Source organism: Solea senegalensis, linkage group LG17 (assembly GCF_019176455.1).
Source record: "Solea senegalensis isolate Sse05_10M linkage group LG17, IFAPA_SoseM_1, whole genome shotgun sequence".
Taxonomy (NCBI): domain Eukaryota; kingdom Metazoa; phylum Chordata; class Actinopteri; order Pleuronectiformes; family Soleidae; genus Solea; species Solea senegalensis.
This window is the reverse complement of record NC_058037.1, coordinates 14564606-14792991: the sequence shown is the minus strand read 5'-3', so window position 1 is coordinate 14792991 and position 228386 is coordinate 14564606. Positions and strand designations below refer to the sequence as shown.

General features: G+C 40.0%; 9 protein-coding genes and 1 long non-coding RNA gene across 14 annotated transcripts; 4 read left to right on the top strand and 6 right to left on the bottom strand.

Moving 5' to 3' along the window:
* Positions 1-5547: 5547 nt before the first annotated feature.
* On the top strand, positions 5548-29707 carry LOC122784423. Of its 2 annotated transcripts, none has more exons than XR_006362179.1 (3): positions 5548-5667; positions 16918-16961; positions 29627-29707. It is a non-coding gene; the product is annotated as an uncharacterized LOC122784423 (long non-coding RNA). The 2 variants fall into 2 exon arrangements; XR_006362178.1 differs by lacking the exon at positions 29627-29707 and adding an exon at positions 25311-25379.
* A 3002-nt stretch (positions 29708-32709) lies between these two features.
* esr2a (estrogen receptor 2a) lies at positions 32710-54116 on the top strand. Of its 2 annotated transcripts, none has more exons than XM_044048592.1 (9): positions 32710-32891; positions 41859-42597; positions 44765-44931; positions 46478-46594; positions 46815-47126; positions 48881-49019; positions 49326-49459; positions 50438-50621; positions 51750-54116. In XM_044048592.1, the coding sequence occupies exons 2-9, from the start codon at positions 42191-42193 to the stop codon at positions 52027-52029; spliced, it is 1740 nt and encodes a 579-aa protein (XP_043904527.1). In that variant the 5' UTR covers positions 32710-32891; positions 41859-42190; the 3' UTR covers positions 52030-54116. The 2 variants fall into 2 exon arrangements, with proteins under 2 accessions (XP_043904527.1, XP_043904528.1); XM_044048593.1 differs by lacking the exon at positions 32710-32891 and adding an exon at positions 35751-35763.
* Positions 54117-55956: 1840 nt separating this feature from the next.
* On the bottom strand, positions 55957-82596 carry ezrb (ezrin b). Its single transcript, XM_044048591.1, has 14 exons — positions 82117-82596; positions 80275-80385; positions 74118-74201; positions 68447-68542; positions 66667-66941; positions 65741-65824; positions 65495-65641; positions 62219-62315; positions 61436-61599; positions 59244-59374; positions 58642-58802; positions 57402-57494; positions 57037-57276; positions 55957-56184 (listed from the first exon to the last, which is right to left on the bottom strand). Exons 2-14 carry the CDS (start codon positions 80284-80286, stop codon positions 56020-56022), a joined length of 1749 nt encoding a protein of 582 aa, XP_043904526.1. The 5' UTR covers positions 80287-80385; positions 82117-82596; the 3' UTR covers positions 55957-56019.
* Positions 82597-82677: 81 nt separating this feature from the next.
* Positions 82678-91341, bottom strand: rsph3 (radial spoke head 3). Its single transcript, XM_044048595.1, has 9 exons — positions 91167-91341; positions 90360-90441; positions 90144-90279; positions 89930-90075; positions 88689-88892; positions 87273-87435; positions 86257-86343; positions 85585-85666; positions 82678-83855 (listed from the first exon to the last, which is right to left on the bottom strand). Exons 1-8 carry the CDS (start codon positions 91265-91267, stop codon positions 85587-85589), a joined length of 999 nt encoding a protein of 332 aa, XP_043904530.1. The 5' UTR covers positions 91268-91341; the 3' UTR covers positions 82678-83855; positions 85585-85586.
* A 5012-nt stretch (positions 91342-96353) lies between these two features.
* Positions 96354-115023, bottom strand: tagapb (T cell activation RhoGTPase activating protein b). 2 transcript variants are annotated; one of them, XM_044049365.1, is made up of 14 exons: positions 114814-115023; positions 111278-111363; positions 105488-105658; positions 103437-103601; positions 101774-101815; positions 101470-101554; positions 101324-101377; positions 100907-100976; positions 100507-100661; positions 100088-100249; positions 99223-99332; positions 98750-98936; positions 98397-98478; positions 96354-98288 (listed from the first exon to the last, which is right to left on the bottom strand). In XM_044049365.1, exons 1-14 carry the CDS (start codon positions 114877-114879, stop codon positions 97189-97191), a joined length of 2535 nt encoding a protein of 844 aa, XP_043905300.1. In that variant the 5' UTR covers positions 114880-115023; the 3' UTR covers positions 96354-97188. The 2 variants fall into 2 exon arrangements, with proteins under 2 accessions (XP_043905300.1, XP_043905301.1); XM_044049366.1 differs by lacking the exon at positions 114814-115023 and adding an exon at positions 111509-112833.
* Positions 115024-119261: 4238 nt separating this feature from the next.
* opn8c (opsin 8, group member c) lies at positions 119262-125120 on the bottom strand. The gene is made up of 4 exons (XM_044049462.1): positions 124800-125120; positions 122808-123101; positions 121181-121509; positions 119262-120207 (listed from the first exon to the last, which is right to left on the bottom strand). The coding sequence occupies exons 1-4, from the start codon at positions 125077-125079 to the stop codon at positions 119707-119709; spliced, it is 1404 nt and encodes a 467-aa protein (XP_043905397.1). The 5' UTR covers positions 125080-125120; the 3' UTR covers positions 119262-119706.
* Positions 125121-125956: 836 nt separating this feature from the next.
* ppp2r5a (protein phosphatase 2, regulatory subunit B', alpha isoform) lies at positions 125957-160154 on the bottom strand. Its single transcript, XM_044048583.1, has 13 exons — positions 159133-160154; positions 147865-148061; positions 142763-142864; positions 142554-142646; positions 139708-139838; positions 132426-132485; positions 131989-132097; positions 130685-130738; positions 130464-130514; positions 130248-130367; positions 129495-129622; positions 128716-128817; positions 125957-128388 (listed from the first exon to the last, which is right to left on the bottom strand). Exons 1-13 carry the CDS (start codon positions 159278-159280, stop codon positions 128115-128117), a joined length of 1569 nt encoding a protein of 522 aa, XP_043904518.1. The 5' UTR covers positions 159281-160154; the 3' UTR covers positions 125957-128114.
* Positions 160155-161455: 1301 nt separating this feature from the next.
* dtl (denticleless E3 ubiquitin protein ligase homolog (Drosophila)) lies at positions 161456-170172 on the bottom strand. Its single transcript, XM_044048582.1, has 15 exons — positions 169953-170172; positions 168411-168548; positions 168202-168294; positions 168060-168121; positions 167733-167853; positions 166989-167054; positions 166765-166880; positions 166564-166637; positions 166186-166292; positions 165973-166077; positions 165131-165243; positions 164943-165032; positions 164648-164771; positions 163804-164429; positions 161456-162327 (listed from the first exon to the last, which is right to left on the bottom strand). Exons 1-15 carry the CDS (start codon positions 170002-170004, stop codon positions 162262-162264), a joined length of 1953 nt encoding a protein of 650 aa, XP_043904517.1. The 5' UTR covers positions 170005-170172; the 3' UTR covers positions 161456-162261.
* Positions 170173-171258: 1086 nt separating this feature from the next.
* Positions 171259-180588, top strand: ints7 (integrator complex subunit 7). The gene is made up of 20 exons (XM_044049946.1): positions 171259-171441; positions 171997-172126; positions 172615-172761; positions 172907-173044; positions 173133-173179; positions 173288-173487; positions 173661-173783; positions 173858-173975; positions 174067-174201; positions 174314-174411; positions 174977-175216; positions 175511-175648; positions 175745-175951; positions 176569-176763; positions 177103-177206; positions 177290-177358; positions 177754-177886; positions 178144-178242; positions 178698-178883; positions 180116-180588. Exons 1-20 carry the CDS (start codon positions 171348-171350, stop codon positions 180434-180436), a joined length of 2922 nt encoding a protein of 973 aa, XP_043905881.1. The 5' UTR covers positions 171259-171347; the 3' UTR covers positions 180437-180588.
* Positions 180589-182363: 1775 nt separating this feature from the next.
* lpgat1 (lysophosphatidylglycerol acyltransferase 1) lies at positions 182364-224310 on the top strand. Of its 2 annotated transcripts, none has more exons than XM_044049159.1 (8): positions 182364-182963; positions 184559-184811; positions 195606-195724; positions 198478-198573; positions 201883-202162; positions 206875-207001; positions 219786-219892; positions 221403-224310. In XM_044049159.1, the coding sequence occupies exons 2-8, from the start codon at positions 184574-184576 to the stop codon at positions 221552-221554; spliced, it is 1119 nt and encodes a 372-aa protein (XP_043905094.1). In that variant the 5' UTR covers positions 182364-182963; positions 184559-184573; the 3' UTR covers positions 221555-224310. The 2 variants fall into 2 exon arrangements, with proteins under 2 accessions (XP_043905094.1, XP_043905095.1); XM_044049160.1 differs by lacking the exon at positions 182364-182963 and adding an exon at positions 183836-183974.
* The last annotated feature ends 4076 nt before the right edge of the window (positions 224311-228386 follow it).

The following is a 228386-nucleotide window of genomic DNA, read 5'->3' as shown; positions in this document are numbered from 1 at the left end:
CCAACGTGTGGCACTTGTGTTTAGATTTCAAATCTAAAAAACAATGTGTATGGTTTGTTTGGATTTATACACAGGATACAAACACGGGTCAGAAAACCTTCATGTTCTTTATTATAAACTGAAAAAAAGTGATTTAAATGTTATTTAACCATACTGTTTTTCCCCATTCACCTCTATTTCCTGCTAAGACGTAGTCTCTATACTCTTTTAATTCCTCAATTTGTCTTTTTTTCAGCAGGAAAATCTCATCAAACCTGAGCTAGTTCATTCTTGACCTTGACAAAAAAGTTTCCAAAGTCGTTCATGTGGAAATGAAGGGGCGTAAATATCAAGTTTGTGGTTTTTCTTTCTTTATTTACGCAACGGCATTTTGTCTCAATAAAAAAACACACACTGTCATCTGAATACAACGACTTAAATATCATGTCACTGTTCCTTTTCAAGTCGCAGTAATCGATGAATATTTATACACATGACCCTGGATCTCATGACTGTAGAGAATTGATGCGGGACACCTCTTAACCTCATTTAAACTTGTACTAGGATGATGTTTTAGGCTCCATTTTACACATTTTTATGCAAACTTTTATACTCAATCACTTTGATGAAATCTGTCAAAATTGCCTGTGCAAATAAAACAAAAACCATGTAAAAAGGTGGACAAAATTAAGTTACTACATAAATTCAGCCTGTAAAACAACTCATCTGCATCTCAGTGTTCTTCTAAAAACCACTGCAGCACTTGCCCTTGTCCTCGTTCATGTGGTGTGATCGATCGATCGATGCAGCTTCCTCTTCACCAACGCTGCTGCTGTTGTCGTCCCTGCTGCGGCTCCAATAGAACCTCATCTCCTGTTGTGGGCCGATCCAGACTCCACCAATGAGAGGCCAGCGTGACGCTCCTGCTCACGCACGGATGTGAATGTTTCATGATGTTATGATGCCGGGCGGGCGAGTGCGGTTGAAGGCGGGGGGTGGGACAGTGTCTTTCCCCCCCTTTCCGACTCCCACGGGTGTCCACGGCCCGGCACTAATGGGACCGTCCGTTGTCGGAAAGGCCGGATCGACTTACACAGCTGAGTGGAAGTGGTGGAGGAGACAGAAAAGGGAGCTACATTAATGTACGAGTGGCTATAAAACCACATTCAGCCTCGTTTCATCTCTACTTTTATAGAGGAGTTGTGTGTGCGTGTGTGTGTGTGTGTGAGTGTGTTGTTTTTGGTGCTAACGTGTGTTTTTGTTGAACATCATTAAAGTTGCCGACTGTCACGTAGAAAAGAGGCTCGTACCTGTTTCAACACGATCTAACCTCAACCCATTCCAGCACCTTTTGAAATTAACTGGAATTTTTCAAATGTGGGCCAGGCCGAGCTCGACCACACTCAGTGGCTTCGCAACAGGGGCCCTGAGCTGAGAGTGCCCCCCCCCGAACGTTAGAGCATAGCTACAACACGTGTTATGCTGTTATGATGATTATTTGGAGGAGATTGCAACAACACCGTTACACTATCTTGATTTGTTTGAGTTAAATGTAGGGCCCCATGTGTCCCAATTGTCTGGGGGCCCCTGTAGTCTCTTGGTACGCCCCTGTGTGGAGCAAACTCCTTCAACCAGGTTCCAAGAATCTTGTGTAAATCCTCCAATAAGAGCAAAGGTTGTTTTAACAGTATAGCAACATGCTTTTAATTTGAAATACAGCTGCCGTATGAGTTTAAACTTTTAAATAATTAGGTTTACAACATAAAAACAATGTCTTAAGTAAAGATATTTTTGACTTTTGTTTGTTTTAATCATTCAAAGGTTGTCCCACAACATCTTAGACCTTTATTTATCAGCATGACGTGGAGCAAATTGTCTTGTGAAATGGAAAAGTCAAGTTAATTTTAAGCGGCTCAGGCTATTATGAGACATGGTGTGTGTCACCCATACGTTGAACTAAACCCTATTTTTATTTCCCGCCATAAGTACCAGTCCGGGTTAAAGAAATTGAAATGTACAGTAATGTGTTGGTGTTGATGATGTTGTTGTTGTTGTTGTACTTCCTCTGGCAGGCAAAACAAAAATATTTATTTATTAGCTGTCACAGTAGTGATGCCAAGTTTCCTTTGGGTCTGTCAGCATCAGTGCTCACACGCACACACACGCACACACACACACACACACACACAGAGTAGACTACATCAGTAAACTGACACCAGATTCCAAAAGTGGCTCCTTAGAAGAGCCAAGACAACGGCCAAGGACATTTGTGAAGACGTAAGAGCAAAATGGCCGAAAGATTGCACAGGAAAAGTCTAACAGAAGCTTCTTTATTTATCTTTAAATGTATTAAACACACACACACACACACACACACACTCTGTGTGTGTTCCACTCCCTGTGTCTGTCTGTGCATCTGTTGACGTGGGACCATCTGACAGTGGAGGCAGCTGGGTGACAGGATTTTTAGGCTAAGCCCCATCGTCCCCTTCACACACACACACACACACACACACACACACACACACACAGACTATATCACACGTACACAAACAAACGTGGTCCAAGCTGGCACACGCGGGTGGACAGCGGGCTGCAGCTGGCACTGCAGGCTGACCGAAGCAGGGAAACAAACACTGTGTTCACTGCAGCTCTGTTTTGCCACTGCACTAAACCCCACATGCACCCTCTGCACCGGGGGTGGGGGGAGGAGGGGCGAGGATACGGGAGGGCACTGAGTTGGCATACATGAGGGAGCGTGTGCGCGTGTGTGTGTGTGTGTGTGTGTGTGTGGGGAGTGAAACAGAGGGTGTTACAGTGCCACAGCAGCTTTTCTGGGACAACTGTTTCTGTGTGTGTGTGTGTGTGTGTCTCTTCTATTTATTTAGTGTAATGTAGTCCTCATAGAGACCAGAACCTGGTCCTAATGAGGCAGAACCTAATTTCTGAGGAACTTGTTGAGAGAGATAGATAGATAGATAGATATAGAAGGTTATGGGGTTTATTATTAAAATAGAAATTAAATTACATGTATTAAATTACATGTATGAAATTAATTACATGTGTGCAAAGGCACGTACAAATTGACAAAACACTGGTACTGGATGCTGTCCAGGATTAAACACTGCTGCTTGGTAATGAAAAGTTATTTAAAAACAAATGTTGTGTGGAAACATTTGATTTTTTCTTGTATTATATAGTGGCAGAATCAAGGGAGATAAAATAAGTTAAGATAAGATAAGGTAGTCCTTTATTAGTCCCGCAGCGGGGACATTAAGTTCTCACAGCAGTAAAGATCAAGGTAATAAATAATAAACCAAATGTGAAAGTACAATATAGAAAGATATTAACAATACGACTATAAAAAGTTAAAATAATACATTATAGACAGTTGCCAGAATATATTCAGTATGGGCTTGATATTTTTTTAACATGAGATATTATATTGCACTTATGTAAAGTATATTATTATCAGGTAATTCATCCATTCATTTAGTCTTTTTTGGCAATTACAATCATTCCTGCACAGCTGTGTTTTCTCTCTTGTTATTCTCATAGTCTGATGCACACATACATACAGTATATGTTTACAAGTGAATACAGTTTGTCTATTTTGAAGAAGTACTTTGGTTCAAACCTGTTTGCTTATAAAGTTCTAAATAAATCAATAACATTTGAAACCTGAAATTCCAAAAGGTCAGAGAAGGTCAAACAAGGTGTGAGCTCACTTCTGCTTCCACACCTCACTCAGGATCCCTTGCACACACACACACACACACACACATACTCATGTGCACATATTCATGCAGGGTATACGTGACGTGTGCACTTGCCGTCGGTTGGAATATTCGCTGAGAATCTGGCCTTCGTTCAGCAATTAGTGGTTGGAAAACAAAGCCCCGGCCTAAATATCCAGAACATATACAGTACAACATACTGTACATAGCCCGTGTTTACATGAACGGACAGATGGTGCATTTGAGAGCGGTGCTTTTTTGAGATCCCACTTCTCTATTCCGTCTCTATGTTTGGTTACACATATTCCATGCGTGTCTGTTTGTACACGCTCGAGTGTGCAGTGTGCGGTGCAACCCAACACCCGGTACAGTGATATGCAAGGTCAATTTGCACCTCTCCCACTGCCCGAGTGACACTGGGGACTGTCTCTGAGGCGACTACAGAATGTACTCTTACGGCTAAATTAAAAGCTACATGTGCAGAGTTGAAGGCTGTCTTAATGAGCCCATATTTGGGGACGGAACGTAGCGGTGCAAAATGACAATTCAGCATACACTTTAGTTGTAGAAATGTTCCCGTACGAGTATGTACGAGTATGTCAGTATATCAACATGTGTGAAAACAAAAGGAAACGTAAGTATATTTCAATTTCAGGCCACATTACAGAGGTAATATTATACTTTTTTACTCTACTATGGTATTCAATTAGTATGCGATGTAAAATCAGGTGTTATTAATCACATTAATGAGGAACTTTGATTAATACCAATATTTTTATGTCAAGAAATGGAGATGATTAATAAGAGCGGGATACACATGACCCTAATTTTATCTACTCTACACTGGCTACCAGTCCAATTTTGTATTGATTTTTAATTTTTTAGATTTGACTTTTAGGAGCAATTCATGGACAAGCCCCACAATACATCTGTGATCTTTTAACCCCATACTCCTCGGGTCGATCACGCAGGTCTTCAGGTCACAATCTTCTGTCAGTTAAAAAATTCGATATATAAAACCAGAGGTGACCTTTTTGTTCTGTCGCTCGTTTGTGGAACGATGTACCAGACCGACTCTTTTAAAAAAACAGCTGAAGACATTTCAGTTGACTTTTTATTATTTTAATGGTATGTTTTTATGTTTTTATTTCATCTGATGTCTTTAAATTGTTGTGTTATTTTCATTGTCTTGTCTTATGCCACTCTGCACTTTTATGAAAATGTGCTATATAAATAAAGTTTACTCACTTAATTACTTACTTAAAATAGCTGCTGTGAAGGTCTTCTATTGTTTAATTTAAATTAACAAACTGAAAAGAAGAGAATTATTATTTTTTTCCATTTAATAATTATTGCAAACTATGACAATATAAAGTAGTAGTAAAAACTAGCTCCACTTGTTGGTCAAACACAACATTAACATTGTTGTGTCAGTAATAATGTAACATAAATGTAATTTTAATTTTGATACTTCAAGTTTGTTGGTAATATTCCAATAATTTTGACTAAATAGAATGGAATTTTTCTTTAAATAGTCACGTTTTCGCTGTGTGATTTAAGTAATTTCATCACTTCCGCCATTTTGCAAGTGACCGTGAACACACCCTTTTAAAAATGGCCGGCCAGTTAAACTTTGCTACACCCACTGTTCGCTCTTAAGTTCTGCCACTTCCTGCTGCTACACACCTTATTATCTCATCTTCATGCCCTAATAATTAAATTAAAACGTGCTCCCAGCGTTTATGAAGCAATTTACTGTAAAAATAGTTGTTAAATAGTCAATTAGGAGACATGTTGCTTAAGGGCAACTTTAGGGCAGTTGCTACACTTAGCGTGCTAGCTAGCTAGCTGTGGAAAAAAGCATTTTTTGGTGCTTGTCCTTGTAACATCTCTCCCCAAACTTCTTTCTGCTGGGATTCAGAGGAAAATCTTCCCTTTCTCTTCACCAACTGTAAGTACCTGCAGCTTGTGTCGACATGTCTGATCTAAGTTGGTGTTTTGGTTCTGTTCAGTCATGTTATTGGGGGCTACCTTTTTGTGCTGCCTGTTGTATGTGTATGTGTGTGTGTGTGTTTGAAGTTTTGTTTCTAGTTTTGGGCGGTGTTTTGGTTTAACTTGTGAAATAATATTTATTTTGTGGAGACTTGGAGAACTTATTTATCTTCTGGCTATGGTTTCGTGTTCATTATTACACCATGGTGGTGGTTTTGCCTAGTGTTGCAAAATGAATATTAAGCTGCTACTTGTCTTTTCTTTCACATTGAACACTCTGTACACTTAAATTTGTAGAAATGTGAAGTAGGGCTGCAATAATTATTGGATTAATTGATTACTAAATTCATAATCAACTTTTTTTAAGAATCAGTTTAAGGTGGACAAAATAAGACACCTGACAACATCATTGCGATGTTTGGAAAACACCAAGAAAGGTTTTCTGTCATTTTATGGTCCAAACAAATACTCAAGATTAATTGATTATGAAAATAATCATTGGTTGCAGCCCTGCAAATAAACATCAGAGCTCACAGACTGGACAGTCGGGTCTCATGAACTAGTGCTACTGTATGAATGAGATTTGCTTATGAGATTTGTTCTGTGGTAAAGACTTGCTTAAACTGTTCTGTTCAATTTTAGCAACAGAAACAGTTTGGTTGAGCCACCTTTGAAAACATGGAGCCAAGAGAAACCTCCAGTTTAATACGATTCATATTGCATGCTTTGAGAGTCTCCTTTTGATGTGATAACTATTGAGCTTCTTAAATGTGAAACTTGTTTTGCACAGTGGTGCGATGGTAAATGTAGTAATACTGCAGTGCACAAATAATGTAATGTAATGGTGTGTGTGTTTGAGTCATTTAGGCAGAAATCAAATATATTGCCCATAAGTACGTTTATAGAGTGCAATCCCTTAAAAACCTTTTTCAGTTTTACAATCAGATTTTTATGGACTTTAGGCAAGGGCCTTGCTTTACAGATGTCACTGTCTTGCAGCGACATGTTTCAGCAGCAGCACAAATGGACTAGAGTTCTGAAATGGGAGCTTACTATGCAAATAAAGAAGAAGAACATCCTTTCTGCTATTTGAAAGCCACTGTAGTTCCCTGATGTGCTTGGGTAATGGAGGGAATCTGTCGCCTGTTACAATCTGCATTGTCACCATGAGATAGCAGACGTTTTTGTACACATTACGGCACTTGTAGGGCTGTAAATCATTCGCCATTCATAATCTATTAATCAACAGTGCATTGTTTTTCTGTGGTGATGTTTTTCTTATTTTTGTGTGATATTTGTGGCTCTCATCATTATGAAATCCAGGAAAATCCAAACATAGACATTTAAAAAACCAAATAACCAACCAAGTGTACAGTTGTCACTAATTGCAACCACTTTTGTAATTAATAGTAATTTATCAATGCATATACATGTACTCACCTTTCTACATTAATTATTTTTATTTGAAAAGATGATACTACCTGTTAAATATTCAACACCACAGCCCAACAAATCTTTCAAATACATTTTATTGGGAACAGGACAATTCACATCCTTTTTATTGGACTTGGGGTCTGAGGAATCAATTTGAGTTTTACACATTTTCTTATAGAACAGCTTGTACCTTTACACTGATTATAGCTTTACACCCCCTCCCTCTATATTGGCACTCCTTCTGTGACTCAACCTTGACTTACTTTCATGGTGAATAAGGAAATAATGGCTGAGTGATTTTGAAATATCACACATTCCTCGATTGGTTTGGGCATGTCACAGAAATATGTTGCCTTGAGTCATGTCATGCGTAGGTGAGCCAGGCGGTGTGTTTGAGAAAGTGATTGAATTGATAAAACAAAAGGGGAAACTATGATCCATAGCTTAAAAATGTACGTGTACTGATCCTTTTATTCCAATGGAGCAGAGCGTATGCACATGTGTTTTACTGTAGAACCTTTCATCACACTTGTACATTTTTAATGCAGAAATTATATAATTTTTGAATGGGGTTTTATGCAATAACTTGAACTGTCAATCCAAAACTTAAGACTCCTGTTTTAAAAAGCAAGTGAGATTTCAGTTTTGGACGTTAACCGGTTGATCGATTAATATTTAAGTGTCTCTCCTTACCGCATGGACGTAAATAAGGTGAAAGGGGCACAAAAATCAATTAATCAGAAACCCATTCGATCCTTTTAATCGATTCTCTCAACTTGACACTCGACAGGCGCGCGACCTTTACGGCAGCTGATCAGAGGTCAACTCCATCTGTGCTCAATCAATTCAATTACTACGACTGAATGAAAGGACAATTTATGCACTGGAAGATAATTAATTGCACTCTTTCAGGCCATTGATCCCTTTTCGATTATTAAGACGGTAGAATCATGTGCAGAAGCGACATTCAGCTGCGTCTGTTGTCATCCGTTCATGTAAGACAAGCATGGATGCACCATAATTAGACTCACGCCCTTAACATTGATTAGTTTACATTTTTAGGTGTAGATGAGGAAAAGCTATTTGAACACATGTGTTATTAATGCTGGAGGTGGTGGAGGGGATGAGATTGTGGAGAAATATAATGAGGTTAGAAAAAAAAAAAAGCCTTTTACTGGAGGTTGTGTGAGGTCATGCTAGGATCCGGCAGTTGGCGTAGAGAAATAAGGGCACAGCTGGGAATAGCAAGTGGATGGATGTGCCGCTTGGCAAGGTGCCCGATGTGACAGCTGACTTAATAAGGAGGGCCTTTTATCCTGCAGACGAACATGTCCCTGATGCTGCAGCAGCCTTTCAAACAGACGAGCGGGGACGGGGGTGGAGTCAGACCCACTTAGAGATCACTCCCTGTCAGTGAAGCTGATTGTGGAAAAAAAAAAAAAAGAATTCATTTCACACATTTTTATTCCAAAAGAAAAAAGGTGCTAATGATCAGTCTGGTGGACTTTTTTCCCCTCTCAAGTAAGTCATTAATGCATTAGTCTAAGAAGTTTGTTTTGGCTTAACCTTAAATATATTCCAATTACTTTGAGTAATGACAGAGGAGACACCACATAATGGGTTTTCAGACAGGAATTATTTTAATATTTAATGATTAGGTATTTTCCCAAAGCCGTTGGTGATTAAGTTTGTATCAATCAAGTTAAGCTCATTATTTAAATCTCAATTAGGGCTGCAACGATTAATTGATTAGTAAATTAATCCTTTTTTAAAAGTGATTCATTAGTTTGAGTGTATTTTTTTAGTAATTGAATCTATAAAATGTGAATCTTTTCTCGTTGCTTTGCTCTATATAACAAAGAAATCATTGAAAGTGATTCATTTTGGTGTTTGGACAAAACAACATTCATCAATCATCGTTTTTGAAGTTTGGGAACCACCGATCAACATTTTTTCACATTTTCTGGTTCTGGAACAAATCGATTGATCGTGAAAATAATTGACAGATGAATTGATGTGAAAATAATTGTTAGCACCAGCCCTAATCAAAAAATCACAAAACAATAAAACCTCCACAAAATGTAATATTGATGTCCTGTTGATGTTTTCAAAGCAGTATTAAGTGTTTTCCCCCCCATTAACCTCTTCATTACATTCATTTCCTTCACCCTTAATCAATTTCTTATTCACATCCTGTTTGTAAACATGAACTAGACCCATGACAATGTGCATTTGCTGGCCCGACCAAAATCATTGCAATGTTATCGCAAATATTAACAAAAATAAGCTTTAATATTAGATGAACATACTGTAAATGGGCGGCTCCTACTGTCCATAATGTGCTTTAATTTGGTTTGTATCTGCTGATTTAGGTATGCATATACACAAATATAGATACAAAGGAAACAGATCAGGAACCGGATTGAATTATAGTTTCCCCATTTGTGGTGGCACTTTATAGATTGGCTTACTTGAAGCACTTACTTACTTCGAGCTCTTGTTTGTACCCAAATGTTTCAATGCACTTATTGTAAGTTGCTTTGGATAAAAGCGTCTACCAAATGACATGTAATGTAATGTGATTCAAAATAAATCACCAAGACTGTATGTCTCCATTCATTAATCCCAATTATCCATTCATTCTGGGTGCTTTTATTTATTTATTTATTTATTTATTTAATTAAGTAAAACCATGTGTATTAAAGTCCTGGTCCCAAACAAGGTAATAAATAGATGAAGGCCGACTAAGTGTCCTCACTCAGGAGGATTTATCTCCTCTTTCTTTTATCATGAGGACAACAAACACACATGCAAACATCCTCCAGAGTCAAGTGAATTATCCACTCACCCTCTGTCTCCCCCTCCTCCCTCCCTCCCTCCCTCCCTCCCTTCTGTCTGTCTGTCTGAGTTCCCAGAGAGCCCCGGCCACTGGAGATGTAGAGAGGAGGAAAACACACTTTGTTTTTGACGACATTAAAGGCAGGCATCCTTGTCACAGCGTGGTTATGTGTGTTTGTGTGTGTGTGTGTGTGTTACCTTGTTTCATAGGGAAATTGGATCTGGACTTGAGAGGGGGGAATGTAATGCGGTTAAAGGCATCATGAAAAGCCAGCTGTAACAGGATTTCACTCTCTGTGTGTGCATGGAGCTCACACTGACTGCTGCCGTGAGGCGAGTCATTAGGGAGAATCCGTGTGTCGCATAATGTGTAAAGGGGTGTGCTGCGCATGTTTGTGTGCAGATACTGTAAATAGGCTGGTGCATAATTCTCCCAGGAGTTGCGAGTGAAGCCTGGGGTCTGTTGTGCAGTTATTCAACCTTGGTCGTGGCAAAGGGTCAAAAATGTCAGAACAAGTCATATCACACCTGTACTGTGATCGACTGGAGTCTGGGAATATGAATTATGAGCTGAATGATGGATGTTATATGAAAAGTATGACACACGGGTGAAAATTCATTAGAGTATGATATTATCTGGCTGATCAGATTCCTGGAGGGTGTTCACGTTGTGATTATTTTCATCTCTCAATAATTTGCTTGTTTTTGTGTAGTGACTTTTTAATTACATTTTTGGGTTATGACACTATATCACTTTCCTAAGGCCATGTCAACAAATGTCTAAGACCTACAGAAATGTTTAAATTAAAGCTGAACTACACACTTAAACTTGTCATTATGGTACTAAAACTCAACCCGTTTACATTGGTGTCCATAAGTTAGCATAGAGTAACGGCATTATTGAGGGTTAGGGCTGTTTTCATAATCAATTTCTGTTTTATCTTAATCAATTAGTTGTTTGGTCCATAAAGTGTTAGTGAATGTTGAAAAATGTCTTTGCGGTATGTCCCGAACCTCAAAATAGTGGTGTTCTCAAATGTCTTTGTTTTGTCTACAAACCAAAATTATTCAATTCCAATTATCTGTTTTTTTTAGTGGAGTAAAGAAGACAGAAAATATTCTCATTTAATAATAATAAGCCCTAAAGGTTATATTAAATATTATAAAAACAAGTATCTGTGTACTTACAAGCTTCTTGCTGCTGCAGCATTTTTATGACAGTGACCAAACATGAGCTTCAAGGGAGCCAAAAGTTGGTTGTTTATCTTTTGAAACATAAAACATTAAAACCACATAAATGCAACAATTCTGACAATAAGCTGCAGGAAACGTCAAATATTTGGTCATTAAAACAGCTGCTAAACATCTTTCTGTCAAAACAACCAACCAATCAGTTAATTGACACTCTTATTCTATAGATGATTGATTTTTTTTTCCCCGTATGATTGATAATTGTGTTATTGGTACAAATGGATCATGTGGATTAATGCAGTGGATGAGATAAGTCAATACTAACATGATAGATATGATGAATGGGTTTGTGGCAAAAATAACCAGCACAGTGATAGATTTCCATAGGTAGACAGAAATATTTGGTCGACACATACCGCACTTTTCCGTGGGCGGGGTCATCATAGTGGTTGCACGAAATCTCCATGACATTGTTTTATACGCGTCCAGCTCTATGAGGATCTAAACACAGGAACGTCTGAGAAAGTATCTTTTATTTTGAAGGCTGTCTCTTGATACTGAATGAATACAGTACATTTCTGCTTTATGCTACACTGCTGCTTTAACTCGTATTTAAACTCACTTTTACTCCTTTGGCTTTTAACCTAGCGTGAGAATCATGTTGTCTCTGTCTTGTCTTTTCGTATGTTCTAGTCTTTTTATGTCTTTTTAGCGTATTTTAGTGTTCTATTTCTCCATCTATTCCTTTGGCAACCTTGTGTTTAAATGGGCTATATTAATAAAGTGGAATGGATTAGATTTAACCTTGTGAAAGATGAGGACACATATTGCGGTGGTACTGGTGCTCAGGAATGAAAGAATGAATACAACTATAATTGCACATATTGAAGAACTAGAAAAATATTTGGCAACTGTTTTTTTCTGTGATTTATTTTTTAATAAAAAATTCAGTCCAGTCACGTCAATGAAAAGCATGATACATGTGGTGTTACACGTACAGTTTTATGGTATTGTTTTGGATAAATTAAAGCACTTAAACAACAATGGCATGCTCTGGGGAATTACTGTGGCACTTGTCATTGTTTTCTGACATTCAGACAAAGCACAGTCTGTTATTTGTGGAAATACTGTAGCAGATAAATGAATGATGGAAAAATACTGCACTGCACTGTATATACCATAATGTGTTGTTGTAGGTCAAGGTGAGTGACAGAGGCATACGTACTGTACTATAGAAAATGTGCCTCTGCTGTCAGTCTTTCCACTTAAATTTGTTTTCAAAGCCGTTTAGTAAAACATGTTTTTCTTGTGTGTGTGTTTTTGTGAGCCAAGGTGAGCGCACATACGTGTGCTCAGTGGAGAACAATTTTAATAGCTCCTGTCCAAGGTCAGCGCCTCCACCGTGCTATGTGCGGAATGAGCGAAGGCCTTCACTTGCAGTGCCTTCAGCTGACTCCAGAGAGTCGCGCTCATTGTGTGGCAGCCGAGGGGGAACAAAGACATTTCCACTGGAGGAACTTTGGGTTCCTGTCGATAAGGAGGGCAGCGTTGTGCACCCAGGCCCTGTTTATGTGCTTGTGTACAGTGGGGATCTGCGCTGCAGCAGAGGCTCGCACTTTCCAGACAACAAGTGTTGGCTGTATAAATAGTCACTCTTGGACAAACATCAAAGGGAGGGAGAAAATTCCACCCGATGATCAAGATTCCCGGTCGTGTTTATTGGAGTTTGGGAGCTTAGAATTGTTTTCTAACAAAACCTGCAGTCAAAGTTTACTTTGAAACCTTTTTAAAAACTTCAATTATTCACAAGTTTTGCTGATATTGTTGAAGCTATTTGTTTGTTTTGGTGTTCAGTTAGTAAATAGTGCTATATTTGATTTGAGTAGATTGAGTAGTTTTATCAGTATTTATTAGTATTTCCTTTAGCCCAGTACCACATTTTTTTGCCTGAGACCCAGTGTACAATTAATCGTTACTGTTCTTCAGTACAAAGGTACAAAGTCATGTATCTGTACTTTATTTGTTTTCGAGCAACTTTTACTTTACTTCATTTCCAAAAAATATCTTTGTCACTCGTTACTACCAAATCAGAAGAAGAGTGGTATTATGGTCTGTATTTATATGGAACTTTTCTAGTCTTGATGAGCTGCTTTACACTACAGTTTTCACACATTCCCCATCCACACATCTTTCATACCCATTCACACGCTGCAATATGAGGTTAAGTGTCTTGCTCAAGGACTCATATAGACTAGCAGAGCCAGGAATTGAACCCACAACCTTCCAGTTGAAAGACACCCCCCCACCACTACTTAAGTGCAGTAAATGTTATATATTTAAAGACTTTTACTTAAGTAATATTATAAAAAAGTGACTTCAACTTCTACCAAAGTCATTTTCTGGTAAGATACTTTTACGTATTTTTACTCAAGTATCAATTTTAGGTACTTTATACAAGACAGCTGATAACTATTTATACCGATATCAGCCACACACATTCACACAATTTCAAAGACATAATTCTCCAACTGTGTAGCAAATATTCTGCTCCCATAAACACAAAATATAAACATGACTCGGCTAAAATGCTGTTGTTGACTTTTATTTATGTTTTTACATTATGTGCAATAAATGATGTTTGATTTGTATTAGATTTGTATTTTTGTCTTTTCGATATCCGATCCAGTGATTTCAAACAGTATCAGGGTTAGGGTTATAGGGTCTATATTGATAATAAAGATTGTATCCGTTCAACCTTAATATTTTTTGTTAATTTAATTGCTAGTTTAGTTTGGCAAGTTTTTTTATTTAGTATGAGGGGTTTAGGCATAGTGCGAACATCATGTAAGTTATCTACTGTAGGTCAGTCAGTAAGAATGCACCTGTTTGGGTCTGTTTTTTTTGTTTACTTACTTTTTAGATATTTTTTAGACTTTGAGCTGGATATTAAATTTGCCTGCATACGATTCATACCCATGATGCAGTAATGGTCTTTTGATTAAGTTTAGTGTGATTTATATTTGGATTAAAGACACTACAGCACTACAGTCAAATCATCAATTACTGTATCTGCAGGAATGAGAAACCAAATTAGGACTGCAGCTAAGCATCATTTTCATAATCTGTGTGTGGATTAGTTTCTCAGTTATTCAATGACTTGCTTTGTTCTTAAAATGTCACAAAATGTTGAAACATTCGATTTGTCTACCAACCAAAATCAGTTTGAATGTTTGTATTGAAAAACCAATTAGTCGATAATAAAAGTAGTTGACAATTAATTGAATCATTGTGGCACTTAACCAAATCGATAAACTAGCCATGTAGCAGGAAACTGAAATCACTGCTGTTACTGTAGGTTTGTAAATCTCTTCATCTTCTAGACCATCATGTTAAGTCTTAGCCCTGTGACTGCATCCACACACTGTTCACACACTGCTGCTTTTCCTGTTCACTTATCAGCCACTAATTGCCAATAATGTGGAGGAGACAGCGTTGCATCTGAACTGTTCATTCACTTATCGTGGTGTTGAGCCACCAAGACTTTCATGTCTTGTGTTCCCACGGTCCAGACTGCACTCGGGACTTTCCCGACTCTGCAGACGGGACATTCTGCACATTTTGCATTAGTGAAGCTCCGCTGCCGCTTCAAACGCAGCGCAGTGTTTAGTTTCCGCTATAGCAGTGCTTTGTTTGCAAGGTTTTTTTTATCACAACTGTGAACTGAGATGCACATTTGTGCTCCATAAATTGATTAGCAGGTAAAATTCAGGACCTTCTCTTGCACGTCAGTCATGTTTTTATGTGGCAAAAATGAGTGTGGGTACATATGTATGTGTTTTCATTGAGTCCAGTGTTTTCTTGAGTTGTTTTACTGCCTCAGTAGTCATTTATCCTATCATTTTAGTTATTGTTCATCTGTAAATGTTTTGCCGTTAGTTTCCTCAGGATCATTTAAATGATTAATCAACCATTAGTGCTAACGCTCCATCATGATCCCAAACACTAGCCTCCAATTATCACTTCCCCTGCACTGGAAAGTGATGAGTGGCGTGCCTTTGTTTGGTGACCGGCTCTGTGTAACAAAGCTCAAAAAAGCAGGGTGTGAAGGGAAATGGACAAGACCTCAGTGACACCAAAGCCACATCTGACACCTGATAAGGAGCATGAGCGCGGGCATGGACACCAGAGCAGGCGTGGAGCCAAAGATACTCCACCATGGTGGCAGGACAAATTCATGATGAGAGCCGAGAGTGCTGAGAGATGACAGACGTGTGTGTGTTTGTGTGCTTGCATTTGTTACTTTTCTGGCACAAACACAGATTTTTGTCAGGACCACTTGGACTGGTTCTAATGAGGGTAGAAACTTGTTTCTGAGATACTGAGACTGTCCAAATGAAAATAAGTCATTGTCGAGTCCTAAGAAGATTAGCTGTGTAAACCTGTGTGTGTACACTTGTATTTATGTCTTTGTGAGGTCCAAAAATACTTATAAACCTATCTCTGTGAAGACATGTTGACCTTTGTAGGGACATTGCGTCTGGGCCCCTCGACTTTCATGGACTTTTGCAGGGTTAGACACTTAGTTGTGATGGTAAAGTTATGGGTAAGGGGTGAGTGAATGCATTATATCTATGATGTGTACTCACCAAGATATAAAAACAAGTTTGTGGAGGACAAATGATTCAGTCAGATTATTATGAGGGTGTTTTGATCTTGCCTGGTCCTCGCAATTAAGGGTTTTTGAGGGTTAGGATTAGGTTAAGGGTTAGGCATTAAGTTGTGATAGTTAAGGTCAGAGTAAGGGGCTAAGGAACGCATTATGTCCTCACTAAGAATGCTGTAGATGATAAGTTAGCATAAACACTGACCTTTCAGGACCAGTAGTCCTCATGGAGACCAAAACCGTGTCCTAATGTAATGATACAGAACATCATCAAGGGCAAAGATTTGAACGGTGGTTAAGTTATGGTTAGGTATTAACTGGTAATACTGGTTAGATTAGGGTGTCCAAATGAATGGAAGACAATGCAGTGCTCTAAGAAAAAAAGACCTTGTGACCTTGTGAGGACATCTTCGCTGGTCCTCACAATCTTTATGCTTTTTTTGAGGTTTTGGTTAAGGGTTGGGGTTAGACATTTAGGTGTGTTGGTCAAGGTAAGGGTAATGGACTTTGGAACTCTTTTATATCAATGGGTATCCTTACTAAGAATACTGTACATCGATGCATGTGTGTGTGCTTGTATTCGTTACCTCTTTAGGACCTTTTGTGGGATAAACACTGACCTTGTCAGGACCAGTACAGACCAAAACCTGGTCCCTATGAGTAGGCATTGACTGGTTAAGGTTAGGGATAAGGCTGTTCACATGAATAATAGTCAATGTTAAGTCCTAAGAAGAATAGCTGTGCAGAACTGTGTGTGTTGTAAGGAGAAAAGTCTCATGTGTTTATATTGGTCTTATCAGAGTTTGTGAATGTGTTCGAATCTGCAATGTTCAACATGTTTCTTAACACTTTACTGTTTTTAATACTCAAAATAATAATAATCCTTATCATTTAAACTAACCCTGCAGGAAATCTGGCAGCTAATACAAGAGAAGTGTACATATCAACATAGTAGAAAACCTAATGTACGTGGAGGACCATTGTTGCATCCTGGATAAATCCTGCGCTGATGGTTTTATAGTGTTACCAGTACTCTTTCCTTCAGTGGCTGTTTTGACCCGTGCTTATTGATTTTCTCCACAGAGGGAGTCGATGCGGAGATGAGCTCTACTGCTGCAGCAAAGAGGGTCAGTAAGTTTATTGCCGAAGGAGGGAGGGAAGGATTTCACACACACACACACACACATATACACACACACACACACGAAGAGGGAAGATAAGAAAGAAGAAGAAGAAGAAGTGGAAGGAGGAAGAAATGTTTGTCTTTCATGGAGATCTGGTTTATTTTTAAAATGTGGCCTGGGAAAACATTTTAGAATATGATAATATCAGTGCTTTTGGGTCGCAGCGAAGAAATCAATGTTGTGTTGTGCACAGCACATGTGATTAACACAAAAAGGCATTTAGACTTTCTCCTGTTGGACTCTCACACAGTGGTTTAGTTACTGCCTTTTAGAGGGGAAAAGGCCATAAAAACTAAACGTAGGACAATAATTAGTCTTTAATTATCTCTTGTAGGTGTAGGATATATAGTTTGTGTGCAGAATTAAATCACTCTCTCTATACAATATGGCTTATTTGGACTGTACACGTGAATTATATTATATATGTGAAATGGAATTCACAATTTGATGCAGCATGTGTGGATTTATTTCAAGAAGCACTTCACATCTTGTAAGATGGAAGAAAAAACAGTAGTGTTACGGCCTACAGATTGATGAATTCATGAATTTGAACTGTGTTCCCTTAAACACACAGGAGCTTCTGTTATCTACTTCACACTATTTACTTCAAATATTGCAGAATTATTTAGCAAAACTGTGTGACCTCCATTAATGTAGGACAATCGCAGGGTGTGTTGTCGTAAAATAAACTAGCTTTAGCTGTAGGTGTACCTAATAAACTGGCATCTGAGGCTACACTGACACTGATACTTGCCTTCCTTGCACACAGAAGAGTGTGTAAATAAGATATCTTTCTTTTTTTCTTTTTTTTAAATGTATGACTCCATGGGTGGAACTGATCATTCATTAATCACAAGGTTGTCAGCTCATTTCCCGGCACAACCTGTGCCCACATGATAATGAAAGAGTCTATGGTCTGTAATTACATTTACTGTATAATCTCAATGTACAGATGCAGTACAACCATTTAAACAAAGAAATCGGGTTAATAAAATTTGTTTTCCTCCTTTTACAATATATTTTCCCATTCATTTGTTTAGTCACTGTATGAAGGTGCATGTGTTGAGACATATTAAGATTAATGAAGATTAATGAAGATTGAAGCACTGCCAACACACAGCCATGATGGTAATGATAAAAATAATAATAATAATGATGAAAGTGTTTGTAGAGGTACATGTATTATGGTCCTGTACCTGCACATGATTATACTGACCTCTACTGTTGGACTATGGCTCCTACAACTGCACAATGTTTTTAAATCGTCATGAGAAGCATTAGTTACAGGAGGTTATTCCCCTTAATTTCCTGAAAAATGAATGAAAAAGATAGTTTAATAATAGATGAGCCATGACTCATGTCATTGCATTATTTTGATGAAATAACTTGCTGAACTGACTATAAAGCAGTTCATATTTGCTCCATTTCTACTTGCTTTTACTTTGAAATTCAGGTTAGCCTGTTGATTTAATGGTTTTAACACATTTTCTATAATATGATACAATACAATTGTTCTTCATAATAAACACTTTAACATAAGTGTATATTTTTGAAAATACCTTTTAACTTCACCCTTTTTTCCAAGTATTTTTCCCAGCTAAACAACCTTGTTTAAAGGTACAGTATGTTAAATTGAGCAGCATTTATTGGTGACATTCAATCTGAATATCCCTCAGAACCTTTAGTTAGAAGTTCTGCCTAAATAAAATAATTTCACCCACTTTTTTACGCACTGAACCTTAATTTTGGATTTTTGAGTTAGATTCTCCCCTCTTTCATTTCCTAGGAATCCACTGATGACTATATTGTGTAAGACGTCGTGTCTCTGCAACACTTGTGCTTAATCATTACAACACACTGCCTAATTAATGGAGCGTTCAGCATTCCTGCCTTTTATACCGGACCACAAAGGCATCCCTTTTTGTGTCTGCAGCTATAAATCAGAGCCCGCAGTCAGTCAGTGACACACACACACACACAGACAATGTGAGCACGATGTTTCTGCAGTGGCCGCAGCCATGGAGGAGGCGTCTCCAGCAGCACACATTTTCTGACCTCTCTAGTGAATTTGCTATTTTTAGTAAATTGGCACTAACTATGAAATCGAGCGTGGAAAAGAGGTTAACTGTTAACCAGGAGCAGTTTACTCATCAAACAATCCAGAGAAGCCGTTTGCTCTTGGTTACTCCTGGTGATTATTTTAGTTTTTGAGACACGTCAGACTTGCTGAATTCTGTTAATCTGTGTTTTGAAGCTATATTTAATTAGCTTTCAAGATTAGTGCACCTGCAGTTTAAGCCTCAGAGTCAGGCACATTCATGGACTCACTTTGTGCCAAATATGTCAACTCACTGAAAAGCAGAACAGGCAGCTGGTTAGAAACAGCGGATCAGGAAGGTTATGACAAATGTCAAATACATTCAAAGTCATAATAATTTATAAATGAGTTTTAATCAGATTTAATGTCATCTCCATTGCCTTAAATCTGTTGGCAGCGCAACCACCTGTTCACTATAATAAAAAAAAAATAAAAAGTCTGAATTCTGAGATATAAAAAACAACTAAATTCTGAGATTAAAAAGTCTGAATTCTGAGATTAAAAAGTCTGAATTCTGAGATTAAAAAGTCTAAAGTCTGAGGGGAGAAGAAATCTGGATTCTGAGATTAAAAAATCTGAATTAGGAGATTTAGAAATTGAACGAATGAAATGTCAGTATTCAGATTTTAATCCCACAGTTCAGGCTGGGTTTTTTTCCCCTTTTTACTTGTGGCCCTAATCATCTTTGGTAGATAAGCAATTAGAGAGGTTTCATTTGGTTATTTATATATATATATGTAGGTTTTAGAAACAAGGTCTTTGGAGATTTTTATCAAGAATAAATGATTAATTAATTAAAGATTTAGTGTAGCAGGATTTTTGGGGTAGTAAGGAGCAGCAGATGTGAGGGAGGAGGAGGAGGAGAAGGAGGCAGATGAAGATGAGTGCGGGTGTCTGGTGACAGAGCGCTGTCGTTTCCATCAGCCTCATTAGTTAATTATATTGTCAGGGATCCCATTAGTGTTTTTACAGTTCACCAAACTCCTTCCCTTTGTATCAACATCCAGCGTGTGCGTACGTGCGTCTGTTTGAACATCTTATTTACGAGCTTCTTTTTTAAAATGTGATGGCTCTCTTTTCACAGTGAGATTTATTATCTGCCCTTCAGCTCTTTTCTGAGGTTTGTTTGTCTGTTTGTTTGTTTTTTTCACCAGTGTTACTCAGACACTACTGCGCAGATTTCCAAGAAATGTTGTGGTGAAAAACATGAATGGGGTGGAGTAACGTCTAAAGGAACAAGCCATTATATTTTGGGGAGGGTAAATGGATTTGTTTTTCTACCTGTGGATGTTGTTTAGTTGAATTCATGTCTTGTTTTGCTCACATTATTAACCGTTAAGTGACTGTGGAAAGGAAACATGTGCATCTGTTTTGCACAATCTTTCACCTGCCTGTATGTAAACATAAGAGCAGTGACTGAAAGTAGTAAATATTGAATTTAATCATTGCTTTACGTATCATGTAAAGGTGTATTGTCTATAAAATCACATCAAATCAGTCCAAAATGAAAACCACTTCACACAATTAATAATATTCACTACAAAACTGATAAATTAATTAATATTTTTGAAGGAGAACACAGATATTCAGTCTACTTTTTAACCTTATCTGAATATCTCAGTCCAAGTACGGCCAAGATCTGCAAAATTTGCATCTATAACATCTATAAAATGTCATTAATTGAATTATCATTAAAGTTGAATGATTTAAAGCAGCCTTTCCTCTTTAAATTTGAAAATAAAGTTAATTTATTAGGCTTCTCAAACTATGTATACAATGTGTGTGTATATTACTTTCTGTATATATACAGTAGTGGGAAATAAGTAAGAGTTGAAAATTGAGACTTCCACATTTTTGTGGCTTCGTTCTAGTGTATGTGTAGAAACAGACCACTAGGGGGCACTGTAGCCCCACATTACAAGTATGTGATTCCAGGAAAATAAACCATGCATGTACAGTAATAAACAGTATGTGTTCATGGGACTGAGCCACTCAAAACATCTGCGAAGGAAGTGAAACAAACACAAGCTCAAAACATTTCTCTTTTCTCTCTTTTTTTTTTTTTTGACATAACAGACATGACATGCCCCCTTATACATCTTTTATTTTAAGGATATAAAATCATAGATTTGGTCATATTTGATATTTAAATAGACTAGAGGTTTCTCTCTGGACATTATTAATCAGCTCTTTGTCATTAACTGCTTTTTTTGACAAACCCAGACATGCATACAAAACGCCAAAGACGTAAAAGAAAAAGACATTAGGATCATTATTTTAAAGCAGTTTTAATACTGTAGTTAAGAATGTAATATATAAGTAAAAAGGCTGAATAATCACAGAGAATGTGTGCAAATTTAATAGCAAGGATGCCATGTACTTGCAAATTGGTGAAATTAAAGATGTTTTGTTTTTTTTAAATACTGTATGTTACCCCTTTTTTTCAAATTAAATAGAGAGTAGGAATGGGAGCAACTGCAAGACAGGAGCTGTGGCGACAGAGCAGGAGAATGACACAGCAAACTTAAGCCCTGTTTAGACTGCAGCCCAAATCAGATTTGTAAGCACATCCAATCAAAATCTGATCGACCAACTGTGTACATTATATCAGCAAGTGATCAAATCCGATCCATGTGTGTGTGTCCATATTGACATTGTGTAGTCACATCTTCCACATGGATTTCTATAGTTACAGGCCACACCCCCTGGGAAAATCAAGTAGTCCAAACAAAATGGACTGCTCGTTTCTGTTCCAATTGATTACGTGGAGCCACGCCTCCAACCTTCTGTGGATTTTTAAACTATCGTCTTTCACTATGTTGATCATTTAGCGCGTTGCCAGTTTACCTCAGCCTCTCCGGATCTACGATGTTGTCATTGTTGTTGTTGGAGTCACGCTGCAAGAGACGCAGAAGACACTTTGAAAATACTATCTGAGTGACCGAGATGTTCAGATTGAAATGGATCTCTAAAATCTGATCAGTGGTTTGAATCGACTTTGGAAAAAATCAGATCTCATGTGTCTTGTAGCTGTTCAGACTGCTAGAAACATCAAGCTTGATCCCTCAAAGACTGGTCTCACTGTGGTCCTTTTAAATGACTTCTTTAAGTGAAGAGCACCAGTGGCTAAACTTTAAGCACAATCTGGATAATCTGTAGTGTCTGTGCTTGTTGCTGGTGACCCGTCTCTCGCGGTCGGTCATGCGCGTATAAATCAAACTGTGGTCAACAAGCTTTTAGTCTGTCAAGGAGCAACAAATCATGAGAAGAAAATAAAATCACAAGCTCATCTCGACTTTTCTCTCACACTACTCCTCCTCCACCTCCTCGTTTGTCGGGAGTGTGGGATTCATTTGCAAAGTGAAACTCAACCAAATCATTAAACGGCTTTCAACAAAATCACTTTATTTGATTGCGTCCCATGGACGGCTTGAGTGTGTGGAGCAAATAAATCAGATCTTGTTGGTTAAATAACATGATTTTGTAATTTAATAAGAAATTGCTATTTCTGTCCGTTTGCTGGAGATTGTGAGTGCATGAAGTAAGTGGACAGATGTGACTTTGCTGGACGAGAGATGAGCTGTGTTTCGTCCTCTACAAAAAATGTCAACCGGGACCAATCTTTGTCCACCCAAGCCAGGAGACTTGCATTCAGATTTTTACAATTATGGAGACTCTTGTTTGGCTATAGTTTATTAAATCCACAAATTGGTTTTTAATTTGCTCATCTAATTGAGCTCTCCAGATGTACATGACCTTTTCAGCCTGTTCCTGACCAAACATCCAGGAAATGCCAAAACGCAACATTCTTACTGAGGACATTCATAGACGTAATGCATTCCCTAACCCCTTACCCTAACCTTAACCCTCACAACTAAATGCTTTACCCTAACATTTAGCCTGAACCTGAACAAACCTAATTCTAACCATAACATGAGCTTCTATGCCTTTTATTTATTCATCTGTACAGCACTTGGCACAAGTGTGGTTGTTATGAAAACATGTTTTCATATCTCAGTGAGGACACACCATAGACATAATGCATTCCCTAACCCCTTACCCTAACCTTAACCTTCACAACTGAGTGCCTAACCCTTACCCTTAACACTAAAGCCGAGTCTTACCCCTCTAGAAAGCACTTTAAAGTTGAGAGGCCCACACAAAATGTCCTCCCAAAGATAGATTTGTACATTCGATATAAATATATGTGCACACACACACCTGAGCCTCTTTCACTCACAAAAACACACATCCAGAATAATTCCCTCTCATATCATTACTTTCTTTGCCATTTTTCTCTGTAATCAAACCGAAGTAGTTCCTTTTCAGAATGACTTCTCGATGCTGCTGCTGCCACACTCATGTTTCTGCCGCTATTAGCTGAGTGACATGGTGGATAATAGGATTTAGATAAATTGTTGTTTGTCCTTTTTGGGAATTCACAGCATCCAGAAATATACATCAACGTTAGACATGTGGTGAATTAAATAAAAAAAGAAAACTTGTACAGTATAACAAAATACTGTAGTGAACTAAAAATGAAGTACTGTACAAACTTTGATGGACAGGAATGTTTGTTTATTCACTTGATTACAAAAAGTCGATCAGTAAATGTGACTACTCATACTTATGTGAAGAGGATACAAAACAGACAAATATGAATGAAAATTAATAATCTTTCTACCCCCAATTATTGTAATTTGTGGTGCTTATTATCACCAGGCGACAGCAGAAAGCATTTGGTTAGTGGACTACAGAAGAGATGAGATTTACGAGGTGCATTGAATGCATCGCTTAGCTCATACACTAGAATATCCAAACATTTGATTAATCCAGCAATTTTCAAATGGTAATCCCTAGTGGACACTCACCGGAGTCATTTGATGCTATTCATATAAGCCGTTTTTCTTCATCTTATACACTATCTTAAATCAAAAGTTGTTCATCTTCCAATAAGATATATTCAATGAGGATATATTGATCAGATTCTCCTTCTTTTTCAACCACTGGTAGATACATACTACAGTGGTAGCTCTGACTCATCTCTGATAAAAACTATTAGCAAAGAGGGAAAAACCTTTTATTTTTGTTATCCTTTATGATAAGAAAACATGCCTTGTTATCCCATGCTAATGAGATAATTCATCCATGGATCTAGAGATAACAGAATTAATAATAAATGAATGACCATGACCCTTTAATGTGCTTTTAGTGTCCTTTGTAAATGAAGTGTTACAACAGAAGCACTTCACTGTAATGCACAGTTATACAGGATATATAATACGTTTTTAACAGCAGCCAGAGCATCATGATTTATTATGATTTATTCACCTCTAGATTTGTTTTCTTTTATAATAAAAATATAGAAACATGCAAACAGTTAGGTATGAATGTCTCCTCAGAGTCTGTGCTGGAACTGTTGATTGCTTCAGTTAATTATCCTCTGCAAATAGTCACTTTCCCATCTTCACCAATAATGAATGACTGGGTAAATTCCATCTGTGGGTAAAGATGATTAGATTTGATTAAAAATGTCACTTTTTTTTATCCATTTCATATTCTGAAAATGTACAAAAAAAGATGCTAGGAGATTTTCTGAGCGTCTCTCTTACAATCGTACAATGTGCATTATAATTTCTCAACATCATCTGTTTGCCGACTGATGACTAATTTTGACTCTTGCCCACCCATCATTAGTCAGCAACGATTTAGTTAATTAAGTGTAATAATATTCATTAAAAACAACTATGGTGATTTAAATAAACAGCTTTCAAAACCAGCCGAGTAAATAACAAGGTAAATTAGTAAAAAGTTGAAGTCCTAGTGTCATTTTTTAAAAGATTCTCACAGTCCCAGATTTCTGTCAAGTTGTAGTCTGACTATGCGATTTAATTGGACCACTGTCCTCATCCCAGTGTACACAAACTTGTGGTGAATCCATTTATTAAATGAAGTGTGTCTCCCTCTGCTTCCTTCTTGTTAGTATTTAGGCATTTTTTACAGTCCAGTTTACAGCACACACATTACAGCCCAAAACGACTGTCTGACAGCTAGTTTTTTTTTAGCATCTTGAGCATTATCTCCTGTGTATGTCTCAAATTCCATCAAACTTCTAAATATTTAATTCTTCAAATCAGCTCTTTCTTGCGTTGTGCAAAAATAAACTGTTTTTTCTTCTTTGTTTTTTGTACCAGGGGCTGGAACTGTGGAGCTTGCACAGAGACCTCAGACCAGTTTGAGTCAAGTTTGACTGGAAATCGACCCCCAACCACCAATTATATTATCTAGTATTATTTGGGCATGTTAGTGCGACAATTTCAGTCAAATTGACAGGTTTTTAATTGTGATTTTAGTCAGACTAATGCAATAATAATTTGTTTCTGAATGTAATTCTGCAGGAAATTACAAGCGAAGCTATTGTCATCAAACTAAAACATAAACATCATCAAAAAAGCACTTTAAGCAAACGTCAGCAGAAGAGAAGTGAATACAGAACAAATTAGCCCACACATCATCCCTCTATCTTCCCTGTAACTCCACTTAACCCGCTGAGTCTTTCCACACTCGGTGTCGCACCCCCCTGCACCAATAAAATCACAGAAAAAATAAATATTTCCCACAGTGGTTGGCGTGTGAAAACATGCCACCCACAGTGGCCTCTGTGTTACCTCATGGCCATAGGTTGCCACAATAAAGAGCAACAACTTCCCACTCTCACTTCTACAAAGCTGCCAGCATGTGATGCCTGTCCTGGCCTCGGCCTTCAGAGGTCAGTGTGAACCACTGACCTTGACAAGACCCTGTTAGCCTGGAGGTCAGGCAGTTTTGATTCCTTGTTTTGATGCTGGCTTCTTTAGTGCGTGGGTAAAACAGTGCCTAATTAATGCATTTGTTTATGACAAGTTTTAACCTGTTTTTTGTTTTATTGTTTTGCACAAAGTGACACGATCCTGCAGATCGTTCTCATCGATTTTGTGGAGATTCTGGCCACTGCGGCAGCTTATGCAACAGCTAATAAATAAACGGATGTGGCCATCGGCGAAACAGAGGGCAGCTTGTTGGGGTTACTAGTTTTGAAGGGGACATAACCTTCTGTTCCTCTTACTGATGGACCCATCTCTCCCAGGACACAGGGGACTTCTCCTTTCTCTGTGCCAGCTGTTTCCGCACTAACACACTTTATTAAAAATGTTTTTGACAAAAAAAAATCCTCTATCATGCACAGCATCACAGAGTTTATTGAAGTCCATCAACATTGGATCAGATGTTTATCATGTAGGGTCAGTCAGTAAATACAGGGGAGTGTGAGTATGAGGGCAACCGTGATGGAGAGGGAGTGGACCAACCAAGATGTGAGGGTGGTGATGCAGAGCTTTTTTTTAATTTGAGTTGTAAAAGTGGCATTCTGAGGCTTTCTCTTCTTGTATTTACCTTTTTGAAGGTGAGAGAATAAGTAAATAGCAAATAATACAACATTTTTACAGTGTTCCCGTGGGTCTTGGAAATCTTTGAAGGTTTTTGAAACGCCCACAGATAGACATGGGTCATTGAAATTGCTTGCTTTATGCAAGAAAGAAGCTAAATTGACATTTAGGTAAATGTCTCCCTTGTTTGTTACGACGCCACCTACTGTTTCACACCCTGCGTTGCTTGATGTACGTTGACTAGGCCTACGCAGGACAAACGGCGAGTCGTAATTACTAGCAGTGTTGTGCCCACTGTCTCTCTCTCCACTGTTGATGTGAGATTCCACACAGAACAACGAGCGAGTAATGTTAAGCAAGAGGACAATCTCTGTGCTATTGATAAAGACCTGAAACTACTGATTGAGGCCATAAATTCAGGAAAATGTTGACTGAAGCTCTTTTTTTCTCGACTTCCATTAAAATCTAGCAACCAGTGGAGTTGCCGTCTGGTGGCTAACTGCTACTTTGGTCCTTTTTACTTCTTCTTCTTTCCATTACAGCGGCCACATCTGCCTCCATCTTGTCCTCTCCCTTGTGTCCTCTCCCGTTACTTCAGCTGTCCTCGTATCTTCCTTCACAACATCCATGAACCTTCTCTGTGGTCTTCCTCTTTTCCTCCTGCCTGGCAGCTCCATCTTTAACATCCTTTTTTCCAGTATAATCACTGTCCCTCCTCTGCATGTGACCAAACCATCTCAACCTTACCAGCTCTTACTTACAAACCTGAGCTGTCCCTCAAATATGCTAACTTCTAAACCCGTCTAATCCCAATCACTCTCAACCAAGATCTCAGCATCTTCAGCAATCTCAGTTCTACTTCCTAAGCTTAATTTTTCAAACCAGAAGTCCTTGAGCAATCGTTATTGTTAAGGTTAAGGCAAAACCAATAAAAACATTTTAGTTAAAGTTGAGGTTGATTATACAATGGCCTGCTGGTGGATGCTGACGACAGCTCATATTTAGGGAACAACACATTTCCAGGTGACTACATTCAAAGTCTTCACTTTCAGGTCTGACTCAGAGAAAGTTGTTTGATTTGATTCGTGTGTCTCACCGCAGCTGCTCTGATAACTCATCATTTCCTTGAATCTTGACAGCACGCTGACTATGGAGCAAAATCAGCTTGGCAGTTTTTGTTTAACCACCTCAACCTCCTCCTCATCCTCCACCTCATCCTTTGCTCCCGTTGCTGGAGAGTTATGATTTCTTTGTCCCTAGAACGTAAACATATATCATTTTGGGCTATTTACTGGAATGAATGATGGTGTTGTTTTTCTTTCGTTCTTTCCAATCCAGACAGATTCTATGTCCAAAGTTTTGACCAGGAGATAAAAATTAAGTTTCTTCTCATTTTTTGAACTAAAAAGTAGGATTTCATATAAATTTTGTTATTCATTTACTCCAGCGTGAACGCCAATGGAAAACCAAGCAGGTAAATGGAGTCAGGTTTGGCAAATAACAGGAGCTGATGGCTTGAGATCCTCTGAACCACATGCAGTGCCATCAAGGTGTGATCTCAGAAGAGATAATACATCATGGGTACAAGAAATAATAATTTCTTCTCGCATAAACGTAGTAGAAGATTGAAATGACTGGGAGCAAATCTGAGTAATGTTCATTAGTTATGTGCCATCATGACAACTGAAGGTTAAAAGCTCAATTTTGGTGGCAAATTGCTCCTCCAAGTCCCCAAATGACAAGAGAGAAGGGCCGAAGCACCTGCCACATCTGTGAGCACAATTTGCACCTTGCAGCCTGCGGTGCACTTATGTAGGGTTCGGTCAGAATGTAAAGACTGTAGTCCATTACCTGGTAACGTCAAATGAGCCCGCGAAGCACTGACACACCGCGCGGCCACAAAATGTAATCATGGAAATTGGATGTTGAGAGGTGAGAAATGAGCGCATCGTAATTCTGAATGATTATCTCGGCGGGTGTGACGCTGGGCTGCGAGTGGGAAAAGCTTTTTCTCTCCCCACCGACCCCCTAACCCCCCACACACCACACCACACTTCTTCTTCTAAGAAAATTGTCAGAGCGAAAATGCATTTTAGACCCTGTGAGTCCTTAGAGAGCAGGTGTAGAAGGAGAACTGAACCCGGAGGAAGTGTTCCAGCTGCAGAACTTTCTTTATTTTGTTTTACTTACAAACAAAGTGATATTGCACAAAGAACCCAGTAGAGAAACTGTTTGTAAGCAAAGTAGTTTTATCTGTGAGATTGAGGAAAGGATCGTCACACAAATGTTGAGTTTTCAATTAGCATTAGTTAGGGCAGCATTTTTCAGCACCCGGGGAGCAAGCCCAATTCCTTTCCTGCAGACCAGGGCCTGCAACCTGTGGCTCTAGAGCTTCAAAAACCCCTAACCTGACAAACTTGTGTTCGAAATATGGAAAGCAATTTAAGCCAACACTTAAATGAAGTCATGTGTACATGACGGAAGTCCACATTTACTTCCGTAACACACAAAATCTAAACACAGTTTTATTTATTTTGGAGTAGGTCACTTTTTGTTTTATAACAAATAATGGAAAGACTCAAATAGATCTACAACCTGCTGTGGTTTATTATTTTTTCCATCCTTTGTTAACAGGTAAAAACTGCAGTTTCCTTTTTGTAGTTCTTAAATTTCATAAAGGCAACGAACTATAGTTATTTTATATCTCTATGTAAAATGTATTACGTGATGTCATGATTTTATTTGTCAAATATGTTTTGCGACCCCAGATTAATGATAATAATTTGTGGGAGAGGGGGAACAAAAATGGCTCTTCTGATTCTTGAGGTTGCAGATCAGAATATTAATGTAAACAAAGCATTTAGTGAAACATAAAGGCTGCAGTTAAATTTCTCCATTTTCGATTGTTCTATTTTTCTATGTAAATGTTAAGTATAACTTTTAAAACTACCAAATTATTGCTGCATCTATTACCTCAAGGTGGCAGCAGAAGCAAGCATTTATTTAGTGGACTGTGTGTGCTTGCAGAAATGCTGAAATTTCCGGGGTTTCTTGAATGCAATTTAATTTAAAGTCTTGTCTCCTAGGTTTGCCTGGAGAACTAATGCTTGAAGAAGCAGATGATGGAGAACCTGAGGTTAACTGGATATAAAACCCTCCCGCCTGCACAGTGGACTAAACGGAATAGATTGCCTTTGCATCATTTACCTGAAACAATGGAGTATCCATGGCACTGTTTGTTTTTTCCGCAGGTATTTGCAACCTGCTCGTAGCCCTTGGGCGCACAGTCATTAGCCGTTTCCTCTCAGGAGTCTTTGCTAATGAGAATAACGAGGTCAGACTTCCTCTCCTCTGCTCAGTGAGTGGCCGTCATCTACCTCTTCTAAAACAGAGGTCAGTCATAAAAAAACAAGTAGTGTTACCAAATAAGGGGGTCTATACTCAGGCTAAAGTCAGGCTTTCTGTCTGCATATAGGCCTTACTCATGAATACCAATGGATTACAGATGCAGGCTTAGGCCCCAACACCTGACATATTGCGTGGTCTCTGCTCCTGGTTACTTGTAGAGATTTTTAACAGCGTGGCTTCCTGCCAAAACGGCTTCTGAGGCTCGTTTCTATTGCATGACGTCAGCTACGAGAACTCTGTAAAGGCTGCACACCCACAATCACAATCACAAGTTGGAGACAGTGTGTTGTATTTTTTGTGGCTCAACATAAGGTGTTGAGTAACTGGCTGATTTTTTTTTTCCAGATGGCTTCGTTCCTCATAGTTTCACTTTTAGATCAGCCCAAAAAAAAGTTGACGGATGGATATGTGTGTAAATTAGGTGATTTGTCTAAAATGACGTCATCAGTGACTTTAAACAGGCCGAGTACTCTCAGTCAGGGTAGACGTGAACAGTGGTAATGCACATCCACTTAGAAGGTGTGGTTTATTCTTCCCCTGAGCTGATTCAAGTTCACGATGCAAGAGTAAACAGGAACTAGGATGAAGTCCTTCATATTAAAAGCTTATAAACGTCTGGCACAGGACAAGAGAAACAGACTGATTGTGACCTCCTACTAATAACTAAAACTGGGTCTAGACCAACTTGCAATTATTTTTCAATTTATTTGAAAATATGCATTTAAGGATAAACCTCATGCACTGCACTTGACCCACATTTTATACTTATACCCTGTTATTAAACATATTGGAAGGAAAATTGCATATTTAAGTTGCTGCAAATAATGTTTATAATCAATGTGTCACATTACTTCTTTGTCCATAAAATGTCAGGAAAATGTTGAATGTGTTTGCCAAACCATGAAATGATGACGTCTTGTTTTGTCCACATACTAAAATAATGACATTTTAAAGAGGACATAGCCCAGAGGTGCCAATCAACGCTGCGTGTTTGTGTGTATCTACGTCATTACCTCGTTTATGAAGCCCTAAAAGTCCATAACAATCAGTTCAACCACTGCTGAACAGATTGCAGGGTTTTCCTGAGCTCTACGAAGCAGAACGGCACTTCAGTTGACTAGTTATGTCAATGCCGTATTTCACCACTCCTCTAAACAGCAGTGCCTCCTAGTCCGGGCACAGGAGTCCGGGCACATCCAGTGACTTCCTCCACCGTAGAAGAAGAAGAAGAACTACTCAGCTACAACAAGAGTAGTTCTTCTTCTACGGTTGAAAGTAGCACTATAAAGCAGGACACAGCACCAAACTTCACCCAAAGGAAGGAGCAGTGCCAACAATATGTATTTTACAATTTTTACAAACCGTCAAACTGTCTTTGTGTGCTTGTTTTGTCGTTTAGCATTAGCAATAGTCGGCTACAGGCTAAGCTACATGCTACGCTCGTGTTTCATTTGCATGTGTGTTTATCATCTCGGTAACCACAACGTTATCCAAGCTACAGGCGTCCTGCAGCAGTCTTTCACTTGTCACAGAGTCTTCTGACTCAGCGTCAGACTCCGGATCAAATGGGTAAGGGATTACAGCATTAATCAATGTTTTGATAATTGCTAGCAGTACACCTACCTTTCTAGAGGGGCAGCTGCGGGTCTGAGAGCTGACGTGCCAATTATGTCACTTCCAGGTAACTGGCCAATCACGAGACAGTGGGAAAGCTCCCGTTGGCTGGCCAATCAAAAGACAGTCCGTGTTCTGCGGGTGTGGTTTTGGTCTAAAACAGCACGGCTGACGAGAGCGTCAGTGATGAGACATTTACATCGGCTCGTTTGTAGCGAGTAGGATGTTTTTGACCATAAAAACGACTTCATGTTTGTAAGTACACCTCCATATCTCACATATAAGTGAGATAGGACCATGCTATAGCCTCTTTAATGATGCTTTGTTTACAATCATATGGGACTTGCATAATTTGCCCACTTCACTTCAAGCTCATGGCCATTTAAGCTGTTTCCATCTGGATATGGTTACGCATGGACAGAACTGAACTTCCACCCTTATACTTATACTAGGTGGAGTACAAGCCCCGCTCACCAAGCAGAAAATACATTTTGACAACTGAAGAAGTAGTTGCCAATGATAGTCATCTGAGCCCTGACCTGGCGACCCGTGACTCCCCTGCCCAAAGGGCCTTTCAGCAGCTGTAAGCTGCTTGAACCAGGCGTGTCCGAGGGAGCTGTAGCATCCTTCTCTTCTTCTTTTGTAGGAATGTGTCCTCTGCCCTGTCGCCAGACTTGTACCGCCACCTGATGGGAGAGTGGGGATACTACAGACACCGATGCTGGAGCATACCAGCCTCCGGGATATACCACATGATATGCGACATGCAATGAGATTATGCATTATGTGCGGAAGTACACCACGTGGGCATGGGCTTAAAGTGGACAAACCCACTTGGGCCCCATATTGACAGCCCAAATATAATCCTCATGGACCCACATGGACTCTGCTGGCTGGGAATTTTACACACTGTTCCCTTAAAATGATATTGCAAACAGTAGTTGTAATATTTGACAAATATCTCATCTCAGTTGTGCAGTTTAGCTCCCTAAAAGTATGAAGGACTACTCTGTAATGAAAAAAGTTACTTTTTTCACTTTCTCCCCACTCTTACACACGAGGAAAGGCATGTCATGGAAGGCTTTTATTTTGAAGGGTTGCGTGCACCTCACTGGCTCTCACTTGACATCATTTCCCTAAACGCAGCTGGTCGTTTGGCTCCGGGCGGAACGTAACTGCCGCGTCTTATAACAACGCCACCAGAGAGTCGCTGAAGTTATTCGGCGCTCGACCTTCCCGTGGATCACCGCGCTCGCCGCTCCACTTCCCCCGACGCGTGACGCCACACCTGGCAACTTTGTCCCCCTGCTGCTACTGCTGCTGTCTCTGGTAAGAAGACTCATTAGTCTGTCCCCTCTCAGCATGTTTACTATTGCAACATGTTCGTGTTTAAAGCCGCTGTAAGCGACGTGCAGGAGCGCAGGCTCCAACTGTCCCGCTCACTCATGCTCTGCAGGGCAAAATGATTCAAAGCGGGCTGGAAGCAACAAGTGGACATTTAGGAGAAGAAGAAGCGACAAGGAGGCCTGCTGGAAGTGAAGTGCCAGATGAGCTGCATGGTTTTATTTTAGTGTTGAGGCTGTTTAACAGGTGACAGATTCATTACATGTGAGACTTAAATCTCACATAAGGGGGCAAATGTGGTGTTTTAATGTGATCGTCTTTACATTTTTATAACATTTAAAAGCCCTTTCGCTTCTGCTAGACTTGGATATTTCTGTAAATGAGCATATACAGGAGGAAATGTGACTTCACCAAGATTTCTACATGATTTAAAAGCCTCTAAATATCAACTTGAATTAAATGTATCTTCAAAAAACACCAGGAGACATGTAATAAAACTAAAATGAGCACATGGAAGAGGAAAATGTGTCATTTTTAATTGATAATTCCAAGATTTCTGCTTGATTTAAAAGCCCTTTCACAACTACTTGTATTAAATATATCTGTAAATGGCATAAAAAGGAAGCAAATGTGACTTTTTTTAATGATATTCTAAGATTTATACATGATTTAGAGTCATTTGAAGATGAGCTTGAATTGAATTTTTCTGCAAAAACACCAGGAGACATGTAATAAAACATGGAAGAGGAAAATGTGTCATTTTAAATAGGTAATTCCAAGATTTCTACATGATTCAACAGCCTTTAAAGATCAGTTTGAGTTACATTTATCTGCAAAAATATCAGGAGAAGGAGAGACAGGAGAATAATTTTGAAATGAGCACATGAAATACGGCAAATGGCAAATGTGACTTAAATTCCAAGTTTTTCTTTTCTGCATGATTTAATAGCATTTGAAGATGAGCTTGAATTGAATTTGTCTGCAAAAATGTCAGGAGGCGTGTAATAAAACTACAATATATATCTGCACAAACACCAGGGGACATGGAATAACTGTGAATTTATGTGGCATTTTAAATGAGTAATTCCTTGATTTCTAAAGGTTTTAACAGCTGCATGAATTAAATATGTTTGCAAATCAAACAAATTTGCCTCACATCTATGTCCTTAAACGTACGCGTGGATAATTCGGCACCATTCAGATGTAGGGCTGAACATTTAAAGTTGTGTTTTCTAATCTAAACTGTAATGTAATGAGCCAATCAATGAAATTCTCAATTGTTCTGTGAAGTGTAGAAAACAATCCTGTGCTCTTAAGTCCTTGAACGTGCCCCCTTCACGTTTTCACATCTGTCTCAGATCAATATTGAACTGAAGCTTCCACCGAATCATTAAGCTCTACTTTTCTTCTTCATTATAACTGTGTGTGTGTGTCTTTTAATGTGGTTTGAGAATCGGGTGTCCTGATGTGAACATTAGCCCACTTCAGAAAGCACTTATCGCTGTGTAAACGTGCGGCCGGCCGGCTACTATCAGCCAGCTCCCTGTCCTCCCTGACTGAACTCTGCGTCCAAATGTGTTGTCGTCTGCAGCCACTGACTCACTTACAGTTTAGAGTCACCAAAAAGTAGAGATGCAGACCTGCAGATTTAGTAAATGTACATAATGTCCAGTTGTGTCGTCCTCTTTTTCCTATTTGCTTCTTACTGTGGACACAAACATCTGCAGTGTCTCTCGAGAGCATCTGCTGCCTCCTCTTCAGTCTGGAGTCAGATTAGATCGCGGAGTCTTACCCGCCTTTGTTAGATGGTGGATTTACAACCCTAATTGATTGTTACTGGCTTTTCATTGGGCCACACGGTTGGTGTAGTGGTTAGCACTCTTGCCTTTGCAGCAGGAAGACCCGGGTTCGAGCCCCGTGTGTGCGTGGTTTCTCCGCGTTCGCCGGCTTTCTCCCACAGTCAAAAAACATGCAATATGGGGATTAGGTAAATTGGTCACTCTAAATTGACCATAGAGAGTGAATGATTGTTTGTCTCTATGTGTGGTCCTGCGATGGACTGATGAACTGTCCAGGGTGTGACCCCGCCTGACTATGTCAGTTGAGAAGTTGAGATTGGCACCCCTCGCGACCCTCTGGTGGAGGATAAAGTTGTAGATAATGGATGGATGGCTTTTCATTGATATTCAGAGAGGAGTGCAGCTACGTATGTTGGTCTTTTTGCAGCTATAACATGCATATATGCACTAATAATGCAATATGCACTAATAATGCATAAATGGCGGGGCAACTGTCTGATACCGATATCACAAACTCCAGTGTCTACCATTACTATTCCGATACAGTCATTTAGAGCATTTATGAAGCTGTTAACAACAGTTTTATGCCGAGTCATTTCAAAGACACAACTCTCCAACTGTGCAACATTTATTTTTGTAATAAACAGCCCAAACATGACTCATCAATTTTTTTTTATTTACATTTTTACAGGCTGTGCACAGTGAAGCATTTTTGGATTGTATGGGATTTTACATTTTTCTCTGTCCGATATCCGATCCAGTGATTTTGACCAGTATCGGCCACTGATACCGGAACTGACTGATAGTGATTCAAATCCCTAATGTTGGAGTTTCAGTCATGGAAAAATAATTGTGGGTACAACGCAACCAAAACATACGGGAGTAATGGCTGTGCCCGTTTGTTGCAAGGTATGTGTGTGATAGGATTTGATGCAGCTCCATGTTTTTCATTTTATGTGGCAGATGAGTGAGTTCTCTTGTTTTTCTTGTTCATTGTTCAGTGTCTTCCTTGATGCAGCGCCAGCTCAGGCGAGGAGGGGAATACGTTATTCATAAAGGTTCGTTTGACTAAAAAGTGTGAAAGAAAACTCAGACCGGCTGAATGTTGCCACCCCTAATCCGTGCAGAGTCTAACCGACTATGAGGTGTGAAAATGACCTTATATTTACACAGTTTAATAAAGTGTTCCCTTTACTATACGACACTGAAAGTATTCAAATAGACCTTGTGGTTGCAGAGATGTACATTTCATTATGGGTGTGTAATTTTCAAGCAAGTAAGTCTGTATTTGTGCGAATGATACAGATTATTTGTTGTTGTTGTTTGAAAATATTGTGAAAGTTTTCTCCAGGACAACTGTGGACCAGACAAGAGGCTGTGGTTGCGGTAGTAAAAAGATTTATCAGCCACAGTGTCCATGTTCTGGCCAGTGAATGATTCCCTCAGGCTGACATTGTAATTTTCCCTCCAGGAGGATAAACTGCTTTTCCAAATCCTTCTTTCTTCCTTTCTTTCTGCCATCACAACGCCAATTTAAATCACTTTTATCATATTTTTGTGCTTGTTCCTTTGCTCTTGATGCCGTTATGTTGTCCATTATGTAAAATTCAATTCAGTGAATGACTTAAGTGTGAGACTGGTGTCAAGGACTTCTGACTCTGAACGTTGTTGGCAGCATTTCAGACTTTTATGTATTTGTCATTTGTCCAAAAGCAGTTTCTTCAAACTTAATAAACCAAAGTAAATCTAGAACAGAATATCGTCTTTGAAAAAATTGCATTTTGTTTTGGGTTTTTTTGCCGAAGGACGGAACAATTCAATAGGATGTTTCACATTCTTTGGCGCTGACCAGCACCGGCGTCTCTGCTCGCACTCCCTTACTCTATATAGAAAGGTACAGCTTCTCTTCTGCGGCACGGTTTCACATCCGTTTCCGCCCGGGTTTTTTTTTTTTTTAGGGAGGCAGTCAGTCAGATTTTAGGATGGGAACGAGACACGGCCTTGAGCTTTTGTGAAACAGGCATGCACTTCTGGCTAAAGGCCGACCAACGCTCGCTTTAGATTTGGCTTTATTTAGCTTTGTTTATAGTTTTGAAGATTAGAGGAAGGGGTTTTTGTGTGAACGTGACATGTTATCTACATGGTTGCTTGTGAGTCGTACAAATAATGTCAAAGAAAAGCTGTCACTGCACATTTGCTAGACGAATGTGTCAGGCGTTAAGTTTTGTTTTACACAAACTGAATTTTGTGAAAATGGCAACTGATTTGCAGGCTTTTTTCCTTCCTAATTTACAGTCATATCTGTAAAACCTAATATCCTTTTAAAATGGTAAAGAGATGTTTGGTAAACTAATTAAAACTGTATTTTAAACCTATACAAAAAAAAATCAGCAAATGTGGGCCCCAAAAAACTCTCCCGTGACCCATCTGTGGGACCCAACCCAGTCTTTGGGAACCACTGAATAGACAAAAATGGAGTATGGCATGTATATTATGTGATATACAGCTAGAAGTGTCCGTTACTTACCTGGTGGAGCAGGTGTAGGTGGACGAGCGGTAGACGAACCCTCTGTTACTTCTTACACGGTGCCAAACTCGACAGTTTATAAAACCAAACCGATGTCGTCTCGTTCCGCCTCCCCCTGCTTCAGCCTCTGATTAAATCCTGGACCTTTGCTAACCTTCAAACGTCATTGTTAAACATTAAATAATTAAAGCGGCTCATTGGTTAAACATTAGAAGGTTTCCTATGTACGACTTCAGTGTCTTCATCTTCTTCAAGGTTAGCTGTATAATTATTTTTACCTGCCTGTGATTCATCAGGATTCCAAACTTAGGATTTTTTACAGTTGCCTGCCACGAGTGTTCGTTTTTCTGTCTGTGCGTAGCATAAATGAAAAAAAAGACAGATGAGGAGGTTATGACCCAAGGAAGAATGTATTTTTTTATATATATATTTATCTTCCATAGTCGCTGCATTTTGTGGAGAAATTGAAGATAGTTTTTTAAAATCTGACCTAGAGAGCGGAATTACACAATATATTATATCTGATGTGCTCAAATAAAGTTAATAATAGCTTTCTACAGTAAAATTATTGTTGACTATTGACTATTGTCGACAAAATTCAGTAATTCTGGGTCATAAAACGTGGTAGAAAACCCAAGGTTATCTTTTGCCGTCCAGACCACAGCTGCTTTGCTTCCCCCTGAGAAGAATGGTCATGGTGTTTGGGTGTTACTGCTCTGTAAAGCTCTAATGGAAGCAATGTAACCGTGTGCCGGTGTCCACGAATAACACTCCCCACCTGTTGTTGTGCCCTTGAACTGAACCTTGCCCTTTTTGAAACTCCATTTTTGCAAAAGCACGCTGGGTTTGATTGTGGAGTGTTTGCCATGTCTGTTGTGCGAGCGCGCGGCAGAATGAGCAGCGTTTTTGGGGAGGATCTGGTGTGGTTTGGTTTCTCCCACAGTGAGCTTGCCAGCTGCTGGTGAGTGAGACAGAAGAGGAGGAGGAGGATGCTTGGAGGCAAGGTTAAATCTTCAAAGGAAACAAAAAAATAAACCACTTCTTCCACATCTGCTTTTTTACCCCTAAAATGGTAATTAAAGAAGCGAAAACCGTGCTACAACTCTTCTTCTTGTCACTTAAAATGACTCATCCGTTCATTGGCTGCAGAGACAAGGTCACTGGAAACTTGATGCTGAAGAACAACGTGATCTATGTTTTTAAAACGTCTTTAATGCCCTCTGCCAGTATTCTGTTTATTTAATGCAACAGAGAGAAAAAAAAAGATTGACTCATTTAAAGTGGGAAAAAATATTAACATGTAACATTTTTACAGCAGTTTTTGGGAAAGTGACATTTTCTGCCGCAAGGAACTAATTAGTCAGGAAAGGAAGTCTTAAGGGTTAATATCAAGTTATAATGACTTATTTCTGTATGTTTTTTTTTTTATTAATTGAATAATTTTGCATCATTTATACGTACAGGTGGGTCAAAAATACAGATTTTATAATTGTCGTCTTTCATCGCTACACCATGGCAAATATCGATATTTTAATTAATAAATGAATGTGCTCTTAAGTAAGCAACACTACTTGATGTCTCCTCATTTGAGCAGTCAAAAGCAAGACTTGGGTGGAAGTTACCTGGCAGAAGAGTTTACAGCGAGATAACGGTGGAGAAATCTACTTTAAGAGATGCTCCATTCACGTTCAATACATAGACTTTATGCACTTTGTTCTCCATGTTGTGAATAAATAGAGAAATCCTGCACGTTTAACTTTTCACGTTAACGTGTTTGTTTTCTTCAGTTAAGACAGATATCACGATGTATCGTATTGTATTTGGTAGTAACAAAGTATTTGTGCTTTGTTACATTACAACACTGGAATTGTTGATGAAAGGGTTTCTTCTTTTGAAACTCTGGAGCATTTAATTTCTCACCATCAATCACTTTATAGTGATTTAATCTGGAACAGATGAGCTGGCAACCAGTGCAATTAAACTCCACAGAGAGACTCACCCAGACTCCTATGATTTCCTGGCATTTCATCAGTCCAGATGTCAGATAAGAATTAATAAAAAACCAATAGAAGTCTGGGGTGAAACCGTTCCTCCCTCTGCCAAAAAATGCACCATTTGTCAGAGGGAATGTCATCGAAAAAGCATAAATATCCTGAGAGGGGGCTCTGTTGTTCCCTGAACATCACCGAGGACCACAACGTCATCATTTATTAAATTAAAACCCATGTTTGGCTTGGTGAAGTTAGTGTTGGAGAGGTCGGTGAAATACAATACTTACAATGCATCTGGAGCTTTTCCATGAAAATAGATGCAAGAAATAACAGAATTATCCAATGTTTATTTTTGGCCTCTTTGTTGCTGTGAAACCAACACTTACACATTATTGTGTTATACAGTAGATAAAGACCGGACTGCTGAGTCCACACGGCTGCTTTATGGAGCCGTTTAATTAGCGTCCACCTTTTTAGTCCTCAGTTGTTCTCCTTCACAACTTCGTGCTCCGTCAACTTTGGATTAGTGGAGCTTCTGTTGTTGGAAAACATCTGTCTGCAGCTGGAAAAGACGCTGACAAGAAAGTTCTGGTGGACTTGTGCTCTTAATGTCCCACAGCAGGTGCTTTTTGAGCCGAAGCTGTGGGTGTATTTTTAGTTTTTGCTCCGTCAAACTTCACACAGGCAGCAAGTGATATTTTTTTTTATATTCAAATAGTCTCCTGTGTTTCAGGTTTTTGTCAGTAACAAAAATCAGGGCTTTTCAGAGCTTATATTAAGTCGATATTGGGTTGACATTAGAAGGAAAGGAACGCAAAGGCCTAGAAACCATTACAGTGTTTCTGTTCATGTCTTTACAGCGGCTACAGAGTCAGATGGAAAAGTAACACCTCAGCCTAACGTCTCCACTTTTTTACTCTCATCATAAAGTCAGTGTTAAGTAACCGCTCGCTCTCCGTCTCCCATCATGTTTTCACAGCTGCAACGGCGGTTTTTGCGCTCGTGATTTTAATTCGACACCATAAAAAGGAAGCGGTCTTTAGCACCTCGCATAATTAACGGTGACCTGGTCGTGGTTGCAGGTTTGTAAATTTTCATTTTTCCTCTACAGAGCTCCTTTTACACTTAAAGCACACAGGACTCTCCAGCTTTACTCCTCCCACAGATTATCAAGTTTTGTTGGCGGCTGAAACCAAAGCTTGGCAAGATTAATGACCGACCTCCTCCTCTTTCTCCCTGAAAAACAACTTTTTGGTGGTGAACTTTATGCCAGAAACCCGGAGACGATGTGTACCAACTGTGACTGGAGTCAGACTCCTGCCACCCAGGAATGATTAACTCCGCTGGACTCGCTGCTGTAAAAGGAAACCGACACTAACGTGCGCTCGGACGTTCCCGCAGCGTGTTTGTGTTGCGTTTATTGATCCTCCAGCTGTGTGCATCTAAAGTACAGTGTAAATCTCAAACTCTACTCCTGTGTCATTTTCTCAGACTGGGAACACCTTCTGAAAGGAGATTAATATTTGTCCTAATGCAGCCGTTGTAACTCTGGATTTTCACTTTCAGCAGAGGGATACGTGTGTCTAACAAACATAAACGGATTCACTTTTAACCTGTGATTACATAAAACATCATTATCCTGTGATATTACACGAACAATATTAAAATAATCAACAATTTCTTATGGTTTCAGACTGTTATACATGACGTGCCCTGATGAAACCCCACTCTGCTGATCTAAAAATTAGTCGATGTACAAACAAGTGGAAAACTTGATTTAAGAAAAGCCTTAATAACAAAAAACTGTCAGATTTACATCTAAAATGTTTAAATAAGATTAAAACCTTTAAACCTTTGGATCGAAAACAATCGAAAAAAAAAAGAAGACCTTATTCTTCAGGAATGTTGCAGGTTGTTGATTCTTGCTTGTTTTGTGGGCTGCTGTGGTTCAGTGGGTCGAGCTGATTGTCTTTCAACTGTGAGGTTGTGGGTTTGATCCCCAGCTCTGCTCCTCCTCAACATGCTGATGAGTCCCTGGGTAACACCCTAAATTCCCAGGTTGTGCTTCATGGCTGTGCTGGCTGTGTGTGTGACCAGGTATGAAAGATGTGAGAAAATGTGCTAAATGAACGTGTGAGTGAACGAATGAATGAATGAATTGGTGAATCAAACACAATTGTGTCGCTCTCTATTAAGTTTTCAGAAAAAGTTAGGCCAAATTTAGCCTTAAAGCTTTGGCCTATTCCTTTTTTTCAAGTCAGTGATTTTGAGAAATTGTATGTGAAACCCTTTTGGAAACAAACTGAAATAAAAATCATTAATTCATAGTGTTCATCAAGATTAGAAATGTGCTACACAGTACAAATACAGACTGTTTCCCATTTGTTCAGCCCCTTTTGTCACATTTTAAACATTTTATTGCTTAACGCTCTTATGACTTGTCATGATATTCAGGCCGCCTGGATTTATTTTGATTTTATGGCTGTAGAATTGTCAAATGTTCAATGAGTGCTTCAGTCCCTTTTTTCCAAGATAACTTTCACTTTGCATATCTGGCAGTTATTCAACCATTTCGGAATTACAGTACTGAGAAACTACATTTATATTTTCACCCTCTCTCTCTTTGTCTTTTCAGCTTTTCAGCGTGTCCTCTTTAATGATGTGAGACTCATGGCTGGTGGAGGACTGAACCCTGAACATCCAACATCGACTCTTTTTTATGGATTCTTTCAAGTCTTTACATTCATGTTCCACACTGAGAAGAATCAGACACATCCATCACTCTGTGGATTCATCATGTGAACACATGAGGAACATTAATCTACACCAGTAAATCTGCTGCTGCTGTTTTTGAGATTTCCACAGTGAACTTGATTCCAGGAGAAGAAAATGCTGCGTTCTCTGGCTCATATTCTGTGCTGATGATGTAGTGAATCTCATAAACCCTGAGGGTTGTCTGTAGTTGCGATGGCCGCCATCTCTGCAGAGAAGGAGCAGCCCCTGCTGCAGCTACAGGAGGTGGACTCCAGCCGAGTCCGGAGCTGCGTCCTCTCCCCGATCCTTGGCTCGTCCTCTCCGGCTCTGTCCATCGACACCAGCCAGCCCATCTGCATCCCGTCGCCTTACACCGACCTCGGCCACGACTTCCCCACCATCCCGTTCTACAGCCCCACCATCTTCAGCTATGCCAGTCCCGGCATTCCGGACTGTCCCTCCGTCCACCAGTCACTGAGTCCGTCCTTGTTCTGGCCCGGGCACGGACACATGGGTCCGACCGTGCCGCTGCACCGCACCCAGGCCCGACCTCAGCACAGCCAGCCAATCCAGAGTCAGTGGGTGGAGTTGACGCCTCGGGACAGCATCTTAATGAGCAGGTAGGACGGTGCTTCACTCTGTTTACCTGTTTAATGTTTTCATTGAGTTGATGCATTTAGATTTAAATTCAACATCATCGAGAGAAGAGAAACCCAACAGTTCACACAATAAACAAGCACTATAGGCATTGGTGGAGAGAAAAAACTGGAAAACAGAAAGAAATCTCTGACAGACCCAGACTCAAAGATTTGCAGCTGTCTGCCTAGACAGGTTGGGGTGAAAGGAAAAAATGGGGGACAGAAAGGGTGGGAGAGAAAGGACAAGAGGGAGGTGAGGTAGAGACAGATGTAAGAGACCATCTGTCTCAGATATACAATGAAATGTCTACATTTTGATAAAAGACAGTTAACAGTGTTATGTTAGTGTCGCAGCAGGGCAACACTGTTGTTGTTGTTTTTGTAACTAACTAGCGATTATTTTCGTGATCGATTAAATCAAGTACTCATTTGGTCTGTAAAATGTCAGAAGACGTCGGAAAATGTTGATCAGTGTCAAATGTCTTTGTTTGGGCCACAAACCAAAATGATTTGGTAGTTGTGATTTCTTTGATAAATATAGGCAGTTCTGTATATTAAAGTACCAAAAAAAAGACTTTGATACAAGATATTTTTATAATATTACTTAAGTACAATCAATGTCATATACTTTAAGACTTTTACTGAAGTATCAAAAGTCATTTTCTGATATAAAATGCACTCAAGTTTTAGAAGAGTTAGGAGCCATGGTGGATCAGAGTTGTTTTTCAACTGGAAGGTTGCGGGTTCAATTCCTGGCTTTGCCAGTCTATATGTATCCTTGCGCAAAGCACTTAACCCTATGTTGATGTGTGAATGGGTGAAAAGTGTAGTGTAAAGCAGCTCATCAAGACTAGAAAAGCTCTCTATAAATACAGACCATAATACCAACTCTTCTTCTTATTTTGTTTGATAGTAACGAGTAACAAAGATAGTTAGAGTTAAATGTTGCTAGAAATACAAATAAGAAAGTTAAGTACAGATAGGTAGTACTTTTGTAATAGTTACAGTAAAATCAGAGCTTGTTTTAATTACAGGGGGAACAAATGATGATGAATTATTCAATTTGAATAAAAATGGAAGAATTTAATAATTAATTGTTAAAAAAAGAAGATGAAATTCATAATTTGAATTGAAAAATATAAAAAGTTTGTAAATTTTGTCTCATCGCTGTGTTGATTTATCAATAATTGAATCACGATCAGTTTCTCATGTATTTTTCCAGCCTTATTTAGTTTTCAGAGGAAAAACCAGGACCAATCAGAATTTTAATTGTCATCATGGATAAGTGGAATTTTGCCTCACAATTTCATGTCGGTCATACAGAAACATGATTAATAGTAATTGTGCGCATGTGGTTTTTGTGCGCTCACCTGCTGCAGCTTCAGCTTCTCTCATCGTTGCTCAACTGCAGCAGTAACAATATTAAAAACACTCCTGTAGATGGAACACACTTTACTTCATGAATTCATGATTCTTTATTGTCATGTAACAAATGTTTTATCATTTTATGTCAATATTTTCAAACCACACTTTTTAAGAAGAAAATAGCACTTTATAAATTGAGCAAACACAAATCCACCACTAAATATAAAATACACAAATTTGAAATGAAATATCGATTTAATCAATTTAAAGTGATTGTATTTTATTTGTTTGAAAATATACTTTATGTTTTGCAATGATCAGAATTTTATTTGCTCCAACTCTTTTGCTCACTCGTTCTCTTTTGCTCACTCGTTCTTTGCGCCATGGTTTTTGGTTTGTGATTGTGACCATGGGCGGAGCTTAGGAAGCTGCCTGCTGATTGGCTACTGACTTTTGGAGTGACAGCTCAATATGTAGTCACTGGCTTCACATAGTCACTGTCCGTCTTAATTCTAAGTATCTAACGCTTTTCAGATTATAAACATTAGATACATTTTACAATTATTTTGTCGGAAGTCGACGGGGGCAGAACTTGGGAACGAGTTCCAGACGAACGCCCGTGTCTACTTCCTGTCCATTGAGCTGTCGCTTCATAAGCTCCACCCATGGTCAGAATCGCAAATAAAAAACCACAGCGCAAACAACAAGTTAAATTGAACACAAGTGTATTGACAGATTCAGATTGACGATGCGTCACTCTTTTTTTTTTTTTTCCATCTGTCAGCAAGAGTGCGAGGAGGCGTTCCCAGGAGAGCGATGAGGGCGTGGTGTCGTCCGCCGTCAAAGCGGACCACCACTACTGCGCCGTGTGTCACGACTACGCCTCAGGATACCATTACGGAGTGTGGTCGTGTGAGGGCTGCAAGGCCTTTTTCAAGAGGAGCATCCAAGGTAGAGGAGAACACATTTCTGTGACATCGTAATTTTTTTTAAGTAATCAATATTCAGGGATTACGCATTTACCTTAAGATATCATTAAAAAGATATTTATGACTACACTTTGCCAAAATCAGAAGTTAAAGAGCAAAAAGTCACTTTTTTAATAATATTACTTAAGTAAAAGTCTTAAAGTTTATGACTGTACTTAAGTATCAAAAGTAATGTTCTGATATAAGATGTACTTAAGTTTTTGAAGTAAAAGTATTAAAAGAAAGTGAGGAGTTAGGATTGGACCATGGCGGATCAGTGGTAGGGCGAGTTGTCGTTCAACTGGAATGTTGTGGGTTTGATTCCTGCCCTATATGTCTATTTGTGTCCTTGAGCAAGGCACTTAACCCCATATGCATTATGTGTGAAGGGGTGAAAACTGCAGTGTAAAGCAGCTCATCGAGACTAGAAAAGCCATATTACCAACTCTTCTTCCTCTGATTTTATTTGGTAGTAAAGAGTAACAAAGACAGTTCGAGGAAATGTGGAGTAAAAGCTACTAGATTTGTACTGTGTTTACAATTACAACACTTGCGTAGGAATAAAATCAAATCATATAATAACAAGCATTGGAGACCCTGGAGTTTATTTCTCTACAATGAGATGGTGATGAGAGATAATGACACCTGAAGTGTTTTTCTTACGTCCAGTTATCTCTGTCATTTTGTTAAGTCGCTGCAGAAAACCCTGCTTCATAAAGAGAGGATGTTGGGAAGCAGTGTTAGCAGTGTTTTCACTGCTTTTTGTGGCGTTCTCCGGATATTCTGCCCTTAACTTTAATCCACACGTTTTTAGCTACAGTAGATTGTGGGATTGACTTTTTGAAGTATAGCATGACTGAAACAGGTACATGTGAAGAATGTGAGGAACAGATGGATGTTATTAAAAGATAATCAGTATTTTCAAAATAAAACATCCTTCAGCGTCTGTGAGTCTCCAGTCCGTGGCCCGGTGCCACTGCTCCATTTATTACAGTTTTAATCTAAGGTCAGATACAAAGACTGTCCAAAATGTAAGTTAAGTTTCTAAAAACTAAGTTAAAAGTTAAAAGTTAACTTTTTATGAAAACGTTATGAAAACAAAGTTAAAGTTATGAAAACAAAAGTTAAAACTATTGTTTTCATTGTCATATATAAGATGTTGATGATTTCCTGGTGATGGATCTTGTTCATCTAGTGTCACCATGAGGTGGATATTGGTTGTTGTCAGCTGCTACTACTAGAAATTTGGTAAAAAAAAAAAAATGTATTCAGTCTTCTTACCTCATTTAACTGAGTTTTCTTGAGTCTTAAATTCATATTCACATTATATTCACATTTCTGCAAATGCAAAGAAACCAACTGAACATTTTAGGGATTTTTACATCATCAAACCTAAATACAAACTCTCATGGATGATCTGTTTAGACTTCAGTTGTCTAAGCTTTTTACACTTGACGATATTTCCTGCAGTGAAGACTCTTAAATCTTCATTTTCTGCTCTTTCTTCTTCTTCTTCTTCTTCTCTCCAGGACACAATGACTACATCTGTCCAGCAACAAATCAGTGCACTATAGACAAGAATCGTCGCAAGAGCTGCCAGGCCTGTCGCCTCCGAAAGTGCTACGAAGTTGGAATGACCAAGTGTGGTCAGTGTTGTTTTTACTCCCGGGGTCATGCTGGGTTGTTTGAGGTCACCTGTCATGTTATATTCGGGTATGCTGATCCTAACAGTTTTTTACTGAGTCCTGAACGTGGGATTGGAACACTAATGGAGAATCTGGTCGTGTTTTATACTTAACCTAAGTGTAATATCATGAACACTTTTAGATCTCAATGGGCTGAAAGCTGGCTGTCTGTGTTTGTCAGGTATGAGGAAAGAGCACGGGAGCTACAGGAACCCCAAGACGAGACGACTGACCCGTCTGTCCACGCAGGGCAGGGTGAACGGACCAAAGGTTCTGACCGGACCCGCCGCGGGTCTGACGAGCGAGCCGCATCCTCCCGCCGCGCTGACGCCCGAGCAGCTGATCGAGCGGATCATGGAGGCGGAGCCGCCGGACATATACCTCATGAAGGACATGAGTGGACCGCTGACCGAGGCCAACGTCATGATGTCGCTCACCAACCTGGCCGATAAGGAGCTGGTCCACATGATCAGCTGGGCCAAGAAGATCCCTGGTATGTGCATGAAAAAAATCACCGTAACAGATTGAAAATAAAAGTTTCAAATTCTCTAATGCAGTCCAAACATCACATGTATCACATGCTTATCTTTTTCTTCTCTTGTCTTTATCTTATTTCTTTCTTCCTTTTCTTATCTTGTAACACATTGACAGATATTAGGTTTGACTTGACTGTTATTGTAACATTGTGTCTAACAGTGCTTTATATAAATAGAGTTTATTATTATTGTCATCTCACCATATGTCACCGCCCTCTCAAACAACACACATGTGCATAATCAATCACTCTTTATTTATGTCACACTTTACATACAGATAAAATATAACACAGTCCTTTTTACTTTTTTAATTTATCCAGGAGAAAAAAACTAAACTGCGATATTTTTCTTGTATAATCCTCTTAGTATCTATATTTAGAATCTTTCATTAATAAAAAACAGATTAATAATTTCATCTAAATCACAGCTAAAAAAAAACCCAGAATGTCAAATTATTTTCTGAAAGATTCATGATTTTGTTCAAGTCAGAAGAAAAAAGATAAGTTTGTGATTGATGTCTCACTCAGAGCGAGACAAAAGAAAAATGCCCAACACGTGACGAGCGCTCACATGAGTTATGAACACATGTCAGCTGTAATTCACCCTGTCATAGAGTCAGGAGTTTCATGTCTTTCTCTCTCTCTTTTCACATACCAGTTCTCACTCAGAACCTGACAACTTCTACACTTTTATTTTTCTCCGTGCTTCGGTAAAAACTCTGAGACGTTTTGTTTTTCAGATTTGTGAATGTGTGAGGACACGTTCTGTTGTCGTCGTTGTTGTTGTTGTTGTTGCTGTAAACAAAATATCTGAGCAACATTTCTGGGGAAGTTGCATGTCGTACTGTAGCTGAAGATCCCTCTCCTCGTTATGAATAATAGGTTTTGATTATTTCCTCCTCGATGAAATGCGTAATTGTTCAGTGTACAAAATGTCAGAAAGGAAATGGCTCTGCTTTTCTGAATTTTTGGGATTATTTTCCCCGGGAAAAAACATTGGCAGTTTTTTTTTTTTTTAATGTATTCATTTGTTTATTTATTTACCCCCAATTTTTTTTAACAAATTCTGACACCAAAAAAATTGGTGCTGCTTTTCAGAATTTTTAAATAAATGCAATTTTGATTATTTCCTTGATTAATAGTGTAATAATTCGGTTTTCGGGTCAGAAAATATTTAACAATGATAATTAACAAAAAAAAATCAGGTAAAATAATTTTGAAAAAAATTGTCACTCTTGATTTTTCGGATTTGTCTTGATTTTGGAGGGGGAAGAAAAATCCCATTCATAAAAAAAAAAAATGTATATATTACCCCATTAATTAAATAAAGCAGAACCAGAAAAGAAAAAAAACATTTAAATAAACAAATGAATACATTTATTTTGAAAAAAAAAGCAGATTCTTTTCTCAAAAATTCAGAAAAGCAGAAAGTAAATACAGTTCACCTCTGTAGGTGCACGTTACAAATCACCTGCCAAGTTTGACCTGATCAACAGTTCTGACCTGAACAAACATTTATAGATTATTAATGTTCCGTACAGTCATGTGATGATAAAATATTATATTCAGGCCTTAAATCCATCTTACTCCCGTCTGTGCACAGGTGAAGGTTGTTTTCCTAATTAAATGTGTACGAAGTTGTTTCTTATCAATTTATTGTAATAATAATGATGATGATGATGATGATGATGATGGTGGTGTGGCCTCCTCAGGTTTTGTGGAGCTCAGCCTCTTGGACCAGGTCCATCTGCTGGAGTGCTGCTGGCTGGAGGTTCTGATGATGGGACTGATGTGGAGGTCAGTGGATCATCCAGGGAAACTCATCTTCTCCCCTGACCTCAGCCTCAGCAGGTAAATCTCTCTTTTCTTTCTTTTTTTTGCTCCATATTAACAAAATAAAACTTGAACACTGACTTTGTTTCATTTTGTCAACAAAACAAGACGTCGTTATTTCAACATTTTCTGAACCAAATAATAAGAAATGGTGAAAATAATCATTAGTTTCAGTTTTTAATGTTTTTCACTGTCTGCAACATGAGCCTAGCGTCATTTCTCTCCTTCAAAATAAAAGCTCATGTGCTCGTAAGTATTAGAATTAGTAGAAGTGATTTGTTGACAAATAATGAAGCTGTTTATTATTATTATTTTGTTTGTTAGAGAAGAGGGCAACTGTGTGCAGGGCTTCGTGGAGATCTTCGACATGCTCATCGCTGCCACGTCCAGAGTCAGAGAGCTCAAGCTGCAGAGGGAGGAGTACGTCTGCCTCAAGGCCATGATCCTCCTCAACTCCAGTGAGTCAACACACGTGTGTGTGTCTGTGTGTGTTTGTCTACATGTCTTACATAAGCTGTGTGGACCAATTGTCAAACAAATCTATCTTTGTGAGGACATTTTGGCTGCTACACGCAACTTAAATGGGCTTTTTTAGAGGATTAAGACCTAGTTTTAAGGCTAGGGTTAAGATCAGGCACTTAGTTGTGATGGGTAAGGTAAGGTAAGGGTCTAGGGAAGGTATTCCACTATTCTATTTTTAGAAACCTAAGTTTGTGTCACTCCCCTGCACCAAATCCCATAGAGAAAACCAGCGATTTTATACCACAGATCACTGGAGTTGTCGACCCTCCCGTCAGTAAATTCAAGCGTGTTATTTTGTGAGTTTTACTTTGGAAAAACTCATGTTGGATTTAACTAAATGACACAAACTTGCCCATGTTCCTGTGTGTTACAAACACAGATTTTCTCTACGGGCTTTTGTGCAGGAGAGCGAGGAGTTTACAAACTTCACTTAGCTGTGAAATCTACCAGATTAAGACCTGGTTCAAGGGTTAGGGTTAAGATTATGCACTTAGTTGTGATGGTTAAGGTTAGGGTAAGGGAATAGGGATGTCTTATGTCTAGTGTGAGTGTCCACAATCACTTATCTTATTTCTCATGTGTGTCCACCTGTTTTCTCTCTCCTCACACCCCTGTTTGTGTGAGTCTGCACAGTTTTGGCACATGTAGGAAAATAAAAAAACAAACCCCTCTAATGGGAACATGGAGAGTAACAAGCAGTACCTTCTGAAGAAGAACACACTCTGATCCTCTAATCTGTGACTGAAGCTTTTCCTTCACTTATTATTACCCCAGCGTAGTTTATCAGGATCATGTTTCTGCTCCAGCTTCTCTTTAAATGAAGAATGTACTAAAAGGAACACAATCTTTTTTGTTTACATTGAGGTACAAATACCCCGCGTGTTTTCCACATACTCCTGTGTTTGTGCCGGCAGACATGTGCCTCAGCTCGGCGGACGGCAGCGAGGAGCTGCAGAGTCGCTCCAAGCTGCTGCATCTTCTGGACGCCGTGACGGACGCTCTGGTGTGGGCCATCGCCAAGACCGGCCTCACCTTCCGCCAGCAGTACACTCGCCTCGCTCACCTGCTCATGCTGCTCTCACATATCCGCCATGTCAGGTACAAAGGCCTTTTTTTAAATGATTACATTCACGAACATGGAAGGAGCGGAGTTTATCGCTAACACCAAAGTCGACATGTTCAGGCTTCATTTTGAAGATTTTCCGGGAAGGCCAGCGTAGTTTCAGAGGAGTTCTCTATTTGTTGCAGTATGCAGTCTCACCACTGGGTGTCACTAATTCTTACACAACTTGACTTTTCACGTCATCAGAAGATTAAATAAATGAGCAACAGTGAAGTGATAATAGTGTAGTTTAAAGGTCAAACACATGGCTGCTAATACCACAGCCAGCCAGCAGGGGGTTATTAAATTGTTGTGGCTTCATTTTTGGTGGTGGCCATGTTGGATGGACTCCAAGAGCCTCGTGTAACTACTATAATTAATTTGAGGTTTGGGTGGCACTGACTGACCTTTCACGTGTGAATATAATGGTTTAGTTGCAGCTGTAAACACACTTTGTGACAGTAAAAGTTACAAACTGGATCTTTTTTAAATATTATTTTTGCTTCCTTTACGCTAACTGTGAAGGAGCTTTTAAAACTTGCGAGATGGGAAACGGTTCAAATTTAAAAGAGGCTGTTTTTACAGATTAATATATATGATCATTTGTGCGCTTATAGTAATGCAGGAAAATTGCAGAGGGCAAGTTAAGTTGCTTAAATAGATTTTCGACTATTTTTGTAGACAAAATTAGTGATTTTTGTCTTGTTTGAACTCAGCTGCTTTAGTTGGTGTTATTACCCTTATTGTGCGACATTCAGTGTCGTCAGAAATATTCTGATGTTTCACTGGTTTCCTATCGTGGAAGAGTCGAGCACACATATGGCCGCATCGTCCGTCTTTATGTAGCTTAAAAAAATGTGAATATTTGTGGGTTTCTTTGCATCATAGGAACAAAGAAATCATTAAAAACTGAATCATTTTGGTTATTTGGTGATTTTGGAAGCACTGATTGATGCTTTCCAACTACTATATATACCATTTATTAATTATTTAAATCCAAATCCTGATAAGTTTGGCTAAGACTGGCCACGCATGACCTTTGACATCATCATGACGCCACGTGTCCTCATGAACCAGAGATTTAAACACGTCCGCGTCTGCTGTTTTTTTTTTTCCATTCGCAGCAACAAAGGCATGGACCACCTGCACTGCATGAAGATGAAGAACATGGTTCCTCTGTACGACCTGTTGCTGGAGATGCTGGACGCCCACATCATGCACAGCTCCCGTCTGCCTCGCTGCCCCACCGCCTCCACCACTACCACCGCTCCTCCTCCTCCTCCTCCTCACCAGCAGGAGTTCACAGAGCAGAGGGCGACTGCGACTCGACCCCCGACTTGTGGTAAAAGCTCGCCAAACACTTGGACTCCCGACAGCAACAGAGACGCGGGAGAAGCCCAGTAAGAAGAAAAAACAAAATCACACTTTTTTTCACTGCTTTGCACAGAAGAATCCGCAGGACTGATGTGGATTCTCTTCATTTTAGTTTGAGGCAACGAGAGGACTAACTAACTCGTGTTATTTCATGGCCAGTTTGCTTTAAACGTTCATTCTGTGGTCAAATGTTTTTATATCAGATTATGAAAGCGTTCGTTTCCTGTGCAAAGACTGTGACGGTTAACGAGACAGGATGTAGCTGAGATGTTCTGAAAGCAGGTAGACCTGGAAGCTGCCATGAACTGAGGTTTCGTTAAACCACATATTTTGTCAGATTAGAGTTATTGGATTACCAGCAGATCCTTCACCTCTGTGTCACTCCACGGGCGCTTTAGTAAGCTTTTAAATGGGGGTTTCTTTATTTACTTCAAAAACAAAAGGGTCACTGAGACATAGCGGATCATTTCTATGATCTACAAGTTCACGATGAGTTCAACCTTCGCGTTTACTTGGACTGCTGAGCGCAGTCGCTTTGAAGGAAGGGAGTTTTTCAGAGCGCGTGGAGGAGGAAACGCGACACTGTCAGACAATTGCACTTGTTTAGTTGTGTTTTCTTTCCTGTGTTGTCATAGTTGCATCTACACAGCGTCAGGATATGATGTAGAACAGTGTTTCAATGTAAGATTTCAACCTTCAAATACATGAAGTTACGGCAGCCGGAGCAGGTCTGCATCTCCTGTTTCACCGTGATGTAACTTCTGGTTTCAGTTTCCTTTACGACTTATGCACAACCCAAATTACAGACGTCAACTAACAAATTATCTCCAAGAGATGTTTGGGAAACGTGTTAAATTTGGGAAACGTGTTATTTGAAATAAATACTCAGAACCCCTGCGACCCACGTGTGGGTCTCGACCCCAGTGTTTAGGAAAGTTGTGAGTTTGGGAAACAAATGTATAACTAAAATAAAAATGAATTGATTTAAGCTTCAGAGAGGCTGAGGAACACTAGTTTACTGTTTTTTACAGTTTAATATACGAATGTTGGAGCACTTACAATAAAATTGTTGCTTATATTTGTAAATGAAGGCCTTTTTAAACCAGCAGTGTCACAGTGTGGTTTTGGTGTAATGTTAATAGATTCCTCTCTTTATTTGACCGAGAAACTACAGTTTTAGTTGCTACTCGACATCACATTAACAAAATTAGATTTTAGATTAGATTTTTATTATTGTGTTGAGAGAAATATTTTGTCAAAACTTTGTCACCAGAACAAAATGGCGGCAAAGGAATCTGGCAAGGTTTTTTTTTATTTTGTACAATGAGAAAATGCAGAAACTAAATTAATAATATATAAAGTTAGTTTCAAAGGAAAATGGATAAACAATTCATTAAAAGGTCCAGGTTGTTGTCAAAACCAAATAATTATTATTTTTAACACGATTACACATTTATACAAACATTAATGTTACACTCTGGACCTTAGGGCCTTTTTTGGACAATGCAAACCTTTCATAGACCACTAGAGGGAACTTTACAGCACCCCCTAACTCCACATTATTATCGCAGTTGAAACTTTTATGTGAAAAATCATAACCACTGTTTCACTAAACTGGTCTTATCTTATGGAGGCAAACGTAAGAAAGAAGAAAAAAAAAGACTATTTTTGTACGTGACTTTTTGCTACGGTCGCTATCGTTGTGATGCAGTTTTTTTCGGACAATCAGATTCCCCCGCTTAAGGTCATCAAAGGTCATGAACCACACTGATGAAACTATCATGTCTGCTTCTCCTCACGCTGTCATCACTGTGTTTCCTCACTCTGTCATCACCGTGTTCAGAACATTCAAAAAACAAAACTTTCACGCCTGCTTTGTTATAATAAACATGTAAAGGTTTAAGTGTAATTACTTTTGTCAACTATGTAAAACATGCAAATCATCACTAACAGTAAAGTCAGTGTCGCCTCCTTTCTTTAATTCTTTGTTTAATTCTTTAGTTTATTACTTTTGTTGTTCTGGTTTGCAACATTAAAAGAAAAAGATGTTGTACAGATATGACTGTGGCAGAGTGAAATGTGGTTTAAAAAATGCAAATAAAAAAACTAAATACTTACCTTTGTTTGTGTTTTGTAACTTAATTACGTTACATGTCATTTAGCAGACGCTTTCATCCAAAGCGACTTACAAGGGAGTTCGGCCAGGAGTGGAGTTGAACTTGCGACCATGACGTCTTTTGCACACAGGGTACCAGTCTTATCCACTGAGCCACTCCACCACATTAGAATAATTCATTTATCAAAGGTCTGATTTTCTAGCTATTTCAGTGCGAACGTTTTCTGGATTGTTTGCTCTATATAACATGAAATGATATAATTATTTGTGATGTTTAATTGGCTGAGTGGTCTAAAAGGCTACTTTTGGGTCTCAGCCTCTCCTGAGGGTGCTGGTTCGAATTCTTGTGGTTACTTTATGGCAGAGGAATATTTGAATCCCAGGCATAAAATTATCTTCTGCCAGTTTGGCCAAGTGGTCAATGACCCTGCCTTTGGGGTGTCAGCCTACACCGAGTGGTACCTATTCGAATTCCCATCAATAACTGAGACTTTCTAAGTGATTTTGGACGACATACTATACTATGACTTTTTTGACTGATTTTGGACGACATACTATACTATGACTTTTTTGACTGGTTTTGGACGACATACTACACTATGACTTTTTTGTTTTGGACGACATACACTATGACTTTTTTGACTGATTTTGGACGACATACTATACTATGACTTTATTGACCGATTTTTGACAACATACTATACTATGACTTTTTTAACTGATTTTGGAAAACATACTAAAGTATGACTTTTTTGACTGATTTTGGACGACATACTATACTATGACTTTTTTGACTGATTTTTGACAACATACTATAGTATGACTTTTTTGACTGATTTTGGAAGACATACTATACTATGACTTTTTTGACTGATTTTTGGTGATCTCCTTAACTGATTCCATGTCATACAGCTGGATCTCTCCTACAGTAAAAAATAATAATTTATAATTAAATCTTTTTAATTTAGTGACCTAAAGGAAAAAAACAAAACGTATGGAACACTTCTATTACTTTGGTCAATATATAAAACCTTTAAAACACAGTAAATATCTTCATCATTAGTAGATAGCAAAAAAATATACAAACCAAGATGAAATACCCTTTTTTAAATGTCCCATATAGAGTATATATATATACACATATATATATATATATATATATATATATATATATATATATATATATATATATATATATGTATATGTATATATATATATATATATATATATATATATATATATATATATATATATACACATATCTATCATACTTGATTTTAACTACGGTATAGCAATATTAAACATAAATGGAAGTGTTCAAATATAATGGAATACAAAAACAAACATTTTTTCTTCGTATACTGTTTCTCCCCTTGTCGCAAATAAAGACGATACTTTTCTTCCTACACAACAAATGACAGACATCAAAAAAAAAGAAGAAGCCAGGCTTGGATTACATACATTCTATGTGCACATCATGAAATAATAAAATTTGGCTAGTCCCCCCCACTTCATCATCATCATGATGCCTGGATAAAAATAACATTGATTTGGTCAGAACTCATGAGATTGCACAATCAAATACACAAATAAGATATTAAACACTAAAGGAGGAGAGGAGGTTTTGGCACTAAGGACATTGCTAAGCCCCGCATTCTGACAGACAGACATACGACACAGGCTCACATCTCTGTACATGGTGCTTCTGCTGTGCTTATGGTGATCCAGGTAAGTGTGTGTGTGTGTGTGTGTGTGTGTGTGTGGGGTGTGTGTGTGTGTGTGTGTGTGTGTGTGTGTGTGTGTGTGTGTGGTGTGTGTGTGTGTGTGTAAAAGGCCAGCCAACAGGAGAGCGAGATATAGGCAACCGTTCAGAAAGGGGTGCGTAGCTGAGGGCCGGGGGCTTCTTATAAGGCCTCAAACTCGTCGATCCTCTGCTTGGTGTTGCCCTGTCGGATCTGTCGCAGGGTTTTGTATTTGTCGCGGCCGGCCCGGACGTTCTCAGAGTGAAGAAGGTCATTCTGGGTATTCTTGGACTCATCACGCGCCTGAGCCAGCTCTGAGGTCAGCGCCTGAGGGCAGAGAAGGAGACACGGCATGAAATAAGAAGACAAGACAAACAACACTACTGCTTATACAAAACAAACCAGACTTGAGCACTGCCACCATTCTTTATAGTCATCAAAAAACATAGTTTCTTCTGAAAATAGTGGAATTGTCAGGAGAGAATAGAGTATTTTTCCACTACATGAAGGAACAACTGTATATACTGTAGTGTATAAAACCAACGGGCTGTTCAAGTGTCTGTCGCATGAACACAGACGTGAATTTAAACAAAGACGTCCACAAACAAGAGCAATGGACGTGCACATTTTTGTCCTTTTTGCTGGGTGTCTAGTGAAACTCGGATTAAAGGTTGGTTTTATTCACTTTGAAATAACTTTTAAATCTTTCAACATCCAGATGAAGCTTCTTTTTTTTTTTCCATTTCTTCTTTTGCCTACACACAAATTGAGCAGCATTAGCTGCTGTAAGGAATTTAGTGCCATAAGCTATTGTCTTTGTTGTTTATTTAAAAAATAACTGGCCTGGTATTTAACCCCAGCAGATGATTTGAAAAATCATAAATAAAGGATTTTCTGACAGCATTTACTAAAATACAAACTGATTTAGAAGAGATTCTGTGACTAGAATTGACGATTAACAGACATATGTGGGATTTTGTCTCAGACTGAAGACGTTTTAAGACACTAGAAACAGTTGGCGGCAAATTTTTGTTACTTTTCAAACAATATAGATTGACTAAATGTGTCTTTTTGTACAAGATTGGATAGTTGGCCCTAGGTCAAATGTACTTATTCTAGACACTGTTATAATTTGAACCTTCAATAAAATGGTGGACAGTAATACAGCGCACAGCTCACCCGCAGCTGTTTCTGGACACGCTCGTTCTTCTCGGCCTCGGTCAGGCGATCTTCCTCCATGCGGTGGTCGTTGATGCCTTCGATGTGGAGGTCGGCGCTGTGCGTGCTGACGTTCTCCTCGCTGTCGCTGTTGTAGTCCATGTGGTCGTACACGGGGGGAGGAGGGGGTGGTGGAGGCGCTGTCATCACCATGTGCAGCTCCTCTTTAGTCTTCACCAGGTCATCCTGAGCTTCTTGGGCCTGGTGGGAAAAGTGACACAAGAAAGGACTGAGGTGTGGTAGAAAAAATGTTTCTGACTTCATTAGTTTCCCAAGCACCCACAGTATTATTATGGGGTGGTATTTTTTACAGTTAAAGCGCTCACCTTGAGCTGCCATTGGTTGGCCTCATTCTCCTTGCTTCTCCTGGCCTCCTCCAGCAGGGAGATCTTGGCTGTGTGCTCTGCCAACTCTGCCGCCTGACACAAGACAAAAAGGTAGATACAATTATAACAAGATTTGACTTGTGCAGTCCAATGTCTTGTTTATGTAAATACACCAAGCCTAGAAAGTCGCTACGTTTATTTATTGCGTCCACCAGCGAATGATCTCATTTACTCAAAAACATGTATCAACACGTTAAGAGGAAGTGCAAAAAGCTTCAAGTGAGACTGAGGTGTGTGAACACTTCCTGATATCTTTCTGAAGAACCTCGCCACACTTCCCTGAAGTCCAATGTAAATATTCAAATTTATGCTCTAATAGTAGCTAGAGGTTCTACCGTGAAAGCAATTATTTGCTGTTAAATGTCATTCAAGATCGTGACTTGGAAATAAGTTTCCAGTAGAATTTATTGTGGCCCATTTTGGTCATGATTTTAAAACATAAGACATTTGATAGCACAGCGATTTTAGCTCCAAAAGCATTCTCAACTTATATTTTCTCGACCATGCAAAGCACAATAATGTGAATATGAAAAAAAAAGAGGTCAATTCTTTGAGCTCGGTCTGTGGATGAAATGTAACCAGACTCTGGGTGTTGTGGTGCATTCTTCCTGACCGCCACAACAATGTGAACAGCTTTTATTTCACCAAACTGAACTCGGTGTTAAACGCCGTAGCTGTTCACTGCGAGCGTGCGTCGTAAAGACATGTGAAAGAGAAAAGGTTTGCAGCGAGACAACTGCTCCCCGCTGAGGCGCTGTTTGTTTGCCTCCAACATTTTAAACTCTGATAAAAACTTTTGTCAGTCACAGTCAGTCGACATTAATCCACCACACAAGCTTCTTAGCAGGGGTTGAAGTATAAAAGGTGTCGCAGCAGGTGTCTGTGTGAGAGGAACAGTGCTGGGCATTGACTGCCACTGTCAAAGAAACACAGCTTTCTAGTGGGTGGTCTGGGTGGGGGTGGGGAGGATGCAAGTCTGAAGTAAAGGGGCGTGATGCTACTCGCCTGGATGGTTTTATCTGGAGCTACAGTAGAGAATAGACTTTTCTTTTTTTTAATCTTCAAAGGTTATCATAATAAAAGTTACTGGTGGAGCAAGACAAACAATTGAGGATACTGTCAGAGAGGAAGTCTAGTTTTCAGTTTCTAAATGAATGCACTGTGACATTACGACACTAACCAGCTGCTCCTGACTCTTCTTCTGGTCTTCGGCTTGGCGGGCGAGCTCCTCTTTAGCCAGCAGGGCGGCCTGACGCTCCGCCTCCAGGCGAGCGGCTTCCTCCTCGGCCCTCCTTCGTTCATGCTCCAGCATGGAGGCTCTTTGGCGCTGGTCCTGCAGATCTAAAAAAAACACAGACGGAGTGAGCGATATGTGAGACACATGCTGCTGCAAACTGCAGCATTAGCCTTTTTTTTAGCAAAAAAATGTAACCCATATCAATTCTCGATTAACCTAATTATTATCCAACCATTTATAATTTAGCATTTGGCATTTCCAGACGGAAAGATGGGTCATGGGAGATTTCTTTTGCTGGTTTACAGAAATGGCAGTAAAATTAAATTGAGCACACATCTAAATCCACCATCAGTTAACCCCTAACGGCAATAAATGAAGTGTTTTCAAGAACTCTGCAAACATAACCTGTTAGCCAAGAAATCATATACCCACATCATTTCTCTATTGTAATTATTTGCACACACACACTTTGTAATTTAGAGCAAGTGATGGATGAACCAGGTCCCTTTGTGCCTCCTCCCATCCCCTCGCCGCCCCCACCTCACCTTTCTCTGCCCTCTTGGTCTTCTCCTCAAACTGGTAGAGCCTCATCATCAGATCCTGCTTCTCTCGCTCCATCTGCTCCTTCTCTTGCTCGATGGCCTCTCTTTTCTTCTTCTCGTTCTCCAGCTGGGCCCTGCAGATAAGACACAGCCGCCATGAGCCGACAAAGCGAGCGGACACACACTACATGACGTACAGTCACTGGTGAAAACAATAGTCACAGCCGCAGACTAGTATTCTGCATTTTTTAATGATTTGCAGGTGAGGCCTCGTGATTAAAAGTTGTACCAGTGACCTTTAATGACCATCAGCTTTTACGAGAGCCAGTAAAGGGCGTCATGGCAACAGCTGCTAGAAACCACCAACATATTATGGTTGCATTCATTATGGATTAATTCATTTAAAGATCACAGATGAGAATTATCTTTACCTTGTATTCACCACACATACAAAAAATAGTTGTTTGCTTATTTTTCCCCACTCAGTCTGCGTCTTTATCATGAAATTACCCAATATTCAAATAATTCTGCCAGTTAACGAAGCATATATGACAAGTCTTTGACATTTTGATCTGCTCTTTCTCTCAGATCCCCAGAGTCCAAGCTTTGCACAAAGACGACTCATTTACTGAAAAACTCCCAGAAGACTTGTTATTAATTCTTATAAATCAAGGGGGAAAACCCACAAAATTCTGTTTGTCACTGCTGCTTTCACTGTTACTTAGTAGCTGAAACTGGGGTGCTGGGGTGGAGTGGCTCAGTGGTTAAGACCCTACCTTGTGTACCAAAGACATCATGGTCGCAAGTTCGATTCCACCCCTGGCTAATTGTACTTGATTCCATTGTAAGTCGCTTTGGATAAAAGCGTCTGCTAAATGACATGTAATGTAATGTAATGTAATGTAATGTAATGTAATGTAATGTAATGTAATGTAATGTAATGTAATGAAACAACTTTTTAATCTTGAAATGATTCAATTGTTTCCTGAACTGATTTTGAGGCTTTGGTCAGATTGTTGCAGGTTGAGGTTTAATCAGAGACTGCCTTGTTCCTTTGTTTGGACACTGACCACTGAGAGCTACTGTGTGTGTGTGTGTGTGTGTGTGTGTGTGTGTGTGTGTGTGTGTGTGTGTGTGTGTGTGTGTGTGTGTGTGTGTGTGTGTGTGTGTGTGTGTGTGTGTGTGTGTGTGAGAACTATAACTCTTTCAGTGGAGACCTGGTGATCTAATGGTTCTCCCTCTGGTATTTACTGTGTCGTCTGCTCACCACAGTTACATCACCATGTTTGAACAGCTGTAGAGGACAGACAGTGGGCCCGACAGCTGTCGCTGAGAGACCAGGGTCAACATCCATTCACTTTCAGTTCAGGCAATTCAGGAAGTACATTTCCCATACTTGAACAGGAATGTTGTTTTGTAACCCGATGAATGGACGTTCCACTTCACATGTAGAGCAGCTTCAAGGGGAAATATCTCTAAGCTGAGAATGATGAATGAGTGATGACTACCACTGGCAGAAAACTGTCAGTTTCAGATAAATGCTCTGCTGGGGCTCAATCATAAAAGGTGTGTGTTTAAAAGAAACACAAACATGCTGCAGGTCAGGCAGTATAGGGAGTTTTATGGCTGTTTCATTAGAGAATGTTGATCAAACACTATTAAGTGTTTTCCTCTAAATGACGGCAGAATTGAGGAAATAAAAGCTTGAGCTGAAGAAAAAAAAAGGTCTATATGTGGAGTCTCTACATATAGACCAGAAAGACCTTACAATATTATGTATATTACAGTATTATGTATTATTAAGTATGTTGTGAAACATAAAATTGGATTTGATTTTTATTATCATTTAATTTACAAATAAATTAATCTGTTTGGATTTTGGACAAATTTATATACAAAATAATCTGCAAACTAAGAGATAATGAATAAAATCTCCAGTAGCAGCCTAAACTGCTGTAAAATAAAAGTTTACGTCAGTGTGTATTAGAAACCGTATACGAAAACAATACACATAAGATAATAGATAAATGTGTGTTATTGCTTTTGACATTTATATATTATTTTATGGCATATTTAAATTATATTTTGACTCAAATAACTTTAAATTGAGCAAAATTAAATCACCCGTCTGATTCTGAAACTCAAAATGTGCCAAATGACTGGTACAAATGTGTGTTGAGCAGATTTCTACGTACCTCTCCATCTGTTTCTGCTGCTTCTCCTCTCTGGCCTGAGCCTTCATCTGCTGCACCTCGATCGTGTCCGGCTTGCGGCGACGCATGTACAGCTCGTGGTTGCCCATGCACAGCTGCAGGATGCGCTTGTTTATGCGCAGTCTTGGGGCATAAAACACAAAGTCCTGAAAGACGGAAAAGAAACGCGAGCAATCAGAACGAGGGCAGAGAGAGAATCTCCTGGTTTGCAGATACAGGCCGTAGTCCGACTAAGACTAGAAGGCAATAGGACAACTTGCCGAGCCCGAGTATACATGCGGAGGAGAAAATTGATTTATTATTCACCTCTGTAGGTGGCGCTCTATCTCTCTGCAAGCTAGTGTGCACTGAATCAGTTTCCTTACGTCACAGATAAACAAACAAGATGGACGGTGAGATGGATCGTGCTGTATGACTGCTGTATGATTTCCGGCAACAGTATTGCAATTATAAGCGTATACATGCAGGAGTAATCGGACTATGAATCACATTATCAAGGTATGTTAGTCCAACTAAGACTGGTTTGATTTTAGTCAGACTAATGACATCAAGAAAACCAAATTTTTGTCTCACAGCACTATTGGAAAGTAGCCTTGGTTGTTTCGAGTGCTTGATCAGACTTAGGATATGACGGTTCATGGTTTCTTAACGCACAGAGCTTAAAACTGCAACCAAAACTGCTGAAAATCTGAATACCACCTAAAGGGGAACAAGAACTTCTTTGGTAATCTCTGCAATTTCTGATGCGCTGCTGTCGTTACTCACAGGCGATTTCTTGTCAATGGGCTTGATGATGAATTTCTTATCGTTGAAGGAAATGTTTCTGATCTCACTCCAGGGGAAGCCGATCTTTGGCGTCAATCTGAGGAGGTCGCACACAGACGAACATGAACGTTAATACTGTGACACTGGGAGGAAAAGAAGAAGAAGGAAATCATGCTACAAAGGAAAAAAAAACAGATTCATTCTGAGAATTCTGGGTGTCATTACATTTGATTTTGTTAAACGAGTAAAACAGGGCACATTATACCAACTGTAGCATGTTTACGTCATCAGACACTACAGGTATAAATGATCAACAGTTAGGTTAGACAGTTAAAAAATAAACATACTGAGGTGAATCTTCAGAAATCTTCACAGTAAACCAAATTCTTTAAGTCTTTTTTTTTTTTTTAAATGAAGCCACTTCCCTGTTTTATGTTCTTACTAATACACAGTGATGTAAAGCAACAAAATAAACATGAAAGGTTCTATTCAAATCTAGTTTATTGTTATCTATAGTTAGTAGTATAACACAGTAGTTTCACAGTTAGCTGTAAGCTCATTTTCATTGTTAATATTTCTAATTAGAGCACCAACAATAAGGCCACGAATCAAATGACAGATCAAGTATCTTTATTTTGATAATAAATTGAATCAATTGCTTGAAAAAAAGTTTGGATTTAGCTTTTTAATGGAGGGGATCTGCTGCTTTTTCTTTGACAAAAAAAACGTCAAATTGTTGGACTGTTAATGAGTCAAAACAATTATAAATGGTATTTTCAAATTAAAGGATTAAATTAAGAACAAATGAGGCAAATTAATGAACAATCAAGTAAGTATTAGTTGGTAGATGGTTTTAAGTCAACATAATAAGTCCCTAATCAGAAAAAGCAGAGAGTAACCTTCTCTCCAACTGAGTGAACAGGGATTTCTATAGATCCACTGTATGAGGGACTATTCTGGGGTGTGGCTCCCCGCTCTGTTGTGCCAAACAGACTGAACGGAAGCCAATTCCATTCAACACAATACAAAGTGGTGCCGCAAACATGGACCAGCTCATAGTGTTGTAATCTAGAAAGGCAGCTCTCCACCTCGCAGCGAAACTCGCTCACTGTGAAACTGCGCTGCCTGACTGGAATTTCACTCACTTACCGACCCTGACACACGCTTGTGGAATTGAGAGAACTATGTGAATGTTTATCTTAGGGATTGTATATTTCTGTCAGTCATCTTTATTAAGCTGCACTTCATTCATGATTAATGTCAAAAGGAATTCACTGTTGTTCCTGTTACATTTAGTGAAAATAGGAATATTTCAGGTTCTGTTGCAATCTGGCTAAATAACTCAAATACTCAACTTGCCACTTAAATGTAATATAAATCATAAAATTAAATGGTATTTTCACTGATTATATCATTGATTTCATTAGTTATTAACATGACATGGCAAATTACTTGTTTAACCCATTTAACAGTCTCAAATCCATCGGTTGGGTTAGGGTTAATTTAACTAATGACTACTTACATTATCTCCACAATATTTTGAGGTCAGTGTACTAAACTATTACTCTACTAAATGTTTGAGTCAGGGTGAGAAATATATTATTTAGAAATATAATACGAATTGTTCAGTGGATTGTTGAAGGCAAAGATTTGTGGTAATTCACACTTTTTGATGCGTATCCAACATTTAAATAGGTGAAGTGTGACCTTTGACTACGGTTGTTTACCTATAGGAAGGAGGAGAATAAGGAGTTAAACCAGCACCAGACTGCGCATTGGCGAAGCTTTAGCTGCACTAATGCATTGTGGGCAGCCTGTTCTCATTGGAGACAGTGTTGTAGGTTAGCCTCACATTCTTAAGTGCTGCACAGCTTGAAAAACCAGTTAGCGTAGTCATGGTTACAGCAGAGGGCACAGTGGAGGAGAGGCCCTTTTTTTAAGCTGATCCCATGGAGCACATAAAAAGACCGAGTCACACAAGGACAGAAGAACTTTGTGTGTTCCCTAACAATGTGTTTCTCACGCTTACAGGAGGTTTCATGTCAGAGCGAGGCTACGAATCGGTTAAAATGAGAGACGGAGTGAACTCCAACACAACAGCAATTAAGAGCAATTAAATAATTTAGATTTGAAAAGAACCGCATGCTCATGTCAAACAAAAAACATCTTCCATTAAAGGTTTAATTAAAAGCCTCAAATGACTCGCTGTGCAGTTTGTCACCATCAAGCTGTGTTCATTTCTTCCACTGTGACAAAGACCAAACTGTGCTTCAAGAGAAGTTGGCCTGTAACAGCCACTTCACTGTGAGAAGAGCTCCAAACTGAAGAGGTGCTCTGAGCCAGAGTGCAGCTGAAAGGCTTTCCAGCACAGGGTCAGTGACTGAAAAGTGAATGCTCCTTTAACACAGTGTACTTCACTCCTGTAACCTCACAGACCAGGCAACCAGCCACAGGAGACCTGCAAACTCATTTCACCAAACACAGGGTGATTATCTCCCAAACAACACGGGCAATCATGATGACCCAGACTACGCTGGATGCTGGTCAAACCCTGCCAGGTCTCAAAGAGGAGGTGTCTCATTCACCATGAGGCCAAACAAACAAAACAAATGATGAATGCAAAAAAGGAGCAAACGTTGCTGAGCCTCGATGTAGCAAAAGCTAGTAATAAGTTCGAGGTGGGGCTGTAAGATAAGGTCAAAAAGTTTATCACTAATTTAAAAATCCTTAATGGACACAAAACAATATACCTTTGTTTAACAGAGAAACATTTCACATAAAGTTTGATGTGATTGAATAATTGCCAAGCCCTTATTATAGGGAAATAAAACTGGACTTCCATGACAAAAAACTATTGTATGGCACAATTTTTATGCGAATAATTTGTCATGCAAATGCCATGCATCTTGTATGTGCTTTGAAACCATGACGTCCTCCTGAAGCAGGGGGCACAGATCCTAAACCACATTATGAGATAAAGAAAAACAGATTTGATCATTTGTTTTACCGGATGATTAAGAGGCAGAACTGCTGAGTTTCAATGTTCAACTGTGTCTTTGGAGACAAAGAGGACTCTATCCATTTGGCCCTCACTGATATTTCTGTCATACTCTGTGCCGAGAAGCAGGAACAGTGATTAAGTGCAGACATGCCTTGGGCCAGTTCAGTTCTGTGTCACAGTACTGCCCGCCAGCAACGCGCAGAACTCAAGAGCCGGAACAGATGCTGACAGAAGGGCTGTTTACTTCAGGGATTTGGTCAAAGTACAATGCTTACTTGTCGTCTTTCTCATAAATGTTGAGTCCCAGGGCGTCCACTCCCAGCCACAGCTCTGTTCCCTTCTTATTCTTAATATCAAAGTAGTTGACTCCGTACATTTCGAGGTCCTGGGCGATCTTCAGGTACTCCAGCATGGCGTCCTCCCTGCAACAGATGTCAAACAATTAAGGACACGATCAAGCGAACCAACTACTGCTTATAAATATATATGTGTGGTCAAATGTGCTTTGGGGTGAAACTTACTTCAGCATGCCACCATGCTCCTCGTGCCACACCTGGATCCTCTCCTCCCACTGTTCTCTGGATAACTTGTGCTGCTCCAGGACTCTAGAGAGAAAGAGCATCTATTATTGTTGCCGCTTGCGTGTGACAAGTAACATTACGGAATCTATTTCCCTGTCGGTGCATTGTGCAGATGTAAAGTGGTGATTTCCCCGAGGTGCAATGTTATCCTTTTCTGCACTAGTTTGGTATTTTCTTTACTTGTCTTGCACTACAGTAGAAGGAAAGGTAGAATGGGGTGCGACAGCGGCAACTGAGCTGTACACTGGAAAATCAAGACTGACATGGTTTGAACCTGTGCAATAACCTGTAGATACATACACATAAAGTCACCTTTGTGAAGTAATTGCAGACTTTTATCATTATTTCTATTATTACCATGTATTTATAACATGTGACATGACTGAGGCTAAACTCTCTCTGGACTGCTGTGGTGCAACCGTCGCTCTCTGCCTTTTTAAATTTTAACGTGTACAGTATATGAGTGCAGTTATACTGGGGCAGCCCATGGCCTAGTGGAAGGTTGGTTTGTAACCTGAGGGTTGCCGGTCAAGGGCTGGGGTACCTCTGTGCAAAGTACCCAATCCCAACTGCTCCCCATTGATCGGGTTCATGGGACTAAAATTGATCCCAGCCACTGGGGGCACATCCAGTGTACTCTGTGTAGTCACTGTTTGCTTCTTTTTATTCAAAAATGTATTTTTTTTGTTTTAAATATGTGCCATAGTGAATATCAACTTAAAACACAGTCGCAATATGTCTTGGATATTTGACCAAAATGATTCAGTCCTACCTGTGCCAAACCCACTGATTTCAGGCGTCTAACAAGAAACCTTCCCTTTTGATCTAGATTGAAGTTGAGCGACATTTGATAATCTCTCCGGTACCTGTGTGGGAGCATGCGTTCAGAAACCAGATATCCTGGCCGGTGAACTTCTTTGTCGTAGTCTCCAAACTTGGCCTGAACAGAGTAGGAGGCCAGCAGTACGGCCGTCTCTGGCGGGCAGTAGACCTCGTCACTGAGGATGCTCTCCTTCACCTGCAGGAAGAAGAGCTTCTGGGTGATGTCCTGGATCAGCTCCTCCGACACGTCCTCTGGGAAAAACTTGGACCGAAACTTGAACTGAAGCGGGTTCTCTTTCTTCACGTCCTGTGATGACACCTGGAGATACATTAAAACACAATTAAAGGTCCAGTGTTTAACATTTGGGAAGATTTACAGGCAAATATTGAATACACTACCCATACATTTTTTGGTAAAAATGTTTAACTACTTTACTATAAATACTTTTTGTAGCTATAGAAAGAGCCTTGCTTTTGGAGGTCACCATTGTGTGCCTATACTGCATCTGTCCCTATCAAATAAAGGCAGTAAAATAGCATCACAAGTGAAAAAACAAAATAATCTGTGAACAAAAGAATCACCATCAGCACATTACACAGTGACAGTATATACTGTGGTGGTTGTCGGTGCATCAAACGCACGCAATTTCTTGGATACGTTTATTATTATTATTATTATTATTTATATTATAAATCTCAGTATGTGCTTACACAATGTGCCTGTTTTTCCTCATTTCTACTGCTACTAGTCATAGGGAAACTGCTATGTGACTGTGAATATTCCAGTTTTGTGAGCTTTGTGCTGATAAGCTGCAGCACGGTGTCAGCACACACTGCACAGCTAACTGCGTGATCTTTGTCTATTACTATAAACATGTTAGTCTGTGGTTAATTCTGCAATATTAGTCATTTAAGGCAAATGTATTTTCTTTCCAATATACACAAGTCGAAAAACGAAGATTATATCTTTTTTTGGTTGTTGTGCCTTGCAATTTTTCCTCGCAGATTGCTGTAAATACACAGCAGGCTTTGTACAACTTAAACAAAAGCTGTAAGAAGACTCTGGTGAGTAAAATTACTGAAACTCCCCTCTGAGAGATTATTAGTGCAGACTACACAGCAGCTGCAGGAGCGGTGATTTCGCTAAATTGCACGCATGACTTCATTCGTCAGAATATATTATTTTTTTTTACATATTTTTACACGAGTAGCCAAGGACAAGCAGGCAATGAAGTGCAGGTAAATGTTTACTTAAAGAAAACCCGGAGAGCAGAAGCAGTTATGGTTCAAAAAGAGGTCGCACTGATCAAGTCAAATAATTGACTTCTATGTGGTGTTTGAACCCCCCAACACAAACAGAAACCAGAACTGAGATTCAAAAGTAGGAGCCATGTCAAGCGGAAACGTACATACAGTACATACATACATGGTGCAATATGGTGGCTACTGATTGACCGAGGGGCAAACAGTTCTGATTGCATCGTCCTTATGAAAGAACGCATTCCTTCCCTGTGACCTCAGTGTACTCCCAAAGAAGAAGTGTTGCAAAAGCTGGTAGTGGGAAGTAGTTATATACTATATAGATATAGTTTGGATTCATTTATGTCAGTTTGCTACCTGAAGTGCAATGATAAAAAAATGACCAAAAACAAACTTGTTTTAGAACATATCTAAGAAAATTCCTCAGCCGGTGACTACTCCAACCAGCAAATAAAAGAATATAAGCAAAGGATAATAGAATATACATATAAGTGCGTATAAGTGCCTAATAGATACTAAGACGCGTAATTAAGTAGAGTGTGCGCGATTTCAGCCAGATCTTACCTTTTTGTCCAGTTTCAACCAAGTGTAGTAACCTTTGCCATCCATATACTGTAGTCCGAAGTACCAGATCTCACGTAAGCCAACGGTTTTCACCACCTGCACAGAAAAAAAGGGAAAGTCTTAAATGTCTCGTTTTACTGTGTTATGGCTACATTTTCTAAAAGAACCAACTCCTCCAAGAAAACAGATTATGAGCTGATGATATAACTGATATTAAATGACACTACACCTCTATGCCTTAAAAATAATGAGTATGCGGAGGGGAAAAAAAGGCCTTTGAAGGCTTTGTGACCGATGCTGGCAACAATCTAACCTTAAGGCGACATTCTCGGGTACCAGGTTAATCCGGTGGGCAACCCTCATCGTATTACACGCTCCCAGGCCTGAGGTATGCATTTGATCAACCAGGATAAAGACAGTATATTTAAAATGTTCCATGTTTGTTCTCTGCAGCTATAGACAATGGACTTATCTCAATAGATAAGTGTATGTCTTGAGATTACAGTCTACGGCTGCAACTAACAATTGTTTTCATTGTGGATGAATCTGCTTATTGATATTTTGGTAAATGAGTAACTTGTTTGGACTTTCTGACGAAGGCTTCAGATCGAACACTATTTCACTCATTTAAGCCCGATATTAGGGTCTCTTTTTGTAAGTGAATTATTTAGAATGCAATTCTTATATCCATACATTCTTGTGTACCTTTTTTAGAAAGTCTATTCTCAAAGTACCCGGAAGACAAGCAGTATGTACATATATTGCTATGCTAATATAAAATCAAGCAGCTAGTGAAATAGGTCTTATAAGGGTCTTGATGTTGCTTGTTTTAGTTTGTCACTGAAACACAGACCCAGTTAAACTTGTTTTTCTATCACACTGGAATAAGAAAATTGATTACTTCTGTAACTACTCTACATCAGCACATTTCATTCTGGACAAATTCCGAGAACTGTCCTGTAACATTCTGTTACATTACTTTACAGAAACATTTATCGCTCTGTGTTGCAAACAAGTCTTGAACAAACTCTCCTCATTGTTTCACCCGTGAGAAAAGTAATACAGTATCAGAGGAGGGCACGCTGGCAGCCTGCAGTGAGAAGGGAGTGAGAGAGTCTGGTCCGGCATACAAGACCACTTTCTCTCTGGCAAAACAGCGACAGCCACAACTCATCATTATCATTATCATTATTATTATGATGAACATCGAAAAGGCAGATTATGCACACAGTTTTAATTTCCACCGCACTGGAAACAGTGCATGGCCAGGCTTGGAAAAATGTCTCTAGATCAGCAATTTTAAGACCATTTCAAACTAACTTTGCCTGTGTAACTGAAGAAGAAAGTGAAAACCCAGTCTGAGATCTGGAATAATCACTTGTGCTGCAGGAGGAGCTGCCATTTTCCACTGGCTTCTGAGAGAAACCTCAACGACCAGAGTCTCTTTATGGCCTTCAGAGAGGCAGAGTTATTTTCCTACAGCACCATGTAGGAAGTCATGATTTTTCGAGAGTATGTGCATATGCGTCCGACCCTATTTGAATGCACCCCTGCTTAACTCCCCACCCAGTCACCAGGTGAGGTGTTAAGATGTCTGAAAAAACCTCAAGTCACCACGCTGGCACTCTGGTCAAGCCCATCCCCACTGTCTATCTCCCACAAAAGGTTCAAATTAAAATCTACCTCTCGGTCTTGGTGGCCGACACAAAATAAAAGGGTAGCCTGACCAGTGGGAGTAAAGATGAATGGCTTTCATCGGGTGGATTGCATTTACAGCAACATCAACAACCACTCGAATGGGGCCTGTAATGAGAGAGAACTTCAGGCTGCATCTCACCAACAACGAAACTTATAAGGCCCCTGAAAACAATCAGCCCCTTTCATGATGGTCCTGCGTCGGGGTCTGCAGGGTCGAGAGGCAGAGAAAAAGTGCTAGATACCTGAAGCGTTTCTCTCAGGGGGATAAGCTTCTGTGGAGAGTCTTGGTACTGCCTCAGAAACAAACATTTTCTCGGGGGAAACCTTACCAAACCTTCAGTGTCTTTTACTTCGGTTGAGTAATAGATAATCTACCTGCAGCAAAACGGTGTGCACACTGTATCTTTAACCTGCCAATAGAGACACGGAAAATGATACAGTTAATTAGAGGAGGTTTAAATCTGAATCTGGGAACACAGGTTCAGTACAGTGACATCACAGCAGCTGGTTTGACAGGCTGCCATGACTTTTTAATGGGCTGCCGTTTTACTCCAGCGCACTTTGAGAGCTTTCAACATCTCAGATATTTCTTCTCAGTAAGATGACGAGGAGTTTTACTAGGTTTTTCCAGTACAATTTTTAACAATACAAATACCCAGGAAATGTTATCAGGTGATCATTATTATTAAGTAGTGTCCTAACTGAATTCACATGAAGATAGAACCACACAAATCTTTTTATGAGCCATTATAAGCCGAAGCACACGTCTATTTAACACTGGCAATAACTAAAAAAACACGATAACGCAGAGAGAGCTTTGCAGTCAGGTTCAAATCTCGACAGGTCCCATGTTCACCGGCTCATGGAGCTAAAGGTCTGCAGCCTCGTCTTCTCACAGTCATCTGTCAGAGAGGGAAAGTTTGTAGTCTGAGTTTTGGGGATCTCGGGCCGTGTGGTGAGCCAGAGGAATGCCACTGGTCTGAAACGGCATTACTCACTGCATCCTCCGAGCTGAATGACGAATTAAGTCCTCCAGCAGCTTAGAAAGGGGAAGGGAGGGGCTCGCCCTGACGGGCCCCAAATAGGGAACTACCAGCACAAAGATGAAAGATTGTGTTTTGAGGCGGCCAGTGGTCTATTACTGTCAGACCACACATTCATTATGACTGAAGGGAAACAGCAAAGAGACTGTTACAAAGACAGTGCATTCTGGTTTATTATTGCAGAATAACATGTAGAAGCATTTTGGAAATGTCAGTTGTGTCCAAATTTCCAGTTGTTTGCAGTTTTTTTTTTGTTTTTTTCTTCCCCACATGTGGGTTGGGTGTCTAAGAGAACTTGTTTCATTTATTTTGCTCCTAGCACCTGTCAGACTTGGATTCAGTTCAAGACACAGTGATTAACTGATTTTGTAAACGCTGCCGTGTTTTTGACGCGTGTTTAAAATTAATCCCACTCCAGCTTTTAACCAAACGAAATAATTTGTCAAAAAGCTGAAAAGATGAAAGTGAACGCACGCCATGTCAAGCCACACAACAAAATATTTGCAGTGTATGTACAAGGCAAACACTGCCGTCTGAAATAAACAGCCAGCACATCTATTGTAAACTGTGATGGCTCTTATATACATATTATTTTTTTTTTTTTTATTGCACCTCAAGGCAAAATGAAAAGAGCAGCAGCACACAGTCACATGGAGGTGAAACTGCATGTGGGTGTGTAGGGGAGTGGCAGGCGTCTCTCTTTAAGAGCGGCATGACGGGGACTAAGGCTATGATCAGCACTGACCACACGGGCCACACCAGAGCTCACATTCACTCTGAGAGTGAGCTCACTTTTGTTACTCAGCATTTCCACAGAACCTGTCGAACACACTGTGACTAATATGCAGACGTTTGCAGCTGAGGCAACAGTTTCAAACTGAATCAGGCCTCTCGCTGAGTTCAGGGACACGTCAACGAGCAGCAACTCCCAGAATAATTCATCTGTAGCAGACTGCTCAGATAAGCCATCAAGCGAAACAGACTGTTTCCCAATTTCGAATAAATAAATAAAACATTTTTTGCACCACAGTAGAGCAGCGAGCTGTCTGACACAGGGAGTGGGTGATGATCTGGGGCACATCTCACTGAGAGAGCCATTCTAACAAGTAGGCACCAATATTTACCAACAGCTATAAATGGAACGATGTCAAAGGTGAGTGGCTTTCTCTTTCTCTGACGAAACCACAAGTTAAACCAGAAAACATAGAGCACTGACATAAAATAAAAAAAAATCACATCATTTATAACAAACTCAGTTGGGTCTTAAACCATTTCATGTAGTCACGCTCAACGTGACTGCATTCAAATGTTTTCTTTGTGTTTGGAACCAAAATGTTCCCCACACAGTGCCACTCACAATAAGAATCCCCAGACGTGCAGCCACAACACACACAGGCGGCTACACTTGCTATTGAAAAACGAGTTATGCAGGAAGTGGCTAAAACAATGCCTTTCCTCCCCCCTGTGCTGCCATACAGCCTCAAGAGAGCTCACGCTAATGACATGTCATCTACATTTGAATTTTAGGTGCAACAGCATTGACAAAGAGGAAGAGAGCAAGTTAAAATAGAACTTTACTCAAAAAAAAACAATAGCCTAAGTGAGCAGTTCAGCGGGGAAGTGCATAGGTTAATAATAAAATCTCACGTGGCATAATTCTAGTTATTACACAACTTAATATACTAAAATGAGCAAACAATAATAAACTAAATTAAAAATTCAATACACATCTCAAGAAAGAGTAAGGGACAATTAATCTGAGGTCAAATGTAAGCAGTGTTCATTTACAAATAAATGACAAAACAAATCTGCATTAGAAGACAAAGCTACATTTAACAAGAAAATGGTGTGAGACACTACAAAAGACAAGGGGATCACTTGTAATAAACATGTCAAATTATTGATATTTCCTGAAAAGGAAGAGACAGAGGAACAACCACAAAAGAAAAAAAATGTATTTTTGTGGCCACACCTCACTGTAACTTCCTCGGGGATTGTACAACAAAATCATAATAAATCACTAATTCCATTTATCATTTGTTCAATAAATGTTCCATTGGTTCTTGTCTATGTTAGGCTGACAGTATTCACCACAAGAAACCATTAACATGTCAGAATCCCGCAGATATACTGTAAATGTATGCATATATATGAACACTCGACTGGATGGTGTTCTCAAAACCGTTAAAAAGGTAAGTGTGTAAACGCTGGACACTTCTCATCCTCAAAAGTCACCATCGAGGCCATGTAGCAGAGGTGAAGAGGGCCAAAATCTAAATTTCACATTATCGATGCTAAAGGCAGTATCATTTGCATGTAGCACAAACATGGGGGCAGATATATGAAAGTAAAACAGACCATCAGTAATCTGCGTTTTAGGTTGTTTGATGTTTCTAAGACATTCCACTTCTTCATGAACGTGTGGCGACTATTTCCTCTAATTTGGTGACAAAATTAGAGGAACCGCAGACTGTGATTTGAGAGACAGAGAAAGAGACTGAGAAGGACTCTTGAGGCCAAAAGCTCCTCTAATCTCATCTGCAGGAAATACATTTTCAGGCCTGGGTGTCGTGAATGGAAGGAGCTCTGAAGAGGCGATCATGAGGGCAGTCACCTGTTACTTCAGGTAACATGCATCATGGTAAAAAAAAAAAGGCTGTGGCAGGTTGTCAGTAGTTTGTAGTAATGACTTATTGGCACATTATATGATTTAACTAAAAGAACACTAACCTGGAAACTCATTGATTAACACATTATATATCATTAGTTTTATGACCATAATCTTCCTGCAATTGCATAATTTGATTTGTACCGATCTCCTCCTCCTCCTGTGTATAAACTCAATTCTAAAGATTTGATTTCAAAACGCTCCGCTAAAATAAATGTGATACCATATTTGCACTCATGTGTTGATGGGACTGTCACTGTACCTGGTCAAACAGCTGTTTGCCGGTGGTGCTGGGCTGGATGGCAAACTCCAGCTCAGCGTCCATGGTGGTGACGCGAACATTGACCTGTGGAAAAACATGAGGGAAAAAAGGAGTTCAGAAGCCGAGTCAGAGCAACAGGGACGACCAATACGAGGTACTACAGAGCGCTGCTTTGATGTGTGAGTGTGAGTGTGTGTGTTTGCAGAGTAAATACACAGTGTGCAGTGTTTATCTCTGCTTTCTTAGAGACAGACCGGCTGAATGAGTAGATTTCAAAATGTGAAACATATGATAGGACAATACCCTTCACTGCCCTGTAATAAAACATTTATATCCAACACCATATTTACGGGCTGGCTAGAAATATCACACGTGTTATTCTGGACTACATGAGGAAGCTCCCATTCACAGGAAAAAGGCAAATGTTGTATTCCTGTTTAATGATTGATAAGAATGACCTGCACATACAAAGAGGCAGCCAGCCTCACTGGAACCTGAAACATGGACAGAAAATGTTGTGTCCACTTACAGAGATCCACCCCAGTGATTACAAATAAACAAATGACTGGCGCACGACACAAAGGTCAGTTGTGTCCCATAATATGCAGAAACAATATTCTGTATTGTAGGTGGCATCTGAAATTCGCACAAAGGCCTCACAGCGACAACAACGCACACAATATTTACAATAACTGCTTTGAGGTAGCGCACACACTGAAGTGCTTTCCTGTGCGTATAATGTCAGATGTCTCTGGTATTTGCGGGGTTTATGAGAAGACAAAGACTCTCCCAAGTATTGACTGAACTTATTACAGCCCAGTGAAAATGACACAAAGAGGTTAGTGGACACAGTGGGGAGAGAGAAAGCTCGCCAACATAACACGCCAGTGACATCTTTCAACTCCAGCCCATTGTGAGCGGCGCTGAAAAAAAATCTCAATGACGCCCACTGCTAAAGGGACGTCTGGTGAGTCAGAGCACCATCGACTTCTGTGAAGATAGTAAGCTACGCAGGCCGAACAACTCAGTGACTAACTTCAATCCTGCAGGGAAGGCAAATCCTATCACAGCATTGACTGGAAACCACCTCGCCAAGGCACGTTCCAGGACATTAGAAGACAGTTGTCTAGACAGTGGATATTAAAGGATGCTCCATGGGATTAAAAACTTCAGCTATATAATGGCAAACTTTTTAAACGGATGAAAATTAAACTGATGTCGCACTCAGAGCCCCCAGGGAGGTTGTATTTTGGCCACATGTGCACACAATTTAAAACTCTTGGAATTAAACGCCCGGCAGAGCAGCTTGTACCAGCTTCAAGACACATCTAGAAAGCAGAGGCAGCAGGAGGGGGAGAAAGTAGGAACACTGCATTTACTTTACACAGCAAAACAAAGCTCCCCTTTCAGCTGCAGCCTCAGCCCCAGCAGCCCCTTGCTATCATCATTTGCATCCTCGAGGGGTCAGATTCTCAAAAACAACCCAAAGAAACAGCAGCAACAGAATAGATCAAAACCTCGTCAAGGAAGCCACATCCTCTGCGTAAAATGATTATTGTGCATCAACAGCAGCTCTGACACTTCAGGGTTTTCTTCAAACTTCACTTTATTTATAGCAGCTACAGAAACACCTAGGCACCGAATGGAACATGTGAATGTGTGGAGCAGAACTGCAAACAGAAACCACAGAGTGAGTGAGTGATATCCGATCTCAAAAAGAAGTCCTCCAGCAGTAACTCACAATAAACTGAGGCCATTCACAGAGGTAAAGAAAACATGACACATAAGCTAAAAATACACTCGGCAACGACCCAGAGTTCCACAATGAGCAGATTCAGAGTAAAGTGCAGGCGTTCATCTGAACCATATAAAACCCTGCTAAACAGGTAATTACTGTAGTGAGCAGCCCAATAATATTAAGCACTGGCTCGCAAATCTAGCCCATATTAGTGACACATACAGATGTTTTTCAAAGACTCCGACGAGGTACAAAGCCGTGGCAACCAAGAAACAGCAGCAGCAACACAAACTGAATGGTAACCAAGGCAACTCGGAGGAAAAACAACTAGATTAATGTCATCATTACGATCAACATTGTGCATGGTATTGATGGTAGTTTTTTAGAAGTGTGGCTGGATGAGGTATTGACACGTCATCGGCAGTGACTTTGAAGAGCGCGCTACCACCGCCGCAACCGCCACCATGCATGTTACCATTTTTGTGGGCTGGCCTGGGAGACAGATACATGCTTGTGCCATACAAAAATCTATATGCCAGCGCAGATATTGGTATTTTTATTAACAAATGAAGGCACAAATGAAGGCACTACCAATAATACAATAAATTGTATTATTGGTATCAGAGGACCCTGTGATTCCCGCCCCTATGTTCCATGATTCATTTCGCTGCTGGAAAGTGAAGCTTGTAAACCACTCACTCTCCCGCAACAAAGTCCAAAGTGTCAGCCTGGTCAGTGTTGATCATTCAATTATCAATACCACATATGACCACACTTTAATAAAAAGAGCTATATTGTTCTCTTTAGAGCGATATATTAAAAGTGACAGTTCAATATTTTACGGGAATACACTTATTATCTTTCTCGCTGAGAATTTGACTAGATTGATGGTGTTAGCTTAGAATAAAGCAACAGTTAGCATGGCAGTGTCCAAAAGTAGCTCAAGCTAAGCTAACTCAGTGGGACTACACCTACATGTTTGCTATAGACACACACACACACACAAACACACACAAACAGTCAACAAACTAGACAAACTAGTTCACTGTATTCCAAACAAAACGTGATCATTACAGCCTTCTGTGTTTTCTTTTGTTTTCTTCATTTGCTTAATTTTATAATAAATATTCCATTAATACGGAATCCCTCTCTTTAAATTGACAAAAAGTGTCCAACTATGCCAGCAACTGCCTTAATGTTTTGTTGAATTGTCCAAAATAGTGACAAATAATTTGCCCAAGGTCAAAGGTTGCTTCTTGAAATAACTTCTTTGTCTGAAAAATGTTTTACAAGACATTCATTTTACTAGCACATTAACTGAGATGAGATGATTCATTGACAGGAATTGGAAATGTTCTGCAAAATTAAATCGATCAAGCCATTCACCAAGACCCGCAAACATGTCACTGCAAAGCTGCCCTACAGCTTTTACAACAGCGAGGTTTAAAGTGCCGCTCTGTGTCACGTTAGAGGAATGAGGTGTTCGTCGACTCAGTAGTTAAAGAGTGAATAGGCTACACCGCATTCTTCAGAGAACACCAATCAATATTTAACCCCCCTGCATAGTTTGCTCGCCTGTAACACAGTCTTTTACAAAGAGAGTTGCCGTGGGGACACAACAGAGGGCAATATAGCCATAAATGACTGCGACTATCTGAATGTAGAGCAGTGGATGGAAGGATGGTGACGGAAAAACCCACTGTGGCTTTCATCAAGGCTTTAGAAAGTGCCGATTGTTGAGAGTAGTTTCCCCCCCAATGGTGACCATTTGGGGATTCCATCAATCAGGACGAGAGAGGGTGTTCCAAACATGACGGGAGGTATTAATTATTTAAAGAACCAAATACCAACAATAGAATTAGACATGAAAAGGGAAAACACCCATACATGTTGATTGTGACCACACCTTGTACTGTATGGTTTGTGTCATGGCACCGTGACCGCGAGGAAACAGGATTCTGGGAGAGCCGAGGATAACCATCGTTTCCTGCTGACAATGTGTCACTCAGATGATATTATGTGAAACATGAGTCAGAGACGCTCGAGTGCAGGAGCCTTCACTGCACGTCTGATCTCATCCAACCTCCCTGCCAGCACCGATCGTCTTGGCGCTTTGAAATAAAACCAGTTCCTCTTTACCAAACGCACCACAATGGAATGTTTGATATCACGCCAGGTTTCTGATCTGTAATGGGTCAAACTGCGTTAAAAGGTTGCTGTGTCAATCAGAATGAAACCTCAGGCAAGTTCACAATTTTATCCTTTGATTGAGTGTTACTTATTTCAAATAAAAACAACTGTGGTGATACGACACTGACCATTTTGTTTAGAAGGACATGTCAGGAGTGAAGATGATGATGTGGCATGAGGATAATGAGTTACAATCACATCCAAAAGAAGTGTTGGTGAATATGCCAAGGTTTTTTATCATAAATACATTTCATCCACACAGAAAGGGCGTTTGGGAGCCCTGAATGGGAAATTCTCAAAATGCCACCCTTGCATTTTTTGTGTAGATAACCAACACGCTACTTCCGTCATCATCTTCTGGTGGAGATTGTTGGATCTCTTCGCTTTATGATAACTTTTATTTTCTTTCCTCAGTCACGCTGGCTTTCTTCACTCTGTCTCGGTTTCTCACTAACTCATAACTCACTTCTTCTCTGGTTTTGGTGTAGTGGCACTACAGCGCCACATATGTGCCTGGCACATGTTTTACGGCATTTAGAATCATTTTGGGTGTTTTGTGTGGATTGAAGACATTTCCTGAAACGATGCCTCGTTTTATGATAATTCTACTTTTTTTATTTTGTACATTTTTACGATGACAGTGACTACGGAAAGCCTGTCTTATCCCTTTGGATGCGGCATTGGCAGTAAATGTGAAAATTTAGGAATTACACCGTAATCATAAGCAAGTTGAAATTAAACCATCGATATTTAGAAAGTGAGATGAAGATATGTATTGCGTTTATTTGCAGTAAAATGCTAGTACGTGGCAATAAAAGACAGCAGAAGGGATTTAAACTCGTGTTGGAAATATATTCATTATTTTCATCAATCATCAATTATTTCCTTTCCTACTACTTGTAATGTTTCTGGCTACTGACACACTTCAAACTGTTTTAACGTTTTATTGCTCTGAAGTTGTGATATGACCCCTCATTTATTTGCATATCTCAATGATAAAACCTTGGAGTTCACAGTTGATTAAAGCTTCCCGTTGTTTAGGTGACATTGGACAGAGAAGGCTGGGGAGAGAGTCTGAACTTCTTGATATACATGAGAAAATAAAATCCGTTGAATATTAGAGTCTTAAAAGAAAAAAAAAAAAAGGTTGTATGGTGGCAACAGGGCAGCTGCTATCAGACAGACATTTCCAGTCATTTCCACAGCAACGCTCATGACAACACAGAAGCCATTCTAAACAAACCCACAACACACTTTATATGATGCTGCTGCTGACCGGGCTTACGTCATTGTCATCACAACACGCCGCTCTTTTCAGCGGCAGCTCATCCTTCATCTGTGTTTCAATCATGTCTGGAAATGTGTGTTTTACTCATTTCTCATCACTTTTTCCCTTCATGCTGTACAATATACATACACCATTATAGACCGCCTACGAGAAGTTTCCAAACACCGAGCTGCGGGGGGAACGTGCGTAACAAGTGCAGCTAAATTGTACGTAGCAGTCAGGGTGGGGCAATGTGAGTCAGGACTCTGCAACTTCACCAGCTTTTCTTTAGTTTTTTTGCCATAAACGGCATCAATAGTGTTTGACACAGATTTAATATGTCTCCGTTTAGCAACAGGATCAACGAGAGGTGGTCTTCTTCAAGAATGTGAACAAACACAGAAAAATTCAAACAACAGTATGGATCGTGTGACCATGTCCACCTCCTACAATGTAAACACACTATAAATGAATCACTGCTTATCTGTGTGTGTGTTTTTCCAAGAATTAAAGTCTCACAACTCTGTCATAGGATGATGTACATAGGACACGCCTCTGGGATATAAGATGAGCATGTGATTTGAATGGAATGACCCTTTAACAGAAACCGTGTTAAATAAGAATACTGTGTAGGAAAGTTCGAATTAAGTTCAAAAATCTAATTAACAAGGGATTCAAGATTATTTTTTCCACCAAATTAGAAAAACTGAAATATGTTAAATGAAATGAGAATTACATGTTAGCTTGAATTTTGAATTAACTACGGGCAGATTTTCACACAAAATAAATATAATCTTTAGGTCACGCTCAAATCAGTCAAAGTCACTTAATTATATTTTTGTGAGAACATTTTTGTGAGAAAATTTGTGAAACGCTGTTTCACACATGTGAGAGTGAGTGAGTGAGTGGGTGATACAACAAGCAGAGAGTGAAAATGTGAAATAAATCAAACGCTTTCTTACCGCTTTTGGCATTTTTCTGTCCTGTTCGTGGCTCTTGTGCGAGGAGCTGTCGGGTTTTCTTCACAAGAGGCGTGTGTTTATGCGGCTGAGCTCCTTTCTCACCGTGTCTGTCTGGAAGCAGAGAAAAGAGGAGAAACGAGTTTGAGCCACTTGAGTGTTACTTAAACCCGGCGAGAGCAGCTCGACACTCCTGAATCACGATGAATCACCGACACTTCCGTCAAGCTGTCAGCAGGGTGACACGACGGCACCGGAAACACATCTGCCTCGCATTCAGAGTAAAAGCACACATTTCTTGTTTGGTCCACGAACCGAAGTGATTCACTTTTATAATGATTTATTTGTTACATGGAGCAAACATCCGCAGAAAATATCATCATTTAAGAAGCTAAAAAAAGAGAAAACTTTTAATTATTGAAAAATTCAAACCGACAAAATAGTTGATGATTAATCATACCACTTTTTTGTGTCCAATATCGATATCACAAACTTGTGTATCTATCAATGTGGATACTAATCCGATACAGTCATTTTAGACCATTTATGAACTTTGAAGCTGTTAAGAACACATTTGTGCTGAGTTATTTCACAGGCATACTTCTTCCAATATTATTCTCTCAAAAAGAAGAAATAAACAACCCAAACACAACTCCACTAAATTGCTTTTGCTTACTGTATTTAACAATTTGTGTGCATAGCGAAACATGCGACAAAAGATTACAGGAATTCCAAAAATCTTATATGTTGCATGCTTCACTATGCACGCACAGTAAAATTTTAATAAAAATCTGCAAAAGCATTTTAGTTGAGTCAGGTTTGGGCTGTTTATCACAACAATATTTGTCACACAGTTGGAGGATTATGTGTTTGAAATGGCTCAAGACACTAATATCAGTAACGATAAATACTTGAGTTTATGATATCAGTATCACACACAAAAAAAGTGGTATTGTCCCATCCCTAATTAATCCAATAATTGTTGCAGCCCTATACGGATCAAATTTTCAGTTATTTAAACAGTTCCTTCTATGTAAAAATTGTCTTGCAAAGTCATCACTTTTCACACGCTCCTGTATGCGCTTTATTCTGAAATCTTCAACCGGAAGTCCTTGACTTGGATTCTAATTTGATGCGTTTGACTCACGTAAGCGTCAGGCAGGTTAAGTATGGTCCTCACTCAGCTCAGTCTGCCTCACCCACAGGCTGTGTTAAAGTTAATAGTCCACACCCTGCTCTGTTTTACGCTTCTTTTTTTATTTTTTTTTATTTTGACGCATTCATTTGCACACAAACCAACACCCCAGTTCACAGTGGAGTGGAGACAAAAATGACACACAACCGCGTTTGTTGTTAGAAACACAAAACAACATTGTAACACAGGTGACCATCAGTGAAGACAACTGACGCTGTTACACTGTAAACGTTAACCTTGATAATCTCCACAGAATATAATCTCGTTTATCTGTGTCACTTACTGTAGGCTCACACACCACAAAACCAAAGGGGGGAAACAACCAAAGCACAGCAAACAAGAAAGTACACATTTACACCTCAGGAGAGCAAACATTTACAACTGTAAAACAATAAATAACAATAATAAAATTGGAGAAACTGAAGGTCTGTGTGTGTGAGAGAGAGAGAGAGCTAGTGCGGCTGCAATACGATGTGCTTCACTCACTATAATCCCACAGACACCTGTTGTGAGATTTGTATCCTTTATGCAGCGCAGACACAAAGTGCGCGGGAAATAAAGTGTGCACGTGTTTTTAGCAACAACTTCTGTGGACTTGTTCAGCTACAACAAACATTTCTGTTTACATAAAAACACGGAGAAAATCTTACCGAAACTGGTGCGATTCGCGACACGACAGAGTCTCTCACAGGCAGCTGCAGGTTTTCTCCTCCTCCTCCTCCTCCTGAGTCTGTGCTCAACCAGGAGCAATATGGCGCTGCCTCTGCCTGCTGTTCCTGCTCTCACCGCCAGGCTGCAGGGGTCCTCAAACCAGGACCTGCAGGGACTCATTTTTGTGTCAGGGACAGACATACACATAACACAGAAGATTTAGCAGCATTCGTTCACTTTAAACTAACACAGAAAATAAATATTATCATTATAGGGTATAAGTAGGACATATTAAAGTTTAAAAATCACATTTACAAGCGAGAAGTGACATCATCGGAAACAGAAAGTAACCATGAACCTTTGACTTTGACTCTCTGCATCTTTAAGTTAGAACTTAAAGTAAAAAGTAGTAAAAAAAAATGTCCATAATCCACACAAATGTAACACGATATATATAACTGCACATCCACATCATGTAACACAACTGTGGTGTAAACAGATAACACTGACATTAAAGAAATAAAAAAATAGTTGCAAGCCAGTATTGATCAAAACAAAACTTCAAACCAAGTCCAACATTTATTCCAATATTCATCAAAATAGGCCCAAAGTGTTAAATTGTCTGACTATTATTCAAAAATGTATTAAGACGTTATATTAAGAAAATTATACGTTGTTTTACATATTTCAATATCATTGACAGTTTTTAAATGTTTTTTTTTTAAGTTCCAAAAGTGAAGTAGTTCATGTTAAATCCTCTGTGCAGCTGTCACACATGACCACACCCTTAACTGATACCAACGTTTAATTTCCTCTGAACTCATATCGACTCTTTCTGGTCGTGAACACATTCTACATTCTCTCTTTGGCAGAAGGGTTTTATTTATTATTCATTTAAACATCAATTTCAAAGTGCACATGTCCACTAAGTCATAAAATAGTGTCTGTAAGTAGAAGTAGAATATGTGATCATTCTTGCAGCCCCTTTTATTGCAAAAATCAAAACAGTTTTTTGTGTTAATTGTATAGATGTTACCCCAAAAACCTCACTATAATAGCTAATATAAGGCATTAAGATAAGATATAGACATAATAAATGTGCATTTCCACTTAATGTGAAAGTACAATATAGAAAGATATGAACAATATGACTATAAAATGAATAGAATGTGCATGGTATTTAAAGTACATTTAGATGTATGTAATATAGCAATTACTTAAGATATTTTTGTTTTAATAGTATTTTTATTTATTATCCATGAAAAAAATCTCATAGTTTTTTTACGAGTAAAACTGATGTGTTTAAAAGGGCCAAAAACATGTGTTTTTTATTAATTTTGGGTGCAGAAAAGTAAACGCATTGTAAATCACTTTGAGGAATACGTGGCGACACCAATTGTGACGCACAAATAAATACATTTAATCCTCGTGTGTGTGCCAAGCAAAGACTGAGGTGAGCACAGTTACATCATAGAAACTTTTTTTCTTTTTCTTTTTTTTTTCTTCTTGGTGGTGAGGAGTCATCCGCAGAGAGAGAGAGAGGGGGGAGGCGTCATAGGTGAGCCCGACCAATCAGAGCGCAGGATTAAAATAGAGCCGTATATATCAGAGGTTAGACCTACTTCTCAGAGCATAACTAAAGAGTGATGTGACACAAGAACATGACACTTTTCTTTGTCCCCGTCTGAGTTTGTCTTTGTTGCCTTTGTCACAGTCGCCTCCGTAACTATTGTAGTTTCTGTATAAACAAACAAAAACAAAAGTAATGATTAAATAAAGTACACAAACACTGGGCATATTGATGAGGAAGAGGGAGTTAGTTTGAACAGTGCAAAGCATTCTTGAATTTGCCTGAATGAACAGTTTGTTGTGCAACGCCAGATGCAAATACAGATAAAGACAGAGCAGGAGTTTGTTATTTGTTGACTAAGTGGAGTTCCACTCACCTGCCGCTCTGTGACTGACATAAAACTTGTTTTGGTGGAAAAAAGTCAGTCAGATAAGACAACAATGAGACAAACACGTCTGAATGTTTTGACTCACCGGTTATCACGAGAGTGACGTGATAAAAGAATGTGTGACAGGACACTTGAGACAAAAATGTGCGATGTAAAGCCATCATCCGCACAAAACCAGGCTCATCAAATGATAAGGTCGGTGAGGAAATCAAGACTGTTGCTCAAAGGCAGCTTTTCAGAACATCCCTCCATCTTCTACCACTTTATCCTCCACATGAGGGTCACAGGGGTCACCGGGGTCACCGGTGCCAGTCTCAGATGACTTAACCCTGGACAGGTCACGAGTCCCAAGACCATGTCTTTAGTTCTAAACACTGATATTGCACACAGAGCCATGTATTTGTTTGTCTCCCTGCTTCTCTTTCTCTCTCTGTTTCACCGTGTTTTCTGTTGAACACATTAGATCATTGGTTGTGCCTTGTCACCAGATAGTTTACGATTTTATTGTCTTAAACAAAAGTTAGTGAGGGTCTGCTTTTGTTGAGCAGCTGTTAAGTTTCTGAAAATAAAACTGTTCATTTTGAGGTCATAATTTCATAATTTTGGGTGGTCAGGTTAGTTCCTTTTTTTAAGGGATGTACAGTAACACCCGCCCATGAACGATCCTGAGTTCACCACACAGAAACTGAAATCATTTTACTTCTCTCACTGCCCGTCACACAAACCCCACTGCAGAACATGTCCGGATAACCCACGTCATGTCGTTCCTGAAACTGGGAAAATGTCAAATCTAAGAAGTTTCATAGTACATGGCAGCATTTCCTCTCTTATTTTGATTCAAAATGTCTTTCTATTAAACCAGAAGGATGTTGGATATATGTTAATAACATGCTTTTCACCTTTTTTGCTTTAGTACTTTAAATCATTAATTATGCGAGTGAACAGGGTTGTTGGGCTTTCTCCTTTTTTCTTGTATAGTGACATGTATAGCGAAACCATGTCCTCATAAAACAAATGATATAAAATGATAAGGTGCCCAGGGGTCACAGGTCAGGGTCAGTCATTAAATACATATTTAATACATATAACATTAAAATGATCCGCACCAACAACGAAACATAACATACATTTAAAAACTGCATTTTACTCGATTTCTAATAAAGACCATATTATGTATTATATTTTGTGACCTGTCAGGCTTTTAAAACTCCCATTTTTCCTTTCAAATTAAAACTGAACACGTTACATAATCACGGAATAATCCTATTAGTTATCAGACGTGAAACGACGCTGAATAATCCTCACAACACTTACACTGATGTCATTTATAGAAGAAAAAGACCAAATCATGAGAGATTTTGATTTTTAGTGCACTGATGCCTCTGACTCCTCTCTGACGATAATAACAATAATAATAGGACATTTTATTTATAAAGGCACTTTACATCGTGAAAGTGATCTCAAAGTGCACACAGTAACAATAAAAACAAGTGAGATCGAAACAGAAACCGTTATTCGTCACATTTCTCCGGCTGTGTTTCCAGCTCGTCGAAGCGCTCCACTCTCATCTGAGCCACATCGTGGATTATACCTGCAACACACACACACACAGGCGGGATGAAAATCTGACCTGAGAATAATCTTCTCATGCTGATGTGTCAAACTCAAGGCCCGTGGGCCACATCCGGCCCGAAAAATCATTTTATTTGTCTATAATTCATGGCCAAGTGGTAAATATCACACCAATCATACTACAAATCCCATAATGCAGTGCAGTAGTTGCGAGCAGAGGGAGTTCATATTTGAAATATTTACATTTTTCTTGAAGGTAATGTTAATGGTAGTACTTTACCCTATTTTAAATGTTGGCCCCTGCTGTGACCCCTGCTCTAACGTCTGATCATGGTGTAATGTCTCCAGAGAGCCACTGGATGGTGTCCTAACAATGTCTATGATCTGATGACCCCTGAAGGAGGCGTTTCATCACAGTATCTTTATTTTGAGTTTGTTTATATGTGTGCCCTTTTCTACTTTTTGTTTTCTTTTTGTACATAGTTTTTGATTTGGTTTATTGAAAATAAAATGGTTTTTTTTTTGGTCCTATCAAGTTTCTCTTTTCAAACTGATCGATCAGTCAGTGAGTTTATAGACCGATGAGACATCACAGGAGTGTTCACTTACTGTCCAGCAGGTGTCTCGCTGTGCGCCTCCTCTCCAGACGACTGTTCACCTCTGTCATCAGCCACGGGAAGAAATTTGTCTCAATATCTGCAAACCAGAACCACAAATATGACTATGTGTCACCAGGCTCGAATAAAATGTATGTATAAACCAAATTCAAAATGTTTTCAACGAGGCAGAATGAGACAAAAACAAAGACCCAAGTAACAGACATGTGTGAAAGACATGTGATCAGTGTTGCAACTTTCACTTTTACTCCACTACATGTCCTCTAACTATCTTTCTTACTTGTTACTACCAAATAAAATCAGAAGAAGAAGAAGAGTTGGTATTATGGTCTGTATTTATATAGAGCTTTTCTAGTCTTGACGAGCTGCTTTACACCACAGTTTTCACCCCTTCACACGCTGCAACATGGGGTTAAGTGTCTTGCTCAAGGACACACATATAGACTAGCAGAGCCAGGAATTGAACCCACAACCTTCCAGTGGAAAGGCAACTCACCGTACCACTAAACTACCATGGCTCAATCTTAACTATTCACTTTGTTTTTTAATACTTTTACTTCTAAAACATAAGTACATTTTATATCAGAATATTCCTTTTGACACTTAAGTTCAGTAAATGTCATAGACTTTAAGACGTTTACTTAAAATGACTTCAAATTTGACCAAAGTAATTTTCTGGTAAGATACTTGTATTTTTACTCAAGTATCCCTTTTTAAGGTACTTTATACAAGTTTGGCGTCTAGTAATCCAGTCTGGACAAAATGACTTTAAGGGAAGAGCAGGCTTCCACTTTTGTTATTGTCCCTTTACTGGTTAAAAAAACACTCTTAATTACATTAGAAACATGTGTGTTTAGAGTAAAAGGATTATTTCCAGTGGATTGACACTTAGTACAAAGGTGACCAAGCGTGGGGACGACCAAACTCAGGATGGAAACAGTCCACTGACGCCCCCAAGTGGCAGGAAACACCACCTGAGTGTGTGTAGCGTCTCAGAAGGAGGCTCACCTTTCTCCACAGAGTCATAAAAGAAGCCGTGGTTTGTGAGCGAGCTGAAGACGGCAGGTAGGAGATCGGCTAAGTACTGCTGCGTGTAGGCGCGGGCAGCAATTTTCTCTGCAGTCTCCTTCTCTTTCTGCAGCGCCTCCCTCTGCTGTGCCACTCTGCGTCTCTGAGGTCAGAGGAAACAAGACAGGCGTGTGTTTATTATAGGTTTACAAATGACTTCCCATTTGTGAGAAACACCTCGACAGAGATTCTCCAGGACACAAAACACACACAGCGTTTGTGGTCGTGTGAGCAGCATTTAAAAACCTCCTGTTTTTAAATTGTGCAAAAATGGGCATTTAAGTGACACTAAAGAGAGGGAGGGAGGGAGGGAGAAATCACACTTCTAATTTCTAACCACAAAGTAACCAGCACTTTGATCGCTGGCTCTAATCCTTGCTCCTTGCTGAGATGAATGAATGGGTGAATGGAAGAACAGGCGTCGAGGGATGTGAAAACAAGGACGCTTCCCTTCTGCAAAGTGAACTCCTTTGACCAGCATATGACACTTTAAGCAAACACAAGTTCACTGCAACTTGGCACCTACTAGACCCAGTGGTTCCCAAACTGTGGTACGTGTACCACCAGTGGTACCACGGCATATACCACGGCATGTGTAGAAAATGAAAAATCACCTTACCTCTCGCTCCATCTTAATCTAATGTCACTACACCAGTGTGTGAAGTATATGTGAGGAAGAGGAGGATGATTGATGAGGGAGCAAATGATCTTATTTTGGGTATAAATCTGCCTCCTGTGAAAAGTCCGTAGCGGACGTTGGTGATAATGGTGTTACTTCGAGAGATCAGTATTTACGCAGGTGGTAGATGATGGATGGATGGATGGTATAGAAAATATGAGAACCACTGATCTGGACGATACCAGCGGTCAGTGACACTGGCCTGCACTCACTGACTGAAGAAGAGCTCAAACTAGCAATTGACACCATAAAAGTCCAGGAAAATGTTTGCTGGCATTTTAAATAGACGTCCATTCAAAGTTAAGTGTTTTGCAGCCAGTGGAGTCGCCCCCTGGTGGCTAACTCATACTTAAGTCCTACGTTCTGGGTTTTCAAATTAGAAGACCAACTTTTACAGTAGTTAGCAGCAGTAATGATGCATTACTTTTGATCTACCTCAATCTCATTTCTGCCCCTTAGGTAAATATGTTTATCTTATACTTCTCACAAAAAGCCATCTTCCCTTTTATCTCTAGTAAATGTGTACAACTGCTCAACGTGCCTTAAATTGCCCCTCAATCAAGAAAGTTCATTGAATTTCAATTGACTGCCTCCTTCTTCTCTTGTCCCTCAGACAACGTTTGTGCACAAATCAAACAACAGACCACATCAGGATTTTTTTCTCTAACTGGCCGTACTTTCTCCTCGCTGCGCCGTCTCTCCTGCTCCTGTAGCCGCTGCACCTCTGCCAGCTCGTTATTCCGCAGCTCTTGGAAGGCCCTCTGCTGTGCCCTCAGACAGGCCAGCTCCTCCTCCTCCATCACCTCCAGCAAAGACTGCTCCATCGTCTTCCCCACCAGCACCTCCAACACTGGCTGCACCTCCCTGTCAAAGTCAAACAGCTGCACCGGACACACATATGTATATATATGTATGTATATATATATATATATATATATATATATATATATATATATATATATATATATATATATATATATATATATATATATATATACATATATATATATATATATATATACATATATATATGTATATATATATATATATATATATATATATATATATATATATATACATATATATATGTATACATATACATATACATGTATATATATATATATATTTATTTTCAAACATGAGATTTAATTGTGCACAAACATGCAAATAATTGGCAGTTTACAAGCTGTGACATTTCTCTCGCGTGCTGCCTGTATTCCCTGGTGAAACTGACCCTTGCTCCGTTCTGGCAAACAGATTCATTTGCAAAAACCACTTCGTATCTACAGCCACGACTCAATATTCATAACACTAGTCACACAGTTCAGGTTCTAGCAACATCATTAACTCATCTCCCAACGCCCAAAAGCCCTGTACCTTTCTGCTCTTTAAATAAATGTCTCTGAGTTCATTGTACACATTATTTTCTTCTGGTATGATGATATGGTGTAAAATTGTTTTCTTTTATCACGTTACTTTCTTGTATCCGCCTTCTCAATCGACTCACCTGGGCGATAAAGAGGTTAAATAAATAAAAAATCTCATTCTAGGGGTCTCGTTGTGGAAGAATTAGTGACAGTGACATGGATTATAACAACGAGTTACTACAGAAAGGACGTCGTTCTTCTTTGTTTCGCGTTGTAAACCAAAAAGGCTCTGCAAAACAGGCACAAAATGGCCTCCTCTGTAATTAGGGCCCAAGTTTAAAGTACATGCAAAAGTCTCATTCCAAGGCAACGAAAACCAAATATTTTTCTTAATTATACAAATCTACTTGTGTGCAGCATGTATAATTTATGCATGAACAACTTAAGTGTTTTTTACACCTTGCTGTTAAAGTTACGTTAAAGTTAAAAATTTCTTCTGGAACTATTTAATCTCTTTAATCGTGGCCATGTCTTCCGTCTGGATTACCCACCTCTCCATCCTCTATCTGCGTTGCGACATCTTTGCCAGTTTTGGCAGGGATGAAGAGCGGCGTCGCTGGTTTGTCCAGGAAAGCGTCGGTCTGACACTCGTTGTCTGCAGCCATGACAACGTCACTCAGTTCTTCAAGATAAAGATCTAAAAAAATAAATAAATGTTAGAGTATTAAGAAAAATGTATGAAGGAATAAAGCAGAATACTTTTACCTGTTTGTACGTGGATGTGCGTCCTGCCCTGCAGGGCGTCAGGAGTCTTGAGTCTGCTTGTGTCACGTCTTCGAGTAACGTTTCTCCTCCTGAGCTCCTGCTGTCGCTGTGATTCAGCGGCGTTCGCCTGAGCTGTCTGTCAGAGGAGCAGCAGACACGACACATTCTCCAGGATTAAGTGGCAAAAATGGGGGAGAAAAAAAAGGTGCTACTTACGGTGGGTAAGACGTGCTGCGTGTAAGTGTTTCCTCTGACGACACGACGGTCATACATGATGTTTCCATAATTTCTGAGTGCCCTGCGTTGTCATACAAGGAAAAAGGAAAATAAATTTTAAAGACAAAAAGACTGTTGCTATATGACTCGAGTATAAAGTACCTCGCTTAGTGTCACATTATTCCACAATATATCATCAAATTATGTTAAATATGAAATTATTAGTACTTTAAACACATGAAATAGTCAAAATTCGAGATACAGTAATTAGTTACACTGACATTAGAATTTAGAATATAACAGAAACAAAAAAGGTGTAAAAGTGTGATTTAAAAACAAAAATAAAATAGTGGATTAAATATTTAATTGGATTAATAATTTAAATATGTGATATGTTTGAAGCACTTTTATTATTTTCAGTTCGGGTGAAGTTGAGCATCCAGTAGCATAGATATTGTCAGAGACTAAGCCAGTTAAGCGGCTCCTTTGGGTCCCTTCACCAGGGGGGCCCCCAATAGCGTGTGGAGGATAAAAACACTTTACCATATTAAAGATTATTAGATTTAGATTTCTAAGCAGTGTTGAGCTTAAGTTATTTGGTTTTATTTTGGAGTTGAAGATTTGCGTATTTGCTACATTAGTTTAGTAAGTATAATTAATTACCAGCTACTCTGAAGTGGTGGGAGGGGACCCCAAATCTAACTCAGCTTAGGGCCCCTTAAAGGTTTGTGCCGGCCCTGGAGTATCGTCAGTGCTAACACTAAAACAAACAACCAAAGGTTTTTTAAAGAGGAAATAAAAACTCACTGTGGTTGCGGAGCTTTGGAGCGGTTCTCCACGGCTCTCGGTCGACTGGAGAAGGTGTAAGTTCCGCCCGGATCTCTGAGGCGATACGAAGCAAAAGACATGATCTGTTAGAAGCAGAAGACACGCAAAACTAAAGTGGAAGAGGAAGAAAAAACCGAGGCGACGACATGTTGTAGCAACCGTAACCAGGAAGTGTAACATGATGAAGCTCGAATCACTTCCGTCCAAAATAAGACACTGAAAATCATTGTTTTATAGATTTTAGATCGCGTTTTTGAGAGTAAAGTTGGGTAAAACTTTATTTTGTTGACTCTCAGTTAGTAATGTACAGGTATTCAGGTTTATTTATTAATGCAGGTCCTCGAGACGCAGGGAATCCAGTCCAACTTTATTTATAAAACACTTAAAAAACAACAGCTGCACAAAGTGCTGTACATCGGAACAACAACAAACAACAAACAAACAAATAAAACATAGAAACACAAGATCTAATAGACCTAAAAACAAACAATAAAACATTAAAATACTGTAGAAAGTAAGGGAAGCTTCAATGATCAATTTTCCATTGTTTGCTTCTTGCTACTGGCCCATTAGTGGAGGCTGACCAGGTCCTGTGGTGATCACTCTAAGACAGTGGTCAGTAATTGGTGGCCCGTGGGCCTAAACTGGCCCGCCAGCATCAGTGTCTGGCCCGGCAGATGATTTAACAAATGAAAAAATATGAACGGATTCAATTGAGATTCTGTTGCTAGAATTGACAGTTAACCTAAACTAAATGTTTGAAAAAGAAAAACCCTGCTGGTGATTAAAGTCAACATTAGTCCACATTATTGTTAGTCTAAGGCAGCAACCGTGGTTTTTTGTTTCTGACTGAAGACGTTTTAAGGTACTTTGACTGATGGAAGATACGATGTTTGGCCCAAATATTCGATTACTTACAAAAAAATTGGCCCTCAGCCACATTTACTTGCTGATCCCTGCACTAAGACAACAAGGGAAACTCAACTTCCTCTAAAAACAGGGGTGTCAAACTCAAATGACCGGTCAAGTGAAAGGAAAAGACATTGAAATAATAACATAATAATTTCAAAAACAAACGTGTTTCTTTTAATATGGAATGATAAATAGTTCACACTGCAAAATGAATCTATTAATGAAAAAAAAACATACAGACATTTTAAATCTCGTGTAAAAACGTGTATTTTCAAGTGAGTTGTTTTATCATGTGTGTTTTAACTTATTCTCTTCTTCTTTTATGTGTGTCTTTTAGCCCTCATTAGCCCTCTTATTGTCTTGTACGTACTGCACTTTGGTCAACCCTGTGGTTTAAAAATGTGCTTTATAGATAAAATTGGATTGGTTTGGATTCAAGGCAGAAACCTCACGATATGATACAGAGAAGAGAAACCCAGCAGTTCTCTGTCTCTGTCACAACGCAAGTTCCTGATTTGTGTCAGTGTGTCAGTGTCTCTCTTTTATGATTTCACAAGGCTCAAACCTCAAGTTCCTCACCTGCTTCACAAAGGTAACTTTTTTTAATCAGGTGACTGACAATCATGTTCCTCACAGGTTTCAGACACAGCAACACAAAGTTTCCTTTTACCTCGTGAGCTGGTGAACCTCAAACGTCAAAAACTCCATTTTCACAACTTCCCTGAGAACAGAGAAGTCAAAGTCAAACCAACTGTGTCAAATCTAAGTCGACTTTATTTGTTTTATAATGGAAATCCCACTGTGCCGCTGTGGTCACATCCACGCCAGCGCTCACTTTTCACACTGAAGTGATCGAACAGTGAGACGACAGCGTGCATGATTTGTTTTTGAGCAGAGGCAGAGAGGAGTGAAATGTGGGTGGCACGAGGCATTAAGCAGAAAGTGGAGGTGAAACTGACTCTAACCACAGAGAACGTTCAACGAGATGAGAACTCTGAAAGTGTCAGAGAAAACACAGGGCGTCGGATTCCGCGCTGAGCTGCGTCTGTGAGGACAAAGGTGAGGACTCTGCGGTCAGAGAGATGGCACCTTCACTTGTGCCTGTATCACAGATTTAATTGGCAGTCGTTGTGTCACAGCCAACTATACTCACAGACCACTACATGTGTTTTTATGTTAGCTACTAATGAAATACTTTCACTTTGATGATATTTTACTTATAACTAACTTCTATATATATACAAATTAGTTCACACGACTCTCTTCCTCTGTGTTTCTCAGTAAAAACGGTGTCTCAGCAGCATTCCAGCACTGCACACAGGAAGTGATTTATACAGTGGCCCTGAGGTGCAAATCACCACCATAAATAAGAACAACACTAACTTAAAACTCAAGATCAAAAGGTAGAAAATGCAACAACATTGACTTAAAACACAACAGAAAACGCAACATTAAGTTAAAACACAACAGAAAATGCAACATTAACTGAAAACACAACAAAGGTAGAAAATGCAACAGCATCAACTGAAGACGCAACCACATTGACTTAAAACACAACAGATAATGCAACATTAACTGAAAACACATCAGAAAACGCAACATTAACTGAAAACACAAAGGTAGAAAATGCAACCACATTAACTGAAAACGCAACCACATTAACTGAAAACGCAACCACATTAACTTAAAACACAACAGAAAGCACAACATTAACTGAAAACACAACAGAAAGTGCAACATTAACTGAAAACACAACAGAAAACGCAAAATTAAATCTGTTTCACTTAATGCCGTTGTGTTTGCTGTGTAGTGGTGATTTGCACTTCAATGAAAAGTTTAAAAAGTGATTGTGCTGCTCAAAAAAAGTCATGGTTCAGCCGTTAAAGTGTAAATCTCAAATAAATCGTTTGTTTTGTTAATTATTAACCCTTCAAATCACAACCCCACAAATCAAAGTGCTATCACAGAAAACGTGGCAGGTTGGGGAGTTATCGTGTGCTGTGTGAGTGCAGTCCATCACAGGAAACGTTCGTAAACAGAACAACCACTGACAGTCATACTGCAAATCTATAAATCAAAACCCAGCACGGTCACAAGTGTTGCCGTTCACTAAATGACTCAAAGACGACCAAAATTGTCATCCAAACAATCAAACTTGGTTCTCTGTGTAAGATACACAACTAGAGTTTAAAATGGGTACTGCAATTCAAATTAAACCCCAACAGAGACTTGAATATACGCTACACTTGCATGCCTTTCCCCCCCCCCAACATAAACACAATCTGCAGGCTGTAAATCTAAATTTTAATATGTTGTTAATGGTTTTTCATAGCCAAACAAAAAGAAGGATGATTGTATAACGTTTCCATGAAAACGGCTCTATCTGACGATCAAATATAGCACCAGCTGTGCTGGGGGGGGGGGGTTACGTCATGGTTTTGTTTATCCTTTAAGTAAATAAATATGCAGATAATAAACATGCAGTCAGATGAGAGAGGGGTCTCTGTGTCCCCTCTTGTGTGTTCTATTGTCTCGCCTCCTCTCATTAGCGACTGCAAGCTGTAGGATTACGCAATAAAAAAAGAGGTCACAACTTTCATCTCTCCACTGAGATCAACACATTACATCATCCTTTTATCTTTGGCGAATAAAGTCGTGATATTACTCATCCATCATCTACCGCTTCATCCTCCACCGGAGGTGTCGCAGGGGGCGCTGTGCCAACCTCAGCTGACACAGGGCAACAAGCGGGGCACAGCTCAGACCTCGCCAGTCCATCGCAGGGCCACACACACACAAACAGACAAACAACCATTCACTCAAACCCACACACACGGGGAGAACATGCAAACTCCATGCAGAAAGGCCCTTGTTCCAACCGGGACTTGAACCCAGGTCTTCTTACTGCCAAGGCAAGAGTGCTAACCACTACACCAACCATGTGGCCCCGTGATATTATTATTCAAACAAATTCATCAGCTGCGTCAAGGAGGATTTTGTGAAGTTATATTCTGGTTTGGGCTTCGCAAAGAAGGAAGTACTAATCTTTGAAAAGATTGTGCAAGAAACTGTGTCTGTTTGGACACACGCAGACACAGACTTGGAGGAAACTGTCTCTTTTGTGGTGCAGGAAATGGCTGGTAGTGGTCGACTGCAAGACTACCGGTGGTTACATGTGTGTTCTGTTGCTATTTAATAATATTTCTACTACATTTGATCAAATAATGATTATTCTCTTCAGTCTGGCCCTAACGCTCCGTCCTACTGTCCTAACGTTAAGACACTTTTAGACAAATATTATGTAATATTCCTGAAAAATCTCTGCAAAGTGAGATTAGAGGAGAACGAATCGCACGCGTCTCTCTGCACATCTCGCTCTCTCAATCCTGTCCGAGTTCCACTCGAACGGCGAGGTGAAAACGAATGCATGCAGCATACACAAATGCACGCCATCACGCGTACAGAACGATCCGCATCTAATCAGATTATTGTACTGAGGCTTTTTTTTTGCAAGAGTGCATATGATAACAGATCTATCTCTAGTGCAGATGGAAATAGTACTGACATGGCAGATCAAATGGATCAGATGTGCTGATAAGTTATGTAATGCTTTGTTACCGATGGAAAAAAAAAATAAAAAAATGCCAGTGCACTCAAACCAAACCACACTTCATTTCTAATACTTCCTCTCCGAAAATCACGAGATGTCAGCTCTCCCTTAATTTGTCAAACATAACGCACCTTAAAACGTTAAAACTGAGGTGGTGTTCTGTTGCAAGATCTTCCTGGTTTTTTTCGTTCTTTCCCCTTTTACCTGAAAATGAAGAGATTTGAACAAACGTGTCACTGACTCATACTTAATAATAATAATATTTGTTTTCATATCATATGTTATTTGTGCGTGCACACCTACTGGGATGCATGTTACAGTAGTCTTATCACCCCTACATTGTGTTGTAGGGGTCAATCTCCTCATTGCACCGCTGGTTCTTTTTTGGATGAATTAAATCAATTTGCAGAGGAAGGAAGATGAGATGGCATCGTGCAGTCAGGCACAAGAGGAACAGCAATTCAGAGAAAAACCAAATCTGCCATGTGACCGTGTCTGGCTTCCTTTGCGTCAGCCTGCACCAGAACATACTGTTCTCTCATTGAGCCTTGTTAGCAACTGTTGTGCAACACAAGAGAAAACAGAGGTTGAGCCAAACTACAAAATCTTTACACAGACACCTTTTTTTTTACTTTGTAACATTTCTTTTATTGACATATTTTTACCCAAAGAAACCTCACCAAAGGTCATAGATATCTACAGTAATTGACTTCTAAAAGCATAGTTAATTATCAGAAAAGAAAGTGCTTTCATGTAGTTAGAGGAGACATCGAAGGGGTTATAAAAACATACTGTACACATCACTAAAAAACAAACTAATAGCATATTTTCATCCACAGCAAAGTGTGATTTCATAGCTTCATTGTGACAGACTAAATACAAACAAAATATCATTTTAATATTTGTACTCTAAATAGTACTACTTGGACAGTGCCACCACAGTGACAGCACATTAATTCAAAGTGAAAACAGTGGGAAAATGAATAAACTACACATTTATATACACAGGGTTGCTCAGTAAAACGTACCAAATGAATGCAGGTGGCAAGTAGCTGCCTAATGTGATGTAATCATTCAAAATTTAGATCTCTATAGGTTAGGATGTCAGCCTCGCTAACCTCTTATGTCCGTGTGAAGTGGCCGGGAAAGAATAGCGAGCTGCAGGTTCACTTGATTCTGTGATCTGTGGAAAAGATCCATATATTTGGCACCCCACCGTTGTGGTACCAAGCACACTGCGGCTCCGCTCCTGCAGGTTGGAGCTAGAATCATCATTTACGCACAACGTTAGGGAGGCCGCCTCTAAAACAAAGCTTGTCTAAAGAGCCAAAGGCTAGAAAGAAAGAAAGAAAGATCACAGAATACTCGATATCGCATTTTTCTTCTTCTTTGTGGAATTCATTGGTGAGCTGGTATGACATCACAATGCTAATTTAAGTACCCCGGCACGATGAGCTGAACTGCCCTGTACTAACACATTCAAACATAAGACTCCTTAGCGTAAGAGAATTCCTCAAACACGGGCTGACTGCATCTCCGTGACAGGACCTCGCGGTGACCTCTGGACACTGACTCAGACATGGCTCTCTGGCGGAAAGGGACACTCTTGTCCTGAGGGAAACTGTCAATGCAATGAGTGCTGGGATGCAAGTCGTAATTCACAGAGGACGGACGGGACCGCCGCACTATGGCGTCTTGTACAGTCATTGCCCCGTACTGTGGGGGAAGTCCCGCATTCTGCACCGCCTGCTCATACGAGGGAGGCCTGCAGGGCAGCCGGCTGTCCACCTGTTTGAACACCTCGATGACCGACAGAGGTTGTGTCTTGTGCAGAAGCTCCGTGGGTGTGTCCGCCTCACTCTGAGAGTCCTCCTGGAGCGTTTCACAAGGGAAGGAGTTTTCCTTCTGCGAGTCTCTCTTCATGCTGCTCCGACTGAAGGCCCCTAAGCTCCTGGTCCTCATGAGAACTTTATTGGCCACTCTCATGGACTGTGAACGTCTCTTCTCATCTGCAATCGGTCGGGCAATGTCCTGTTGAGACTTTGCAGCCACTGAAGGCTGGTTTGTGTTGTTCGCTCTCCTGGGGCAGACCGGTGACCCCAAAGGGGAGCTGGTGAAAACTGAGCCCTCAGACTGGTTTGAGGCAGTGCTCTCTAGTGAAGAGCTCGAGCAGTCTTTGACCCGATGACCTGTCGTGTACGGCAGTGGATAGGACAGGACAGACCTGGGTCGCGCTCGCCCTTCAAGCAGGAAGGAGTCATCGGAGATCTGCTTCCTCAGAGGCTGCTCCTCAAAGTCCCTCGTCTCCATGGAGAAGTCCTCGTGGCTCCTGGCATGGCCGCCGTGCATACCCTCGAGATTAGGTGAGATGAGGATGATGGGCTCGGAGCAGCGGCGGTTGTATGGCGGCTTTAATTTGAAGTAGGGGTCTGACGCCCACGAAGTGGTGGTAGTGGTGCAGAGAGAGGACGACGAGCCACATTCTTCACGTGTAGGAGAGGAACCTTCTCCTGCTTCCCCGTCTCCATCGGGGTCAGTGCTGTCATATGCGGAGTCATGATGCTGGGAGGACAGAGAGTCTGCAGGGGGAGGAGGAACAGATTAGAAGACATATTCATATGTAAATCATAAGAAATTCACATTTTTATTTTCCTGTTGATGGTAGGAGCTATAACGTGTAAATATACCTTCATCAGTATCCAGCAGGTTGGGGATATTCTCTCCAAGTATTTCACAGTGCTCGATCAGGACCTGTGTCAGCTCTGTGACCTGCAGGCAACCAGCAACAGAAAACATCTTAAATCAAATGAACAACATTTGACAGCGCATTCTGAAAACCAGAGTTGATCAAATAAATAAAAGGACAAATGAATTAACAGTTGATAAGAGGTTGCCTCACTGTCTGATTTAGCATCTGACTAAACAAACACTCTGAGCGAGAATAATCTCACTTGTGAAACCGTTCTGAGGTTTCTCTGCACTGTGAACCGCAAAAGCTTCAAAGTGTCAAAAATAAGAAATCCATGACAACACCGCCTACCTTCATCATCTTGTCCTTCTGCTCAACCAGCGGAGAGTTGTCCAGCTGCAGCAGACTGGGGGCGATGCACACCGCCAGGTTGTAGGCGTCCATCTTGTTGATGTCAGCGCTCTCAAGGATGTGATGGAGGACGCAGACGAGATGCTGGAGGAGGAGCTTATTGTGCACCGGGAGCTTGTCTACGACCCTGGTTGGCAAGTAGCAAAAAAAAAAAAAGGGGGAAGGAAGGAAAAAAGAGAACAAGAAGATTAGTTTGGCGCACTTTTTTTTTTATTAAAGGTTCTTCCTTTTTTGAAACAGAAGACATATTAAAAAGAGAAGTAGTTTATGCTCAGTCTAACAAAACTCCCCATGAAAAAAACACAAAAACATTCATGAAAATACCACTGGATTTTCCCGCATACATAAAGGTCAAATATAAATACAGGAGAATGGGCTCTGTCTAATCTCTTTATCGGCCATTGATTACTTACTTTTTGATTTCCAGAGCTCTCTGCTGAGCGTCCTCGTTGCCCAGAGCTGCAATCCACTTATCATAAAGCTCGGACACCAGCAGGCTGCCGGGAAGTTCCTTCAGGAAACTCTATAATGGACAAGAGAAGAACAACGATGAGACAGAGATACTTAGAAATACACTGTAATTATTAGGCACTGCAACTGATGGAAGTCTGTCCTTTAAATCCTGTATTTTGACAAACTCTTAAAGAAAGACAAATGTCTACACTGACATAACTTCATCTACAAAACCATCTTTGGACTGGACACAAACTTTCAGACAGTCAAATCCTCTCAGTTGTTAAATTACTTTTAGGTATGAAGTGAGAGTCTGTTGGTAAATTCTCTTTTTATTCCGGTGCTATTTAAAGTTAATTTGCTCATGTATTTATCCCTTATGACTTTTACTGCTTTGAGATTCAATGTCCTGCTATTTTGCAGACAGTGTCCAGTGCAGAGCTTTGTCTCAATGAGATCACTTCTATAAACAAAGGTTAAACAAAACAACCAAAACTTTAAGCATGCCTTGGAGAAGCATCCCACATTATAATCCATGCTATACCTGCATACTACATGAAGTAGAGTGCTTTTGCTCACTTTTTGGTACTTGTAAGGATATTTCAGTGTAAATGCACATTGGGTTTTTTTAAGTGAAATTGTGAATACAGGATTTTTAATGCTATAGTGGTCTTGCTACTGTATTAAAATACACTGTGTAGTGGCAGTATGCTAAACTAGTAGTATGGAAGTAGTAACTGTGGATGTGGTACTTGTGGTGACAATGGTCAGGTGACCTAGCACGCTCGTTAGCAGTGGTAGTAAGTAACAGGTAAGAGAACGTACTTTGAGAAGCCCGATGAGCAGTACCACAGGCTGGCCCACCAGGTCCACCTCCACGCCGCTGTTGAGCTGCTCTCTGACGTCCTTCATGTTCTTGTTGTTGCACGGTTTTCGAAACACTCCCTCCGTGGTCGGTCCCCTCTTCCTCAGCAACACCAGCATCTCCTGGTGAGAGGAGCAGGGGCAGAGGAGGTGAGGTTTTCATAGTTAAGACAAAAACAGGCCGTGTGTGTGTGTGTGTGTGTGTTTCCTGTTTGAAGAGTTTCTTAGAACTACCAAGTGTCAAATGACAAAATGTGTGCTACAAGCAGGTGTTTGTCTTCTCATTCACACACACACACACACACACAGGAATATCAAAGTGCCTAAAATGAGAAGAAATTATATTGAAATTGGACATTTGTGGTTGAAAGGCAACTTACTGTGACTGGTTTGGGAAGTGAGCATTCGTCTGTGCATATCTTGCAGAGGGGCTGTCCAAACAACTGAGTCTTTGTGTCTGCTTCTGTGCGACTTGCTTTGTAGATGAAGCTGGAGCCCTTTCTGAACCTCCTCACCACTTGGCCCCACTTTTTTTCTGTGGAGACAAAAAAATACAACATTTGTTATTCCTTTATTTTTAAACCCTGAGCCATAAAAGTGCAACAGTCCAGTCACAGCCAATGTGTCACAACAACGATGCTTTCTTCACTTGTTCAGTCTTATCAGTAGTTAAGTTTCCTCTGTCTGTGCCTCTCGCTCTCTCTCTCTCTCGTCTCTGCACATGGCACATTTACCGCACCCCTCCCAGCGACACAGCTGTCGTTCAAATTTCAAACTCACCAGTGGGATGCGTCAGCTTCTCCTCTTCATTATTCAACTCTTTCGAAAGACCAGCTAACTTTGCGTCGCCCTGGCAACAAAAAATTACAAAAAAGACATGGGGTTATGAATTTGCCAAGGTAAGTGTTATTTTTTTCAGTCAGCATGTGACACACACACACACACACATACACACACACACACTCTTCATGCCTACTGTAGTGACATGTGAATGAGCTGGACTTGTATAACCAGACCTCAAAGGTCCCTAACAGCAGCTGACAATCAACTATATATATTATTAACACAGCTTATAGTTACATAATCTTTATCAAAGTAACATCATTGATTATAATGTATTCAAAAATATTTAAAAACACAAATTCACCTTGAAAAAAGAAAAACAAAAAAAAACACAATGAGAGGGGTTTTACTTACATCGAGTGGGAACTCAATGACTTGTTCCATGCCACCTCCTGTTAGAGTTTTAGTCTGGAACATAGTGAAAAGGAAGGGACCGGTTAGTGGCGTCCATTAGTGGGATCTCTTTTTAATCAATAGTATGTTCTACGTTAGACACGTACTGCAATGCTGCCACTCAACACCTTCATGAGGACGTCTGGAGGTGAAAAGGCACAGCCGGCTCTCGCGTTTGCGTCTTTAATTTTTCTGTGATGACAAAATAATGAACATTTGTTTTTGAGCATACACATTTTTTTTTACATCATTTAATACAAGCACATGTACATCTTTAGCCTTGAAGTGGAACAATATAATGCTATTACATAATGAGTAAAAATGAACAGAATCTCCACCGTTTGAGGATGCTATTGTTATGTTATAAACCGACAAAATGTTACAAATAAAGTAATGAATTAAGTTGCGTACCTGTGAAGAGTATCTAACCAGCGTTCTTTAACCTCAGGCGAGCTGTGGGCGAAATAACAGCATGGTGTGAGTTACTATTCCACACAGAGAGTCAAACACGCCAGGAGATACAGTGGGAGGACTGAGACAAGTGTGAATGCCAGGGCCTCTTTTAACAACTCTGGTGGAAACTGTAACTCAGTCATGGGAACAGGAAGCAGCGTCACGGCGGGCCCCGACCAGTCGCCTTCCACTTCCTCCTTTAACCAAGGTTTGCTGCAGCTGCGTGTGCATCAGTGGAAACATGAGGATGGAACAGATACATGTGCCTACACGTACATACACCTGTATGCAGAGTTTAACCTTCCTTTGCAACTTTGACCTCATTAACAACACGCACTCTGCGGCACCGTATGGCTGCACAGGTGGCAGCGACGTCAACATGTGAGCAAGTGGTTTCTGACGATGCTTCGTGATCGACTCTTGCTCTGTGAAACTTTTACACAGTGAATCATTACCAGAGTCTGACAATCAATCAGACGATTTCACCTCATTTCCAGACTATCAAGTCAAAGCTCGCCGTTGAGTTCCTCGTCTTCTTGGAATAAAAGAGCGGGATAGAAAGAGCCACACGTTTTGCCTTCATGACTAGAACCGTGGGCGTCAATGAATATGAAGACGAATAACTGGCAGTCTTTCGTAACTGGATTGGTGCCAATTAAGTGCATCAAATGCCATTTTTACTACCAATTTCTCTGTCTAGACAATGATGATGCTGTGTTTCTCCAGTGCTTCACTTTAGTGTAAGAGCCATTATTTCTTGAAAAAGGCAGCTGAGGTCAGTCCGATCACATGAAGCCCAGTTCATCAGGCCAATGCACTTCCCTTTTTTTGCAACCTTGTGTCTTGTGATGCAGTAGATGGAGTCACTTTCTTTTTGCTGCTTCCCCCTTTTTTTCCCGATTGAGGCCACAGACGGCATGACCATTAACGACATTTGTGATTGCTCAGGTTTCACAGATGACGCAGTAAATGACAACAAACACAGGCAGAAAGCCACTGTGTGTGCTCTCCTGTTCATATGGGAGCCACTTCGACGGTTTTACGGGAAATGTTTTTAAGAAATACACCAGTCCTCATTATGGAGCCAGTTCAGCTTAGCTTAGCATAAACACTACAATTTAAGGTTATTTCTGGTCAAAAGCCATGGAAACCATGGGGTGAATAAACACAGACTGGGAACTGGTTACTATTTTTACTTAAGTCATGTGGTACTGAGAGTCATTTTTAGATTCTAGGCTGCACGTGTTCTCACTTGTTTCCATTTATTTGCACACTGGAACAAAGTTGTGTGTTTAAAGTGGAACAAAGCATTGTTATACATAATAATAACAATGATATATATATATACATATGTATATGTATATATATATATATATTTCTATATATACATGTATGTATATATACATATGTATATGTATATATGTATATATATACATATATATATATATATATATATATATATATATATATATATATATATATATATATATATATATACACATATATATATATATTTTAAATAAAAAAATGTAAGGGTTTAATTTTAATTTTTAGATCAAATATTGCCATTAGGGCCACGTTTAGAGCATGAGAAAGGAAAGATGTTTGTGTGTCAGCTCACCGAAAACACACCAAACAAAACGAGAGAGCCCAGGCCAAAACAACTGTCACCCTCAGGTCAATGTCTCCGATTGTTCCCTCCTCTTCCTCTGCATCATCTTCGAATCCATAAAGCCAGATGTCCTCAAGATTCACTCTGTGCTTCAAACGATAGCTGGCAGTCGATCTGTTGAAAGGAAACACAGACAAAGGCAGTTGTCCTTTAAATAATCAAAAAAAACAAAAACAAAAAAGGGTCCTGTATTTGTTGAGGATTAAAAACCAAGGTTTTTACTCATGTTCTTTGTCCACAAAGATCGTTTTCTGCACATGGCACAAAGTGATTAAAACATATAAACACAATTTCAATTTCAGTCATTAAGGATGTGACCATAGTGAAATGTAACAACACCCGTCAATATTCGTGTGCGTAACATAACTCCACCCCGTCTACACTGATGTATCTTTATCCTTTAGCACTTATCGATTGGAAAGAACAAATAACAGTCATATAGTGCAAAGGAAGGAGTGAGGATTGGGGATTCAAGAGGTATTGTTGTGTAGACATTGAAGGTAGAAGCACATAGTGTATTCATGGATGGATTAACTCTGTGGGATCCACATGAACTGATCCTGACAAGACCCAGCATGTGTTTTTTTAGGAACACACTGAAGATTATTGAAGGCTTTGTTAGAGGTTTTTTTTTCCCAGATTACAAATACTGCATTGTTATCTGTTGCCAAGTGAAATATAAATAAATAAATAAACTATTTTCAATGCAAATAGATGGGTTGAGTCACAGGTGAGAGGATGAGTAAAAGAAATACCGACATCTCTGACACCATTTTGGGCAGTAGTTTAGCACAACGGAAAACATTTAATAATTTTTTCCCATGTTATTGTTTGGTTCAGTGCTGCGTTTTAGTTCAAATTTGTTAAACCTCTCAGTTTAGAGTTCCACACTTTCTCAAATCTGTTCAGAGTTCACCTCTGTTTGTTGTCATTTTTTATATGTTTTTGGTTTGCTTTTTTGGGTTGGATTGGATGTTGTGCTACTGAATATTGGGGCACACCCAGGCCGTTACAAACTGTTGAGATGTTCATGTACATCCTTTTCCTCTGGCCTGGAGGTCTGTTTGACAATGAAGCGTCTGGAGAAAAAACACCTAAAAAGGACTACAGCCACAGAAGTCATTGTAGGAGTACTTACATGATTAGTGAACAGCACTTACTGTATAAAGTATGACTCATTTTTACTCTTTGCAGCACCAAACATTAGACAGTCATGTCTGATGATGACAGAATCATATAAAAACTATAAAAAGAGTGGTTTACTGTATTGTATCATAATTCTGGTTGTGTTGTCTACTGGAACTGTGGGCAGGTTGTGGTACAGAGATGATCGTGGCTCTCCTCCCACTGAAGAGCCTTACTTCAAACATCTACTGGCGTTGATAAACAGCTTGAACCTGACTAAGCTGAGGAGCAGCTGAAAACATGTTTACTGTAATTGCATTTGTAAAAATGCTGTTTCCATCCCACAGAAACAACAGAATGTTTATTTTACACAATATTAATTGTAATAACAATGAGGCAAGTTGTCTTTAAGTATTGATTTTGAGATAAATGGATGTATGTCACTCACATGTTTGTTTTATCGGCAGCAAAACTACAGCTGAAGTGCTTGAAATAACTTCTTTTTTTCAGAGAAAACCGTTTTGAGTTTCCCCCTCATGTGACTCCACTCAAAGGGAAGCACCAGACTTTCATCTTGTTATTTAAAGTCAGAGGCTAAACAGGTATATACATGTACAGTGAGATGGGAGATTCCCTTGGAAAATTCCCATACACACAGCCTGTAGTTCAAAAATACACATATTATTTGCACTTCCTCTTTCACTCTCCCGTGACAAGCATACAAATATGTGTCATTTTTAGCAGACAGGTTTCAGTTAGTGTTTTCTAGTCTGATTTAAGAGTTTCTCTGTGGCAACTGATTGCGCCTTAATGGAAATAACTGGTAATCACCACTTATTCTCAGTATTCTGTAGATTAAAATCCAAGAAACTTACTTAAGTTTGGCAAAAATGATGGCTTTGTTAAAGAGGAAGAGGTGTCTCTCCCGGGTCTTTGTGTGATCAGTGACCTGAACGCACTCGTCCAGCAGCAGCTCTCCGTTTTCACAGCTGAGTCCAAAGACGAACGGACTCTGTTCCACGGACACCCAGCAGGACGCCTCCTCCCTGAGCAAGTGGACACACAAAAGAAGGAGTTTGACAGGGATGGGGGTGTGGGGGGGGGCTTGACATCCTGCAGTCCATTTTGAGGTGATTATATTATTTGTCTGATACATGAAAGGGATACAATTCTTTTAATTTTAATTAAATTTTAACCAAACTGTACGTGGAAAATTTAACTTCCTAGTCTGATATTATAATCTTGTATACAATGTGCAAAAACAAAGCTGTTGTAGATGCAATTTATCATTTTACACTTTGGTTTGAATTTTCTTACTCCATAGACAGTCTCCTATTTGACAATATCAGCTGTCAGCCACACTGTGTCCACTCAAACGCGCTGCGCTTCATTATCTATTCCCCTTTCAAAAGGAAACATTATCTACAAAATTGACATCACGTCGTATTTAAGAAGAGCTGAAACCATTAACTCCTCAGGAAAGGTTCTTTTTTACTGACGTTATAATTCAAGTGAGAAGTAGAAGAATTCAAATGGACCTCTCTTTGCAATCAGAGAGTGGCTATTCAACATATTTTTACTTCCCGAGTGACTTCACTGAGGAAACCTGAAGACTGCATTTTTCATATGTGGTTTATTGTCACACCAAAATGTATGGCAATGAACTGCAGCATCATAACAATAATAGTTTCATAGCAAATTCCCCCAGCTGTTTCCCAGATGAATAGCTATTTCCTTTTTAATACCCTGCACACATTTTGCATTACGAAAGTGTGATTAGCGTGATATGAAAGATGTTTAAGAACTAAATTGATATTCAGGAGACTGGCACATTGCTAATTCCAAATTTAAAACTAATATTCAACGACATTTGCTCACAATTAACGTGTTACCAAAGACTTGAGAGAGCATAACTTATTCTTGGTTCAAAGCAATGGTTTCTTGGGCAAAGGGAATTCAGATTATAACTCACTGAACTGCCTGTGCCCAAATAGGCCAACTAATGTAGTATTTCTGCAAAAAAGAAAAGATAAAATTCTAAATTATGCTGTTATATTATGTCAAATTGATGCTTGAATCACTGCTGCTCTAAATGGTTTCAAAATGGAAAATCTGAGGGGTTGAGAGTTGACAGTAATCCACATCAAAATGTTATGTAATTATGTCATGAGTCTTTTTAGTAGATAATGAATCAAAGTTGGTAAAAAAAAATCTGCAATCTGCAACGGAGTTTCTGACATAACCCGTGGCCGGTTCTGCAAATATAACACAGCCAATACGATCAGCTCTAATCAATATCTTCCAAGATTATGATCCTTCGCTAAAATTAAATATAGCCAGACATGAAGCTTTAATCTGAAGGGAAAATGTCAGGTCTGTGTATAAAGGCATCGCTCAGCCAAAGGGGATCAATATATAAAAGTCAGTAACCTGATCTGGTTTAATTAACAAAGATCACTCTTAATATCAATCTGGTATTAACTGACTTTTTTATATATATTTAATGTAGGTTTATGTGTCTCTCTAATCTCTGTGGCTCTTTTTCTGTAATCTCAAATTTCCACCCTTCCTTTGCTTTATTGGAGAAAAATCATCTCATTGGCCCTTTTATAGTTTTCTGCCTAAAATACTTTGATGATAAAATGATCTGTGAATGACTATCTCTTTAAAAAGAGAGGTGTAATTATAGACTTGTTATATATTTATTTTATTTTCTGTTGTGTAGTATATGCCAGATTACAGCCATTGACTCATTTAAATCTGTAGTTCATTGATGTGGATGAGGTGGATGAAACAAACAAAAGGAAGTACAAGAACAAACACAGAGCAATAGAACAGAATAGAATAGACAGAAGAGACAGAATATAATAGAACAGAACAGAAAAGAATAGAAAGACATGATTCTTAATGTCAGTGCAATGAAAGGTAATGCAACATATACAATAATAAAGTAATGGCAATATGAAATTCATGTCAAAGATCATTTTGTTCCCTATTCTATTGTGGTTCAAGATGGTTAGACATGTTGTTTATCTCTAATGTCTTCAGCATGCAAGTCAAGGTGTAAAGGAGACAAATAGCAGGTGTTGTTTGTTCTTAATCATAATGAAACCAGTTTTGGTCAAATTTTTTCTTCCCACTGCTGGGGGTTCGGGGCTGAAATTCAAATGCGACAACACAGGTACTTTCCCTGTGGCATGTATGACCTTCTCAAGGTGACACATAAAATGCGTGCAGTAAATAAAACAACTGGAAAAACTCAAGCTGCCGTTTGTCAATTTGTGTATGAAGCAAAACAAAATGTAAAACTGTTATTACTCGGGGAGTAAGAAAATGAGTGTATTTGAGGGACAGCTCAAGTTGGACGGTGTGGAGATAAAGTAAGAGAGGCAAGGTTGCGATGGTGTGGTCACATGCAGAGGAAGGATAGTGATTATACTGGACAAAGGATGTTAAAGATGGAGCTGCCGAGGAAAGAGGAAGACCACAGAGAAGGTTCATGGGTGTTGTGAAGGAGGACATGAAGACAGGATAAACTGTTAGTCCACAGAAGTTTACTATCTTTTCAAAAGAAAAACTCAAGGACTGGTAAGATTAGCTCCATGTTCTGTCTGAACTATAGTGGAGAAGATAAAAATGACTCTTGCTCTCTGCACCTGCAGTGGTCCCACTACAGTGAAACTAACACTCATGAGTCATACACCCACTCAAGGAAATGCCCCGTAGGAGTTTAGTGTGACAGTGGGCTTTCTCTGACATTTCATTTCACTGCTTTTATGGACTTGCCCATTACGTTCTCTGGTGGTCTCTGCGCATGTAGCCTCTACGGCGTCAACAACTCTCAAAGGTTAAAGGGTTAAACCTGAGAAAATGGAGGCGGTGCAGAGGAGAATGTGACAATCTGTAGGTGTCTTCTAATGTTAAACTATTCTTAAAGGCACTTTACTTTGTAAGGTCAAGAACCCCTTACCTCATCTGACCATGAAATTTCATTGGGCAATTTCAGTTCTATAATAACAATAAAGATGATTTCCTTTTCTTTTCTTGGCAACAGTGGAGAGATAAAAAAAGACTAAAGCTAAAGATTAGAATTACAGATCCAAAAAAATCTATAATGACAGGCAGTTACCATGGGAACTTCTGAGGATGAACACATTTTTTCTCTCTTCATTGTTGCTATTTTCAATGGACAGAAACAACAAAACTTCAGGCAAAACCTTGAAACTGATTTTATGGTTTATACACAAGTGCATTAGTGCAAAGTACATAAAATTTATGTATTGGTCTTTTGTTATGTTGTTATTAAAGAGGGTTCTATCACAAGTCATGTTACAGTGTTGTAGCAGCGGCTCAGTGGTACAGTGGGATGTCTTTCGACTGCACTGCCATAAAAATGCAGACTATTTTTTGTATTATTGCCCAGCCTTCAATCCGACTGAGATTTTGTTTGTAGAATAATAACTTAAATCAAACAGGGTTTTTTCTTGATGGGACCACTGAAGCACTGCCACTAACTTTGTGATAATTTGTCTTCTTATTATTCTTATTCTTCACAGAATCTGAATCTAGTGACACGTCCAATGCAGTTATACTCAAAGCCAGACCATAACACTTTCCTACTCAGTTGGAGGCTCCTCCTTGTACATGTTTCTTGAACCTTATTTGCAAGATCCACCTTGGACTGAACACATCTCAGTGTTTGATTTTGTATTATTTCCATTTTTTTAACAATATTTTTGATGCTCATCCATTATCAGTCACGGACAACATAAATATTCTTCAAAACACTTCAGCTTATTCAGAACCTGTCTCACATCTCATTACACATAGAACAATTTGGCTTTTTTATTATATTTTAAAGGGCTTTGCCTTTAAGATGATGCAAGTAAATTAAACCAAAATTGCAATTAATCAATGCGTCCACATGCTGCCTTTCAGACACACTGACATTGTGACAGTTTGCGGTGCATTTGTGTCACAACAAACATTTATCATAATATCACTGTTGCTATTTTTACGCCCCCTGCTGGACAACTTGGTAATTACTTAACAGTCTGACCTGCACTGCTAGGCTGTATATTTTGAACATGAATGGGTTTTAAAGTTATCAGATGAGTCGATGAATTGTTTCAATACCTCTTTAACCAAAACAATATTGTATTGCTAAAATATAAATATTATTGTTATTGGTGAATTTTACAAATTTACATTTAAAAAAAATAACCTGAAAAAATTATAGTTATTTACTTGCATTCCTGAACAGAAAATTTAGTTTTAGTGGTTGAATGTTATGTAGGTGGTCTCATAAACTTGTTAAGTACTGCATATTAAAAACATAACATCACTCAAGGTGATTTATATATAATAATAATAAGAATAAAATGTAAATATATGAAGAACTCGCCAACCTTTATTTTTTCCACTAAAAGGCATCTGGTGAATATGACCATTTCTCTGTTTTTTTTTTATATTTTTTATTTTCATTATCAATGTTTCAACCCAAACACTGAGAAGTCAGAACTCACTCTTATATATATATATATATATCTTGTAGTTTATATGGACATTATGTCATATGCCTTTTCTTGGCCATTATGATTTTTCTTTTTTATTGATTTGGAACTTGCTATGAATTACGCTATCCAATATCCCCTTCTATTTTCTAAATCCAGTCCGGTATTATAGAAGTAATTTTAGATAAACTAGCATCCAATGCATGTAGCTTTGTGTTCAGTCTGTCAATACTGTCAATCTTGCTTGTTATCCTACGTGACAACCTCAGAGAGAAAATAAAAAGTGTGGTTGACCTTGTCCCCCTGACTACATACAAAAAGAGTAGTTTTTTCAGTAGTTATGAAAGGAATAGTGATGGGTTTTTTTCCCCTTTGCTTTACTGAAATTGTGTCTTCTTAAAACCTTCCACCTTCTATGACGTAACCATGCGAAACTTTAAATGAATGAATTCTTCATATTGCGCTGATTGTACATAAAAAGGAAAATAATCTGTTTTTCCTGACACCTGAGACCCTTTCATATGTTTCCTAGAAATAATTGATCTACTCCATGTGGGGGAGGCTCCTGGAGATTACTTATAATGTGAACCTCACTAGTTCATCTGGATAAGATGTTTGGTGGAAGGTGTATAATGATCCAACATCAAGCATCAATTGTATATCATATTTGTATGTGCCTTCTTTTTTTATGCATGTATTTGTATTGCACATTCATTAATTTTATTTATTTATTTCACACATATTGCATGTATGTATGGGAATATGTTGGGGGCATTGTTGCAACTCTGGTGTGTGTTCTGTATTTAGAGATTGTTCTAATCAGCATGGAGCTTTAAACTGTCACAACAAATAGACATATAGTTGTAAAAAATAAAATAACTAATAAGTAGCTAGGAAGCAGTTAAATTTCGCAACAAGTAAACCAAACCTTGCTGCAGATCAACTGCACCAGTTGTATCACACTTTATTGAATCTCGAGAACACTTGAGAAAATATGAAGCGTTTCAGGTGAAGACACTTGACATTCTACTGTTCATCAGTGGGAAATTTAAATCTCACTTAATCTCTGCTGCAGGACACGAATAAAGTGCAAGGCAGAAAATAAACGCGTTTGGTGGAGGGGGAAAATATTAAAAATAACAATGTACACACCTGATAGGAGACCATGGCATCCCAAGTGCTTTCCCAAAGACCAGTGAAGGGGCAGAGCGTCGCCTCTGAGCCAAGTGCTTGAAGTGCTGCAAGACAACAGAGAACGGAATATATCTTCATACTGTATATCAGATACTAGTCATCAGTCACATGTGCTACACATGTGGTCAAACCAGTAAAAAAACATGAAAAACATCAAAAAACATGTTAGAATGTTAGTCAGGTTGGTACCTTGAGGTGGTGCGCTCAGTCGCAGCGGCTCTGATCAACCCTCCGTCTGACCTCAACATTTCGTTGTGCAATACCAATTGTTGTATAACGACAATAAAGATCCTTTCCTTTGCTTTCCTGTACTCTTCTGAGCAGGTCACTCACAGAAGGTCTCAACCTTCTGCGCCAGCTCTTGTGTGCGACCTGTGTTTGACTACCTTCGACATGGAATTCTCTGCAGAATATGAGACACTTGACACACAAATTAAATAAGACCAAGCAGTACAGTGTAACTCGGTATGTTATGCAGTGTTTCCATTATCAAATGAGGTGAAAGTTACCAAAATTACACATCTGAACCATGCCATGTTGAACCTCTAGATCACTGGTTTATCCTTTTGATTTATTTGGCTTTTTAGTTTGTATAATGTATGGCTATTTAAGCAGTTGATGCAGTACAGTAAAAATGTCTGATTTGCAGTATGATATGACATAGATGTCCTGAACACAACATTGTCAGAAGTCTGGTCAGAACCTATGAAGAAGGTAGTTTCTATTAAATCTCAGTTAATAATTTTTTCGATTAAAAAGTACCAAAATGGGACTTTTAACTTGACTTATCTTTAAAACTGTAAAGACACATGTCTGTATCCAGTACACTAGTAGATATCAATGTGCTGAACAAAACTGCAGAACTTATAGAGAACATTCTGCATACATAGCTGTGAGGCGTGTCAGACAGCACAGCAGAAATGTGACGAAGCAAACACTAAAGCTGCTAGCAAGCTAACGAACGTTCGTCCGAGGCTAGATGAGCTAGCTAGCAGGACAAAAAACAAACCTGCTCAAAACTCGGTGTTACACCTCCCACCACTCTCCTACATCACAAACAAATGCCTTACCTTTATCCTGTGGCCGTTTTTCTTCCTCTATTTTATTCTTCTTACCTTTTTCTTCCCCACTTAGATCATTTCTTTTGGGTGCCATAACGCCGTTTGCCATTAACATCCTCACAAACGATGTGTAACTGACTGTGTCACTGTCAATCATTCCCATCAACCTGTCTCTCTCACACGACAGTGCAGATTTTGACTTAATTATGCCACAAAAATACCTGCTACACCTTATCATCGCAGCTTATTAGGGCCCGAGCCCTATTGTATTTTTTTCCCTCCCCCAAAGAATCGCATTTTTTACATACTAAATGTTGGTGAAAACATACGAAACTGGTGAAAATGTTTATAAAATAAGGAAAACACATAAAAATGGTGCAGAAGTCTCAGTAGTGCATCCAACGTTGCACTAAATCCCACAAAATCCCCTGGTGGAAACATGTCACAGCCCAAGACAAAACAAAACAAAACAAAATAATTTAATTTAGCCGCCATTTCGCCACAAAACAGGAAGTGGCCCATAACTTTGCCGCACCTTGACCAATCTGCTCAAAAGAGACCCGGCCAAAAAATATCAGCACATGAAAACTGAGTCAAGGGCATAGCGCCACCTGGTTGAATGGCAGCATGTGTGAGGGCCCGCATAAAGCATATAATGTCTTTAATAAACACACGAGACAGCTACAATGCGAGCAAAAAAAGGTAACCCACACAGCAGTTTGGCAACATTAGACACCATTCCATTCAAAGTGAACAAGAAGCATTTCAGTTGTGTGAATCAGTCTTGACCAATGACCAACACACTGGCACTGGAGAGAATGACCTTTTCCGAGAGCTCCATTTGTACAGTGTGCTGTTAAGGCCTAGTCCGATTTTTTGACGTAGTCTTAAATGTAACTGAATCTAATCTGCAAAGGATCCTTTGTTAGCGCCCTTGAGTGTGCATCAATGTTCTTCTTTCTACATTCTCGATAAGAAAACATTGGTGAATCTCAGCATCTTTGGATAAGCTACATCGGTAGATTTTATACAAATAAATACTTCATTACAATTCTTGATGTATGAGTGTCCTTTTAGTATTCAATGTCAAATTATGATCTCTGTTAGAGAGGTTAAATTAAGGTAGTGGAAGTACAGGTCTCAACTCACCTCAGCTACCAAAATAGATTATTAAAGAAATTGTGTTCACTCTGTAATGAGCGTATACAGCATGAAACGCTCCATAAACCCACTGACAATACTGAAGGGAGTCCTTATATTGATCAATGATTATGCTGCTAAGCAACAAGATTGTGAGATACGGCTGTGTGAGATTGTGAGACATGACTTAAGCCATAGTACTGAATAAGAAAGGGCTTAAGTCTAACAGCAGCTGCTGTAAATCCTGTGTGCACAGGGAGGTATTGATCCAACCCATGTGTATACAGTCACATTAATGTTCAATTATGGGATGATACAGAGTTCTGTCATGAACAGGGCTTTGGGGATTGAAATTTTAACCTTGAAGAAAAATGTTATGTTTCACTGCCGCTTAATGTGTGAACAAATCTACAGCTAAAAATGAAATAATATAAAAAACAACTGCTATTCAAAGTGAAAAGAAATATATTCCCCACAGCAATATATCACCAGCAGGGAGATAAAAGGATTTTTTTGGCTCATAATTTAATATAAAGAAAGCTATGGGTATGTATTGTTGCCTATGCACAGTGCATTTCTTTGTAGAAGCAACTTTTGTAGTTTCATTGCACACATTCTCTTTGTTGACATGTGACACCGTCCTGGGAGAGGGTTTTTTCTCACTCGATGTGAGGGTCTGACAGAGGGTGTCACAGTAAAACCCTACGAAACAGATTGTTATTGCGATGTTGAGCTATAGAAATAAAATTGACTTGACTCGACCTGACTCTTTGCTAAACTCAAAAGCTGCAGCAAAAACACCATGTTGCCACATGATATTATGAACAGTCTGCATCTTCCTGATTTCACAAATCATGAAGCTACGGAACTCAAATAGTCCAAATTGGGTGACGCAATGTCACAAATTTGTACAGAAAAGGCTGAGCAATGAACGGTGGGAGGAGCTTAGTGTAAGTGAGTGAGAAAGATGGTAAGATTGCGTGTTTATTGCACTCTTGTTGGTTACCTCTAGTACTAACATCACGTGAGTGAGGAACGTAAAGAAAAATTATCCAGCAACCCAAAAAAATTTAAAATGTGAACACACCATCATTAGTTGTCCCCACTGATAAGGCATTATTAGAGTGCCTGCAAGTCACCTTTTTGGTTAAATTGATGTTTTGATTATTAAGATTTTTACACAATCTTAGGTGAGTGTGTGTCTCCGTGTGTGTGTGTGTGTCAGATTCTTTTGACTGCAACAATTAAAAACCTCCTGTGTCCTGTGCCATCGGATCGTCGATCAATACTTACAGGACGCAGAGAATCATCGTAGCTTCCTCGCCTCGTTGCTGCAATCCCATAACCTACAGCGTCCATGCTGAAGTCTCCCTGGGTGAGTCGGCCCTTGACCCCTGGCGTTCTGGGCTGTTTGTGTCGTTGGTTGGCGACGTTTCACTCTGTAGAGTAGAAGAGAAGCAGTTTGCGTCTCACTTTGAGGGCTCTGCTGTGGGGAATGATGCCTCCTCGTCTGCACAGCAGCCTCTTCTAAACGCTGCTAATGAGGTTTAGAACAATGGAGGCAAGGCTGGCACACAAAAGAGGGAATGGGGTTTTATGTGAATGACCTGGACCTACAGTGTTACTCTGATCTGAGCCACCACGCACTCCCCCCCACCTCCCCCCAAAACCCTCTCCATCCACCCCCACACTGCTACGCTCCAGCGAGGTCGCTGCGACTCATAATGACATTGCCGTGTGTTCCATCAGGGCCACGTCCCCATTTCCAGGCTAACGAGGGTGAGATGCTGTGACAGACATTGCATATGACAAACAGGGTCATCAGATCCCATCCACCCCACCCCCTTTATATTCATATGACATGAATAGTGGCACACACAGAAGCTCTATTTGTCTTTCTAATGTTGAGCTTGAAAAATAGATCGATAGATGCATTTGAGATCAAAGCAGCTTGTTGATGTTTGTATCGTGTGGTGACTTTTTTGATTGGACAAAATCTCCTATTCCTGTACAACAACAGTGGGGTTTTTTGGGGCTGTTTTCTGACTCTAAACCGTTAATACACTCTTTTCACATGCAGTAAATTGCAAATAATTGTGAGTGGAAATAATTGAGTGGAAAAATGGGCACTTTGTTACAGGACATTTTCTGGCCCATTTATGGCTACAATAAGCCAAAAAAAAAAAAAAAGGCCAGGCGGACATTTTGAGGCTTAGGTTTTAAAGGTTTAAGATAATAAATGTGCTATATTTTAAAAGTTCAGTGATTAAAAGTTAGGTAATGAAATAATGTTAACATGGCAGGATTAAAAATAATGAAACACTAGGGCAATAAAATTGTGGAGCCATCACTCCAGAGTCTGTTGAGACTCTGGAGAGTAAGTGGTCAACAGGACAGTCAATCAAACAAACTCCATTTTGTCCTGTGAGGAAAGGTTAATGGCTTCGTTGCAGGTGACAAAACCTCAGCATGGAGCCAATTCACAGTTGGTCTTTTTCCCACAGATATGTTTTTATTGCCGCTACAAATACAATTTTCATATCGCTTTTACCTGTGAAGACGTGTTCTGCCAGTCATGCATCTTTGTAGCATGGCTGTGAAGGACCTGGATCTACACTGTCTTTTTCTCCTTGTCTGATGAGTGTTCTTCACTGCAGCACATTGCTAATGGAACCCTATTTGTAAATGAAGGCGATTTTAACAGCTGGAGCTTTGCTCATTGATGCATCTGCCTGTCGAGAGGTTACATAATTGCCAGCGTGTACTGTAAAACAAAGCCACGCTGAGCTCCTCACAGCTCCAGCAGGAACAGCTTGACAACAGCAGGACTCAAGTATTCTGTCATGTAATTAGAATTTAAACTCTGAGTCACATGCTTAGTTCATTTGTTTTCATTTGTTGTCTGTTTTGCTATCTAAATAAAGGTATTGTTTTTATTATTAAGGGTGAAATTTAAATGTCACCCTCTTTGTCATGTTTGTTTCTTGCTGTTTGTTAATTGTGAAGCACAACAAAGCTGGGTCTTTCCACGAAAAAATGAGCAACCTTTTACAGTACGAGTGTATGTAACTGCCTCATTATGTCCACTCGGGGAGGTTTTTTGTGAGCAACAAGTCAAGTACATGTCATGTATACACACGTCTACATTCAGGAAATAATTATAATAACAACAATACTCTTCTGTGTGTGTGTTTTCACTGAAAACCTGAGCAACCTTGTGCTCTTTTGTGCTTTCACTCGATGACTGCATTAGACAAACATGACTAACAGATGTGCACTTAATCATGTGGCATTCACCACCAGGTACTTTTTTTAGAAGCTGCTCTGGCTATACTACTACTACTACAATACTACAGTCGCCGGTCTGTCGGCCACTGATTGGTCAGAGTGCCGTCACAGGAAGAGACGTCTGACACAAGAGTAAACTTGAACAGCGCCAAACTGTAGAACAGTTGAGAAGACTTAACAATCCTAAAAATCTCCAACAATTACCAGGGAAATGTCCAAAATCTCAATATTTAACAGAGGAGTCTGGTGTTTATAGCGACAGCACTGTTGATCGTGGTGCTCCGGTCATGGAGGAAGTACTGAACAAATATTTTTTTAATTAACTGATTCTAATGATTCAGTTACACTGCTTTACAAGTCACTAGTTTGTGTGTGTCAGTTTCATGCAGTGGTGCAGTGATGACTCCGCCCATGTTGAGTAGGTACTATTTTTGTAGTGGAAAACCAACCTAATCCGTGCCGTGCCATGGCAAGTCAAGGCGATCTGGGACCATAGTGGGAAAGGGTCATTAGTGGAATTCCATCTTCAAAACTCTAGCAGACGTCTTCCAGTTTTGAGGAATTAAGCCAGATCCTTTTAATTGCCATCTTTGGGGTGGCAGGGGGTTAACTGTTGCGGAGATTTTGATCGCCAGGTGAGACGACCAAAGATGGAGTTCCTGGAGTCAGTGACAAGTTAAGTCTAAAAGTTTTAGTGAAGATGAGCTCAGATCCTAGGAGAACTGAGACAATGTCAAACATGAACATGAGAACATGAGACATGGTAACATCCAAGTGACCATGTTTCTGTTCATCGGGTCAATTTTGCCGTGTTTTGTTGTGTTTTCAACTTGAGCACACGTTTAAGTTATTTCAGCTGCGGGAGCCACAGACAAATGGATTCTCTGAACATGCATGAAGCAATTTATTCCACAAAGACCAGGAAATGAGTAATCAACGTGGTGATTGTGTCACCAGGTCGTGGACTGCATAGAAATATAACAATGTTTTATGACTATTTTGAGACCATAAAATATTAACATGAGAGCATAGCATGTACCTGTACAAGTGTCTTGTCTTCTGATAAAATAGTGCCGCGGTATGATTCAAGATTCTTTGTACATTCACTTTTAAATGTATTTACAGATACGTTGAAATATTTGTAAGATGCAAAAAAAAGAGAGACATCGCTGCCGTTTTAAAAAAAACATTTGAATATAAAAATGCGAGTACATTTGTTCAGAATGTAAAATAAAATAGCATCACAACAGCTATTATGACATAATATAAGTAAGTACAGGCACTCGTTTGCATGTTTAACACTGAATTCAGCACAGTCAAGATAACATCAGGCATTTACTTATGGCGTGGGTCAGTGACAAGGTTATTATACTTAACGGAAACTAACTGAAACTAAATTGTGTGTTTACAAAACTAACTGAAACGAACTAAAAATGTTCATCTTTGTAAATTTATTTAATTCCTGTTCAGTTCATATGAAGTGTATTTATTTTTCCAATTTTGAAAGGTTGTATTTGAGACGCAATACTTTTTATATATTTATTAATTATTATCACCTTTTTGAATCTTGCACCTGGCAAATACTGCATATTACAAAAAAAAAATTAAAACCAGCAAACCTGCTCTAAAAACGAATTAAAACTAACTTAGTTTAAAAAAACTAAAACTTAAAACCAAATAAATACTATTAATGAAAAATCCAAAACTGATATAACCTTGGTGAGTGATCAGAAGGTCGACGCACTTGTGACAATGAATCATCGTGCAAGTGACACAAAACTGTCTTCAAAAAGAAGACAGGGCATGTGTTTGGACAAAATGTCTCCAAAGCTGCCTTGTGTCCCTTATTATCCATATTATGTTAAACGCAGGGACACGTGGCCAGTGCCTGTGTCATGTCATTACCATGTTTGTGTTTCATTTTGACCAAGTTGTTATAACCGATATAATCATCCGTTCATCACTGAACTGAAATGTCAAATCAATCTGGATCAAATCTGAACGTGCAAAAATAATCTGAGTGTCAACAAGGTCAATGTGACAGAACCTGAATTTGCAAAGGCAGTAAAGAGAGAGCTCAGAGGAGGAGCCGGAGTGTCAAGACGCTAAATGGTTTGTATTTATAAAGCACTATTCTGGTCTCGATAACACTCAACCTTCCATTTGAAAGACGACCCGCTCGACCACTGATCCACCATCGCTTACAAGACTGACAGAGAGGACTGGTACAAATAGTTCAGTACAAATACTTCATTAGTGTACTTAAGTACAACATTCACGTTTCTGTACTTAACTTTGTTATTTATTTTTCTAGCAACTTTCACTTTTACTCCACTACATTTTCTTGTTACTACCAAATAAAACCAGGAGAAGAACAGTTGGAATTATGGTTTGTATTCATATAGCACTTTTCTAGTCTTGATGAGCAGCTTTACACAACAGTTTTCACTCAATCATGTTCTGCAACATGGGGTTAAGTGTCTTGCTCAAGGACACACATACACTAGCAGAGCTAGGAATTGGACCCACAACCATCCAGTTGAAAGACAACTCACCCTATCACTGAGGCACAATGGCTCAACCCCAACGCCTCACTTTTTTTAAAAATACTTTCACTTCTGAAACTTAAGTACATTTTATATCAGAAAAGTACATTTGATACTTAAGTTCAGTAAATGTCATAGACTTTCAGCCTTTTACTTAAGTGATATTATTAAAAAAAGTAATTTTCTGGTAAGATACTTGTACTTTCACTCAAGTATCCCCTTTAAGGTACTTTACACAAGATCATTTCTAATTCGTCAGCAGCATAAGAACAGGACCAGACGGGATCATGATTGTCGCCTTCACGTAGTCTTCAAACCAAAGATCCCTGTGCATGTATATAAGCAGCACAGTTCATATGGAGACAGGCAGACAGTGTTCGGCAGGTTTAGTGTTCAAAATGTTGGACGAGTTCTTGGACGTGGAGCCCCAGCAGGTGTACACCGGCCTGCCGATGACACCATTGTCACTGGTGCACTGAACTTTGCTTTTGCTTTTGCTCTTACTGTGAGTTCTGTCCTGGGTCTTGGGCTTTTTGACGCGACCCCGTTCATGGAGCTGAATGTGAATGGGGAACGGGGGCTGAGGGACGGTGGCAACGTGGACGCCTACGCGGTTTCCCCCCAGCTTGGAGCAGAGCGAGAGGTACAGGCAACGCAGCTCCCGCTGGAACGTCTTGTTGAAGTAGAAGTAGATGAACGGGTTGTAGATGTGGGAGCTTTTGGCGAAGAGGGCCGGGAAAACGAAGCCCTCGGGGGCCATGTACCAGTCGCCCTTGTGGAAAATGAAAAGGAAGGAGACGATGGCGTACGGTGCCCAGGCGATCACAAAACCCAGGCTGATGCAGAAGAACATCTGGAGGAGGAAGTAACAGATACAAGACAGTTTTTAACAACAGTGGTAACACAGACAAAAATACACAATGAATCATTTCCTACGGAGTGAATGAGTCAGTTTTTCTTTGCCATATTGTCAATAATATTATTTTTATTACTTTACCAGATGAAGACAGAAAATTAAGAGGAAAAAAGAAAGAAAAATAACATAAAAAGTAGAAAGTTTTGACATATTTATGTATATGTATATATATATATATATTAATTTATATATGTACGTGGGATACATGAATAGAATAGCTTTGAAACGGGAACACCCCCATAAAAATGTAATGTCATTTCATTTATTTAATTTCATTTGAATAATAAGTTGTGTGTCTTGATTTTATTTTATATTGCAGCAAGTATTAATGTTTACATTAGTCTGGTAGCTGGGTGAGGCTATAGCAGACAATAGCACACACATTACTGTAAAGGAGCTCATTATGAAAGTGTACACAGAAAACGGTAAGAATACATACGGGCGGGCAGTAGCCTGGACAGCTATGAAGCTCGGAGTCCAAGTAGCGCGCGAAGCACCGTGTAGCGATTGTAGCCATGTGTGTTAAAACTATACATCCATGGTTAAAACGGCCGTGTTTATGTGTTTATGTGTTTACGGGTGACTGGCCGCAGACAATGCACGTGAATTAATAGCACGTTGTGATGTTTCATAGGGGTTTTTACTCCAAAGGTTGTAAGAGACAAATAAAGAGGATGACGTCACTGCGATGACATTTTGGCTAATAAAGGTAGCTACACTATAGCACAAAATATATATTATAATTCTCATAGTTTTGGAGGCAGAAATGTGGTACATGTTGTATCTTTTAGCTGAAGTGATGTGTGAAGTCATAGTAAAGTCAATTTTAGTGTCGCCAGGACGTCAATCTTCATTCTTTTTGTGCACAAATGTGACAGAACACGGACTGTCTTCCCACCACCTCACTGACCACAGAGAGACGCTTCTCGGTGCGCCGCAGGTTGTTGCGGATGCCTCTCGCCGACAGCGTGTCAGAGAAGCGGGACACCTTGTAGAGGGTCTGACACTGGGACACCACGATGAGGAGGACGGGGACCAGGGTGAAGCAGGCGAAGGAGCAGATGACGTAGAAGGCATCCTTTGCCGACGTATGGTAACCCTTCCAGGCTACGGTGCAGGACAGGCCGTAAGGCTCGGGCACGTAATCGCCCCATCCAAAGAGAGGGAAGCTGGACCACAAGGTGGCAACCAGCCAGATGACAGCGCACATGATGCGGAGGTTGGCACCGTCCAGCCAGGCTGTAAATATGAACACAATTCTTATTTAATAACATTAGTATATTATTATTATTTTCTAAAGAAAATGGTACTCACTACTTCAGCTGGTAATAAAACAGACTTTTTATTTTTTTACAAAGAAATAAAGTAGAAAATAATATGGAAATTCAAAACCAAATCACTAAATACAAAAACAATTACAGCTTTTCAATTTCTATGTATGTATTTATTTATTAATTTAATGGATTTATTTTGTTATAAATAACTGAATCATTATTCGCCTGTGTCCGCTAACATTATTCACATTACTGTTTATTTACTGTTTAATGTAATGTAATTAATGTAATTTTTTAAATGACAGATGGATGGAAGAAAATTTCAACTTTCATTTTATTGGATCATTATCCATATAATAATTGATTTGAATTCAAAATAAAGTGCACAAATTAAATTGTCTACATGACTTGCTGACTTTAGTTTGAATTAATTTATTCGAGTAGTTCTTTTTTTCTTCATTTCACTATGCAATTTTGAATAGATTATGGTAAAAAAAATAAGATTAAAAACAAAACAACAATGACCTGGGGTATGATAAGTTATGCCTTACTGGTGCTCTTTGGATTTTGGGATTCAGAAAATCTTAGACCTCTTGAACAAAATTGAGGCATTCATGAGTGAGAGAATTGCTAAAGTGCTAAAAAGAAAAAACTTCACTTAAAATATTTCATGGATGTTGAATCATATCAAGATTAAAACATGTTACAGCCATCAAGGCGTTTATCAGGACAGACAAATAATATTTAGAAGCAAAAAATAATTGACCTCTGAAGTAAAGATGTTGTTTTCAGAGAGAGAGAGAAGGGGAATATAATTTAAGAGGGAAACTAGTTACACAGATGAATTAAAGCGGAGTAAAAACATTAATCAGTTCAAAAGAACATACAAAATATACATTTTAAATAAATATAAGGATGAAGAATGGTTAAATAATCCAGGAAGGTGATGGAAATGTGTCGTGTTTAAAGCCAGACCTATTCTTGTGTTGCACTAAGAACATTTCGACCTCTGTTTAAAATACTGTAAATGTGTAAATATTTGGTGACAGGGATAAAGTAGTGTATAAATTGAGTTGTGTGTAACAGGAATGGGGGTAGGTACATACAAGTATAAGTTTATACTTATGCCGACTCCTTTTCAAACATGTGACAAGATGGAAATGTTGATGTTGAACATATCCATCAATCTATGAAGGCCTTGATGCTCTGAAACTTTCTCGAGCTGTCCCGGATGAAGGATAAGTCAAACTCGACTGTGCTCACCGTAGAAAAAGCTGTTGCAGGTCTTCAAATATCTGGTGACACTGATGGCGGCGACGGTGAACATGCCGCAAAGGCCGAAGATGTAACAGCCCAGGCCGTAGTACACGCACGTGATGTTCTCCCCCAGCCACGCGTGGTTGAAGGAGGACATGATGGAGAGCGGGTAGAAGCAGATACAGCAGAAGAAGTCCACCACAGCCAGGTTGACGCACAGCAGCTCGGAGCCCACCATCTTCTTCCTCCTGCGGTAACAGATCACCAGGACCAGCCCGTTGCCCAAAACGGAGAGCAGAACTGAGGGAAGTAGGCCAAAAACAAGGGGAAAACAAGGGTTATTATGTTTGTTTTCAAAATAAAAGTTGAGAAAAATAATGGTATTTCATGGGTTACACACAGACGTTGAAATGCTCCTTTAAAGCTATAGTATGTAACCTTCAATGATTTCTGTTATTATTCTGCCTCTGTGTGGTTTTTGTGAACATTATTCGTATGCTGTCATTTCCGTCATACTCCAACCCGTTTGCAGCCGTCTCCCTAGGTTACTTTTTTTTTTTAACTTCCTGTGAGTTGCGGCACCACGAGCTGCAAACACTGCTACACCACAAAACCCCCAAATTTGCTGGGATGCCTTTATTTTTAATGAACTAGCCTCATGCTTTCTCTTCTTAATCTCATTCACTTCATGAGAAAAAGACTTCTCAATCAAACCCTCTATGATGATACTCTTGTTTTCCCTTAACAAAGCCTGAAGTGTCTGTTGTCAGCTATATAGTTCACACACCAGAGAATGGCTCCTGCACGTAGAAAGGATTAGCCACTGGTTATAAAGATGATGAAGGATGTCACAACATGGAAACGGCACAAGGAGCACAGACGTGTTAGCACTCTCACACAGCTGACAGCATTCATTCAGTTCTCCTTTTTTTCCCAGCATTTGAAATCTTGAAATCTTTTGGTCATAATTACTCTTGAAATGTCACCTATTTGGACTAATATTTACATGTTTATTTACAGTTAAAATGAATTCGTAAAATGCTTTTGAAGGAAAATCAAACATCAAGTGGGGAAAAGGGAAGAAAAAAGTAAAAACTATACTTCTGTTGCAATATGATGAAATTTGAATATAAAGACATTTAAATAAAAAATTTGCATACATTATTTTTTTTTAAATTAAGCTTCCTCATGTCAGATCATGACAAGTCAACTGTGTTACAATGGAACCATAATACTCCGGGATATATGCATGCACACACACACGCTAACACATTTAGAATAAGTCGAGAACCTTTAGGATGAAAAGAGACATTTTTGTGGAGTCGCAAAACCTATTGGACCCTCAAAAGGAAGAAACTGCTGGCTGACATTTCATTGCTGTTTATATCTATGTTTATACCCCATTATAAAAAAAATGAGTGAATGCACTTTGAAATGAATGAAGCAACATTTGGATTGCATGTAGTTCATGCAACAAAACCTCCCTGTGAACCCAAAGATGGACAGAAATGCAAATGTGTACTTCTTTATGTACACTTTATTTCATTTAGATGTCATTTAAGTATCGCTTTGATCTCTAAATTAGCTACTTAGAGGGGCTCTTGAGCCACACATGGCTCTAGAGCCACAGGTTGCAGTCCCCTGGGATAAGCCGACTGAGTCCTTTGGTTACTTGGTCAATAAACCTTAATGTTATGTGGGGATTCTCCTTAAAAAAAAACCTACACAATTACTTTTGTTGTTCCCCTGAACTCTTTACATTTTCATTTTTTTGTTGTCAACACATGACAAATGACAACCTCACATTTGACTAAATGTCCGTTATAATTTTGTCTGTAAAAATAAAACAGCTGACGCAGAGTGACCTAAAGTAGTCAAATTATATTTATCTTCTTTTCACTTTTTTAGTTTTGATTAGTAAAAAAATAAAAATCCATATGCGTAAATGTCACATTTTATGTTACAGCCATTCAAGAGAGAGCAAACACATGCACATACCCACTGAGAGGATGGCCAGTCCCACACATATGTCAGCAGCTGGGGTCAGTTTGGAGGTGAAGGCAGACTCGGTCCGGTTGTCATCAGAGGATCCCAGAGACATTGGTTTCCGCCGTTCCTGGTTTCCACTGCAGGCAAACTTGCACGTAGACTTGTCTGACATGGAGAGACGTGTGTGCATGCAGGTTGGCCGTGCTTTTATAGAGGCTGGTTGTGTCGCTATGACAACATAGAGGACCAGCTGATTAGGTTGGGACGAATGCGACTGGGCCTCGTACATATGGAGTCACAGAGGGAAAGCAGCGCCACTGCAGCCAGACCAGAAACAATCTTTGAGTTTATTCACAACATCATTATTATAATGTATTAGAATTCTTTTATAGATTACTCTATTGTGGAAAAGGGTATAACTTATGTTAATTGAATCAAATGAATCACTGAGTGGTAATTAGCAGCAGGGTCCTTGTATTGTATATGTTGAACGAGACACTCACAGTCACGTGAAAACACAGCCAGCAGCATTATATAATGGTCTTAATTTAGCAAATCCACATGATTGTTAGAATTATGAGGCAAACTCTCCCATTATCTGGCCTCTTATTAACACTGCTAGACATATAGGTCTTGGACATTATCCATAAAAAAACAACTAGAAAACTACTGTAATCCTGCACGTGTGGATGTTTTTATCCAAAACTACAAATCATTTAAGATTATTCCATTACTTCCTGGTCTTTTTGGTCTGTGAGGTTTTTTTTTCAGACCTAAAGATGTTAAGAGATTAAATATTTCAAAAACAGGTCATTAAATGACATATTTAAAATTAATCATAGGAACATTAACTTGTACTGTTGATATACTTATGAATGCAGGACTTATTCATGTTGTATTGCTACTTCAGGTTATTTTGTTATTAATATTAGTATCAGAGTGAGCTCTATCCTTTCATTTTCAATTTTTATGTAATTGATTTTCTACTCCACCAAAGTAACAGTTTTAAAATGCATTAAATGTATTATATTTGTGGTATGTATTCAGATGCCAAGGACTGAATGTTGACCAAAAATAATAATAGTTAATATAGCACCATCTAGTGACATCAATGACGTAATGCAGCAGAGGGAGAAGGGGGGGAAAAAACAGGCTGAAAAGGTATATTTTGAATACAAAGATAAAATAGACTTTATTAAATGGTGAAACCTAAATAAGTGATTAGAAGACTCCACATGTTTTTTTTTTTCTTTTTCTTAAAGTCACAGAGGCTGGAATGCTGTACAGACACAGAGGCATCAGAGGGAGCTAAAATATGAACTAAAATATGAACAAAAGACTAGACACGTGGGGGATCACCGCTCAATCGAAAAAGAAAACACAAGTCGGTCCTATGATCATTTGTAGTCAGTTGAAATAAAAATCAAAAGTGATTGGAGTCTGGAGTGGAGGAGAGTGAAAAGACAGACATTATCTGTGAATTCAATTCAATGGGATTTTCTGGTGCTTATCACTTTTTCAATAGAAGATAAAGTTATGATTTTACAAATGCACAAATTCAGGCGTGGTCATCGAAATCAGAGTGTATGAAAGGTTATCTTTCGCTTTCACGCTTTAAGAGTCAAACAATGGTGTTTCTATAGCACGGACTGCACTTTCCTAGATCACGGAAATACTACACGGTCCATAAAAATATCAAACTGAGTGGCGTTTCCCTTTGGGTAGCCTACAAACATACATAGACGGGAGTGATCACATACACACTGAAGCACATTTATGCATCATTTTCCATCTGCAAAAACACATTTGCTTTATCAATAACCTAGAAAAATATAGTGCTGTGGGTCTCCGGTGCATGTTTTTGTTTTTAGAAACAACCAAATCATTCAATTGTTTGGCAAAATATTTGCTTAGATAGGTGAGAATATGAAGTACTAGCCAACTACTGCAGGCTCTGGGTTAGCTTAGCATAGCATGCGGACTGGAGAAAAAAAAACTGGAGGAAAAATGACATGTGTTTGTTTATTCTGTACATAATCCATTAAGTAAACACTACAGTTAATTTTTTTATATTTTTTTTATAAGGGGTCAAAACCCAGAGTATTTCTTTGTGAGGATAAGCAGTTGAGCTAAGCTAGCAGTTGCCCGTCTTCGTGCTATGCTAAGCTAAGTGAATGTAGGCTGCAGTGTCATACTTCTTTAAAACTGCCGTCAATCAATACTTTTGATAAAAAATTGTTTTCCGAAAGCGGTATTGACAAACAGCCAGACCTCTCTGCTCATGACGTCTGGCTGTTCGTCCGTGAATAAAGGCTCCCATCAAACACGGTCATTGGGTCGAGGAAAAAGAAGAATGCCAATGGCAGCAAAAGGACAGGAAGTTAGCCAAACGACGACGTCAATGACAGCAGCTTTAATTCATATCAAGCTAAAAAAAAACAAAAACAAAAAAAAAAGAACAAAAAGATAGCATCCTTAGGAATCCCTCTCAATACTTTAGTGTAAATAATCTCATTAACTGAGGTGTTGTGTTCACAACAAAAAGCTTCCTGTTTTTCCCCCAGACAAAAAATATTTACCAACACCTGAAACACAACGAATAATCTCAAAAATGTGACATTTACCCATTAATAAATTTGAACCATTCCACTGCACATTCTCCGCTAACCATTCATTCATCTCTGTGATTATTTTTCCTTTATTAGGTGACGTTTTTTGGCCGTGAACGTCTCGTTCATCAAGGACACCAGAGATCTGTCGTCTAGCTTCTTCTGCTCCGAACAGCCCTTTTCTATACATTAATGACCACTAAATGTCTAATAACTATGGGTCTGGTCCCATTTTTTTTTGCCCCCACATACTCCCAAAGTCTGCAAGTTCTCTTCTTCTTAAAGGTATTTACACCCAGTTGACAGCTAGTGGGGAGAGCACATTAAAAATAGACTTTAAATAGCTATACAGCTCGTCTAAGTGCAGCACGATTGGAAACATTTAATTCAAGTCATCATTATTTTCTCCCCGTCCCCCGAATATCATACAACGAATATAACAAATCAGTTAAGAAACTAAATGTGAAAGGATAAATCTTTGATCAGACAGATAAACAATATACTATAGCCACACTGTAACATCCAAAAATAGTCTTAGGTTGAAATATATATATATATATATTTCTTTTCTGCCAAAGAAATGCTGGCGTTCTAAGAAGATGTAATACATACTGCTGAGGTGTAATTTGTTTTTTTTCCTGTCTCCATCAATCCTCTCCTGGCGGTCCTGAACATGGTGTCAAACCGTTACAGAAGACAGAGCTGAGGTCCGGTGTCATTTGGCACATGGATTGCTCTCACTGGCTGATACGCTCACATCAGGCTCCTTGTTGTCTGTGGTGACGCCGTGGGCAGCAGTATCAACACTCTTGTTCTGGTTGTCATTATTACTACTACTACTGCTGCTGCTGTTGTTGTTATTGTTGTTGTTGTTATTCTGGACACTTGAGAGCCCGTGGCTGTTGTTCTGGATCAGAGTGGCTTTGCTGAGCCTGAGCTCGTCAAGCTTCTTCCACAGATCGTCCCTCTCCTGTTCCTTTTTCTTCTCCCTGGGTCAACAGCAAAAACGTTTTGTGACTTTTGCTTTTGTGCTTCTTGATTTCAAAGTTTGAAATTCCACATCCATTATGTTATAAATCAATATTATGAAGAATGTCTGTTTAATGTTTAAATCAATGAAAGCTAACTCCTGACTAACTGATAACAAAAATGTGAAACATTTACTGGTTTCAGTTACAAAATATAAAGACCTTTTGCTCATGTACAATTATACATTTAATACGGGGGACAAACCATTCTTCCCAATGAGAAAATTGAATTCAGTGATTGTTGAACTGTTGCTTTCATTATGATTTTTTTTTTTTACCGTTACTCACCGTTGCCTGTCCGCTTTATACGAGGACGTCAGCTCATCAAACAAAGTGCAGTTCATCTCCATCAGCGTCTTCAGCACATTGTAGACGAGAGCTACGATTGTCCTGCAAAACAGAAAGGAGATGCTGTACTTTATTCATCTAGGGGGTTTTAAATGGTAGTTGCATTTGCTTCACCACACGCACGCACGCACGCACACTTGTTATTGACATGCGTCTCTGGTGTCCACACTCTTTGACAATGGTAACCCCTCATTACGTCACCTCCCCCCTCTTGTTCTAGAGTAAAGATATCCAGCTGCAGCCTACAGCGTCACATCCTGTTTTCGCTGCCATATCAACAACAACGGTGGCCGCACGTGAAGTCGTGCTATTGTACGGACTCCTCTGCTTAACGAAGCATCGTCTTTGACAAGCGGAAAACTGATGCTTTCATGTTAACTGTGCTTTGAGCCACCAATTAATTTCTGCTCACATGTCTGACGTACGCCCTTAGGTGTATTTACACCTTACAAGTGGTCAAGCGGTGTAAAGGGGGCTCGGGGGTCATTAAAAAAAGCATAGCCACACCCCCAGCACCACCTGTTCACACTCTTGCCATTAGGCAGACCATACAGGAGTGTGAAATGTAAGACATCCTCTAGCCCCACACTATAGCACTACTTAACAGCCAAAAACCACTGCCCCTCCCCCGTTCCCAACCCACATAATCAATAAATGACTCAACACCTCTCTGCACTTAATATAGACTGAATATAACAAGATGAATTCAGAGTACATACTGATTCCAGTGCTCTTTGGAGATTCTGTACAGGTTACCGAACATGATGGGAAGGACTTTGTCAATGTTCTCCTCGATGAGGCTGAGGATGTATTCATTATTCCAGAAGTACAGTGCTCGCTCTGCTACCTGTGAGGTGAGAAAAAGAAACGTGTGTAAATATAAACAGAGAGGACAAAAAGTCTCTTTAATGTGACAGTGGGTCCATTAGTTAAGTATCATGGATGACTAATAGCGCTTTTCCAATACATGGCCCCAGTGCTACTCGCCTCGTCAGTTATTTTGCTTTTCCATGAGCGACAGTACCTGTTACTTTTTTTAATGGAAAACCAACAAAACTGTGTAGAGTCGAGCCAAGGTGAGGCGGGACCATGTACTGGAAAAGCGGCATAAGTATTAAAGTCCTTATGGCAGAAAACAAAAAAAATAAAGTTTCTATTAGTAGCTTTCGCTGCTGTTATGCTGCATATTGAAAGTCAAACAGGGGACACAACATCCCTCTGGACCTGTGCGAGGTCAGGTTACGTCCAATCATTATTATAACTTTCCAACTCCAACGATCAGGCATTTACACCAACATCATGCTGCCATTGACCAGCTATGAACAGGGTTTCCCTCTAGCACTCTCTTTGTTTCCAAAATGAACCCTTGAACTGAACTATGAAACCCCTCCAGGAGTGTCAGTCTGGAATAGGTTCATCATGTGGTCATATAAACACTGTAAAGGAATGACCTTTGTTGGTTTCAGTCTCACCTGAAAGTGCGGATTGACCACGCATCTAGAGATCTGTTTGAACAACGGCTCCTGGATTTTGCTGAACTGAGTTGGCTCAATGACATCAAGAATCTCCTCAATTTCACCCAGAAACATAACCTAATTTGACACGACATGCAAAATATGCAGCATTAAACATTAAAAAAAATGATGGCTGTTGTTCAGCGTATGGTGTAGGGTGTGTGTGCAGGTTACCTCTTTCTGGCTGCAGGTTTTAGGCCAAAACTTCAGCAGCCCACGGATCACCTGCACAGACAATAAGAGAATTTCTATCTAAAAAGGAACACTAAATACTAAAACCTGTTTAAGTGGGTGGCTGCAAGCACGTAACGACACATTTCTCTGTAGTGTGGACTAATTTAGTGCAGGAGGTGCTGTGCTTTTAGTGAGAAGAATGAATAAAAATAAAAAAGTACCGGCTCAGTCAGCGTAGGATCCTTCTCCAGGAACTGCACCACACAGTAGGCCAGCTGAGTCATACGAAAGAACAAAGACACATTTATATACGTCTGTAAACTCTGAATAATAATATCATCTGATTCCAATCCGATCTCTTTTACTGTAGAGTATGTACTGATACAGAGTCTTATCAAATATTTGTATTTGCCTAAATATCAAAGCTGCACAACACACTTTTTTAGAGGGTCAATCTCAGTAAAATACGTAATAACTGTGTGAATTTGAGAACAGACGAGAAGCATTTGCAGTGCCCTAATCTGCTGCATCTGGCGCAGGACTCTTCAGGCTGAAACTGTGCATCTGTCAGTCTTACAAGTATTTTCACAACAAAGGCCTCGTTGAAAAAAGAAAAAACGCCGATTAAGCACATTGTGAGAATGCAGAGGGAGAAAGAGGGTGTCACCAGCAGCTAAACCAATGTTGAGTTTGTGTACAAAATGGTGAAAATATTGATTCTTGACAAGTTTGTTTAACAGATGATTTGATACTGGAACATTTATATTCTGCACCAACACTGATGAGTGTGAATGACTGTACGAGTGTCTGTGTGTGTGTGTGTGTGTTACCTCTTAAAGGACCCTTTTCTGGCACAAACACTGACCTTTTTATGACCAGTAGTGCCCATGGGAGTAAAACCTGGTCCTAACAGCTCAAGTTAAGGGCTAAGATTTGAAGGTTAGGGTTGGGCATTGAGTGGTAAGGTCTAATAATTTGGTTGGGCTGTCCAAATGAATGGAAGTCCTTACAAAGGTAGCTGCACAAACCTGTGTGAATGAGTGCGAGGCATCTTATTAAAATAATATAATGCAACAGATGAAGGTGATTAACAATCTCTGGCCAATCTCGGCTCTGATGTAATACTTGATTTTACTATTTAATTTATTTATGTTACATGCAGGACAGCCTCAAAAAAGAGAGTATGCTTCCTTTGTTTCTGTTTCAAACACAGGATGACGATAAAAATGTGTAACTGTTCAAATATTAAATGTACTACTTGTGTCATCTTATAAATTTCCACTGTGGTTCTCAGTGAAAACACACTGAAGAAAAGAATAACCAATGAGTCTGCATTTTCATTTCAAAGCCACTAGATAGTGCTATAACAGAGATTATAAGACAACAGTCAAAATGAAATGCATAAAATCAACACCCAAGTTTTGTTTAAATCAACAGCTCAGGAAAACACACACACACACACTGTTACAGAGTGTGAAGCCAAAACTAACAGATGTAAGAGTGTGGAGTGTTTTTTTTTTTGTACCTGAGCATGGAAGAGGGCCAGTCCTTTAGCCGTGTGTAAAGGGATCAGCACTTTCATCAGGAACTGCTTGTGCTCTGCTTTCAGAGGTAACGCAAAACCATTGATGATACTGTAAACAGAGCAACAGCAGACCAATGTCAGTTTACTGTACAGAACAATAATAAAAATACTAAATACTGCAGTTCTCCTTTTTGTCATACAGTAAAAAAAAAGGCAGAAAAAAAGCTTGTTAAACTTTTTCAAAGTCTAAGGAAATGGACTCATTCCTTCTATAAACACAATCAAAACGTCAAATATCATGAGTTAACAGTTTAAATACAGTATGACAAAAAAGATATTATTGGGCATTTCGCATTGATGAGTGATACATTTTGTTGTCTCACCATCTTTGACAACATCAAATCTTTATGTGACATGACCACACATTAAGAACTAACCTGCCCAGGATTTCAAGCAGCTCAGCGACTCCGTTGAAGTGGTCGGTTTCGTAGATAAACCTGCGGAGGCAACAGATGCAGTGACAACATGAATTATGAAACGCACCACAACATCACAACTTACACAGAAATGAGATCGGGCTGCTGCCAATACTGTGTTCTGTTAAAACATTCACTTGGGAGGTGGATTATGACATTTCCCCTTTGCCCAATTACATGCAGAACACTAAAAAGCTAAACTTAGTAGATTTTACTTGGTGTACGAAACAGACTACAGTCTCCTGACTTAATGTATCTCCTGAGGAGGAATCAGTCAGTCTATTAAAGCTCTTCTTTTTTTAAACTGGCATTCATGTGTCCTTGTTTATTTTTTTAACCCTTTGACCTTGACCTCATTTTGTTTGTTTTCATGGTTTAAAACCCTTTTGATTTGTTTATTTTCTTTTAATTTGTCCTAATTTTAGCTCGCAGTTGTTTGGCTTCATGATTTCCCCAAAGCACTTTGTAAACTCTGTTTTTACAAAGGTGCTGTATGAATAAAGTTATTATTATCATCATCAGTATTATACTTATCATTATTGTTATTATTATTAACAACAACAACAACAACAACAACAACAATAATAATACTAATAATAATAATAATAATAATAATAATAACAAATGTGAGACACATCCAGGCTTGCATAAGCATATTAGTTTTTAAAGGTTTGTGTGTCCTGGTTTCTCCGTGAATCTCTGAACTCCCATTTCCTGTTTTCAGATCCCGAGATCAGCTGATCCTGGCTTTCTTCCAGTCTAGACTTGAGTGTAAGGGCGAGAGTGCATGTGTTTACATCTGCTTTCTTCATTAGTTTTTTAGGTTTAAAATGACCCTTGCTTTTGTTGTCATGTATGAGCTTCTGTTTGGTTCTTTCTCTCTTTGTTACTTCTCTGTGCAGCATTTCACTCCACACTTGAACTTGTGTTCTATAAATCCAACTGGCATAATTATGGTAGATTAACATGTTTGGCTGAAGACTAAGAAACAAAAAGTATGGTTGCTATTACATAACTTAACGATCCATACATCATTGACCTGCTTTGTTTGGTAACCCATTTCCATGTGCACTCATGGTATGTACCAACAGAGCCTGACAACTGTGGCACTATTTATATTGTCAGTGGCAGATGGTTAAAAGTGGGTGCACCAATTTTACCACCTTGCCTGTTGGAAACGACATTGAGTGTCCCCTGTTTCAATTGTCTGAGGCCCGCCGTCACGCAGCAACAGGAGCAATAAATGTCCAGATTTCTGCTGGCTGGTCTTCCCAGCTCAATGCTCCCTTCTGGAAAGGGTGACCAGAACAAGTACGGCGGGCACAACTCGACTGTCTTTCTGAAGGTTTATTCCACATACACAGTTAAGCAGACGTCAGTTTGCAGTTAGACAACATCTTGTTAGGTAGAAGTTAGTTAGACAGTTAGACAGTTAGTCAGGTTATAAAACCGACAAGTCGTACAGGTTCTGATGATAGATAGATTTACGAAGCTGTATACGAAGGCAATATATAACAAAACATGGCTTTGACAATGCACCTTAAAGGCTCTTTAAAGGCAACGGTGCTTTGATACCAATTACAACAATGAACAAATAAATAGAATGAAAGACAAATAGTTTTGCCTGCTAGAAAGTTCTACACCTCCCACTTGGCCTACTGATTCCTAAATCCAAGTAGACCACAACAACTACAAATTTTGCCTTTCAAAGTGGGTACATAAAGCTACATTGCTGAGTACGAACGCACAATACAAATGAATGACAGATACAAATGACAAATAAAGGTTTCACTGTCCATGAACATGTTGTCCTTGATGACACAGTGGCGCCCTTTACCGAAACACACCACCAGCCTCTCGTAGAGGGTGGTGGAGGGGGGGTCTTGATCCTTGTTCCGAAACACACCATCATGTGGTGGGGAATCTATTTCTGTTCCTCCACTGGTAACAGAACCACCAGCCTCCTGACATCTCTGTGAAGGATGGTGGTGGAGGGACAGTTCTCTTTCTCTTTGCCTTTCCCTCTTTGTCCACTGGAAACCGGACAACTTTGGCACGTTCTCACTTTAACATCTCGAACTACGCCTTTCACATCAGGATGGGCCTCCACAACTCGACCGAGCCTAAACTGGCCTCTCAGTGCATTCTGGTCAGCCAACCTCACTAAGTCTCCCACTGTGACATTCCTCGCGGGTGCGTGCCATTTCTGTCGAACGAAGCTGGCACCACCGCTTCCAGAACTTGTCGACCTCGATCTGGACCGCTCTTAGGCGTGCAACGGGGTAAGTCAGGTATTCGAACCCTCGAGAGTCCCCACTAGGCCCAGCACGGCCAAGCAGAAGTGAGTTGGGAGTGATGACTCCTACAGTCTCGTCTTGTACCTGGACTCTCGCGCCGATTGGTCTTTCGTTTGACAGATTAGCTGCCAGGTAGAGGAGAGTCTGGAACTCCAGTGCTGTCAAGTGACCTTCCACCCCGATGTTGCTCAACGCTCTCTTGAGTGTACGGACTGCTGCTTCAGCTGCTCCGTTTCGATGGGGAGAGTCTGCTGGGTGAAACACCCACGACCAGTCGGTTCCGGCGGCGGTTGCTTTCTTCTGGACTTGATCCTTGTCGATGTTGTTCAGGAATTCGTAGAGCTCCTTTAAAGCTGGCTTGGCGCTCACGAAGTTGGTCCCTTGATCTGACCAAAGTTTTCTCGGGTGGCCCCTGAGAGCTGTGAAGCGCTGGTACGCCTTTAGGAAGCCATCCGTTGACAGGTCTTCCACGATGTCAGCATGCAGAGCCCTGGAAGCCATACAACTGAATACTACTCCCCAGACTTTCGTCTTTGTTCTTCGCTTTACAGTGTCTCTGACAACGTAGGGACCAAAGAGATCCAGTGCTGTTAGCTCAAACGGTGCAGCTGGTTCAGATCGTTCACGAGGGAGCTCACTCATCTGTTGCTTGCACAACCTTGCCTTTGTCTTTCGACAGTGCACGCAGGAGTCGATGATGTTTCTTGCAATTCTTGGCCCCTGTACCACCCACGCTTTGGACCTCACCCGGAGGAGTGTGCCAGCGACGCCTTCGTGGTTGGCTTCATGGGCTTCCCGTGTGAGGAGGGTGCTGATCCAGGCATTATATGGGGCCAGGGGTACTCCTGGGTTTCCCCAGGTGATGGCTTGGACTCTGGCGTAGCACCGCAGGAGCCCCGAAGCTTCGTCCTTGTTGACGACGAGTCTGTTCTTTATTCCCCGCCTCACAGTGTCTCTGATGACGTAGCGGGATGACGTAGGGGGATCTTGGAATGCAGTTTCAAGTTCGGTCACTGTCAGTACTACCTCCCACTTTGCTGGAATAGGGGCTCTCCCTATACGAGCAACGCATTTCTTTACAGCCTTTCGGGCATGACTGACCCCTCCACAGAGCTTAGCTAGAGGGTTGTACCTTTTCAGACCCACTCGGACTATGAGTGCGGCTCCCCCCAGTGTCTCATCTTTCTTGGTCTCGACAGGGATCGGTTTCGTCTCATATCCTGCCAACTGGAGCCCTGCTAGAGACCTGCTATCTCCATCTGTGAAATTCCGGCCTTCACTACCAGAATTTAACAACTTCTGCGCTTGGGTTCTGATGAGAGCTGCTGTAAAGTCTTTCTTCTGGAGTTTACTCACTGTCTCTTTAGCATCAGCCGCCACTTTTGCTGCAGATTCCATAGGCCAATCTTTCACTGGACTAGACAGGAACTCGGGACCCTTCTGCCACGCGGAGTTTTCGTCTAGTCGCTTGGGTGAACACCCTCTCGTGACGAGATCAGCGACGTTGACTTCACCTGGGATCCACCACCAATCAGTTACGGGCCCAGCCTTCTGGATCTTTCCGACTCTATTTGCAAAGAATGTTTGAAATCTGCAACTGTCTCTCTGGATGGCTCCCAGCACCGTCTGACTGTCCATGAAGTGGTACCACTTTTCCACAGTCAAGCTCCCATGCTTCAGCATGTATTCCTTCAGGCGTGCGGCAAAGACAGCCCCACAGATTTCGGCTTTGACTGCGTCGCCTTTCTGGTTTAAGGGGGTTAACTTGGCTTTTGGGTTCACCAACCGGGTAACTACACCATCAGGCGTTTCCCATCGCAGATACAGTACAGCGCCGTAAGATCCACAGCTTCTGTCAGAGAATGTGGTTCCCCAGGGCTTGCCCCTCCAGCCGGAGGGTGTGAGGCTTCTGTAGAACTTGATGCTCCCCAAGCGAGTGTACTCTTTGAACAGCTCGATTGCTTTCCCTCGGAGTTCGTCAGAGAGGGACTCATCCCAAGTGTCTTTGGAGAGCCTTCCAGCTTCCTGGAAGGCCTTTCTCACAAGAATCACACCTTTTTGCTTCACAGGTGTTGTTAAATCGATAGGGTCGTACAATCCAGTGATCTGGCTCGGTAGGCTGCGACGAGTTAATGGGTTTGGTGCTTTTACATCCACTTCTCCTTCAGTAAGGAGAGTCATTTGGTCAGGCTTTGCCTCGTCCTTCCTCCCACTTTGACCAGACCGGACCCAGGGCTTGAGGTAGAAGCCCCTTTCTTTCAGGATCTTCTCCACTCCCTCTAGGATCTTCTTCCAGTCGACCGGCTTCTCATGGTAGCTGGGTCTCTCAGAAATGTAAATGGGGATTGGCTTGCTGAACTTCAAAATCTCTATTCTTGTGGATAATGACTTTTGGCCTTTCAGGAACATTAACAGCCTCTCAAAATGGTTTCCCGGGAAGGCATAGTTTTTGGGGCTGCTCACATGCGCAAGCCACTGTTTTAGCATTTTCTCAGAAAGTCTGCTCTCTAAAGACAGTATCACCAGGTGCTCCTGCTCTTGTTCAGTGAGCTCTGGCTCCAATGAGCTGTGGCTTCTCTTCAGTTCCTTTGTCTGAGCCTCCAAACCTGTCTGGTTTGGAGTTAGCAGTGGGGTGGTTAGCAGGAGTTGGCTGGTGTTGGTAGCCAAGTCCTCCTGTGCTAAGCTCAGTCTTTCTTCTGGTGCCTTGAGGTCTTGATGCAGAGTAGACTCTTCTGACTCTTTCTGGTAGAAGTCAGACTGAAACTCAGTGAGATTCTCCTGATTTTGCACCAAGGTCTCCTGCAGCTCTGCAGTTTGGGTCTCTTCTGGTGCCTTGAGGTCTTGATGCAGAGTCGACTCTTCTTCTTCTGACTCTTTCTGGTAGAAGTCAGATTGAAGCTCAGTGAGATTCTCCTGACTTTGCGCCAAGGTCTCCTGCAGCTCTGCAGTTTGGGTCTCTTCAGAGTTCAGCTCCCTGCTGAGCTCAGGCATCTCGGCCCTCAGTTTACTCTGCTCCTTTACCTTCTTGTCATTGACTTCCGTTACTTTCTGTAACTCTGTCACTTGACCCTTCAGTTTCTTCTGCTCCACTTCAAAGGACTCTGTGGGACCCGCTTGCGTCCGGATACTCTTCCAATCAGCCTTCTCGTTCTCGGAGAGCTTAGGCAAGCTTATCTGTGTGACCTTCTTGGGTTGGGCCCCCTGAGTGCTGTCTCCTCCCGTGACTGTACCAGAGTTGCTGGTGGGCACAGTGCTCCTTCGTCCCATACTGAAGTGGACGGGAGTAGCGTGAAGTCCTGGCATACTAGTGAGGGTCTGCGGAGGAGGGCTGGTAACACATGCAGTACTCCCACCATGCAGAACAGGTGGGATGGTATTAACACGGGTTACTGGTCGGATATGCCCATTTCCCCGTTCGTTATCCCGGCAGCATGACCACTCATCCATCAGTTCCTCCTTTTTAATTCTCAATGTTAAAAGGAGTCTCCATTTTTCCTTACCATATGGCCGATAGTCTTTCCAAACATACACAGCGTCTCTGAGTTCATGGAGTTCTTGATCCAGTCCCTTCCTTCTGGCCTCTCGCTGACACCACTGTAGTGCACTTTTTCTTCCGAGTACCTCGGCCTGGTCGAAAGCTGAATTGAACCGTGCCACGAGGGTGCTTATATCCGGCTCGGCATCCTTGAACCACAGCATTTCCATAGTCTCACGGTACCTTTGCACAATAGCGTCCCTCGTTGCTAGGGCATTGCTCAGTTCACAGTTATCGTCCGTCCGGTCTATTTGTTCCAATTCTTCAATATATTCAATACTGGCATCGATGAAAACACCATAATCACTCTTCAATCCTGTCACCTCTTTCGACAGTTCATCGAGGTGGCCAGCGTTAACTTTGAGACGATTAAAACGTGTTGTCAAGTTCCGCTGCGCATTTAATAGCCTCCGCTGTAGGCTTTCCAGATCTGGCTTGTTGTCTGCCATTTTACACGGCTGTGTTGGCTCCTCTGTTCCAGCTTCTCCTCTGTGAGGCTCTTCGCCCAGAAGAACCTTATTCACAGCTGCGTTGGTTCTTCTGTTCCAGCTCTTCGCCCAGAAGAACCTTATTCACGGCTGCGTTGGCTCTTCTGTTCCAGCTATTCGCCCAGAAGAGCTTTGTATTCCTTGTGCAATCTTCACAGCCTTCTTCACGGCTGCGGCACTTCCTTTAATCCTTCAACAGCTCCGTTAGCTCTTTGCTCCGGCTCCTCCGTTTAGTGATTCATGGCTGCTTCACCAGCACTCCGGTCCTGGTACTTCGCGATTGCCGTCCTCCGCTCGGCAGTCCGTACTCCACAGATACGGCGCCGACAACGGTTTTATAACTGTCCAGATTTCTTGGCTGGTCTTCCCAGCTCAATGCTCCCTTCTGGAAAGGGTGACCAGAACAAGTACGGCGGGCACAACTCGACTGTCTTTCTGAAGGTTTATTCCACATACACAGTTAAGCAGACGTCAGTTTGCAGTTAGACAACATCTTGTTAGGTAGAAGTTAGTTAGACAGTTAGACAGTTAGTCAGGTTATAAAACCGACAAGTCGTACAGGTTCTGATGATAGATAGATTTACGAAGCTGTATACGAAGGCAATATATAACAAAACATGGCTTTGACAATGCACCTTAAAGGCTCTTTAAAGGCAACGGTGCTTTGATACCAATTACAACAATGAACAAATAAATAGAATGAAAGACAAATAGCTTTGCCTGCTAGAAAGTTCTACAATAAAGATTTGACCAAAAAGTCTTTAGTTTGTGTTTCCACTGCGTCGTGAAAGATTAGGGAATAGGCATCAAACAACCATTTTCACCAAGAAGAACAAATAAACACCAATATAACACAACAGTTGTTTCATGTTGAATGTTATGTTTCCTGCAGCATTTTGTTCTCAATTTTAGATTTTACTTACCGCAAGAAAATATTGTTGATCTGCTTTCTGATGAAGGCTCGTAAGCCCAGGAACTTTCCGTAAATCCGATGCAGGATGGTCTTCAGGAAGTCCCGCTCCCTCGGGTCCTCACTGTCAAACAGCTCCAGGAGCTAAAAAAGAGAGACGGTGAAAAATAACAAACACACATCAACGTGTAGGGCAAAGGCAAAACAAACTGTATCACTAATCTATTCAAGAATAAGGAATGGTTCTTTTCTGCATCTCACACTGACAATACAGACATCAGGGAAGGAATATTGGCAATTACATTTTGGATACTATGGAATTGCAAATGCCTACGACCTATTATTTTTTGATGTCAAGCTAAAATGCACACTTATATATATATGTAAAAAATCTAATGAACAGATTAATCCATGACAAAAGTAATTGAGAGAAACACTCAGTGATTTGGAGACACTGACGTGACAGAACAGATGAATTGTGACGGTTCGGAAGTTAGACAATGGGATTAAAATGGAATATAGACATTGGATCTGGTGTTATTATGAAACACAAGGTGCCAGACCATAATTCAGAGATGGTGCTTTAGCCTGCGGTGATGTCAATACCTCAATCACAATAGGTCACACTAGGATTAGAGTTCCTGAACGCGACAAGCACGACATAACCCAGTGGTCATGGTAGCTTTTTTTTAACCTAGATTCAAACCAGACTACATATCCCAAGTTAATTTGTTCACACACAGACCACAGACATATGGGGGAAAGAGATGGAAACTTAAGTGAATTCTCTCAATTTAACATCCATTATGAGGACAATCAGGTCATTACTGAAATTAATTCCTTAATACCTTGTTTAAAAGCCTGGGTGAAAGTAATTTGATTGACTACAAGGTGATGAGTGACAACTAGGTGACAACCACATATAAAGCACAACTGCTGGATATGACTTGGCTAGAAATCCTCACATTAACTTGATTTCAAGTGAAGTGGTTTTCTTTTTAGACATAAAACCTCAGGCTTCCACTCACTAATGGGATAATGTCACAGGAAAGCCTGAGGTTCATCTCTTCTGCCTAAAGCCTGATGCTAAAATTATGCTGAGACTTGGATAAAAAAGTGGCTTAAATTATTTAATTTTGGTTCTAATTACGTTAGAGTCATATTTACATACTACTTGCATTAATGTTACCTGGGTTTTACAGAGTAATCAATAATGGACAAAGATACAGAGATGCATACACACTGGAGACATGCTGGACTCAATTCCACAGATGTAGAGTAGATGAGAAGAATTTATGAACCTCAACCTAAAGTTGTCTTACCACAGTGAGGAGTCATTCATGGATTTAAATGATTTCTTTCCTTACTGGGGGAAAAAAACAGTTGCTTCATACAACACATTGACAAACACACTCCATTATTCATTATTCCATCAGTGCTCCCTGAGGGGAAACAAATACACCATGACCATGTGTTTGACCACATGTGCTGTGCTTTGCCCCTCGTATCGTTGTTTTCCCATGTCAACGGCAGTGGGATCAGAAGCCATAATAATCAAAGAAATGTGTTCAAGGACCAAACTATGCCAACAATTATGACTTTGGGCCTACAGAGGAACACATTTAAGCAATATACCACGCAGAATACACATCAACTTGGCTTCTGCTGATTCAATCACTGGTTCCTTATGAGCAGTTCAGCTTCCTTATCAGTCAACATCTACAAGCTCGCACTCAAAGAATGTGTCTGAAGAAATCTTTTTGGTGCAGAACAGGTTTACATCCGATTAAATCACCGTTGAAAGACTTTAAGACGCCTGTGTGTTTCACTTCACACCCAGAAGCAAATGATGCAATGACACAGACTATTTAACACATACTTTGTATGCCCAGTGTAAATATTAGAGATGTGCTAATGAATAAGGTCACCTGGGGGTTCTGCTAGGTAGGTGCCAAAAGTGGTGGACTCTAAAAATATACAGAAACCAATACACCAGCATGGATTCTCAATAGTAAAATGTGCCTATCCTTTTAAGGACCACCTTCAGAGAATTTCTCATCATCTAAACGACTCCAAGGATGTTTCTCCTGGCTGTGCTTTGGCTCTAACTTGCGTGGGGTGAAAATACATCACAGGAACCATTCCCACGCCGCTGTGTGCATTATGGTGACTTACGTGAACTAAACCACAAGCCTTTACTGCCACCTAAGCCTCTATCTCACTCCCGCTGTTCTAACCACAGTCCGCTTCTCCTTCCTTGAGAGAGTAAACAACAGGCAGCTATTTAAAGCTCTGCCAAGACACACTTGCATCATGGAAAGTCAATGCAAGCACCTCGGATGTGGCTCCGCCAACATTCCTGGCTCTGTGGTCCATGTTAGCTGATGCTTCTCTCTGCTGCTTTCGCACAAGAAGTGAAGCATTCCTGAGGTAGGTGGGTACTGCGCTGGGACAGATGTAGACGGGCTGCAGCGTATTAATGGTTTGACTCATCCAAAAACCAGAGTGAACGTCGGTGAACTCAGGCTCAAATACATGTATTTATCACTTGGAAAATCTGATCATTTGACCAAAAAAAAAAATCTATGAGTATAAATGGAAGAATTCTTTTGTTTTTTTTTTGGTTTTGGTGAATGGATTATCTTGGAAATTTTGACAACTAAAGAAAATAATAGTCTACCAGAGCAATCAGTGGGTGACCAGTACTCCAGGGGATGTGAGAGGATGATTTTGTGGCTTTGAATGTGGCTAATGTCTGAAAACCCAATAAAACATACAGTATGTGTTGCACAGAGCCAATCAGGCCTGATTATTTCTTGACGGATGCCACGAGAACTGTTGTAAATATAAGACGCTCACCTGCAGGACAAATTTCTGATCAATGTATCGCTTCGCAATGCTGGGCTGAAAGTCTGGATTTTCTAGAAAACGCAGGAGAAACTCGTAGACCAGCTGGAAGACACAAGGAAAATTTAAAAACAAAATACAAACATGCACTATGTAAATACCCTAATTACACAATAATGCGATACAAAGGCTTGTGATGGTGGACAGTATCCGATTCTTACTTGGATGTGAGGCCACGCAGCTTCTAGAGTGGGTTCATCCTCCTCTGGGTCAAAATCTGGGTTTTCACTTGGCGGAAGGGTCCGAAAAATGTTGGTGCAGATCTGAAGAGAAAAGAAGAGCCAGAAATAAACAGACGGGGGTTAACGTCACAGGAGAGCATGGGAGAACGTACAGCCAGCAAAATGTTTTATACATGGGATCAACAAGTGTTTTTTTAGTTAAAGACGTACATAAAGGCCAGACTTCCCACCAAATGCTGTTCAATTAGACTGCATTTCGTTTCTGAGACTCCACACTTATCAGCAGCTTTATTTGGACCATATCTGACCCACTTTAATGGACCTGGACAAAAACATTACAGATTCTGCATTGGCTGCAAACCTCTATTAATGTTAACTACCAAAGACAATTGCTCTCGAGAGATCACTGCCGCCTCTGTCCCACCTTGTTATATTTAGCCACGGTAAATTTGAGTGTGACACACAGTGCCGTAGGGAGCTGGAAAAGCTGTCACAGTCATGCTGAAGTGATAAAGACAACATTAAATTACCCAGAGACACGTGGAGAATCCAAAATGACACTAATGGAAAAGGAGCTTAAGAAGTTTGGACTAATTGTTCACCCAAAAACAAGAAATGCCTGAAAAAGGGGTCAACGAAATGTCATTTCTGACATGATTGCATGCATGGACTTCAGGCTACAAAACAAACTATAAAAACATCTGTTACAAAGAGACAGATCGTAACAGGTGTGGTGGGGAGAAAAAAAAAAGCATGATGCCCCCTTTGAAGTGAACACTGGAAATAATTGACGGAAGCAGACGTCATGTTGAGATTTGGGTCTGAAACCCCCACTTCTTGTTTCTTGTACACTGAAACGAACACATTCCTAGTGACACGTCTCTGTGTGGGTCATTATAATATTATATAACAGTCCCCTGCTCCAAGTATTTGCTGAACAGGGCTGAATGTGCTTCAGCACTGACACTGCGACAATCACATTTTCACAGCACCATTACAGTCAGACCTCAGCATTAGTAAAAGAGGGTGGCACCCAGCTTTGTTTAGTGTCACCTGTCCTCTTCACAGTTGGACGAGCTGGGCCAACAACTGTTACCCTGCGCTCTTATTTGCCTGCTCCTGTGCTTCCTGTTATTTCACAGCAGTGTGACGCTGTCGTGCAGCTGTTTCTGAGCTGATGAAAATACCATCTGGCGAGAATATTTGTACAGTGTCCAAACTTGCTTAAATCGAGCATGTCATTCATTAGCCCAACAGTAACAGAACCTGTTGACAGGCTGTATGATTTATTATTTCACTGTTTACAGAGTTAACAGTAAAGGCTGCTGGGTGGGAGGAGGCACGCTCCATGAAACAGTGGTGCCGACAAGGAAAGTCGAACCTGGTTCAACTTAAACACTGTTGCGTGAAAAAGTGCCTCACCAGAGTGATGATGAGAGACACAATAACAGCTGCAGTTAAAACTGTCCATAGTTGTAAAATCCAGACATACAAGAATTGCAAGAGAGTGGTGTTTGGTAATATTAAATAAACTTCTTTAGGGTCCATTTTTAATGTTAACATTTGTCATTTTAATGATGCGCCAGGTTAGAGTGATCCAAATGCTCAATTTACAACATTAGCTCTGTGAAGATCCAAGAAAAATTCATCTATCTATACATCTTCAACCGCTTTATCCTCCACAAGAGGGTCGCTGTGCCAATCTTAGCTGACATACACTGAATAAATGAATATCAAACTGAATCAGGACTTTGTGGATCAGAAATAAATCATTCAGGAAATCTGGAGCAATACCCAGCCATACTGTGCAGCGTTTAATTATTCCACTGCTGTATTCTCATTAATACAGTGACACGACTGTTTAAATTTTAGGCTGAATCCCAACAGAAATATATTTTCCACAGTCTATTCACAATATTGAAAAATAAGTTGTAACTACAGATGAACAAGAGACAACATTGTGGGTGGATGACAAACATAGGAGGCGTGTGATGAAAAAAATTTCACAGGGGGGGAAGGAAACAGTGATTAGTGTGTATGAGTGAAGATAATGTAGGAGGATTGAAAAAATGGGCTGTTCCCAAGTGACAGAGCTGTGAGTAAAACCAGTGTAGGCACGCCGATGACACAGGAGGCTGTAGCTCTGTGTGGGGTCAGTTTCAGTGCCTGCCGTAACAACCAACACAGGAGGAAAGAGAAAGGGAAGAGGGAAGCTTAGAGTGTGGCATTGGCACAAAGGATGAAAAAGATGTGGCTTTAAGCAAATCAGAGGGTAATTATAGCTTTTCAATGCTCTTTTTTTAGCGAACATGCATGTCATCGGTCTTACTCCAGACAAAGAAAGAAAGAGAAGAAGTCAATCTAAATTGTATGAAAGAAGCGATTTTCCACAATATACTCGTGACACTAATTACAGAGTTGGCAAAACCTCGTCTCACAAAAGATGAGGAAACCTCGCCGTTTGTAATCTCAACGATCTCCGTGATCAAAGCTGGCGTCAGTGCAGCAGAATAATGGGCAGCACTTGAAACACTCACCTCTTCATTATCATGTGATGCCAAGCATGGAGTACCAAGAAGAGCCATTATCAGTCCAGCTTGCGAAAAGTGCAGCTGCTATTTATCTAACCTCTTTCAGCAACCTCAACTAGACTTTCTCTTGAGCATGACTTGCATCCTTCTATCATACACAACACAAGACAGACCAGTGACATTGTGAAGAAAATCCACTGAAAAATACCAGTGCATCAATCAGAGATTTGCATTTACACAGGTAACAAACCTGCGAACCTTCTGATAAGGCATTTTAAAGAAATAACAGAGGGTTATTATGTAGTGTATAAATGAGCAACAGCTTATTATTCAGATCATGATGCGTGATCAAATATGGCTTTTTTCCAATATCATCATTCTCAGAATCTTTACTTATGTGGCTCCATCTAACCACCTAACCGAAAACATTATTCATACGTTTACCACGTGTTAAAACAAGCATTACACATATTTTTTTATTGTCGTGTCTTGGAGTGTGTAGACATTTGTACCCTTCTTTGGGCAGCACACTATAAATGAAACAAAACAAAAACATTTGACTCAAAAGAACAGGCAGATTTTATTTCATAGTCATGTGGATGGACAGACATGACTGCTAAATATCTACAGCATAAATCTCCTGTGCTGACTTCAAAGAACTGGCTTCAAAACTGTGTTTACTGCCTGTGTTGGCACACAGCAAAGTTTATCATGCCATGTTGCAGACTGAGCACAACATCCCACATATCCAATTTTTAGTTACCACAACCTTCAATGTTTATATTTAGGAAAAATCCACTTGGTTGCTCAGCAGACATTTGAAATGAGGACAGGAAGAACAGAACAGTTTATCAGCATGGTGGTTCAAATTCAGGAAAGTAAGACTTTAGTTTTAGACAAGGGAAAATAGGTGGTATTTATTTAAATGTTTGTGTAACCACTAGGGCTGGAATAAAAACAAAACAAAACAGATTTTCCAATTCATGTCAATCTTAATTTGAAAGATCTGGTTAATATATGCCATTTCCTGTATCTTTTGCACAAATCTCATGAGATCATAACAGTCTCATGTGTGTATGTGGATTTGCTCATGCTATCTGTAATGTGTAGAACCAGAAATACCTCTTACATATTTTAAACAGACATTGCATTGTTTAAATGATGACAGCAAATGCTGTCTTTGTTGGCAGAAAAAAACCTTACTATAATTACACATGTTAGCTCATGTCAGCAGCATTTAAGTGTTGTTTGGTAAATCTAACATCATGGCGTCACAAGAAACTTAAATGTGTCTGAATGGTGCTTTTTATACGAGAATATACAATCATATGACTCCACTCCTAACTACGTTAAGGCGATGTCAGTGTAGGCAGTCAGGAAGTTTTCATTTTCATTCATGATCCAATCATGCCAAGAGGCACTTAAACAACATGTGCAGTCTCCAAAGTTATGAGGGGAAAAAACCCTGTAACGCCTGTAATGAGAGAAACCAGGATCATGGTTTCTGTGGTTACAACCAAGTGAGATTAGGATATTTTCAGGTTTTTGTAATATCAAATAGATGACAATGGCTTTTAAGAACTTGCAAATACACTGTTAATGCTATTCTACATCAATATTTGTTCAGTCTAAGACAGATTTCCAACAGTCCAATAGGGAATTTGAAGACTCCTTGTCTCAGGTGTGGACATGCTCCTGATAATCTTCAGTGTGGAGCGACTCACTGCAGCACTGACTACATTTCTGACTGCTGTGTTGCAATGGCAGCACATGAGTCATGGTAACACTGTAGGAGGAAACTAGGCTGTTTGAGGAACCGACTACATGAACACAAATCTATAGCACTGTGGCACATCATTCTTAGAAGGGCACCGGGTTGACTGATACCAATTACCAAAGCTTTTGCTCAGTCTGCAGTTCACAGTGCATTTTGTGACTAAATGCTAATAACATACAGAGGTTGATGGGGAAACTCTAAACTGAGTGTAGGTGTGGGAGTGTGAATGGTTGTTTGTATGTTAGCCCTGCGATGTCCAGCGACAGACGTCTCATGCCTATGTAAAGGTCTTGTCATGAATACAAAAATGATAATAAGTATCTTGATAATCACACTGCACAAGAGTCACTCATTTTCTTACTTACAATAATGTACAGTGTGATGCCATGGAAACAATCACTGCCACAAACATTATGTGAAAAGACATTTTATGGAAATAGCTGGAGAGTCTCAAAATTAGCTTCACAAAAGAAAATAGATTATTTACGTTGTATAATAAAAATACCAGAGAGAAAGTCATTGGACTCAGTTCTGGTGTATTGGCTGCCAGCCATTTTCAGAGCAGTGGTCGAATTGATGTCTATAGCAGTCAATGGCAGCCAGTGAGTTAAATTAAGTGGAGAGTTAAGTATAAATACAGAAATGTTCCTCATGTTCCTCACAACCAGCCTAGAATGACATGTAATAATCCATCCATTTTTGCAAATGCACAGGATGCTACAAGTGATTGTGAACAGAGATCTGTGTGGTTGTGCAGAATAAATTTTTCTCACCATATTAGTGATCTCTGGGTATGTGGTCTCCACCAGCACCCCTCTGTTGGTAGAAACATAGTCCACAAGCTCGTTGAGCGTCGCCCTCTTTATCTCCTTGCTCTTCAGGTCCGTCACAGAGTCGAAGAAGTCAAAGAGGACACAACACTGCTGGAGTTTCTGGGAGAACAGTTCCTGCTGCTCTGTGGAGGGGGCATCTGGAATCACACACAAGGGGGAAAATATGCTGGATTAATGCTTATATATTAAGATTAAAATGCTTTATAGGAGACATTACAACTGTGAGTGTAACCATGTGTGTTATGAGTCGCTTGTGCAGACTAAGATGAAAGTTATACATCGTCTTTGACATCACCAACTGATTCAAATCCTAGTTGAGGAAGTCTGAAAGCATCACAGACAGAAAGAATATATTTAAAGATATATAACACAACTACAAATCACCACACAATACGCCAAAGTATTTTGCCCCACACCGGCAGAGCCGAGTCATTCTAGGCTTCCATTATAAAGCCTTTTATGGATTAGACGGTGAGAGCTTTCAGGTTGTATTAAAGCTGTCAAACTTGACCCCAGCTAAGCTATGTACAGCATTTGGCAGCCATCCCAGAAATCCATTGACACACTGTACAGTGATGTCCTGTTTCAACTCAGCAGAGGCTCATTGGAGGCTCACAGAGGTCTTTCTGCAACAGGAGTAGGAAGACTTGGCTAATGTGAACTAACTCTCGGGCTCTGATTTACAACACTTCCCAAACGGGACACCCCAAAGGTTGTGAGGTTACGAAAATACACAAAGCATTCATTACAAATGTTGACATTCGGGTACAGTAAAATTGCTCATTAAAATTGATGAATAAAGTGTACAGCTTGAGATGGAAACATAATATGGGCTGAAAAAATGTGTTAATTACACAAATTACTTTGTTACGATTTCCCATCACTACCAGTTGAGTCAAATGTGCATGATGTGAAGCAGCTTTTCCTTTCAATAGCTACAGTCATGTTCACCAATTTCTCTAAAATTGATTATATACATTCACAAAAAGAATGAGTTGCTTTGATGTCATGATGAATATGCAGGTAAACTGAATATCGCATTTTAGACAGAACTTGCAAATTGGAGGGATCGCCATGATGCCTCAGAAAAACATTTATGTGAATGAGTAAGTAAAGTTTTGACAGTTAGAGGAGAGGAGGGGGAGTGGGAGAAGTGATTGTGTTGCAGTGTCTTAGTAAGCAACTTTATGCAAGTGATCAGGCATTATATCATGAAATAGTGTGGCATGGGGACATTGCACAGTCACGGACAGACAGCGAAAAACTTTTCACAGCTAGAGAAAATATTCCAGTGGTGCTGACAGCTTATGCAGTACTTACGCAACAAAATCTATAGTTCAGACAGGCAGCCTGCTGACGCCGACTGAATGTAACATCTGAGTGCAACTACCCCGAGCTGACTTGTTAACACAGTACTCTGTCTTAATGCCAATTTTCCCATAGTATTGAATACTAAGATGATTCCATGCTGAAAGGGCAGACTGGATACCAAACTGAAATAAGAATGGAGGAGGCCATGATGCCTGCAGCATTAATGTTGCTGTCAAGAGGGCAGCTCAATATTTGTTCCCTGTGGAGTGGTATGTGGTGGATTTTTGTGGGGCTAGGTGTCATCTCTTTGGGCAGACATGAATAATTCAAAACGTTCCGTGGTTTGAGGAAACCATTTTCAGGGAGTAAATGTGAACAATAAATCAGTTTGCTTGAATGCAACTCTGAGCAAGAACGGAAATTACATAATTTCATAAAGGTCAAACTATACATCTATGCTGTGGAGGTATTTACTCTTGTTGGATAATCAATACAGCATTTGTTTACGGCAGGTAAAGCATAAGCAAAACTCCTTTTTTTGTCAAGAGCAGGTTGGTATATCACGATAGGGATTTATCTTTATCCTCCAGACAAGAACTAGGCGCTTTTAAATACAGTCTGACATGTGGAAGATTTTCTCAATGCGAGGCTATTTTTGTATTTTTAGATAGATGCATTAGTGCACAAACTCCTCGGGGTGCTTAGTGAGGGAGGGAGGAGAATATTTCCATTAGGACTGTGAAGCTATGAAAGAGAACAAGGTGGAGAAGAAAACATCTGCAAGTAATTCCAATTAATCAGGCGGACAACACTCTACGTGGATTCGGCTAACCCTAACCCACGGCTTTTGAGAATGAGAAAAATAACATTTCACTACCCACCTGAGGAGTTTTATCTTAAAATCACAAAGAACATTAGCAGAGATGAGACTAGAGGTGGGCAATCGTCTAAGATATCATCGGGATTGTTGTTTTAGTGATATGCAAATTGACATTATGGAGTATCTAAATGCAGAAGCCCTCCTTGCTGCAGCAGTAAGCACTAGTGGGCTGACGTGATCACATGATCAGAACAGTCTTTGCTGCACAATTTCCTTTACAACACAGCATTTGAATGTTTACAAAATTCCAAAAAATAATGAGATAGTTCTTATCCATATCATACCCGCCCCTAGATGAGACAACACATTTAATCTCTCAGTATTGTATATTCTGACCACAGTGTTTTACAACAGGCCTTAGGAATCACTTAGGACTATTATCTGGATACAATAACATGCAATTTCATAACCACAGACTGCCATGAGTAAGAAAGTGGTAGCATTAAAAGCTGGGAGACGGATACAGTACAAGATGTATAATTATTCCTTTTAGACCTTTAAATTACACAGTAAACAATCACTAATTATCTGAACTGTTGCTATTGTTGTTGTTACAAGAGGAGCCAAAGGTTGTATCGTTTTTCCAGGTAACCTTTTGAACATCTTGAAAATGACATCCCCTAAACTGACAAACAGAGGACGCCTGGTGTCTTACAAACACAGCAAGTACACATTGATTTTGGGTGGCAGCGACAGACAGCAAACAACAGCTATTCTCTTCTGTATTTTAAGAAGACTGCAGCTGTTGTCATGCAGAAACTAAATGTTGCTCAAGCTTATCCGCTGTGATGTTTTCCCAAGACCATTCAATGCTGGTCTCTAAACTGACCATAGGTCTAAGTGTGTGAGTGAATGGCTGTTCGTGTTGGCCCTTCCATAGAGTGTACCCTGCAATACAACCGATGTCAGCTCCAGCCCCATGACACATGTGGAGGATAGAGTGGTAGACATATAATGCTGGTTATATTTTATTTCTATTGTAAACACGGTGAAAACCACATTGGTTTGTCACTGGGAAAGAAATACTATGTTGGGATCTGTTAAGTACAGTATTTGCAGAGCCAGCCATGTTTGGCAGGATGTCACTGTACAATGCTGCTGTTATTACAACATCCGATAGGTGCGTGTTCATTTTGATGAAATGCAACAACTTCTCTTCATGTGTTGACATTTAACTGCCCTCACGAGAAATAATAAAAATGTATTTGGAGCAAGTACCCATTTTTCAAAAACGTCCTGCGTCAACGACTTCAACAATAGTATAAAATTTGAGTTTTATGACGCAAAAACCCTGAAACTGTCCAGATATGTGCTTGTCAACCACAGCAGTGCATCGGAAGTCAGAGGAAATGCATGGTGAAATGTTTAATTAACAACAAACGAGGAAAACAGATTTGATATTTGAAGCCACCAGAGCCTTAAACACAGAACAGCCATTGTTAAGAGTATAAAAAGAGATATAAAACATAAGCTTTGGCCCTTGTCTTCACCGGAAGACAGTCCTATAAAAAACAGGAGATGTATGTTAGGAGGAAAGCGTTAGAGAGAACTTCCACTACCACCATTAACAAAACATAAATTACAGGAAAATCAATTGGAAGGGGGGAAGTGAAAAGAATATTGTATAATCTATGTTCAAGTGTGTTGTCTGTACATGCAGCATCACAGCTTAAATATATCACATTTATTTTTATCACAACTGAGATGTAAGTTAAGATATTTTGTGTGCAGACACAGAGCACACAGTTGTGCAAAAGGGTTGCAGTTAGGGCTGTCACTTTTTCCAACAATCAAGTTCAAACTAATTTATGACCTATTATTTTTTTTCCAAATAAATTCGAAATAGACACATTGTGACCACATTATGCGTCACCTGTGACTGAGTATAGAAAGAACAGAATCACAAAGTATGAAAAAGTTAACACATTCAAGTTTAAAATAAAAAAAAAACAACTGCTGGACTTGGACCCATAACAGATGCCTCAAATGTCTGCACCATCCTGCATTTTTAACAGAATGCAACACTGCACAAGGGTGTGTGTGAAGATAATGGCCGCTATGCAACTGTTTTCCATTTTAAAATCGCATGTTTCATTTCTACATTGATTGATGGATGTGCTGTGCCCTGGGAACATTGCGCTTTGCTGATGCTTGTGACTGCAACCGTGAAGGTGAGTGATGCCTTTGTGGGAAAAAAGTTGGAGGAAAAAAAGTTTGAAGGTCATTATTTTAAACATTTAACACTACAAAAATATATAATTCAGAGCTAGGACAGGTTGATAATGTGCAGCTAAGACCTCAGTTTACATTATGATTGCCACTGCTCTACAACCACGGCATTTTTTTTTTTAATACTGAAATGCATTTTCTCCGATCTGTAGTGTCCACATGGATCAATGACCGACATGGGGGTAGAAACACTGGTTGTCCAGACATATGGACTATCAAATATACGACAAACGTATCAAATCATACCCAACAAAAGCGTGCCACACGAAAACCACTTCACGCCAATGTCTGCCCTTTTCATGCTGTCAACATTTCATAGAACTATAGCCAAGCAGAAAGACACCAAAACAAACTGAGGGAAACTATGCAGGTCAGGCGACCTCTAAATAGTGGGAAAGTTAGTCCTGCAGGCATCACATGGTACACAGACTTGAGGAGTTTAGGCAGACTTCCTCACATTAGGAAACTTTAAATGTGCTTGTGTAACCTGTCCAATAGAACAGATTCTTACATGAAAGGTAATTACATTTGCAGCTCAATGTCTCCGGCTAAAACAAATATTCAAATATTGTGACTGGTTCAGAAGCATCACTAATAGATTTTTCCAAGGACACGACCAGCTCTGTAACTCAATACTGACACCCCGGTTATGGTTTAATTAAGGACTGAGGTCCAGATTTGCAGCCTGCACATTATGCAAAGGAGACATTTGGGTTGAATACAGCCTTAATGTGAGTTCTGTCTGGAAGGGTGAACACGGGGGAAATGTATTGCATGTATTGCACTCATTTCACCGATCATATTGATGAAGCACTTTCAAAAACAATACAGATGGCAAAAGTGATGTGTGGAAACATTAAAAAGCCTCGATATTGTGTAGAATATGGCCAAGGGCATACTGTAGCTGCTGAACTGGATGGGTAGATTTAGCCTGCTGTCCATCTTTGTTTAGAGAAATCTTTTAATTTGACTGCTGTGGCGAGAAATGTCACTCCACTATCTACATTTCTATGTAGAAAGATAGGGAGGGGGTACATGGAAAGATGTTAGACACCAATGTTTGCTTGCTTTGTGCCCCTGCTCATCTGAGATCCTATTAAACCTATTAAACACAATATTAAACAATACTATTAAACCTGCAAACAAGTGCAATCTATTAGCCGATTGGTTAAAATAATCTACTATTTTGATCAACACTTGATAGTGTCAAACCTTAGTGCAGACACTGTCAGATTTCAGCCTCTGAAATAGGAAGATGTTTTGTTTTTGGAGTATTTGAATCATTTAAAGATGGAAACAGTCAACCAGACTTGGTTGAGCCAAACATGAAAGGGAATAATAGTCCTCACAAGGTTTGCCATTTTAATCTTTATATGTTTGTTCTATGAATGGTAATACATGCCTTTTGAGAAACCACTAAGGCTGGTTAACTTGCATTACTCTGGGAATTACTCTGAAACTTGATCATGTGCTACAGTTGTTGAGAAAGATGAACGTCAGATGATCTGGCCAAAGGAGGTCAGGACCGTACAGTGAAGTACGGTCCTGCAGCAAATTTCTTTACCCATCTTGGCTAATAGATTTCAACAAGTCCAACTCTATATTCATGTTACCAGCTCATTAATCCCCAACAGTCCAGCAAGTTCACACTATTCCTCTTTTCTCACTGTCAGCAGTTACCGGGATATTTAAAAGAAGAAGCACCAATGTCAAATAACCTGTTGGTTTCAGGTTCTCTAAGGTGACACTGATGATCTTGAGCCATTTGATATAGAATGATAAATATTTATGTTTGGATCAATTGCATCAGTCAATTAAGGCACATAATAACACCATAAATAAGTGAATTGAAAAAAAGAATTGAAATAATAGTGATTCTACAAGTTAATGATATATCAATCACACAAAACATAAGGCACATGCTTCGTCAAGCATGCATACACTCATTGACAGAATGTCTCATTGCATTTATGGACACACATAATGACATTATGATCCAAAGACTTTGTAGATAATAATATAGCAACAATCTCACCTTTCAGTAATCTATTAAAAATTATATATTCAGCTTATGAAAAAGACAATTACACATCTTTCCAACACCCAGCCCTGGTTTAAGTTGGTTATTATATGAGCAGGGAACCATGACTAAGTCTTTACTATAAATAGGTAAATGCAAATGCTAACCTGTCAGAAGCCACGCATTTATGGCAGTGACAGTGACAAAACAAACACAGAACACCATCTCAGTCCAACACAAAAGGTTTATCCCTTTCATCATTGATTTGCCCTTAGCTGACAGACTGCATGGAAACACTGCAACTCTTGTCAATCAATAGGCAAATAGTGGATGCATATTAAAAAAAAACAGAAAAACAAATAAGGTGGCTAAAACTTAACTCAAAAATTGCAATAAAATGCATAAAAGACATGCTGAATTTCATATCCGTTAAATTAATAGTTCCAACAAGAGACTGGTTGTCTTTACTGATGAGAGAAAGTAAGAGAGCCCTGTCTTTTAGATGCATGTGTGGGAACCAATCACAGAATTTCAAAGCAATGCTCCTCATTGACTGATACCGTGAACGTATGAACTATATTTAGGCTATTGACAAAAATACACCACTGGCCAAACATGTGCTTAGATCTGGTTAGAAATCACGACTCAGCTCAAAATATCACTCCTGAGACAGAAATATCCAAATAAAAGAAGCAGGCTGCATTTGGAAAGTAAAATGTTTCCCTGGCTTGCTCTCAAGGCTTATGGCTGCCATGGCAACAATGTTGGGTCTCTGAGTGACTCATCTTTTCAGTGTCTATCACCCAACAGGAGCTATAAGCACTCGAACCTCTCCACTGCAGGAGGGATGAAGAATCTCTGCAGTGTATCTTTGAGGACCTGAAACATGCCCGGCTGTACAGATTTCCTTTCTTAGTCATGTTACTCTAGGAACGAACTCATGTAAGGATACTTGATTTAAAATAGAAGGGCTATGGTCAATTACTTCTTATTTCCTGGCTTTTTGACAACTGTGTAAATAAAGTCCAACACAGCGAGCAGATAAAAACAATACCAGTACCACCATTTTGTTTTGTTTCATACACTTACACATACGGGCAGCGATGCCAGAGCATGCAACCTGTTTGTTAGCACATATTTGTGTGAACTGTGATTATACTACAGACACGACAGATGGTGAGTGAATTTAAACAAGTTGGAATAATCATGACTGGTCCTGCAAACATCCTACGGGTTCAAATGGAGGCGGTAACAGGATTTTACTATTTAAGGACTCACGCTTATTAAACAAATAATACACAGTGAATATACAATAAATCCATAGATCCAAAATATATATAGAAAGTTTGGCATCCATGACAATGTATGTGTTATCAACAAACACTACCTTAGCTCTGTAGTTATATAAATGGCTAACATGATAATACAAAATCCTGACATTCAATGCACTATGTCAAGGCATGACAAGGTATGCCTGATAGCCAGCCCAATCACTGGTTAATAAAGTTGTGTGCATGTGAGAGAGAAACAGTGGGGTTAGACAGGGTTAAGTGAATCAATACCCCGAGGATTGTTCTATAATGAAGGACAAACATAACATCACAGATATTTCATATAATTACAAGAATTATAATTCTAGTTTTCACAGTCCAGCTTATTTGTAGGAAAATTGGTGGTATGGCTCATTAAAAGCCTTTTCCTACATGGTGCCAATAACAGTGTCATACATCGATGACATCAGCTCACATAAGATAACATATACACACATATACATACATACATACATACATACATATATATACACACACATATACATATATATACATATATATATATACATATATATATATATATATATATATATATATATATATATATATATACATATATATATATATGATCAATCCTGTCCTTTAAAATTGAATGACAGCAGTGAAACCAACTTGTTTGTGGCAGGTTTTGTTTTCAGCATTCGAGAAGTTGCATCATGCTGAAAAGCTCCAACTACTTGACCAGGCAGGTTTCTGCTTTTTCCCAAATAACATCACCACTGCTGACAAACTGTTGAGACTTGTCTACAGTACATGGGTAAGCAAATTTAAGTCCAGTCAACATAAGTGTTGTGCACCACCTTCATACTGGAAATTCTCAACAGTTCCGACTACTCTATATAGCATTATGCTCTCAATATATGACTGTTTTATACACTGTAATACCGCAGATTAGTTGGCCAAAACTACAATTCAATAGTTCCATTCACCTGTATTATTATAGCTTATAGCACAATCCAAGATGGTTGCTGCACTTGAGAAATTGCTTGTGAAAACATGCTAAAGTAAACACTGGAAATACTCACACTGTTGTGCATGGAAATTAAATAAACACAGTTGTATGCAGGCTCAGGAGTGTCCCATTTAACTGCAGGCTACAGGAACACACAAAGCAACAGGTACCTAGTCGGGTGCGTGCTTAGAGTGTCACATCACTGGTTCCTGAAAATGCTTAATTCACTTTTAATTTGACTGTTGTTTTGTATGACATGGCCTTCATTTTGATCCCTCTATATTTCGGGGTTGGAGACAAAATGTGTCCATGTCCAGAAACATCAACATCTGCCAAAATACTCAAAAACCATGTCTGCGTAAGTTCCGGCTTCAGTGGGAGTCTCCAGGACACACAAGGTGAAAACAATAACACCGCTGCTGCCAGGGGCAGTAATACCTGAGGTATTTCTCCTTTTATACAGAGCAGCACTACACTTGACAGGTAAGGAACAGACTCCTTGATAAAAGGTCACATGCCATACTTAACCTGACCTTCACCCCACATGTCTACCTCTACCTACAACAGAGTTCTGCATCAACTCACAACAGACTCTCAAAAATGAATACAGGCTACCCATATTGTGCATGCGTCACTTAATGCATTTTTGCTGTCTCTTATGCAATGTCCCCAAAACAAACGCCAACCGCTGATAATTTTAAAAGAAGACATCTCATGTGATTCTAATGTTTTCATTGTGTGAAAATACAACTTTGGACGCTAACATGCAGTGTAGTTACAATTTATACCAGCAAATGGCACACATTGGCCAAAGCATTATGTAATTAGCAGGAGAAGAAGTAAGCAAAGCTAGATGAAGCAGCACCTTCACCTGGACGTACCGTCACAACTCAGACAGAACAGTGCAGCTACAGCCATGATGCTACTTCTAGTGGATCACTACTTTTGAAATGCATTTTAACAGTTCTGAATCAGACACAACTGTGACAAACTCTCTGTGACAAATTGTTAAATTATGTTTAAAAATTCTAAATAAAAAAAGATGCATGGAATGTGCAACCCTAATTGTGACTAAACTTTAGTAATGGCCTTGGATCAAGCAGCTTGTTACCATCAGGTTCCTAACCAGCACACATTCATGCAGAAATTATTTGGCTGGTGCATGGGAATAAATTGACCTGAGACAAGCCAGCTTCATGCTTCTTCAATGAGATGTCCTAGCCATTCCCTGGCACGGGATTTGTGTGATACTTCAGCATGTTTGCAATGGAAATGGTTGGCAACATTAAACCATATAAACTTGTCAAGCAGAAGAGAAAGGGATTGCTCAGCATATCCTTAACTTGTTCAACAATGTTAGTTTGTTAACTTATTGTCACTCAGTTGTCTGTCAATTGTCCTTGTTGTGTCTTCTTTAACACAATTAAAGTTACACAGTGAGCAAAAAACAAACAGTCAAATTCCCTGTATGTGGTACTCCTTGGCCAATAAAGATTCTAATTTTATTTATTTTAAGCAGTCTAGATCACCATCATCCTACAAGAGGAAAAACACAGCAGTCGGGAGTTCTGTCAACCATTTCCCAAATAATTTTGCCATACACCTGAATACAAACGAGGTCTCTCACTGATTGGGTCAAATGGGATTGATGTGCAGTTTGTTTGTTTGTTTTTTCATGCAAAAACCGTAGATCAAGATTATTCTGGTTGTGCTGCTACATGTCAATTCAGCTCCAGGCTGCTCAAGTGAAGCTAATTTGCATCTAAGCACAAATCCACTATTGTAGACAGCTGTGCAACTTTTGTATTATTCCCTGTGTAACACCTAACAGAGTGAAATGTTTGAAGATGTGTTCACAAATGTAAAGTGAGTTTGACTATGGTCGGTTTGTGCACAGATAATATAGGTTTTATTGCACATCATAATAAAAAGCTCCCACAATAAGTTGATTGTGGTAAATTATTGATTTATTTATTATTATCATTATTTAACCATCACTTGTTAATATATTCCATAAGTGATTTAACAGTGATGCATCTTTCCAGTCATGCACATAGACTATATAATATATAAAGCTGATGTAGTCCTCCATTTATCAAGGTGAATCTAACAGGGAAATTATAGTTCACCGAATAGCCACTAGGAGGCGGTAACAATGTTTGCAAAAAGAATTACATTTGAGAAAAAAAAAATCTCAATTTAATTACATATGGAAATATTTTCCTGAGCAGTTTGTCTCAATAGCACAAAATGTCGATTTTGAAAATGACGGTCACATTTAGGGGAAAATGGACGATAAACCACAGTATATATGAATGGACTGAGACGGTTTCCTGCCTCGTGTGACCTGCATACAGTATAATTCTGAAACTGCTTTCACGTGTTTACCACACTTGTTGCTGATGCAGCGGGACACATCGTACACAGGTAATAATGACAGACTTGCCTATTTTAAGCGGCAGACCCCTTCATCCTCTTACCGTACCTTTGAGCTGTGGCAGCGGTGAAAGCTCCACCGGAACGCTGTGGGTGCGGTACTGAGAAGAGCCTTGGGATCTCCTCTGTCTCTGGGCCTTCCTCATGGACTTTCGCGTGAACCCGTCCACTTTCTCGGATGCAGAGATGGCCGACATTTTGACGCATGAACTGACGGGCGGACTTCACACAAGCAATGGTATTATTCCTCTGGGCAGACTGCAAGGTTTCCTCTTCACCTCGGCAAAAAAGTGGGAAAATCGAACGGCACGGCTTGAAGCTTATCCAGCTGTAGTGTTAATTCGTATTAGCCGACATGTCATTCGGGGTTACACTGCTGCATCATGATGGGAAAATATCCTTAAAACACGAACTAAAAAGCCTAACAACTCATGGCATTTCCTGTAGCAGCAAACGGCAGACTGAAACGATCCGAGTTTCTAAATTTACGACAGTTCCTGATGATTCCTTGTGTTTGCAAATGGTCCACCTGTTGTAAAACGCACGAAAGACATTGTCATCAAAAGTTACCTCAAGCACCCGCAGGAGCAAACTGCTAAGATGCTAACTGCTGCACCTAGCTAGCTGGCTGGAATTAGCTTACGCTAAGTACGTCACTGGAACAGTTTGCACCGCTTTTCAGAGGGGGGAAAAGTTACGGAGTAAAAAATGCCCCGCCGTGAGAAGATATTTCTTCGTAGAAACGTATCGTGCGAGTCTTCAAGTTTTGTTTTTTTTTAATCCCAGCAACACTTCCGGTGAGTGTGTTTTCACAAGAACTATCCGCGATCGATGGAGTTCAAAAATGGCTCGACGGCTGAATCGCATTTACAGCACTAAAAAGTTAGCCCGGTGACCCGGTTTTAACTGGAAATCCTCACTGGCTTTAATGCGCAGCCTCAGTCTCCACCAGTCGTCCTCAAAGACAACAAACTGGCGGACGTCGTGCTGAAAATGCAGACATGTAACTCCCTGTGCCGCCGATCTGTCGCTTCTCTTCGGCTGTTGGTGGTGGACCACAGAGCCTGACAGGCAGACGTCACTGACTGACAGCTGCGCCGGCCAATGGCAGTGCGAGAATCAAACACTGGAAACTTCTCAACCAATCGTTGGCCAGAGAAAGAGAGGGGCGGATGAACACGTGACGTGGGAAAACAAATAGGTGACTTGGAGCAGTTGAATGAGGAGTGGCAGCTGTGGTTTCTTTTATCTGCACCAATATTAACACCTCGTACGTTCTCGTTGCGGAAGATATACAGTACAATCACACGTTTTGAACCAATCGATTAAATTTGTATTATATCCACCTTCTGTCATTTCATACTGACAGAGGTCTCAAACTCATGGCCCGTGGGCCACTTGCAGCCCTCCAGTTGATTTCATGCGGCCACCAATGTATTTCAAGGTAACCCTTCCATTACCAATCCTGTCACCACTGACATGATGTGGCATGCGTACTTCTCATTACCGTAACTCCTAGACTGTTTACGATAGATTCAAAAACTATGGACTGGTGATCTGTCCAGGGTGTGACCCCGCCTTTACCCCTATATCAACTGAGATTGGCACAGCACAATCAGTTGAATCAATTTCCTGTTGACCTTGTCACAGAAAAAGAAACAGCGAACTGCGACTGTGTATGTTCTGTATGTTTTGTACCTGCTGTACATGTTAATCATGATACAAATTAGATGGAGCATGGCTCTTGTGGTTGCTGTCTTGTCCAGTACTGCAGTTTATACGCCGTCTCCTTCTACTTCCAGGTCAAAAACTGGGGAGTAAATTTTGGTGCATGTGCGGAATGCCAAGTTTGACTAAACATATACATGCAGGAGTAATCGGACTATGAATCACATTGTCCAGCTATATTAGTCCGACAAAGACTAGCTCAATTTTAGTTAAACTGTCATTTAAAAAACAAATTAGTATGTAGATAGTATGTAATTAATTGATAATAAAACCTGTAAGGAAGATATTTACTCTTAGCCAATAATGTAATTTGTTATGTTATGGGTGATTGTTGTTTTATTAGAGAAAGTTGCTACAGTCGTCCCCCAAACATCACCTATTATCACATAATGTGAGCTGATATCAAGGAGCATAAAAACATTAAAGTACAATCTAAATTCTGGGGCTTGGATGATTGCAAAATTGTAAACCTGCAGCAGAATTTCAATTCATTTTTGTTGCAATTGAATTCCTGAATCAAACTAAATGCAGCAACAACTTGTACACTTGCTAAAAACACTGGGAACATCTACAGTATATAAACATTTTTCATCACAAAACACTGCTCATTGTAACAAACATAAATAAAGAATATACAACCAAGATCATGAAAACTGATTTTCATTTAATAAGGTAAGGCCACATTGAGCCCCTTGTTAATTAAATACAAACAAACCAATAACCATTGGTTATTTTGTACATATAAACAACTTGAGTGTTTGCTCAAGAAAAATGACAATCAGTTGATTTTTATATACAGTACATGCAACACTGGGAGTAAAACATCAAAACCAATGCAGGGAGAGGGGGAAAAAATAAACAAGAAATGAAAATACAAATGGCATGCATACAAAGTGCTGCTGAGCTTATCTCTGACCAGCTTACACTTTGAATCTTAGTGAAGTTGATAAAAAGGCCACAGAGCAAACAAGCTGTACTTTCTTTCTTCTAAAACAGCCACACCTGTGGACAAATATATTTTTTTCTATGACTTTGATGAGTAATGCCATGTTATTCTCCTTAACCTAATTATTGCACAGTATTCAGGGTCTCCTTTGTACATGTAATGTCTCTTATAAAGTTACCAGGTTTGCAGGAAGTGATTATTATCTCTGCAGAATGCTACCTGAGTAATTGAAGAGCACCAGAAAATGGTGTAGGAGGGAAATGCAAATACCCATGACCCAATTTAATAATAATAATAAAAAAAAAATACATAGGCAGACTCTCCTGTATAAAATATTTAGTATGACTTGCTTTTTTATCTTCATGCAACTCAGGTTTTTATACTTATGCAACCTGGACCTTAACCAGTGTTCTTATCATCTGTGTCTCTCCCTCATAAAAATACCCAAACTAAAAACACAGCATTTTATACAAAAGCACAGAACATCTGTTTGGCTCCAGCTGGTCAGTCCAGAGTCTGCCTCATGAAATATGTGGAGATTTTCTTCATTGTCTGCGGCGAACGGATTGTCTGTAAAACAAAGAAATATGAAAAACGTCAACCGCTGCAGTCCTCCTTTATAGATAATGTTCAAATATGACACATGCACGTGTCAACATCGGCACGGATAAGGAATTAGGGACAGGCCTCAGTCAACATACAATCATTCTTCAAGTATGCATTTCTTTTGAATTGCTGTTATTCGAGACTGGCAACATTCCAAGTAAATGAAACTGAAGGAAGGCATTAATAACAAGGCACAGGCAGAGGAAATAACACATTTCTGTCTTCACTGCGAGTCTCTCTTCTGTTCAACAAATGCTTAAGGCTGTTCGGGAAAACATTAGGGTTGGGACGATACCACTTTTTGTGTCCAATACCGATATCACAAACTCGAGTATTTATTGCTGCAGATATAAGTCCCATACAGTCATTTTAGACCATTTATGAACTATGAAACCATTTGTGCCGAGTCATTTCAAAGGCATAATTCTCCAACTGTGTAGCAAATATTGCTCTCCCCAAAAAGAAGAAATAAACAGCCCAAACATGACTGATTTTCTTTTACATGTTTATGCAGTCTCTGCATAGTGAAGCAAGCGATAAATAGGATTTTTGTATTGTATCGGATTTGACATAATTATCTGTCCAATATCCGACCCATACCAATTCCCGTCCCTAAAAAAAGATTTATTCATAACTGTAGTGCGTGACTTTTACATATAAGCAAACATTAATTAGATATAATTAAACCATTGTCAAATTAGTTCACACAAAGTGTTTTAGATGTCGTGTACCATGCTGCATACAGTACGCAATTAGATTTATGTCAAGACAATCAGAGGCATTGGCAAGATTGCGCGAGTAAAGCAAGACGGCTGCAAACAGTTTGGAGTATGATTGAAAACAAAAAGAGCCAACAGAAAATTTCAAAGGTGAATTGAATTCTTTTGCTTAAAATCCTGGTAGTTCAGAAGTTTGACGAGATAAACACCTCTTGTCCCCACCCACCGCTGCGCTGCTGCTGTATACACAGAAACACACCCTCAGTCAGGTCTTCATAGTGTTAGGGGTGTCTGAATCTCCAAATACTTCAGGAGTTCGGTCAATGTGTTTCTCAAGTCTGCGGTTGCCATGGTTACTATTAGCTGGCAGCAGCTTCAGGTTAGCAGGAGGAGGTAACGTGTAGTCGTGCTGCAATGGCTACAACGTTGTGTTTTTTCCCCCTCTGGCACATCTGCAGGACATCACACTGGGGGCGTGGTTAACCTTTGCTTTTGAAGGTCGAGATCGTGACGTCCCTTCAATCAATATTGGATTTACAATTGAGATCGTGACACCACTAGACAATATTATCTGACCGAGCCCGTTTTCAGATGAAGGAGCAGCATACAAATAACAATGCTTCTGTCCATGAAGACTAAACAAAAAGTTACGCACTGCCGCTTTAAGGCAACCTGGTATTACAGAACACAGATTCACTAAGCCTTGGAGTTTGGTACTTACCGGTGAAGCTGGTGCTTTGCCCTCCAGTTTCTTCGAGGCACTGGGACTTCTGGAAATACTCGGGCTTCCGTGACCTTTCCTCATCTTCTGGCCCATAACAGAGAGCCAGTCCTTTCCTCCGGAAGAGCAATTCTCCTTGCCAGATGAGGCTTGCTTGTCCTCTGTGTGACAGTCCGTTTGTACCGTGCTCTCCTGAGCTGGGCAGCAGATACCGGACGGGGCCCGGCTCCTCTTGGCTGCGGGGTAAAGTTCAGTAACGCAGTCACACTGCTCCGCATCCTCACAGCCCACAGACGCACCCGTCTCCAGCCTGCGTTTGGCCCGTCGCTCGCTGGGAGAAGCGCTGACCATCGGACTCTGGGGACACAGGCTCAGGACCCTGCGGAGAGGAGGGCTGGCCTGACTGAGTGAGCCTTGGCTCGGCGATAACCACTGCTTGATTGACGACGGTGTCCTCTGGCGAACAGCAGCAGCCTTTGTGTCCTGTGCAGGTGAAATGGTGCTGGAGGGGGACGGAAGGGCGGCTCCACTGGGAGCACAGGACGCTTGCTGAGGGGAGGCCAGTCCTCCAAGGCTCTGCAACTTCTGTGTCTTGGCAGGAGTCGTCTCAGCTGCAATTAAAGGCCCTTAAAAGAAAAACAGACATCTTTATTAGTCAAGTAGAAATGTTGTATTCAAGAGCAGGAAAGCAGAGATCTAAGCTCTTCTGTGTTTCACATGCCGAGGCAGACACACACAGAAAAGGAATCACTAATACCAGTAAAACTGCAGCAAAATTAAAGACAACACATACATACTGTGTGATTATGTAGTAGCTAAAAGATAGTTTATGTCAGTTACTGACTTGTGGGAGGTTTAGGACGCGCCCAGCCCACAAGGTTGGCTTCTCCCACTGCACACTCGGCTCCATCCATTTCCCGTCGAAGCCTCCAGATCCGAATTGTGTGGTCATCGGAGCAGGAAGCAATCTGCCAACAGAGCAGCGGAGATTACACAGAGCCGAAATCCAGCGTCCTGGTCCAAGTACAACCACTCCGCTTAGCAGCAGGAAAACAATCATAGGTCTCGGGGAAGAAGGAAACGGGAGAGAGATCACAACGCTAACAGAACGAGTGGGAACTGAGTCACTGAGGTTGTACCTTGGTGAAATCTGTCGGGCACCACACCACAGATGTCACTTCCTCGTTATGGCCTTGAAGTGTCATGGGAGGATGCTGAGGGTCAGAAATCTAAGAGAGGACAAATGAAATAGTTGAAAAACCTGAGTCACTGTAAACTAAAACAAGGTTTCCCATTTTATCCCAGTAAATGAAAATAAATACAATACCTTCCAAATGTATGTGTTATTGTCACTTGAGCCACTGGCCAAGAACTGATCATCTGGGCTAATAGTGGACTTGACATAAAATGAGGAGTTCTGGTGGCCACTGAATATGGTCACTGTGGAAGAAAGACAAGCAGAGACTAAGCATTATCACCGCTAACAACAGCACACAAAAGACTAAATAAACACAGTAACAAAAAATAAAAGAATCCAAAATCCACAACTTTCCTCTCTTCTGCTAAATCAGTATCATTTTTTAAATCACTTCTTAAAACTCCTTTTTGTAGACGTGCCTTTATGTGATGCCGTCTTTTTTTCCTTTTTTGTCACATTGCTCTTCTGTCTTTGCAAGCACCTTAAATAAATGAATAAGCTAAAAGAGGACTTAAAACGTACTGTCTTATTTGCATCTTTTGTTTTACTTCAAAGTTAAAACAGGGTTTTTGACTTTTTGTTTAAATGTTATTTTCCTTTCACTGTGAAGCACTTTGAGCTGCAAAAAAGGTGCGATACAAATAAAGTTCATTATATTCATATTAACTGAGAACTGCAGTGGTTTGTTTAGTGCTTCAAAATGGCTGCCTGCCCCACACAGTCAAATACTGTCCAGCTGATTCAGTCGTGATCAGCTGCCCAGTTATGTGACATTAGACATTAACCACATTTAAAACTCCTGATTAAAGCTACACAAAGTCCCTGCATCTCCACGTTTTATATGCATTAAACAGATGCAGCCCCTGCTCCTCAAAGGGCGCAAGTCTTGCAGCCCCATCTAGTGATAAACAACGGTATTGTGTCAGTTATCAACAGGAAACAGGAAACGCCCCGGCTCCGCTCTCGTTTACCTGGAGCCGTCTTTGTGCCACTGACGTTGAACGTGTAGATGTTGTCGTCCGTGCAGTTACACATGACGTTAGATCGCGTGGAGTCCAGGACGAGTCCCGAATAACCTGCAACACACACACACAAAACAATGTTTAGCTTGTTTTTTTTCATGAATTATATATAATATATATATAATATTTACAATTCGATTTCCAGTGCGGCACAAAACTCACCCAGTCTCATGCGCATGCAAGAACCCGGGTACGGGTACGTCTGCAGTGGAACAGGATCCTGACGGTGTGTGGTGTAGTTCTTTCTCAAATCCCACAGTTTGATTACTCTGAGGAATAAAATGGAAGAAAAATGACATTTAGATCAGCAACTAACAATGATTTTCCATAATGAATCAATCTGTCAATAAATTAAATAGTAGTTTAGTCTGTGAAATGTCAGAAAATGTGTGTATCCCAAACCTTAAAATAATGTCTTGTTTTGTTTACAAAACACAATTATTCACATTAGTTGACGATTAATTCATCATTGCAACCTTAAATGATCATAATAATCATTCATAAACATGCTGAATCATTGATAATGACATGGTTTATTACCCGTCAACGGCCCCAGAGGAGATGAGTGTGTGCTGATCCCGAAACAAAACCACCGTTACACTCTGCTGGGTGTCCTGTAAATAAGGAGAAGAGGAAGAAACGTCTGAAGATCATTTTTCACCTCTCGACTCGTTCCAAGTCTCTTCTCTTCTCTGTTTCACTGCAGTAAAGTAAACAGTGTCAGGTGTTGAGGAAACTCACCACACTTGGAGCCATGCCACGCGTGCTGCTCCGTCTCTTCTTCGTCTTGGAGACAGGGTTCGCGTCCGCTTTGTTGTGAGCGCCGCTGATCTGTTTCACTTGTCTGTAGAAACCGTCTTGAGAGGAAGACAGGATACGATCACACAACTAAATAAATAACCACAAACTTTATGTTTACGATTTTTTAAAAATCACCAATTGTCGTAAGTGAATTCAAACTCTACCTTTTTTGCTGCACCTGGTGTCCCAGACCATAATATTTCCGTCTCTGGCTCCAGTGCAGAACACGGCTGTTGAATTGAGAACAAACACAGCTTCAGTAGAGGTTTGAAATAAAATGTGAAACAGTGCAGTTGGAAAATTGCCATTGCTGAAAGTTAAGATTTATGTTGTGCAGCAAATCAAATCCTAAATCCTCTCACAAACTCTGCAAATAATGAAAAGTAAAACACCCAAGAGCATTTTGGCACATTATTTTGGTGATTTGTGTTATGGTTATGCAGTTAAGCACAAAAGTGCTGAACAATTTTATATAAATAAACAATATGGCTATTATTTTGACTGAAATTTTGACTAAGATAGGGTATGCGATACGAGAGAGAAGAGTCATTTATTTTTACATAATTTATTCTCATTTTCATTTGAATACATATTTAAACTGATTACTGTGTTTGTGCAGATCTGTGTTTGCTTCAGCCAGTAGAATATGATGCTACGTATAGGTCAAGACAATATAAAATGATACTTTTACACACACTTTGGCTTTAAGAACTATTGCTCCACCCTGTGGTATGTAATGTGCCGTCGGCTGTATTGTGGTTTTGATCAAATTTAAATTAATTGTTCAGCCCAAAAAAACAAAACATACATCATATCTTTAAAAAACAGTGTTTTCCTATGGACTGTCACTGAGAACAGGGCATGTAAATTTCCCTCCTGGATAACATTAGGTCAGATGTGTAACTTACCTTTCTCTTGAGGTGTGAATGCAACTGACTTGAGGCTGCAGAGGTGACCTTTGAAGCTTCCTAACATGTCTCCTGACTTCACATCCCATAGCCTAGCCATCTGGTCTCCTGCGGCCGTCACCTGAGGATGATGCACCAAGAGTTAACAATGTGCCTACTATGCAAAAAATAAATAAACTGGAGGAAAATATGAAAACAAGAGCAAACAAGACAAACCATCCAAAGAAAGACACATTATTACATGAAGGTGTGTCAATAAATGCGTCTAAAAGGGAGATTTTAAAAGGCCCATAGTTAAAATGTCACTGACTGACAATGTACACTCACCAGCTGAGGCTCTCCTGGTACCCACGCAATGTCAAAGACTGCATTCTCATGAGCCAGCCATTCTGAAAAGTTCATACACTATTAGTTTCTACTGTATTCTAATGATAGAAAGGGCAGCTGTGAACAAATGAGTCTCACAAACCTTTAAGAAGCGCTTTTTCTCTGCTCTCCGTGTTGTAGATTCTAACAATGCCTTCTTCATTAGCTGCTGCGAGGATATTCTGCGGATCCCCGACTAAACAGAAACAAGAGGAGAGAGAGAGCGTGCGTGTATGTGTGTGTGTCAGTTAGTTAAATAAATGACAACAAACACCAGTGAAGTCCTGTGACGGTAAAATGCAGGTGGGTTACCAGAGGAGAACGCTAATCCAAATGGAGGCACGGAGTCACCGAGGTTCCCGTGTGAGATGTGCTCATCGTGCCGCACACACTGGAAGCCGTGCAGCAGAGAACTCAGAGGAAACCTGGGCCGAGGGTCTGCGGGGAGGGCTGCACAGGAAAGAGTGTTTAGTAGGATGCTGCAGTCACATTAGTACACACAACTTTGTTTGTAGGTTTGCTTGCTACTGTAAATCTTCTGCTTGTGTTTTTTTTTGCCATGATGTTGGCCTTTCATGGTACATCAGTCCATGAGATGAATTTATGCAATTAAGACACAAATAAGGAAATCTGCGTTCACTAAAGTGAGAATTATTTGAATTGTATGGTAAAAATAAAAGGTTTAGAAAGGTTTAAGTCCTAACTAAATATTTAAGCTATGTAAATAAATGTATTTTAGGTCTGCTCCAATCTATCTATCTATGGGTTTTTACTATTTATTATGGTCTTAGTTCACAGGATTTGATGCATGGAAAAGGTGTTTTTAAGTTTGCCGCTCCCTGTAACTGGAACGCTCTGCAAAATTACCTTAGACTGAAGGATCTGGTCTCACTGGACACTTTTAAAGACCTTGAGACAGAGACTTCTGGCTGTAGATGTTTGTAACTGATTTTAACTGTCACTGAGCCAACGGTTTATTTAATCTATTTACTGTCTATTTCTTATGTGCATGATGATTATGGTGCTGCTATTTTAATGTTGTTAATGTCTGTAACTGTAAACTGTGCTGCTGCCTGTCTTGGACAGTAAAAGAGACAATCTCTTATCCTGGTTAAATAAAGGTTTAATAAAAATTGAAAGTGCAGCATTGTGACACAACTTTGCATAATTCTCACATAATTTCCCTTATTGGTTTAATACTTTGTTCTGCAGAGAAGGAGCTCCACATTTGGATCAAACAAGATTCACTTTTTCCTTGAACTGCAACAAATAATCAACTAATTCATATGCAAGTTGACACTATTGGCACTTAATTCAGACTGCAACCATTTCAATCACCAAAATAATCAATTTACTCATGTTTAACCAAAAATAACAAACACTGGTTGTGTATTTCTTTGATTTTGTCGTCCTTAATAAGTAGTAGTAGTAAATATCTTTTGGTTTGGACATTATACTAGACATTTTCACTGTTTGAGTGTCCATGACACACCCCAATCTACTTTGTGGTTTCTCAGTGCAACCACTGACCTAATGAGCAGTTATTTTAGGCTGAAATTGCAAGATCAAATTCAAAAACATGAATTTATATTTTGTGTGGTATAAAGTCATATGAGTCATGTCTATAGGCCATTGTACAATAGCTTCCATTTGCATCGACTGTAAAACAGCACGACTGATCTATTTAGAGGGAAATCTGTGTATTTTTACATATAATTCATTAAAAAATCTATCATTCTTTGTTTGAAGTGCATGCAAACACTAAATCTACCCAGATATCTACACGTGAATTTAGCTTGCAGTCGCCTTTAGCTGCGTCCCCGCAATAAACACAAGCGCGGATTATAATCTCACCATTCTGCCTCCGTCTGCCCACTCCTCTGTCAACAATAGAGCGGAAAAGCATCACTGCACTCCGGCACCGCACGATCTGGAGTTATTATTTTTTAAATCGGTACAGAAAAAGTAATCCAGTGTTCTTTTTTCCGCGTTGAAGTCGCTGCTAATACTACTTCTTCTACTGCTGCTGCTGCTGCTTCTGTTTCCCGCGAACACACCGCGACTGAATCCCCCGCTAAACCCGCGTCTCCCGCTGCCATTGGTGGAAACAGCAGCCACTTCCGCTCCAGCAACATTTACACATCCGCTTTCTTTGTGTCGGCTTCGTTTTTTCGTCAAGTTTGCCATAATTAACCCTTAACCACACTCAATTCTTTCAACATACAGACCTGGTAAACATAAATAAATTGAAATATGTAAAATAAACGTCTAACAAAATACACATTCTCATAAAATCTCAATAAATAATGTTCTGTGAAATATCATCATGAATAATTGCTTTGTCGTGATTTTTAGCTCATTCCCCACATAGTTGAACCTTTCTCCCCCACGACTGGCCCCCTCACATGACCAGACTGGACACTCATTGGCGCCCTGGTCATTTGAGTTTGCGACCCCTGGTCTAAATGGTGGTCACAATTAAACATCACCATTAACCAACCAATCTAATTCTAAACATATTCTTTATTACTGTGAAAAATAAACAAAAAAAGTATTATATAAATAAATCCGAGCGTGGTGGGGCATTTTAGGGGGCTCAAACCTTGTGAAACTTGTGTCACTGACACTTATATGACTGAATCTTGATTAAAATATGTTTACTTTTAACTTTTATACATAATTATTTACAGCAAATATTGGGTTTTAAGTAGAGCTGAGACGATTAATCGATTACTAAATGAATCGACAACTATTTTGATAATCGATTAATCGGTTTGAAGCTTTTTTTATGATTAAAACAAGATTTTCAATTGTTTAAACTTCTTAGATATGAATATTTTCTTAATTTCTTTGCTATGGATAACAAAGAAATCATTAAAAGTTAGTCATTTTGGTTTGCGGACAAAGCAAAACATTTGACAACATCATCCTTTCCAGGTTTGACAAACACAGATCAACATTTTTTAAGGTTTTCTGATATTTTATGGACCAAACGATTAATTGATTAGTCGAGAAAATAATCGACAAATTAATCGATTATGAAAATAATCGTTAGCTGCAGCTCTAGTTTTAAGAACATATTTTAAAGTGTCAATGAAGTCTGAACCATGGTGCTTTATTTTTTAACAAAACCGGAAGTGATTGAGCAGTTTCTCTGACGTGACGCGCTATGGCTAATCATCATTGAGACCGGTAGCTAATGGACGCAGCTAAACACACATTTTTTCAAGTAATAGAAATTAAACAATAATGTCACTTTCCACTGCTCGGTCGTTCCTATCAGAAGCGTGTTATGGAGAACAAGAGCTCGACGCCAATTCCGCTCTTATGGAGCTGGATAAAGGTGAGTTAGCACGGAAGCTAACGAGTTAGCAGGCAGCTCTGGGGTTGTAGTCTCATCCTGTGTGTGAGTGTTTTAATTGTACAGCATCCATGTACATTGAAAACATTAACAAATATGGTATTTTTGACTGATAATGTACAAATAGCATCAGAGGGAAATTTGTACTTATGTTTTTATAGTCCTTCACTACAGCCCACAGGTGACCAATGTGCTTTACAAAATGACAGAATTACAGACACAAAGCAATATAAAAACATTGTATTAAAACAGTTTCTTAAACTAAACAAATAAAAAGTGATCTAAAGTATAAAAACTTTTCGAGTCACCACTCTACTGGGTATTAAAAGCCGTTGTGAATAAATATGTTTTTTAGTCTAGACTTGAAGAATAACATAAACAAATAACTGATATGGGCTTTGTTATGATATTAAACCTGTGATTTGCACAATATTGTTCACATCATCCTTCTAACAATCCTGTGTGTGGTGACTTCATCTAACCTGTGAGACGTTGCTGTTTTTGTCTTGACCTGTGAAATGTCTAAACTCCCACCAGGGCTGCGGTCAGGGAAACTGGGCGAGCAGTGTGAGGCTGTGGTGCTTTTCCCCAAACTCTTCCAGAAGTATCCCTTTCCCATCCTCATCAACTCTGCTTTCCTGAAACTAGCAGACATCTTCAGACTTGGGTAAGGAGGCTTCAGAAATGAATAGAATTCAATGGATGTATCCATCGTAGGGCTATTTTTCATGGTGCTATGTTATTTTAAATTTTTAAAAAGGTAATAAATACATTTCAGCAATATCTCATCTCTTTCTTAGTTTGAAGCAGGGTATAGATGTCGCTATTTTGATTGTTTTTCATGTGATAATTTGTAAAATTACTACTGCAAATCAATATGCAATTTCAGTATTTGTCAGACAAATTACAACCAGAGATTATACTCAAGGTGTTCAGTCCTAATACACAGCCACTTCCCTGTGTGTTTTATTTAAACCAAACTTATCAAAAAAAATATATAGTAAGTATATAAGTAAGAACATTTAGTGCATTTATAGTAAGTAATTCTTAGTGACTTATTTTTCTTGTCATCTTTATTAGACTGAGGCTGATGAGACTGGTTTTGGCTGTATTACAGATGTCCTTGTTTATTAAAGGTGTTTTCTTTGATTTCAGGAACAACTTCTTGCGTCTCTGTGTGCTGAAAGTAACTCAACAGAGTGAGAAACACCTGGAGAAGATCCTCAATGTGGATGAATTTGTCAAAAGGGTGTTTTCAGTCATCCATAGCAATGATCCTGTGGCCAGAGCCATCACACTGAGGTGATAACCAAAAAAATAATTAAACAAAAGTTGCACATTTCAGATTAGTTTGTAGTCCTAGATGCATGTGTACTAACAACTTCCCCTTCATTCCAGTGACTGTGTGTAATCTTCCACTTTGTCCTTGTTTTTTCATTTTATTCAGGATGCTTGGAAGTTTGGCCTCCATCATCCCAGAGAGGAAGAATGCCCACCACAGTATTCGTCAGAGTCTGGACTCACATGACAACGTTGAAGTAGAGGCTGCCATATTTGCTGCTGCCAGCTTCTCTGCACAATCAAAGTAAATAAATGCTTTGCCAAAACTAAGCTGAACTGGGAAAAAATATGGGATCACAGGACATTTTTACATTTGTCTGTGTTGTTTTCAGAGACTTTGCAGCTGGGATTTGCAACAAAGTCAGTGAGATGATTCAAGGTAAATCCTTTGTCCAGCCAAAGTTTTGTCCTCAGAATGAATGTGTTGTCATGTTCACTTGTCCTGTGCAGATATAACATTTCTCTGTGATGGGCACCTTTACCTCAGGTTTGGACACTCCAGTGGAACTGAAGCTGAAGTTGATTCCCATGCTGCAGCACATGCACCACGATGCCAGCCTGGCGTCCAGCAGCAGAGAGCTCCTCCAGCAGCTGGTCAACTCTTATCCATCCACCCCCATGGTCATCGTCACCCTGCACACCTTTACCCAGCTGGCTGCCTTCTCCCTCATTGATATCCCTAAGCAGGTGTGGACCACTATACCTATTATAGTGTTTTATCTTGACAAGATGCATAAAAATTCAAACCTTTTATTATTTTGGTGGTAAAAACTTTCAGGAGCACTGTTGTTTGTATTTAACTTTGCCCTCTAGTATCTTTTCAACTTTAAATAAGTGACGATGTTTCTTTATCCATACAGTTACAGCTTCTCCTTCAGTACCTGAAAGACGACCCAAGAAGAGCTGTAAAAAGACTCGCCATTAATGATCTAAAGCTCCTGGCTAAAAAGGCTCCTCATCTCTGGATCAAAGAAAACACTCAGGTAGATTTTTTTTTTTTTGTGATTTGCATTGTTTTCATGTTGTTTTGAAAAAATTAATCCGTTTACATCTGCAGGCTCTGTGTGAGTGTGCCCTGACGAGCCCGTACATCAGCTTGAAGCTGGGGATGTTGGCTGTGCTCTCCACCCTCTCTGGAACAATCGCAATCAAGCAATACTTTAGTAACATGACAGGTAATAGTCAATATATAATCATTTATAAGTGTATTGTGAAAAAAAAACAGTTAAATAACACTGGGCATCTGTGTGTCTTTCACACATTGAGGTGCCTCTTCTGTTCCCCCACGGCACACTGACCTGGTTAAACTGGCACAAGAATGCTGTTACCACAGCAACCTGGCAGTGGCTGCACACGGGGTCATAGTGCTTTCCAACATTGCTATTTCCTGTCCAGAAAATGGTGAGTTACAATGCACAGGATATGGATTACTCTTATTTTAATGGAAGCCATTTCACTTCAGATTCACCCCATGCTTGTGTTGAGCACCCCTGTGTTGTGTTTCTCTTCCAAGATATAATACAGTTGGAGCAGGACACTGTGTTGGCAGTGCAGTCCCTTCTGATGCTTTGCAGTCAGGACAACAGCCCCAGTGCCCAGGCCACACTCAAAGTAAGACATGAAAGCCACAACAGAGTTAATATAGGTTAAATGAATGCATCAGTAATTAGTGACTGAACCCCAAGACCTTTTTACTCTAATTTGAATGTGTTCAGCACACACAGGTCAACTTTGTTTGTTTGTTCTGTCATAAGATAGTAATTGTTTTGGTTTTTTTAATGAGACCTTTGAGACCGTATTTCATTCACACAAAATTCATTTGTGTAGGCAATCTTCTGTAGAAGAATACAAAGTAAACTAAAATATAATTGAAAATAATAGCACATTTTAAATTATGAATAAGGGGAAAGTGCCATACCAGATGTTATTGATTTTAGGCGTCAACGTGGAAATGTAAACTTTGATGAGTGAGCAGCATTCAGGATGCAGTGCTCTGACATTTTGGAGACACAAAAACTGCATTTGCATTTGTGTTATTTGATGCTAAATCAATGATAGGTCTTTAATACGTATTAGACAAATGTGAGCACTGTTTATTCCAAGCAAACTTTTTGCTTCTTGATCTAATATCAACAACAACTCTGCTGCCTACTTCCCTTTTTGTGTCTCCGTCCAGACGGCCCTCACCTCCTTGGTTCAGATGCTGAAAAGTCGACCTCACCTGAGCCAGTCGGCCGTGGAGTTCCTGCTCGGCCAGCTCCACTTATCCTGTGACTCCTCACGTGTTCTCATGTGCCACGCTCTGGCAGCCATCGCCACCCACATGCCTGTACTGGGCGATGGTATGCTGGGAGATCTGGTGGACCTCTACAGAGTGGCCAGTCACTCCTCCACAGACAAGCAGCAAGAACTTCTGGTGAGAGGTTGTTCAAGAGTCACACATGAGCTACCCAGTATATTAAAGCTTTACTGGGTGTCACGGCAGTAAAATGGAGGCTTAAGGTTTAAGCATTAATTGTATTTTATACACTTTTGTAGTGCACAATCATTCAACATGCATAGCCCTGCTTTTAACAGAAACAAACCTCATAACTATCTATTTATTTATTTAGAAATGTCTAATAGTTGTAATATTTCTATGTCATTGCCTTCATGATCAGTATCTGTAACTTTAGATTTGAACCCCTGTCCCACTGTATAAATGCTGCAGGTTTCCTTGGCAACAGTGATTTTTGTTGCCAGCCAGTCGTCTTTGTCAGCTGACGTGAAGACGGTCATCAAGCAGCAGTTGGAAAATGTTGCCAACGGCTGGACGGTGTACTGCATTGCACGGCAAGCCTCACGAATGGTAAACACGTTTTTATTTCTCGGATGAAACGTGGCATCACAAGAAACCATGCACATCCTCAAACGGGATGGTTAAATGCTTATCATTAACCTGCAGGGATGCCACGAGTTCTCCAGCGAGCTGTACCAGAGTCTGAGGACCCGAGTGGCGTCGGAGCACTTCTACTTTTGGCTGAACAGTCTGAAGGAGTTTTCCCAGGCCGAGCAGTGCCTGAGTCACGTGGAGGACGGAGACTACAGTGGAGCCATGAGCGCCATCGCTGAAGCCCTGCGCTCCTACCAGAAGGGCATCGCCTCTCTCACAGTCAGTGAACTGTCAACTTGTCAAAACAAAATCTACTGTAGTTCCTTCTTCTGTAATGACAGGACACTCACAGCAGCTCATATTTCCTGAGTCTGTGGACTCCTGAAGCTGATTTCAAGGCATCTCAAACTGTTAATGATGGTGCAGTTGTGTCTGTCGTTCACACCAGGTGCTTGACTCCTGCTCACCTGCTGTGCAGCTCCTGCTATGTTTTACTTAGACTTTGCCTGTTATAAATGAATAAAATATACTTGTAAATACTTTAAGTATCTCTCTGTACTCAACTAAATACCAGGACTATTCAGTATAAAGCAGTGCATCCATCGAGGTGGCACATATTTCCCTTTGGGAATTGGGGAAATACTAGAGTACTTTTACTTTGAAATGGGAACAGGATGCGTTGTGTTTGTGACATATGCAACAGATATAGATGCTGAAATGTTTATTTTTGCTGTGAGACACAATCTATTCCCAAAAAGACCCTTGTGGCTCACTCATGGCAAACTGCAACTTGGTTCCCGACTTTATCTTGTTAGATCAAACCAAAAAAGGCACCCATAACTGAACTATTTAACTGTGGCGTTTATGTTCACTTACTAATTTATCCCTCCCTGCAGGCTGCCAGCACACCACTGAGCCCGCTCACATTCCAGTGCGACTTCATTAAGCTGCGGATCGACACCCTGCAAGCCCTGTCTCAGCTCATTTGTACCTGCAACAGCCTGAAAACCAGCCCTCCTCCTGCTATTGCCACCACCATCGCCCTCACCTCAGGAAACGAGCTGCAGCGCTGTGGCCGCATCTCACTGCAGGTGAATCACTGAAGAAACACCCTGAGTGGCAGCACTGCAGGGCAGAGATGACTTTTCCACTTAATATAACTTCATTGTAAACTGTAGGTTGTAGTAGACCATTGAATTGCAAGCATAATTTAGTAAATACTTTCTTAGGTTTCCATTAAAACATATCAGTTATTAGAATTTCCAAAGACTCATTTTAATCAACTGCTGTAAAGCAAGGATTGGGATTTAGTTCACAAACATAAACAGTAGGTGGCGCAAAAGGACGTAAAGTTTCTCTGTCTTTGCTGCTTTAACGTAGGTTTCTGTGTGAGATTGTGTTCTCAACCTCTTACTTTGTTTATTTTTCAGATGAATGTGTGCATGGACGAATTCAGAAGTCTCGCAGCGCGCTACGCCGACTTACACCAGTCCTCGTTCGATGCCGACTATGCCACCCTTCGTAACGTGGAGCTGTATCCTTGTTAAGCACGCCTCACGTCACACGTCGTTCACGTTTCCTCTGCTGTGATGAATTTGTCTTTAACTCTCTGTCCAGACAACAACAGAGCTGTTTGCTCATTTCTCATGTGATTGAAGCTTTGATTCTGGATCCACAAGCAGCCAGGTGAGAGTTGTTGTTGTTGTTGTTGTTGTTGTTGTTGTTGTTGTTGTTCCACATCCAAAAAAAACAGACCATTGAGATATGTTTTCATTTGTACACCAGTTTAGGAAAGAAGTTAAAAGTAAAACTTTTACTGGTTTGGCACTTGATAAATGTAGATTATTATGTTATATTGACTGTGTCTGGAACATGATCTCATATAGTTGATCTTGAATTTGTTTAGGAAACTGCTTGTGCTGTTTCCCAGCTAGCACGACGTACACAACACCATAATGAAATTAAATTTGAATTATTTTTTTTATTACTGAAAGTGCTTTGCCGTCGCTCGCGTCCTGTAAAGACCTTCTGCAGGCTGACTTGTGTCCGTAACTGAACTCCCCTCTGTTTCTGTAATGTAGTTTTCAGGAGTACGGCACCTTGGGTACTGTCCAGACAGAGAGTGAATACGAGCGCCGGATGATGTCGGTCTTCAACCATGTGCTGGAGGAAGTGGAGGGCCTCACCAAGAAACACCCCCCAGTTTCACATCTGGTAACACCTGGCAGTCACCTGATTAAATATGCTGAGGATTTACTGCGATAATCTGTCACACGGTGTTAGGTTTTGAATATATATGTGTATGTATATATGTGTGTGTATGTATGTGTGTATATATATATATATATATACATATATACATATATATATATATATATATATATGTGTATATATATATACACATAACTTCTGCAAATCGCTCACAGTATAAAAACTGTAAAAGCATTGTTTGTTTTTTATTGTTTTTGCAGCACACAGGATGTCTTTGTGACGCCGTCATAGCTTTGCTCAAGGTCCCACTGTCCTTCCAGAGGTACTTCTTCCAAAAGCTCCAGTCAACAAGCATTAAGGTACAGAAATTCTTTTTCTATTTTTCTATGGTATCAAAGTTTGTTTAAGAAACATGTGCCTAAGCAACATTTTCATCATTGTGGTCACAGTTATATGACAAACCGTATACAAACACAGAGCTGGCAGTCCTGCTCTCTGTCTCTGTCTTTCTCCATCAGTGATGGAGACTGCTGTTCTTTCTGTTCTTCTCTACTTCATTTCCTCATCTGTAGGAAATTTAAATAAAGTGTGTGTGTTTTTTGTCTAGCCATACTTTTTACTCGTCTTAAAATTCAACCTTATGATGAAGAGTCCCTTTAACTTTCCCTTTCTTCACTACAACACATATGACATATACACAGTTTCTTTAAGTGACGTCATATCTTCGTATTTAGGATTCATTTTATATGGCTGTGTTTGTGTGTGATCATGGAAACTTGTAGTGCTAATCCAGGTGTGTGCTTTGTTTCTCCAGCTTGCCATCTCTCCCTCCCCTCGAACACCGAGTGAGCCGATCCCAGTGCAGAGCAGCCAGCAGCTGACTCTTAAAGTGGAAGGTGTCGTGCAGCACGGTTCCACGCCAGGACTCTTCAGGAAGATCCAGTCTGTCTGCCTCAATGTCACGTCAGTTCTGCAGAGCAAGACGGGGTCTGACTTCAAGGTGTGCATCATTACTGTTTCCTTCATATATAGTAAATGTTTTTAGGAGGCCTTCATATACAGTGAATGGAGACAAAGTATCTAAACATTTTGGATGGCAGGGAGCGCTCCGTGTTTTGGACTAAAGAAGTAGGTCAAAATGGTCATTCTAAAATAAAATGAGCTTTCCATTATCCAGACAAAGTTCCTGAGTCACTCAGTGGAGGATAGGATTATCCTTTTTCTCCATATATGTCAAACAGCAGAGCTGGGCTGAGAGAAAAGCAGCACTAGTGATCCATTGTCTTCTTTCTCTTTCTTTAGTTCTAATGCATTATTTAATCCAGTGAAGCTGCAGCAACTTCATTCATCTCTGCACCTACCAGGTTTTGGTTGCTTAGTAACAACAGGCACAACAGGAGCTCAACCCCAAAAGTGCATTATTAGCATTAGCACAACATTTAAAGTCCAATAAACAAAATGCTCACCAATCCACAACATACAATAAACGATTGTATACATACTTTCACACACACACATAGGTATACATGCATGTGTGCATACATGTATACAAACAGTAAGTAAACTGAGAAGGAATAAAACACAGAAAAAGTATGTTTTAACAGAAAAATTAAACATACAAATAGTTTCCATAATTATAAAGAATTTAGGAGAAACCTTAAAATGCTTTCAATGTTTATTCCACAAACAAAAGATGACTCTTTAATGATTTCTCTGTTATATGGAGCAAACAAAGAACCTATTTAGATTAAGCCGAAAAATCAGAAGTTGTTTTAATTATTACAAAGAAAAAACACTAACCAATGTATCACTCATCATATTGTATTAACTTATGAAAAACTCCATAATCAAATTGCAATCCGAGCATTTTTACATATATTTACAATACTAAAATCACATGAGACAAAGGATTATTTATGTTAAATATTAGTGTTTGGTTTCTAGTCCTTCAAAGTAATTTTCTCCATTTCTCCATATATTTAATTCATAAGACTTTTCCATTAATGTTTAACCTCTGGCTTCTTCCATGCGTCTAAAAGTGTTTTAGACGCTGCTGCACGTGAACGCTGCTTTATACAAAATATTACTCCAGTCTATCAAAGCTTGCTTGAGGCGCTACGAACACAGATGCATCATTTATCCACAGATCAAGCTCTGTAGCCCATTTCTTGCTCTGCATCGAGTTGTTGCTCCTCGATTTAACCCCCGTTATTCTTCTTTTCTACCTCCCAGGTTCCACTCGACACTAAAACTAATGAAATCGAGCAGCGGGTGGAGCCACACAACGACTACTTCAGCACCCAGTTCTTGTTGAATTTCTCCATCTTGGGCACTCACTCCGTCACCGTGGAGGCGTCCGTGGTGGACGAGAGCGGCACTGAGTGGAAGACGGGGCCCAAAACCACAGTGTCGGTCAAGTCCCTCGAGGACCCGTACTCGCAGCAGCTCCGTCATCAGCTGCAGCAGCAGCAGCAGCAGCAGCAGCAGCAGCAGCAGCAGCAGCAGAGTGGAGGCCAGCCTGCTCCTCAGAGGGCAGCATACTCCCGCTTCTAGTCATGTGCTTTGATGCTTCAGCCATTTTGTTTTGTACAAACTGATTATGTACATAATATTTTTGAATGATTAAAAACAGATTTAAGTTTTCTGCTGCTTAATGAGTGTAATTCTTCTTAAATGTGTGAAGGGCACAGACAGTGTGGTCATTTTGAAATCAAGATATGCCTTTTTTCATTTTTGACCTTGAAATGCAAAAAATTACTTTTATTTCCCTTAATGTATTATTTAATCCCATCATACTACATGCACCTAGGACAATTATACTGAATGCCCTTGGATTTTTACTTTTTTCTACATTAAGTGTAGTAACATGAGGGGCCATTGGGGGGCAGACCAAAGTTACTGGTCAGAGGATCTCTACAATCTCTGTGATGTCACTTCAACACCTGGCTGAATCACAGTGGTCAGAATTATCAAATCCCACTTGATGAATGAAAATTCTACAATTAAACATCATCGCAGTGTTCAGTAATTGCATACGGTTTTATTCTCCTAATCTAATTCTCTATCACCTCATAAATAATTTTATTTTAAATTTCAGAATAAAAGTAAGCCTTAAAGGTGAACTCATGTAGCTACACTGTTGACAACAGAATAACACGATTTATGACACGAATTTAATCCGAATATTAATCCACACACAAACAGTACTATGAAGTCATAGGATTAAGTCACAGAATGAGGAAAAAATGGTTTAGTTCAAATCTACTTTAACCATCAGCACCAGACAGCAGGGAGTTTGTTAAGGCCGGCGTCAGCTACATTGGAATTAACTGATACAAGTTAAAATGAGACTTCCGATGAGGATTTTCAAAACAAAAGGATGTTACTGGATCTAAATTGCATTCGTAGATAAAGCTACCCAGCAGATTATTGAAAGTCGTTACAATTCACACAACGTTTTGGATGCTGCAACACTCAAGTATGTATAATTACAATACAAGTGTATTATAATATTATTCGGACTAGGCCATTCTGTATAATGAGAAAATTTCAAAAATAAATAGAAATGTTATGTATGTAAGGAAACTTTTACTTTTGGTACTTTGAGTATGGTTTCATGCAAATTTCTTCTTTTTTGGTATAGTTTACATTTATTTTGTATTTCATACTCCATTATCTTACTGCAGCTACACATGTAAACCCAAAGGATGTAAGATTATAGGTTGGTAACATCAAAGCTTTCCAAACTTCAAAGCTCATAACTCGTGTGGCACAACATTGAACAAACACATTTCAAGTGTTTTGTTTTTATTATCATTGCATTTTCACAAATAATTAGAATCCCAACATGGATCAAATTAATCGTGATTACCATTATCACAATGCAGAGAAGAATGTATATGATGGCCTTTTTGCCACCATGTTTGTTTATTATATTATACATTTTTTTTTATTGTTTCTACTTGTTTTAATTAATTCACTCCCCTTCTACTGCTTTCTCCTCCAAATGAGGGTTGCAGTGATCATATATGTCTACCCAAGCTGACATAATGAAAGGCTGGGTACATCCTGGTCAGATCGCCAGTCCATCACAGGGACAAACAACCATCCACTCTCACTCTCATTTAGAGTGTCTAATTTGTCTAATCTCCAAATCTGCATGTTTTTGGACTGTGGGAGGAAAGCCACACACACACGAGGAGAACATGCAAACTCCATGCAGAAAGGCCCTTGTTCCGACCGGTTCTCGAACCCGGGTCTTCTTGCTGCAAAAGGCTTGTTGTATTTTTTTCTCCTTTTTTAATGTTTAGTTTGACTTCAATTCTAGGAGCTGCCATTCATAGGATCACCCATGCTTGCACACTGTTGTAATCACCCTAAAGAATAAACGCAGTGTTGAAGGACTGAAATGTGTATCACTTGTGCTTTTATTTTGAAGGAGAGACGGACTAGTTTCCGTCATTACCTTGTTGATCTTTTGTGTTCGTTGACGCGGTGGGAGACGGCGCTGGAGGAAGATAACGGGTGCCGCGAGCAGAGAAACGACACATTTGCTCGTCGTGAATCTGATGTTCAAATGCGGTGAACATTTTATTTATGCAGCGCTTATTTTTTATTTTTTTATTTTTAAACGTACGTCGTTGCTCTTAGGCCCCGGCCAGCAACGCGTTCACGCCGGTATTCGTTAACGGGAGCTCAATTGCTGGCTAACTTGAGGACAACGACGTTGACGATGATGCCTCGGTGGATTTATCCCGGTGTCGCTCACTGAGATGGACTGTGAAGTGGAGCTGCCCGCTAGCTAGTTAGCAAGCTAACGGTACCCGCTGCCGCCGCCGGGATACGCCGTGCCCCAGCGGCCCTGGATAACGTTAGCTAAATGGGTGCAACCCCGGTGTGTCGTCACGTTATCGGACGTTTCCAGCGCCGTCGCCGGGTTTGATAGAGAGGGACCATGTCAGGTTGTAAAATTGCTAACTCGATCGTTTAGAGGATAGCCCACACGTGATACCGTTTATATCGCCCCAGGCTCCAGCATATACCCTGCACCGCCCTTGGATGCTACAGTGACGTTAACGGGGTGAGTAACACGAGCAACCAGACTTATTATAAATTACAAAGACGGATGTGGATAACACACGGATATTGGGCTTTGCGCCCGCCCGCATATATTTAGCGTACGAGATAACGTTTTGCTGTCGTCTCCTACAATACGTCAGCACTCGGCTGTCTCTGTTACATTATCGTATTTATTGAAATAGTTATTGAAGTAACGCGGGTTGTCACCGCTGACACGTTTCTTCACATCTGCCCCCGTTGTGCTAACTCAGCCTGGTCCTAGCTTACAGCAAGACATGGAGTAGTCGTTCATGCCCCGGCGACTCGTCCTTTTTATGGTTCTGTCTTTGCATGTTATTACTGTTCCAGTGAGGCAGTTGGCTATCAGACAGTCACGAAAAACAAACACGACTCAACCCCCCTTTGAATGCCTATCAATGGATAATATCTTACTACTTTGAATGTATTATTTAGATTGTGGAAATAAAGCCTCACCCTGTACCGGTTCACTCTCAGTAGGGATGGGACGATAAACGATATTACGTGCATCGCCAAAGAAAGGAGAAAAGATCTCATTAAGTTGATGTGACTGGGATAATCAGGATCACAGAGAAACATTAATATGTAGCCTGTTGTTGAGCTTGTAAACATATAGTCTGTAGTATGATGCAGTTTAAAGTGCTTTAAGGGAATTCCAGGACCTCCTGAAGTTATTAATTGCCGCTCTGGAACAGTTCGGTTTGATTCAATACGGTTATGTATATTTTTGCGTTTCCGTTGGGAACAGTACCAAAATAACCGACCTAACCTTTCCATTTTTCGGTAACCTTCCCTGGGGGTGCTAGAGTAATGGTACAGTAGAACTCGACCACCTCCACCCACAACAGTGTGCAGACAAATTGCCACAAACCAAGCAGGAAAAAACAAGCTGCTGGATGTCCTCCGTTGTTGTTTCGTTGTTGTCGAAGCGATATGAAGTCATGCTGCGTATCTCGCTGACGCAGCCATCAGACACAGCGCCTACCAAGTAAAGGTACTGTTTTCATTCGAAACTCAAGCCTGACCGGGGGCTTTCCCGTTCCAAACCGAACTGTACTATGATGGGAACAGAGCTTACGAGCTTACGTTTGTCACTTACAAATATTCCCAGTCATGTTACTAAAACTTGTCAACATTTAGTAACCCTTTTTTGCTACCGTCAGTAATGTTTTTCGTAACATCAGTACATCTATTTGTTTTTGCACATTTTCTGTAAGCTTACGAATTCAAACCAAATGAGGGTATTATGCAGACTTAAACTCCGCTTTGTTTACAAATCCAAAAAATATAATGCGATTTTAAATCTGTATAATTTCCCCCAGAAAAGTTTGTGTCGTCCTATACATACAGCCCTGAATAAATCATTCATTAACAGGTCGTGCTCACTATGCATGTTTCATGCTAATTACATAAAATAACATCCCCCTCAACTCACTAACCATGAGGATTCGAGTCCTGTTCCAAACAAGTTTGTGTGTTCACAGCAAGGCTAATGTTTACACACATGACTGATGTTTTATCAAGTCAAATAAGTCAAGCCCAGAGGTGTTAAGTGCTGCTGCTCTGTCTCTGTTGCAGACGGTGTGTATCAGGATGGCACAGCTCTTGGACGAAGCCAGCAAGCTGGGCTGGGTTCTCCTCAGGGCTGTGATCCGCTTTGTGTTTATGTTCATCAACAACTGTGTAGCCATCCCATCCTACTGCCTGTACCTGATCCTTCTCCAGCCTCTGAGAATATGGGACAGCTCCACTTTCTGGCACATTGAAGGGGTCATGTTCAAATGGTTGCTGGCTATGGTGTCTTCATGGGGCTGGATTGCAGGTTATACAGGTAAGAAACCTTACGTATCAAAAACTTTAAAATTGTATACGTCTGTAAATCTGGACAAACCTGAAAGTTGTCTCAACCCTGGTTGGAGCTGTGTAACATTCACTTAATTTGTATACTATATATATATATATATATATATATATATAGACAACTGTTATTCTTAAGGGCCTGTACACACAAGTCCAAGAGAATCCTCAAAAGTTTTGTATAGTATTGACTCTTATCCACATAAAGCCAGTCGGCAACTTTGGGAAAAATAATGATGTCACACCTCTTTCTTGCTCTTGCTGTTGCATTCGCTGTGGCCCTCTTCATTTTCTGCTTTTTCATGTGTCAGTGTTTGTACACAGCATGCCAGCTTTATGTGCATGCCCCACATCTTCTTTGTTTTTGGGTTGTTTCTGCAGTAGCATTGCAGCACATACAGGCTAGGAGTATATACTACAAAGTTTGTATGGGGAAAGTTCTACTGTTTCCATGTGGACAGGGCTTTATTTTAAAGGGAGGTAGTCTGACTCAACTATAATTACATAAAACACATGAACTGGGGTCGGGTGATTACTGTGGTCCACCAATGTTTATTTGCTTTTCTGCTGTATTTTTTTCCTGAATTAGAAATAAGTTGGTCAAGGATTTACTGCGGGTGGTTAGCGAGAGAAAAAAAGGGAAATTAATTAAACTGCTCATCTTTTGAATCTCAAGTGGCAAATATGTTGTCGTCTTGAAAAACATGACTTTGTCTTTTTTAAATGTGTACAGTTGCACACGGTCACACATGCAGAGTTGTATCATCTGATACTATTTCATTTTCATCTCATACTAGTCAATGCACTGGATACTGGGAAAGTATCACTAACTTATTTGACACACATGGTCAAAGAAAAATGGAAGCTTTCAACTTAAGATATTCCAAATCCTTTCAGCTGGCTGGTTGAACTGATTGAGACTGTCAGTGGTGTTTGGTTGCACAGAGCTGAGACTAAATGCTTGCAAATTGCTAAGTGGTGAACATGGACAGCAACAAGGCACGCTGATTAATAATGCAAAGCTTTCCACCTATAGAACACCTGGTCTTTTGTTGAGCAATATGTGTTACAGACCAGGGTCAGTGTTTGTAAATGAGTAACCCTGTGACTCGACGACTCAGATTTAATCTGAGATATTACTTTAAAAAATACACTGGTTTCTGGTCAGTATTGTAACACAAGTTAGATTTCAGTTGACATAGCCTTAGTCTGGACAGTTGTATCAGAATTTGTGTTTTTGCTGCTACGGGGAATCATCCAGTGCGAGTCGCTTTAATGCAGTAAAACTTATATGACGTAGCCACGTGAGATGTATTAATATCAGGTGACTAAATGGTATCACGGGGGAATACGAATGCAAAGATAAGACCTTTTGAAATGACGATAGAGTCAAATAAGAGTCATTTTACAGCTAGTTACACAGGGGTGTGAGATAAACTTGGGTATGATGAAATGCTGCAGCCTGCTGACATGATATATATGCAGTCAGTCAAAAGGCATGCACGTTGTTTGACTAACATATACGTGTACAAACCAACCAAGTGTTAGGTCTTTGTTGTGTGGCTCATATGGGTTCCCAACAGTGACAGTGGTCAGATTTTGGCCTCATAAGAAAAAAAAATGGACTGAAAGAAATCAAGACCTGAGCAGTATATTGTCCAGAACAATAAATACTTTGATGTACTACAAATGTAGCGCTAACAAACTTGTCTGTTCATGTCAGGTCAGCTGGCAGTAGCAGTGCACCTGGTGCATGTTAGCCCTAGCAGTGCTGTGACCTGAACTCAAGGCTGCTGGGACAAGGATGGGTCGATAAACCCCGGTACCTTTCCCTCACAAGGCAGACCCACGTAACCACCAGCACTGTGGCTGTGACCTCTGAATGTGGATAGCGCATATAACACTAAAGTGTCACATACTGTGTATCCCCCGTTCCCTCCAGTGTTGGTACTATTTTTTCATATCACAAGATGGTTTGCTTTTACGTCTCATGGTAATATCATCACAGACGTCAAGTTTTAAAAGTTGATAAGAGAAAATCAATTGTATGTTATTATGATTTTATTATGTTTTTGGTCAGATTAGCCAAATGCTGACTTTTGTTGGTGAGTTGATGTTTGTTGTCTGAGTGATAAATGTCTTTATTAAGTATGTAAGTCTTCTAGAGGAGCTGGTGACTTTACACAGAGCTCTTAGGTTAAGTTCACAGTGCATGCAGGTGCAGTGTCTGATGGCTGTGTTTCGTGAAGCTCTGTTGTTCACACAGGGAGCATGTGTGCTCCAGAGCCGCTGTGAAACTTTTGCTATGTTTTACATAAAAAAATCAACTTTTATATAGTCTATGAAACTGTTCATCTGTCACTTCTGCAAATATTTCACACTAATAGTTCAGGATTCAGGGAACGGAAACACTATAGCGCTTTTACTTTGAAATAGGAACAGGATGTGTTCTTTTTGTGACAGTTATAGAAATTGAAACTGAGGTCCACCCATCCATCATCTACCACTTTATCCTCCACATGAGGGTCACAGGGCCACTGGTGTCAGTCCAGTCCATCACAGGGCCACATACAGACAAACAACCATTCACTCACATACTCGCACCCATGGCCAATTTAGAGCGTCCAATTAACCTCTGCATGAATTTTAAACATGTGGGAGAAAACTTGAGAACTTAGAGAAACCCCCCCACACAGAGGGAGAACATGCAAACTCTGAAACTGTGGTGAAAGATCAGTTTACCATCTATGGTGCTATGAAATAGGGGCTTATGGTAAAAGTAGGCGAGAAGCCCTTTTTTTTATTATAAAGAACCTCACATTTCATGCGGGCAATGTGGACACTGTTATCAGTTAATGTACCATATGTGTTTTAAAATGAAGTTAACGTTTTGGTGAGTGAGAGCAGAGTGCTCTGCTGAAATTTGGAGTAAAACAGCTGAGCTTCATCTCTTTTGAAGATGCTCATGTCACTAATGAGCAGACTAACCTTGCTCAAGCTAATGTGCTGCTGCTGCTGCTGCTAGCTTGACCACTTCATGTAGTGGTGCATCATAAACCCTTTTTCCACAGGGTGTTTTATTATGTTATGTAATGGCATCATAAAGTTGTCAAATACTTTTACAACTATGGTGCTACTCAACAGCATTTTTCTATTCATAATGCTACTTTTTCCTTACGTCGCTGCTCTTTTCACTCTTAAATATTCAATATTATGTCTGTTTGTCAGTGGAGGTAAAGTACATATAGACTCTGTGGTGGGTGTGCACACATATGGTGACTGCAGTTGTTTAAATCCAATCTGCAGGATGATCCTAGATTATTTGAAAACTAATTTTCATATATGATGTGTTTTTGTTCTCCACGTTCATATACAGGTCACCCCAGAAAGCCTCACATGTATGACATTTTGACAAGACCCCTACCTTGTACTGTATTAAGTGGCATTACTGTTAATATTCATCCTGGCTCACCTGCCTGCTGTGGACAAAAGCAGTATATCCATATAATCAACCCCACACACACACACACACACACACACAGACAGGTACATTAAAGCTGGCAGGATTAGTTTTTCATTACATGTTTGATGACTGGGCTGTGTGCTGGATCTGTGAAGAGACTGAAGATGGCAACTGTAAAATTGGAGACATTCCACACCTGTTTCCTAGTTACAAGTGTCTCAGGCTTTGATCATACTCGCTATTTTTAGGCCAAGACATGTGTTACATCCTTTTGTTTACATGCATAAAACATCTTCCTGACAGATCTATGGCCATTGTGGGGAAAGCTGTCTTGTGCTTTGGAATATACCAGCTCGGCTATACTGAGTACAGTGGTCGTAGCTTTAAAAGCAATACACGTCCTCGAAATGTGTAACTTGGACTTTAGTTCATGATGATACTGTGCTGATGCAAAGGTATTAATGGGAAACACTGGGTGAACCTTGTCATGTTGTGCTGTACATTTGTGGCTAATCTTAGCCGTGCTATCACCATCATGGTTAATGTTCAAATAAATTAACTGAATGTAGTTGTGCATTGCTTGAATCAGTGGTTCTCTGATTACTCTTGTTTCCTAGATATAGTGCTGACAAAGCTTCTCAAGGTCTTCACTCAACACACCTTTTCTGGTTTACAAAGTCATGACATTACTGCAGATGCAACAGTTAGCTGGTGTAGTACAATGATTAAAATATGAAGTGGTAGTTCAATCGACTGTTATTTCTGGTACTGACTAGTTAGGGTAGTGACGTTTTAATCATTTACCTGATAATCCCATGTGATGTACACTTTAGAAAGCCTTCGTCTTATGGCGCTTTTCCACTATAAAGTTGTAGCACAGCTCGTTACGGTACGGCTCAACCTTACACAGTTTTGGGCTGCACGAAACTGCTGTGAGGTCTTTTTATTCACGACTCAAACACACAAACCTGTGACAAGCAAAGGAGTTATTTTCGGTGTACTGAATCATTAGAATCAGTCAATTAAAAAGATAAGTTCAGTACTTCCTGTGTGACTGGAGCACAGACTCCATCTGACATGGTCACTGATAATTACACCAGACAATCCAGGTCTGATTCCTGTGTCACCCTGGATTTCCACTGGACGCGGAACGGCCGCGGAATGGTAGCCGTTGCAAATCGCTTCCATTCTAATCAATGTGAGCATTCCCACCGGCCGCGCTGCGGCGCGGATCAGCAGCGGCCCAGAAGCGGCTCGCCGCGCCGCAGCGCTATCGATAGGAATCAGTTCTATTTTTTCCGTTGCCGCTGCTGAACCTCGTAAATTTCAATGAAGCAGATCGCACAAGACAGGAAGTCCGACACAGTATCAAAGTAAAACACTTCCGCCCCCCTTTCAAAATAAAACACAATACGTTTATTAACTAATTTATTAACTATGTTATTACATTGTCAATACTGCACAGACAATCAGGACATAATGAAACTACATAAAACGAGGCAACTAGAGAAACTGACTAGCAAACTTCCACATGGTAGAAGCACAATATCGAAAATAGATGTCCAGATCAACATTTGGATCTCGCGTCCGTTCGAGATTATCGCGCGATCTTCCGTGAATACCGCTGGCTCCCAAGGCTCCGTGCCGCTGCCGTAACGCACCCGGTGGGGATTGACGTTTGGGAGAGGACGAAGCAGAACCGCGCCGCGGCCGTTCCGCGGCCGTTCCGCGACCAGTGGAAATCCAGGGTCAGACTCTTCCAGTTATTACACTCTTTGCCAATCAGTGGCCGGCAGTCTGTTAACGTCAGATTTATTATCGGCTCTGCTCCCTTGGAACCTCACCAGAGCAGGTACTAAAAAAGTACCAGGTACTATCCTTAATAGAAAAGCCAAAAAAATGAGTAGAGTCAAGCCATGCCGTGCTACCACTGTATAGTGGAAAAGCGTCATTTGATTCTTGCTTAGGATACTTTGTTTCCCACAGACTTTGGTAAAAGTTAAATGAGTGTGATGTGCGAAAACATAATGCAGGTCTAGTTACACATGCAGTCATGCCTGTGTAACATGTTGTAGCTGATAAGTGAAGGAGGTGAAGCAGCTTGGAATAGCCCTGCCACTTTAGTTCAGTCCGGAGAGCAATAGCATGAATAGGAATTAACATCACTTTTGTTCTGAGGCCCTGAATCATGTTTGCATAAGTGAAGGCTGATGTTTTCTCTCCCTGTGGGGAGTCAGTGGGGGTATTGAAGTGAATGAGCAACGCATTATGTTGTAAATCCATATTTTAATGTTAATGTGTGACCCTTGTCATTTTTTTAAGGGAAAGTGGATGGGGTCAAATTGAGGTTTAGCATTTATAAGAGGGCAAGAAAAGGCAATTCATGAGATCCAGTTCATTCCCTTGATACAACAACTGTGAATTCTGGGCTTGATTTGATGATGTTTTATCTTTGTAGCCTTTTTAATCTAAACTCGGAATGTGGCTACACCCATATTCCCATGGTTTTTTGAAAACATCCAGATGAACCCACCAGGGAAAGGACCAAGATGTCTCTTTAACAACTTAAAAATGCACACTGATGCGTATCAACATCGTTCTTTGACAGAACGTGTACTTTTAATCAAATACAAAGTGGGGGCTTTGGTCTTTTTTAGAGCTGCAACTAACGATTATTTTCGTAATCGATTCATCTGGCGTTTATTTTCTCGATGAATTGGTAGTAATAGTTAATAGATAGTAATAGTTGGTCCATAAAATATCAGAAAACCTTAAATGTTGATCGGAGTTTGTCAAACCTGGATGATGTTCTAAAATGTCTTGTTTTGTCCACAAACCCAATTGATTAACATTTAATGATTCCTTTGTTATCCAGAGCAAATAAATTAAGAAAATGCTCGCATGTAGGGAGCTTAAAAAATCAGAAAGCTTTGCACCAATTAATCGATTCATTGTTTCAGCTCTAGTCATTTTCATTACAAACATACTTAAGTTCATCTTGTCCGCACTGTTTTTGGAGCTAATTGCCCCCGGGGTCTGGCACACTGCTTTAAGAGTGTGACGGGGGTAGCACTTTACGAGCACAGCCTGCTAATGCACCACAGATATAAGCATAGAACTAAAACGGTAGCAAGCTACACTAGAGCAAAGACATTTACTCGATTATAATTGGGTTACTAAATTAATCATGAACTGTTTTGGTAATCGATTAATTGGTTTGAGTGTTTATTAAATAAACAAAACATTTTTTTTTGTTTTTTCAGCTTCTTAAATGTGTTTGCTCCATATACTAATAAATCATTGAAATTGAATTGGTTTGTGGGCAAAACTAACAACAATTTCCAGGTTTGATTAACTCTGATCAACATTTTCTGGACCAAAACAACAGCCGATAAGAATCAGGAAGTGAATGCTGGTAACCATATCAAAGATCTCTTTTCTGCCCTTACTGACTAAAACACAAGCCTGAAGTTTTCAAACAAAGACGGAGCCTGCAGTGTTTTCAAACATCTCTGTTGTCGGGGCCCCTAAAACACGAGGGTATTATGGATGGCAGGCATATGAGAGCAGAATGTATGTATATTTTTAAATGAAAACACATTATTTGCTTTGCAGCCCTCCATTTTATGCAAATATACTCTGCTCTGTGAATAAAGGCGTCACAGTGGTTGTGTGGTTAGTACTGTTATCAAGAAGGTTCTGGGATCAGACCTGCCGGACTGCAGCATCCTCTTTGTACAAAGTTTGTTTTTCCTCCTTGTACCCATGTGGATTTTCTCTTGGCACGCCAGCCTCTCTCCCCGCAGCCCAACAACATGCTGCTCAGGTTAATTGGTACCTCGACACTTCCTGTTGCAAGTGTCAGTGTTTGTTTTTCTGTAAATGTTGAATCTTATACACGGGTAACCTGCTCCAGGTGTACACTGCTGCAGCTCAGTGAAAAGCTGGGTCCCCCGTGACCTTCATCTGCGAGAGGCATCATAGATAATGAATGGATGAACTGTTTGAGTGACAGCCACATGAGAGCCACTTGTGCAGCTTTTACTACACCCCATCTTTTTCTGGCTTCCCAGCTCTCGCACTCCTGCAGTTTAATTTGCCTCTCTTCCTAAAGCTTGCCTGGTACCCAAAAACTTCTCCTCAGTCTACCGCAGATCCTTTTGTTTTGTGGATATTTTCTCCTATTGTATCAACATTTAGGCATGGACAACTATATTTATGAAGGAGGAGCATCTTCCTCCTCCACTTTGGGAGGGGGGGGAGAGAAAGTGCAGCAGTTGCAGGCAGGGTCAGCAGTACATTGTTTAGCTGACCACTGATACAGGATTTGACACGATGCTCGCAGTGTGCCGTCATTCTCCCACTCTAACTGTGTCATCTCTCAAAGACAATTTCCCTAATGTATTCTATGCGACAGATGACCTATCTCTGTGATATCATTTACGCTGCTCTCCCACAACAATGGGGGACTTCAGGGAGCACGAAGGCTTGCTCCTCATGAAATGACATTGCCCTGAGGGTATGAGCATCCCAGACACGGCTGTCCAAGTGTGACAGATGTGTCATTTTTCTCCAGGTATGCTTTTGATTCCAAATTATCAACTTATTATTAACATCTTCCCCTTTTTTTTTTTTTCACCTCTTGGAGCTCCAGTCATTTGAGCCTCCCCCCACTATGATCGTCTCTCATCAGTTGAATTCCAGAGAGGGAGAGAGGTTTGCCTCCAGGGCTCATTTGTGCATGCATGTCCCCTCCTGCCAGTACAGCTGACCTGAGAGCGGAGCCTGTGACCTCACGGAGGAGTCTTGCAATTATTGTAGATGTGAAATGAAAAATATGTTGTGACACTACGTGCGTGCCCGGCAGTGATGACAAACCGTTAAATGTCCATTTGAAAGAAACACCGAAAGCATTGTATTCATGAAAACTCAGGCCATGCTGCTCATAGACTCTATGGTGTAGTTACTCACACTTACTTTTCCCTTTTTTGACTGGATAGCACAGGCTACTTACTGTACTAATACTACAGTCAATTTTATTATGGCCACTTTATGGGATTCATTTTTAATAGACGCACCATATTGAATTATAGAACACATCGCACTTTCCTCTGTTAAGGGGAAATTGCCTCTGTTTTGTAAGGTCTCTGATGTCAGATGGTAGTGATGATGATACTGCTGGCAAGTAGCAACTGGTTCTCCGTGTGTGTGTGTGTGTGTGTGTGTGTGTGTGTGTGTGTGTGTGTGTGTGTGTGTGTGTGTGTGTGTGTGTGTGTGTGTGTGTGTGTGTGTGTGTGTGTGTGTGTGTGTGTGTGTGTGTGTGTGTGTGTGTGTGTGTGTGTGTGTGTGTGTGTGTGTGTGTGTGTGTGTGTGTGTCTCTCTTCTGACGAGACTGTTTTGAAAAGAATTGTTTACAGATGGTTGTTCCTGACAGACATGGAAACTTGAGGACATGACAGTGCACAGTTTATTGAGCTTGAACAGACAGAGTATGTTGAACTGAGCTATGAGCTTGTTTTTGCTTTGCCATTTAAGTCCTGAACCCATCTACGAAATGTCTGAAGGAGTTTTGCATTTAATCCAGTTTGGGCTGCAACGATTAATTGATTATTAATTAAATGATTCATTTGGTTGTGTGTTTTTGATGGTTCTGAATTTTCAGCTTCTTAAATGTGAATATTTTCCTTTTGCTCCATATAACAAAGAAATCTAAGAATTATTTTATTATGCATCTTTTTTAGGGATTAATGTAATATAGTATCCAGTATCTGTATTGGTCCAACGAAAGATGTACCCTTCCAACGTTGTGCATACCTCTTTTTTTTTTTACGTTTGCCATGGACACAAAAGTATTGGAAATATAGGATTTCACTGAAGCAATCCACTGACCAATCTTTCATTTTGGTCGTCCAAACTTTTTGACTGTGACATTTTAATGAAACTCCCTGTGGAGTCCCAAGAACAGGAAATGAGTCATATCTCCATAACATTTTTGTCTGAGTAAAATTGTTCTGTGGGTAGATAAGACCTCAGCGTACATTTGTGCAGTGCCCCCCCCCGTTTGATATGCCTCTACGTTACCCGAAGAAGTGCAGCTTGACGCTGTGTCTATGCTTTGTATTATTTTTATCACTTTTGGCGCATTTCCACCGGCTCTACTCGCCTCGCCATGGCACAGTTTAAGTAGCGTTTCCACTAGCATTGTACCTGGTACCAGGTACTATTTTTAGTACCTGCTCAGGCGAGGTTCCAAAAGTGTGCTGAGTAGGTACTATGCGATGATTGGTCAGACTGCCGGCCACTGACTAGCCAGAGTGCCGTCACAGGAAGAGACGTCCCACACACAAATCAAGTGTGTGTGCGTGCGTGCGTTGCGTATAAAACGAAGTCACCGCAGTTTCACTCAGCCGTGCAGTGATGACTCCGCCCACGTTAAGTAGGTACTTTTTTGTTGTCGAGAAGCAACCTAATTGTGGTGAGGCGAGTAGAGCCGGTGGAAATACGCCATTTGACAGTGGAGGCACTGTTTCTTTCCAGTACAGTATGTTGCTTCACTTGAAGGGGGAGGCATTACTTGTGGTTTGTTGCAACTGCAAAAAAGGCTGATTTCCTGTTTGTAACAGGATGGAGAGTACATCTTATTTCTAGTTAATGAGGCTGGTAACCAATATTTAGAACTGATATAAATTTCAGCACAACACTTTTGAATGTCTATCGAAACTTGCATCATTGAGATCAAAATAAATGAATATAATGAGACATACAATGATGAAAAATGCTGATCAAACAACTGCTTATTTCATTTACTAGAACGCAACAAAGTTTGTTGTAAAACCTGTTGGGCAAACAACCACTGCTAGTTATGATACACCACATAATCGATTTGTAAAATGACAATATTTCTCATGAACATGCTTCTAAGTAATAGTGAAAGTGATTGTGAAGCCATTTCCTGAAACTCACTTCTCCCTCCAGAGATTAAAACCACACGGTCTATTGTTTTTTTGTTTTGTTTTCAAAAAAAAAAAAAAAAATCCCTTGATATTTATTCATTCAACAAACATATTCAGTTAAAATTGTTAATGTGTTCAATTGAGTAATTGTTATTGGTTACATGGAGACAGATTTTCACTTAAGAACCACAAATTAAATTTCAGGACAAAGCAAAGTTGTTTACATTGAAAAGTTTTATTGACATTCATGTAACAAGTCTGTTAGATGCTTTAGTGACAAATACCAAATGCCAACCTACCTTCACAACCATGTTTAACCACAGTCTGTCTGTCTGTCTGTTTTGTCTTGCAGTAACAGAGTGGGGTGACGATGTACGGCCCATCTCTGAAGAGGAAGCCATGGTCATCGTCAACCACCAGTCCACGGGAGACGTGTGCACACTCATGATGTGCCTGCAAGACAAGGGCACGGTAGGAAGAAGGAGAAATTTGTTTTTATTCAGTATTATATATTCAGTCCTATATTCTTGGAAAAGTTGAAAGAGTTGACGTCAGTATAATTGGAAGCCATGCAGATGTGTGGACCCACAGGGCATTGGCTGCTGCATGACCGTGTTTACATCACTTCATCTACACCTGAAATTCAATGAGGATAGCACTTGACTACTTGAACGTACACAACACGTGTTTAAAATGGCTTTCGGTCGAACCATATCTGTAGGTGAGCGTCGTGACTGTACTTAAACCAAGTCAGTCCTCTCTGCAGTCTGTTATTATAGACACCTGTGCATGTACTGAAGAAAAGACTAATAAATAAAGACAACTTAACACTATAACACAGCTTCATGAATGGTTACTATCTGTTGCTAATCATCTGTTTTAGTTTTGGTTGTTGTCATGGACCTGTGCAGACAAGACAAAAATGTCAACATGATTACCGTAAAAGTAGGAGTGGTTTAATCATGTCTTATTGATTTTACTCACTGACGTTTTGATCATCCCTTGAGAAGGAAGTTTGTCGAAAAGCTAGCACGACAGTACTTTTTTGTAAAAGTCAAAAGAGTCGAGTCAGATGAGACTGACAGCAGCACAAAGGCAGCACTGTGGTTTGCTGTATTCAAATTACAAAATGTGAGATCATGGGTTTTTTTTTCTGTTACAGCCAGTAACAGATGTGTAAAGTCTAAAGCGGTGGCTGCTTTGCATTCTTTCACACTCATTATTTTGAACAGGCAGGGAAGTGGAACATTTGCACACACGCCTCGCTCTCTTTCAATAAGATATGAATGAAATTAGGACTATGGAATACTGATCTTCACGTGGAGACATGTCGTGTACACCCAAAGAGTGATTATAATTTGAAATACTCAAATGACATCAGCAATTAGAGGTAATTGGAGTTGTAAAAGTAATAAAAAATGTCCACTTCTTGATTGTGTCTGGCCTGTAAGCAATACAGTATTTCATTGTTGTAAAACAAAAAAAAAAGGTTTTAATATATAGTAAAATTTTACTATATATAGTAAAATTATAGTTAATTTCCCCAAGGGAACCTCCCAAAGGGATCAATAAAGTCGTCTGTCTGTCTGTCTGTCTGTAAAATATGCACTTTATCCACAATATTATGTGCATTTTCAACTGTTTTCTCTGAGAGGTTTTTGGTAGAGGGGAAATATGCTCAGTCAGAGCTGGGAGTGACGTCACCTCAGAGTCGATTGTATTCTGGTTGTTGTTAGCAATATTAGTTGATAACAGTGCCCTATGTGTTATTAGCATGTGGAGCAGACCACACAGTGTTACATGTCCAGGTTAAAATCTTTCTAGTGTTATGTGAATGACTAACTTAATATTAATAACTTAATACTAACTTAATACCGTAAAAGTAGGAGTGGTTTAATCATTGATGTGAGTAGCAGCCATCTGAAATCTGTCCAGGTCAAACTCGGAAATTCCAACTTCCTACACCTGGAATGCACTACAAGTATAATTAACAATAGGATATGTTCGAGACATAGGGTTGTGCGTTTGATTTAAAAGGATGAAGAGTAACTCTACAAGCTCTTCTACAAATGCTTTAACTGTAAAGTTGATGTATTACAAAGGGTATAAATCCAGAGGATTGTCAGCAGATGTCAGTTTGAAAAGAGAGAGAGAAAAAAGAAATCAATTATCTCACTACGTTGAAAACTCACTCTGTCCTGAACAAATCATCCTGGGGATTGGCTGCACATTTTTTTTAGGCTGGAGGAGGCAACAGGGGTTGCTACTGCACTAGAGTTACACATCACAAACATGATGACATGATCTGCCTCAACAACTGCATCCGTTGCCCAGTTTATCCGCTTAGCACAGGGTGGAACAGTAAGCCAAAGCTCCACGAGTGTATGTCATGAGGGAGCAAGCGGTTAGAGGGGGTGGTATCATTTTGGGGCGCTGGGGCCAAAGCCAAAATCCTGTGCTATTAGAGCTGTCACAGTATTGATGCCTTATTTCTTACTGCACAAATTTGCAAAGCCGTTCATATGATATTAACTGCCATGCATTTACTATAAGCTGCCCTGAGTTTCCCTGAGGTGCTGTTGCAGGGTAGTTGCTTGTTTACAGGTATTTGCAGTTATCATTTATAAAAAAAAAAAAAAAGGTATATCTTGACCATCTGTGAACTGTCTACATTGGAAAACACACATAAAATATTACAAGTTGAGTAAAAGTAAATCATGAAGTAACAAATCAGTCGATGCACAGAAGCCATCATCTCGGTTTCTGCAGTTGATCTGACAGGAGCGCACGCACGCTGCTACAGGTGTCACCAGCAAAACCTGTCCACTTAGCCCCGACAGCAGTCACCAGAGTGGCAGCAAAAACTGCCTTTTTACACCAAGTATGTCTATCTACATTTATCATTGAAAAGCAGGCGGGCATGTGGAGAACCACAGTGCCAAAGCATTGCCATCATCCTCCTAAATAATGCATCTGATCTGAATTGGGAGACTGACAGTTTGTCAAGGTTCACAGTCATCCAGGTCATAGTCACCTTCCATAGTTGGCTAAGGGCAACTGCACATGCTTCACTTAGGTTAAAAAGTTAAGTTACATGAGTTCAATTTTCAACTTAGTAGTATTGAAATAACCACGACAGCACTGTGTTATTGCTTACAGGAAGATGTGGACTTATTAAAATTTGCTACAGATATTTATTGTATCCTTTTCCCCCTTTTTTTCAGGTGGTACGAAAAATGATGTGGTTGATGGACCATGTGTTTAAATACACCAATTTTGGCCTAGTGTCCTTGATCCATGGGGACTTCTTCATCAGACAGGTAAGAGACTTCCGATTCCCATGGGTGGTTTCAGTGGGTTCATTTTTTTTGTTTGTTTTTGTAATGGCAGCTTATTTCCCCAGTGAATTTTAACAAACCCACACTATGCACTTTGACACACTATACATATTTATGTCCAGGAAGATGCCCAGTAGTTTTTTTTTTTGCGTTGTTGTTATATTAGGCTCATGACTACATCAGCTGTTGCGTCGGAAGATGAAAGGATATTTGCCACACTTGTCGACACCTTGGTTTTCTCTCTGAACGTCTGAGGATTAAAACAAAGACCTTGAGGTCATGATCCAACTTGTTGCTCCTGCTGGATGGTTTTCACAGAGCTCTGTAAAAGTGGAATCGCTGTCCATATGCTTGGCCCAGCAAGACAGGAGATAATGTTTGTGGTTGTCCTACAGCCATGTTCTCCTTTAAAAAAACAAACATATATATATAACAGCAGTGGACAGTCATGTGGGAGGGCTGCTTCGCCCTGCTGGGTCAAACTGACCCTTTTGTTGTAGAGGCAACAGGAAAAGAACAGCCTGCACTGACAGGCCTACACATGGAGCTAACAGGACCAGGGAATTCCTGAAATACCATGGTAGTGTATGTACTAAGGCTGAACAATTAATTGCATTGTGGTTTGAATCTTTAATGCTATGAATACTGAACTGAAACCTCTCTTTAAAATATCAAGTCACATCACAATGTCAATATCTGAAAAATGTTATATTTTCCCCAAATCATTCATCCCTAATATTTACTATTTCATAGATTCAAACAAAATGGAGCATGACCGCACGGAATTCTGTGCTGCATTTCTATTTATTTGTATAGAACATAGTTGAAAATATAAATTGCCGCATTTGTGTCCTTTCAAATTGCAGTTATATTTTAAAATGATTAACTGTTCAGCCCAGTTTTTTTTCAGTTAAGCAAATAAAAATTGAATCCGCTTTACAACAAGCCAACACAGTCTCCTGTTTGTGTCCACAGTGCAGGATGGTTTGTGTTTGTTTTTCTCCTGCAAAATCTGGAAAATCAAACATGACCGAAACCTCTTTTATTGCTGGATTTTTGTGAAGCACTGTTGCAAAAGACTTGCAATTCTCCACTGCAACACTTTCGTGTGTTATGAATATATTCAAAAATATAACACTACTAAAAATACCACAACTAAATACAGCGCAGACGTTCACTTTAATGATCAGTTTCAGCACAGGTAGAGTGGAAAAGTCCTGCGTTTCTTGCTTCGTGACATCAGTTTGATATTTACAGGCAGCTGCGAGCGAGCATTAGCAACCCAGTGGGGTCATTTGCCAAAGTCACAGCAGTCACATTCACTGCAGCAGGTGCACATTCAGTGTAACTATTGACGTCACGGTTTATGTGATTGTTGCTACGTTTTTAGAAACATATGGAAAAACCCCAAATTACAATTACACTGTATTTGCTCAGCCAGAAAGAACACATCCGTTCAAATATGTGAGGCTGTAGATGTTCGATGGGGCCTCATTTTTGGCACCACGACCAAATGCGTATATCATAACCTGATGTCAAATGACAGATGGTGTAAATGTGTTTGTCCACATTTGTTTTTTTTTTGCTGTCAGATGATGAATGAAAAAGCCCCACGCGCTCCCGTATTCTTGTCCCATCTCAACTTAATTGAGGTGCAGAAACGGGGTGGCAGGAGGGAATTATGTATTTTTTTTTCGGGGTCATGGAAATGCTTTGCTGTGGAATTTCACATCCACGACTGTGCCAACGGCGAGGTGCCATGTGTCTGCTAACAGCCAGGCAGACTGCAGTGGAAGGCCTGAGCAGGCTCGTTCATTTCTGCCATCTTCCTCTTTGTCTGACCCCCCTGTGGCATTTGTGCGTCTGCGTTCCTGACATCCTTCCCCAGAATACTTCACACATCCACTCAGCGCAGCGAGCGTCTCAGCTGCCAAAGCATCTGGTGTCCTCTGAATCTGGCAGATACGTCTCTATCATCTTTATGTAAAGAACAACAGAGCGCTCTGTGATGGCACTCGCTCAGTAACCCATAGTACTGTGCGTTTGGCCGTTTTCAACCTTTTTTAAAAAAAATTCTAAAAAACCTTGCAATTGGATGTGTCACTAAAAAATGTATAGAAAATATTACTGGCTGTATCATGAATCCGCTCAAATAATGTGAGTCACATCAGTTGCTATTGGCCCGTTCACATGGTTTTATTTTTAAAAATCCAAACTTCAGTTTTACACGTGACCACAAACATGAGTGGGGGCATAGATGCACATGTTTTGTTTTAGTTTTTAAGAAGAAGTTACACAGAAGTTGTATTATTGTCACCTGGTAAAAGAATGATAAGATACATGCTTGTAAGAGGAAATTATATTTATTTTTAGCTAACATGAAATGCTTTAACATAGAATACAGACTAGTTTTTAAGCTTGTAGGCTCAAATTTTCATCAGCTTTATTTATGACCACCCGCAGTCTCTGCATTATGCTTACTCCACTTGTTTATCTGTATTTTATGAATATTCCTGCTTCCGTATGACTAAAGCATGTGGGGAGCGCAGCTGTGGCAAAGCTGTGCACTCGTGAAATGGGTGGTCTGAGCTCAGACCTTCAGCTGTGGATAAACTTGACAGATCCATCTCCAGGTCCACAGACAGAACACATTCATTCATTTAAAAATAATAATATTAATTTGCAGGGTACATTTACTTTACTTGGCTCCCACAGTGAAGCCAGAGCAACTCTGTCAAGGTCATGGATATGTTTGAGTTTTGAGTATTCTGTGTATTAGTTCTTCACAGAGTTTTGGTTTTGGCAAATTTACTTAAAGTTTTATTACCTTTTGGTTGTGTTGTAAGCTGTGTTACTACACACATACGACATACATACAAATGAAAGGCACACGTGTGCTCACGTGATTCTCACAGAGCTCTGCTAATGCATTTTAAATGGCTTTCGATCAGGCCTATCTTAAAAAAAATCAATCGAGTTCCTTCTCGTCCTGTCTTTGCTAATACTCCTAATGTCATCAAGGCCGTAATTTTTTGCATCTGTTTGTGCCATTAATGGTTCTGTAGCAGCTAACTACTCATTTGTGTTAGTTTTTTTTTCTAATGTTTGGTTGCTAACAAACAAGACATTCTTGGAAGTTAATATATTTATCATAGACTTAAATTGTGTATTTATTTTATTATTAAATACAACTGTTGGAGATGACTGCACTTGTAGAAATAATGCATCTCCTACTATACATTTCTATGTATCTTGTTTTAATCTTCTTTTTTTGTTGGGTTGTTCCAACAGGGTAAAGCGCACAGAGACAAGCAGTTGGTCTATCTGAAGGATCACCTAGAAAAATACTACCACAGCCGCGACAGGAAGTGGATAGTGCTGTTCCCTGAAGGCGGCTTCCTGCGCAAACGGCGGGAAACCAGCCAGTTATTTGCCAAGAAGAATTCACTTCCGCACCTGACCCATGTCACGTTGCCTCGTCTTGGGGCCACACACATTATCCTGAAAACCCTGGCTGCCCAGCAGGAGAATGGCAGCGTGGCTATGGAGTCTCTGACCTCTAACCAGATAGGTAACCCATGCAAAAACAGACCACAGTTTTATCCTTTCTATTCTTTGAGGCTATAGATGGTTGGTGCTGACTGACAGTTAGGGCTGCAACGACTATTCGATTGTTACTCGATTACTAAACTGATCGAGTAATAATCGATTTGTCAAACTATTTTGATAATCAATTAATCGGTTTGAGTGTTTTTTTTAAGTATTAAAACAAGTTGTTGTATTTTTCCGCTGCTTAATTGTGAATATTTTATGGTTTCTTTTCCTCCATATTACAATTCGGAATATTATAGGTTTGTGGACAAAACAACACATTTGAGAAACATCATAATTTCCTGGTTTTCAACATTTACGGATCAAACAATAATCAACAGGTTAATCGATTATGAAAATAATCATTAGTTGCAGCCATTCTGACAATTACATATTACAAAGTACATATTATTAGTATATAAATGGTTTCGACTGGACATATAGTCGAGTTTGAGCAGAAAAATAATTATACTGTGCTGTACATATGCATCATTTGGGTCATTTAAGGTATGAAACTGAAAAACTAAAAGCAGTGGACTTTGTACTGCTCCTAAGTATGTGGAAAAATAAGAGAAACAAGTCGGGTCCAACTGAATGTTGTGTTTTTTAATGAAAACCAAGTGTGAATGTCTGTCCCATAAGATATCTATACGCAATATTTATTTTGTTACATTTATTCCATTATTTGTCCCTTTAATATTCAGAAAAATTAATTAAGTGTAAGAAGTGTATGATGGAGTAAAATTTATAAACAAGGGGGGCGAATATCTGACAATTGGACTGCATAATAACTAAACGGTAAAGTCAGTTGCTTTGTAAGAACTAAAATCAAAGAATAGATTGCATACCTTCTAAAAAAAAATAAACTAAATTGTAATAGTTTGTCAGTTATGAGCAATACTTTTTTATTTTAAATTAAGAACAAACTACTTGAATGCACACTGCTGCTGCTCGCTTAATATGGGGTGGAAAACTCAAAAAGCCATTAAAAAGGATGACAGTGATTGATTAGGCCTTGTATAATCAAATTAGTTAGCTAAACTTCCAGATAGTGTTTTTCTGGCCATCAAAAAGTATAGTTAGCTCTGTCTGAGGTCTGGTACTTTTTCCGTTTTCCTCCATTTTAGTTCAGTCCGTGAAGTCCTGTTGTGCTGTGGAAGAAAGTGCCTGGCCAAGGTTTTATGCTCACCGGAGGTGGATATCGCACGCTTCAATCATAAAGCATTAAATCATCACCTATGTGTCCCGCTGCCTCCTGGGAGTCATGTTTTTAAATGGCAGGTGACTGGTAGGAAAGATTGCCAGGAGAGGAAAGTGTGGTGTTGCCCTGACATGCCAGAAAATGCATCATGGTCCGTTAAACCCCAATGGTTATTTGCAATCTAATGTTACAATTTTGTTAAGCACACAAAATCCAGCTAGTGCAAATTTTAAGCATATGTTGCCATGTAATAGCTTGTTTTACCAAACAGGGCTAGTGTACTCTTAAAAAATTACTAGAAACTAGACTAATGCAAAATTCATGTGCAGGCTTTAACTTGGCAGAATTGCCAGATCATTTTGTAAACCTCCTCCTTGCAACCATCTTCAGCAAAAAAAAATAAGAAATAGCAGCACAACATTAAACCAGCCATAAACATACAGCTGTGCACACTGCACACTTGTGTTTACCCAGTGGACTCTCCTGGCTTTGCCTCAAAATCTATTTTAACAGTGAGTTAATAGTAATTTGGAGACGTTGTCCAGGGGATCTGAGGATGTGGACCTGAGACTCTAGCCGTCCTCCAGTTTGCTAACACAGCCCCGTGTTCACTGGCCTCAGCAGTAACGGCCAAGATGCTGTCTGTTTATCCATCTCCACGACTGTCAAACCAAAGAGTGTCTCTTAATTGGCCATTATGAAATGTAGATAAAGACGAGCACGGTGCAGTTCACGTTCTAAATGATGTGCTGTTTGTGCAGTTTTTCGGCTTGGTCTTAAACCTTCTCTTCCGCTGCGACAGCAAAGGCTATGTTCGTAACCTCTCAACGTTTATGGTTATTGGTGTGCACTGTAGTCCTGGTTCATATTCCAGTTTACAGTATGTCCCTGTGTCCTTTCATCTGTTCCAGCAACCCAGAAGAGGAATCTGGCCGTAGCGCTCGTCCTTCCTGTTATATCTCGCTAATGGCGTTAAAACCTAGGGCAAGACAAAATAAAAACACACACGCACACTCTTGAACATAGCCAGAGGAGTGTCACTCATTATCCTTTGTGTGTTGGTGTGTGTGCGCTTGGCTAGCTGATCAAAGACACACTACCTTCTCCCTTTGACCCTCCATGATGCTCTGCAGAGGTGCTCAGAGTTTGCTGACTCACTCAGAGACAAATGGGCCACTTGGAGGAAATGGGATTTGATATAAATGTGTGTAGTGCGGTGCATCTGCGCAATGTCGCAGACGCTCGGTACACTAGCGAGTACAGAAACAAAGCACATGGGTCACTGGTTACTGCCAGTGTAGTTCACCGCGCATAAAGGCTCAGTGTGCAGCTAAGACTGATAAGGTTTATACAGTCTGTTGTAAAATAGTTGGCGGGTAGGCTAAGTCCACAGCTGTGAGTCATAAAGGGCGTGAATGTGGCTCTATATGACACACAGGTAAAAATGTTTGATCACAGGAAGATTGGATGAAAGGTTGTAAAGGTATGAGCACTTGTAATCGAAATGTGAAATTACTAATCAACCCGTTGCTGTAGTGTAAAACATTTTTAGGTTTAATGTGTGCTTTTAAAAAAGGAAATAAGTGGTCACACCATACGTGTTTTTTTTAGATATTCAGATCAAATACAGAACTTGTTTTAAGTCTTTAAGTCAGAAGCAGTCTTGCCAACTCACTGTCAGAACTAACAAAGGGAAAGGACACAGGATTCTGCGCATCACTTTCTAATATCTGACAAATCAAATTATCAAAAATTGCATTACAGTCCATATAGCCGTAAAACAATAGCACTCACTGATTTGTAGCTGAGCCATCAGTGGCTTAATAAACTGAGATATTATCTATCGCAGTATAATAAACAACATGAATACATTTATAATGGTAGACAAAGTTATATTTTTATGACTTATGCTCCACTATTTCCAAGCATCAAGGTGTATGTAGCCAGCGGGCAGCATTGATTGTGTATGACACCATTTGTATAGAGGAACTGGAGCTGACAAGATGTCATCTTTGATCTAATATTGATCTTACACCTGTCTGTTGCCTCATTTCTTATTAAGTTTCTGCCATTCTCTTTGCCCCCCCCCGCTTATTATTGTATGTTGAGGGTATGAAAGAGGGTTAATGTATGTCCAGTGAGCATGGTTTCCTGTTTTACTGCTGTTTTCCACAGCTGAGTGTAATTTAAACGGACTGACTCGCTGTAAAACTTCACTTAGTCACGTAGGCCTGGCATGTGGACTCTGCATCAAGAAGCCATTGTGCTAACGGGGGTGACGTGCTTGCTAAAAAGTAATAGCAGACTAAGTGGTCTGTGACATTTGTCAAGCAGTCAAAAAAGCATGCGCCGCTTTACATTAGCCTCACCTCTCTCTGGTTTGCCGACACTGACTGATTGTGCTCCTCTTTTCTCTCTTTTGTACAGTCTCACGTTTAAAGCAACACTCTTTAAAACATTTATTGTAAAACCTTTTTAAGGTTGTAGTTCGTTTCATCTCTGTGCTGCTTGGAAATGAACGTTACCCACTTGAGCCTGTCACAACTGATCAGGATTCCATAAGTCAGCGGGGCATCAGGCTCGGATCAAGTTTGGACAAAAATCAGTCAGATTCATTTCAGCTTCGGTTCATACACTGATTGGATTTGGACGGAAAACAATGCAATCTGTGCTGCACTCTACGTTGAACTTCCTGCTAAATGCAGGAACAACGCTTTTAGCTTCTGCTAAAAGTGATGAAATGGGCCTATTTATCACTGTTGTGGTGAGGGATCGCCTTATATACGGTGACTTATGGTGGAAACTCAATACATCACAGTGTAACAAACACAATTCATGTTGTAGGCCACTTCAGTCCAGTGTGATTAATAGCCTCTTCTCATTTATTTTCTTTTATTTATGCACAGGTGTGGGCAGAGCTGACCCCACACTCTGTATGTAATAACTTGTACACATGCACCCTGTGGCTGTGGCTGAGTTTATTACATGTGTAGCAATCCCTCTTCCACCTGTCATGTCTTGCCTTCTTGTTATACACTTTAATCACCCTTTTTTCATTCTTTCTGTTCTCTTATCCACCCATTGTTTGCAGACTATATTTGTTTTTAGTCATTTGTTGGTTAATCAACAGTGTTTAAGATGTAAATGTCTGTTTTACTGTGAGCTGGCAGCCAAATTGACTTGGGACTTCAGCTGGTGTTCCACCAGTCAGTTTGGCTTGTAACCAGGCTTCATTTGGCTACACTGGTATAGAAATCTCCAAGGACACTGAGTAGTTACACTGTACTAATGATGGAGGAGCCGGCTAACGGCAATCGGCTGCAGTTCTGCTGTACGCCAATATTGACCTCCGAGTCTTTCAGGAAGACTTGCCACTGGCGATTTTTCAACCACTGATACCTCAAATACTAGTGGAAGTTGGGGTATGTTTTAGTTATTTATCACTGTGTGTCCTCTTAGCTCAAATTCTGCCTTTGTTTCTTCCATGACAGGTAACAAACGCACATGCCTGCAGTGGGTAATAGACGTGACCATAGCATATCCTAAAGCAAGACCTATGGACATCCAGACCTGGATCTTTGGCTACAGGCCTCCTACAGTCACACATGTACATTACAGGTAGGAATGTTTGTCATTACATTCACATCTGAGGTTTGTTCACAGTGTCTGAAATTGTAATTTGTCATTCACATAAGTAAAGCTGGATCATAAGTTTTAAGTCATGATTGAAAGATAGTCATACTTTTCTAGCCTTGCCCTTGTCTGTCTTCTCAACAAAAGTATTCATCCTCCACAACTAGACTCATATTACCACGGAGTCACATCGCCCATCTGTAATGGAGTTATAAGTCACTTGTGTTTGGTACTTTGAGACTTGATATTGTTCATGTGACTCACTTATAATGTGAGGTCACTGCAGCCAATTCTACCATGCTGAAACCTGAAAATTCAGGTCTTTTGTCAAAGAATTTAAATATATTGTAGGGTCTGGGTTGTTCATTGGATAAAACAAGATCATTTGAAGACTTTTGATTGATTTGGGAAAATGATCTACTACAAACATTTGCTTAACATATTCATTTATTTATTCATATATATATATATATATATATATATATATATATATATATATATATATATATATATATATATAAATATATATATATATATATATATATATATATAAATGTTTTCCTGCTGTTTAAATGCTTGACTGTTAACTGTTCTAGTTGATATCACAACCTAAACTTGTTTTTAAAGGAAATGTCGACATGGAAGTATGGTGTCAGGACATCACTTACGCATACAACAAGAAAAAGGGAAGTGCAGGAGAGGATAGAGACACATTTGAATTAGAATTTCTTATATTTGCACACGTAGCTAGTGATTTCTTTTTAACCCATCCCTGTTACACACCAACAGTGAACACACAAACTGAGTGTATGAGCAGTGGGGGTTGGGTACTTGCTCAGGGGCACCCCAACCCTTGACCAGCTGAACTAAAGCCACTGAAAGGCAAAGGTCTCCACTCCTCAACAGAGGTGACTACTGTCTAAAAGCTGAGAAGTGATCAGCATTTACAAAGCTGCATTATTCACAATCAGTGTCTTACATTAGGATATAAGAATATCACCCTGCTAGTATGCAAAGCAAAGGCGTTGTGCTTCCATGTTGTTCTGCTCCCTGTGTGATCCAGGTTCCCCTCTGCTTATAATTTATCAACTTGAAGATATGATGAAGGTGGGCCAGTTATTAGATTTTCTGTGGTTCCCTGTGCATTGTCTCAACAGGGTAGAGCATTAGGGTTGTATTCAAGTTCAAGCAGAAGTCGTTGGGTAGAAGTCGCCTTGACCCTTAATGTTCCCCTCGAACCCCACAACTACTTCCCAGTTGGTGTGCACGTGTCCGTGTACTGGGTTGGGGAGGGCAAAGTAAAAGGTGATTGATGAACCCTGGCTTGCCCACCTCTCTTTCTCTCTGGAGGCTTCTCCGCCCGCTTGGACTAAAGCTCAAGACTCATTAAGTCTGTAATTAGGCGAGCAGAGGAGTCAGTAGTCCCACCCCACTTCTGGGACTCTCTAATCAGCCATCGACTCTGCATCCTGGCGACATGCAGGGGAGACACCCAGCCAAGCTTAAGGCACAGCTGTTCCTTTTGTCCCAACTGTGCAGACAATGCCGATCATGGACGAGTAAGGCCTCTGCTGATGCAGGTGAAGAGTCATCCAAAGGATTAGACTGCCTGCTCATCAAGGGAACACTGGAGGAAGCAATACTATGCTGATAGAAGAGGTGGTTAGACTAGTGAACCGTCCAATCGCACCGTTTCTCCTGTTTTGGTCGAGGACACTTTTTGTTCTAGTGAGTGCGTTCTTCCCACACCAGCCTTCCTACAAATACGCTCACCCACCACTTTATTAGGTACAAAGGACACCTAACAAAGTGACTTGGTTCAATGTGTTGTGCATCTGCAAAACTTTGTTATAACAATTAGTTATTTGAGTTACTGTTGTGAGTTACTTTTGCCTTACAAAACTATGTAATCCCTAATGATAGATGCACCTGAAAATCCCTGTAAATCATCACAGTCTTAAATACTTGGGCTTCAACAACCAGTCTCTTAAAGATAGTCCTTTATTTGTCCCACAGTGAGGAAATCACCTCTCTTCGCCAGTCTGATGCTCAATTTGAACTTTATGGGGTTGTCCCTGATATTGGCTGATCAGAGATTTGTGTTAACAAGCAGTTGAACAGTTATAACTTATAAAGTGGCTGCTGGGTGTAATCAAAAGACATTATAAAAAAGGTGAACAAGCATGAACAAAATCAGTCGGTATTGTCACACAGGTTCAGCTAAGCATTCATCATTTACATCATCAATAATAGCAGTGAAGCCGGCAAACATAAATCAGACCTTTTTGAGCAGAAATTAATTAACTAGGCCTAAAAAAACTAATAAAAATCATGACATTAATTGTTATCAACCATTCAGTGTAAGGGCTATGACAGCAAATTGAGTGTCATCTGTCGACTTTTATTGACAATTTGCATCTGCAGTGAAGGCCTTTGCAAAGTTGGAGCTTTTTGTCGGGTAAAAGATGAAATAGATGGACAGAAAGCTTTATTTGTCATTGTGTACTGTTCAACCCTGTTCAGACTGCTCAGCTTAGTAATTCATTGATTTCACAGTGGTGTCTCTTCATTTTAGCATCCACCACCTTGACCCACAAGCAGGAGAATAGCAAAAGGAATTTACTCACTAGCTTAGAATAAAAATTATGTATTTTTTATTTTTTTTTAATTATTGAGAAGCTTCTGATTTTATTTAAAAATATAGACTCCTGACCTAGTTGTTGCCTCCCTCGCACTCACAGGCTCTGAACATAGGTGTTAGAAACCTGGTCATGGGCTGCGGACTCTGTGGTCTGATGTAACAGGAAGTCATTGCCGTCATCTTGGTGTTTTGGAGGCTTAAACACAACCGACCGACCTCTATAGTTGACAAACATCGTCTTCCCCCGTGCTCACATTTTACAAGACGGTGTAGATAATATTGTGCCTCAGCCTGACTTTTCAAAACAGTCCGCTGCTGAGTATTGAGTAATATTCTAGATGAATCCACATTGAGCTTGCTGCAATATATATATTTTTTTCCTTTTAATCCCCCTACCTTTCCTCTTTCTGTCCTCACCCCTTGGCTTCACCCTCCCCCGCTGTCTCCTGCCCTCACTCCACATAATCTCAGCCTCCCAGGCTGTGGCATCATAAGCCCTCTGTGAATGGCAGATGGGAGAGCTAGGTGGGTGTACAGAGGACAGGCGAGGGTTAGTTCAGTGGTGGGTGTTAAATACGTTGAAATCCTTTTTTTTCCTTTTTCTTTTATAATGCACATTCTTCTCACTGTTTCTGCTGCTGTGTGCGTTTCTGCTGTTTTGAAAATATCTGAAAGGTGACGTGATAAATGGTCTCACAGTCTGCCTGGTCATCACGTGCATGCTCGCTCACCTGTTTTTGTTTTGTTTTTTTCCCCTTCCCTTCCTAGACACAAAATTGTTGAGCTTGCAGATGCACACAGTCCTTTTCTTGCGATATCCGAGGCATTTTCTTTTTGTTTAAAAAGTTGCTTTAAGTATGTACATCAGATGCTACATTTCTTACCTTCCTTTTTTTTCTCCTGTAACCAATTTGCATTTATTGAGGTTCCTTCAACATCTCACCCCAGGATCAATATCACACACATTGGTGTTTTACCAGTGAGTGTAATGTGTGCTTTGGTAATTAGAGGTTGGTGTTTGGGGATAATGAAAGTGTAGAAAGATTTTTTTATTCCAAAGCTAAGGATCTTCACAGTACAGTTACAGTCAACCCCAGGAAGGCATGGGATGATATAAACATTTCCCATCACAAGTATACTTACCAAAATAATTGCAATTTGATATTATTGCAGTGACTGAAAAAAGTTCAACAGGTGTAACGTAAATAGCAACTATTTTGATAATCCATTAATCAGTTTGAGTGTTTTCTTTTCATTTTTCAGCTTCTTACATGTGAATACTTTCTGGTTTCTTTGCTCCACATAACAAAGAAATCATTAAGACTGAATCGTTTTGGTTTATGAACAAAGCAAGACATTTGATATACATCATAATTTCCAGGTTTGAAAAACACTGGAGAGATGGTTATCACAATTATAGAAATTCACCACAATTTACTTATTTTAAGCGCGTTTTATCACGATGTGCAACAATATGGTATACTGTGTTCAGATTGTCACTTTCAGTATAATAATGCAGCCTTGTAAATGTCCTACATTACAAATACATGTCTCGTGTTTGGATAAAATTCTGTTGACTCTGACTCTATTTGGATAGCAGCTTTCATACAGGTTTGTGCAATTCAAAGGGCTTAACAGGTGAAAGAATGGCTGATATTTAAGCAACACAAGTACACAGAGAAGTTTCAGTCGAATGCACATGGAAATAAATAATTGATTAAACTACAAAGAATTAGTAAAGCCGTAAAATAAATAATGATGCGCAAAAACGCAATATGGTAAGAAGGAGCAAAACGTTGAAAATGTGAATACAATAAAAATGATTTAACAATTCTAGTTACTGAGTCTAATCAAACGCTACACTCGCGAGTGCCGTCTTTACCACTTAATAAGCCCAGTCTCATTAAATCATTTGTCTAGTTGATTTGCAGTGAACTGAGAATATTTTAATGAGTTTTTAATTTATACTAACTTGTGTAAAAAAATATTCAGCATCTGTGTCTGCAACAACAAATAATATTTAGCATATCATTTTTGGCAGACTTATTATGAATAGTTTAGTGAAAAGATTGATTCATAATTCTACTTCATTGTGGGGATGCACTCGCCTGATATGCTGGGTGGATTTCAGGCCCGATTCTGACTTTTAATCATGGTGAGTGTCAGCTGTGACTGATCCATATTAAATACTGGATCAGTATTTAGATACTGCTTCTGTGTCAGTGTTTATGTTTCTCTACATTGATTTCTGGCTCTTTTAGCATTGCAGAAAACTCTGCTCTAGAAATTAGTTAAACACATGTTTAATGGGGAATGGAACTTTCAGGTGTAAAAGTGAAGTAATAGTTTAATTGACTTTAAATATGAATACAGGACGCGACGTCAGTTCAAACCATGTGAACTATTACAGTTTTTTTTCCCCCTCGCCACATATGACCCCTGAACTGATGGTGATAACAGGTCGATGCTCCCATGCCAGACTGCTAAACTGCTCTAACTACAATAGCAGCTCTGTCCGGGGCATAAGGTCACAGTGACAAGGTGAAAGTGAGCTTCTGTGGAGATAAACAGGACCTGGTAATGTTTGCTCAGTACTTAACTTCAGCCAAAATAGTCTTCTTGACTGAATTAAATGATTCATTTTTGACCTAACATTTTAGGTCTGAAAGAGAATACTACTTAAAAGGACTCAGACAGACATGGTCGCTAACAGCTTGTAGCGCTGCTAACACAAATTATGTGCCTATTTTTACTTATTTAAGTGCCTCTTTTGCTGGAACTCTGTACATGATTTTATCATGTTGATTACTCACCAAAACATGCGCTATTAGGACCCCCATGTAATGACTCTCGAACTGAAATGGTTGTTGACAGATGAAGTTTGTTTTCAAGTTGGGTGTTGCACACATAGGCTCTCAGATCCGGCAGTGGTCTGCTCTTTGTAAACCAACTTCATCGCCATCAGTGCTCCAGCCAAACCTACAGAAAAAACAATTGTAATTGTTTTGGTTGAGTGAGAGTTAGAACCTCAAGACACAAATGCTGTTTCTCCTCTTCGCACATTAACAGTGGCTGAGAACATTCTCTCTCTTTCTCCTCTTGAGTAATTGTCCTGCTCCTACACTCCCGCCTTTGGCTGATTATGTAGCTGAGACGTCTTCCCTGGATGCAGAAACACACACAAAACTCCAACATTTTATTTAAAATTCCTGAAGATGAGAAAATGAAGTACAGAAGAACAGACTCTGCAGTCACAGGAACATTTGTCAAACACAGAACACTGACACACAGTGGTGTTCTCCTGCTTTGGTCCCTACTAAAGTTTGTGTTACCTCTTTAGGACCTTTTCTGGCATAAACACTGACCTTGTCAGGAGAGTGCCAACACATAAGTGTAACACATTTTCCTGTGGGGTGGGGTTTAAAGAGTTTTTATGTTGATTAAGCTTTCTTAAACTAGAATGTGGGGATTATCTGCAAAAAAAAAAGCAGTACTCAAAAGTAATCTGAATAGTACCGGGATACTTGATGTGATGGCGTTCATTGCTTCCATCAGTCATTTCTAATTTTAAACAAACTAAATTCTTTGATCAGCACACCCTCACCAGTTATACTGAGCGATAATCCGACAGCTCATTACCAGAGAAATGTGATAACTAGCTCGGGTATGTTATTTAATATCTTGGCCATGAAAATGTGTGCAGCTATTTTTACTGACGTAAGAGTATCTGCAGTTACAGTAAGTTGGTGACTCGGCATGTGTAATTATAGTATAAAAAAACCTTAACAAAATAGTTAATGGAAAAAAAAAAGTGTCTTCAGTCAAAGCTAGAGTCCTTTTTAGTCGTCTTGTGAATCCACATGTTTGGGGATTTCTCAACTTTTCCCCCTCTGACTGAGCCATTTTTACATTTGTTTGAGGTTCTGTCAAGTCCATTGTTTTGCACCAAACCCTTTCCTGGAACACAGATGGCTTTGAGTCAGAGAGGAAGCTGATGAAAAACCAAATGGGTCTATTAACGAGTGGACTCCTAATCATTCTTCATCTTCCCTCCGACTGCAGATAAGCACTTCTTGTCATTCTGCGAGAAAGAGCGAGCCCCTAAGAGTTATGGTGGGGTGTGTGGTTTACTTAGGAATCCCCGTTCACTATAAAAATGAAATTATAGAAGGAAATCTCCATTATTGATCCAGTGCAGCTCTAAGAAAGCAGAGATGTATACAGATGTGCAAAAGTCATTATACTTGCTGTTTCAGCGATGCTATAATGACCATACACTAGAATTATCTCTCAGTCACTTTATTGGAACACATCCAGAAGATAGAAAGCTTCTTCAGGTTGAAGTGTCAAGTATTTAGCACGACCCTGGCTCTCTTAAGCCTGGAATGGAACCACAATTAATGCTATTGGTAAACCTGTGTTTGTCCTATTGTTTCATCCATCTATCCATCCATCCATCTTCTACCGCTTTATCCTGTCATAGGGCGATGGGCGGGTTACACCCTGGATAGTTTGCCCGTCCATCACAGGGACACATATAGAGACAAACAACCATCCTCTCTCACACTCACACCTACAGTCAATTTAGAGCGTCCAATTTACCTAATTCCCATATTGGATGTTTTTGGACTGTGGGAGGAAACTGGAGAATCCGGAGAAAACACATTTGCACACACAAGGAGAACATGCAAACTCATTACATTACATTACATGTAATTTAGCAGACGCTTTTATCCAAAACAACTTACAAGGGAATTGAGTACAACCTGCCAGGGGTGGAGTTAAACTTGCGATCATGAAGTCTTTGCACACAGGGTCTTAACCACAGGCGGCCTTAACTACTGAGCCACTCCACCCCGTGCACTCCATGCAGAAAGGCCCTTGTTCCGACCAGGTCTTGCAAAAGCAAGAGTGCTCCTACTGTTTCATGCTGACAAATATCTGCTGCGACAAAGGCTCGAGCATGACATACATACAAGACCGACTTTCAGTCACCTCATTCCAGTCCAAATTCCAGTGATCACAGAAAGACCAAAAAGCTGGTGGTGCCCTATGACTTTATGCACCGACTGTATATTTTTAACATTCTCATTCTTGATTTTATTGCGCAATCTGTGACTCTGGAGGAAAATGGGGAGAAAGTTTTGGATTTGAAGTTTCATCCCGGAATCTCCTCAAGGAGCAGGACCTTTTTGCTTCTATTTGCTCCCAGGGCACCTCTTTGTTTTTCAAGATTTCACAGTCAGAGAGATTTAGGTCTTCATAGACTCCCCAGACAGTGACTGGCTGCCTTCCAAAGAGGCTTGTCGAGTGGACAGACTTTTCCAGCCATAGTCCAAATTTAATTAGGCTCTCCGTTTGAGGGGAAAACGGTACGTCAAGAATAAGGGGCTGCTCGGGAGCTAAATGGTCCAAACAAGTAAGCGGTAGTAAGGGGCATCTGATTAGCACTCTTTGTAATATCCCTAATTTGACTTTTTCTAATGTATAGCCACACGCGTAGCAATTATCATCCATTCACTGAATTTGCACTTTTTCCATCTTCCGTTACGGAAATTGCAACCTCACTTCCACGTATACAGGATGTAGCACGGGTCAAGACATAGTAGGAGTCGGATGTTGCAGGGCATTGACAGGAGAAACTGCAGCTCTCTCTCAGCTGTCTGTCCCTGTGCCAGGGTGTCAGGTTAACAAGCAGGTCGGTGCCAAGTGGGTTAGGTTGGAAACGAGAGCGCTGCCGTGGCCCCGCGCCAGCAAATCGCCACCAGTTCCTCACCACCACCGTCTACTACTACTGTACACTGTTGCACATGCTGCCATACTGTGTCTGTACATTTGTTTCCCCTTTGCACAATATTGACACTGCAGAGCAACATTTCAATTATGTTTCACTCTAACAGGGAAGCACTGCTTGCGTCTGTTTGGCTCAGACCTCAAATGTTTAGACAATGTTTACTGAGCCTATACTTTATTTATTACTATTATATTATTAAATTAAGGTTAAGGTTAATCGTCAGCTGTATTAATGATCCATTTGAGGGTTTTTTTTATAATTAAAACAAGCTTTTAAAATAATTTAGCTTAAATGTGAATATTTTCTGGTGTCTTTGCTCCGTATAATTCAATCATTATCAAAAGTCTAGAAATTTGCTTTGTAGACATTTGAAAACATCATTTTGACATTTGGGAAATGCCAATCAACATTTTTCACAATTTTCGGACATTTTATGGACCGCAGTTAATTGATTATTTGAGAAATATAAATATTCAACCTTTTAATTATCAGTTGCAACCCTAAATTATTGCCATTATCATTTTATTAAAATTGTTGAGCCTTACAGTAATACTAAATATATTATAATAGTTTATCATGCTAGTTGACGTACCCACAATATATATATTTATATATAAGTACAGTTAAATTATCAATGAAAAAAAGTTGTTGATTATTTGAGTCATTCAAGCAAAAATGCTTAACTACCACTGGTACTATTTTCTGGATTGTGACTTTGATGCTTTTCTATTTGATGCTTTTCTCGTTTCACTGTAGCAACTGAGGCACAGATACTGTATTTAAGCACTTTGCTTATTGCCTGCCAATCCACGTCAGCCGCGTCTGGATCATTCAGCAGATCAGCGACTCGAAAGATACTTGGTACTCACAGGTTGAAAAGCTGTCGTGGAACTCTTTCACTTCGACCTCTAATCACCTGATCAGGTGGCCAAAGACGCTCAGCACTAGTGTGTTGGGCAGCCAGAGCAGCTACTGGTGTGTAGCTGTTGGTTTTTAAAAAAATCTTTATCTTCAAAGAGTCATCTTAATTAGAATCTTTTGACAGATGGAAGTGGTGGATTTTAGGCAGTTTTATCTTTGAATTTTAGCACAAGTTTGTGCCTCTGAGGACATGGAAGTTACTCTACTTTAACAGGATCTTGTCCAGACTTGCCACAGACCAACACAGTGAACCACTGGATAATGAGGAGAAGTGTCCAAAATAGATATGCACTTATATACAACCCAAACGGAAGTCTGTGTTGTCCTCTGAACCGTGCAGGCCAAGCCTGTTGCTGATTTGGTCATACAGACGGCTTCAGTGTCTATCTGCACTCGTGTCCTCTCTGACCCCCAAAATACACTGGCTGCAGAATGGATTTGCTGCGCTCAAATTCGCACAGCTGCGCGTGTCTCGTGTCCGCCAGCTTCTGCACGGCTGGACAGCTGGAGCCGCGAGAATAGGTTTCCTCATGGTCCTAGTCGCACGGAAATACACTGTTTATGTTGTAAACAAAACAAACGGAGCTGTATTTCTACCAACCGAAGAAACCAGAGTACAGTGGGCTTGCTAGGATTCTTTATGTGATGTATATAAGTGAAATGTGATGTGGTTTCAAAATGGAATGTTTTATTCTGAATGGTAAATGGGATGTATTATTTTTCTACTTCCTCTCCCCAACACAACCGTTCCTCAACCAGTGTATTTTGGGGGTGACAGTAGCTGCAGTAATATTCAGTATGAGTCCAGCATGTAGACAGATGCCTCGTGTAAACCCTCGTTTGTACCAAAAGAAAATGACATTATCAAAGGGTTAAACGTGGGGGCATTTGACTGTGAGTGCTTAATTTCATTATTTTCTGTTTTTATTTTATTTGGGGGACCCGGAACATGCTTGAGTTGAATTAGGCCTGCAGCTGAACATATTCTTGATTCATCAAGGTCTGTAAAATGTCAGACTAATGGCAGAATACAACATGTACCATTTCCTGCAAGAGTGCCTTTGTATTGCATTTGTATTTATGACAAAGTAAAGCATCACATCTTTTGCTTTAAAATAAATTATTAAACAATCGGTCACCTCTCTCTGCCGATCCACTAATGATTGCAAGCTATTAGTATTTTAATTATTAATCAACATTCAAACTACTTTTTTGGGTGAGAATATGATGACAAAATAGTCCAGAACCAAAAAATATTCAATTTACTGTCATATATTATACAGTATCTGACAAAGATAAGCACCAAAGGAAGATTTTTTATCTGGGTTAAGCGTCATTCAGAACCTCCTAATGATTTTCTCGTTTTGCAATTATATGACTTCGTTATTTTCAGTGACAGCGTGAACACCTGTGCCTGTAAATCACCAATCGTACATTCATACCTGCAACATGGCAAGATGCAACGCTTCTTAAGCAGCTTTTAAAAGTGAGGACATCTCCCTGGACTGAAGAACTGTTGCCTCCGCCTAGATTGCTTTTTAAAATATATCGAACACTTGACCAATCAATACCGTATCACTTATTACTGCCCTCTTAGAGGAGCTCCCCTCGTAGGCACAGATGTACTTTTACTGTGGATGTTATCCGGTCAGGAATATTGAGTACATGTTGAGTGCAGAGGAAATGCTTATCTGAGGGAGGAGACTGTAACCTCTATTTGAAGGTGACCAGAACCTGCCTGTGTGGGAGTGTAGCCTACTAGAGACCCCTTCTGGCCATAAACCAGATTTCATGAAGGCTTGCAAAAGCCTACTCCTGCTCTTTCTCACTATACCAGCCAATACAGAACCATCATGTTTCACCTTGTGATCGTTAAAATATCAAAGCAATACATAATCAATGAATCTGTCGATTATTTTCTTGATTAATGGAGTACTTGTTTGATCTGTTAAACAAAAATGTCAGTACATATTGATCCGTATTTACTGAACCTGAGAATAATGATGTTCTCAAATGTCTTGTGTTTGAATGATTTCTTTGTTACACAGAGCAAAAGAAACTGGAGAATATTCTCATTTAAGAAGCTGAAAAATCAGAAAGCTTGTTTTATTTATTGATCTTGGGCTTCCACTTATACTTTGAGGACTGTCCCTTTAAGTCGCAGTGTTTACTGTGAGTTTTGATTTGACTTTTCCTCTCATCCTTGATGAGCACCAATGTAGCACTTACCTCTTTTTCCTCCACTACTAAACGACTCTTTTGCCCCATTAAACACGAGAAATTTGAATGACCAGTTGTGCAAATTAAATTATATTACAGCTATACTTTCAGATAATTTCCTAATAAATGCAATCTTTCATTTTAACCAATTCAAGATGTAAAATTTTGGGAAAAAAAAGCTCCAATGCATGCAAGAATATGTCATTTCAAGGGCTGAAACTATTACCCGAGTAATCGATTATTATTATTGGCTTACTAAACTGTTTTGATTATGTAACAAAGACATCATTAAAACTAAATTCACATCATTCACAGGTTTGGGAAACAACTGATCGACATTTTCTGGACCAGACAAGTAATCGAGAAAATAATCGATCAATGCACCAGTTATGAGAAACATTTGTTAGTTGCAGCTCTGCTAATGTCTGCCACTGGGGTCTCTCAATCAAAACAAATAAAATCCCTTGTTTGACGATGCTGGGTAGCAGCGTGGGATCATGGGAATTGTTGTCTTGTTTGGGTCCCCTGTGTGTTTACATGGAGCGCTTCAAAAGCAGCAAACAGCAGCGAGTGGTTGTGATCCATTAGTGACTCATACACACAATAACATAAAAATATTACAGACGGCACACTCGTAGTAGTAAATATTTTCTTCTGTACTCGATTTGCTCGGGAGGTTAAAGCATTAAACTCAAAACAAAAACATTTGAAGATGTCACGAAAGTTGGTGCTTTCCTTATTTGTTGAGGTTCTGTTGATTTTAAAAAAAGGAACTTGATTAGAGAAACAATCATTGGTTGTTATCTTGTTAATGCCACACTGTACCACCACTGTCTTTGGAGCCGTGACTTCTCATTTTGGCGTCTATTCAGTTTTCTCTTTAACTCACTTGCAGCAGCAGCTGTATGGACCTATGAGACTTGTACACTGTCTCCCCTCAGCACTTCTGTCTCCGTGTGACGCTCTGCTGACTTCACCAGCTAATGAATCCCCCAAACAAACTGAAGCTGCTTTGAACACACAAACTGCTCTAATTGACTCTGGTATCTCGGGTACCGCCGCTGACACCCTAGGTTGTTTTGGACTGCATGCTTTCCACAGCAAATCAATGCAGGCCGTTTCTGCTGAGTGAAACTCTAAGATCTTTTTTTCTCTGTTTCATCTTGTCTGTCTCTCTGTGTCTTTTCCGTAAGGATGTACCCAATAAAAGAGGTTCCTGTGGAGGCAGAAGCCCTGACTGACTGGCTGTACCAGAGGTTTGTGGAGAAGGAAAAGTTGCTGACCCACTTCTACGACACAGGTCAGTCTCTCAGTGTGGTGAAGTCACTGTCAACTGAAATGTAAACAATAATGATGCAAAAGTGCAGCCATTTCACACATTTATGTGCTGCTTCAATGTTTCAAAAGAGCATGGGAACATTGTGGTTAACCCTTTACTGTTCCCTACATACTGTAAGAAAACGTACTGTGTTTCCTATCACTCATCTGTCATGTATGAAAAATGTCTTGCCCAAGGACACATCGGCATGGAGCTGGTAATCGAACCCACAACCTTCGAGTTGTGGGGGAAAAAACTATGACATTGTGCCAGTATATCGCAATATGATTTTGCAAACACTTAATATTAAAATATAAAATATTGAGACTTATATCATGATTTTATCGTATTGTGACCTAACTATCGTGATAATATTGCGACTTCAATATAAAGATAATATCATATTGTGATAATACCGTGACTTAAATGTCATGGTAATATGGTGACTTAATTACCGTAAAAATATCATATTGTGACTTCAATATCGTGACCTACATATCAGGACTTCAATATCATGATAATGTCGTACTGTGGTGTCTCTGGCGATTCTGCTGAAAGATGCAGTAGCTCCTTCAGACAGTCTGATGCACTTCTACGCTATATTATATGTTTAACTCCAACAGGTTTTCAAGTTTAACCCCTGTTTTTTAATTAGAATTTTGGATGAAAAATAATAGCCTCATTATTTGTAAATAGTTTTACTCACTCTGATTCAAACAGCAGTTAGTAAATGTTGTGCACTTAGCAGTAACTAGGGAGTGACTTTGTACACAACTATTGTCTGAGTCTCTGCGAGGTGCTCCCCATGGTAATATTTGACCAACGTTATTAGAGGACTGGTGTTGCTAGGAGACGTGCCGTCAACTTCACTGCTGCACCACTGAGTGTGCTGTAACCCTGTAACCATTGTACAAACGATGATAAAGGAGTTTTTTCGACAGCTGTGGCTGGAGGCATTATGTTTCTGTCTCTTTCATGTGAACGCGATATCTCAAGACAGACTTGAGGGAAATCCTTATCTAATCTGATACTAACAATCACTTGGACACACTATTTTCGATTTGGTGTTAAAGGTCAAAGGTTATGGTCTCTGTCACCCAGGAATACCTTTTAGGGAAACCTTACACATTTGGCACACGTTTTCACTTAGATTCAAGGATGAATTTTTGCTGCTACTGCCATTTATAAGTTTAGAAGTATAATTTTCCTCTGGTGAACTTCACTCTTCATGATGATCAGTGAAGGTCAAGCTTTTAACACGGAATAACAGTAGTTTTCCCCAGATTTCTGAGACAAATAGCGATTTCAATTATTTCCCTGGCCACCATGTAGTTTTTGTTATTATTGACATAATTCATAGTACCCAACATGATCCATCTACCGATCCTGGAAGAGGAGGCTGGTTTATTGCAGCTCTGCTTCTTTTGGATCCAGGAAGAGTCTGAAGTCCTCAGAAAAGCTCAGAAGTTTATATTTATTCATCTCTCAACAGGATCATTCCCTCCTCTCGAGGGACACAAGGTGGCAGTTTCCCGGCAGATGACCCTCGACCCCGTGTGGCTGTGCGTCATCCAGTCGTTTGCTTTCGTCTCTGGCTACGTGTGGTACAACGTCCTCCAGTACCTCTACTGCTGTTTATTCTGAGTGCACTGATGATGTGAGAGTCTTAAACGGACCACTGGATATAAAAGCCTCAGGATCGTTGGTGTGTGGCCCAGTGTCACAGTCGCCCCGCTACGAAGGATGAATGTACATTTGCGACAGTGGAGCGGAGAGACTTAACCAGGAATCAATAAACATATGAAGACAAAGGAACACGCGCAGATTACAGGAACCCCAACAGTATGTGGTCACAAGCATAGTTAACTCACACACACGTCCCTAACACCACACGCTCACTCCTGCGGTCTAGCAGAATAATCTCCCACGCTCGTCGCCACTCACATTTTGATGTTTACACGTCCTCATACACGTAGACGCTGACACATACATAACTTTTTATTCAAAAGTTAACAAAAATGAGGCTCAGGACTCCTCCAGATGACGCTCTGGACGAGACTCTCGCCCTCTTGCCCCCGTCCCAGGCTTTAGCCATTGTAGTTTTACAGTACGTACGAACGCAGGCGTGTGTGTGTGAGTGAATATATGTGACTAGAAGTCTGAAATCTGCCCTGATTCTTCCTCCTGGCAAGAGTTGATGAAGCCCACTGGACCTCTCTTTCAGCCCGCCGACTAGGCAGCTGGCCACACCTTCCGGAACGAGCGGCTGTTTGTTAACGCTGAGGCTGCACAGGCGGCCGCTCCTCTGGCCTTCATTGCACTACGGATCCATACTGCCCTAACTGCTCCCTGCCCCAGGAAACGCTCCAGAATGATGGTAGCGGTCTTCGTCTTCATTTCTTTTGATTCCCCCCCACCCACACCCGCATATCACCACAATTGCAGCCATCGTTACTTGTATGTTGTTGTTTTCTCCTCCTTTTTTCATCTTGTGGCTGTTTGTCGGGGCAGTTTTCTGAGCTCATTGGAATAAAAAAAAAAGGGGGGGGGTGGGTGGGATCGTGTTTACACTGGCGACCCTGTCGAAAGCCTGAGGGGACGAAGGCTGCGAAGGCAACACTTTGACATAGGATAAGTTTTTTTTCAGACGGAGAAAGAGGAGACGGTGACGTAATTCTAACTCGAAAACAAAAGGAAACAAAGGAATGGGCAAGAATTACATTTATGGTCACCAACAAAGTGACTCCGTCTTACATGGAACCTGTTTTTCACCGTCTTAACATGTACACACACACACACTCACACAGAAGTAGACACATGCGAGTCCACAGCCATGTGCAGCTTCACAGCAGAGTAAAAACGTCGAGGATCATCTCAGCAAGCCAGACTGAGACGGACGGAGACGACACTCCTATTCCCTCATTGGACTGATGTAGTTTTACAAATATTTAAGCCATATGCTTAGTGTTTTTGGGGGGGGTGGTGGGAAAAAAAAGACATGGAGGAAAAAAAAAGGTGTTTTTTTTTTCTTTCTTTTTATAAAAAGCTACCCCAAAATGTTCAGCATTCAAAAAAAAAAAGAGAAAAAGAAATTTTGGCTCACAGAAGTATCGGTGTCATTACTGTAAATTTACAGCATAACCTGCCTAACTGAGTGTGTGTGGTCGTCGTTCTCTCCCCCTCCAACTTTTGATAAATATTAACTCATGTGGTTTTCTTTTTTGTTTTTTTTTGCTCTGTGACGTCAGACAGCAGTGACAACAACATTAACCCCCCTCCCCCACAGGTGGTTGGATTTTTATTTCATTTTAAATTACATGGACTTTTGTTGTCATGTCATTCTATGTTTAAATCTTGTACATAACAAAGCTGAGGAAGAGTTTATCATTGTTGGAAAGGAAAAATGTGCATCATTGCTTGTTTTTTTTTTGGATGTCCAGGATAATTTCAAAGATTTTTAATCCAAATGATTATGAATGTGTAAAAAAAAAAGGAAAGAAAGCAAGGATTTTTCCCTTCACTTCTCAGTGTTATCATGCTTTTTGTTTGTTTGTTTGTTTGTTTGTTTTTTTTTTATTCCTGAGCAGGAAGCTGTCTGTGTGTTTGAAGACGATTGAAGCCACCACAACGTCTGACTTTTTGACTGACGCCGTTTTCACACATGGGGCCCCAGTTTTAAACGTACACAATGTTAGATTTTAAAATCGAATCAATCAGGAGTCGGTGGGGAAAACCCCGCACAGATCGTTGTCCTGGTTGAAATACGACAGTTTCCCCTTGGACGGAGTCACTCGTCACTTACAAGGGAAAACTCTGGCAGGGCCGCCCAGCGATGCAGCTGTTGTCTCTCGAATGTACTTGTGTCGTGCTTTTGAGGTCAATTAAGTGTAATTTGCTTAGCCTGCTTTAATTAGGAAGATTATAGAGGACTGTCGTTATGAACCAATGCATTGCAGGTGCATTTTAGTAGTTCCTGCCCTCTCTGTGCGCACCACTGTTTGTTGAAACTGTGTTCAATTCAAAACAAGGGCTACCTGACTGGGTAGGTGACAATGTTTGAAATCAGACATGTAAATGTGTTTCATCCAGTGGCCCGTTCAGATTCCCCCCTCCATTGTGAGAGTGACTTTAAATGAAGCTTCTTTTTTCTTTTCACCTTATTCAATTTTTTTTATTTTTTTTTAATATTATTTTTTTGATCATGTTTCCAAAGAAGGCAGGGAAATAATAAAAAAGTTTTCCTAGATGTGGTTTTAGGAAATAAACACAATAGGGATTTAAACAAATTATACTAGAAACTGTCTGTAATTTTCCATTTTGTACTCCTTTAATTCCTAGCTACACAGCCATTTTACAACACAGAAAACTTGTGCTGGAATAAAACATCATAAAGATCCTAACTGGAGTGCAGCCTCTCTTTGATGTCCTTTTCTATTCCAGAATAATAATAAAAGTGTACCGGTAGATTTTGAGTCTCCTGCTCGCTCATAGAAGTCTTTGATTTTTTTTCTTGGTTTTTCTCTTGCAGTGCTTCAGTTTGGAGTTGGAGGGCAACACAACATGGAAACATAATAATCATATCTAATGTGATTGAGAGTCATCAGGTCACATGAAATGAAAAGGTACTGAAAAATCGGATTTTTAGGCTTCCGATATTGTATTTTTTGTGTGTCCTGTTCACCTGTGATAGTAATTCTGGTTTAATTTGGAGTCAGTTGATCACCTGACATGGGAGCTGCTGAAAAACTTTGTATAAAATAGTTTTTTAAATGTTAATGTAATAATGTGTTTGTTTTTGGATTGGTCGGATGTATTTACTACAACGAGTCTCCACCAACACGTCTGCCCATTCACACACTTTAAGATATGTGTGAACTAAGTGTTTTACCTCAGATTTGTGTTTTAAAATAAAAATGAGAGCACAAGTGTAGAAGTCAAGGAGGTAGCTGCCTGTTTATTTTGTTTATACTTTATTAATAAGGGAAAATTCTTCTCTCTACTAGAAACCTTCCTAGAATTAGGAGCAGTGGGCAGCCACTCAGCAGAACCCGGGAGGGTGGAGACTCAAACTGGCAAGCCTTTCCACTTGGCCATCTTACTGTTTTAATCTTTAGTCATATCGGGGGTATCTTGGTATGTTTGCCGATATCTGATTATACATTTTAAATCCAGTATCTACCGATACCTATAGTAAATGTTAATGATGAGCTCTGGTGTGATGCAGTTCCCAATGGGGAACTGAGGATAAAACAGAAACAATGGGAAGTGTAGCTGCACAGTGGGATTAAAGAGTCCAGAGAGGAGCTGTTACTCAGTATGTTGTCCAGGTAAATAAGGTGTAGCTTGGAGAAACTTCCTCCTCAGTACAAGCTCCAAATCACTTTCCAAGGTCACCTCTGTCACACACACAGTCTCCAGAGGAACTTTGTGTGTGTGTCCTCTGTAAAGACTCCAGTGTTAGTCTTCAAACACTTCATGGGCACTGCCTCCACCACAAGGTCCTCAATGTCACGCTTTCACGCCCAGGCCTTCTCGTGAATTCACCAGTGATGACAGTGTCCCTCGAGTCAGCAAGCACTAAAACATCCAGCTGTGGAGAGGAGAACCCGGGCTGAATGTCACTGCGGCAGCTGCTGCAGGCACCACAGACTTTCACACAGTCTCGCTGGCCTCTTCCTGCTGTCACACACATGACACAACAGCTGCTTGATCCCACACTGGTGTTGGGATCACATGCACATACAGTAGCTGTCAACAACACATCGAGGGAACAAGAGTGGAGGGGGAAAAAAACTACATCTATCCATCCATTTTCTACCACTTTATCCTCCACATGAGGGTCACAGGGGATGCTGGTGCCAATCCCTGCTGACAGAGCGAAAGGCAGGGTACAGGTCATAGGTCGCCAGTCCATCACAAAATTTAGCACAGCTTCTAATGGACACGTTGCCATGGTGGCAGATTTTTAAAAAATGTCTAGTATATATCGACCTATCCCTCTAACTATCATAGCTAGGTATCAAGGGTCCATGATACTAATAACATCAAAAGGTCCACAATACCACATTCCTTATAGGAGTGTTTACTCAGGGGCTTAAGGCCAACAGTTTACTATTTTAACTGTTCACGTATTCCACTGCAACAAGGAATCCTGCATTAGTCATTTAAACTAAATTAACTCAATACTGGCTCCTACAATGCGGATAAATACTGCCTTCTCTTGGTTCATATCTACACAGAGGAAACTGACAATGTTACTATTGTTACCAAAAACATGTGACATGTGAAGACCTAATAAAGTGGTAGCAGTGACACACACACACACATACACAGTGCTGTGCATACAGACAACTCAAGATATGGTTTAAAATATAATATCACAAGACAAATACAGAACAATATACAGTATATTATCTTGTTTAACATATACTGTATGTATACATCAGCAGTGGTGTATGAACATCAGTAATTGCCTGTGGCAAAGTGTGCGAGTGTGTGTTGAGGGGGTGGTGTGGGAGTAGAAAGTGAGTATTGTGCATTTAAAATCAGACTTCTGCACACCTTGGTTGTAACGACCGTTGCTGTTGCCTTTCTGTCATCCTGAAACAGTCTGCCAGCCATTTACCTCTGACCTCCTCTGGCATTGGCTGTTTTCTCCAGAAAAAATCCCAGTACGTCAGCAGTACGTTTCTTTGCCACATTCAGTTTCACTTATTAAATCATAGTTCTTCCCCCATTCTGATGCTCAGGAGACAGAATCTACACACCTGCTGCCATGTGATCGACCATGAGCCTCCTTTGATCACAGGATCCACAGCAGAGGTGAGGAGGATGTAGTAGGATGTTGCTGATGTTCCTCCTCCCTGTCGCTCCCTCTCATCTCCTGGCCTTTAACATGGGCAGCTGACGTCAGAGCAGCCTCAGGCACTGGACTGTCTCTGTTGTTTTTAGCTGTCACTTTTCCGCCAACCCCCTTTACTCCTCTGTCTGTTCCTGGCTGATTTCCAAACTCCTCCAGCTCTTTGTAGGAGTGACCTTTGCAGAGGCAGACTGAACAGAGCGGCGCGGGCGCTCACTTTCACGGTGGGTGTGACTTGTGTCAGTGTGTGGTCCTGGCAGCAGAGATCAGAGAAGGCTGAGAGGATAATTTGAACATGACTGTTTTCATGGGTGTCCTGCTGAGGCGGCTCACAGGAACCCCACAGACAGAGTTTATCTCAGGCAGCAGGAACCACGATTCACCATTTATCTTACACTTAAATGAGGGAAAAATCAGGAATTATTGACATAGTGGTGAGACTGCAGACTGCAACAGACATAGGACTTTCCCACTCAGGAAACTATGGTGGCCTTCACGAACCACAAAGGAAATTGTCCACCAAAACACTGGTTTGTCCACTGGGCTGCTGTAGAGACATGGCGGAATGTAAAGCAAGACCCTTCTCTTAAGTACATAAAACGGATTATTCTATGGCTACATAAATATAATATAATAATATTATAATTATATAATATCAATATAATATTTTTATTTAAAAGCCATTTTACACTTATACAAACATACTTTACAGTAACATATTCATGACATGAAAATGTAATGTAATATTCAGTTTTTGCCTGTTAACCCGCCTAAATGTTACACAGTGGACTGCAGTCGGATAAGAAACAAGAGCATCATGTCATAACCTAATTAATATTAGTGTGATTTAGATTTAATGTAGCAGCAATCAAATAAAGCACAGACTAAGGATTAAATGTGATCTTTTAAATGTGGAACCTAATTAAAGGTTATCCCCTCTGGGATTATCTTGAAGTGTGGTTGAAGACAGAAAAGTTGTTCCTTTAAGAAGTAAAAGATATCAGGGCATTAACAGTGTTTCAACCTAGTTTGGGCATCTAGAATATTGTAATATAAACAAAGCTTTTATTAATAATTTAGAAGCTTAAAGATTTTCACATACAGCATGGTTACTAGCAGCACCATCAATGAGTTTGTATCTAGTCTGTTTGTTTATTTACTATTTTTCATTTTAGTTTTGACAATGCTATACTGCATAAATCTCTATTCTAGTCCATTTTTTTCTATAATATTACAACTAAGAGGTGATTTGTTTTCTTCTTCTAGACTCAAAGTAGACCTACATCAGTAAACCCTGCTGTGTTATTATAGTGGTGTATCTGATACCTAGAAGTAAGAGCAGAGTGAGAGGTCGCTGCATGTTGCCATGCTCAGATGGCGACTCCTCAGGAGGCCCCTCTGGTCAAATCCAAGGGCCAAAGACGCCAATCAGCCTCCTGTGCCTCTGCTCCATAACGCAGTCATGGAAACTGCGCTGGTGATGGCCTGTGACCTTCTCCGTTATTCGAGAAACAACCGTGGATGAGAGGTGAACAAAACCCTCAGGATCATGTCTCTCACCATCACAGACAGAAACAGAAAGTAGTTTTACACATCTGATGTAGTTGCTGTTTCTTT

Coding starts and splice junctions, on each gene's coding strand:
- esr2a (XM_044048592.1), top strand. CDS start 42,191: ATGGCCGCCATCTCTGCAGAGAAGGAGCAGCCCCTGCTGCAGCTACAG. Junction 49,020..49,325: donor CCTGACCTCAGCCTCAGCAG/GTAAATCTCTCT, acceptor TTTGTTTGTTAG/AGAAGAGGGCAACTGTGTGC. Junction 49,460..50,437: donor CATGATCCTCCTCAACTCCA/GTGAGTCAACAC, acceptor TTGTGCCGGCAG/ACATGTGCCTCAGCTCGGCG.
- ezrb (XM_044048591.1), bottom strand. Junction 62,316..65,494: donor ATTTATGAGAAAGACGACAA/GTAAGCATTGTA, acceptor CGACCTCCTCAG/ATTGACGCCAAAGATCGGCT. Junction 61,600..62,218: donor CCATTGACAAGAAATCGCCT/GTGAGTAACGAC, acceptor TCCGTCTTTCAG/GACTTTGTGTTTTATGCCCC.
- rsph3 (XM_044048595.1), bottom strand. CDS start 91,267: ATGTCTTTTGCTTCGTATCGCCTCAGAGATCCGGGCGGAACTTACACC. Junction 90,280..90,359: donor CGCAGCACGTCTTACCCACC/GTAAGTAGCACC, acceptor CTCCTCTGACAG/ACAGCTCAGGCGAACGCCGC. Junction 90,076..90,143: donor GCACATCCACGTACAAACAG/GTAAAAGTATTC, acceptor TTATTTTTTTAG/ATCTTTATCTTGAAGAACTG.
- tagapb (XM_044049365.1), bottom strand. CDS start 114,879: ATGGACGCTGTAGGTTATGGGATTGCAGCAACGAGGCGAGGAAGCTAC. Junction 98,937..99,222: donor AGAGCTCTGGAAATCAAAAA/GTAAGTAATCAA, acceptor CTTGCCAACCAG/GGTCGTAGACAAGCTCCCGG. Junction 98,479..98,749: donor AGAAGGACAAGATGATGAAG/GTAGGCGGTGTT, acceptor GGTTGCCTGCAG/GTCACAGAGCTGACACAGGT.
- opn8c (XM_044049462.1), bottom strand. CDS start 125,079: ATGTACGAGGCCCAGTCGCATTCGTCCCAACCTAATCAGCTGGTCCTC. Junction 123,102..124,799: donor ACTGGCCATCCTCTCAGTGG/GTATGTGCATGT, acceptor TACTTCCCTCAG/TTCTGCTCTCCGTTTTGGGC. Junction 121,510..122,807: donor CTGCAACAGCTTTTTCTACG/GTGAGCACAGTC, acceptor TCATATTTACAG/CCTGGCTGGACGGTGCCAAC.
- ppp2r5a (XM_044048583.1), bottom strand. CDS start 159,280: ATGTCGGCCATCTCTGCATCCGAGAAAGTGGACGGGTTCACGCGAAAG. Junction 132,486..139,707: donor ATCAACAATATTTTCTTGCG/GTAAGTAAAATC, acceptor TTGCCTCCGCAG/GTTTATCTACGAAACCGACC. Junction 132,098..132,425: donor CTGCTTGAAATCCTGGGCAG/GTTAGTTCTTAA, acceptor CTCTGTTTACAG/TATCATCAATGGTTTTGCGT.
- dtl (XM_044048582.1), bottom strand. CDS start 170,004: ATGCTTTTCCGCTCTATTGTTGACAGAGGAGTGGGCAGACGGAGGCAG. Junction 167,854..168,059: donor TACCAGGAGAGCCTCAGCTG/GTGAGTGTACAT, acceptor CATCATCCTCAG/GTGACGGCCGCAGGAGACCA. Junction 167,055..167,732: donor ATTCACACCTCAAGAGAAAG/GTAAGTTACACA, acceptor TCAATTCAACAG/CCGTGTTCTGCACTGGAGCC.
- ints7 (XM_044049946.1), top strand. CDS start 171,348: ATGTCACTTTCCACTGCTCGGTCGTTCCTATCAGAAGCGTGTTATGGA. Junction 173,784..173,857: donor GGATCAAAGAAAACACTCAG/GTAGATTTTTTT, acceptor TTACATCTGCAG/GCTCTGTGTGAGTGTGCCCT. Junction 177,887..178,143: donor ACCCCCCAGTTTCACATCTG/GTAACACCTGGC, acceptor TTGTTTTTGCAG/CACACAGGATGTCTTTGTGA.
- lpgat1 (XM_044049159.1), top strand. CDS start 184,574: ATGGCACAGCTCTTGGACGAAGCCAGCAAGCTGGGCTGGGTTCTCCTC. Junction 202,163..206,874: donor TCTGACCTCTAACCAGATAG/GTAACCCATGCA, acceptor CTTCCATGACAG/GTAACAAACGCACATGCCTG. Junction 207,002..219,785: donor GTCACACATGTACATTACAG/GTAGGAATGTTT, acceptor CTTTTCCGTAAG/GATGTACCCAATAAAAGAGG.